This window comes from Vombatus ursinus, unplaced genomic scaffold, assembly GCF_900497805.2.
Source record: "Vombatus ursinus unplaced genomic scaffold, bare-nosed wombat genome assembly UNPS02014841.1, whole genome shotgun sequence".
Lineage (NCBI taxonomy): Eukaryota > Metazoa > Chordata > Mammalia > Diprotodontia > Vombatidae > Vombatus > Vombatus ursinus.
In genome coordinates this window covers 39,351,240-39,599,998 of record NW_020954619.1, presented here as the reverse complement: position 1 = coordinate 39,599,998, position 248,759 = coordinate 39,351,240, and the positions used below count along the sequence as shown (strand labels likewise).

The following is a 248,759-nucleotide window of genomic DNA, read 5'->3' as shown; positions in this document are numbered from 1 at the left end:
TCTCTCTCTCTCTCTCTCTCTCTCTCTCTCTCTCTCTCTCTCTCTCTCACACACACACACACACACACACACACACACACACACCACTCACACACAAAATCTGTTAGAATTTCTTAATGAGGAAGGTGCCATAGGAAAGCAGCTCTCTCTTTTCCCATGAGTCATGATGTGGTTAGAGTGTTTTCCGTAAAGTGAAGAAAACAGATGCCAGAGTGGAGGAGATCCAGGAATAGAAATAGGAGCTCAGTTGTATAAAATCAGAGCTGCAGATCAGTTCCAAAGAACCCGACAGATTCAATAAAACTTCCACATACCTAGCACAAAAACCTGATTTGCCAAAATCACCACCTAGCCCAACAGCCATCTATATCCCCCCAGGCTGGAAATACAAGACCTACTGCACTGATGAGGTTTTCTTAGGCTGACTATCCAGTTTCTTTGAGGACAAGAACATCTGGGAAAAGCTGCTTTTCAAGGTTAGTGGCAAATGTAGGACATAGAAAGAGGCCTGGACTTGGTATCCAAAGACTTGGGTTCAGATCTCAGCTCTTATTGATTATTAGCTCTTTGACCTTGAATATGTGACTTTCTTCTCTGGGATTTAGTTTCTTTCTCTGTAAAGGAATACTTGTACTATACCCACCTTGCAAATTTATTGTACTAATCAAATGAGAAAATGTACATAAAGTACTGATAGTCTAGTGCAATGTAGGGCAAGCTGGTCTTAGATGTAAGAAGGCCTGGATTCAAGTCCTGTTTGTGACCCTGTTACTGTATAAGTCTCAACTTCTAAGCGTCCCAGAAATCTGCTGGCATTGTATGCTACAGAGGGGTTTTGTCAATCTGCAGTTGTAGAAAAAAGTTTCCTTGTTAAGAATTCCTCAGACCAATGAAAAACAGTGCCTGTTACACAGTTGTTGCTATTTCAGTTGTGTCCAACTCTTCATGACCCCATTTTGGATTGTCTTGGTCAAAGATACTGGAGCATTTGTCATTTTCTTTTCCAGTTCATTTTACAAATGAAGAACCAAGGGTTAAAAAACTTGTCCAGGGTCGTACAGCTAGTAAATGTCTGAGGCCAGATTTGAACTCAGGAAGATGAGTCTTTCTGACTCTAGGTCTGGCACTCAAACTGCTGTGACACCTAGCTACCCTGGCACATAGTGGGCTCTTAATAAATGTTGACTGATTGATTCACTGATTAAAATCACAGCTCCAGTCCAAAATAAATATATAGACAAGTCCAGAGTCCACACATAATAGTCAACCATATAACTGGGATTGAGGACCTGAACATGGGATGGGGAAATTATGTAAATTTTCCAGGGTCCAGAGAACCAGGGAAACTAACTTATGGTACAGTCTATTACCAGAAGAAGAAAATTAAAATTTTGGCTAAACTTTATGGAAAGTGATGTATAATATAACCTATATGAAGCCTGTGAGCCTGGAGTCACTCAGAAGCAAAGTAAACATCATTTCAAAAAAGAAAGCTTCTGCTTTGTCTAAGGGCTTGTCTAAGGCTCCAGGGGGCATTCAGAGATGAGAGACATGTCCCCTGCCTAGAAGGAGCTTACACTATAACTAGGGAACAAAACATGTACACAGATAAATTTAATACAGAGTCTGATGGGGCAAAGAAGAGATTCCAGGATGAAAAAGTGAAAGAGCACTAGCAACCAGAGAGGTTATCAGGGAAATCTTCATGGAAAACAACAGTTTAGCTGAGGCTCAAAGGACAAGAAAGATTCTGAAAGGCTAATATGGAAGGAATTCCATTCTAGGTATTGTGGATAGCTTGTGGAAGTGCAGGGGGCAAGAGTTGGAATAGGAAGTCCCCAATTAGCTGGAATATAGAATTCAAGGAAATAAGACCAGAAGGGTAGATTAGAACCATATTGTTCAGAGTGTATCAAGCTAAGGAGTTGATATTTTTTATAGGATCTTAGATTTGGAACTGGAAGAGGCTTTAGAGATAAACCATCTAGTCCAACCCCACTTTCTTCATAAAATAGAATTCACAAAACTTGAAACTGATGGGAAATAAGAAATGGAAGAGTCAAAGATTGTGTGTGTGTGTGTGTGTGTGTGTGTGTGTGTGTGTGTGTGTGTGTATACTGGAGATAACAGAGATAATATCTGAACTCACTGGAGTAGATGAGATTACCAAAGTAATGTGTGTGTAATGAATAGGTCCCAGGCAACCAGCTTGGCAGAGCACACATTTATGAGGAAAGGAAAGAGAATAATGAACCAGTTAAGGAAACTGAAAATACTAAGTTCAACAAGTAGGAAGACTAGGAGAGAGCAGGGCCATGGAAGTCAAGGGTAAAGAGAATATCCAGGAAGAGGAAATAGTCAACAAGTGTGCTAAATGCTACAGAAATGTTAAGAATAAAAACTGAGGAAAAGGTAATTTTTAAAAAATTTATGAAATAAAATGTAAATATATTCTAGGAACAGACATGGGGATTTATGTTTCCCTCCACAATATGTTCTCATATCCATTCCTTGGGTATTTGCTATCACCAACATTAACCATCAAACAATTGTTATTAATGTGTTATCAATATTAAGTCCAAGAGCCCTGAGACTACCAGTGCCCCCTCCTGCAGCCTACTGTTCCTCCTTCAAGCCTGATCCTCAGAGCCATCATCCAGGGAAACTTCCCCTAAGAAGAAACTTCCCCATCCCCAACAATTGCTACTCATAAGATGGGAAAACTAACCTAAGTGAAGCAGCCAAGCACTCTATGGGAGAGAAAGAAAGTGGCATGGGTCAGGCAAGTCCAATAACCATGGCCATTTTCCATAGACTTGGATGTTGAAAGCCTAAGCCCAAGAGCTAGTGGGAAAAAATACCAACTCTAGTTCCTGCCCAGCCCCCAAAGTCATCATCCAGAGAATCAACCCTTGTGAATATGTGATCTAACAACTACTTCTGCAGATACTCTAATCATGCCTCCTCAGCAGCCAAAAAGCTACTGAAGACCTGAAAAATAAAGTCCCCCCCCCCACCAAAATCCTTGGTATTATTAAATTGTCCAGCTTCAGAAATAGAAATAGTCTCATCAGTTGTTCAATTACATGAAAGATGATGTATTATGGAATTTGTGTCATGTGATGAACAAGATGAAAGACCAGTAACTTTCTTTTCTCCTTATGATCTCTCAAACCTCTCCAAAACAAAAATTATGTGTAAGACATAAACAATTCCAGCAATCTCTATTCTCTAAGACACCAAGAACATAATAAGGTAAAAAACCCAATGAATTAATACTGGAAAAGACTAATCCCTAACCCCGCATTGACTCTTTCAGTGTTTCCTTGTCTACCACCAGTCACCACTTACCAGTAGATTTAGTATCGAAGATAAATAAACAATTAACAGATATATATGACCAAAAGTCATTTTCCAATAGGTAAGTGGTCAAAGGATATGAAAGAAAAAGTCCTCAAAATAATTGCAAACTATTAACAACTATAGGAATGTTCCAAATCACTAATAATAAGAAATGCAAATCAAAATAAGTTTGTGCCTGAAGTTGGACCTAACTCATTGCTAATCAGCAAACATGACTTAAGGTAGGAGTAGTCAATGTTGGAAAGATTAGGAGAAGATAGGCACATTGGTACAATATTGTGGAGCTGTGAATCATTTTGAAAAATAATTTGGAATTATGTAAATAAAGTGACTATAATGGCCATATCTTTTGACCCAGAGATTCCATTACTAAGCTTATACACCAAGGAAGCCATTGAAAAGTCCCCACATGCCCCCCCAAAAAAATAACTTTTTGTGAAAGCAAAAAAATGAAAACAAAGTAAATGCCTATGAATTGGGAAATGACTAAACAAATTTTGCTACATGACGTAATGAAATGTTGTTATACTATAAGAAATGAGGAATGTGATGAGCACCGAGAAGCATGGAAAGATCTGCATGTACTGATACAAAATGAAGTAAGCAAAACCAAGAGAAACAACATATGCAATGACTATAACAATGAAAATGGAAAGAACCACCCAAAAAAAATCAAAAGTAAATGTTGCAAAATTGCAAAGGACAAAGACATATTCACTCTATCCCAATGCAGAGGTGAGAAGTCCATGACTGGAATACATTGCATATATTTCAGACTTTTTTGATGTATTGATCCATTTTAGGCAGCTATATTTACATGTAGACTATATGTATATATGTGTGTCTACACAGATGGATGGATGTGTGTATATAAACAGACTCTGTGTATATGTGTATGTGCATATACGTGTGTGTGTGTGTGTGTGTGTGTGTGTATCTCACAGTTAGGTGGAACAGTGGATACAGCGCTAGACTTGGAAATCATGAATCCCTAAATTCAAATCCAATCGTAGACAATTACTAGCTGTGTGACCCTGGGCAAGTCATTTAACCTATGCCTTTTTCCTCACCTGCAAAATGACGATAATAATAATGCCTAAGTCCCAGGGTTGTTGTAAAGATAAAATGAGACAATATTTGTAAAACACTTGCTAACTTCAAAGCACTATTATAAATGTTAGCTATTTTTTCACTCTGTCCTATTTCATCTTTTAAAACATTTATTATGTGGGATAACTCTCCAGAAGGGTGAACAGGAAGGTACTGAGGGAAATTATGGGAAGGGAAGGGAAGGGAAAAGAAAGGAAGAAGAGAAGGGAAGGAAGAAAGATGAAAGGGAAGGGAAGGAAGACATCACTAAAAACCTTAAAATAAGAAGAAAAGATGATGCCACCATCTGCTTTGCTCCTGAACTCTAACAATGGTGCCTTTCCATCTAAATGGCAGCTGAAACCCCTTGAGATTAGAACTAATTTTGTCTTTTGTATACCCATTGCTTAGCTTAGTGCTTTGCACTTAATAATCATTCAATCTATTTACATTCATCTGGTTACATTCATCTGTTCACTGGATGAAATTATCCTTGGGGAAGGACCCAGTACATTCATTCATTTAAAATTTTACTAAGTACCTACTGTGTGAAAACCACTATGCTAGCCCAATTAGATAGCATCTAGTCCCAAAAATCAATAGGACTTACAAACCAAATAGACTCTATGTAATCAGTAATAAGCAAAGTCTTTGAAGATTCCACATTACTTTCTCCTTTTTAATGGGGAAAACATTTTAATATTTAAACTTTTAACAACTTCCATATGACAGTGACATGAGCTAACCAAAGAATGAGTCTAATTTCAAGGTGAAATTAGTAATTCCAAAATCTTCAGCTCTTTTCTTTTTCTTTTCTATAGAATGTTGGACATTTGATTCTTATGATCCTTATGATCTAAGCAGGGATATGTTGATATGTCAGCAGTATTATCCCAGTACTATCATTGACTTGGCATCACAGACAATGGAATGCAAATATCTCTGAAAGGGTAACATTCAATGTAGGCATAAGAGATCTCAGAGGACAGTGACCAGAACAAAACTACAGAGAGAATTTAATGCAACAGTAGCAGTTTGTAGTCTTCTGGAGACTGTGGCCCTCTAGGTCCTCCAGTGTGGCCCTTTGACTGAAACTTCACAGAACAAATCGCCTTAATAAAAGGATTTGTTCTGTAAAATCTGGGCTCAGTCAAAAGGCTGCACTTGAGGACATAGAAGGCCACATGTGGCCTCAAGGTCACAGGTTACCTACCCCTGCCTCAGAACAATTAGTAGTCACCGCCCATGAAAGAGAAAGTTAATATGGGGCTATTATCATATCATTTCTACTTAGCAAAAATTTGGTTATATTCTCCAGCATTAATTTATAATTCTTTATTAAAGTAAGTCTCACAAAAAGACAATTTATTTTTCCAAGGGGAATTTGTGGGAAATTTATACTTCTGTCCACTTGTACAAGCATACATACTTCACATATATACATATATGCATTAATGATGATAATAGTAATAATAATAATAGCTAACATTTTGTAGTGCTTACTATATATTAGACACTATGCTAAGCACTTTACAATTATTACCTCTTCCTCACAATTACCCCATCCTCACAATTACCTCATCCTCACAACAACCCTAGGAGATAGGTGCTATTATTTTCCTCATTTTACAGATGAGGAAATTGAGGCAAACAGAAGTTAAGCAACTTGTCCAGGGTCACAATCTAGTGTCTGAGGCTGGATTTGAACTCAAATGTTCCTTCCTACTCCAGGCCTGGCATTCTATCCACTGCTACACATAATTACCTAGGACATATGTACATACATATACAAACAAACAATGTAGGAGTCAGTCCTAAAAGTCAGCTTGTTTTAGAGTGACATGATTTGGATAATTTTATAAAGTTCTTCCAAGGTAATGAACTAAATATACAGACTGAGACACACATTTTTTGACATGTCTAATGTGGGAATTTGTTTTGCTTGACTATGCTTATTTTTTACAAGGGTTTTTTGTTTTGTTTTGTTTTCCATTAGGGAGGGAAGGGAAGTAGGTAAGAGAGAAAATAAATGCTTGTAGATTTTTTAAAAAAATAATTTTTAAAATTTTTTCAAGGAATTACTTTAGTTGGGAAAAATGAGGTGGCAAAGCACAAAAACCCATGACATGATAAAAGATGTGAACAAATCATCTTGGGTAAATTTTTCTCTGACTTCAGGCCAGAAGTTTTGTTTTTGCTTTGCATAGGATTGATTCCTACATTTGAGTGTTCTGATAATCCAAATTGGGTGAAAAATTAAGGCAATTCTTTTTTCTTCTTTTCTGGTGTTTGATCTTGGGCATATTGTACTGCATTTGCTCCTGTTTTCTCTGCTCCCCCTTCTTGTGTGTACCAGAATCCTCTGTACCAGGATTCTGCTCACCTGATACTCAAACAAAACCTGTCCCTTCTGTCATCCGTTACAACCAGGGTCTCTAACTTGGTTCTCCAGCAGGCTGACCATTTTTGACAAGTGCTCAGCACTCCATTCTTCCCCTACCAGCTTCTCTTGGGGGCCAGGTGGAGGAGTTGAGAGGTGGGAGGATATCTTGCCCTTGATGCATTCTAGACTCCCAAATGGATGGCTTCTTTCTATTTTTCCTTTTCCTATTTAGTCTTTTTCTCTTAAAGAGGCTCAGTCTGATCAGAACTTGTATGTGACTGCTGACTTGTTCTTCTGGCCTGACACTGGTTTGGCAAAATACTCCCATGTAGTTAGGATACAGATCACTGTGGCAGCAGCTTTCTCCTCATTTGCAGTGATGGAGCTTGGATCTTTCTTAGGAATCTTCTTACCCTAATATTTTTCCAAAAAAAATGCAATCCAAATCTGTTTTACTCAAAGAAGAAAAATCTTTCCCTTTTGTAAATTTCATATAGCTGACATTTTTGAAGACTTGGTTTTCTCTTGCAAGCTAAATTATCTTTTCTCCTTGTGATCTGAGGAATCTTTTGCTTCTTGTCCATGGTAATTGTTCATTTCAACAAGTGGTTCAACATCTTGGTGAGCAAGCCAATTGTTTCATAGTTAGCTGATGTTCCAAACCCAAATTGATTGTTTTTAACTTAAATCTTAATATATTCCATGACCCTTTAGAGTCCCAGCTTATACCCATTCTCTTGGACCATCCCAACTTCTCCAGTAGTTTTTGGCCCAACTTGGAATTATTACTCCACACCATGTTCCTCGGACCCACAGACCACTTCTGCTTTTTTGGTGAAGTTCAGTATTTTCAGTGTATTTTATTCATCAGTATATTTTCAATATCATTTCATATAAATTTCCAAAATTCTTCAGTATTTTTGCTGAGGTTCACAGAACATTTTGGAGGATTCAAAATAGTATAGGCACTGGCATCAGACTACCATACCTAATGCGAGGCCAGCTGAATCCTTCCCATCCCTAGGAGTATGGTATGATCACTCGACACTATACAAGGGTTTTAAGGTAACTCCACTTCCTATAAAGCCTTCCTCTAAATGTTTCACTGTGGCACCAAGATGATTCTGGGCTCTTGAATGAATTACTAAATGAATGAAAAAACATTTATTAAGTATTTACAATGTGCCAGACCCTATTCTAATTTACTAGTGATACAAATATGAAAAAGCAAGACAATCTGGGCCTCATGGACCTTACCTTCTAACAGGGGAAAGACCACACAAAAAGAGTAAGTAGAAAGCCAGGGGTGGGAGATATGCGTAATTGGGAATGTCCAGGAAGTGACCTGCTGATGTGTTTTCTAGCAAGATAAGGCAAAAGTTAACCTATCAGAGCCTAGGATTCTGGTGACAAAGTCTCAATTCTGATGAGAGGGGAATGAGGAAGATGGCCAGAGTACAAGAGGCATGGTATAAAAATGGCCAAAAAGAGAACAACAGAGCATAGATGTTGGCAGTTCCTGGAAAATCTAGGAAGGTTCTTAGTCTGTGTCTACAGTATGAGCATCAGTATATCTAAAATCTGAAGAGGTTCATTAACCAGCACTGTAGCCACCAGGTGATGATTTTTTTTTTTTGGCTACAATGATCCATTGATAATAAAAAATAAATTAATAAATAGCTAAATTAAATAAATAAAAACATCCACAGTTTGGTACCTTCTCATTGTGCTCCTTCTCTGAGTTATCAGAGGGAAAGAAAAGGGGGCTAAATATTCTGGGAATCCCAGAAGAAAGTATCTAACGGGTGGAGTGGATCTCCTATGGAAGACTGTCAGAAAATAAGCAAGAATCATATAAGATGAGAGAGTGGGGGTTCAGAGTAGAACAAGAATAGTGAAAGGAGGCCCCACACATGATGAGGTGAAGAAGTTACTGAAGTACAAGCAAGGGCATTCCCAGGAAGGTTAGCAGAAGGAGAAGGGGATAAGCATTTATAGAACACCTCATATATGCCAGGCACCACGCTAAGCAGAAAGTGTTGCTTCTGTTGGAGGACTTAAAGACCCCAAAGTGAGACCAGAGTTTGGACTGATTGGTCCACATGTCGTGGGGTGAAATGAAACAAAACTGAGATAGGGCTGGTCCCTATAGGAAGGAAAGGTCATATTTATATGTATGCACATGTAGGTCATCCATGAGGTATAACTATAAGCATTATGATACTTGAACAATATAAATGCATTGATATGGCTGGAATTATAAATAAAACAAGGGAAAATCAAAGGAACCAAGCAAAGAGAAATAAAATGGCACCTGTTCAACTTTTCTAATCAAATGAACACCTAATAACTGATGATGAAAAAAGTTGGTGCCAGACATGTCATCTAAAAATTTCACTGGCCCTAGAATCATAGAATCATAGCATCATAGCATGAATGAGTTGGAAGAGATCCCACTTGGCACCCTTAAAAAGATAGTAACATAACATCACCAAGAGGAGAAGACTAGTTTATAAAAGTGGAGAGAGTTAAAGTATTAGTCTGATACTTTCTGATTCCCACATTGGCAAAAATTGAGCCTTAAGGTTTAAAATGATAATGGAAAAGACAGGCAGATATGAAATCATTCTTCAAGTAACTGAAAAGGTGAGATTGGACTTGTTCTGATTGTCCTCAAAGGCAGACATAGAAGCAATGGAAAGATGTTACAAAGAGGCAAATTTAGGTTACTATCATGAAAACCTTCCTAACAATTAAAGGCATGAGCTGCTTCAGAAAGCAATGGGTTTGGGCTTACTTAAAGGCTTCAAGCAAATCTGCATAACAACTTGACAGGTGTGTTCTTAAGGGCATTCATTTGTAGGTATGGGTTGGATTTTCAGTTCTGGAGGTCCTAATTCTGAAATTCTATGATTCTATCCATCCAATAATTTTACTATTTGATGTCCTCCCCCTGAAAACCACCCTATTCAACAGGACTCAGCTCAATGATCACATCTTCAATTAAGACCTCCTTTGATCTGCCCCTCCAGTGAAAAATGTATCTTTTTTCCTTAAACCTCTCACAGTGTTTTGCTTATGAGTACTCAGATTTACATAGTACAAAATGGTTTCCTCATGACAGCCCTGGGAGATTGGTAGTCACACTTTCATGCACTCTTGTATTGTATAATATGGTTACATGTGTACATTCATCTCCTTATTACACTTATGCTCTTTTAAAACATAGTATGGTACTATAGAAAGAGCACTGGATTTGGAGTCAAAGATTCAGAATTCACATCTAACATCACTATCTATGTGATCATGACAGATCATTTAATCTCTCTGGACCTCAGTTTCCTCATCTATAAAATTAGGGTGGAGGTGGGACTAGATAACCCCTAATTTGCCTTCCAGCACTAAATATATGTTCCACTTTATACACCTAAAGGCCAACTGAGTGCTTTGCATAGATTAGAGGCTGATTAAATATTTGTAGAATTAAATAAATGTGGAATCTCCCTAATCGAACTCATCTACAAAATGCATGTGGACATGTTGGTCCATTAAAAAAAAAAACCAAAGCATCAACAGGAGAAGGAGAAGCAAGATCAATAACTTAAAAGTTCCCTAAAATATAGAAAAATAAATAAAAATGGAAAGCTTTCATGATTTGTGATCTCTTGTGTATGGAATGGGATTTTGGAGAGATTGCACATTACTTAAAAATGGTGGCTTTAGGTTAAGAAGGGTGGGAAGAGGAAGAGTCCAAAGAAATGACATTTGCTCCAAATATATAGTAATTGATATTAGATCTGGAGATACGATAAAAAATAAATATAACATATGAATATAAATAACGAACATAAGTTTATATTAAATCCAGAAAATGGCATTTTGGCACTGGGAGCAGGGAGCCTGCTATTCATTTTTTCATGTGAATTGAGAGCCATCTACATACATAATAATGGGCTCTAGGCTGTGGTTAGAATAGAAACAGTTCTGTCAGAGCTCTTCTGTAGCTCCCACAACTGAACCCTGAAAAAGTTTCTCTATATGGAACTGAGCAAGAAACAAGAACAATTTACATCTTCTCCAATTTCTTTTTCCCCTCCTTTGGTCCTGTGATTATGACTTTATATTGAGGTAGTAAAAAAAAAAAGTGCCAGCCTTTGAATTAGAAGGAACATAGGTTCAAATCCTGCCTCAGATACTTACAATATATGTCACCACAGGCAAATTGCTTATTCTCTCTGTGCTGCAGAATTTTCTTATCTGTAAACCAAGGATAATAACACCAATAGGCCTTATCTTACAAGGTTATCAATGAAATTGTGTACATAAAACATTTCACAAACCCTAAAGTGCCAGATTAATGTTAACTATTATTATCCCCTAATACCCTTATATATCAATTATGTGCATATGTATCTTTCTTTCCTATTAGTTTGTAAACTCCTTGAAAGTTAGGTTTGTGTTGTACATATTATAATGTCCCCAATACCCTGAGTACTCAAGAAATATTTGTTGAACGAATGCATATAATTAGAGAAACGTAATATGTGCATCTACAAGGTTAACTAAGTCCAACAAACAGTGCTGTATGTTATAGGGCATTATGCTAAAAGCACAGAATGGAAAGATGAGTGAGACAAGATCCCTATCCTCAAAGACTTTATAATCTATCAGAGAGAGATAAAATGGGTTCTCAAATGACTATGATCCAATGGATAGCCCTAAAAAGTACTGCAGGAACAAAATACTAGAATTCACAGAAGGGAAGAGTTATTTCTGTATAAGGAGGAATTGGAAATTTTTTCCTTCTCCAAACTCTCAAGAGTCTCTTTGGTAACTCTCATATTCATTGATTATGCACAAATAGTTATCTGTGCAGTCATCTCTCTCACCAGACTCAAGATCTTTGAGGACAGGAACTCAGTCCAGTTTCATCAGAATCACGAATTCTCCCCTCAGGGTTAGAAGGAATCTGTAGCCATTTTAGTCCAGCCCATTATCAGATCATGTCGCAGAACATGTTGTTGCTGTTGATGCATATTGAGCTTGTAGTGCAATAAACCTCCCAAATCTTTTTTCTCTTTCTAGTCATACTTCCCCCATCTTGTTTTTGTGAGGTTGATTGTTGAACTCCAATGCTGGACTTTACACTTTTTTCTATTAGATTTGATCCAGTACTATCTTCACCTTTTGAAATCTATCTCAATTTCAACCATCCTCAGTCCTATGGACCAGGGTGTTTCAACCAACCAAGTCCTGTAGGCCTGGTGTTATTGTCATAGACAAGTCAGTAAAGGACTTTCATTTTTGCTTATGTCTTCGACCGCCACGATACACAATAGCTGCTAGTTAGGAATTAAGATGTCATGTACACACTTGAGGAAACAAACAACTGGTAACTCACTTGTCAAAGTCGGTAATGCAAATATATTTTGTAATACATTTATAATAATGTATTACATAATAATGCATAATAATGTAAATGTTATTAAACCTATGCAAATGTAGGCTACCCTAAGTCAACATATTAACTAGTTAGAAATTAATTGGAAATTCCATTTTAAATTAACGATTTTTATAAAGCCCTAAAGTTATACCACACTATAAATCCACACCCTTTACACCACATTAATAAAACTGCTCATCCTTGAAGTACTGAAGCATAGAGATGCTTGTATCTCCACATATCCATGCACATTAAAATAGGAAAACAGTTGTTCTCTTGGAGCTGCGTATCCCCAAGTTGTATGCCTGACAAAATTCTCTTTGACACAGTCTGCACACTTAGAAATATTTTAGCTAATAAGTATTTGCATTTAAACTACACTCGAAAGCAAAATAAAGAGACTCAAACTCTTTTGAAGGCTAGACTTTCTGGCATGCAAAAAGAACAAGATGGGCAAGAGCAGCTGGGGGAGCTCACAGTCACTGAAGGAAGAAATTCAAGAAGTGGTTAGGAGAGTTGATTGGAAAGATTAGACTGCTAACAGGAGCAGCTGGGGGAATTGTAAAATTGGAGCAAGGAGAAGGGAATGCAAACCAAGAGCTTCAAGATGAGGCAGATTTTGATTAGAGTAAGATTTTGTCAGGGAGCCGCCAAGAACCTGCCCTAAAAGCAACAGCTGAATGAGGTCAGGAAAGCTGCTACTTTGTGCCCACCATGGATTACACCAATTGGACATTTTCAAATGCACCATAATTTGCACATGCTAGGACAATGTTCGACACCAGGCTTAAGACAGGGATTTTTATTTTTGCTTATGTCTCTGACTGCTACAATATACACAACAGCTGCTCGTGATGAATTAAGACATCATGGAGAAACCTGAGGCAACAGATTCTATATTTTGGCTCAAGGTATCATTAGTTTGGAAATTTTAGAAACCAGTGTGGGGTAGCGTTTTTCTTTTGTATTTGGTGATAATTACCTAGCAATGATTTGTCAGTGGGCTAGAAATATGAAAAGTTGTTTTATAAAATTAAAAAATTCAATAAGAAAGGGATTGGATCAATATTAAAAGATTAGCCATAGGATCATAAGAGCTAAAACTAGAAGGGAGTTTAGAAATTATCTGCTCTACCATTATTTTACAGATGAGGAAGACTACAGAGATTAGATGACTTGCCCAAAGGGAAGGGAATAAGCATTTATACAATACCATTCATATGCCAGGCACCATTTGAAATACTTTTACAAATACTATGCCATTTGATCCTGACAACAACAACTCTGGGAGGTAGGTGCTATTATGGTCTCCATTTGACAGTTGAGGAAACTGAGGCAGACAAAAGCTAAATGACTTGCTAAGGGTAATACAGCTAGTAAGTGTCTGAGGCTGCATTTAAATTCAGGTCTTCCTGACTACAGGTCTAGCTCTCTATCCACTGAGTCACCAGCTGCCTGTCACATGCAAAGTCATATAGGTCATAAGTGAAGAGTGGCGATTTAAATCTAGGTGTGTGGGGGCTAAATCAACACAGATTAGAGATAATACTGCCTCTCAAATTAAAAGGATCCCTCATCTTCAGATAGGTTCAGAGGATCATAGATCTTGGAGCTGAAAGAGAACTCAGGGGCCATCAAGGCCAACCCCCTCCTTTTATAGATAAGGAAACTGAAACAAACTGGGTGAAATGACTTGCCCAGGGTAACACAGGTAGTATGTAGAGGTGGGATTTGAACCCAGATCTTCTGATTCCAGAGCCAGTGTTTTTTCCACTATAACATGCTCCCTCAAAAAAAAAAAAACTTTTTAAAATGATGATAGAACTTATCAAGGCAGCTAGGTGGTGCAATGGATGGAGTATCAGGTCCATAGTCAGGAAGACCTGAGTTCAAATATGACCTCAGACACTTCCTAGCTGTGTGACCCTGGGCAAGTCACTTCATTCTGTTTGCTTTGGTTTCCTTGTCTATAAAATGAGCTGAAGAAGGAAATGGTAAAACATTCCATATCTTTGCCAAGAAAAACCCCAAATGGAGTCATGGGGAGTCTGAAATGACCAAACAACAACAAACAGAACTTATCAAACCTTTCATTCTATTTTTCCTCTTATATTATAGATCACAGGATCATAGTTTTAGAGGTGGAAAAGACCTTAGAGGCCATTTAGTCCAATCCCTTCACTTGACAGATGAGGAAACTGAGGCTAAAGATGGTTGAGTGACTTTGCCCAGGGTCCCACAGCTAACAAGTGTCTGAAGAAGAATTGAAAGCCCATAATTCTGGCTCTCCCCAATGTTCTACCTAACTGTTTCTTGGGATACAGTTACATAAGCCTGTTGCTCACTATATGAAGCAATTATTATACTTATACTAAACCATCCTCCCTCCACAACCACCCTACTTTGGTGCCTCACTGTGTCACATAGGAGACATTGGGTTTTCAAAGGCAATGACAGCAAAGGACAAACCCTGGAAGGTTCTACCTATCTGGAAAGGCTTCAAGAACAATCTCAGTGACAGAATTTGTCTGCTTTCCAAGGACCAGTTTAGCTAAGGATAGAAGGGCTCAATTCCAGTTGGACACAAGGTGATGAATTATATGGTCATGGCAATTTACAAAACAAAGAAAAATTTAAAGTGACCCTCTGCCCTGTGCAGTCCACTCCCACTTTTCTTCAATGATAGTGGCATAGGGGTGGAAAAGAAGGCAGAGGATTCTAAAAACAACTAGTCAACCATCTATAAGCATTAATTTAACTTTCAGTACACTGAATGTGAGATCCTTGTCCAGTTACCAAGTAGTTCATCTACTTCTGAAGGAAGTAAACTGTTTTGATATTGATATTCTCACTATGAATGAAATCAGAAGATATAAGGAAGATGCAACTAAATAGAAGAATATCTTAAATGTTCTCATTGCAAAGGCAAAAAAAATTAGTTGGGAAAGTCAGTTTCATTGGGCATCCAAAGACAACAGGAAACACCATTTCATGAGATGTTTGATTGTTTTTCAATACGGTGTGTTATAGGGTCCACTAAACTATGACTGCCATAATTTGTTTCATAGTATCTGGCTTACATATAAGGATATATTTGTTTCTTAGAATTTTGCGACTGCAGATGCTATCAATCCTCTAAAAGATATAAGTGAACTGCTTGCTATGAAACGTACACATGTACATCCACATTTAGAAACAGCTCTAATAGTAATTAAGATCTTTCTCCTTTGTTGGTATCTTGTGTAATAGAAGTTTATTCCCCCTCCTCAATAGAGTCTGAATCAATATGTAGAATCTGAGAGAAAAGAATGAAAATGAGCATCTCCATGAGGCTTTTGATCCTCATGCTGAGAGACCAACCTAAGACTATCCTCCCGGCACTGAACAAGCAATTTAGAATTAGCTAATATCCTGTAAATCCATGTAGCTGTAATAGCTTATTTCTTTCCTTTGTTTTCATCCCTAAGACCAGCCAACAAAGTCTTGTCACTTCCCCAATTCTAATTTCATAAATAGCTGTCCATACAGGCCAAAATGGCCCTTGTACAACTTGGGATTATAGATAGGATCTTCCTTATTCCCTTTTTTAACCAACTGTGAGTAAATGAGGAAATATCCCAATCCTATATTTTCATGTCCTTCAACCAATTACTGTATTCAAAAAAGCCCAAAAATAGATCCAGAAGTGAAAGTAATAGATGGCACCTTGTTCCACACCAGTCACATCCTGGAACCACAAAAAAGAGGGACCATCTCTTTACACTTGTCAGAGATGGGATTTTTTCCTATATAAAATGGAGAATTGGGAAACCATTGAAAGGAAGCTGCCACACCACTATCCTCCTTTGAATGTAGATCTGATGGTCCACAACATCCACTTCTCATCTCCAGCCAGTTGGAATACCCTCAAATAAATCTCTTTTGGACATAAAAGTTCTATGGGAGTTTTCTCTTTTGTCTTTCTCAGGTATATGTTGTGGACAACCACAAAAATGCTCACTTGGAGAAGCATTTGCCTCCAGAGGAATTGAAAAGGAAAGAAGTTGATCAAGTCTTCTCATCTTTAATATTCTTCAAACTCTCACAGAGAGGCCTCATCCTAATTACTGAAATGAGTGGTCCTAATTTAAAACACTCATGATAAGCATGAGCCACAAAAAAAGACGTGTGGAACATGATCAGAGGCTGCGAAATCTGCATATATGTTTTATACTTGATGACATCAATGTGAAGATGGGAACAGGTGAAAACCAAATATCTATTGGAAAATATGGTTCAGGACTAATAATGAAAGAAAGCAAAGGTTACTCAGAAGGCTCATTACTAGATATTATGAATAACCTCTTTTAAAAAAAGTTTATAGAATAATCAATTATTGAAGATCTGAAAGGGACCTTACAGTATATTTTGTCTAACCTCCTCATTTGCCAGTGAGGAAATTGAGGCCAAAAGAAATTGAATTAAAATCAGCATCAAATTAGGAAAATGAGAAATATCAGAAGACACTTCTTGTGATGATAACATCTCCAAACTGACCTACTGAAAAAAACATTAATACTTAAAAATGATACCTGGAAAAAGAAAAGTCTCCTGCAGGAGCTTTCTGCAGCAGACCGAAACTTCCAAGTTGAGTTGAACTATCTAGAGCAGTGGGTGTCATTGTTGACCAATCATTTCAGTTGTGTCCTACTCTTCATGACCCCATTTGGAGTTTTCATGGCAAAGATACTGCAGTCATTTGCCATTTCCTTCTTCAGCTCATTTTACAGAGGAGAACATGGAGGCAAACCGGGTTAAGTGATTTGCCTAGTAAGCTAAAAAGTATCTGAGGCCAGACTTGAATTCAGGAAGATGAGTCTTCCTGACTCCAGGCCCTTCACTCTATCCACTGCACCACCTAGCTGCCCTATGAAGCAGTGGTGCCAAACTCAAATAGAAATGGGGACCACTAAACCATACAAAAGATCCCTTTGGGCTTTATGTTGACTTAAAAAACCACATATTCAAATGATCTATATTTTATTATATATTTGAATTTATTTTGTTAAATATTTCCCAAAGACATTTTAATCTAGTTCAGGTTGCACAGTAGTAATTTAGGCAGCTGGTGGCGTGTCTGGTGTCTCTGATGTAGAAGACACAATTTACAACAGACTTTGATGACTATAAAAAACCATTTGACTTAGGAGAGCAACATGCAGTCTTAAAGGCTCCTCTTCAACAACATATTTAGATCGTACAAAGTGATCTTAAGATAGCTGCAACCATAAAGATGATTTTTAACAACCCTCTTATTATTAAGAACAAAAAAGGCATAAAATAGAGACATGGGCTCACCAAAGGCATTCAACATCGTCATGGAGCATAGCATATCTAGGATTAAAGCAGAAGAGGAATTCTCAATAAATTGTGAGGTACCCCAGGTGCTCCTGTTTGTAGATTTCACAATGCTGATTTCATTAAACCCAGGATACTACACACCCTATTAAAGGAGATACCTGTCAAGTGGAAATCAATCAATCAAAAATGTATCAAGCACTTACAAGTGCCAAGCACCGTAACTAAGCTCTGGGGCTACAAAAACAAAATAAAACAGAAAGGTCCCTGCCCTCAAGCAGCTCATTTTCCAGTAGGAGAGAGTAACTGGAAGGAAACCTTAGAGGGGTTGTTATTAGCATTTGGGGGACTGGGGCTCCTGGAGAAGGTGGAAATCAGGAATTCTAAGAGTTGGAAGTTGGAAAGAAGAGTGTTCCAGGCATAGGAAGCAGTCAGTGCAAAGGTACAAAAATTGAAGATGTAATGTCATGTGCAAGGAACAGGAAGTAGGCCAGCATGGATGAATTGTGGAATATCTGGAGAAGAAAAGAATATGAAAAGATTGTAAAGGGTGAAAGGATAAAGTTCATGAAAAAGCTTAAATGTCAAACAAATGCCTTTATATTTGAAACAAGAGATAATAGAATGCCATTGGAGTTCAGTTAGGAGGAAGGTGATATGGTCAGCTCTGTGATTTAGAAAAATCACTCTAGTCACTATTTAAAGGATAAGGTAGGACAAACAATTAGAGAGCTATTGCAGTATTCCAAACAGGAGGAGATAAGGACCTTAACTTAAGTAGTACCTGTGTGTATGGAAGAAGGGGATAGATGCAAGAGATGTAGGGGAAAAACATCAAAATGATTTGGTGAGTGATTAGATATATGGAGTGGGACAGAGAGGAATTGAAGATAACACTGAGTTTTCAAATCTGGGTAACTGAATGATAGAGCAGCTAGATGGCACAGTGGATAAAGCACTGGGTTTGCAATCAAGAAGACATCTTCATGATATCAAATATGGCCTCAGACACTTACTAGCTATGTTACCCTGGGCAAGTCACTTAACCTTGTTTGACTTGGTTTCCTCACTTGTAAAATGAGCTGAAGAAGAAACTGGCAAACCACTCCAGTACATCTGCCAAGAAAACCCCAAAATGTGGTCATAGAGAGTTGGACAAAATTGAACAAACAACAGCAAACTGAATGATAGTGCCTTTGACGGTAAAAGGGAAGTTCAGAAGGAAAGGGGACCTACAGTGCTCCAGGTAGATGATAAACCAGCTTCTCTTTATGCTAGCTATTCTGTATAAACATTTCTAGTAACTGGAAATTCATTTCTTTGAGCCATAGTTCATTCCATTGTTGAAATCTAAATGTTAAGAAGTTGCTGTTTATGTAGGATCAAAATCTGCCTTCCTGCCCTTTATAGTATGATAATATTTAGGACTAGAAGGAAAGTTAGAAATGATCATCTAGGCCCACCACCTTATTTTATAAACGAGGACATTGAGAGGTAAAGTCAACCTGCTCAAGGTTACATAGCTAGCAAACAGAAAAGCTATTTTGCCCCCCTCCCCCAGTCCCACTGCTTTAGACCATATTGGTTAAATATAGGGTGTCCCAAAAGTCATAGTTTAGTTTTAAGAGAGATCACAGAAGTCCCCTAATTGGAAATGCCCAAAGACAAAATGGGCTGCTTCATGAAATAGTGAGCTCACAGGCAGCCTTCAAGTGGACTTTGGATAATGACTGGTCAAAGATATTGCAGAAAAGATTTCTGCCTAGGTGTGGGTTAAATGAGATGGCCTCTGAGGCTTTTTACAAGCTATAAGATTCTGTGATTCTGTGACTAGGCACAAAACCCATCTGCATCACAATTATGCCTCAGGCAACCTTGATAAAGGCTGTCAAGGGACATCAAGGAAAATGGGCACAACGTGACTTGGGCCTGTCACTGTAACTTCACAGAAAGACAGAAGGAAAAGGAGAGCTCGAGAACATTATAATTAATTTTGCTTGGAGTAGGCTGCTTCTGCACGTCAGAGGAGGCTGTCAAAATAGACAGCATTTAGGAAAGAACAACAAAGCCATGATGTGCTTTTTGAACTAGAATCAAAAGGGAAGTCAGCCTCATTATGTGAATGTTTCACTGCTTACAACAGGCCTCTCACTGCCTGTTGGACCCGAAGAGTTAACAACTGGCTCCCTGAGTGACAGTCTCCCATCCAGGCCTCAGAACACCAAATGGATTTGAAATTGCAAAAGCTGTTGAAAACACATCTTTCCTTTCACCACACCCTGGGTTCTCAGTCTGGCTGAAATCAGAGCAAAAAGATAAATAAATGAGAGTAACAAGACATGAAGGTAGAAAAAGAATACTATGTTGGTATTAGGGCTCCTCTGAGAACTCATGGTGCTATCTAGTGCTCGGGCTTATGACTCCACAAGGAACAGAAACAGAATGGAAAGGCTCATTTGCACCTGTGCAGGATGAGAAAAGCAGGTTGGTGAAAAGGATGGAAACACATGGGCCACAGGGCATCATGTAACCTCATCTGTCTAACCTCACCTTTGCCCCACAGGTGCATTCATGGAATAGTGGCAAAATCCCCAGAATCAGAGCCAGAAAATCTGAATTTGAATTCTGGCTCTGTTTCTTACTACTTATATAACTTCCAGTACCTCACTTTATTTCTCATTGCCTCAGTTTTCTCATCTCAAAGTCCTATTATCAAGAGCCATAACTAGAAATTGTTGCACCTGGAGCAAGTGCACAAGAGTTTGCCACAGCCCACAGTTTTCTAGTTGAACTAATTATTCTTGCTAACTTGGCGCTAACCTCTGCTGTTTCTAATCTACTGAAAGGCTACAAGTACAGTCAGCATCCTCTAAATTTGTCACCCTTAGGAAAAGCTCAGACCTCTCTCCACCCTAGTTACACCCCTGCCTAGGATCCTAGTTTCCCTAGGCACTATAGCCACCATCACAATGAAACAAGGAGAAATTAGTTGAAAAACACAATAAAAACTATGGACTTGTTTTCTGACTAGGAACAAATTGGTTGTTTTTTTTCCTTTTCTTTCTCTCCACTCTCCCTATCCTCAACATACATAATGCTAAATAAGACAGAAGAAAAAAATCCCTCCTAGTCAGCAGAGCAATTCACTACAACTGAAGAATGTAACCTTAAAAATGCCTTTTTCCCTGATAAATTACACCTGAAGCATCAGGTGTATGATATTCCTATGGTTGATCAAAAAAATGGAGGATTTTAAAGTCCTTTGAATGAATATAATAGAAAGAACCCTGTATTTGGTATTAGAAGTCCTGGGTTTAAAATGAAGTAATACAGTGGGAAAAGTTCTGGCCTGGGAATAAGAAGGCTGGGTTACAGTTTGACTATAACCCTACACATACACACACACACACACACACACACACACACACACACACACACACACACACACACACACATACACCATATAGCTGTGTACTCTTGGGCAAGTTACCTAACCTCTCTGAAATTTGGCTTCCTTGTCTGAAAAATGAAGGGACCTCAGAGGTCACCTCGTCCAAAACCATCATTTTATAGTTAAGGAAACTCAGGCCCAGGGAAGGGAAATAAGTTGTCTAAGGTTACACAGGTAGCATGCATCAGAGATTTGAATCCAGAGCCTCTGACTCCTACACCACACTGCTCCCCCATTATAATATTTGTACTATCTCATAGGGTTGTGAAAAATCATAAACTGGAACTGATCAGTTGAGGTAATTTAGGTAAAGGTAAAACACTTTTTAATGGTAACATATTACATAAATGTTATTGGGATCATTATAGCATTTCAGAGGTCATGTGGTCAATTATGATTATACACTTCAACAAAAAAAAAACTCATTAATTCACATGTTTCTTTGTAACTGAAATGCTGCTCAGAGACCTAGCAGGCTGAAATTGTACTACGTGTATATGAGACTGTGGGATTTTCTCACTGGAAAGCAGCCAGATCACTCAAAAAGCTCAGGAAAAGTCAAAGTAGAAAATAATGTAGAGTTCAATTTAAAGGGGCAGCCACATCCATGAGTTTTGAAGGAAGGTAAGAGTATGAGTTGTAACCTTTGTGGGCCTTGTTTTGGTTTGGCTTTTTTTTCATCTTTCATGTAAGAGGGTGGGACCAGATGACCTCAAAGTGAGACAATGAAAAGCCTGAGAGACAGGGTTTCTGGGTAATTAATAATTAATTTATTAATTATGCTAGCTGATAATAAATAAATTGATGGTCAGTGGCCTCTCTTGGTAACCAAAGACACCTTATGGAGATATTGAATGCCTTAATATGCTTTTAGAAAACGGGGTGCTCCTAACAGGTGAAAATTAACCCTGATTGGTGAACAATTAATGAGGGGGTAGACTCAGCTGAAAGTCTTCAGTTTATCCTGCTGAGAACGCGGCTTGTTCATGAAACTCAGCTGCCTCCAGCAATCTGGACAAATGAATCCATGTCTACCCAGACCAGTCTGGTTGGTTTTCTCCTTCCTTAGCTGGGTTACCCTAAACTCCAATGACGGGGTACAAGGCTTGACACTTTGGGGCTGGAATTCACCTAGATTTGATTCTGTTTATACTCCAAACAGATGTAAGATCTCCTAGATAGGTGAGGTCCTACCCAAGACCTAGGAGCATGTTCCCAATTTGGGCAATCTCATCTATCAGAAATGTCCTTCAGAGACTGATTTTATAGGGGCTGGCCCCTGAATGAAGAAATAGAGAGAAAATCCCTTAATTTTAATTTAATCATTGGTTATTAAGTTAACAGAAAATAATAGTTTCTCTCAAAAGCTTTCCAACCATGTTAAAAGAACGAGACATGTTACAATGAAATTCTATTATGTTATAGTGTTTTTGCTTTTTAAAAATATATACTTTGGAGTGTTGATAGATTTTCTTTCTCACAAAAGTTAGCTGACTGACAGCCTGAAAAACAGAAGCCTGGATTGGAATATCTGGTCTCTTCCAACCCTACAGTAAACACAGGCAGGTCAATATTGAGCAGAAAGCCCTCTTACCAGACTCACTTATTCACATGTGATCTGTAGCAGAGCAGAATCCTAAAGCTCGGAATTCACAGCATAAGAGGTACTCCTTAAGGGAAGCAGTGAAAAGAGCCCAGAAGTCAGAAGGCCTGGATTCAAATACCTCCTCTACTACTTATAGTAGGTTTGTGAAACTTGAAAAGAGTCACTTATATTGCATAAGCCTCAGTTTCCTCACCTGAAAAATGAGGGAATTGGATTAGATAGTCTCTGAGGTCCTTTCGAGATATATGATCATATGTATGCTGTCAAGCACTGTGGAAAGAGCACTGGACCCAGAGTGGGAAGAGCTGGACTATAGTCCTAGTTCTGGCACATCCTAGTGTGCCCTTGGACAATTTATCTTTGTGAGACTCATCTATAAAATGAAGGTTTTAATACTCGTATTCACCCACCTCATAGGCGTGTTGTGAGAATCAGATGAGCTATGTGCAAAGTACTCTGTCTTTATAATGTGCTATAGGAACAATATACTAATATAATGATGCCAGGTTAACTTATCTGATTAGTTTGAGAATCATGCTCTGGGCCATGGTTCTAATCAGTTCTAATGAGAGAACAGCAAAAGGAAGGACACCTAGAATTGTATTCTAAAGGCACAGAGGTGCATTGATCTAAAATGGAAAGCAAAGCTCTTTTGAAGTATCCAAGAAGTATTCCACCAGATCAGGGCAGAGTGGCCCAGTGGAATGAACCCTGAACAGAGAATCAAAGCAACCGTGGTTCTAGCCTTCATGCTGCCACCAGTTAGCTCTGTAACGTTGATTAAGTCATTCTCTCTTTGGGCCCTAGTTTCCCCAGGTATAAAGTAATGGGGCCAGTTGGATCAGGTGACTTCTAAGGTCCCTTCTTGTCCTAATACTCTAATAATCCACTGCTAAAGTTCATTTGGTACCGATACGCTCATTCTCGCATCACTAGATGGTGCTGTGGAGCTGAAATGTGACTGCTCACCAAAGATGATAAGCTTCCCAGATGACTGCTTCAAGGTCATTATACTGATTAGGAAATTATTTGATAAACTTCCCTTGCCATCAAAGTGGTTTCATTTTTAATTCTCCAATATTCTTGCTAGGGGCTCTCTCAGGATGGAAGGATGAAAGTGTTCCCAGCTACACAGTAACAAGTGGAAAACTAGTTACAGGCCTTCCAAGTAGGGTATTAATGAGCAGTCCGAATCCCCAGCCATCCTAGGCATAGACTAGAGCCTGAAAAACGAAGGAGGATGCTAAGAGATTAAGAATTGAACATAGGAAGGAAAGTTAGAGACTGGAGTCTGAAACACCCAGGGATCCAGGAGGGACCCTGATTAGGCTTACTGCCATTCGTGGGTGATTTTTCACCCAAAACTGAGGTGAGAAATGCTGCTGACCCTAATATCATTTCCCCAGAGTCAATTCTCACTTCTGCCTTTTCTCTGTTTAAGAGAGTTTCTTGTTTCCTTTTAAGGTGCTGAAGATGCTTCAGTTTACAAGAGCAATAAGGAGTGGAAGGGGATACATTACAAGCATTCCTTAAACTCCTACTTGGATTTTGACTTGACCATATAATTCCCAAGGCTTTGGTCAAAGTGGATGACTTCCGTAGGCTTTCAAACACACCCTGTGCTCTCCAGTCTGTGCCATTGCTATGAATGTCCCCTAAGCCTAGAATCTCCTGTCTCACTTTTATTTATCTATTATTCTTTTAGGGGTATCCTCTTATTCACCCTTGGCATTTTAATGAAATGGAAGGCCAGTGCCTTGCACGTAAAAGACAGATAACAAATATTTGTTGACCAAAAAAATGAAAATCTAACTATCTGGCCCTTTTTCATTGTGGGGCTACAATCCATACAGTATGCTATATGCCCTGGGCAGTCAACAGTCAGTCTCCTACAGGCTAGCTTCTTATTGACCTCATTATAAAAAGACAAATTGTGCTCTTAGGACAATATCATAATCAAAATGCAAAAGATACTGACAGAGACCTAATCTATTAATCTATACAGGAATGTAGATGTGTTCTCAGTTTATCTATATTTATCTAGACATTCACAGATATTTAGACTATACAGGAATATATAGAGGCATGAATTCAAGTTCAAAATATAAAAATACAGGAATTAATTTTTTAAAAAACAAGTATTGGTAAATAGATATATGTCCTTGGAGAAACCATTTCCTCTCTTTGAACCTCTGATTCATCTGTAAAATGAAAGTTTGACTAGATAGTGTTTATTTCTCTTCATATTCAGTCAGTTGGTGATCTTGTCTACCACTGTGGCATCAATGATCACTTCTATACAAATGACACCTCAACCTATATATCCAGCTCCAGCCTCTTCCCTAGGCCTCTGGTCCAGCTGCCAGCTGGACATCTCTCCCTAGATTTCTGCTGGCATATCCCATTCAACATATCCAAAACCTGCCTCTCTTCCCAATGTCCTGTTTCTCTTGATGGCAATTCAATTCTCCCAGTCATACAGGCTGGAAACCTTGAAGTCATAGCTGATTCTTCCCTCTTTGTCATCACCTATATACACAGGCAGTTGCCAAGTGAATCAGTCAAGGGTTATTAACTTGCTGAAAGACAATAAGTTAAGTGAAAAGGTGAAAGTCAGTTAATCCATTTATTAAGTACCTATTGTGAGTCAGGCTCTCTGTTAGGCAGAATACAAAGACAAAAAAACAAAGGTTCCCAACCTCAAGAAGCTTACATTCTATCAGAGGAGATAATTGATACATAAAAATATGGACAAAATATATATATAGAGAGAGAATGGACCTATTATTTCTTTCATGTAGGGAGCTCTTGATGAAGAACGTTCTCTACAAATCTAGGTCAACAACTTCTCTTCAATTTATAAAAAGTTGCCAAGATTCTGGAGAGTAATTTGGAACTATGCTCAAGGGGCTATAAAATTGTACATATCCTTTGACCCAGCAATACTACTACCAGGTCTGTACCCCAAAGAGATCAAACAAAAGTCAAAAGGACCCATACATACAAAAATATTATAGCAGCTCTTTTGTGGTGGCAAAGGATTGGATATTGAGGGGATGCTCATCAATTGAGGAATGGCTGAATGAGATGCGGTATATGATTGTAATGGAATGCTATTGTGCTGTAAGAAATGATGGGCAGCAAGCTCTCAGAAAAACCTAGGAAGATTTTTGTGAACTGATTCAAAGTAAAATGAGCAGAACCAGGAGACCATTGTATACAGTAACAGCAATATTGTATGATGATCAACTGTGAATGATGTAGCTATTCGCAGCAATACAATGATCCAGAACAATTCTAAAAGACTCATGATGAAAAATGCTGTCTACCTCCAGAGAAAGAACTGATGGAATCTGAATGCAGATTGAAGCATACCTTTTTTACTTTATTATTCTCGGTTTTTTTTTAGTCTGCATTTTCTTTTGCAACATGACTAAGACATATGTTTTGCATGACTGTACATGTATAATCTATGTCAAATTGCTTGCCTTCTCAAGGAGGAGGAAGGGATGGAGGAAATGAGAAACTATGGAACTCAAAAAATTTTTTAAAGAATGCTAAAAATATTTGTTTACATGTAATTGAGAAAAATAAAATAAAATTTTAATGTAAAAAATGTAAAAACATAAAATGGGCAACCACACTCTAAAAATGAAAATAAAAAGATGTCTAGAGCACTGAGAAGTTATTAGACTTGCCCTGGGTCACACAGTCAGTATGTGTCAGAGGTAGAACTTGAACCTGAGTCTTGCTGATTCTGAGACCAGCTCTCTGTTCACTCAGCTACAGAGAGAGAGAGAGAGACAGAGAGAGACAGAGACAGAGAGAGACACAGAGAGAGAGAGAGGAAGGAAGGAAGGAAGGAAGGAAGGAAGGAAGGAAGGAAGGAAGGAAGGAAGGAAGGAAGGAAGAAATGGATGGATAGATTGATGGATAGATAGATACAGATAAACAGATAGATAAAGAGAGAAAGAAAAAGAGAGCTATGTATTTCTCTATATCTATGTAACAGATATAAGATAAATTTTTGAGGAGAAGCAGCTAGAGGGATCAGGAAAGATGTCACATAGAATGTATAGGTTTGACCATCACATTCCTCTATTCAAAAATCTTTAATGACTCTACTGCTTACAAAATAAAATGCAAACTCCTTAGCCGGGCATTCAAGACCTTCCACAATCTTACTCCAACCTTCTTTGGATTCCCTTTTGCACATTCAAATAGAACTGTTCACTTTTCCCCAATCTCATATTATTCCATCCAACTTTCTTCTTTCGGGCCATACTACCTCTCTCATGGATAGAAGAGATCTACCCCCCCCCAATGTCTCTACCTATTAAAAATCCTTCCAACCTTAAAAGTCCCAACACATGCTACCTCTTCAATTAATCAATCAACAAGCATGTATTAAGTGCCTACAACATAACAATCACAAGAAGAAATTATAATAATGATGATGGTAATTATGATACTAACAAATAACATTTATATAGGAGATTAATATTTGAAAATCCCTTTAAATATATATCATTTGGAAACACTAAAGGTTTTGGAGCTAGACACTTTAGTTTCAAATCCTGAGCACCTTCTATTACTACACCTTGTGGGTTTGCACACATCATTTAACCATTCTGGGCCTCAATTTCCTCATCTATAAAATGAGGGAGTTGGCTAGATGACCTCAAAGAATCCTTCCAACTCTGACATTCTATAATCTTATGAACCTCAGTGTCTGTCTGTAAGGTACTTGAGGGCAGAAATCACATCTAGATTTAATTACATACTTACCCTATCACCTAGCATGGTGCCTTATGTATTTAACCAATACTTGTTGAATGCAGGGAAAGAATGAATGAATACAGTAACTGTGTTTCAGGAGATGAAATCTGAACTGAATAATAACCAAATCACTTATAGTTAATTATATTATCACTATATAATTATTATATCATCACATCTCAAACAGCATTCTAATACACACTTATATTTCATTAAATAACTAAGGAAATAAATACATTCTAATTCTTTAACATCTACATAACATACCTTTGACTTTTGGTCTGGAAAAAAAGCCAAACATCTTTAAAGGCCATCTTTTTTTGTTTCCCTGCAATAGAAATCATCAAAGTCAATAATTGATTTCATCTTTTAACTCTTAGATATTTGAATTTTGAGGATTAAAATATTCAGCTATAATTGGATCCTGGGAAATGAGATAATAATATAAAAATTGGCATTTATGTAGCACTTGAAGGTTTATAAAGTGCTGTATGTACAATGCATAAATTTCATTTGTATTTATGTACATTACTTCATAGTGATATAATTACTACAGGTATTATTATCTCCATTTTGCAAATGAAGAAACAGGCTGAGAGAAATTAAACATTTCAACTATGGTCATATAGCTAGTAGGTATCTGAGGTGGAATTCAAACCCAAGGTCTCTCTGACTCTATGTTCAGTGCTCTACCCACCATGCTATGCTACTTTTTCTAGTAAGGAAAGTTAGCCCATTAAAGACAGTAAATTATTTTATAACAAGAGAGAGTGTGTCAGTTGCCTCTCTAATTCCAGTGCTACAGCATCTAGTTCTGACTCAGAATGAAGGGAAGAAGGTGAATTCTAAGACAAAAATAATAGTCATCATCTTAGGTCACATGTCTATGTGTGCTTTCCTAACAACCCTGCAAGGTAGGTGGTACCAATATTATTATCATCCCCATATTATAGAGAAGGAAACTGAGACTTCTAGGCTTTAAATGATTTGTCCATGTTCACATAGTAAATTTCAGAGATGGAATTTGAACCCAAGTCTCCTGACTCCAAGTCTATTACTTTCTTTTCCACCTGACCATGCTTCCTAGATAATGAAACATTTGAGTATGATATTCCAGTCCAGAGTAGCCCTGAGAGGTCTAATCTGGTCTCTACTGATCCCTAGACTTGTGGACTTTTTTTGAAAGGTCAGGGAAATTGCACAGCTCTAGGATTAAAACAATATCTGAGACCCGATGGAATAACAACAAATTATGGATCCAATTCTGACTACCTAGGATCACCTAGAACACCCTACAAACATTATTCCCACCCCCCACTCACCCCCCAGGCAATTTCTTTTCAAAGATGACCTAGAGCAAAACCAAAGGTCAGGGGTTACTCAAATCATATCAGCTTCTGGCTCACCAAAGGCTCAACCCAAACTATAACCATCTCCAGAGGTATGAAGAGAGGCAGCATGAACCTAGAATGCTATGGTAAAAACTCACTCATCTGACATTCATTTAGCAAGAATTTAATTTTTTTAGTTTGTTCTAGATGTTAAAATGTATTATTTATTCATTGTTTAAGCTACACAGAATATATTGAAGATATGTAAGCAATATATAAAATCAGTCTTCTATAAAAAAAAATTAAACTATGTAGTAAAGAATAAAGTTTTTAAAAGCTGCAGCCACCATTGTTTTTAGAAATGATTAAATATTTAATGTATATTTATGTACTTCTGAAAATTTAACATATTCATTTAAGTTACAATATATGATCAAGAAAATGGAGTTCTTTAGTATCATCATACAACTTCAGCAAACATTTAATAAATATCCATCATGTAGGTACCTTAGCACAGGTACTAAATATCTATCCTAAGTGCTGGCAAATATACAAAGATAAATAAGACATAGTTCCTGCCCTCAAGGAACTTTGTTGTTTTGTTGTTCAGTTGTTTCAGACTCTTTGTGACCCCATTTGGTGTTTACTTGACAAAGATACTGGAGTAGTTTGCCATTTCTTTCTCCAGCTCATTTTACAGATGAGGAAACTGAGGGAAATGGGTTAAATGACTTGCCCAGAGTCACACAGCTAGTAAGTGTGTGAGACTGGATTTGAACTCAGGTCCTCCTGACTCCAGCTCCTGCACTCTATCCACTGCAACTCCTAGCTGCCCTCAAGAAACTTACAATTGAATAAAGGTGGTAAAATACGTACCAACAAGACGCTAAGAATATTTGATAATGAGAGAGACCATTTCTACCTTGGCAGGGGGGGAAGAGAATTAGGGCAGGTTTCACAAAGGAAGTAACATTTGAGTTGGATTTTAAAAGATGACTATGATTTAAATGTGAAAGTGGAAGGAGGAAAGGGAGAGGTGGCTGGGTAAGGACAGAGAGGAGAAGGCTACTTACCTAGCAACCTCAACTATAAGAAGCAAGCTGGAAACAAAAAAAAAAAACTCCTTTGAACAACCGAAACAGATATTACAAAAAAACATATATGCAAGTATATTCCCTTTATTCAAAGAAGAGCCCCTAGTCATTCATTCTTATGAGAGAGTTCTAATAAACAAATCATTTCTCTAGCACTTTGAACTTTACAGAATTTTCCTCACAACAACTCTATGATGTAGTACACAAATTTTTGTTGTTGTTTAGTCGATTAGTCATGTCTGACTTTTTGTGACCCCATTTAGGGGGTTTTCTTGGCAAAGATTCTGGAGTGGTTTGCCAAGGTTTTCTATCACTATTTATTGGAAAGAAAAGCCATTCACCAATCACCAATAAGTATTTTTAAGGCAAAACAGCTAGAGGAATCAGGAAAGATTTCATATAAAATGTATAGGATTTGAACCCGTGGATTTCAGAAGACCTGAATTGCACCCCCATTTTGCTGCTTCAGAGGTCAAGGGATATGTGTGATAAAACTAATAGAGTTTCCTCACCAAAAAAAGTTCCATGAACATAGACCAAACAACATTGAGAAAGGTAAGAGTGGCTATCTGCTTACATGTACTGCATTGTTGCCCAAGGAGGCCAGATAAATGAGCTGCGGCTCTATTTTCATATGACCAAATCATTCTGATTGGCACAGGATGCCCTTTGACAGCTTCTGCAAAGCAATTCTTAAACTCTAAATTCCAACCACTTACAATTAAATACCAGGAGGACTATTAGTTACAAACCAGTCACTTCCTTCAGTGTGTCATGAAAGAGTTTCTAAAACATTCCACAAAAGTAGTGGGCTGCAAAGATGGACATCAGATGACAGAATAGTGCTTTGTGGGCTTTTCAGAGGTCAGTGACAGCAGTTCCTATACAGAACTGACAAATGGTCTCTTTTGACTATCTAACAAAGTATTGTGGATCTGAGCTTATAAAAGGTCTCCTGAGACATAAGGCTGTCACAGATCTAGAGTGGGAATGGATCAGAAAGGACATCTAGTCCAACCTCCTCATTTTACAGAGAAGGAAACTGAGGCCCAGAAAGTAACTTGCCCAAGGTCACAGAGATAGTAAACAGCAGTGCTGAGATTTGAACTTCTGACTCCTGGTTCAGCAAGCACATTTTCCACTGGACCAGTCTGAAGCCAATACTTTACTTTCCAGATTTTAGCCATGCTTAACACAGTAAGAAGGATGAAATTATGTAGACAAGCTAATTTCTTCTTGTTGTTCATCCCCAACAATGAACACAGTCTTAGCAGCTTCAGTGAAGAGAGTGTCCATCTACATCTGAGCCATAACTAGGACCAGCCAAGCAAGGATTTGTCCCAGAATCCACAGATTTTGAAGATGTAGACAGAGTATGCAGATTTTAGCATCATTATCAATCAATCAACAAACACTTACTAAATATCATTCATTAAATATCTACTATGTACCAGGTACTAAGCTATATTTTGGAGATACAAAGACAAAAGCAAAACAGTTCCCTCCCTCAAGTCCTCAAGTTTACGTTCTAGTGGGACACAATGGGCATACATACACACATGTATTTGTGTGTGTGTGTGTGTGTGTGTGTGTCTATATATATAGTATGTATAATATATATATATATATTGTGTATAGGTATGTATATATTTGTGTATATATATGTATGTGTATCTGTATATACATACAAATATATATGAATGTGTATATATACATATATACTATTATAATAGTTAACTTTATATAGCACTTACTATATAAAGTAGGTACTATTATTAGCCTCATTTTGCAGTTAAAGGAACTCAAGCAGACAAAGGTTAAGTGACTTGCCCAGGGCCACACAGCTAGTAAGTGTTTGAGGTTAGATTTAAACTCATGCCTTCCTAATTCCAGACCTGATGCTCTCTCCACTACACCACCTAACCGCCCCAATGTGTGTGTATATCAGAGACAGACAGAAAGATGGAGAGCAAAAGAGAGAAAAAGAGACAGAGATAGAGAGAAAGAGAAATGGTGCTTGAACTGAGCCTTGAAGTAAATCAGAAACTCCAAGAGGTGGAGAATAGGAGAGAATATGCTTCAGGCATTGCAGAAACAGAAAACACACATAGGCACCGAGATGAGAGATGAAGCATCATAGGTGAAGAGCTATAAAGAAGCAGTTTTGGCTGGATCATAGAGTACTTTGAGGGGGTAATGTGTAATAACACATAAAGGCAGTTTACATTAAAATGCATAAAGGTGGTGCAGTAGATAGAGCACAGAGCCTGGAGTCAAGAGTTTTTGTTGTTCACTACTTTCTGTCATATCTGACTCTTTGTGACAACATTTGGGTTTGTTTGTTTGGTTGGTTTTGGGTTTTTTTTGGCAAAGATATTGAAATAACTTGCCATTTCCTTCTCCAGCTCATTTTACAGATGAGGAAACTGAGGCAAACAGGATTAAGTGACTTGTCCAGGATCACACAGCTAATAAGTGTCTGAGGCTAAATTTGGACTCAGGAAGATGAGTCTTCTGATTTCAGGCCTGGCTTTCTCCCACTGGAGTCAGGAAGACCTGAGTACAAATCCAGACTCAAACACTTACTAGTTGTGTGCCCCTGGGCAAGTCACTTAACCTCTGTCTGCCTCAGAATCCTCTTCTGTAAAATGTGGAGAATAATAGTACCTACCTCCCAGGGTTACTGTGAGGATCATACGAGTTAATAATTGTAAAATGTTTTATGAATGTTAAAGTGCTATGTAAATGCTAACTTTTATCATTATTATTAATAGTACTATTAGAGCTAGAAAGATAGGATGGGGCAAAGTTGTGACAAACTTTTCAATAACAAAGAGGAGTTTATGTGTTATTCTGGAAGTAATAGAGAGTCAATAGTGTTTATCAGGAAGGGAGCTGATAGGATCAGACATGTCCTTTAGGAATATCAATATCACTTGGGCAACAGCTATATGGATAAAAGAAAAGAGTGAAGATATTTTGTACCATTTGCCCTAGGGGCAAAATATTCTAGTTATGGCTCTGGTTCTTATCATACTTAAAGTCTAACCTTGAATTCCCATATAGCTCCTGGGTACCCCTAATCCCTTATTGCTTTCTCTCTATTTCTTATGTTGGATGAGAAGAAAGTTGAAAATGAGATAAGACTCAAAGCAATGAATAGGTATTTTTATAAACTCTGGTAAATGTTTTGGCATAGGAGGAAATTAATCATTTCAATTTACAATTATAGAAAACATTATATTATTTATTCATTTTACCCTCAAAAGAACCCTGTGAGTTCAATATGTAAGCAATTAATATGCATTTTTTCACATAAAGGAACTGAGGCTTTGAGAGGTGACATGATCTACCCAAAGTCACAAATCAAATAAGCAGTGCACCACCACCAGTCAGACCGCCAGAGTCCAAATCCTGTGTTTGTCACTCTCCAAATACCATTACACTGCAGCAGTGTATGTACCACAACAACCTTCTAATTTGGAGGTAGTAAGATAAATGAAATTGTTCTAGCATTATGGATTCCAATTAGTCTCTTTTTTCAACAATGTAAATTCTTACAATTGTAAGTTAACTATTTTTCAGTCTGCTGTTAATGACCTTCTCCCTCCCAAACTACCTTTTATTTAACTACTTTGTGTATATATGTTTGTATACATCTGTATTTATTAGTTTTCTATTGATGCTATGTATTTTATATGTACTTATTGTTTCTCCCATTAGAATGCAAGATCTTTGTGAGTAGGAATTGTTTCATTCATCATGCTTGTAATATCCCTAAGACCTAGCATCGTGCCTGACACATAGTAGGTACTTAATAAATACTTGTTGACTATAAATTTTTGGGTTTTGGCCTTTTTGTTCATATTTCTAAACAAGTATAATGTGACCATTTTATCAAAAAGGGCCCATGAAATATATCACCAATTGCTATTGTCAATAAAGGATTTACTGTAATTATTATAAGCATCTACTCCAGTAGATGTATTTTTAAATACTACAAGGGTTACTTCTAAGAAAGACACCTTCGGTACAAAAATATTCTCACTTGTGTCTCATGCATTCTAATGCTGTGAGTCTGCCCCTTTATTTTTCTTTAAGGTAGATGAACTTAGATCTTTTTACAGTCAACTTCCTCACTTCAGATAGCCAAATTATTTGCTGTGGAAATGACAAGAGCTCAGTAAATATTAATTGATGATAATGGATGATTATGTCCTCTTGGGAAATTGGTGACAGGCGCAATAAGAAAAACATTTCTGAAAAAAATGTATCTTTTCCCACTGCTGAATCTTTCCTTTTATAGATAGACTTTCATCCTGAGAGTGAAATTTAAAAAAAAAAATCAGACACCAGAAAAGAAAAAGCAGGAAATGATATAATGTGTGAGGCCTAGAGAGAAATGGCAAATGACTGCTTAAATACAATAGGCACAAAGGAAGGATTAAGGAAAACACTTCTTTGTGAAACATGAGAAAAAAGTTCAGTTTCATGGACATTGAAAGAACAAAGCCTTGAAAGGAAATGAGAGAACATTGAAGGGAGAATTACAAAGAAGACCTGAATTCAAGGTTTAGTTCTGCCACCTATCTACTAATGTGACCTTGAGCAAGTTACTTAATCTCACTAAGGCTCAGTTTCATCCTCTATAAAATGGGCATAATAATACCTACACTATCTACCTCACAAGAATTTTTGTGGGAATGGACTTTAATCTCTTCCATTTTACAATGAGGTAGTTGGACTAGATGATCTCTGAAGTCCTTTCCCACTTCAAATCCTATAGTATGATATGTAACCACCAAGCACTACATACTTAGAAGCTACTATTAGCCTTGTTTTCCCTCACTATTCATTGGAAAGAAAAGCCATCCACCAATCAACCAATAAGTGTCTGTTGTGGAAGACTGTATTTAACAAAACAGAATATTGTTGCTAACCACAAGAGGCTTATAACATGGTTAATAACAAATGATTGATATAAAACAAGTAACAAACAGTATATAATCAAGTGCTAAACTGTACGATCATTGAAAAGAAAGCCTTTGTTTCTCAAACTTAACCTTGAGGACAGGATTGACATAAGAGGAGAAAAGAAGAAATTCCATGTAAACGGATCATAAACCAACGTTGTGAAAGTGAGAATGAGCACTGTGTATTCATGGGACAGAGAGAAGACCTGCTCGGTTGGAACAGAGTTTCCATTAGGGAACTGTGGGAAGTACAGTTGAATTGATAGGTTGAGGAGAAATTCCAGAGGTTTGGCCAACCTAGAAGAGGAGATTACACAATCAAAGAACCAGAATCAAAGAAACTCAGAGATGGAAGAGAACTCGGAGGCTGTCTATTTCAACATATACCCAAACAAGAATACTCACTGAAGGATTGCTGACGAGTGGCAATCCAACCTCTACATAAAGACCTCAAATGAGAAGGAAGTCATTGTCTCCCAAAGCAGCCCTTTCCACATTTGGAGAGCTCTATTAGTAACTTTCTTTACATCAAGCTGAAGTTTTATTCTTTGCAACTACCACTGATTGCTCTGGAGGCAAGCAGAACAAGTCTAAAACTCTCTTAGACACAACAACCTTTCAAATACCTGAAGACAAGGTGTTATCCACATGACCAACCCCTTCTTATCCACCCTTCCCACGGTTAAACATCTCTATTTCCTTTCAATGACCCTCATAAGGCATTGTTTTGAGGCCCTTCATTATCCTGATTGCCCAATGTGTCCCCAAAAGACTATATTGTCATGGAATATCTGACCTACACCATTTTCAAGGAAGAATTGGAGAATAAGCAAGCAGCATAAAGAAAGAAAGTGAAGTAATGAGGAGAAAAATCTAGATATCTTGTCTCTCTCCCCTGTGGTAACACAGTATCATAAATTTAGAGCTGGAAGTAGCAGAGGTCATCTAATGACATCTTCTCAATTTAATCCCAAGATGTTGGGGGATGTCACATTTGATAAAGCACACAAAGGCATGTGATCAGAAAACCAATAGGGAACATAAAATTTAATGTAAAATGTGACACTTGATGCAAATAAAATAAGCACAGATTCATGTTTGTTGACTCCATACAGAGACAAGGTAGCACTGCATCTCAGACTTAATGGAGCTTTCTTTGTTCTTTTGACTTGGGGGCCTTCCTAAAGCTTCTAGGCCTGTCATCCGCCCATCAGGACCATGGAAAGGTAAATAGATCACCCACGTTTATCTAAAGCATGAGTTCTTAACCCAGAATCCACATGCCAAGGAGTCCATGGATAGATTTTAGGAGGTCCATAAACTTGGAATTTTTAATATTTTGGTAAATGCATTTGAGTGTAATCAGTTTCCGCTGCAATATGAGATACTTTATTTTATGCATTTAATAACACTATTTTGAGAAGGGGTCCATAGTCTTCAGCAGATTGCCAAAGGGATCTATAACAAAAAAAGGCTAAGAAACTCTAATCTAAAGGATATGAATACTTGGTATCAATGGATTTCTAAGATTTTATATTAAGATTAAATTATCTTTATAAAGAAATTATTTCAAAAGGGTGGTACATTGCTTTTCAACTAATATTCTCCTCAAAGGAGTGAATTTATATTTTAGTCCAGTGTGTTTTATTAAATATGGAATTGAATTCAATATATATTTGTTAAATGTCTATTATCTTTAAGGTGCTGGGAATGCAATGTGCTAGGCTCTGGAAATACAGAAATGAAAAATTACAAAGTCCTTGCCCCCAAAGTCCCTATTTACAATGAAAAATCTCCATGTGAGATTTTCCTGGATAAAATCTACAAAATGTGTTATTTCCAGTGTCCAAAGGCCTCTTCTACATTTAGAAGAGCAGTTCTGCTAAAAAAAAAAAATATGGATAGTAATCTGGTAGAGATTGTAATGATCCTTGGAAAAACTTAAGCAGTTTTCAAAACATGGTACCTAGAGATAGTGTAAGAAGGAAAAGAATAAATCCAAGATGAAACTAAGATTTTAGGCTTGAACAACCTGTGAATGATGATATCACTGACAAAGTCAGGGAAGTTGATAAAGGGAACTCATTTTGTGGTAAAGTAAAGGTGATGAGTTCAGATTGGAACATAGTATATTTAAGCAAGGTTCTAATCCCACTTCTGACATTTAACTCCTTTGTGTCTTAAACCCTAGGACAAAGTCCCTGAGAGGTGAATATGCTCATGTAGATCTTTTTGTTCTACAACCCACAGAGGAGGGTCCCACACAGGGGAGTTTTTGCATCATTTCGAAGTAATAGATCTCTTAAATATTCCTGTATCTAACAGCAAGATGGTATGAAACACAGGACTGGTGCTGGACAGAACTGAAGATAATAGATTTAGGAGTCATCAACATAGATAGGCCTTGAGACTAGAAGAGTTCTCTGAGAGATTAAAAAAATTTAAAAACTGAGGAATAAGCCATGGGAAATAGCCAAAGCTAAGGAGACAGAAGAGTTAAAATAGATCATGAAGAAAAACCAAAGCACTCAGAGAAATAGGATGAGAACCAATGTAATATAGAATCATACTACAGGAAAAGAAAGCCTCAAGAAATGGGAGCAGGGATGGTCAACAATATCAAAGGTAGCAAAGGGGTCAAGAAGAATGAGGATAAAGGAGAAGCCATTGCATCTGATAACAAGTCATACATCCAACCCTTTGCCAAATCTCATTTCTATCTTTAACTCCTTCATACACATCCCCTCCTCTCCTGCCTCTGACACGGGTACCAACTTTGTCCAAGCCCCTGTTCCTTCTTACCTGGTTCACTCTAATAGCTTTCTAATTGGCCTCCCTAGTGCAAGTCTCTCTCCACTTCAATTCACCCTCCATTCAACTATCAAAGTAATTGTCCAAAAGTTCAAGTCTGACTATGTCACTCCCCTACTCAAAAAAATCCATTGGTTTCCTGTTATATCCAAGATCAAATACAAACTCCTCCATCACTTAAAGCTTTTAGTAATCTGGCCCCTTACTACACTCCCAGTTTTTTTTATACTTTACTTCTCTCATACAGTCTACAATATAGCCATACTGGCATACTTCTTGTTCCTTACACTCAGTAGTCTATCTCCCACCCCATGCCTTTCCACACTGACTCATCCTCTGTACCTAGAATGCTCTCTTGCTCATCTTCTCTTTACTTCTATGGGTTCCTTTGAGACTCAACTCAAGTCTCATCCTCTCCAAGAGGCCTTTTCTGGTCCCCCCAACCCCAGCCATGAGCTCACATTCCATTTTCTCTGTATCTTGTATGTTATTTTCATGTTGTCTTCCGTATTATAATGTGAACCCTTTCAGGATAGGAAATATTCTTTGCCTATCTTTATATTCTTGGTATAATAATAAATAACTGATAACCATACAGAAAGATCAGTTTCAGGAGAATAGTGGGTATGAAAGCCAGCAAGGAGTTAAATGAGTGAATAGGTTGAAAATGGAGGTAGAGTACTACTCACTGGCAAAGTTTGGCAACCTAAATGTCCAGCACAGAATCTAGCACATAGTAGGTGATCACTTAATATCTATGGAAGGAAGAAAGGAGGGGAAGGTTAAAAAATAGGGGGGAAACAAGAATAAATGGCAAAGTTTAGTAAGTTTTGTGAATTGAAGAAGCCATATATGCTGACTATCAGAGGAAAGAAACTAGTTGAGAAGGAGAAATTGAAGATGCTGACCAGGGATGAGATTAATGAGAAAACCAGCTCTCTTAAGAATCAGAAACAGATGGGATCTAGGGTTGAGATAGCTGAGTTAGCTTTAGGGAGGAAAAAGGATGGCCCTTTCTCTGAGACTAGGGAAAGGATCCAACTACTGGAATAGGCAAAACCTAAGAACGGAAAGTAAGAATCCACCCGTCCTCCCCCCAAAAAAATACTTGAAATTATAGATAACCTGAACAAAGGGAATCTGTCTAAATCTTCAGGGTCTGATTTATATCAAAGGATGCTGAAAGAACTGTCTGTAATCAGTCAAAAGGTACCATTAACTAGCCGTAAGAACTTCTAGTGGACATGTGATATGACTAAAGGTTGGGAAAAGAGTCGTATATAACACCTATCTTTCAAGAAAGAGGAGGGAAAAGACATCCCTGAAAATTAGAGACACGTCACTTTGAGTTGTATCACCGGAAAAAGAAAAATCCTGGTATACTATCAAAAAAAATTATAATTGAAAGTCTTTGGAAACTCACAAATTTGAGAATGAATATCAACATGGCTTTGTTAAGAATAAATCAGGACAGATTAATCTAACTTATTCTCTGAGATGAGATGGTAGATTGATAGAAAAACAATACCTCTAACTTTTCTCTAAGGACTCTTTTGATTTGTTTCTAAAATCAAAAAAACAAGGAACTTATAGTTTAGGACATACTTTTTTAAAAATCTGAGACTGAATTTTGAGATCAAAATCTTTGCAACTGACTAACCACATGACCTTAGGCAAGTAACAACCTCTCTGAGGTTCACTTTTTCCTTCTGCAAAATGTTAGGTTTGGATTCTATCATTTCAAAGTCATTCTTATTTCAAAATTCTATTAATCTATCATCATTCATATATTAAGTTCTTATTATGTACTCTATAGCAATGAAATCACAGGTCCATTCTTCATTCTCTATCCTACTATCTATCTGGCACAGTGGGGTATGTGTATATGTGTGCGTATACACACAGACATACACATGTATACACACATATACATAAGTATATGCATACACAAGTATATATGCATATTATTGCATACACAAGTGTGTATGCATATTATTGCATCATATATGCACATGTGTATATTGTGTACATTGCACTGTGTGTATGCATTTGTGCATTGTATAATATACAATATTAGTGAAATTGATCAAAAATATTAAAAATCAAAACATGGAGAAATGTGTTAAAACACAGTATATATATATATATATGCATATAATAAGAACTTCTATGAATATATATATGCATGTTATATACATATTGTGTTTGAACACATTTTTCCATGGTTTTATTTTATTAATTTGAGGGGTGGAGAGAACCAGAACTATGATTTGATTGGTATAGGAAAGCCCCACTACCAATGAAGTTTGGCAACTGCTATTCAAATTAATGTCTTAGAAAGTTGCCTAGGGGCAGCTAGGTGGCACAGTGAATAGAACCCAGCCCTGAAGTCAGCAAGACCTGAATTCAAATCTAGCCTCAGACACTTACTAACTGTGTGAACCTGGGCAAGTCACTTAAAACCCCGATTGCCTCAAAAAATATATATATATATATAGAAAAAAATATATATATATAGTCTATATCAGATTGTGTACCATCTTGGGGAGGGAGGTGGGAAGGGAAAAGGAGAAAATTTTAGAACTCAAAAGCTTATGGAAGTGATTGCTGATAAATCAAAATAAATTAATAAAAAAAAGAAAAAAGAAAGAAAGTTGTCTGGGGACACTGGAGGCTACATTAATTTGTCCAGAGACATACATGTGTCAGAGGCAAGACTTCAACAAAGGTCTTCCTTATTCTAAGGCCAGTTGTCAATCTACTCAAGCCTCTCAGAGCTTACTTGAGGTAACATATACCTTTCTGGGAAAAGTCGCCTGTAAATCAAATGGAGTCATTTTTCCATTAACCCAGTTCATTTGAAGTTCTGCATTCTCATTTGTGATTCATCCTCATTTAGAAAAGTTTCCTAACAATCAAGTCTCTGCCAAGTAGTTAATGATCTGTAATATAAACATTTAAATGTATCAGGAAATCTACTACATCAAAGACCTTGGACAAATTGTCATGTGGAATGAAAAATGACTTTTCCCTATCCCTTTCCATACAACATATCTATTTTATAATTTTCAAACCTGGTATATGGCAAAGTCTTAATTAAGGAAATTTTCCACCTGAGAAGCAAGCACCAGAAATTAAGTGCACACACCTAGGGGTAAGTAGCACAAAACTTGCCCCAAACTAGGGGAGGGAGAAAGAAACTCCAGAACACATGAGAGTGGCTAAGGAAAGAGTAGAGAAATCAGAGAGGAGTTCACAGTAGCTGCCTACCTGCTCACTTTCTATTTTAATTAATTTACCTTACTAAACAGGTGCTAAACTCTGCTTAGCATGCTTCCATTCTGTGCAAGTGTTCTCAGCACCCTCTAAATTCATCCCCTTGGAGTAATGCCCCAGTCTCCCTGCCCTAGTTATGGCTCTTATCTATAAGATTTCTTAAAGCAAAACACAAATGTGGTTATCTGGCATGTTAAATATACATATATATATATGTATATAAATTGCCAGACTATCTTGTAAAAGGAATTGGAGATTGTGACTTATCGTCATTACCTTAATAACTATTCTTGTGCATTAAATGTCCAAAAGGTTTCCTTATTGTATGTCCATAGAAGGAAATTTTATATATATATACTTTTTATATATAAACAAACTATATATATAAACTTTTAATATATTATAAATGTATATTATATGTGTATTTCTAGAGAGAGAATATATTTATAGATATGTGTACTTATTTATTATATATTTATATGTTTCTATACAGAATATATATCAGTATATATAGCAAGAGATACACAGGATATCCCAAAAGTCTTCATGCAATTTTAAACTTTAATAGGCATGTATGTGTGTGTCTCTCTATATATACACACATATTTGTATACGTATACATCTATATTATATATACATACACATATACATATATATATGAGAGGCAGCTTGGTGGAAGGGATAGTTGGCCATAAAGCCCAAAAGACATATGTGTGGTGTGTATGTATGGATGTATGTATACATCCATATAGAGAGAGAGAGAGAGAGAGAGAGAGAGAGAGAGAGAGAGTTGAGTTTTGGGGGTTTTTTTCCCATAGGAGAAGTAAACTATATGGTTTGAATCATCCAGCCCGCCCTGTTATCAAATTCAATAGACCTGGATGCCAGCTGCTATTTTAACACAACCTTATTCATTAGGTCCAAGTACACAGGTTGTGGTTAGCCAGACAGATGTGATAAATGCAAGGATCTCTTTGACAAGGTCTTTCTCTTGGAAGAATGAACACTCCATTTGAGCTAATCACAGACAGGAAATGAAACCAAAGCATAACTTAAAAGTATCTTCATACCAACATCCTCCAGAATAACAAAAAAAATCCTAATTTTGAAAAGAAAAATCTATATTTGGGCTATGCCTACAACATGTTCATTAAACTTTAGCTGTGTTTTTGAATGACTATAAACAGGCAGCTCAGATTTCCTGCAGCCACTACTGCAGTTTGTAAAGGACAGTCTATTTTTCATTCCAGTTTAATAAGCCAACAATGTGATCTGCTTTCAGAGGACTACTTTTTTGCACAGGCCTAGAGTTTTTTCCCCCTTCAAATATCAATGTAGACAAACCCTAATGATCAAAAAATGTGAAAATGAATGCCCTGGCTGGGGCAGGATATTATATGGCTCCATGTTATAGAATCTTGGTGCATTCTGAAAAGCAGAGAGAGACCCTCAGTCCCTACTTACCACAGTGCTGCTATTTCTCATCTTGGCTTTCTCTGGGGGGGAAGACTGCCAAGTTCACAGAAGATATGTGGAATGAAGAAAAAGGGCTCCTGAAAAATCTAATTTGTCAATTCTGAGTGCCTGTGGACCTTCAAGCCTCTTTCTGCCTCATGTTTCTGATTTTCTTTTCCTAGAAACTACTCAAGGGAAGGAATTTTTTTTCACCAAAATGTGGCTGTCAATTTAGAGAAACCAAGTAATCAATTCACCTAAAATACCCTTCCAGAGTGGGATCCAGCCTGCCTATCCAAACTTCTCATAAGCCACACAAGTTGCAAATTTGAAGGATTTATTTCTTTTCATCTCTTACTAAAAGTTCTATTTTAGGTTCCAGTGATATGTCAGAAACCTGAAGCCCAAATTGTTTGGTCCCTGCAACATAAATAGTTCTCTGTGTGTGTGTGTGTGTGTGTGTACGCGTGTGTGTGTGAGCCCGTGTATATACATACATATGTGTATATATATATATATATATAGTTGTTGTTTTTCAGTCATTTCAGTCATGTCTGATTCTTCATGACTCCATTTGGGGTTTTCTAGGCAAAGATACAGGAGTAATTTGCCATTTCCCTCTCCAGCTCATTTTACAGATAAGGAAACTGAGGCAAACAGGATTAAGTGACTTGCCCAGGGTCACAAAACTAGCAGATTTGAACTCAGGGAGATGAGTGCTATCCACTGTGCCACCTAGCTGCATTATATATACACACACATACACACAGATATGAATGCATGTGTGTGTGTGTGTGTATATATATACATATATACACAAACATATATAAGTCCAGGTATACAAATATAGATGGCACTTATTGTTTCATGGTATAAGGAACTCTCAGGGTAGAAAGTCCTTCCACCAATGTTGACTTCTAACACATGGTCTGGGAATGCTGCCTGGGGCAATGAAAGGAGAATAGGACACAAGTAACCTGTCAGAGGCAGAGCTTGAATCCAGGTCCTCCCCATATCAAGACTGGCCCTCTACGCAAGCTGCCCCTTAAAAGATCCAAATGACTGAAAATGTTTCAAGTGGTATCATATTTCTAATTAGATCTCTGCTTAATGTTTCGGCTTAGACTTTTTTCACAAGTCAGGGTTTATTTTCCTGTGTGTTAAAAATGGCATGACCAACTTACTGGACCCCAGGAATGGGTCAGAGGAAAATACAAGTTCTATATCAGGCAGATGTGGATGGGAGCTACAATTATTCAGTGAAAACGATTATATTTGAATACAAATCTGTCCAAAAGTGCAGGTGGCTAAAGGTATATGAGGATATTGTTACTCAGGGGAATTAGGATTGTAAATTCATCTACCCTCAAAGAAGATAGGACAGGCCTGACTAGACCATAGCATCTCCTATAAGTCAAAAAGTGGGTATTGAGGGGCAGCTAGGTGGCGCAGTGGATAGAGCACTGGCCCTGAAGTCAGGAGGACCTGAGTTGTTTGACACTTACTAGCTGTGTGACCCTGGGCAAGTCACTTAACCCCAATTGCCTAAATAAAAAAAAGTGGCCATTGAGGTGAAGTAAAAGAAACTCTTTCCATTCCCATGTGCCCTATTCTAGCTGCTTGGATATAACACATTGGTCACAACATTCTAGAAATATTTTAATGTATATATACACATCCCACCCCAGTGATCTTATAGGAATTTCTTACTATGGTTATATTCAATTTCCATTTGGAAAGAATACTGCTGTGGTCCTATGCATGCTTGGACATGGGTTCAGACAGATGAACCAGAGTGACAGAAATTTGTTGGTCTGGTTACAAGGACAGCAACTAAGTGGTGCAGTGCAGTTAGAGTGCCAGGCCTGAAGTCAGAAAGACTCAACTCCCTGAGTTCAACAGACACTTACTGGTTGTGTGACCCTGGGCAGATCGCTTAACCCTGTTTGCTTTAGTTTCCTCATCTGTAAAATGAGCTGGAGAAAGAAATGACAAACCAGTTTGCCAAGGAAACTCCAAACGGGGTCATGAAGAGTAGGACACAATTGAAATGACTGAACAACAACAACAACAACAACAACAATTACAAGGAATTTTAAATAAATATTCCTATACAGAATGAGTTGGGACACTCTAATCTATGACAATTATATCCATACCTCTGCTTATTTCTTCTAGTTTCCTAAGATTAGAGATAGGTGGGAAGAGAAGGGGATACTCTAAGTCATATGACCTTGCCCTACTTCAGTCAAGATCAATTCTAATGCTTTTTATGTGTATAATACTTTTAAATGTATAACAGTTTTGCATCCATTATCTCATATAGAACATAAACTATCAATCCCATTTTATAGCTGAGGAAACTGAGGCTCAGAAAAATTAGGCAAATTACCCAGTCACATGCTATAGCAAGTGGTAGAACAAGGAGAACCCAGATTACCTAGTAGACTTTTTAAGTCCACTGTTTCTTTTGTCTAAGAAGGAGTTCCAGTGGTAAAAAAAAAAAAAAAATCAGATTCAAATGCCAATGCTGACACTTACTAGTCCTGGGTAGCCCCAGGCAAGTCATTTAACTCAAACATATTTCTTCTACTTTAAGATGAGAATGATACCTTCACTATCTACCTCATAGATAGGTAGAGAGTCGTTGTGAGGGAACCACTATAAAGTTCAAGTTGTTATTTTTGTTTGTTTGTTTGTTTGTTGTTATTCTGATCATTTTGAATAATTTACATGCCACACAGAATTTGCTGCAATGGAACGCTCCCTTGCGCTATTAAATATCTCACTCGTGCCAGTTCAATAATGCGGCATCATTTAAGCAGTTGAAATATCTTACAGCTGAACTTTGCATAGACTTCTATATTATATACCATTTTGAACTTTTAAGGGAAAAATTTTATGAATAATTTACATAATATCCTAATTCTGGATAATAGAATTCATGCCTTATTTTTCTGGTGACTTGTCATCTCTAAGACTTTCATTACTTAATACTTAATTCACCAAGATCCCACTTAGCATTATCGATGACTTACACTTAGCTTTTGGAGTCTCCTACCTTGATCAATATTGACCTTGCTTCAAAAGGAAGTCATGAAATACTTAGCTCTGGTGACAGAATAGTATCAAGATAATAAAAAGAGAGAAATAGTAAGGATATTGTGCAGGCAATGAATTTTAAAAATCAATAGAGGGATCAATGTCACTATCACTTTTATCACAAAAATCCTAAGCCGGAGACAATACTCCATCACATAGACCCCTGGTTTTATTGGCAGTTCTGGCAATGCTAATTAAATGGAAACCCTCTATTGACTGACTGATAAGGCATCCAAGAAGAATAAATTATTGTTATAGGCTTTTGTATATATTTTAATTCACTAAGTTGCTGTAACCAACTTTTCCATCAGTAGTGGCAAACACTGAAAAATATTCATTTATTCATTCCATCACCATTTCTTTATTGACTTTCTACTCCATGCAGAGTGATGTGCTGGGCACTAGGAGAGATGCTGAGATCATTAATAGCCTTTTTCTAGGTATCATCCTTCTTGAACTCCCTGTGACTTTTGACACTGTTGACCATCTCTTCCTTCTGGATATTGATTTCTCTTGGTTTCACTCTTCCTATCTGGTGAACCCTTCTCAATCTCCTTGACTAAATCATCATACTCTGCCCTATCTACTAAGTATGGATAAGTTATAAGACCTTATCCTGGAATATCTTATGTTCTCTAATCCCCATTACTTCAATTACCATCTTTATAAAAATGGCTAACAAACCTAGGATAGTAGCCTTAATCTCCTGAACTGCAGTCTTGTATTACCACTAGACCTCTCCTGCAGGCATTTCAACTCAATATGTCCAAAAGGTTGCTCATCAGATTCTCCTTCACATCCATTCCTCCTCCTAAGTTCCCCATTTCTATTAATGGCAACAAAATCCTTCCAGTCACTTATATAAACTTGGAATCATTCTTAACTCTCCTACAAACCTCCTATCCTATCAGTTACCAAGTCTCATCAATTCTACCTTTGCACCATTTCCTGTTCCCACCCCCTTCTCCAAACTCAAAGTCTCTACCTTAGTTGAGACTCTTATCACTTCTCACAAGGAATATCTAAATGGCCTCCCACTTGGCCTCCTTGCCTCCATCCTCTTCCTTTACCAAATTAATATTTCTAAAACACAAGTCTGACTGTATAACCCAACTAATAAAAAAAACATCCAGTACTCCTTATTGCCCTTAGGATGAAATACAAAATCCTCAACCAAATTTCTATGGGCTAGAACAAATTCCAACTTTCAGGAAAATAAACTGATACATTTCCCTTGCTTAGAAAAAGCATCAAAGAACTACCTTAATTATAACGGTGAAAAACTGGAAGCAACCTACATATTCAGCATTTGGGGAACAATAATAGCTAATAATTGCTAGCATTTGTATAGTGTTTTAAGAATTGCAAAGCACTTTACAAATATTATCTCATTTTATCCTTGCAACTTCCCTGCGAGGTATTATTATTATCCCTGCTTTATAGATGAGGAAACTGAGGCTTAGACAGGTTCAGTAACTTGTCCAGGGTCACATAACTACTGAGTGGAGTGGGGCTTTAACTCAGGTCTTCTTGACTGCAGGTCCAGTATTCTATGCAATGTGCCCCACAACTGCCTGAATGTCTGAACAAATCAATTCAGTGAAATAAAAAAATGTGAGGGATATAAAGACATTAGGAAACACATACACAATAACACAAAACAAAGAAAGCAGAACTAGAAAAGCATAGTATAAGCATATAGTAGAACAATAAAAGGTCTTCATGTATACAATAATATATGGAAACAGATCCAGAGAGGCAACAGACTGGATTAGTTGTTACAGTATATTTCGTATATTAGAATGTAATTTTTTGTATCTATAATGCTAAAGTATATCTTTTTGTGAATAGTTCTGTTATATGTTAAAATTAGCTCTTTTTATTCATTTTTAAGTTCATAATAATTTTTTTTAATTAAGAAAAATAGCAGAGCACATATTTTAATACTTCTAAAACCTGTAATTGATTTCATCAGTATGAGAACTCCTTCCACAGATGCTAATAACAACCCCTCTACAGTTTAGTAGATGATCTTGGAGAATAACAGCGGCCAAAGATTTCACCCTCCCATAGCCCACCTGGTTATAAGGCTGTCTGTACTTAGTAAGTCAAGTCAGCAAACATTTGTTAAGGACCTACTATGAGCCAGGTACTGTACAAAGGTGGTTACCACACAACAAAAGCCCATCCACAAAGTCTTTCTGTCTAGTTAAGGACTGACAAAGCTTGGACTTCACTAATATTTCAAAAGTTCTGGGTGATTTGCAAGCCATGGTGAAACATCAGGAGAGAACCTTAGTCTGGGGAACTTCCCAGAAATAACTCATGGCCTAGAATTTCCTGTTAGATGAGGGAAATACGTTGCTGGTGATTTAAACACACACACACACACACACACACACACACACACACATAATACTAATCCAATTCAGTCAAAGGGCCACACCTGAGGACCTAGAGGGCCACACATGGCCTCGAGGCCACAGGTTCCCTACCCCTGTGCTAAGAGATTCAGCAGCCAAAATCTCAGGATCATTCAGTATTCCTTATACTAAAATTCTTGCTTTAAATCTCCATTTTTAGTTGTATATGTGTGTGTTGTGTGCATTGTGTGTATGCACATTGGGGTAAGGGGAGAAGAGGAAGCAGATTATGGAAGTTTTCCTGAAGGGGATGTTTCTATGGCACTGAAAGGCAGAGATGTAACAAGCATTTTTCATGTCCTGAGCAATATTCACAAAACATACTAGGGATGAGCTATAATAAAAGTACCATCAAATCAATCTTTTAAGACAAACTCAGATTGGGAGGGGACAGGGGAAACAGAGACTCTAGAACACAGGAAGTCTGTTCCACTCAAGAGGGGGATAAGCTCAGCCTGGTGGGAGGCCACTGGTGAGGAGGAATCAAGAGCATTGAGGTCCCTTGATAGTTTAATTATTCTTTCTAATGAGGTACTAAACTAAGTTATTTCTGTTCTGCTAAAGGAAGGTAAATGTTGACAACATTCTCTGTATTTGGATGTCCAAGGCCAACACCCCAGTCACCCCACCCTAGTTACAGATGGTGAACCATCAGGGTTAGAAACATAGTTTGGGAAATAAGAGAATATAAAGGCTAGTATGAACCATAAGAGCAAAATCAAAGAGTATATGAAGAAAGATCAGGTCCAAAGACTGATCCCATTTCCTGGGAGATTCTCCCCAATAAAAAGGAGAGTCACATGAGAAATGATGGATTCTTGTAAAGTACACCTGAACAGCTGAGGAACCAACTTACCCCTCTATCTATTCACTCCTTTTTCACAAAACAGATACTGTATGTTCCAGTTTAGCTACCCAGAAGTACTTGATCAAGAATTTCTCTGGATCAATAAAATTTAAATCAGGAATTTTCCAACTCATGCTTGGTTATCACATTGTGTAGGAGAAGATATACAAGACTCACAACTTCAAGTATGTCTTCCGTTAGTCCTAGAGCAAATAACCTGGAACCTACAGTAAAGAATGTATCTCAATGCTTCATCGCTAAAGCATTCAAGGCCCAAATCTGAATAAAGACCAGAAAGGAGGTACCATCAGGACAAGAGGCACCCAACTACGCACATAGACACAAAGTAACTTCACCCAAGGAATAAGGCTCACTAATTGGCATAGGTAATCATGACCATTGCTTCAAAATTGTCTCTGATCATTCCTCAAAGGCAAGGGTCTAATCTTTATTTCCATCCCCAAGTGTGGTGCAATGGAAAAGATATTGGACTTGGGAGTCAAGAGGACCTGAGTTCTAATTCCAACCATGCTACTTCCTACATGTGGAACCACGAGTAAATACTTAAATTTCTCTGGGCCTCAGCTTCCTAATAAAATTAAAGGGAGTAGGTGGCCTAGAGACCTATAAAGATCTCTGATAACTCTAAATCTATAATCCAATGATCCCAGCTTTTGTTCCCCCAATTATGTCTACCCAGTCATTTCCCTGGGACACTTAGACTATTACTGTATACATACATGTTACTCAATAAATGCTTAGTGTTCACTCCCTACAATGCAAATTTTTTTGCCATAGTCTTATTCCTGTGCCTACATATTTAATGTGTTTTGCCTTGATGTCATTTTAATTATCTTTAATATTATCATGAAACTTGCAAAACATAGTTCTAAAAGGTAATATAATACTTCATACTTTCATGTTCAATGCAAATGCTAAAAATCTTAAATTATGGGGCTTTATTACCTACTAGTATGCACATGATTAATCAGAATTATAATTGTTTTCTTAGCTTTGGCAAGAACTTTTTATAATTCACATTTTATTCTTATTATTTTTTATACATAACCTGGTACCTTTTGCAATGTCTCTCGACACTTGGAAGTCAGAAGTGATTTATATATAAGAACATTAACTATAATAGAAACAATTGAATATCCCAAAATATTCCCTACTTTGTTCTAGTTTCTGAAGGTGACAGTCTAAGTTTAAGAACAACACTTTAACTTTAGGATTCATCCTTCCAAGAATTAGCTCCCTACAAAGCATTTTTATAAGAATATAAGGATAACATATATGAAAGCCATTTATAACCACAAAATGCCTTATAAATATGTAATCATTATTATTACCATTATTTTCTTCTCTTTGCTTTCATCAGCTATAAATTAGAACTCCATTTAATAACTCTCTAGATCAGACTTGTTCACAATAATCAAGTTAAATACTTGCTAACAAGTAGTCAAGCTGCAGTTTTCTATGCATTAAGAAAGCCATGAACCTGCCCATGGACCAAAGAACATCTGAACCTGCAAAGCCAGTAGTGGTTTGGGCTCACAAAGAGTTCCACTAAGAACACAATTTGTTTTGGAAAGTTTTGTGAGTTTTTTCAATTGTTAGTTGTGATGGATTGGGTTTTTTTGTTTTTGTTTTTGTTTTTTTTTAGTTTATGTAAATGTCAATTCTGCTTAGCAATTTTCAAGTCAATTCAACTGGATATAATCTACATTTTGAAATACATCAAAAAATAAGAATTTTTTAAAGTATGCTTCATACTGATTGAAGGTGTTTATTCTATTTCTAGCAGCAATTTTTAGCCTCCATATGTCAAAGAGCTATAATAGTTTAAGATGCTACACAGGCAGGTAATGAAAGATTCATGACCAGCAAAACATCAGATCAACAAATATTTCTTTATTGTGAGGCTGCTATGTGTGATACACTAAGAGTGGGCTAAGGGATTTGGGAGGAGGGGCAGAAATGAAATGTACTTAAGTACATAGTACATCCTACAGAAAAGCTTGCAATTTAGTTAATCAAGATAAACTCTCCTATACAAAGAAGGACAACTTCTTCAAAATTTCTGGTTAATAGATAGCTACTGTACTTATCTTACACAACTTAATTCATTTCCTATTAAATTACTTCTGTTATTCAACAAGCATTTAGTAAGAGCTACTTTGTTCCAGACGCTGTGCTAAGTTTCTAAGGATACAAAGAAAGGCAAAATGAAGCAAAACAAAACATAACCTGCTCTGAAGGAGCTCATAGTTTAGCATAGAGCATATAATGTTCTAAAAATCACCTTCACATTAAGGATCTCATTTAATCCCCATAATAACCCTGTAAGGTAATCAGGGCCAATATTATCTTAATTTTACAGAGGAGGAAACTGAGGCATAGAAAGGTTATAATTACTTTCCCAAGGACACTGAGCAAGTTAGTGGAAGAACAAAAACTAGACCCTATGGTCTTCTCTAGGATCATGGTCCAGTTCTCTTTGTACTGCCTCCACTCGCTAAACATCTATATAGCAAAAATGGAGCCAGGAAATAAGACTATATTTTAGTTCTGCGACAATAACCCAAAAATGTCAACAAAAAATCATAAAAGAATATGATTATAACTTTCTGAAATAGAACTATTGACTTGGCCTAGGGGAGGAAAGGGCAAAGTATAGGGAGAAGACAATTATCATCATTTGACTATTAAATAAGTCACTGTTTAAGTGTCATCAGCTTCAAGGTTTCCTGCAGAACTGCTCAAAGCAGCATTATAAAAATCGAAGTCTGCCCAGTTTTTTTTAATCTACTGCTACAGAACATAGCTACCTAGCTGCAGCCATCATCTTCCCCCCTAGAGTACCATAACCCCTCTGAGCTATCTGGCAATCTATTTCCCAAAGCTTAGTCCATTCAAATGTCCTTAGCATGATGGAGAGTTCTGGAGTTCAGGTTTTATGACTACCCTAAACATGGGTTCCACAATGATGGGGATCCCATCACTGGGACTATTACTCCATGAGGTGCTGAGCTTGGGCATAACTTATGGTGATGGCTGTTTAATGCACTACACAGGAAGGTTTCCACTTTTCTGCTTTTCATTCCCCTTCAGAGTGAATTGGCCCACCCATTTAAAATGCTTTAGCACATTTCATTTCCTTCAAGTTCAATTGCTAACCCAGGAGAAGCCAGATGCTAGATTTAGGGTGAAGGTGTGGAAGATCATGTACATGATGTGACCCTGACTATTGCCAGTCATCCAGAGACTAACAACAACAACAACAACAACAGTGAAATAATCATGAAGATAATGTTTTTTCATCCTGTTACAGAACATGGCTACCTCACTAGAGTCATCATCTTTCCCCAATGGTACCATAACCCTTATAATATTTGATAATATGTAATATGAATATTAATTATTATTACTATCATCATCATGTTTTCTGAGGCTGTGATTTCATTGGGATAGGAAACTGCCCATAAATAAATTCCTTCTACCAAAGCAGATCTTCAACAGTTCTATACCTTTATCTTAGACAATTACCCAGGGCACTAAACAGTTAAGTGATTTGACCAGGTTCACAACCTGGTGACCTGTGGGTGACAAGAGTAGGACTTGAACCCAGATTTTCCTGATTCTAAGGTCATCTGTCTACCTGCTATAGTCCGCTGTATAATAATAAAGATAGTTATAATCACAAGAAAAATAATAGTAATAATAACAATGATTTAAAATCATGTCATGTTTTACTCCCACAAAGTACTTGTGTAAATATTATCCCACATGACTATTCTACCATGTACAGTTTAGAAACCCAAATCCCCTTCTTCAGTGGAGGAGAAATAAATCTACCGAATGTGTTAATACAAACCTTTCTTTCAATCTCTTCATATGCTTTTTCTTCTTCTGTTTCCTGTCACAGAAAGAAAAAGAAGTAGCAATCAACCATCTTGCAAAGGGTATGTTGGAAAAGGAGCAAAAGCTTTTATTTACACACACACACACACACACACACACACACACCCCTTCCCTTTCTGTTTTCCCCTTCTGGGCTAGTACATCATTGACTATTTTTTCATGGCTCTGGTGGACCCTGCCCTTGCTACTGTATGACCTTGTTGTTGTTTAGTCGTTTTCAGTCATGTCCCGGTCTTCGAGACCTCATTTAGGGTTTTCTTGGCAAAAATCCTAGAGTGGTTTGCCATTCCTCCAGCTCACTTTACAGATGAGGAAACTGAGGCAAACAAGGTTAAGTGACTTGCCCAGGGTCATACAGCTAGTAAGTGTCTGAGGCTAGATTTAAACTCAGTTCTTCCTGACTCCAGGCCCAGAGCTCCTAGATGCTCTGTCTGACTCTTAGAACATTTTATTCAATCATCATTTGGCAAATACTCTTCCCTTCCTCTTCCATTCCTGATTACTACTTAAACATATATTATTTTGAGAACTCTTTAACATGAAAATTTATTTTTAGTACTTCCAGTCCTACAGGGATTCTCACCCCTAAAATCAATGAGAATTTTAGAGTATAGAAGTGACCTGGTTTCAGATATCTCCACATCCCTCCTAGGGTATTGCAAAATTCCCAAGACAAAGTGAAGTTTAAGTAGATAGATAGATAGATAGATAGATAGATAGATAGATAGATAGATATGTTTATGTGTGTATATATGTGGGTATACATACACACACAAACATATACACATCCACATATACCATTTTTGGAAATGGAAGGAAGAGGGTACTTCAAAAGCCACAAATTCAAGTCCATTCAGGAAATATTTATAGAGTACATACTCTGGGCATCACCCTGTACCAGGTTCTATGGAGGATACAAATGATGAAAACCAACACAATTTCAACTCAAGGAGTTTACAGTCTAATAGAAGGGATAAAGGTACACCAATAGTGACTGTACAAGAGAAAATAGGATATGTCAGAAGCAAAGTAAAAATCAAGTGAGTTCAGAGGAAGGATGGATCACATCTGTTTGAGGAAATTCAGGGAAGGTTTTTTAGCAAAGTTAAAGTTTGAACTGGGTGGGTAGGCTGCTTTCTCCTGACACTGAGGAATCCAGTAGAGCATTTGAGCTGTCCATCTGTCCTCCCTCTCTTGAATAGGCAAAGATTATTGGGGCTTCAGGGGAGGGACAGTTCTATAAGATCTAGAGCTGGAAAGCACCATAAAATTATAGATTTAGAGAAGGAAAGAATCTTAAAGGTCCTCTAATCCAACTCCCTCATTTTACAAACAAGGAAACTGAGACCCAAAGAGTAACTTGCCCAAGGCCTTATCATGATTTGGATCTGGATTCTCTTATTCCAACTCTAGTGTTTTTTTTTCCATTATATCACAATATCTTCAGGAAAAGAAAATAGCTTGAATAAAAGCATGGAGCCAAGAAAGTGAGGAGTGTGTTTGAGCCATTCAGATTTGTGAGAGCATATAGAATTAAGGGGTTAGAGCCAAACATATCTAAAACCAAGACGTTTGCCTCTCTAAACTCACCCTTCCACTTCCCTATTTCAGTCAAGTCTTCCAAGTTTGTTACCTTTTTTATTCATCCCACATATCCAATCAGTTACCAAATCTTGTCTTTCTACCTCCATAACATCTCTTACATCAAACTCCCTCTGTTGACAGCCACCACCTTCATTCATCATTTCCTGCCTGTACTATGACAATGGCCTACTAATGGTCTACCAAAAGCCTCTTCTCTCTCTGATCAATACTCCACATTGCTGCCAAAGTGACTATCCTTAAATGTAAATGTTACCATGTCACTCTCCACCTTGGGCAAGTCACAATCTCTCTAGGTCTCATTTTCCTCAACTGTAAAATAAAGAGTCAAATGAGATGACCACTAGGGTCCTTTCCAATCTAAATTTATAATCCTATTGTAGAGAGGTTCAAATCCCATTGCATAAGATTTTCTTCATTGTTGGAATCTGATTATTCAATGATCTGCACTTGTATGATGGGTGAGTTAGTGAGAGCTTGGGAAGACAGAACTCTTGACCAGCTTCTCTACAAGTCACCTTCTTCCCAGAATCATTCATCCAACCTGTCTGTCTCTGTCTGTCTCTCTCTAAGTAAAAATTTGTTGCTTGTTTGATATTTCAATTTCAGAAATATCTCCTTTTTCTTATATTCTGCAGTCAAGCAAATCTAAATACAAAGAATTAGAGGCTAACAAATCTCATCTTCTTTTCTTCCGATTTGCTTTCAAGCATTCAATTAAATTAAAATTGTGTGTGATAAATGCAATTAAAAATGAGTAAAAAGAAAAAACACAAATGTTTTCATTTTTATTACCTCGCAGTTGGGTTGTTCAAATCAGTTAATTAATGAATGCTGACAACATTCAATTCAGAAGTTGAAAAAAAAAGTATTCCTCAAGGTCAGAGCACCATCAGAAGTTGAGAGGACAGGGTAATTAGATACTGAAGGCATTCTCAAGATGAAAAGATATGTGAAAAATAAGTACTATATTTGCTTCTCTAAAAATTCCCAAAAAATCATGGCACTTTATCTGTGTCTGTGTCATAGACATACAGAGTAGTCAAAAAAGAACCCACTTGCCGTTAGGTCCTGCTTTTTCTGACCACAACCTGGACTCCCATTTCAATAGCTCTTTTGTTCTATAGAACTTGAAATATTGTCAAAGAATGATTGAACTGAAACATTCGGCTGACTCATTAGAAACATGATAAATGAAATAAATAAAAATAGCCATCATGGTGCAGCTCTACATGGTAGTTATCATTATATATCCATTGTACAAGTAAGCTGAGTGAATTAAGGAACTTACTCAAAGTCACATAACTCAATTCAATAAATATAGGAGTTTTCAGTGAAATACAAGCTTCTTGCAGAATGATACCAATTTCTTTCTTGTTTTTGTAGCTGCACAGAGTAGCACAGTGCCACACACATGCTCAAATAAATCTATGATCTCATTAGTCTGGATGCTTGCTTCAGTAACGGATACGGGAAGCTTTATCTGTCCATGCCTGTGTCTTCCCATAGTTCACAACAGGCGGTTCAACAATTGTACTAGAGAACATTTTCCCTTACTCCTGACAGTGTGAAGACACCAGTGGGGCACTCAAACTGTCCATGTGTTATTTCTTTAGCCAGAAATTCAGCTCCTCTTCTCTTCTTATCATACATTTTTCTGACATTATCTCTTACTCTTGCTCTTCTTCAAAGATTCTCATTGGTTATTTGTTTCTCCTACCCACCATATACCTTTCCTTCACTTTTTGTACAATTCATTTTCAAGTCTTTAGAAATGGTTGTGTTCCAAGGCTTGAAGTCATATAACACCACTGATAAAACATTGGTTTGAAAAGATGGGCCTTTGTTTCTGAAATGTTGTTTCCTTAAAGCAATCTGCTCACTGGCTCTCCTCCCTCTGTTTATTATATATATAGTTGGCTAAGTTTTACAGGTTTTCCATTTAATTTTATGCTATCATCTGGGTAATATATATTCTTCATCCACTTGTCTTTCCTGGGTAGATAGCCAGGCAAAACTCTTTTCAGGAATTACAGATCTCTCCCAGGAGCCTCTACAATGCTCTAGGGCTTGTTGCTACTAGCACAATGTCATCTGCAAACAACAGCATCTGGAGGACCTACACTGACAGTGGGAAGCTAGATTATACTTCTTAATATTACTCTGATATCTTACTTCTTGCCCTAATCATTGGCAGGAAATCCTCCTTCAATTAGGACTGCCATTCTGAATCTCTTCCACCCAGTGGCAAACACTTTTGTTGAGCATAGATATCCCTCTTTTATACCTCTTCTGATATTTATGATAAGCTGTTGTTGCTGTTCAGTGACTTGTCCAGACTCACACAACTGGTAAGTGTTGATGCCAAATTTGAATTTAGGTCTTCTGGACTCAAAGTCTAGTGTTCTATCCACTGTACCACCTCGCTGCCCAAATTTATGATCAGAGGGTTATTGAATTTTTGATGTTATATCTTTCAAATAAACTTAAATGATTATGATGTATGAATGAAAGACACCTTGGAAGAGGTATTTTGCTCTATTGAATTAAATGCTGATTTTTCCCTAATCAACAAAATAAATCTTCCAATAAATTGCATGATAGTAAAGTTGAGTTTGATATTTTATATTACTTGTGAAAGACTGCCTCTTCCCTACTAATACCCTCATCAAAAATGGCTCATATTCATGTAGAAATAAGTCTCATAAAGACTCACATAAGGCATCTTGCACATAGTAGGTTTGTTGAATTGAATAGCTAGGCACCATGGGGAATTTTTTTAAAAATAAGGAGAAACAAGGTTCCTGCTTCCCTTAATTCAGTCAGTCAAAAAAATCTTTATTAAACATTCAATTTAATACACTGAGAAACTTATTATTCAAGACACTGAGAGAACTATCCCTACTTTCATAGAACTTGCAGGCATCATCACCATTATTACAGGAGAACAAGACACAAACATTAGGTCACACTATGGTACAGAATGTTGCCCAAGAAGTGCTACGTGAACATTATTACCACTAAGGGATGTGGTTCAGAATTAGATTTATGAAGGAGGTATCCCTGGAGCTGTCATTAAAGGATAGGTAGATATCCAGAAGGCAAAGAGGGGAGCAAGAGGACACTCTAGGCCTCAGGAACAGCATGAACAAAGTCAAGAAGCTTGAGCAGCACAGGGTTTGTCTGGAGCAAAGAGTACAATTTGGCTAGAGTATACATTGCATGAAGTAGAATATTATAAGGTTAAAAAGGCAAGGTTATGCCCTATTAGGAAGGTCTCAAATTTCAGGCACAGGAGTTTGAACTGTACTTATTTTAAAATGGGGAACCACTAACAATCTTTGAGAAGAAGAATAAGGCCAGAACCGTGTATTAGCAAAATTAATCTGGCACTGATATGAAGGATGGAGTAGAAGAGGAAGAAATTAGAGGTGGGAAGACTTATGAGGAGGCCTTGTACCAGAGTGGTATGAGTGCAGATAGAAAGGAACTGACAAATGTTAGAAGTGCTTCAAGGATGGGATCAACATGAACCTGACAACTGATTAGACATGAAGGGTAAGGAGAAATGTAAAACTCAGAGATAACTCCAAGATTTCAAACACAAGAGACTGATTACATTGGGAACCACTGACAAAGATAGTAGAGTCAGAAAAAAACAAATTTAAAGGGAAAGATTTATAAGCTTTGTTTCAGACATGATAAGTTTTAGGTATATTTGAGATATCCAAGGGCAGGCAGTTGGAAACATGGAGCAGCTTGGTGATACAGTGGATACAGTGCTGGGCCTAGAATCAGAAACACCTGAGTTCAAACCCGACCTCAAATACTAGTAGCTGTGTGATGCTGGAAAAGTCACTTAACTCCTATTAGCCTCAGTTTCCTCTCCTGTGAAATAGGGATAATAATATTTATAATAGTAATTATTATTATATAAAATAATTTTATATTATTTGTGAAGACTGCCTCTTCCCAACTAAATAAATAATAATTATAAAGTGCTTGTGTCTGGCACATAGGAAATGCTGGATAAATGTTAGTTATTATTATTATCCTCATCATCATTATCATATATTTAGAACTGGAAAGGACCTTAGAGATGATCTAGAGCAACTCCATCATTTTAGACGTAAAAAAACTAAAATCCAGAAGGTCTAAGTGATTTTTCCAAGGTCACATATATTGAGTGGCATAGCCAAGATTTGAACCTAGTTCTTCAGATTCTAGATTTTGTATTCTTCTTACAATATTGCATTACTACCACAATAGATCTGGACCTTGAAAGAACTCAGTGGTAGAAATACCAATTTGGAAGTCATGTACCTAGGAGGGACTACTCAAGTAATGAGAATGAATGAGAAAGTGAAGGGAAAGAATATAAAGAGAAAATAAAAGAAGCCTTGGGACAGAGCCTTGGAGGATGCTCATCTAAAGATGTCAGAAAGAACATTAACAGGCAGAAAAAGAGGCAAAGAAGGGGAAGAGTTCAGAGAACCAGAAAAATAAATTAATTCTGAACCTAAGAAAAGAAATAGCATTCCTAAAGGAAGAATAATCCACCATTGTCAAAAGTATGAGTAGCCAAGGGCTTTGAGGACGGAAGGGGACGGGAGGAGGGACTGAGATGGGGCGAACCATTGGTTTAATTATTTAGTCACTGGCAAACTTTAGAGGAACAATACTCAGTGTAATGATGGAACTAGAAACCGTGATTGCATTAGATTGAGGATAGCAATGAGGAAATTGAGGCAGTGGGTGCAAATGATTTTTTTTAAAAAAGACATTTGATAATAAAAGATTAAGTGAAGTGAGAGATGAGATGATGGTTGAAAGTATCAAATGGATCAGAGGGACTGTGGAAAGGAAAAGTAACCTGTAAAGAAAGGAGGAATTGAAGATGCACAAGAGAGGCAAATTGATTAACAGAACAGAATCTTAGAGGTGGAAGGTGGAAATGGGATCAAGGAGAATGGGAAAGTGATTAATCTTCAGAAGAAGTTTGGATACCTGTCTCTTCTGTAACTAGAAGGAAAGATAAAAAGACTGGGTGCTGATACTAAGAAGTTTTAAGTGAAGGAATTTAAGGTAATTTCTGCTAGGCTTCAATTTTCTCAGTGAAACTGAAGTCTAAACCATCTACTATTAAGTGTAGTATGTTATACTTGGGGATTCATGGACAGAGGGAAAAATTTGGAAAAGTTATTCAGAATAAAGAAATAAGGAGTTGATAAGAGTAGAGCAGGACTGTCAAGAAGCAGTTGAGGGGCCAGCTAAGGTTATGCACCATAAATCTGCATTGGACAAAATAACTTCAATTTCATTATTTTCTCTAGCATGCTTAACAACCCAGTAATTACTGGTGTTCAGTCATTTCATCTTCATGACCCTGTCTTGTGTTTTCTTGGCAAAGATACTAAAGTGGTTTGCATTTCCTTCTCCAGCTCATTTTACAGATGAGGAAACTGAGGCAAACAGGGTTAAGTGACTTGCCCAGGGTCACACAGTTAGTAAGTGTCTGAGTTCATATTTGAATTCAGATCTTCCTGACTCCAGGCCTAGCACTCTATCCACTGTATCACCTAGTTTCCCTGCAACCCAGTAGGAGGAATAGAGAAATCAATTGCTTGGAATTCCCCTGGGAACAAATATCCATAATGCTAAAGCTATGACTTCCAGCCATCTCCACAGCATATCATCTATATTCCACCAAACTTTGAACTTTGTACATCAGCTACTCCTAGGACTCCAGACTCTGATGAACGAGCTTTCTTTCTTGACAAGATCCAGGCCTTCACAAGTTTTCCTGGCCATCCCCACAACATGCTGCCAAATCTGTTTACCCCTCCTCTTTTTCAGCCCACCTTTGTGTATTGTCTTACCCCCATTTGAACGCAAGCTTTTTGAGGACAGGTCTGGACTTGTTTGCCTATATTTATATTGCCAGTGCTTAGCACAGTGCCTGGCACATCCTTTCTATCTATAACATACAGCTGAATGGACAGCTTATTGAGTTAGTCCATCAACATAACTTGGACAAGAACAGCAGATGGACAATACTGAGCCCAGAACATAGTAGAAGGGAAAGAATGAAATGGATTGCTGTGGGAAACTGTCCAGTGCTTTCAATGATCACAAGGGGCTTGTTACATAAATATATACATACATGTACCAATAATCTTCTGGTGATGTTCTAAGGCTATAAAGCATAGGCTACCATGACATAAGAGGAACTAAAATTACAAATAACTCAAACGAAAATGTAAAGATGTATGGTGGAGATAACCAGGTTGCATCATGCAACAATGATTTGGACTAGAGAAGTGGATTAAAAGACTTTGTTAAGGGTATGTGTCACCAGTAAAAGAAATAGGGTAACTATGTAATGTCAATGAGAAACAGTAGATGGACCAGCCAAGTGGTATGTTGGAAGCCCTGAAATACAAAAGGAATACTAAAGAGAAAGGCTTCCAGTGCTAGGTAGTTTCTCTATAGAAAGTGTGTGGAGGGAATCCTCATAAAGTTTATCCTTATAGAGTCTAGTTAGGCACAATGACATGGATGATCCCTTTCTAATACTAGGTAGGTATTTCGTTCTATTAGCATGCCAGGGATATCATTGCTCTCCTATCATTTGTTAGGTTAGTTGGTTTTGGTCTTATATTCAAAAGCAAAAAAAAAAATAACCTTGAGAATCTTAGAAATAAAATAAGAAAAAATAACACCCCAAGAAGAAGAAATTCTATTTTTTAGCCATATTAGTTCTGTATCTATTTAAATAAAGCTATGCTTCATCAAGAGTAGGTCTTCTCTGAAGGAAACAATTTGGTCTCATTACTTCATGGAATCTCACAGGAATTCTGTCAGTGACACACTGGTGAGACTAAAATGCCTGGATTTGGTAGCACAACTTTAAAAGATACAGACACAAACCATGAAGTATAATGGTGAATTAGAAGTCTTTACACTTGCTTCTACTGCCACCTACAGAGCATATCCAATTCAGACTCACAGGACATCAGCTCCATTTACACAGCCTTCTATAAACACAAAACTAACTAAATGTAGGATTTAAATCTGGAAGGGACATTAGAGATCATCTTGTTAAACCCCCTCATCTTAAAAGGACGAAAACTTTAGCTCAGAGAGGGATAACAATTTGTTCAAGGTCACAGAGGTAGTAAGTAGCAGAATTAGTGTATGGGCCCAAATTTTCTGACACCAGAGCTGATACCTCAGTATACCACATTACATCTGTGCTAGACCTCTAAGCCTGCTGGGATATTTCACCTATCTTGACTAAACAGGATGCAAAGGAGGGACAAGAATCCTTGCAGTCCTTAACCTCAAGTTTGCAGTCCAGTAGGAAAGGTGAGAACACGGATACATACAAATATATTGTAATATAAAATAAAAGATAAATACCTAAGGAATAAAAATCAGTGAACCAAAAGTTCTGAAACAAGGATGACTCATTAGTGATTAGGGCAGCTCAGGAAAGACCACTGTAGATGGGTTACATTGGATCTGTGTCTTAGAGGATTTCTACAAAGATGGAAGGGAAGGAATTTCAAGTACAAGGAATGGCTTTGAACAAAAACACACACACAAAATACAGGAAAGACAGAGTGATGCTCATTTGTAAAAGGCTATGATTGCCAGGCTAAGGAGTCTGACTTTTATTCAGTAGGAACCACTGAAGGGTTTTGAGCAGTAGAGTTGGCATAGTCTGGTCTGTGCATCAGTAGGATTAATCTGGAAGGGGTGTAAAGGACAGATTGGAGGTGGGGAGAGACTCTGGGCAGAGAAACCAATTCAAAAAGATTAGTCAAAGTAAGAAGCAGTGAGGATCTGTACCGGAATGATGATAGTGGGAATGGAAAGGAACAAAATTCTAGAGATCTTAGGGCGATAAAATTGGCAGAACTTAGCAAGTGATTGGATAAAAGAGGTTAAAAAAAATAGGGAAAATTCATCCAGAAGTTTTGACTGTGTGTAAGTGGTTAAAAAATGTTGATTAGCAATAGTTTCACAGATAATGTCAATTATTTTAAGAAATAAAATCAGAGATTATACAGAAAGAAGCACAGTATAGTAAATAGTGAATCAGGAATACCTGGGCTTGCATCCTTCCTCAGACACTTACTAATGATATAAACCTAGGAAAATCATGTAACCTCTCCGTGTCCATTTTCCCATCTGTAAAATGGAGATAATAATAGCATCTACCTCACAAGGTTATTATGAAAATCAAATGAGATAATATAAGTAAAGTGTTTTGTTAACTTTAAAGGGCTATATAAATGTGAGCTATTATTATGAGAATTAAGACAGATTCCCTGTACCACTAAGGATTATTTATGCACAGATATTTTACACACTAAAGGAGTTATGTCCTAGAAATCTAATTACCAAGGGCAAAAATATATGTAGAAATGAAATACTGTGTTTCCAATCCTATGCTAACTTTTATTCTCAAACCTGTAATTTGACTCTTATTCTTTCTAACCTGTATCCTCCCCCATATAGATAAGTGCATTTGATAATTAATAATTGATAAGACATTCCCATATGCTCTAGAATGTTAAGAAAAAGAAACGAACTTACCTTGGTATCAAGGTGACTGATTATGTCAAAAATATCTTCATCATCTTTAATCTCTTCAGCTGGTCTCTAGAGGAAAAAAATTGTCATCAGGTAAATACATCTATATTTAAAATGTCAATATCAAAAAAAAATTCAATAGAATTTGTGATATAATATGACTTAGGGTTTTTTGTTTTAATTGAGGTTGTTACCTCAACTACACACTCAGATTACAGGATGTAGAAGTAGAAGAGACCCTGAAGATCATCCAATCCCACCCTCTTTCATTTTATAAAAACTGAAAACCAGGGAGATCAAATTACTTGCCCAAAGTCACATAGATAGTGACAGTATCAGGATTTGAACTCAGGTCCTTGGACTTAGAGTCCAACAGTCTATTACGCATCTGGTTCTACCAATGAATTACTGTCTGACAAGAATGTTTGAAGAAAACTTAAGAGGGAGTGTATATATACATATAATAAGGCCTTAGTGAGGGTAGGATTTAAGAAGTGAACAAATGACTAAGAAGATGATGTCTTAAGAAAGAGGACTTAGCTTTCCTTGAATCATGGTCCAAAATACAGAAATGACAAGTTAGAGCTTATCTAAGGAGGACTAAGAATTTGCATGAAGATTGGCTGATGTGACTTAGAAGGCGGCAAACTGAAATCAGATGGGCAGAGAGAACAGCAAGGAAGAAGAAGACCAGATACCACACAGAGCAGCAGAATAGCAATGGAGAGTCTCAGTAATTCAAAGGATGTAATGATATGGAAAAAGAGTAAGAACTTTTATCAGTGCAATGACCATCCATGATTCCAGATGATTGATATTGAAGCATGCTCTCTACCTTCTGACAGAAAGGTGATGGATTCAGGGTGCAGAATAAGACTTTTTTTAACATGGCTAATGAGGGGGATTTATTTTGCCTCACTATGCATATTACATGGAATTTATTTTTTCTTTCTTTACCCAATGGGATGGGGGATGGGAGGGAGAGAAAATAGATTTATGTTAATTTTTAAATAAAATTTAATTTAAAAAAAAAGAAACAGTATGGTGAAGGAAAAGAGAACCAACCTGGGAATCAAATTATCTGAGTTCAAGTCCAAAAGTTGCCCAAGGTCACATGACTATCAAGTGGGCAAACCACTCCCCTCCCCTAGCCTCAGATCCCTTATTTATAAAATGAGCAAGTGGGACCAGATGGTTTCTAAGATACCTCACATCTCTAAAGGTTTATGAGCTTATTATAATTCTTCAGCAAGTTATAATTTAGCTATTTCACTTGGTGTCTGCTTAAGAACTCAACCAAGTAACTTTGTTCTCTTCCTCCTTTAGACAACATTTGCTGAGTCTTCCATCTTCTTGAAATACTTGGCTGATTGTATTACTGTCACGCCAGTCTATCAGTTCTCTTCTCATTGATCTTTTTCCCATCCTTCATAGCCTTGTCAGGTGTTTCTGATGGTGAGAGAATGATGTTGATAGACTTTTCTGGTGCAACACAATGCAACTCCCTAACTGGGGAAGTGGAACTCACCTCCTCTATTGAGATAAGCCTGGTTATCTCTTAGAGCTACTGATACCTACTGTATGACCCAAGTGTTTTATAGGAGGTAACTAATTTTGCATTTAAAAATAAAAGGAAAAACAACCATAACCTACAAATTCTGGATGTCTGGTAATTCAAACAGGACCAAACAGAAATATAAGTAACACATTGGTTGGTTGTTATCCTTCATTCTCAAAGAGGACCAAAATGACATCACTATGTTAGAGTCAAGTTATAGTGCGTCCAATTGTGGCTGATCAGACCAATATGAGCTTGGAATGCTCTACCACAGGTCAGGCACAAATAGTCCACGTGAACATTTGGGGTGGATTCTCTCAATTTGCACATTTCACATTTCTTTTGAGCTGCCTCAGTTCTGCTTTGCTCACAGAACACAACACCTTCTTCGGTGAGAGCATGCTATGCTAGGCAGTCCTGTGCCAGCAGAGACAGGGACAGCTCCCATGTCATGCAATCAATTCCAAAGTTCTTCAGAGAGACTTTGACAGTGTCCTTGTATTGTTTCATCTGACTTCCTCCATGTGAGCACTTGCCTTGTGAGTTCTCTGTAAAATAATCTTTTAGGCAAGCATACATTTGGCATTTGAATAACGTGACCAGCCCATTGGAATCACACTCTCAATAGTAGAGTTTGAATGCTTGGCAGTTTAATTTGAGAAAAGCCCTCAATGTCTGGTATCTTATCCTGCCAGGTGATCTTCAGAATCTTCCTAAGACAATTCAAATGGAAGGGATTCAGTTTCCTAGCATGGTGCTGGTATACTGTCCAGGTTTCTCAGGCATACATCAATGAGGTCAGCATAATGGCTCTGTAGACCTTCAGTTTGGTAGGTAGTCTAATACATACCTTCTGTGAGAAGGGGGAATCTCCGTTATTTAACGCCTATGTGACAGTGGGAATGTTATTTAATGTTCCCCACCTAGGGTTCAGTTTCCTCAGCAGAAAGAAGGAGCTGACCTCAAGCTCTAGGAAACCTAGTTCTCACTCCTTTGATTAAGGGAGGTAGAGTATTAAGTGGAACAAGTCTTGGACCTGAAGTCAGGAGACACTTGGTTCTAAATTCTATTTCCAGCACTCATTATCTGGGTGACCATGAGCAAGTTACTTAACCTTTATGACACTCACTGCCCAGAAGCCAACCTGGTGATGACGAGACTCCCTTAACTCAACTAGACTTGTTTTCAGACGTAACATACCAGCACTGAACCAACACTTAAGGATTTGCCATCTTAGTAGTATCTACCAGCACTTATACTCTTCTTTCATAGCCTTCAACCCAGGCTTCTATCTGCCTGTACCACAGCTTCTTAATCTGTAAAATGAGGGGGCTGGACTAGATGGCCCCTGTGGTCCTTTTCAGCTCTACATTTATGATCCTATGTCACCGGAAGGCATAGAAGTCCAATGTTAGTGGAAGTTTATTGATATTAGGGGAAGGTAAACTAGTATCACAAAAGGTCATAGCCTTCAGGACTATCTACCCTGATTTCCCTCAATTTGCTGTTTTGAGGAAAATGAGGGTTCAGGATGTTAAGTGACTTGCCTAGTGTCACACAGCTAATGAAAGGCAGAGCCACGATTTGAATCTAGTTTTCTGACTCTAAGTCCCATGCTCTTTCTTCCACACAATAGTATTATTAAATAAAAACTAAATGTCATTGCTTGAAGAGAATAAAAGCAGAAATAGCAACTGATGACATAATCTGCCTATATAGGTCTGATACTCTATATATCAAACAGTAATGATTATAGGTTGAGGGGAGAGGGAGGAGAGTAAGGAACCCCATATCAAGGCCAAAGACAGATGAAAGGCTAAAATAAACTGTTCTTCAGAAAGTTCTTTTCTAAAAGTGTAAAAGAATACAGCAGCTCAGAAAGAGATGAAATTAAAGGCCAAGTATAATCAAAATCAAAGGAGATGACTGTGGAAAAAAAGTATTCCCATCATACAGTAGCAAAAAGACTCATTCCGTCCTGATTTTATAGCCTACAGTTTCAATCCCTAACAACTTTTCCATTTACTTTCATTACATTTTCTAGGAAAACAAGATTTGTACTCCATCCACCAAACAAAAAGGGACAAGAGGCCTTTTAGTGTCTTTGAAGTCTTAGCACTGTTTGTTAGATGAACCACCAAGATCACTCAGTTGATGTAGGATGTAATTTTTCTGAGAACAATTTGCACTCTCTCCATCACGGTGCCTTCTTCCTCAACTTATTATGCGCCTAAAAGTTATGGGACTCTTAGAGGTCTCACATAATCAGGTGTTCATGTTAATTTATTTAGGAGTTTTGAGTGGGGAGGGGTTTACAGAATAAATTTATTTTCAGGGAATGGCTTTTTAGGTTTTTTAATTTTTTATAGCATTTTTTTATGTCACCTTCATTTCTAAACATGTCCCTCCCTCCTTCCTTACCTAAAGAGCTAAGTTATCCCTTCTAATAATAAAAAGTAGTAATTAAAAAAATATTAAATACAAATATCACAATATTAGTAATCACAATATTTGCATTACTCTGCACCCTAAATCCCCCACCTATGCAAAGAAAGAAAAGAGGTGTGTTTTCTCATCTCTTCTTTGGGGCCAGGTTTGGTGATTATAATTACACAACATTCAGTTTAAGAGGTTTTTGCTCCTTCCATTGATATTAGTACAGTAATGGACATTGTTTCCTGGTTGTGCTTAATTCATTTACTTTGTATCAATGCGCATCTTCCCATGCTTCTCTGTACTTTTTACACAGTCATCCTTTCTTATGGTAATAATATTCCACCCCATTCCTGTACCACTATTCATCATTTAGCCCAAACAAAGGGCATCATTTTGTTCCTAGTTCTTGGTTACCACAAAAAATTACTGCCATGTGTATTTTGTTATATATGGGGCCTTTCTCTTTGACTTCCTTATGCCTAGCGGTGGAATTTAACTGGCATTAAAAAAGAGACATTACCATCTGCTTACTTCACCCTAAGGACCATAGGACCTTTCCATTTGGCTTGTAGATGAAACCTTCTATGAATATATACATACATATATATATATTGTCTCCCCCATTACAATGTGAGCTCCCTGATAGTGGAGACTGTCTACCTTTCTGTTTGTATCCCCACTACTTAACACAGTGTTTTACACAGAGTAAGAGCTTAATAAATGCTTTATTTAGTCATTCATTCATTCTAGGTCAAGAGTATGAATGGGATTGGCTTTTAATACTAGGAACTCTCAAGCATTAGGGCAAATCTTCGAAAAATTGTGAGGAAAGCAAAGGGTATTATAGAATTCAACTATTGGTAGTAAGAGGTCTATTGAGAGAAAGCTAAGTGACTAAAGCTTGAGGAAGATGGGAAAGACTGAAATATTTATATATACACACACATATATGTGTATATATATATATATCATTACTGACATAATAAATGATATATATGTGAAAGATTTCAATCTTTCCCTTCTTCCATACATACACATATATGTGTGGAAGATAAATATTATATTCATAATATTACTTCCATAAGAAATGATATATTAAACATTTCAGTCTTTCCATATATACGTGTGTGTGTGTGTGTGTGTGTATGTGTGTGTGTGTGTGTGTAAAATAAAGACCTACCATATTGGGAGTAGCTGGGGGGAAAAATAATTTTATACTAGAGCCAGAAAAATTGAGTAATTTCCAGAATCAGAGGTGCAAGGTCAGAATTTATGATTAATAGGCATCTTGGAATGTCAGGGCAACTAATTCCTCCAGCTACTGATGACTGATCTGTAAAAGCAGAGTTTCTGACACCCTCTGCCCCCACGAGGCTAAGGGAACAGACACCAATGGGAACTGCCCCCCTTTTCCCTATAAGGCCACAAGTATTTCTAGAAATGACTTGTAGTTGTCAGGAGGAAAATTGTAAGGCCCTGGAGTTGAACGGGGTGTGGGGGGGGGGGGGGGAGGGTGGGGATGGGGGGAGGCAGAGCTAATGGCTGTAGATTTAATGCTTCAAAATAGAGCTATTTGCCATCTCAGATTAAATGTGAGATTACAGGATGCAATTGAGCCTGGCTAAAGAAATACAATCTGCTCTTTTTTGTTTAGAAAAACCTTAGTTTTGGCCCTTATTCTTGTACACTTCTAAAACGGGTGTTAAATCATTCTGATTTATGCTGTGATGGAAGAGTATAAGTGTACTCCAACTTAAGTGTGCTCCTTACTGAGTACTGCAATCCTCTGGGCTTTGGCGTATATTATACATATTTATAACGTAATGTCAGCTGTTATGCTGGCATATTGGATTTAGGGGAGATTCTGCTTTCTTGAGCTCCTTTCTTACAGTGCCTTGCATTTAAGAAGCACTCGATAAATATTTACTAAATCTGAATTCTATCTCAAAAGCTCTACTATTGGCTTCATAAATGTATTCTTTGGGTATTTAAAGCCCATAATATGGCATTACCGAAAGGAGTCACAAAGCTACACTTGAAAAAATGCTATAGACTCCAGAGCTACAAGTGACCTTAGACCTTGGACCTAGTTCCACCCTTGCTTGTACAGTTGGGCAAATTGAGACCCCATCTGCTCAAGGTTACATAGGTTTAAAAAAATAGCATAGCCAGGATTCAAAATTGGGTTCTTTAACTACAAGTGCAATGCTCTTTCTGCCCTATCTCACTATTCTTTTTATAGCGTACTCATAATAAGACAACAAAACAAGCTAATCTAAAAAATTGCCCTCTCCCTCCCATGCCTGTTGTCTGTTTAAGTGGCAGAGCAATGTTATAAAATACTATGTTACCTGATTGTCTTCTTCAATAACCCCAGATAACAAAATCCTGGCCTGCCTTTCTGATTATTTTGCCTTTGATAAGGTAGGGAAGCAATCAGAGGAAGGCTACCCTGGGCCTGATGATCTAGGAAGGAGGAATTGGTTGGTACCCTGGAAATAAAAAGAACTTGCCAGCTTAAAATTCATGATCAATAAGGAATGCCTCAGACATAATACAGATTACCCAAGACTTCAGGAAAACAGATTTCAGTGAATTCGGAGAAATGGTGGATAGGATCCAATGGCCTGAGGCTCTAAAAGAAATATTGAATCAAGAGAGATGGGAAGCAATTATTAAGTACCCACTGTGTGGAGGTGATTGTACTAGCTCTGGGAATACAAACACAAAATTAAAAAACAGTCCTGGCTCTCAGAGAGCTTACATTCTTTTGGGGGATTATAATAGGCAATCAGAAGTTCTTCTATTAAGTTTGGTCAGCTATGCCCAAAGGACTATAAAACTGCATACCCTTTGATCCAGCAACACCACCACTAGGTCTTTATCCCAAAGACATCCAAAAAAAGGGAAAAGGACTTATTTTCACAAAAAAAATATTTATAGCAGCCCTTTTTGTGTTGGCTAAGAATTGGAAATTGAAAAAATGCCCATCAATTGGGGAATGGCTGAACAAGCTGTGGTATATGGTTATGATAGAATATTATTGTGCTATAAAAAATTATAAACAGGATGATTTCAGAAAAAACTGTAAAGATTCATATGAACTGATGCATAATGAAGTGAATAGAACTAAGAGAACACTGTACACAGTAACAGCAATATTGTACAATGAAGAACTGTGAATGACTTAGTTAATTCTCAGCAATATAAAGATCCAAGATAATCCCAAAGGACTAATGATGAAGCATACTATCTACCTCCAGAGAAAGAACTGATATTGTTTGAATATAGACTGAAGCACACTATTTTTCATTTTCTTTCATTCTTTTTCTTTTATTCGAGTCTTCTTGTACAAAATGACTAATATGGAAATGTTTTTATATGATTACACGTATTTAATCTATATCTGATTGCTTACTGTCTAAGGGAGGGGGGAGGAGAAGAAGGGAGGGAGAGATGGATGGAATTTGGAACTCAAAACTTAAAAAAAACAAATGTTAAAAAATTGTTTTAACATGTAATTGGAGAAAAAATAAAATATATTTTTGTTAAAAAATAAGGAAGAAATGTGCTACAGGTGTGAAATACTGCATGAACTTTCAGATGTGGTCAATGTATTGTTGTACTTGTTACAAGAGACCTCTAATGAAGTAGGAGTAATCTGTAAATGTTTGTAATATAAAAACAAAACACCTCAATAAAACTCAAAGTGTTAAAAAAAAAAAAGTTTGGTCAGCTCAATCAACTTGATGAAATTACAGGGAGTGGCCTTTTTAACTAGACCAGCTACACAGACCCTTACCTAAGACATGGATTCAGACACTTGAGGATTGGAACATGGTGGTACTTGTGCTTTAGAAAGATTATTTTGGTAGCAATAAGGACACCAACCTCTTGATGGTGTGACACAGTTAACTCTGACTGGTCTTCTGAGATTGGGGCTGCCTCGTGATGACTGGTGACTGTCAGGGAAGCTGGATTATTGGAGGAACTGCCTCCCACTATGGTCTATAATAGTGAGCTATTCAACTGCTCAACCCTTTTTGAACCATTTTTAAGACTCTCTTTCCCTTGGGTTTCAAAACAGGAATGAAACAAAGACAGGAGGGAATTTTTCTTGTCACCAATCCCCTCACCCTGCCCAGAAGCAATGATGAACCATAGGAGAAGCATTAAAGGCCTGAGAATGGAGTCTCTGGACAACCCACTCCTATGTTCCTTCTTCTACCTTTCTGTTTCCTTTTCTGAGACTAGGTCAGTAATTAGAAGACTCAAGAAATTGGCATTCCTAGTCTTGGGTATAATCCTAAATCTTACTGCTCCTAAATCTGAATCAGGCATCAATCTCCAAGAAGTAAATTTCCTTAAAAGCACATTTTAGCAGAGGGATTCTGCAGTTTAATAACTAAAAGCGTGGCCTGTCTGGGCAAGAGATCTAGACCTTGCTAACCTTTCATGATAACTTCTCTGGGTTGCTTGAACAATGTGAGTCTGAGGAGAATGATAAATATCTGCTCAACAGTCCCAGAAAGTCTTTACCTTCTGGGGCAATATAATGAATGTCACAGGCAATTGGGGTGTTTCATTTTTCCTACATTTATCCATGCACACCTATGAGTCATCTGCATTTTATGTAGTTTCTGTGGTAGAGAAATAAAAAATCCAGAAACATAACCTGTCTACTTGGTAGCCAGGCTCCCAAGACCAAAGCCAGTCCAAAGTGAGCCCTTGGGCCATGGTTCAAATAAATACAATATAATTTTAAGAGAAAAAGAATATTAACAGCTAGGGGACAGAGAAAAATCTTCTGATTTGGGTCTTGGTTCTAAGAAGTGTAGATGAGGACAAAGTACAGTCCTGACCTAGCCAGTACAAAGACATGGCAGCAGAAGACGGCATGCTGATTTGGGACAATTAGTAAGGAGGCTAATTTGGCTGGATCTGAGAGTGTATGAAGGGTTGTGAAGTGAAGTAAGTCTGGAAAGATAAGTTAGAACCAGATACGTACTGAGGGGCTTTATGTGGTTTGTCCTTCATTCTTGAAGAGGACCATGACCTCAGGAAGATAATGCCATGACTCATAATTAAGCTGAAGATATTGGGCAACAAAGAGGAAGTACAATTATTCAACATATGAAGCTCACAATTCTTTCTCCCAGTTCAATTCAATAAACACTTATTATGTGAATTTCAATGAGCTAGAGCATTTATTTGTAATTATATCTTAATATCCAATATATTAGTCAATCAAAATCTAATATACTTCTATTAATTAGAAGTTAAAATAAGGATCCACTTATTTGAGACACTAGTAGGAGAGAATTCTATTACAGGTTATATCCCATTACAATAAATTTCAAAGGTACAGATTACTTGTAGGTACTGTATGGTTTATGAAATATGGCTTAAATATGGTTGGCCACAAAGCTAGATCTGAGGAATATTTTCATTGTAATCAAATTCTCAATACAGTGGTATTTGTTTTAATTAGATTTTGAGTATCTATATCACCCTTGGTAGGTGGCAAAATGAATAAGAGCACTGGACTTAGAGTCATGATGACCTGAGTTCAAATCCTGTCTCAGACACTTACTAGCTGTGTGACCCTAAGCAGGTCTCTTTTTTTGGCCTCACCTGACCATTGCATATATAGGTATGACAGTATTTTGAAAAATAAAAACTTTTCAAATAATTACTTTTCCAAAATTTAAATTTCTCCAAGTTATTGATCTGTTCATCATTATTTTCTTGACTATAAAATCATGGTACCTCCCAAGCAATGGGGAGCAAAGAGTATTCCAACTCCCTCACTTTAACCAGTGAGCCAAGTGAAGGTACAGCCAGTACTGGAAAGCCAGGAAGGTCTCTCTCAGTGATCAGTGTGTACAGTTTCTGAACAAGTTCACAACAAGTTATGGTATATGATTTGTAATGAAATACTATTGTGCTGTAAGAAATAATGAAGAGAATGATTTCTGAGAAACATGGAAAGACTTATATGGATTGGTGCAAAATGAAGTAAATAGAACAAGGAGAGCATTGTACACAGTAACAGTAGTATCATAATGATAATCAACTGTGAAAGACTTAGCTACCCTTATCAATACAATAATCCATAACAAATCCAAAGAACTCATGATGAAAAATGCTATCCACCTCCAGAGAGAGAACTGATGGACTCTGAGTGCAAATTGAAGCATATTTTTTCACTGTCTTTATTTTTCTTGGATTTTTTTAAGCATTATGGCTAATATGGAGATATGTTTTGGGGAGTTAGGTGGCACAGTGGATAGAGTGACAGGCCTGGAGTCAAGAAGATCTGAGTTTAAATCCAGCCTCAGACACTCACTAGCTGGGTGACCCTGGGCAAATCACATAACCCTGTTTGCCTCAGTTTCCTCATTTATAAAATGAGTTGGAGAAAGAAATGGCAAACCACTCCAGTATCTTTGCTGAGAAAACCCCAAATGGGGTCACAAAGATTCAGACACAACTGAATGAGGACAACTACTTCCCATGTATAGTGGATATCATTTTACTTACCTTCTCAATGGCTAGGGGAGAGACTGGAGGGATAGAATTTGAATCTCAAATTTTTTTTTCAAATGAATGTTCGAAGAAAAAGAAAAAAAAGAAACATGTAATAAGACATTTCCCATCCACCCCCCCCACCTACCTATTTCCACTTTTGTTACCTGATCAACAGGCAAGTCTATTTGCACATTGTTGTCATCTTTCACATACAGAGCTCCTTGAATTTCTTGTCTGGGGGTGCGTGCTTGAAACACATCGCCTTCTGGAGTAAAAAATAAAAAACAGAAAACAAAAAAACACACACATGTAGGAAACTGCGTTAAGCCACTGAGCTACATTTACTTTTGCCATAGAGAAGTAGCCTTATATTAGTGTAAAGTATGCTGGCCCTGGAGTTAGAATGCCTGGGAGCAAGTCATTTAATCTTTCTAATTTTAAGTTTCTTCATTTGCAAAATGCAAATCGTGCTTTCACTACCTACTTCATAGGGCTGTTGTAAGGAAAGCACTGTGTTCAACTTAAAAATTTCATAATATATGAAGTTACCGTCTTACTCCTTTAAATTGTAGTACAATAGAAAATGCACTTACTCTGAGGTTTGAATCCCACTCCTGATAATTATTACCTGTGTGACCCAAGGCAAGTCACTTATCCTCCTTAGACCTCAGTTTTTTCATCTGTAAAAAGAAGGGGCTAGACAAGATAACCTCTAAAATCCCTTCCAGTCCTACATCTGTTGCTAATTAGTCATAACACAGAATAGCAAAATGCGCCTTCTTTTTTCTATGAAGCAGATAATATAAATTATAATATAATCTCACTAATTCAAAATAATTGAAGGGTAAGTCCATCAGACTAGGTCAAAATGTCATTTATAGATTATTTTAAAAGAAATGAAGTTTTATTAGTTCCAAGTACATACAGGAACTCAAAGAGACTTAAGAAGGGGTTACCTTGCTTTAATGAATAGGTTATCAATAATATGTAATTGCTGAGCATTGAGACCTAAGCCCTGGTCCTGGGCTGCCCTGTAGGGACCTTGTCTTTACTACTGGCAGAGGTAGTATAAGGTATCTGCACATCCCAGGAAAAGTTAGAAAAGTAAGGCTCTGGAACGTTCCTGTCTCTATGACTCTCTGAAACTTTGTTTTTAAAAAAAAACACTTGGTACAGTGCAAAGAGTGACAGGTTTAGGGTCAGAGGGCTTAAGTTTGAATCCCAGCTTTGCCCACTTATTACCTGTGTGACACTGGACAAATTACTTAACCTCTCTGGGCTTCCATTTCCAGCCAAATGAGAGAAATAAACTAGATGACCTCTGACATTCCTTCCAGCTCGAAATCTTTGATCTTACAAAATTCTACTTAAAAATAGGCCCCTATAGGAGCAGCTAGGTGGCGCAGTGGATAGAGCACTGGCCCTGGATTCAAAAGGACCTGAGTTCAAATCCAACCTCAGACACATAACACTTACTAGCTGTGTGACCCTGGGCAAGTCATTTAGCCCTATTGCCTAGCCAAAAAAAAAAAAATAGACCCCTGTGACCAAGCATGACCCCACAGGACTAATGATGAAGCATGCTCCTACTCTTCTGACAGAGGGGTAATGGACCCAAGGTACAGAATGAGACATACATTTTCAAACATGGCAAATGTGTGGATTTGTTTTGCTTGACTATACTTCTTATAATGATTTTCCCCTTTTCTATTGGGGGAGGAAGGCTTGGGGAAAAGGGGAGTTGTCAATAGTGTTGCCAAAAAAAGACTAAAAGAAAAATGGGTCATTGAAGTAAATTTTAAAATGCACAGAAGGGAAAAGAATGTAATTCAAGAGGGAAACACAGACAAGCAGGTCAGCTTTGAAAGTAACATGCTGAATTTATTATATATATTTTTTAAAGCAAGCTATATATCAAAGATTCATGGTTTCATGTATAATTCTCATTTTCTATTCTACTTTTTATATGAAAATGTCCTTTTCTTAGGGTTTGTTGAATTCAGAATAAATAAACAAGCAAATAAATAAACAAACATAAATAAACTCCTACAAGCCAGAGAGAGGGGTATTCTCTGACAACAAAAATAGATACAATGTTGAGCAATTTTGAAGAGTTACTCTCTGTGTTCCTTCCTGCTGCATGTTGCATCCTGGGAATCTTCCCATCTTGCCTAATCCTCGTTCTATTCAGTGGATACTGAGCTTCCATAAAGCTCAGAAATTCCCATGATAAAGTCAAAACAAGACTTTGTTATCAAGTTATGCCCCACCAACCAGTGTCTACCTATAATTTTTCTTTTCAGAGAGTTCTCATTTGAGGGATGTGGCCTAAAATCAGAGGTATCCTATGGTTGGATTAATAAGGTCATTTCTCTACTGATGGCCTGCTGCAGCTACACCACCCAGAACTGAGCCCCTGAAAATTAAAAGATTAAAAAAACTGATGAATTATAAGCAGTAGTTAATCAGATAGTTAGCATAGCTGAGGGCAACACCAGTATTCTGAACTGCATCACTGCTGGAGTAAATAGCTGAGTGCAAAAAATATAGTTTCCTAAAATTTCAGAACCTGCTGAGCCACTCTTCTTCACTAGTTCTTTTGTTTCTGGAGTCAAGAAGACTTGTCTTCATGAGTTCAAATCTGGCCTCGGTCACTTACTGGCTGTGTGACCCTGGGCAAGTCACTTAACTCTGTTTGCCTCAGTTTCTTCATCTGAAAAATTATCTGGAGGAGGAAATTGCAAAATGCAAACCATTCCAGTATCTTTGCCAAGAAAATCCTAAATGGGTCACAAAGAGTCACATATGACTAAAACAATTACACAACAACAAAATCCCTTCTTTTGTTCTCTTTTTCCCCATCTCTCCCTCTTTTCTTCCTTTTTCCTCTCAATAGCTTTCTCTAACTACCCTTCATACCTTTCTCTCTTTTTCTCCCTAAATCCACCTCTCCTCACTGCTTTCTCTTTGTTGAGGGCACTGTCATCTTTGCAGTCACCAAAGCTGACAACATCCTTGACTCTTCATTTTCCTCTCTCAACCATAGCTGATGAAACACTGAATCTCATAGATTCTACTTCCCCAATATCTCTCCACTTTGTCCTTTTCCCTCCACTCACCCAGTCACATAGTGGATTTTGAGTTCAAAGATGTAGGTCTAAAACCTGGCTTACAGCCTGTGTGACCTCTGGCAAATAACTTCATCTTGCTGGGCCTTAATCCTTCATCAGCAGAATGAGTCAATTGTACTGGATGGCCTGTGAGGACCCTTCAACTGCTATTGTACTTCATTCTATGATGGTGTGGTCATCACAGTAGGTCAGGCCCTCATCACTTTTCATCTGTATTATTGCTACAGCCTCCTGCTTGGCCTCCCTGCCTCAGTTCTCTTCCCTCTCAAGTCTCTCTTCCATGTACCTGCAAAACTAATAATCCTTAAGTACAGATCTAGACCAAGTCAACACTTATCCAAGAAGCTTCAGCAGCACCATATTACCTCTAGGAGAAACAACAAATTTCTTTTTTTGGTATTTGGAGCCCTACCTTTCTGGTTCCAAGCTTTCTTGTCATTCTGATTTCCCATGACTCCTCCTCAAAAACTCTACATTCCAGTCAAATTGGCATATTTTCTCTCCTCTATGCATAACATTCCATTTCCCATCCTTTTGCCTTTGAACAGACTATTCCCACTGCTTGAGATATTTTCCCTCTTTACTTCCACTTTCTTGGACTCCTCTTAATTCCCCTTCAAGACTCAGATGAAAGGCCACCTTCTATAAAAGGCCTTTCATGTTTCCCCCAATTGTAACATCCCCTCAAAGAAATTTTCTTATTTTAATGTATTTTGATTTACTTGTCTGCATATGTGTTGTTTCTTCCCAGTAGAATGTAAGTTTCTTCAGGATAGCAATAGATTTCTTTTTGTCTTTCCATCTCTAGCACCTAGTATAGTGTCTGGTATAATAATAATAGTTAGCATCTCTATAGCACTTTAAGGTTTGCAAAGGGCTTTACAATTATCTCATTTTATCCTCACAACAACCCTGAGAAGTAAGTGGTATGATTATTGCCATTTTAAAGATAAGAAAACTAAGGTTGAGAGAAGATAAGTGACTTGCCCAAGGTCACACAGCCACTAAGGATCTAAAGCAGAATTTGAACTCAGATCTTCCTGACTTCAGAATCAGAGTTCTATGTATGGCATCACCCAGCTATCTCCTATGGTATACACACAGCCAGTGCTTAATGAATCGTTTTTCTTGTTGCTTTTCCAATTCTCAGTTGCCACTTATAGATAATAAGCCATAGGATTTAGTGATGAAAGAAATCTTTGAGATCAGCTAGTCCAATAACCTCTTGTTATAGGTAAAGAATGGCAGCCAGTGACACAGTGGATAGAGTGCTGGGCCTGGAGTCAGGAAGACTCATCTCCCTGAGTTCGAATGCGGCCTCAGAGGCTTACTAGCTATGTGACCCTAAGTAAATCACTTAATGCTGTTTGCTTCTGTTTCTTCTTCTGTAAAATGAGCTGGAGAAGGAAATGGCAAACCACTCCAGTATCACTGCCATGAAAACCCCAAATGGGGTCATGAAGAGTGTGACACAACTGAACAACAACAAGGTCAAATAGTTAAAAAAAAAACAGGACCAAAGAGGGCCAAAATGTACATGGCTAGTGAGCAGCAGAGCAAGGATCCAAACCCAGATGCTCTGAAACCAGAGGCAGTCCCTTAGACTTTTCTTGTCCATCATACTGCTTCTCTCTTAACCGGCCATAATGTGGAATCAAAGTATGTCAGCAATATTCTTTGTATTTAATGAATTGTTTCCAATGAGACAGTGGTATCAAATTCAAACAGAAGCAGGGACCACTAAGCCCTAAATAAGGACCCTGCAAGTGCATTTTGACTAAGAAAATTATATATTATCATTATTTATATTCTATTATATTTTTATTTACTTAATTAAATTTTTCCCAATTATATTTTCATCTGGTTCAGACCACATTGGGGAGTGTTATAGTCTGCATGTTTGATACCTCTGGCAGAGGATAGAGTAGGATAAAGACCTGAGTTCAAATTCTGCCCCTGGTGTGTCCTAGCTATGAGACTGAGCAAGGTCCTTAACCTTTCTGAAATTCAGTTTCTTTCACTGTGAAAAAAGGATAAAAGTAACCATAATGATAACACCTCATCAAAAATGTCACTTATATTTTATATTCTTAATTAAAAAGGCAGATAGTTTAATCTTACAGATCTCTTTAAAAAAAAAACAATCTAAGCTAATTGAATGAAATTTGTTCTCTTCAACTGATTTTTCCTGTAGACCAGTGGGTGTGGGGGGGACGGGGGGTGGTGTGCATGCACAGGAACACACAGGGTATTTACAACTTTAAAGCTTGAAAGACCTAGCACCCTGCACATGTATATTCATATGTATATGTACACACATCAGTATAAACATATACTCATGTAAACCCATTTTTATATTTTTTGTTTGCTGAATAAAGAGAGTGTTGGACTTTAAGTCAGGAAGACCAGAGTCGGAATCCTGCCTTAGGCATTTACCAACCAGATGATTTTAGGCAAGTCATTTATCCTGTTCTCAGCCTCAGTTTCCTTATCTGCAAAATTAAGATAATAACAGCTCCTTTCTCTCAGAGTTGTCATGTGGATTAACTGAGATAATATGTTAAGTGCTTTGCAAACTTTAAAAAAGTTGTATAAATCCTAGCTGTTGCCATATATAATAATTATATATAATATGATATAAACCTAAATTATCATGAAAATATTGATTTCAATTTCAGGAACATAAAACTCCAACAGACACCTCTTTAATTTTTTTTTTTTTTTTGGCGAGGCAATTGGGGTTAAGTGACTTGCCCTGGGTCACACAGCTAATAAGTGTCAAGCATTTGATCTGAGACCATATTTGAATTCAGGTCCTCCTGACTTCAGGGCCAGTACTCTATCCACTGCGCCACACAGCTGCCCCCCAAACACCTCTTTTTGCTCATCATTAATGGCCAATAGTAGAAAGTCAAATGCTGATGTAGAAATATTATAAGTTTTATATGGTATTTTATGCTTATATATTTTTATTTTCTCCTTCAGGCTATTGAAGACCTCATCACTCCTTTTAGTCTCTTATTTAGGAGTGCCCACATTTTTCAGTATTCATATTGAGGCCTTCTGTTACCCATGATGGTCTAACTCTGGGTATTGGAACTTTCCCCAAATAATACTATACATACTCTATTAGAAGTCTTGTCAACATTTTTAAATGTATCTGATAGAAAATACCAAAAAAAAAAATACTAGCATGTTTGGCCATCTAAATCAAATATAGTATTTCCCCTTACCTGCACTACGTAGAGTTAAAGGCTCTGTATAACTTGGCTTCTGGTCTATTTTTGCATAATATACTGAGTTCTCCCTCTGATGTAGTATTTCTTCATATGTGTGATGATCTATTTCTTCTTTTAATTCCTGGTTAAAGCATACATTGTAAACAAAATGGCATTAAGTAAACTTCATGGTCCAGTAAGTCTAAAGTCATTCTCACTGCTCTAGTTTGAGATACAAGATTCATGAGAGTAAGCAGTAGAAATTGAGGGGGGGGAGGGTTGTCAATCACCTCTGAGGAAACCTCACCTCCTCCACTGGCTTGATTCCAAAGGGCCTTATATTTTCCACCTGTAAAATGACAATAATAATTCTGTCATCCCTTCCTTCCCAGAGCTAATCCAAGGATTAGCTAATTACTAGAAGGCAATCTACTGCTAGTCTGATCGTGAGTGTCTCTAGCATCTAATATCTAGCTTGGACAAGAGTACATTTTTATGAGAACAAACAAGTTAAGTGAGACACTTCTTTCATTTTTCTGAGCCTCTCTTCACATCAAAGTAACAAGGCTGTTTAGAAAAGACTAAACAAGTAACTTCTGTCTAAGCATCTGAGTACAACAAGTGTCTTTGGTACAGAAATAAAATATGTGGCATGTACATTAGGAGGTATATTGAAGAAGAATTAAAGTGGTTTTAAAAATATATTAATAGATATTATATATTAATAGAATAGATATTAATATTCTTCTAGATATTTCTAGAAAAATATAACTTTGCTCAATATATTAATGTATAGTACATAATAAAATATATTAATCAGATAATATATTAATTGAGCTAATATAATATTTTACCAAATTCTGTTCTAAAAGGATGTCTAAAACTGCTCTGTTGAATTTAAGCTTTTTGAGGGCAAAGACTATTCTATATCTATCTTTGTATTCTCAGCATTAGCTCAAAGCTTGGTACATACTAGGTACTTAGCAAATATTTGTTGGTTGATTGCTTTTATTGTGGTCTCTACTAACACATTTAGGCATGTGACATGATATGTGTGTGTGTGTAACTAAATATAAGGTGAGCATTTGTTTCTTAGATTGGACCTGTAATCAAACCAGAAAACTCCAGTAAAGAAATGCCCTCTGCCAATACCAATCAGTAACTGCTCCACATTTTGCATTCTTAAAAGAGTTGTCTGGCTCAGAAAGATTGAGTAATTTAGAGGGAGGACCTGAACTCAGGTCTTCCTAACTCCAGACTTGGCCCTCTGTCTGCTGTGATATACTACCTCATGAATATGTACACATAGATGATGATGATGATGATGATACCTAGAATGTATATGATACTTTAAGGTTTGCAAAGCTCTTTACATATATTATCTCATTTGATCCTCACAACAACCCTGTGAGGTCTATTATTCTCCATTTTACAAATGAAGAAACTGAGGCTAAGACAAGAGACTTACCTGGGTCCGGGTCACAATTTGTAAGTGTCTAAAGCAGGGCTCAAATTCAGATCTACCTAACTTCAAGCCTAACACTCTATCCACTGCACAATAGATAGATGGATAGACAGACAGAAAGACACACAAATATACATACATATAGATATATACATATGCATATATGCACAACTATACATAATACATATTTATATATTACAAATATATACACATATATGTGTATATATATGATGGATTATATATTTATATCAACAAGTATTTATTATATACTTCCTCTGTGCCACATATTGTGGCAGTTGCTAGGGATAGAAAAACATAAACTAGATCTTGTCCTCAAATAGCTTACATTCAATGGACATAAAATGTATGTCTCTAATATGCACATTGCACAGATATATATGTATCAATATGTATAAATATAATAATATATAAAATAGATATAATGAATTTCAGCTAATTGGGGGAGGCACTGTTAGTGACTGAAGCCATCAGGGGAGTCCCTACATACAAAGAAGCATTTGACCTGAGATTTGGAGGAGGTAGAGTCAAGATGAAGTGTAAAGTCAGGAATTCATCTGAATTCTCCCAAATTTCCCTCCAATCAACTTTAAAGTAATGCCTCAAATCAAGTTCTGAAGTGGCAGAACCAACAAAAGGTTAAAGTGAAATGATTTTCCACCCCAAGACAACTTAGGAGGTCAGCAGGAAAGATGTCTCACCAGGGTGATGGTCAGACCTGGAGTACAACACAGTACAGGCCCCCAGCAAGCCAGTAGCATCTAGGGGTAGCTGCACCAGCAACAGCAGCAACCTCAGGAGCTCTTAGAACCCAGAAGGAGGAGAGGGGTAAGAGGTTGGACATTTGGTCAGAAGGAGATTACTGGCAATGGGTGCAAAACCCTATGGGAGACTATTTTCATTTTTGCATGTTTGATACCTCTGGCATAAAGGATAGAGTATTATACTTGAAGTCATAACGACCTGAGTTAAAATCCTGCCTCTGGTGTTTCCTTGCTATGAGACTATGAGCAAGGCCCTTACCCTCTCTGAAATTCATTCTTTTCATTGTAAAAAGAGGATAAAAATAGCCATGATGATGACACCTCACTGAAAAATGTCAGTTATTATATTTTCTTTTCTTAATTAAAAAGGCAGTTATTTTTAATCTTATAGGTCTGGGTTTTTTTAAAGCAATCTTTTCCCATACACCATTCCAAGTCAAAGTCCCAGGGCAAAGAGGATCACTAGAGCTTGCAACCACAGGTGAACAGCCCTGGTCACAGTTCCAGGGAGTAGAAGAGTGCTTGTGGTCACTCACAGACCAGAGCACAGGCCAAGACATCAATGACCACACCTCTCCTTAGATCATACTACCTTGGAAGAACCAAAAACTTACAGACTCTCAGACCTAGCTCTGAAAACACTAGCATGAAAAACCTGAAATGGGACAGTGCCTCGCCTATCCTGGAAGCAAAGCACAGCTTTAACATAAAGTTAAAAGTGAAGAAATAGGCTGGGAAAATGAGAAAAAAAAAAGAACTTGACCATAGAAAGTTATTATGGTGACAGGGAAGCTCAAGACACAAATTCAGAAGACAATGAAGTCAAAACAGCTAAATGTAAAGCCTCAAAGAAAAATGTGAATTTGACACAAGCCCAAAAAGAATTCCTAGAAGAGCTTGAAAAGGATTTTCAAAATCAAATAAGAGGGGTAGAGGGGAAATTGGGAAAATAAATGAGAGTGATAGAAGAAAATTATGAAAAGAGAGTCAACAGCTTGGTAAAAGAGGCACAAAGAAGAAAATAATGCCTTAAAAAACAGAATGGTAAAAGAGACAAAAATCCACTGAAGAGAACTCCTCAGGGCAGCTAGGTGGTACAGTGGATAGAGCACTGGCCCTGAAGTCAGGAGGACCTGAGTTCAAATCTGGCCTCAGACCAAAACACATGACACTTACTAGCTGTGTGACCCTGGGCAAGTCACTTAACCCCAATTGCCTAAAAAAAAGAGAGAGAACTCCTTAAGAAAGCAGAATTGGCTAAGTGGAGAAAGAGGTACAAAAATTCACTGAAGAAAAGAACTCCCTAAAAAATAAAATTGACCAAATGGAAAAAGAGGCATAAAAGCTCACTGAAAAAAATAATTTTTTAAAAATTAGAATTGGGCAAGTGGAAGCTAATGGCATCAAGAAACAATAAAACAAAATCAAAAATGAAAAAAATAGAAAATGTGAAATATCTCATCTGAAAAACAACTGACCTGGAAAATAGATTGAGGAGAGATAATTTAAGAATTTTTGGACTACCTAAAAGCCATGATCAAAAAAAGAGCCTAGATAATATCTTTCAAGAAATTGTCAAGAAAAACTGTCCTGGCATTTTAGATCCAGAGGGTAAAATAGAAATTGAAAGAATCCACTGATTAACTCCTATAAGAGATATCAAAATGAGAACTCCCAGGAATATTATAGCCAAATTCCAGAACTCCCAGGTCAAGGAAAAAATATTGCAAGCAACCAGAAAGAAACAATTCAAATATCATGGAGCACAGTCATAAAAACACAAAATTCTATAGCATCTACATTAAAAAATCTTAGGGTTTGGAATATAGTTTTCCAGAAGGCAAAGGAGCTAGGATTACAACAAAGAATCACCTACCCAGGAAAACTGAGTATAATCCTTTGGGGGGGGGGGAGGATGGACATTTAATGAAGTAGAGGACCTTCAAGTGTGACTGATGAAAAGACCAGAGCTGAATAGAAAATTTGAATTTCAAAGACAAGACTCAAGAGAATCATAAAAAGATAAACATGAAAGAGAAATCATAAATGATTCAATAAGACTAAACTGTTTACATCCCTATATGGGAAGATGATACTTGTAATTCCTAAGAACTTTCTAGTTATTAGGACAGTTAGGAGTATATATAGTCAGAGGGCATGGGTGTGAATTGATTATAATAAGATGATTTTTAAAATATTAAGGGTTAAGAAGGTAGAAGCACTGGGAAAAGGGGGAAAGGAGAGGCAGAATAGGGAAATTATCTCACAAAAAGAGGTTCAAAAGGAAGAGCTTTTACAGTGGAGGGGAAGATGGGGGGGCAACACTTAAACCTTACTCATATCAGAACTGGCTCAAAGAGGGAATAACATACACATCTACAGCAAAGTAAGAGGGGAAGGGGATAAAGGGGGGCTTATAGAAGGGAGGGCTGAATAAGGAAGGCAGCAGTTATAAGCAGAACTGAGATTTGAAGGAAACTAGGAATTTTAAGAGGAAGAAAGTGCATGGTGAACAACTTATCCAAAAAGATAGAAACAAGAGATAGAATGTCTTACATTAAGAAATAGCAAGATAAACAGTTTAAGCCTGAAAGATGTAGAAAATGGCACAATGTGTACTATGACTGAAAAGATAGGTTGGATCCAGATTTTAAAGATCTTTAAACACCAAACAAAAAAAAGTTTGTGTTTGATCTTATGGGTAATAAGGAGCCACTTAAGCTTATTAAGCAAAACTGACATGGTCAGAATAGTGGAATATCATTTCAGCAGCTATATAGAGGGTAGACTGAAGAGGAGAAAGACTTGGAGCAAGAAGAACAATTACAAGGTTCTTATAATAGTACAGTCAAGATGTGATTAGCACCTAAACTAGGGTGGGGGCCATGTGAAGGAAGAGAGGGGGATTATTGATTGTAAGAGATGTAATGAGGTAGAATTAATAAGACTTGGAAACTAATTAGATATATGAAGTGATTAAGAATGAGGAGTTGAGGATTACACCAAAGTCATGAACCTATATGACCAGAAGAATAGTGGTACCTTGTATAGAAACTGAAAAATTCAAAAAAGATATGGATTTGGGAGAAAATACAATGAATTCTCTATTAGACATATTGGGCAGCTAGGTGGTGAGTAGATAGAGAGTTAGGGCTGGAGCCAGGAAGACTCATCTTCCTGAGTTCAAATCCAGTTTCAGATACTTACTAGCTGTCTGACTCTGGGCAAGTCACTTAACCCTATTTGCCTCAGTTTCTTCATCTGTAAAATGAGCTGGAAAAGGAAATGTCAAACCACTCCAGTATCTTTGCCAAGAAAACCCAAAATGGGGTCACAAAAAGTCAGACATGACCAAAAGACAACTGAACAACAAAAACTGGACATACTGTATTCAGATGTCATAGGGACATCCAATCTAAATGTCTAATAAGCTGTTGCTATAGCAAGACTGGAAGTGAGGAGACAGACTAGGGCTTAGACAAATAGGTCTGGGAACTTTCTGCGTACAGATAATAATTGAGTCCATAGGAGTTGACGAAGTCACCAAAAGAGAGTGTAGAGAGAAAAAAAGGCAAAGTCCCAGGACAGAACCTTATAATACACACACAGTGGTATTTAGAAGATGATTCATTACAGGAAGCATAAAAGAAGTAATTGGAGAAGCAAGAAGAGAAACAAGAGAATAATGTAATGAAAACTCAAAGAAGAGAGAGTATCCAGAAGGAAAGGGCAATTCACAATAAGTGTTGCAGACAAGTCAGAAAGGATAAGGATTAAGGAAAAAGTCAATTAGACTATTAAGAAATCATTAGTAACTTTGAAGAGTAATTTTAGTTGAGTGAATAAATCAGAAGGCACAGTCCAAAGAACTGAGAAGTGAGTGAAAAACGTTGAGTCAATAAGTGGACATAGTTTTTTCTAGGAGGTTGCCTATGAAAGGGAGTGAAAACAAAATATAGCTTAAAGGAATAGTAGGACTAAGAAGGGTCTCTTAAGGATGGGGAGACCTAGATGTTTGCAGGCAGCATGGAATGAACTGGTACATGGAGAGAAATCAAAGACTGGATAGAAGGGGACAACTGTGGTAGGGGGCAGGCAATCTGCTGGAGGTGAGTAGAGGGAATAGGATCAAGTATACAACTAGAAAGATCATGGAAAAGAAAAGGGCCTTCTCTTTGATCAAAGCAGAAGAGAAAAGGAAATGACATGGAAAAAAAATTTATAGAGTAGTCAAGAAGAGTTCATGGTGAATGACCTCTCTACTCAGTAAGGTATGAGGCAAGGTCTTCTGGTGAGGTGGAATAGTGGGATAGAGCACAAGGTTTAAGGCAAGAAGAGAAGGTCTGGAATGGCCACTGTGGTGATTATGACAGAGAATCAATTAGGAAGGAGCAAAAGGATTGCCTTGCTGCAGTGAGGACCCATTTGAGATTAGATAGCAGAAATCTGAAGTAGACTTGGTCAATATGGCACAAGTTCCTCCAGCAGCATTCAGGAACTTACCAGTAAGATTAAAAAAGACAGATAGTAAGAGGAATCCTGAATTGAGAATTGGCAAGGCATAAGTAATAGGATAAGTGGGCAAGGATTCCAGAGCAGATGTCAGTGTAATATTGAACTGGTTAATGACAGAATCAGGATTGGTTAGGTAAGAAAATTATGCTAAAGTAAGAGCAATGGCCTAGAAGACTCCTGAGGAGTGGAGTTGTAGTTTACAATGAGAAGGAATAATTGGTTTAGGAGGAATGAGATGGAGAGAGAATGTGAGGAGATTGTGGTCATATAAAGGAATTTCAGAATGCTTGATCACAGAAATGGAACACTGTGAGTGATTTCAAGATCAAGAGTAGATTGTCCCTGTGCGTGCTTGAAGCAGAATGGAGCAGATTGTGGCTACTTTTTTCAGTTGGAATACATACTGTAAAAAATAAAAAGTCAAATCCACAAGTTCATTGTATGCTTTCACCTTACAATGAGGATAAACTCAAACACAAAAGTATAAAATATAATGCAACAAGTTCAGACAGGCATTTGTCCTCTTCACTTCATTAGAAGTCTCTCCTGAATTCCTTTCAGCAGTGACCAGAAACAAAGCAGTAGTTAGTGAAAATCTAGTGATGGGACCATGAAGGTTAGTTCAATTTTCCATTTCACTCAGTATTACATAGTTAACCATTATGAGCCATAAAATGCCTCGTTTTTCTTGTGTTACTCAACTCCTATAGTAAATGAAAATTATTACAAAATATTCAAACCTTCCTTTTTTCTTATTTTTCTTCATTTTACTAGAGCACCAACAAAAATATTTTTAGAAAACCACCAACATTTGTATGTGTGTATATGTTTGTACATTTCTCTTTCAAACTGTCCCTGTCACTTAAAACATCTAACAATACCGCACCTTGTAGCATTAATATAAGCATATACCATGAAAAACCACCTAGTTTTTTTTTCCCCTTGGAAAAGTAAAGTGTGAAAACAGCCCTTTCACCCTCATAAAATCAAGTCCAAACAAATCTATCTATGCTCAGATTTTTACTGTAACATTTGGGAAATTTTCACACATCTAGGAAACAAGATTTTAACAGAGCTTTTTTTTTTTTACAAACAGGAAATGGAATGTAGGTAGGTGTTTATGTTTGTTGGGTTGGGGGAGGGTGTTGAGAGAAGAAACAGCAGTTTGGCTATGTATAGTGAATCCGAACCTTGGCAAATTTTGTCTGTGGTCATGCAAATTTTTTTCTATTCTTTACTTCAAAAACAAAGTCTAAAGACACCAAATGTGTACCTCCTAACCTTTAAATAAAATTTAAAGGACAATGACTCTCATTAAGAAGGGGAAACCATGACAACCTAATTCATCTTTGTATGCAGTGCATAGTCTGTGGGGAGTAAATATGTACAGACTCAGAGGAAAATCAGTTTTGCTACTGCTGCATCAGATATTTTATTCTAGTGTTAACTTACTGTGAGTGCATAAAGTGCCTCAAAAATCTCTCCCCCCATCTGCCTCTCTTGCTCTCTCCCCATTCTTACTCTCATTCCCACTCTTCCTCTCTTGTTTCCCTCCCTCCCTTCATCTCACCTTCCTCTCCTTTTCCCTTCTTTGCCTCTAATTCTCCCCCACCTTTGTCTCTACAGCCCAATTTATCTCTTCTCTCTGACCACCTTCTTTGTCTCTCAAGCCCTTGTCCATTTTTCTCTCTCCTTCTCTTTTTGTCCTTTCCTCCCGCTCCTCCTCCCTTCCTTCTTTTTTCTCCCTTTCTCTTATTGTACCTGCTTCCCAAGGACTAGTATAACTAAGAACAGAGACGCTGATCGCTCTTTAGGTGATGATTTTTTTGGCCATGACAACACAACACAGACAAAAATTTTAAATGGTCTTTAATCTTGTATGAACACTTTCCACTTTTGCAGTCTGGGTGACCAGTTAGTGCAAAAGACAGCAAAGGATGCTATGAACTTGCTGTTACACTTACATGACTCTCCATTTCCCATTTTCACACCTTTGAACTGGCTATCCCTCACACTCAGAATACACTTTTTCCTCACCTCTGCTTCTCAGAATCCCTGGTTTTAAGACTCATTTCAAGCATCACACTCTACATGAAACCTTTCTTGATCCCTGCCCGAAGTTGCTACTGACCAACCTTGTATTCATTTTGTATATATTATGTATAAATGTGTGTGTGTGTGTGTGTGTGTGTGTGTGTTTGGTGCGTGTTATGTTCATCTCATTCTGATTCTCTTGAAAAAAAAATAATTCTTGATAGACACACATTGTCTCCCCTATTAGAATGCAAGTGCCTTGAGGGGAAAAAACTTTTGTCTTGGGATACCCAGTAGCTTAACACAGTGCCTAGTACATAGTACTGTTGTGTAATACTGTTAGTTAATTGTGAATTCCACAGTCTGATAGTCTAGAAACATAAATTTAGTTCTTAATACTCTAAATGTGAACTCCTTACAAGTTGACTAGCTTTTCTATTGGAAGAACTGAATTATATCAATATTGATACTCCAAGAATTTGCTCCTAGATGAAAAGAAGGCTCACAGGGTTCTCACATGCAAAGTCAATAAAGATGTTGGTAGATTTGGTTTCTTCACATGCACAAAGAAACAAGAAACATCACTTAATGAGACATGATCACCTTATCCATGGTGCTCATGCTGAATATATGCAAAAAAGATCACCTATAAGATAATAGCATTTTAGGTACCAATTCCTTGCTGGAAAAAGGTGGACAAAGCAGAGAAATTCTACAAAGAATATGTCAAGATCCTCCAAACCAAATCAACCTGATACCTTGATAATTGGTATGAAAATGGTATGAAAATGAGTACAGAAGAAAATCATTTGGGGTAAAGAAATTGAGAAGCAGGTAGTTCATAAGCCTCATATCTATCAAGAATTATTTTTTTCAAGAGAATCAGAATGAGATGAACATAGCAAGCACCAAACAATCACACACACACACACACACACACACACACACAATGAAACTGACTATATCTAAAAGATAGAAAAAGACAGGTTTTAGATGTGTGACTTATTCTAAAATCAGCTGTCAAATCATTGCCTAGTTAGAGTAAAAGTCAACATTAACAACAAGGTAGAAGAAAGAATAAGTATTACAAGAAACTCCAACACCTAATTAAACAAGCTGTTGGCTGAAAAATGGGAAATGTTGTCAAAGGAAAGACATTGACTCTAATGATTACCATTTCTTTGAGTCACCACAGGAGGCCAAAAGAGCCCCAAAACTGACTCTACCAACAAACATTTGATTTCCTTTTCAAAAGAAGTAGAAAGAATAGCTGTCTAAAGAGTGAATTCACAAGGAATCTACCCACCAAATTGGATAAGGATGGAAGCAAGGAAAGGTTAAGGCAAGTATGAGTTCAGAAGCATACACAATCCTGTAAGAATACTGTTAGACAGAGAGGTGATGAACTCACAGTATAGAATGAGACATACATATATTTTTGGCCATAGAGAATTTGTTTTGCTTGACTACACATATTTATTCCAGAGGTTTCATTTTTCTGTTTTTCAGTGCTGGAGAGATATGGGGGGGGGGGGCATTCAAATTATAATTGAAAAGAAATTTTAATTAATAAAGAATAGTCAGGAATGTTAAAACACAGCCTCCCTCCCAGGAGCCACAAATAACCACCTTAGACAGGGAGTGACAGAGATGCATTGCAGGTGCACATACTTTCAAGAATATGAATTTTTCAAAGGCAATACATTTTGTTCAATAAGAGATGTCAATAATAGATAATGGCAGAACCTCTTAACAATGTGGATCCAGAATAGGATTGAGCCACATGATTCCATTTTCTAGAAAGAAGGCGGGGAGGGGTATTTCCTAGGCAGATCTAGTAATTCAGGAAAAAAATTGGATCCAGAAATCCAGCCTTCTTCCATAAAAAAGGGGAGAAGGCTGGGTTTCTGGATCCACTTTCTCCCTTAGAAAAGGGGGAAGGTTTCCAGACAATGCCAGACTCTTGAAGAAAAGAGGATCCAGGGATATTACCTTCTAGAGAGAGAAGGGAGCATTCATGGACAGTACCAGCCTCATGGAGATCCTAGAGTTAGAAGAGCAGTCAGAGACTGAGACATGCTATACAACAAACATTTGAACTTTACTTTCCACTATTGCCCTAAGCTCTCTATACTTGGAAGTGTAGGGCAGTATAATAGAGTGCTAGGCCTGGAGTCACTTCTTGAGTTCAAATCTGACCTCAGACACTTAATAGTTGTATGACCCCGGGCAAGTCACTTAACCTTGTTTACCTCAGTTCCTCATCTATAGAATGAGCTGGAGAAGGAAATGGCAAACCATTCCAGTATCTTTGCCAAGAAAACCCCAAATGGGATCACAAAGAGTCATACATGGAGCAGCTAAGTGGCACAGTGGATAGAGTACCAGACTTGGAATCAGGAGGACCCAAGTTCAAATCCGGCCTCAGAGACTTGACACTTACTAGCTGTGTGACCCTGGGCAAGTTATTTAACCTCAATTGCTTCACAAAAAAACAAAGAGTTATACATGACTGAACAACACAACACAAAATATCTATGCTATAATGAAAAGGAGGCAGCCTCTATAGCAACCCTCAGTTCATTTCATTCTGTAGGAGTCCAAGACCTGATGGTGATAGCATAAGACCAGCAGCCTTCACAGATTCCTCAAAGAAGGTAAGGCTTAACCTAAATGTAAAGGGCTGTCTCACATTCACTGCCCCAACTTCATTTTTTTCTGGAAGATTCCAAACGCTTAGGGTAGTAACATAAAGATGGAAGTCAATGTAGGTCCCTTTAAGGTGGAAAGTGAGACTTATCAGAGAGAATTTGAGTACCTTGATGATGTATGAGCTGTTGTAAATTCTTTGCACTCTCTGAGTTCTGCCCATGGAGTGAAATAAAGGCCTTCCTACACTATGAATTGTTGCCTTCAGTGCCTGCATTAGAACTAAGGACTTTTACTCAGGTTCATAGAGGCCTACACACAGGTTATACTTTTAGGTTCCCAGAGAAAATCTTCAATTAAGACAAAATGAACAATTATTCAGTCGTACTCAGTCTGTGTAGCCCCACAACTTTAGACCCTATAAGACTTTAGGTCCGTAGACTACAGGGGGAACTGTCTGAAGAAAGTTTGGTATGATACCAAACTAAGCTGGCTCATCCCAAGAACACTTACAGTTGAAATAAAGAGATCAACAAGTAGATTGACAGATTGGTCTGTTTCTATTAATATTTAGTCTCGTAATTGATGACAATGGAACCACTACCTTTAGACTCAGTACTCAATATAAGGAATTAGAAATGACATTCAAACAGCTGGATCTGAGCAAATAAACTTGGGGAGGAAATGTTGGTAGATACTCCTTAGTGATTGCTTTTCGAGGTATCTTAAAGAGAGAAGATTCCAAAAGAAATGAAAAGATCCCAAACAGTATTAATATGAAGACATTGGCAACTACTGGCCTCCACGCATACTTTTCTCTACAAAAATTTTCATTAAAATGTCCTTAATATATATCATGGGATCATAGATTTAGAATTAAAAGAGACTTTAAAAGCCATCTAGTACAATTCCTCATTTTAGAGGTGAGGAAACTAATGCCCAGAGAGGGTAAGTGGTTTGTTCAACATCACTCAGGTGGCAAATGACAGGGGCAGATTTTAACCCAGGTCCTCTGATTCTAAAGTCAATGCTGTTTCCATTCTGCCTCTGAAGGAATCAAAGGTATCTTTGATGAATATATGATAAGAGAACAGGCAGGCCTTCACAAATGATTTTTTCAAAGTAGACTATACCCTTTAGAGTCACCCAACTGGCTGAGAGGAGCACAGAATACATTATACTGTTATGTATTCTGTGTCAATTACAAATAAAATTTTTTAAAATGAAGGTATTTGATTAGTAGAGTCAAACATCTCTTTAAAGGCCATACTGGGGGCAGCTAGGTGGCGCAGTAGATAGAGCTCCAGCCTTGGAGTCAGGAGGACCTGAGTTTAAATCTCAGCCTCAGACACTTGACACTTACCAGCTGTGTGACCCTAATTGCCTCACTAAAAAGCAAAATTTAAAAAAAGATCATACTGCATTGCAATAAAGGTTCTCCCATGCATGTGTTTAAATAAGAAGAAGGGAATACACATGTATTAAGTTCATACTATGTACCAGCCATGGCACTAAGCACTTAGAATTATCTCATTTTTTCTTCACAACAATCCTAGGAGATAGGTACTATTACTGGGGAACTGAGGTTGACAGAGATTAAGTGACTTCCCCAAAGTTACATATCTAGAAAATGTCTGAGGTAGGATTTGAACTCAGGTCCTCCTAACTCCTAACTAATACTGCCCAGTATTCTTATCTTCTGCTGCCTTATCCCTAGCTGCCTGTGTATAGAATGTTATCACTTTTAATATTTCTTTGATTATCAGTATCTGTCGTTGGCCCCGTTGGCATAGACAAAGCCTTTACTAAGCATTTCCTATGTACCAGGCACTATGCTAAGCACTGCAGATAAAAAAATGTAGGGAATTAGTTCCTGTCTTCAAGAAACATACATTCTAATACAGGAAGATACCTATAAGAGGAAACTGGAAAGAGTAAGCATGTGGAAACATTCTAGATATCACATATTGTAATTGTATAATGAGGCTATCTAGGAGACATTCTACAGAGATGGCCTATATGTGCAGTGGAGATCTGGATCCAGGCAAAATAAAGTAAAAGCTGACCAATAAGAGCCCAGAAAGATTCCAGGGGACAGAATCCAAGCTTGTGGTGGGAGAAGGTGATGATGATCCCAGAGAAGAAGGCATGAGGGGCAGCTAGGTGGCACAGTGAATAGAGCACTGGCCCTGAAGTCAGGAGGACCTGAGTTCAAATACGGCCTCAGACTAAACATTTGACACTAGCTGTGTGACTCTGGGCAAGTCACTTAACCCTAATTGACAAAAAAGAAAAAAGAAAGAAAGAAGAAGATGTGGAATGAAGACGACTAGGAGTTCTTAGCAAACTTGTAATAGCACAAGACTAGGAAGGATAGCTACCCACTGGATAAAATAGGATCCAAGAACAATGGGGTACTGAATCTAATAAAATGAAATTTAATCCAACAGCCCAACTAAGAGTAAGGAGCGATGGATACAAAGATGAAGCAAAAACCTCCCCTGCCCCCAAGCAGTATGTTACATTCTATTGGGATTAATATGTTTTTGTTTTTGACTAAATCTGTGATTTCACCAGTGCTGAGAGCCCCCAATGAGGAGCTCCCTCAACTAATATAAATGAACACCTGCTCTGCAATTTGTAACCTTAGAAAGTTGCCTGCAGGCACTGAGAGAATAAGTGACTTGTCCAGGAACCCAAAGCTAGTATACAAAGAAACAGTAAAATGATAAGCAAAACAATTAAGGCTCACAGGGATAAAGTTACTTTCCCAATGTCCCTCAGCTAGTGCTACAGCCAAGAACTGAGCACAGGTCACCTCACCCTAAGATTATCATTCAACCCACTCTAGCAAACACAAGTCATTCTCAAAGTAGGCACGCAACAATTTTTTTAATTGCTGGAATGAATCCCAAGTATTTCACATACATATTACCCTTTGTTCTTGCAAAATTTTCAGAGAGAATTAACCACTGTGAAGTAACACATTGGTATTTTGCCATGTACTTCATAGATACAAAAATATATTGTGATGATGTGTAATGAGGCTGTCTCAAAATGGCTTGAAGGGAGGCAAGAATAAATACATCTTTAGCATCTCCTCCCCACACTCTTCTCTGAGAAGACTTTGGTTCCTGCCCTGAAAGGAAGCAGGAGGCTAGGGCCAGAGGTTGTTCCACTCTCCTCAGAGAGAGAGGGTACCAGTCTAGAGTGCACCAGTCTTATATCTGTTCCCTTAAATATTACTGGCCTAAGGGGTATAGTTTTCAGGTTCAAGCTAAACTGTTTTTAGGAGCAAAGTAATTCAGCTCATCCAAAAGGGAGAGTCCTGGCTCTCAACCAAAAGGAAATTCCCCTAAGTCTCTAATGTAGCAAGCTAGAAATAGGGATGTGAGGAAGATTGCCAGGTCCTCAGTCAGCTTCCTCCCAGAGTTTTTTTCCTCCCTTTTACTCCCTTGAGTGATCTAATGTGGGACTAGCATTGTCCATCACCTGTCTCTCAAAGATGGAAGTCAGAATACCCCAATGAGTCTGAAAAGCCTAAAGAGAGTGAAGACAGCCCTCTTCTCTCCTGATACTGCCAACTCCACCCTGCCCCTCACAAAAGTGCAGGGCACACTAATCTCAATCAATGAGAAGAGAGTTGCATGACAATGGATATTGGGGTTTGGGTTACAGTTGGAGTTGTCAATGGTTATAAAGATAACAATCATTCTGTGGTGGTGCTAGCACCAAGAAGATTTTTATTTAAATATTGAGCAGCTAGGTGGTACAGTGGATAGTGCACTGGCCCTGGACTCAGGAGGACCTGAGTTCAAATCTAGCCTCAGACACTTAGTAGCTAGCTGGTGACCTTGGGCAAGTCACTTAACCCCCATTGCCTTTAAAATTTAAAAAAAATCTATTATATTTTAAAACTTGCTTCAAAAACTAATATTACAGAACACCAGAATTTTTAATTGTGTTGAACTGTTTAATAAATAACATTGCTCCTTAAGTGATATTGAAAATGTGAAAGAGTTTCTAGCTAAGTATAATATAGAAAGTATAGCATGAATGTACCAAACTAAAGCATTTTCTAGTATATTTTCTGGGTCTCCTTGATGAACCATGCTTTTAAATTGTCTATCAAACACTACTGGAAAGGAGGGGGAATGCTAAAAACAGAGCTTCAAATGAGTATTCACTCAGAGGCTCCAATTTCAACCTCCATCATTTAAGAAGGATTTTAATCATTTTGGTAAAATAATGATCAAAATTAACCAGCTGAAAAAAGTGGTGGCTTTTTTCTTCACTCAACCAATAAGCAATTATCTATTAAGTGCCCACTATGTGCTAGGCTCTGAGGACACCAAAACAAAAATAAAATGGCCCCTGCCTTCAAGGAGTTTACATTGTCTATTTTCTTTCCAATAAGCAAGCCCCATCCCTTTCCAAAGAAGCAACATGGGGCAGCTAGGTGGCACAGTGGATAGAGCACTGGCCCTGAAGTCAGGAGGACCTGAGTTCAAATCCGGCCTCAGACCAAACACTTGACACTAGCTGTGTGACCCTGGGCATGTCACTTAACCCCAAATGCCTAAAAAAAAAAAGAAGAAGAAGCAACATGGTATAGTGGAAGGAACACAAGATTTAGCTGTTAAAATTTTGAGGTTTGCATTCTGGCTCAGCTACTTGCTGCCTGTGTAATTATTAAGCAATAAGCATTTATTAAGCATATACTATTGCCAGGAACTATACCAGGTGCCAGAGGTACAGAGAATGAAATAATTCCTCCTCTCAAGGAGCTTAGGCCAAATCACTAAACTTCTTTTATAAAAAAGGAACAGAAACTACATGATCTCTAAGGTTCCTTTCAGCTTTAAATTTTATGATTTTGTGAGTCTGTGGCTTTCTACTACCATCAATAGTGGAACCAATTTCAATGACTTACAACCTTGAAGATATATTGCACTTCTCTCCTATGATGCTCAGAGTTCATCTGTCTCAAAGTTAGGATGACTTTTTCCCTTTCTTCTGTCTGTTGAATTAGCCCCTTTCACTCAATTTTCTAATCAACTCAATGATAAGAGGTGGACTAAATGAACTTTGAGGTCCTCACGTCTCTAAAATTCTCTAATTTGACTTCCACAGTCTCCCAAGAACCCCTCAGTTTTGCTCCTGAGTGATTTCTTATAGCCCACAAGCCGGTTATTTTATCTATTCTTTTTATTTATTGATCAGTAGGCTCTCAAATCATCCCTATGGTTAGTGGGGCCAAGACTCAGACAGGAACTGTAATTGGACAAGGTATCTCAAGCTGTTTAAGGAAGCTGCCTAATCATCACAGGCTTACCTAATACCAAAAGATTGATTCCTGTCCCCACCCCCAAGCCAATTAGGAAGGAATGAGTATATCTATAACATACAAGACATATGGCAAGGAATATAGTGAATCCCTCAGTAGAATGTAAACTCCTCAACAGCAGGGACTACTTCACTTTTGCATCTGTGTCCCCAGTGCCTAGTACCATGGCTGACAAATACTGTAGCAGGTGCTTAATAGATACTTGTTGATTGATTGGGGGGGGGGAATAGAACACAAACTCACATACCACTCCCCTAACTCACTTCTTAGCGATGGGTGGTCTGTGGAAAAATACAAAGTGAGGTGACAACATGTTTACAGGGTTACCAATCTCATTTGCATTTCCAATTAACTCTGCTATTTAGACTTGAGCTTATTATATAACACAGCTGACACACCAAAAGCCAGGCTCTCTGCCCCTGAGTCTACCCCCAAACCTCTAGACTAGATGGGATAGAATAGATTATACCAGAAGGTGAAGCAAAAAGGACTTCCCCTAAGATCAAAAGAAAGTAGAAATCCTAATACCTGGTAAAACTAGCAAGCTAACTACTGAACCGTTTTCTTCCTGAGACAATATGTGGGATATAATGGGAAAAATATTGGACTGGGAACTCAACACCAGCTCTCACAATGACTAGTATTGCAGCCAAGAGGAAGGTATTTAATATTGTAAGCCTCAGTTTCCTCCTATGCAAAATGGGGATATTAATACTTGTATCCCTTACCTCAGAGAGTAAAGTGCTTTGTAAACTTTAAAGTACTGTAGAAATGTGTGTTGTTACTGTTATTGTAATTCAAGACTGAAGATTGTAGACCTGCTGACCAACTTTAAATGTACCATCTGCATATTCCAGCAAATATGTGAAGACTGCAGCCATAGAAAACCATCAATGGCTGAATCCAGTCTTAGTGGAATTAACAATGAAATAAGGTCACCCCAACTTACCAGGTCTGGGAGAGGTTGACCAAATCCAAGATGAATTCACCTATATACCTCCATTTTAATCCCTCTTCCAAATGACAGGTCTTCAAATACTTCAAAATAACTATCACTTCATTCCCTAAATCTTCTCTTTCCTAATGATTCCAGTAACAGATAGGAAAAGATATCTGGGGGAGGGTATATGTGTACAACTAAACTGTACTAACAAGTGACATTAGCAGGTGAGCTTAGGGACCCAGTGGATACCTAGGGGCTCTGTGGCAGATACTAGAGTGGTTCCTTCTCTAGCTCATTTTATAGAGATGAAGAAACTGACGCAAACAGGGTTAAGTGACTAATTCAGGGTCACACAGCTAGTAAGTGTCTAAGGCCAGATTTGAACTCAGGAAGATGAGTATTCCTGACTCCAGGCCCAGCACTCTATCCATTACACTAACTAGATGCCCCATAGAGAAACATAGCTAGACAAAAATTCCAGTGGAAAAGAAAAACCTAAAGGAATTTTAGTGGACTATAAGACCAATATGAGTCAATAATGTGATATGGCAGCCAAAAAAGTCTAGGTTGCATTAAGTCAGGAACACAGCACTGTGTTAAACACTTCAAATGAAAATGCAAGTAAAATCAAATACTGTCCCTGCCCTCAAAGAGCTTGCATTTTAATGGGGGAAGACAACACACAAAGGGAATCTGAACATTAGGGGTTAGAGAAGAGAAGGTTTGCATGGAGGCTATCTCCAAAATGGTATCTCCAAGGAGGAACTCACCAATGGGAGAAGGGGGCTGACATTGTGGAGTATATTCCAAAGTGAGAAGTCTCAAGGAACAGATGGAACTTTGGGGGTGAAAAGGTAGCTCTGAATCACAGTGATAAAGTCTAGGAGAGTCAAATGTATAGCTAGTAGGGCAATGTTTCTCTTCATTAAGAGAATCATAATGTCCAATACAAGAGAAGTGACAGTACTATTGACATTTCCTAAGCATAGCACATCTAGAATACTGCATTTAATTCTGGAGGATCATAGACAAGGTGTAGCAGATCCAGAAGATGAAAAGGGTTATGGGAGGATCAGAGACCAACTACATTAGGGTTTCTTAAAGAAATAGGGGTGTTTAGCCTAGAAAAAGGTAGCCCTGGAGTGAGGAACATGATAGTCTGCAAGTATAAATTCTGATCATGGAAAGGGGAAGGGGGACAGAGAGAGGGTGAACCAGAAGAAAAAGTTGGAAGTTGCTAAGAGTTTTTTATAATAAAAAATCCAAACAATGCAGAGTTGTTCTTCCCATACTCTAGAGGGTTAACTAGGTCTTACTGTTTCCCTACAAAAAATCCAGACTTCCAAAATTCCCAAAAGTGGGCCACCCTAATTAGATCAACCAACTCCAATAACAGCCGTTCCTTCTAGCTACCACCCAAATGGCTTGGTGCTGTCCACAGCTTCAGTGCTGAACCAGCTGGTTTTCTCAGCATTGCTACAACTGCTGGCTGTGATGCTGAAACTTCTTTGATCACAACAATGCTAACACACTTTTTCAAGATAATTTGGAATAAATTAGATAATTTGTCTAATTACCAAGCAGACTACTTGGGAGCTGATCCATTCTCATATGTAAAGTTACTGAAGCTTCTGCCAGAGAAAATATCAATTCCTTCAATCTCGGTATGCACAAAAGAGTTAAATTTGGTCCAGCTTCCAAATTTTATATTAAGACATTTACAATTAGGAATTAAATGCTGGTATACAGAGGCTGGTAATAATATTTTATTTATTTCCCACCCTTTTAACGTAGTGGGAAATGCCTTTAGGTTTAACTTGGCATCACAAACAACATCACAAATATTTGTACAACTAGCAAGGAATAATATCCCTATATTTTCCAATCAAATTTTAAAATACAATTCATTTAGTTGTAAATAGTCAGATAGAAAGGTTTGATGAGCATGGATCACTTGCAAGTCTTCTTTGAAGATATTAATTATAATTACAATTTGCTTCCCCCAAAGGTAAATGAATTTTAGTCGGCCTATACTCTGGTAGGCTAAAAAGCTCCAGGGATATCTTTAAGAACAGGATTCAAATTTCCTATTAATTTTCCTAGTCTCCAAGCAAGCAATCACTGGGGAATTCAGATAATTTTAAATCTAGCTTAGCCAGAGTATGCATAAATGAATCAGGGTACACAGCACAGAAACATCATGGAACCAAATCTGAGCCCTTTACTTCAAAATTCTCTATAAAATGTACTTTTTTTCCATACAGACACAAGAAATTCTTTCAGCATCCTTTACATAATTCTGTAACTCCTACATCCCACTTCATAAGAGCACTATAATCATAGCTACCTACTCCCCTGCTACCATAAATATCTCGGTTCCAACACTCCCACCCACCCCATGCTAGAATGCCTTCATCTCGGACCAAGGTCCATCAGAGTGTCCAGCCTTTGACAATGTTCTATGAATAATTGATGTGATAGTCATGCCCAGTGAATAATTTTTACTTGATATTAACCTGAGTGGATATATCCCATAGGAATTTAGTTTGAGGACTCATTCTATTCAGATTTTTTAGAGTGGAAATTAATTGATCGGTTTATAATCAACTTCTTTAAATGGTTTGTCAGTAATAACCATTACCATTTGTAAGTATTTTATGCTGAAATAGAACACTTTCTAGTTGCTATTTTTTATATAGAGAATATTCAGGAAAGGCAGTGTATCACATCAGAAAGGGCACAGATTGAGAACAAAGAAACCTGAGTTTTAGTCTCAGTTTCATTTGGCAAATCACTTAATGTCCTAGTCTTTAGTTTTCACATCTGTAAAATGAGGGCATTGGACTATATCTCCATCATTTGAGTCATTTCCTGCCCCATGTCTCTAATTTTGTGTAATTCTTTAATCCAACTGAGTTTTGCTTATTGGTTACATGGAAATATATAGTGCACAATAGTTCTCTAGGATCATTGTTAATTCCTCAACCCAGAAGCACTCTACATACATGATCCTTGGTACCATCAACTGACATGTGCTATGGATTTAATACCTGAAATAGACAAAATGAAAAAAGAAAAGTTATAAAATTTCCTTGGTAGGAGAAACACACAGGCAAAAATATATTCACCTTCGGACTCCTTAATTTACATAACTTTGTCAGGTAAAAGACACTGATTCTTTCATATTCCAAAATCTCTCAGGGTCTTAAAAATATCACAATTCAAGCCAAGTCAGTTCACCAAATGTTTTTTAAGCCCTAAAGCAAAGCACTGTGCTACGCCCTGGGATACGAATATGAAAATGAGACAGTCTCAATTCATAGAGAACCTACCTTGTGTAAGGAGTGAAACCATGTGTGCATAAAAAATTATATGTATATATATGTGTGTGTGTGTATATATATATATGCCATAAGAGGTAGAGTATAGTGGAAGCAAAGGAGAGACTGAGATCATGAAATCTGAGGAGGAAAAGAATGTCTTTTTTCCATTTTCCTTCTGGGGACATAATTTACTGATTCAATTTCCTTACTATTCCCTAAATCATACTTATTTAGTTCAAATAAAGAAGCTGGGAATTCAGGTACATATCATTTGACTTTAAATTCCAAAACATGCAACTTTCATTTCCTATTTAAAGAAAAATGTGCCTAACATCCTTTTTGTCCTATTTTGTCTCAGAAAGGATTCATGCAAAGTTGAACTTCTTTCTCATCCCCAGAGACCCCGTTCAAACTTGAGTTAAGCAGGACACAGGTATGGAGTTTTCTATGGTGCATACTAAGTGACAAGTTGAGCAGGAAAGGGGAAAATTTTATTGCTGATGAAGTGAAATTTTGTATTAGTGAATCAAAGAGAATTACAGAAAAAGTTGATACTTTAGAATATGTTGGGAGGACCATGATTTTTTCATGTTGAGAACTCTAAGTGTGACATTTCCCTCCAGTGATGCAGACTAGAAACTCGCCTATATTTTATACTATTAGAAAGTTGCCTGCCAGTTACTTTCCCATAGTCATATAAGTAGTATGTATCAGAGGCAGAACTTAAATATATGTCTCCTAGACTCCAAGGCTACCTCTCTTTATTCACTACACCATGCTGTCCCTCATATGTCTCTGTATCTCTATTTACAAATTCTTTAAGATTGTAGAATATTCGTGTCAGAAGAGGCCTGAGGACATAGAACGTCAGGGCTGAAAGGGACCTTAGAACAGTAGCACCATACTCAAATAGGAATGGATCTCTGTTGGCTGTATATTGCCTTAGAAAACCACAAATTAACATTATCTCTGTTGTTCTGTATTTTTATCTACTTTGTTAAATATTTACCAATTACATTTAAATCTGGTTCAGGCAGTACTGGGTAGCTGTCTCATTAGTTTGACACCTCTACCTTAAATCACAGAATATTAAAGCTGGGAGAGACCTTAGACTCTAAGGCTTACAGATTCACTAATCCAACCCCCTTAATTTATATAGGTGGAAACTGAAGCCCAGAGAAATTAAATAACTTGGCCAGGGTCACCCAATTAGTAAGTAGCAAAGCCAGGATTTGAACCTGGTACTCTGATTCCAAGTCTGGCTCCTCTCTTTCCACTATTCCATCCTGTTCCTCATTCCCCTGTTTGCATCGGTGTTTATCACTGCCTGGGAATTAAGAATAAATTCTACTTACAAAGGCAGAAAATTTGTTATTTTGGTGTGGTCTTTTAATTTCATTGTATTAACCTCTCACGCTCTATTTAAAACCTACCACTCACAGAAAATAAATCCAAGGAATGCTGTGTGTTTTGTTCTCTGTAGCACTCTAAGACATATTATTAATTTCTATCCTGAGCTTATTTCAATCAATCTTGTTATAGTTTAATGCTATTGTAATGGATTATCTTTCTCAGGCACATGAAAATCAGTTTCCCAAGATAATTTGGGCTGAATTAGATCATTTGTCTAATTGAAGAATAGTAACAACCTATCATGGAATCAATCCATCCTCATGTATAAAATGACATGAGCTGCAGGCAAAAGGCATTTCACTTTTCTCCCAAGTGGATCTGTTGATTCCAGAGGGATTTGTGAGATTCCAGTGCAGGATCTGAACATTTATTAAAGTGGAAGCCTTCCTAACATTTGAACTCAGGCATTGCATCTTTGTGCTGCTGGAAGATGACAAAGAACTCATATTGTGAAGTACTGCTACAGCCTTGGAATTATTAGCCTGAAAATGTCAATTCCAAAGTATTTATTTTACCCTGAATTTTTAACTTTGCAGACTCCATTATTAAAGTATGGTTCTTGGTTTTTTCACATATACTTTTAATGCATTTGTACATATGCACTTGTGTGGGATTTAAAGGAAGCCAGTGAATCCAGGAGGTGTTTATGAAGAGGGAGAGTATATAAGGCATGAGGGACAGCCAGAAAAAATTCCTGGAGCTAGAGATGGAGTGTCTTGTTCATAGAACAGCTAAGATGCCAGTATCACTGGATCAGAGTGTGTGATGAGGAGTAAAGTGTAAGAAGACAGGAAAGGTAAGAGGGGGATTATTATAGGCACTGAAAACAAAGAGGATTTTATATTTGATTCTGGAAATGACAAGGAGCCACTGGAATTTATTGAGTAGGAGGATAACAGGGTCAGGTCTGTGTTTTAAGAAATTCACTTTATTTTGGCTGAATGGAAGATGGATTGGAGTGGGGAGAGACTTAAGGCAGGCAGAACCACCAGCAAGATGTTGCAATAGTTTAGCATGAGGTGATGAGAGCCTGCACTAGAGTGGTGGCCGTGTCAGAGGAGAGAAGAGGGCAAATTTGAGAGATGTTGCAAAAGTGAAATTGACAGGCTTTGGTAACCATTGATTAATGGTGTCAAAAACTGCAGAAAAATCAAAAAGAATGCAGATTGAGAAAAGGTCATTAGATTTGGCTACTAAGAAATCACTGGTGACTTTGAAGGGAGCAGTTCTAGTGGAACAATAAGACCAGAAGCTACATTGTAAGGGGTTAAGAAGAGAGTGAGAGGAGACAGAGCAGAGGCACCTAGTGCAGATGGCCTTTTAGTTACTGCCCACAAAAGGCAGGGGAGAGATGGAGCAACAGTTAACCAGGATGGAAAGATCAAATGATGATTTTTTTTTTCACGATGGGATCGACATACACACATTTGTAAGCAGTAAGGAATGAGCCAGTAGACAGGAAGAGATTGAAAATGAGTGCCTCAGAGTGACAGAAAGGGAAATCTGTTAGAAGAGAAGAGAAGGAATTGGATCACTTGAGCAGATATAGGGGTTAGCCTTGGTAAGGAGTAAGGCCATTTCATGTGAGACAGAGGAGGAGGAAATTGTGACAGAAGGCATCTGAGAGATGTGAGATGAGGAAGAGGGAAGAAGAGGGGCCTCACAGTAAATTACCTCAATTTTTTCTATAAAATATGAGGCAAGGTTCTTAGCTGAGAGGGTTTATACCTCTGCAATCCTTCCAAGAATAACTAGGACTTCAGGTATTAGCCTAACTCCTAAAGCATACTTCATAAGAGCACTATGGCCCTAACTACTTGCTCCCCTGCCACTATGAATGCCTCAATTCCAACATCCCCACCAAGTCTCAGTTAGAATGTCCTAACCTCAGACCAAACTCCATCAGTGTCCAACTCTGGTTGAACCCCACCCTCTCCCCCTTACTCTCACTCATTCATGGTCAGAATAGCAACCATCACAGCTCCTACTATTATCTGGGACATGTGGTATTAAGTCTAGCTTGGATGCAGAAGTGGGCTAGAAAAAAAGAAAAATGACTGTTGAACCACCCCATCACTTCTTCTAGCAAAGCCCTACCTGCCCTAGACCAGTCACAGAAAATAGTACCTATGCTTTGAAAGAATAAAAAACATTTATCAACAATGAGGCTTTCTTATTCTTCTTATACTCTAGCTGCTTCATTCAAATTCATTCTCAAAACCCATTTCACTCATTAAGTCTTTCTTTAAGTATGACTTTGATAGCTTTGACATAAATGGAATGCCTGATGTCAACTACCTCAAGCAGTTAAGCTTTACAAATACTATCTCATTTGATCCTCACAACAACCTATGAGGTAGGTGTTGTTATTATCCCCTTTATACGGTTGAGGAAACTGACACAGACAGAGGATGAGTGATGGCCCAAGGTCACACTGCCAGTAAGTGTCTGAGCTCACATTTGAACTCAGGTTTTCCTGACTCAGGGTGCAACACACTATTCACCTAGCTATGCTAGTTCAGTGCAAGTAGAAGTTATAAATAAAGCACAAGGCATTTTCTCATTCCCCTGGTTGTTAGTGCTCTCCCCAAAACCTACCCCCAAATTACTTGGTATTTACTTTTCTGTGTACTACTTCTTTCTCCTAATAGACTGCAAACTCCTTGAGGATAGAGAAACTTTTATTTTTGTCTTTGTATCCTCCAACACCTAACACAATGCATAAAATGCTTTGGCACATCATAGGCACTTAATAAGAATTTATTGAATTCAACTTGAGGTCATCTGTTCTAAGTTTTTGTTTTGTTTTTTCTACCAATGCATGTTGGCAACTATTCTGAAATGTGTAGTCTTAGAGTTGCCTGAGATACTGAAAAGTGACTAGCCAGAGCCAGTAAGTGTCAGAAATAAGATTTGAACCCAGGTCTTATCTTGTCTCAGAGGACAGGTATTATGGCACACTGGCTCTTAAAAGACTTCTTACATCTCATTTTCTCCACAAGGTGCCTAACTCCTCATTTTTTCCTCTTTTTCATCAAATTCTACTACCTTTAATTAGTTGCATGTCTTAAGCTCTTTCCCACTGTCTTACACTTCAGAAATCTGATTCCTGGTCATCTCCTTCCAATTCTATTCACTTAGTTAACATGACAGCAGCAAAAATAGTTATGAGGAAAAGGTATCATCATTCACTTGCAGGCAAAATTTTATCCAGTTTAAGTGCATTCAAGCATTAGCCCTCAGGGGTATCTTATTGTTTTATTCATAAAAGAATGCTTGGTGATGATGCAAGATTCATACTACTACAGGACTGCATTGGGCTATGTCTTCCCATAAAATCTGTATAATACTAAAAGCAAACAATGTATAGAAAGACCATCTAGATTTAGCAAATGTTACATTTGTGATTTTTGCAAAGAAAGGCCAAAATTGATTTCAACCAAATATTTTCATCTAGACTTTGTGTAGCAACTGAAAAGAACATTTTTTTCTGTTGCTGCAATTCAGAATCACAAAATGTCAATGTTTTTCACAGAGAATCTTCAAAACATAGGGAGCCCATAGAAATATCAGCTGATATCTCTTCCCATATATCTTTTTTTTGCACATACAAGACTTCTTATAAAGAGGAGCCCATTCAGAGGTCACCTTGTCTTAGCACCATAACCCTCTCCATTCCCTAGAGCAGAGATTTTTAACCTGTGACTCATGCAGCCCCAAAGGATCACTAGAGAAATGTGGGGTGATCTGTAAACTTGGGTGGGAAAAAATACATCTTTATTTTCACTAACCTCTAACTGAAATTTAGAATTTCCTTCAATTATTTCAAAATATTATTCTGACAAAAAAAATTATTCTGAGAAACAGTCTATAGATATCATCAGACAACCAGTCCTTGACTCAAAAAAAGATTAAGAACCTTTGCTCTAGCTGTTTTTTTTTATTTTTCATCAGATTGGGTGTGAAATATCCCGCAAAGACACTTGAAAATTGGCAGCCACAATCTTTAGTGTAGTGTAGAGTTTGAGATGTTCACTTTGGATCTTGGAGACAAACGAATTCTTCAGGAAAGAGAAAATTGAAAATAGAGGTGTGGTAAGGGAAGCAAGTTGCCATATAGCAGTGGTTCCCAAACCTGAACCAAAACTCAAATTAAACACACTGAGGGTCTAGGTCTACAAAAGGCTCAAGAAGGAGCTTCTGAAAAGTATCAAAGAGGGAGCTGGGATGTTCCCTTGTCCATAGGTATAGCCAGTGGGAGCCCTCTCTCAACGCCATCCATTTCCTTCTCTTCTCCATCCAGGTAGCAAAATCCGAGTCTAAGAGATTAGTCATGGTGGCACCTGGCCTTCTGAAAAGTCTCCTAAGTTAGCCTCTAAAGTTTTCCCTAGGGTCAAAGCCTTGAGAGGATAAAACTGAGAGTAATTGATAAAAAAGAAATGGTTTGATGAAAAGAAGAGTGAATTTGAAATCAGGATATCTTAGTTCAAATTATGAGTTCTGCCAATTACAAGCTATATAATTTTAGGCAAGTCATTGTTACCCTAAATGGCTTACTTCTCAGTTTCTTCATCTATGAACTTAGAGGGTTAAACTAGATGATCTCTAGGGTCCCTTGAACTCATAGGGAATAGGAACTGATTTTCCATCTTGTCTTAGACACTTTGTGACCATTGGTAAGTTACATAACATCCTCTCAGCCTCAGTTTCCTCATCTGTATGTACATAAAGTGGTTAGCTAACCTTATATCTCTAACATGTAACATAAAAATTCTAACATGCAAATGTTAGCTCTCATGATTATTATTATTTCTCAAATTACAGAGAGGCTGATTTAAGCTCAAAAACTGTAGAAATGGTGGAAAAACTTGATAATGATTAGAGCTGTCTAAAAGTGGAATGGGCTTCCTCAAGGGATGTGTGTTTTCCATAACCGGAGATCTTCACACAGACAGATGACTACTTATTAAAGATGTTATCAAAGGGATTCCTGTTCAGGTATGGGGTTGAAAGTCTGTGGTTCTGTGAATGGCCACAGCTGGTTCTGTGGACTTAAGAATGGTAAGCTCTTCTGTAGATTCAGATAAGATTCTGTTAAAAATACTAGCCACCACAATGAAACTTTTAAGTACCATGACCTAGCACCCAGGATTTGCTAAGCCACATACCAAAGTATAAACTATTGGCCTTCTGACTATGCCAGAGCTCAAATACCCACACTTCATAAGTTTAGCCTAACATTGACAATTAGCTTCATGGAGGAGATGGTGCCTGGGCTAGGTCTTAGAATATGACCATGCACATTTCCACATTGTATATTTTCAGAACATTCTTCTTCTTCATAAAATATCTATAGTGTAATTTAAATTCTATTAATTTCTTCTTCTGTTGCCATCTCCTGGTGCAAAGGTGACCCTGGACCTTCAAAGACTTTAGAGTGAGCACAAGCTTTGGAAGGTCCTAATGTGCTAGAAAAGCTTTAAGTGTATGTGTGGCTATAGACTATATATCTGCTGTGCAAAGATTAGCCTAGCTAAGTACGGGGAGGTTCATTGACTGAAGAATTATTTTGGCCAGAGCAACTCATAAAACCATGTACATATGTTAAGACACTAAAGAGTTTGCAATTTCATCAGTAGAAGGAGTACCCACACAAGGAAATCAGGGATCTTTGATATCTTAAAGTATGACTTAGCTGACTGTAACATATTTGTTTCTCACTCTGTAACCCTTTAATCAGCACAGCCTTGACCATGAAAATCTATTCCTCTCTGACCAGGCAGTGTTCCTCAAGGTCATATTAGATGGAACTAGGAAAACTATAATGACGGGAGCCCATTTTGATGGATAAGGATGAACATAGAGTAGATTTCAGCCTACTGAGTCTTAGAATGGCTAAACTGGTAACTTGTTCTGAGTCTCTAATGTTGATAACAACAAAAAGTTGGCTATTTGTCCATTTGCTTAACCAAAATGTTTAGTGATTTTCCTGAAGTAGCCAGATAGATTTGAGATAGTTAGATAATGACAATGATGATTATAATGATGATAGTGATAACTATTTCTAAGAATTTTTTTAATACTTACTTTTCTCTTTCTTCTTGGGATCTTTTCAAATTCAGCATACCTTCTAAAACACAAAATATGTGTCAAATGGAAGTTCAGAATATCTTAAATATATCTTTTATAAGAGTCCTCACAAAAGCATCTCCCTGGAACATTAACTTGACAGACACAATTAAAACTAAATGGTGAAAGAAAAACTCAATGGGGCTGGTGTTTCAATGGTTTTGACCATCAGACCAGGAGAGGAGGACATAATAACATGGAAAGCAAATATGCTTGACCACCATACTCAGTTTTTGCAGGAAGCATCATTGAGGGCAGTGAGACAAAAAGAGCTTAACTGTGGCATAAAGGATTTAGGATGGAAATCATGAAGTCATTACTTACAGAAACTGATAGTCTGAGGAAGCTGCTGAGGCAGTCTATGAAACCATCTCTCTAGAGATTTGTCCAAATAGGATGGATCCTCATGACCAGAGGCTTTCTCATTTATAAAATGAGGGAATTGGACTAAATAATCTCTAATGCCCTTACCAGTTCCAAATCCTATTTAATAAAAACATTTTTTTATGTATTATCTAGCCTAAAGATAGGGATATGGCTATCTCAAGATCTCTTCCAATTCTAAAGTTCTCTCATTTTCCCTCATTAAAGTCCCACAAACACATTCTATAGCTGGGAAAGGTGCAAAGATGATCATCTTACACTATATATAAGGCTCCTTTGTCTATAATCACAGAAAATTTAGCTATAAATTTTCCAAAATGAAAAAATATATATACTATACCAGATTATAGAACTATAGACTTAGTTCTGGAATGGACTTCAGAAGCCATCCAATCCAATGCCTTCATTTTAATGATTAGATAATTAAGGCATTTCAATAATTCTTGTATGTTACATGTGAAACACTTTCTGCCATGCGATAGCCAGCTAGAACAGTAATTCTTTTGTCCTTTTTTTCCCTTGAATGTTAAATGTATCTTAATCTCTTAGTTACAGTGTTTAGCCACAAAAAGTCATCTCAACTTATGTCCACAGCTGTATTGTCTCCTTTGGAGTGTAAGCTTTGTAAGGCTAGAGGTCTTGACTTTTTATTCATGCCTTCACTCAATGATCATTTACTAAGTACTCATTATGTGCAAAACACTCTGCTAGGGACAAGAGAAACTACAAAAATAATTAAGATAAGACTGAGTCCTATGCTCATGTGGTTTACAATCCAGTAAGGGAGGTAAGGATTTGACACATATATAAATATGTAGTAACTATATGAATGCCATCTATATAATCTTAGTCAATACTAGAATATGCTCAGTAGTCTAAGATTTGTACTGTACTGAACCCTGTGCCATACTTTTAGGATGTATTAAGTATATTCATATGATAGAGATAATTTTGTTCACTTTACCTCAAGGTTGAATTGGATTTCCAGTGACCGACATTTATAGTCTTCCCCATGGATTTAAGAGTCAAATATGGTTGTCTCTTTGTATTATAGCTTGTCAGATGTATATGTGTATGTATAATATCTTACAATGTAAGATATGTATATACATATTTTATATATGATGTGTAACATATATAACATGATGTTATACATGCCATGTGTATTATACATATTATATAATTTACATAAGTATATGTACATCATATCTTCTAGATGCATGTGTGTATATACATATGCATCTGACAAACTATACATACAAGTGTGATTGTCTCTTTGAAGTATAGCTTGTCAGATATATGTGTGTGCATAGACATAGAGACATTTAAAAGATGTATATGTATATATACAAAAGATGCATATGTATATATTTACACATATACATCTGACAAGCTATTCTGCAAAGAGACAATCACATTTGTATGTATACTTTTCAGATGAATATATATATATGTACACATATATACACACATAAGTATGCACACACATATACCAAGTATATAAAGTAGTATTACTTACATTGTACAAAACGTTTTAAGATAATATGGAAGGTGAGTACTCCTAAATGCTTCCATCCTTGGCAGTCACTTTTCTACCAAAGTATGTGTGCTTAGAATCCAATTGTTTCCTCATCAAAACTTTATGTTTATCTGATCAATTCAATGTGAAAAGTATTTATTCAGCACCTCCTATATGCAGTGCATCATGCTGGGCAGGCTGGGTACAAAGCAAAAATTAAATAGTCCCTACCCTATAGGGACAGGGAACATTAACACAGAAAAGTAAATACAAAATAATTTCAAGAGGTGGAGAAAGTAATAAGAACTCAGGAAAGGCCTCATGTCAGAAGTAGCACCTGGGCTGAGTACTGAAGGAAGCTACAGATGATGGCTAAGGGGCAGCAGTGAGAGTGGAATACCTTCACCTAGGCATGAGGAACTGGACAGAGTAATGGAATGTGTGTCTGTGTGTCTGTGTGTCTGTGTGTCTGTGTGTGTGTGTGTGTGAATGTGTGTGTGTGTATTCTAATATGTGTGTGTATTATCTAATCCTCACAATAATAGGTAGGTCACATTATTTTCATTTGTTTTTTTTACAGACACTGAAACTCAGGGAGGAGATTATATCTGGACAAAGGTTATATAGGTATTATCAAAGCTGAGATTAGCACCTGCACTATTTAAATCCTATCCTAAGGGTCAGTTAACTATTCCACCTCATCACTTGGAGAAATCTGTCATAGTCATAAATTTAGAGTTGGAAGGAACCTTAAAGTCCATTAAGTCCAGCCCCCTTATTTTACAAATAAGGAAAGTGAGCCGCAGCCAAGTTAAGTGACTTGCCCAAGATCACTCAGATAATAAATGTATGAGCCAGGACTTGATGGAGGCTTCAGACTCCAAATCTGGTGTTCTGCCACACAAGTAAAGAAGGGTAGATGCAAGCTCAATGTAGAGCAACCAAAAAGAACAAGATAAGTTTTCTCTAGCAGTCAACCAGCATCTACCAAGTGCCTGCTGGGTTAAACATTGTATTAAGTGATATAAATGTAAAGAAAGGTAAAAGGCAGTCCCTCCTCATAAGAAGCTCACATTCTAGCAAAGAAGTGGAAAAGGAAGGGAGAAGCGTACATAGAGAAAGGACCATTCGACTTAATTCTACTGCCTCAGATAATCCTGTAGGGACAGGATTGGCACAACACTATCCTATGACAGAAGACATAGTCAGTGATCAATTAGTCAAGGCAATCAGCAGTTGACAAGACATATCTGAGCTTGTCAGGCAGGCTGGCAAGGGCCCCAACCACCTGGATGGAAATCAAATTGCCAGAGGACTAACCATCAGGAGACACAGCACCAGGCTGTCTTAAAGAGATTTTATTGCAAAAATATTACCTGGCCTAAAGTAGATAACATAAAATAGCATAGGCCAACATGAGGACAGAATCTCCCATGGAGAAACCAACCCTGGACACTGTGCCTACAGTGATATTTCACATTTTCTAAATGTACTTTCCACCCCAGAGAAGGCCCTTCCTGAGCACAACTGAGCTAAATAAATATATAAGCCAATCACCCACACACACTGACTATACTACAAATAGGCTGACCAACCTAAAATCATCCATCCATTGCCACAATCAGATGGGAAATGGCAGATATTTTTCTTTCTTTGATAGAATGACCATTAAGAAACTTGACAGAAAAAATAGCCATAGGAAAAGTCTCCTGCAAACCCACTAATGCTTCCACTATATTTCAAACACACCAATCAAGGCCAAGCAATCTGCAGCCCACAATTCCACAGAGAGACTTTACAGGAACTGCTTAACTCAGCAGAGCCTGAAAGACATGAAAACCCATCACAGGGTGAGAATGGGGAGTCAAGGCCTATTTGTTCTAAATTACATGAGATACAGGCGAAAACAAGGAACCCTCGGGCTTGGCCTCACTGGCCAATATGAGGCAGAGAGCTTGGAAGTGATCCAAGGATGCTGGTATGACTAAATTGCAAGATAGAGTCATAAAGGCACAGCAGTGGGGAAGAAGGGAGAGTATTGGCTTTTATATCAGGAGGCCTATATTCAAGTGTTGGCTCTGTTGTTACACTTTGATACATCTCTGGTCATCTCTATGCAGGTACTACCTTCAACAATTCTGTTCACAACACATTCTGACTCTTGTCCATGTCCTCCCCCAAATCCTGTAGAAGGTATCAAACCAACAATGTGCTGGAGGCTTTCCTCTTGTCATTTCATGGATACCAGTGGTATCCCAACACTTATCACAATGCCTGGCACATAGTAAGTTGCTTAAAAAATGTGTATTGACTGACTGACTGACGACCGATGGTGCATGGAGCTGTCCAGTGTTTACCCCTTGTTCTTAGAAATAGAAAAGTCACCTTCTCTCTCTAGATCTTAGTTCCTTTATTTATAAAATGGAGAAAATATCTTCCTATAAGCCAATTTATAAGATTGCTGTGAGGAAAATACTTTGTAAAGTTTCATGCGATTTCTTTAACAAGACCCGTGGTTTTGTTGATGGAAGGAAATTCCCTTTGCCAAAGCAGATCAGCACTTGCTGTGCCACTGAAGAATTTGAGAGATGCCTGGGGCATTATGACATAATGTCACCTGCCTAAAGTCACAAACCAATCAAGACCTTGAACTAGATTTTCCTCTGAGGCTGGCTTCTCTATTCACTATCTGTCTGATTTGCCTCTCAAGAATAAAAATCCCACCTTTCCAACGTAGGTAAAATGTTCAAAGACTCTAAAGACAGATCTCCTTTTCATTATGCAAAGATATTGTTCCATTAAAATCCTACTCCAGCATCTCAATGAGAGTTAAATTGGGTTTCTTCAAGACTCTACTAGCAAAAATAGAGGATATTCCAAAAGTAGACTATACCCCTGAAGTAAGGACTCTTGAAAAGGAAAAAAGCATATACAATTAGTCCCAATTAGTATAAATAATAATTGATCTGAATGAGTTCTATTATTTGAATTCTTACTGTATAGTTCCATATGTATGAAAACAACTACCATGTTACAAATTTTTAACTTCAGATAATGCTGATTCAAGTACATGCAACCACTGTGGAAGATTCATTATTCACACTAATGGTGACCTAGCTATATGGGAGATATAGAGCCCTGAACAAAGGACACACTCAGGTATTATACGTGCCAGATTTAGGAAGAAAGGATACCCTATATTCAAACCAATACAATAGTACAATCATACATTTCAAGCTAGAAGGAGCCTCAGAGGTCATCTACCTAATGCCAGCCTAAAGCCCATGGAGATTAAATGACTTGCCAACTCATACCGGTAACAAGAAGCCAGGATTCAAACCAAGTCTTCTGACTCCCAATCATGTATCTTTCCTACTGCTTCCCAGTACAGTATATTTAAAGTTATTTGACCAAAATTCATAGTCTAGGTGGCTAGCTTGTGTACTGTATGTGTAATTCAAGATCCTGATGTGAGTTTGACTCCCAATTAAACTAAAAAACAGTCTTTCTCCTTGAGATGGGTCAACAGGTCAGTTGAGGTGAGGAGCCATGTGACCAGTCTAGGATTACAGGTAATTCAAGGGGCCCTTTCGAGTTTACTTTGGAGTTTTCAAAGCTGACAGTTTTGTGCTGAAAACTGGCCTCATTTAAGATTAAATCAATGAACATAATAGTTTATCATTAAACATATTCTCATACGAAATTCAATTCAATTCAACCAACATTTCTTATGCCCCTATCATGTACCCAGCACTGTGCTAGGAGATGAAGACATCACAAATGGCACAGTCCCTGTCCTTAAGAAGCTTGCAATCAACATGGTGAACATGACTTTTTCAGAAATAAGTTTGAAACATTACCAGCAGAAGTGCAGTAGGGTCAGAGTGCTCTAGGAAAAATTGAGGAGAGAAAGAACACATTCCTCTGAGACTGATGAGGGAAAGCTTCATGGAGGAGGTGATCCATGAATAGAAGCCTTTCAATAGGCCAAGATGAGAGGGGAGTGTACTACAGTCATGGGGAACATATGACCTTCATGAATTCAAGGCATTGAATGGAAGCTATTGGAGAACAGCTAGCCATCAAGTTTGGCTGGAAGAGGGTGGGGAAAGGATGGTAGAATGAAATACAGTAGCTTGAAGAGCAGGTTAGAACTAAATTGTGGGAGGTGTTAAATGCCAAACTAAGGAATCTGTATTTTATCCCATAAATTTTTTAGCAGAGAGGTGGCATTATCAGTCCTGTGCTTTAGGAAAGTTGTATTAGTAGCTCTATAGAGAATGACCGGAGAAGAGAGAAAATGGAGGCAGGAAGGAATAGGGATACAGGCTGGATCTTTGATTTTGTTTGTACATAGAACTACTGAGGAAATGCTTTCTACCACTAGAGGCTGGCATATTCTCTGCAACATGAGGCATTAAGAGGTTAAGTGACTCCCTCAGGGTCACACAGTCAGTAGGTGTAGGAAGTAGGACATAAACATCTTTCTGTACCCAAGGCTAGCTCTCTGTCCACTACACAACACTGCCTTCTGGCTGGAAGCAGAGACTACTCAAAAAGTTATTACAAGGCAAACAACTTTGAAAAACTTAGGAACTCTGATCAACACAATGGAAGCAACCACACATTCAAAGGACTCATGATAAAACACACCATCTACCTCCTGATAGAGAGGTGATGGACTCAAATTGAAGCAAACTTTTTGGGGGGGACTTGGCTAATGCAGAAATTCATTTTGCATGATGATATATATTTGTAACAAGTTTTGTTTTTCTTGCTTTCTCAATGGATGTGGGGAGGAAGTAGGAAGGAAAAAATGCAGGATTAAAAATAAAAATTGGATTTTTAAAAGTTTTACAAATTTGAAAAGCAAAAAGATATAATTACAATAGTCCAGCTGACAAGTGACAAAAGAAAAGTTGTGCCAGTCAGGTAATTTCAATTATATTCTTATTATCAGGGCCATAAATAGACATTTTTGTACTCAGAACAAATTGGGGATGCTAACTGGGTAGGGAAGAAAAATAAAGCAGGATGAAGTCACCGAGGGTGCAGCCCCCAGAGATAAGAAATCTACCCCAAGACAATGCTTTCACTGCCCTCTAAATTCTAGTCCCCTAGGAGAAGGTACCTGTTGCTCTAACCTGGTTATTCCTCTATCTAATAGGTACTTAAGCTCTTAAATTAACAAAGATAGAGTTGTTTTTTTCCCTCTTGCTTTCCTAACCAGTTAATATTAAAAAAAAAAAGAATAAATCAGAGAGGGAGTTTTCCAAGTTCAATTCCTTCTGCTTTGATAGATGAGATAAAGAAGATTGAAGTTTGCTCTCTGCTCAAAAGCCCATAATAAAAGGAAAAAGAGGACAAACTGGGAAGAAAATGTATTCTAAATTAAAGCATACTCTCTAGGAATCTATCTGCTTGACTACAGTGAAATTTCCTTACAGATGCTTCATCTGTGATTCTGTCCTCACCCCATAAATCAAACTGCTTCATTACATTGCTTTTAAAGGACAGTTACTTTCAAGTAGGGCTCTCAGGACAGAGATGAGGAAATAGGCTTCTGGGTTACGTGACTGTTAGTGCATGGCATTGGGGAAGCAACTCTAAGCTCAACTGGCTAAGCTTTTCTGCCTCAAGGTAAAACCATTAGGCATAGCTCATGCATGACTTTACATGATTGGTAGATAAGGGGACCAATACAAATATAGTTTACCTAGATTGTAGTGATGAATTTAATAAAGAATTCCATGCTATTATTGTGGACAAGATGGAGAAATGTGAGCTATGTAAGGATACAATTAGATGAATTCAGTGCTGGTGTAATACTAGATTCAGAGAGCAATTATTAATTGTTCAATGACAACTTGGAAGGCAGTCTCCAGTGGGGTGCCCCAGGGATCTAGGCTTGGCCCTATACTATGTAACATTTTATCAATGAATTGGATGAAGGCATGCTTTCAGATTTTCAAATGACATAAAACTTGGAGGGACAGTTAACATACTGAATGACAAAGTCAGGATCCAAAAAAAGAAAATAAACTAGAGGCACTGTAGCCAAAGCAATAATCCTAAAATCCAAGTTTTTAAAACTGACCATGTCATTGCCCTGCACAAAAAGCTCCAGTGTTCCCATTGCCTCTAGGATGAATGTGAATGTTTGAAGGAACATCAGAGATGACTGAATCTGTAATCAATATGTGAATTATCCAATACTCATGGATTGTTTGACTTTTAGCAATGTTCACTTAGATTGAATCACAAAATTGGTCTCTTGGTGCTATTCTGAATCCTCCAAGACAAGCATTTGGGTTCATACAGAAATTCAAAAAGAAAGGTTCTCACCTGGATTCTGGGGTTCTGTCCAAATGTTACTTTAAAGAAATATAAAGATGTAAAATTTCTAAAGCCATCAGGGGAAGGTGACATTCAAAATAGATATTTTTGAGATTTAAAACTTCCATCTTGGGGCAGCTAGGTGGCCCAGTGGATAGAGCTCTGACCATGGAGTCAGAAGGACCTGAGTTCAAATCCCATCTCAAACACATAACACTTACTAGCTGTGTGACCCTGGGCAAGTCACTTAACCCCAATTGCCTCACCAAAAAGAAAAAAAAACTTCCATCTCAAATATGTTTTTAAGAAAAAAAACTGAATGCTATCTAATTATAATGATCAAATTGGACCTAAAAGAAATGAGAAGATGCAACTCCCTTCCTGTCTTGTAAAGGTAGAGAATTACAGATGTGGCATACTGCCAGATTCTGTTGATATGTTGGTTACTTTTTCCAATCTGCTTTTTTCTCTTTCTTTTCTATTCTTTATTACAAAAGATTACTTGATCTAAGGGATCAAGCAATCTAGGGAAGGAGAGAATATGTTTGGAAATGAATATGATATAAAAATGAAAAGAAATCCATAAGAAATTTTAAAATTAAATACAATATTATTTAAAACCCAACATTCTCCAAAAAAGAATATTGAGAATCATTGAATACTATTTGGATGAACCAGAAAGTAAATAAAGAGATGAATAGTGGACAAAATAGCATATTACCAATGTTAACTTATATTTTAAAAGTGATACAAAAGCCTACACTGTTGCCTCCTAATTGGTCTCTTCTGCCTTATGTCTGTCCCTTCTCCAATTCTTCCTCCTTTTTGCTGCCAAACTGTTGGGATTAGGGCATGGAATTAGAAAGACCTGAGTTCAAACATATTCTCAGAAACTTACTAGCAGTTTGACCCTGGACAAGTCATTTAATCTGTCTTCTTCAGTTTCCTCAATAGTAAAATGGGGATCATAATAATAGCACCTATAACAACCCAGAGTCGTTGTGAGGATCTCAAATGAGATATTTGTAAAATGCTTAGCACAGTGCCTGGCACATGGTAACTGCTTAATAAATGCTTATTTCCTTCTTCCCTTCTTAAATCTCCCACCTTTGTAACAAGTTTTTCTCAGTTGCCTTCTCTCTTTCCCATCCACCTCCCTTCACTGATAGTGCCTTCCCTGGGAGATTACCTTCCACTTACTCGGAATGTGTCTTGTAGACATAGTTATTTGTTAAGTTGTCTCCTCCCTTCAATTATAAGCTCCTTGAAGGCAAAAACTATCCTCAAAGCTTAACAGAGTGCTGGTCACATGGTAAACACTTAAATGCTATCTGTGGCTACTGTGGCTGTGGTTTTTGGTTTTGCTGTTGTTGTGGTTGCTGTTGTTGCTATTGCTGTTGTGGTTGAAATGTTGAGGCAGGTAAGAAGTACAGTGGATAGAGGACTGAACTGGAGTCAGAAAGATCTGAGTTCAAATCCTGCCTCAGATACTTACTTGATGTATGAAATTGGACAAGTCCCTCAATCAACTTCAGTCTAACTATATTTTATAGATGAGGATACCTCCCAAGGTTGTTGTGAGGGTAAAAGGCAATAATATTTATAAGGTGCCTCACAAACTTTAAAATGCTATATAAATGCTAGCTTTTATTATTGTTATTATTACACCTAGAAAATGGTGAGCCAAACATGCAGTGAAAACAAAGGATCACTTTGGTGGTGCATTGGAAGGAACTCTGACTTTGGAGTCAGAGGTTCTCCATTAAAATGCTCACTATGCCACTCATTACTTGGGAGTTATTGGGAAAGTGACTTAATCTCCCTAGCCTTCAGACTCCTTGTCCATAAAATGAAAGGCTTGTCCTAGGAGACCTTTAAGTCCCTCCCAGCTTTAAATCTATGCTGCTACGATACCCTGCCTCCAGTGTGGCAGTCTTCCATCCAAAATGTCAGAAAGATTGGAGGAAGTCATCCCATATGCTAAGTGGATCTTCTCTGAAGGCTCGGTATGAGGATATGGAGGACAATCACCCAAGGTGAGAGATAGATGGACCATAATCTATACCAGTGGAGGATGACCCCAAATCAATGAGTTCGCAGACTCATACGAGCAACTATGCAGTGTTTTTAGCACCCTTCAGAGATCTAAAGTGGCCTTGTTGGCTTAGGGAATGAAAAAAAGTATTATATCTTTAGTCATAAAATTATCATGTTTAATATGAATAGAGATATAAAATGACAATAAATCAGAAATATTTGAGAAATAATTTTGCCCACTCTATCCCTTCCCTTTTCAAAATTTGGAGTAGGGAGCAGAAATAAATTTTTTGGGAATAAAATGTAATTTTTTTCCTCAGTTTTTTCCCATTGTTCCTGGGCCTTCATGAGTATTAGCTCTGCTACTAACATGTTGTTTGACCTCAGGAAAGTCACTTTCTCTTTGTGGCTTCAGCTCTCTCCTCTTTCAAATGAGGGAGCTGGAATTAATGGTCTCTGAGGCTCCTTCCAATTCTTAACAATCTACCCCTAGCTAACAGGCATACAATTTTCAATGATGATCTTAGACATACACTAATAAAGTCAGTACAATGCTAACACTTACAAAAGATGTTTTCTTGTACTCAAAGAACACTAACACTAATCCAAGATCAGAACAACTTATCCAAACAAAATGTCTTGCACTCACTACATTGTGTTGGATTTTATCTCTATGCATTACATTAAAAGGGAAATAATGAAAACAGAAAAGCAAGGCAGAGATTTGAAGTTCAGTATTGCTTATTCATAAAAACACATTCAGTTTGAATGCAAATACATTCTTCCCTCACTATACACAAATAATCCAAAAACTGTGACAAATCACAGAATCTCAGAGTTGGAAAAGACCTCAGAGGACATCTGGCCAAACATGCCTGACTAATAGATGCATAGTAAATATTTAATCCACAAATATTTTGGACAATAATAAAAACAGCACCCTTAATGGAGGGTTCAGAAACTACCTCTGAATCCATTTTCCTAAATACTTCTCAAACAGCAGGAGAGGGGAGGTATCAAGACCCTAAGAAATAATCACCCTGAGATTCCAAGGAAGTTAAATAGACCAAAATGGTAGAAGTTCCAAAGTTGACTTTCCGAAAGGAATGACTGCTTCTTCTGCCTCCTGAACTTCCATGTTGCAAGGTCTTCCTGTCATAGTTAAGAGTTCTTCAGACTCCAAATCCAGTGCTCTTTCCATTGCATTATCCTACCTCCCTAAATAGGGAGCAATGAACTCTGGGTCACTTCATGATTTGATTTTTATCTAATACCACAATAAGAAATAAGTCAAGAGGGTATCTGATTTCATTTCAGCCTGGAAATCTATCTCTGGACTCCAGGTCCTAACATTCATTGACACTTAGGAAGTCATTAAGGAGACCAAAGACAACACATCCAAGGCCTTCCTACCATGCTTGTGAAAATACAAAAGAAATGTCCCTCAACTCCTGCCAATACAGTCACTCAATCTCTCATCCCTAAAATTTAAGAAATCCAAACTATCATTCTTTACCAAAGAAAATCACATTCCAGTTCAAAGAATTTCAAATAATCCTGAAAACAAGTTTTTCCTAGACACTGAAAAACCAAAGAATAAAATGTGCTTACTCTTTGATGTCTTGAGGAACCTTCTGTGTTTCCCGGTAGGGTAAATGTTTAAAGGGCTCCAGTCCTGATGCAACATAGTAATGGTGGTCAATCAAGTCATTTGAGCCATCCAGAAGAAGTCCATCCATTGTATACAGTCTATAAGTAGAGAAAGAAGAAAAAACCATATCTCATGCTATGATATTCGGTGTAATATAGTTTGAATATTCTAGTATTTAATGCAACTATAATTTATGTCAAGAAATTATATATTCTCAATACAAGCAAACTTGAAATGGAAGCAATTATGATAGTACAGTGGCTACTACTCTATGATAAGGTTTTTTTTCCCTGATGCCACCCCCTCCCAACTTTTAATTATTTTTAAATCACATATAAGAGCCAAAAAGATCTTGAGAACTTGGGGACTTTAAAGCTCACTGTTGGTGTTCAGTAAATGTTAAATAATAATAGCTAAAAATCATGTAAATTTTTTTGTTATTAGTAATACTTGTTTGATAGAGTAATGCAAATTAAAATAACTCTGAGATACCACCACACACCTACCAGGATTGGCTAATATGATGGAAAAGGAAAATGACAAATGTTAGAGGGGATGTGGGGAAATTGAGACACTAATGTATTGTCAGTGGAGTTGTGAACTCATCCAATAAATCTGGAGAGCAATTTGGAACTATGCCCAAAGGGCCATAAAACTGTGTATACCCTTTGGCTCAGTAATAACACTACTAGGTCTATACCCCCAAAGAGTTCAAAGGAAAAGAACCCATATGTACAAAAAAATTTATAGTAGCTCTTTTTGTGGTGGCAAAAAATTGGAAATTGAAGGGATATTTGGGGAATGGCTGAACAAGTTGTGGTATATGATTGTGATAGAATACTATTGCATCATAAGAAATTATGAGGGTGCAATTTCAGAAAAACCTAGGAAGACATATAAAATTGATGCAAAGCAGAATCAGAAGAACATTGTACACAGTAACAGCAATATTGTAATGATGATCAACTGTGAATGACTTGGCTGTTCTCAGCAATACAATGCAAATACAATGATCCATAACAATTCCAAAGGACTTATCATGAAAAATGCTATCCACCTCCAGAGAAAGAAGTGATGGAGTCTGAATGCAGATAGAAGCATGTTTTTTCACTTGACTATTCTTGGTTTTTGGTCTGTGTTTTCTTTTGCAATATGGCTAATATGGAAATGGTCTGCATGATTGCACATATATAATCTATATCAAATTGCTTGCCTTCTCAAGCAGGGGAAGGGGAGGGAGGGAGAGAATCTGGAACTCAAAATTTTTAAAAAGTGTCAAAAATTTTTGTTTACATGTAATTGAGAAAAATAAAATTAAAATTAAAGGTCAAAAAAGTTATTCAATTTTTAAAATGCTTATATGATTTCTATCAACTAATTTCTATCAACACATTGATGTACTTTTCATAAACTCTGATGAAATCACATCATCCTCAATTTCACTCAGGAATTTTTCTCCCAATAAATTATTCATTCATTCACACACTTTGTGTAAAAGAGATTGGACTCATTGCTGGGTGAATTTTAAAAATGAAAATAAGTACCTTTGTCAAGGAATATACACTGTAGCTGTGAAAACAAATCTGAAAATGCAAGTAACTCTAGAACACAAAGTACCATCAACACTATACAAAGTACTGCTAAGAATCAAAGGATGAGGAAATCACATACAGTTGGGGGACAATCAGGGAAGGAGGTAGCATGTGAACTAAACTTTAAAGGATGAATAAGATTTCAATAGGTAACATATGGTAGGAGAAGGAAAAAAAACACTTCAATTTAATTCAATAAGCATCTAATAAGTATAAGTCTGTTTCTGGCACATAATAGCTACATGACTATGTACAATTCACTAAACCTCAGGCAACCCTCTAAGATTATAAATTATAGAGATTTTTTAAAGACAGTACACTATGTTTGGAGACAAAAAGACAAAAGACAAAAAGAAAGACCTTTACCTCAAGGACCTTCTACAGATACATATAAGTAAACACAATACAATTTAATGAAGGATAAAGCACTAACAATTGGGGATGGGGTCAGAAAAGGCTTCTTAGAGCAGGTGATGTCTAATGTAAACTCTGAAGGAAGTTAAGGATTCCAGGAGGTAGAGAACAGAAAGTATTATATTCCAGGAATAGGGATAATACAGCTTGTACTCACACACATCCAAATTGCAGCTCACTCAAAGGGGCTACCTATGATCTGGAGCTGAGAGGAGAGGTGGGGAGAAACCATGCAGACTGGGGAAAGATTTTCTCAGTCTCTGTGGACTGTCATTTGCTTCAAAAACTACAGCTTCCTTCCTCAGCCTTCCATTCTTTTCCCCTCTTTTATTTCCAAGAGATGTTGATGCAAGAAGAAGGAGGAGGCACCTCAAGTAACTTGGTCATCCCCTGCAGTCCAGAACCCCTCTATAAGCCTCTTCCAGATGCTCCCCATGGTGCTGCCTCACCTTCTCCAGTGACATTTCTTTTTTGGTGAAGCCATTTCTGTCAGGGTCATCTGGGCTTGTTTCCATCCTTCTTCCTACCCCCAGGAGAACTTGATTCTACTGCTTCCCAGGCAAAGAAAAATCAAAACATTTTTGTTCCCCTTTGTCTCCTCTGACCACTTTGTTTTTCATGATTCAGCTCATGCTAAGTGGCCCTGAACCTCTGGTTGGTATGCATGAGAAAAGCAAAAAGGTTAAAATTTTACATTTTAAAAAAGATGCATGGTCATTATTCCTTAAACTCTACCACTGATGCTTCATGTCAAAGTGCAGGGTTAGAGTGCAGAATATAGTAGAAAATGTTTTTAAAGCCAATTAGATAAGACTGAAAAGGCTGTTCTATATTTTAGGGGAAGAAGAAGATCTAGATTAACAGAAGCCCTTTGTAAAGTTTTATATTTAAGCATCTTAATTGTTCATTTTTTAATTGTTTAGCTGTTTACAATTTTAAAGAAATTAGAGAAGAAGATACAGCTAAAAATGTTTTTTCCATATTTTTAGGGGAAAGGGAAGGATTTAATGAACAATATCCCTTTGCAAAGTTTTGTTTTAGTAGTTAAGTTGTTAGGGTTAGGTTTTTTTTAGTTATTTAGCTTAGTTTCTTTAAAAATAAAAATATTTTGAATGTTTAAAAATAAGATATCATGGATGTGTATCCTAATGAAAATGTCCTGCACGTGCCTGTGATTTTAGGCTTTGGTGATAGTCTTTACAATGTCCCAAAGGTAGAAGATAGGATTTGGATTCTGGCACTGACACTAGCTAAGTGATTGTGAACAAGTTACTTTGCTTCCCTGTGCTTTAGTTCCCTTATCTGTAAAATGAGGATGTTGACCTAGTTCAGGGAATGGGACATCTTCAGAAGAATCATGATCTAGAGCTAACCAAAAGTGGAATGCTTCAAAAAGCAATGGGTTGCCACCTGAAACCTCCTTAAAATTCTTCAAGACTCCTATAAGGCAGGCAAGTCAGCCTAGCTGAAGGAGCAAGGTTGCCTGAGTAAGAAAAAAGCAGGCAACACAAATGGGTCAAACCACCACAATAATTATTATTATTATTACCAGCATTTGCATAGTGCTTTAAGGTTTGCAATACATCATTGATTCCATCTCCTCTCAGCCCCTGGTGGAGAGAGTTCAGGACCCTGAACCCAAGAATCCCAGAAATAACAGTACCTTCCAGACCACCCTTGTGCAGAAGTACAACCTTATCAACACACCATCTAATCAATAGTCACTGACAGTCAGGTAAGTCCAAAAACCCCAGGAACAGTACTATACCCATAAGCAATGGCCCTGCTTTCAGTCTGGCTCCAGCAACCACCATCCAGGGGAGCAATCCTTGTGAAGAAAGGGCTTGTCATTCCTATTACTGATTCCAATGCCAAGTGCTAACCAACTACAAAGCACCCTATGGAAGAAAGAGGAGGCAATATGTGCCAGGTGGGCAAAATCATTGCAACCACCATATCCTATCAAATCCTGGTAGAGACAGTACAATGCCCTAAACCAAAAGTCCCTGGAATAGCAAGATACCCCAGACCACTGGCTTTGCCCTTTGCCCTTACAGCCATCATCAAGTGGAATAATCCTTGTGGACAAAGAATCTACCATCCCTGCCACCACCAACCAACTACCACTGATAGGTAAAAACACAAGAGTCCTGGGAGCAGCATCACCCCCAAAACCACTAGCTCAACTTTTAGTCTAGCCCTTGCAGTTAGTTTGGGGAAGCAACTATTGTAGACATTATGCCCTGGCAACTTCCTTCCTCTGCCAGTGCTGCAACCCCCATTTCTTGGGTAGCCACATCTAAAGAAGACCCGGTCAGGCCTTGACACAAAAGTCCTTGGCACTGTCAAATGATTCAACATCAGAAAATTATATGGATTTATTAATGGAGATGATATTCAAGAAGACATTGCCATCCATTTTGCCACTTTGTGTGCTCACTGTCTTGCTTGTTATTTGTATATTCCATGCTTAAGGCAGTGATTTGCACATGCTAAACACTTTATCAATTATTTTTCATTCATTCAAGCAGAAATTAGATGGCCACTTGCCAGGTATATTATAGTAGGGATTTCTTTTGTGTATGGATGGATTATATAGCTGCTGGAGTGCCTTCCATCAAATTCTGTGATTCTATAATTCTGTGATACTGGGGTCATAACACGGAAGTCTTTGAAAACCAGGAAAAGTTCATATTTGATTTCATAGGCAATGGAGAGTCATTGAAGATTTTTAAGAGTGAGGGGAGGAAGAATGACATCATCTAAACTGTTCCTTAGGAAGATTAATCTGGAAGTTGTGTGAATGATGGAGAGGGACAAGACTGGAGTCAGGAGGTTATTATAATAATCAGAAAAGAGATGCCACAGTACCATGAAAAAGCATCAAGGGGACTCAGGAAACTGCTTTCTAATCTTAACTCCTTTACTGTTTTTAATTAACTTATCTCTCCATTTCTCTATGCCTAACTAGTTCCTCCTCCCAGATTCCAAGTGGACATTGCTAGCACCACTGTTCTCCCAGGCTCTCAGGCTCTAAACTTTCCAGTTCTCTTCTAAGAGTTCTAGCCTTAGTCAGAAGACCAAGCTTTGGATCTTGGCACCAACACTAGCTAAGGGACTATCAACAAGTTACCTTTCTTCCCTGTGTCTTAGTTTCCTTATCTATAAAATGAGGATGTTGACCTAGATAACTTTTTTTTTAATCTGGACCTGTCATTTCATTTTTTTGTAGGAAATTCCTAGCCAAAAAGTAAAACCCAAATTCAAGTCCAACTCTATGACCATTACGGTACATGTCACTTTTCTTTGTGCCTTAAGAATTATTCATGAAAGGGGGTAGCTAGGTGGCGCAGTGGATAGAGCACTGGCCCTGAAGTCAGGAGGACCTGAGTTCAAATCCGGCCTCAGACCAAACACTTGACACTTACTAGCTGTGTGACCTTGGGCAAGTCACTTAACCCCAATTGCCTTACCAAAAAAAAAAAAAGAATTATTCATGAAAGATACATAGATAGATAGATAGATATAGACATATATAGATAGATATAGACATAGATATATACACATACACACATATATGTTGAATTAATGAAAGAATCTTGACTGTAAATCAATTTTGCCTGCTTCCTTTTTATTCCTAGGAGGACTTTGTATGACAAAAACAAAGATAAATAGCATTAACTGCTTTGGAGGCTGATTCAAGAGAAATAGAGGGCTAATTCAAGAAATTCAAGAAAAAGCATCCTATACCATACTGTATATGTATGTGTATACATACATATATATAATATAGAATATATGTATATATTCTTTACAATAAGAAGGAACTCAGCCAAAAGTCCCAAATAAAAAATATCACTTTATATAGGAAGCTTGTCCTAATCCCCTTTAGTTTTAATGTCCTTACTCTGAGATTATCCCCAATTTATCCTACATATAGCTCATTTGCATGTCATCTCTCCCCACTCCCACCCCTCCATTCCCCACCTCTACCATTAGACTGTGAGCTCCTTGAGAGCAGGGACTGTCTTTTACCTTTCTTTGTAATCCTAGCACTTAGTGCAGTGCCTGGAATATAGTAGGCAATTAATAAATGCTTATTGACTGATTGACCAAAAGGCCAGTCTCCAAAATTACACGATGAAGATATTTTAAGCTATGCAGGAGAGTCTTTCATGGAAACATGAAGACAATTCCTCTGACCTCTGGGTTGCCCTATGGGGTCATTCCATTCCTTACCTTCGCACACCCCCTGAGGTGGGATGAATTTTTTCTCCAATCACGGCCAGGACATTATTCCAATCATATAGAGTGAATCTGGGTATAATTAATTTTGCAGGTGGAATGAATAGATTCCCATTTGTGAAAACACTGTCAAAAGACAAAAATATGCAAATGCATCAAAAGGGTACATTATAGAGAAAGAGGGGAAACCATGGCTCTGAGAGGAAAAAAATTAAATACTTCTTCAACTATAGAACTGTAAAAAGTTACTTTGTCAATTGGTGACATTCTGTTATGGATCCTCAGGGAGCTGTACTGCAGATTTTTCAATGTTGTAATTTTTAAATACTTTTAACTTAATTTTCCAGAAAATGTAAAATGCCTTTACACACAAACACATTTGGAGCTGACATGATAGGTGAGTCAGAAGTAAATTTTGTCCACTTGGAAAATACAGGAAAAATTCAGTCCTTGAAAATGCAGTTCTTTATCTTCTATATGGTACCAAGACATCCTCACAACTCCCTGAGGAAATGTGCCATCCTTTAAAAAAAATAATGGAATTGAAGGCATTTTTTGAAGGCAGTTTCTGCTTGACCTTGGCAGGTTTGTTTGCTTATTCCTTCCTTTTCCTGGATACTTTGGATTGATAGGTTTTACTTTTATCTGAATTCTGGCTAAAGGCACTGGTTCTCTCTACCTGGCACATTGTGTCCTGGTACTCAAAACTACCTGGGAAAGAGATGCCACTTCTGCCTTCTCATAGGATCATAAAGAGATCCTAGATTTAAAGCTGGAAGAGATGTTAGAGGCTGTCTAATCCAACCCATTCATTTTACTAATGAAGAAACTGAGGTACAGGGAAATGAAGTGACCAATTCAAGGGTATCAGTGGCAAGTCCAGGATTCCAACCTAGGTCTTCTGACTCTAGGTCCAGTGTTCTGTCCAAAGTACCATTCTGCCTCTTCCAAAAATGACATGAAAAGAAAGGAGATTTGCATAATTCTGAAATGTCTACTGAGTTCATCAGTTTGGCTTCAATAATGCCTGTTTGATTACACATAAGACCCCGTATGGCTTCTCAGGGCTTTCTAATATCCATTTGTCACTGTTTGCATCTTCTCACCCCTTCTTTGAGTCTAAGCTCACTAACTTGAGATCCTGAAAATGGAGCTTGCAGCTATCACAAATTAATTCTTTTTTCTCCATCCAGCATTAACATACAAGAATACAAGAAGACTCTTTGGTTTTGTCACAACAGGAAGTATCTATTGTGGGAACTCCTTTCAACATAGATCTCACTGACAGATCCCAATCTATCTATGATTTAATAGGTAAGACCTAGAAAGTTGCTCCAGCTATAGAGAGGTTTATAGTGACTTGCCCAGGGTCACACATATCTTCAGCAGGATTTGAACCCAAGTATTCCTGATGCTATAAGCACAACACTCAATCCATTCTAACAGTAGCATAATGATAAAGAATTCAGATTTGAAGTAAATATGACTAAATGCTGATTAAAACTCTCATTTAAACAGCTATTGCCACTAAGCCAAATAGTTTACTCTTTACTTATCCCCACCACCACCCCAGGATCATAGAGGTAGAAGGAATCTTAGAGTCCAAACTCCTCATTTTACAGGCAAAGAAACTGAGGATGAAACACAAGTGGCCTAGCCTTATACTTATATTAAGTAACTTAACTGGAATTTGAACCCATGTCTCTGACCAATATCTGATCATTTCTAAGAGACCACAACACCACATCTATAACCAAGTATTAAAAACTTTGCACCAAAGCAAATTGTAACAAACTACCATTCCTCTAGAAAATAACAGGGCCATTAACCACCTTTAGAACAATGATATGACTTTTTGTTTCTTTCTAGTTACTATCAAACTTTGAAGATTTTAAAACTCTGAAAATGATAACCTACATGTGAAAGGGGAAAAAATCATCTTCACTTTACACTTCAATAAATTATATTTTCAAAAGGTATAGAGGTCCCTGTATTACCCACTATGATCAGAAGAAGGAGCATCATTCTTTATTCCTTTTAAAATATTTTAAAATAATTTTATTGACATCTTTTGTTTTTATTTAACCTAGATTTTCCCCTATATTTCTCCCCCTTAACTTCTCCCCACCCCAAGAACCATCTCATAATAAATAATTTGGTTTTTTTAAGAAAAAAAGGAAGCAGGAAAAAAATCAGTAAATTGGATCAATACATTGAAAAAAAATCTGATGTTGCATGTAATGTCCCATGTCCATAGACCCCAACCCCTGCAAAGCAGCAGAATAGTCTTTTCATGTCTCTTCTTTGAAGTCAAGATTATACTTAACAATTTTCCAGCATGCTGTTTCAACTGTCTTTCCCTTTACATTGTTACAGACATTGTGTACATTGTTTTCCTGGGCTCTGGTTACTTTCTCTTGTGTCCATTCATTTGAGTCTTTCCATGTACCTTTTGTTCATCACATGTCATGTCTTACCTCACAGAAAGCTTCCATCATTTTCATATGCCACAATTTATTTAGCCATTCCTGAATTGATGGGCTTCTACTTTCTTTCCAATTCTTTACTACCATAAAAAGTGCTTCAGTATTTTGGCATAGATGGGTACTTTCTTTTTATCAATGACCTCCTTTAGCTGTAAGTCTTGTAATGGCATCTCTGGGTCAAACGCTATGAACATATTTAATCTCTTTGCATAATTCCAAATTGTTTTTGGCATTTTAACCCTTATTTTTCTACTATATTATATCTCCTTCATAGGAAAGTGACCAGACATACTCCTTTCTACAGAACAATCACAGTTTGTGAATTTTGGCCTAGGAAAGAGAAAGAAATGTGGAATGTCATGAGACCTGTAGCACCAGGGAAACAGATGGACCAAAAGAAATGGTGACAGATGGGGGTGGGTAAGAACATGAGGCTGGAAAGAAGGAAGAATGCTCGAAAATCCTCAGGTATCAGGGCAGGTTTTGAGGGAAGGGATCAGAGTTCCATGAAGAAGGACCAACAATGAGCCTTGAAGAAAGGGGGAAGAGTATTAAAGTATTATGTAGACTGTAAAGCAGCATATAATTTAAAGTATTATTTTTATTTTTAATAGCCTGTGATTTAATCAAGAGGATGAATTTGATAAATGAGCACCTACTATCTACAAGGTAAAAAGCAGGATATGGCACAGTAGATAGCGTATTGGACTTCAATTGGGTTTCAAATCCTTTCTCTGTAAATGTGAGCAAACAACACTGTCTCTAAGCCTCAGGCAACTGTCTGAGATTCTAAGTTATAGAATAGTTTTGATTTTCATTGACAGAGAGAATTCCTCACCCCCAGGAATTGACACAACAAAATCACCACGGGCCTTAACATGCTGATATGTGTGCAATGCACTGGGCAATATGCAAAGATAGAATTTACAAATGTTGTTCTCAAGGAGCTTACAATTTAATTTTGTCTTAAAAAGAGACAGAATAGTCCGGTTTGGCTAGAATATAGAATACATGAAAAGAAGCAGTCAGTCAACAAACATTTATTAAGTGTCCCAGCTACGTGCCAAACACTATGCTAAGTGCTGAGGATACAAAGAAAGTCAAAAACATAGCCCTTTTGTCCTAAGAAAATTCACATTCTATCAATCGAGCAATAATCAATAAACATGTATTAGGTGCCTACTATGTGCCAGGCAATAATGGGCATGAGAATGTACATCATGAATACATGTAGGTACATACAAGAGATGGCCAAAAGAACAAAAATATCTTAGAAGGGAAGGTATTAGCTCCTGAGGGAACCAGAAAAGAAGACTTGCCCTTTTAGGTACAGCTGAGGCATAGTGAACTGAGACCAGGGTCTGAAGATCTGAATTCAAATCCAGCCTCAGATATTTACTAGCTGGGTGACCCTGAGCAAGTCACTTAACCTCTGTTTACCTCCATTTCCTCAACTGAAAATGGGGATAATAATAGTATCTACCTGCCAGGGTTGTTACGAAGCTCAAATGAGGTAATATTAATAAAATGCTTAGCATGGTGCCTGTCACAGAGTAGGCACTATATAAATCTTAGCTATTATTATTATTCCTGCACATAATGGAATTTGAGCTGAGACTTAAAGGAACCATGGGACTGACTGTTTCAGGACTGGGAGACAGACAGTACAAGAGAATGGAGATAAGAAATTGAGTATCGTGTATGAGAAACAGCAATTAGGGTAGTATTTTATAATCATAGAGGTCATGGAGAGGAATAAAGGATAAAAAACCGAGAAGATAGGAAGAAGCCAGATTATAAAGATCTTTAAAGGACAAACAGAGCACTTTCTATCCAAAGGGTAAGGGGGAGGACTAAAAGTGTACTGAGTGGGGGGATAAGGTGACATGGGCAAAGCTACACTTAAAGAAAATACTTTGGTAGCTCAATGAAGAATGGATTGGAGAGAGGAAAGACTTCAGGCAAGGAGGCCAATTAAGATGCTATTGTGATAGGTCAAGCAAGAGATGATGAGGACCTAAGCCAGGGCAGAGGCTATATAAGTGGAAAGAAAGTGGCATATATCATAGATGGCGTGAAGGTAGAAAGGACAAGATTTGGCAATGGATTGGATATAGGGGCCAACTGAGGATGGCGAACAGAAAATGGCACCAAGATGGGGAGCCTGGGCAAACTAGGAGAATGGTGGTACCCTAGACAGAAAGAGGGAAGTTCAGACAAAGAAATGGGTTTTAGGGAAAAGATAATTAATTTTGTTTTGTATATGTTGATTTTGAGATGCCTTTGGATCATCCAGTTCAAGAGTAAAAGGTAAGTGTGAAAACCAGGTGGAGTCAGAATGTGGAAAGCTTTGAATGCCAGGGTTGTGACCACCCATCTTATCTGATTCCCAATGTGAAACCACTAAAGTTTGATTTTTTTTGCATAATTGCATGACAAAAGGAGAGCACTATGTTAGGAAGATTATTTAGGCAGTCATTTGAAAGATGTATTAGAATGGAACTATCCTAGAAGCAAGAAGACCAATTAAGAAGCTATTAGGAATCTAAGCAAGAGGTAATGAGGGTCTGAACTAGGGTGGATACATCAAGAATGGGAAGGGGAGGATGGATTTGAGACATATTGCACAGGCAGAATCAGTAAGACATTGAAATTGATTAGATGTGAGCACTGAGAAATGACTCTGAGCTTTTGAGCCTAGAAGACTGTAAAGACGGATAGTGGTGCCATCAATAGAAAGAAATTAGGGGGAGGGTCAGACTTTAGGGGAAAAAGTAATGAGTTCCATTTTGAGTATGATGACCTTGAGGTGCTAGTAGGTAACCTAATGGAGAGACCAGCAAGCAGTTAAAAATACAGACCTGGAGATTTCAGAAGGTTAGCATAGTATAGGAAAGAGCATTGGATTTGAAGTCAGAGATTCTGGCCTTGAATCTCAGCTCTGCCATTTACTAACTGTGATAACTTGAGTTGAAATTAGTCATCTCACCTGAGGCTCAGTTTGCTCACCTATAAAATAAATGGATTTGGACTAGTTGGTCTGTTCCATTTCTAAACCCTATAATCCTATATTATTGTAATCAAAGCTACAGGAGTAGATGAGGATATAATGAAGAGGGAGAAAAAAGACCATGGGCAAAACCATAGTGCACAGCTATATCTAAGGGACAGGAGGATGATTGGGAAAAAACTAGCAAAAGTGATGGAGAAGGTGCTGTCAGTGAAACAGGAGAACAAAGAGAGCATAGTGTCATGGAGAAGAGAAATAGCAAAAAAAGAATATCTAAGAAAGAAAAGGAAGTCAACACTGTCAAATGCCACGGAAAGGTCAAGTCAATTCACTTTATGGAAACTATTTTGCCCTGCTGTAAGGTCAAAAAGGTGATTCTGGATGGTTTACAGGTCAAGACTACATCAAACTTCTTATCCCAAGAGCAGGCTTCTTATTGGGAAGGAAATGGTATATGAGACCTGAGAATGGACAGGCACACATGGAAACGGCAGCCGCTTCTGCCTGTCCCATTTCATAGCTGACTACTAATTGAAAAACAGAGGATGGGAGGAGTCAGTGCTCTGTTGCTATCAGGAACAGAGTGGGCAGATTAGAAATCAGAGAGAAATGCCAGATTAAGCACATCTCCTCTAAAACTACTCACACCTATGACCAGGACCTGGCTCTTGACTATAATGGGGCAGGAAAGTGGAGCAGACAAGTTTGTTGTGACTGCTTAGATTGGATGACCCATCACCACCTCTCTTTTAGGAGTTTACTTGCACTCAAGAACTAACTTGTATGAGATCCAGTACCACCAAGCAATAATGGCTTAAATTATTACCCCAGCTAAGCTGAAAAAAATATCTGCTAGGCAGTCAGGAGATTTTGGTTCTTACCTAGGTTCTGTCAGCAGCTAGGTGGCACAGTAGATAGAGTGCTGGGACAGTAGTCAGGAAGACTCATCTTCCTGAGTTCAAATCTGGCCTCAGACACTTATAAGTTGTGTGACCCTAGGCAAGTCACTTAACCATATTTGCCTCAGTTTCCTCATCTGTAAAATGAGCTGGAGAAAGAAATGGCAAATCACTCCAGTAACTTTGCCAAGAAAACCCCAAATGGGATCACAAAGAGTCGGACACAATTGAAACTGAACAACAGCAAACTGATTCTGTCACCAGCTCATTGACACCCTCCTCTGGTCTCCATTTACCATCTGCAAAATGGAAAATTTACAACATTTGCCTTCTTTACTTAACCAGAATGTTTTGAGGATAAAATTAGATAATAGCTAGAATGTTTATTTAAAGAAAAAAATTATTTGTAAATGTTAATCAAAATGGTAGTTGTTCCATGTGTATTATTGTAATATTAGTTTTGTTAAAGGAAAAAATATGGATTGAAGGAAAGCTTCCTCTGAGCTGTGATTTTCAGGCAACATAGATCAAAACTGGAAGCAATTTAAGTTGACATTTCTTTCTGGTCTCAATCATTACTCATCTTTAAAATGAGAAGGTTAAACCAGAATGAATGAATGAATGAAAATGATCATGTTTTAAATGTTTATCAAGGGCCCTTTCTACCCTTTTATGATTTGAACCAGCATCCACTAGCACATTCTGGTAGCAGGCAGGGACTTAGAGGTGTTTTTCCACCCCTAATATAGATCTTGGGCCTCAGTTGCCTTCCCTCTATTGATTATTCCAATTTATCCTGTGTAAATCTTGTGTGTTCAGAGTTGTTTTCATGCTGTCTCCCCCACTAGACTGTAAGCTTCCTTAAGAACAGGAATTGTTTGTTTGTTTGTTTGCTTTGCTTTGTATCCCCAGCACTTGGCACAGTGACTGATACATAGTAGGCCCTCAATAAATGCTTATTGACCGAGAGAATGACAGATGAGAAACTGAAAAACCCCAGGCCAAGCTACCCTGTGTGACATATGCATTCTAAAGGAATGGACAAGTGACTATTTCTGAAAGAGATTTAAATAACAATCACAGTTTACATCCCAAAATATGTAATTACATCTTATATATTTTTACTTTATTTTTAAATCACACCTGTGATTTTAGCAGGATATGGGACTCCCAAGGAAGAACTTCCTCTACCAATGTGGATCTGTACCTTCTTTGGCAACTTTTCATCAAAAGCTATCTAGGGAACTAAGAGATTGATGAATAGCCCAGGGTCACATGGACAGCATATATCATCAGCAGGACTTGAACTCAGGGTCTTTCTGATTTTGAGGTCAGCTCTCTATTCACATCATACTGCATTTTTTTAGAACATCATGATAGAGCCAGTGTGGTATACTGTTTAAAGAGCTAGCCTTAGAACTTAAAAGACCTAGGTTCAAATTCCACCTTCAAAACCTCTGACCAAAGTTAAGTTAAAGAAGAGGTAGTGATCACCACCAGCAAGGGAATTTCCACACAGGGAATTTCCCCACACCGGTGGCATCACTGATCTAGATATCTTACAAGGAGCTTTAAAAAAAAATAAGCACTTCCATAGCCATTATCTCATCTTTTATACAACAGCTTTGGATAGGATACATCTATTTGACAGGTGAAGAAAATGGGGTTGAGAGGGTAAGTGAATTGCCTGAGGTCATGCAAACCATTTTTTTCAGTCCTTTAGCACATAGTTCAGACAAGTTAAACTATGGCAATTTATAACCCAAAACAAGCCAATGTTGTCATTTGGACAATTAGCCCACTATTAAGTTCCATTTTTGCCTGCGCTGTAATACATGACCTAAGTCAAGTTATTTCCCTTAGCGAAATTTTCTGTATATAAAGTAGAAGCAATAATTCTGCATCCCTTTTAACGTCTTAGCTTATTAGAACTAACATAACCAGTTTGGGAGTTGTATACTTAGGATGTCAAGTCTCGAGAATAAAAGAAATTGTATTCAAATGGCTATTTGGGTCCATCTAGTGGAATTTTCAGGGTATTTTTGTAAAGCAAGGACCATACAACATAACAGTTCATTATTTTATGTGGGGAGGGGGGAGGCAGGTTTTGAGGGAAGGAACCAAATCATGCAATATTTTAAGTTATCAATATCTTCAGGTTTTATGCATAAAAATGGGCATCATGAATACGCTAACTTGGGAGCAAGACCCCACAGTTTGTCTCAAAAGTTCCAATATTTATTCTCAATTAGAAAAAGATCTTTTTTTTGTTCATTAAGAAATTTTTCTGTATTTCCCAGCAGAATATTAATCCCTTGAGGGCAAGGACTATGTTTTTGTTTTCTTTTTGAATCCCTACTACATATCAAAGAGCTTTGCACCTAACAGGCACTTAAATGATGGTTAGATTGGTCTGAATTTGTTTTAGAATTGCTTGGTATTTCTGCACGTTTAAGGGTCCTGTAACCATACTTTCCATGCAGTAAGTGAAACATCCAAGAATTTCAGCCAAAGTTTAGCATAACAAACTGGTGATATTTGTCAATAAAATCCTCCCAATACACAACTGACTGGTCCACATTGCAGATCAATATTTTTCAGTCTTATATAAACCTTTTCAAAAATCTGATTTCACCAAACTGTGACTCTGGCATTTCAAGAAGAGAATGCATTCTATATAGAATATTTCTCATATCTGCCTCAGTCTTTTCACTCACAAGACTATACCACCTTAATTCAAGCCCAGAATGACACAAAGGTAATAAACCTGAGTGTGCAGAAAGATGGTGTTGCCCTTGATAGGAAAAAAAGTTCAGAAGAGTTATGGATTTGGGGAAAAGATAATGAGTTTTGTTTTAGATCTGTTGAGTTTTAGAGGCCTATAGGACATCTAGATGGAATATTTCATTTCTCATTTGGTAATGTGGAGCCTGGACCTAAGGGAAAAGAACAAGGTTAGATATATCAAACTGGGAGGCATCAGCACAGAGATGATACTTGAACTCCTGGGAGTTTGCTCTGAGAGCCAAGGAGAGACTAGCCTCAATCTGCAAAGAGCCCAGCAGAAAAAACTACTATATACCTAAGGTGAATGCCTTGAGGACTACAGCAAAAGGATTTCCAGGAACTGTGAGTTACTCCTTTGCCACATGTTGTCTCCAAGCCTGAAGCCCACTTTCCCTTGGATTCTATGTACTTACAGGAAAATGTGTCAGACTAGATGTTTGTACCAATTGTTCTTAGACCTCAGTAAATACTCCATCCTAAAAATTCTGTCTAGCTAATTGATATCAACTGACAATCATAGTAGGAAGGCACACTACTACATTTCCATATATTGGGAGTCATATTTCTAGGGAAAAAACCTCTGAACTCCTTAGGATTACCCCTGGAACCTTGAGGAAGATGTAGCAGTTATGCTGATTCACCAGTGGGAGTGAGAGTTAAGTTTGTGGCTCTAAAGTGCATGCTACATAAAGTAACAGATACAGAATTCAAACTCAGACTGCTACCACCAATTCTTCTACCATATATTACTGCCTTACAGAGACAGTGTTGTCAAAAAGATATTTCTCATAACAAGACATCTCTTGACAATGAAAGCTCCTATACATTTAAAAAAAAACTTCATTTTGTAGCCACTGGATGTGAATTTTAAAGGAACCAACAAAAGCCATCAAGTATTTATTAAATATCTGCTGAAAACAAAGTCTCATTTGCTGCTGCCCTCATCTTTTCCTCTCTACACAAATGTTATTAAACAAATATTTATTGTCTAGAATGAGCTATAATGAGCACCGTGCTAGGCACTGGCTTACATTCTCCTAGAAGGATACACTGCTATCATGGTATTCTAGAAGAATAACTTTTCAAAAGACTAGAATGGGGAACAATCAAGGTTCTTCATAGGGAGAAATAAAAGGAAATGTGAAGTCCTAGAAACACTGATCAAGAGATAACAAAATCAGAGAACTGAAAGGGATCTCAGAAGCAATCTATTCAGGGGTAGCTAGGTGGCACAGTGGATAGAGCACTGGCCCTGGAGTCAGGAAGACCTGAGTTCAAATCTGACCTCAGACACATAACACTTACTAGCTTGTGTGACTCTGGGCAAGTCACTTAATCCCAACTGCCTCACCAAAAAAAAAAAAAGTGGTCTATTCCAAACCCCTACCTAATAGAGGAATTCCCTCCAAAATGAATATTGAGCACTGGATTTAGAATTGGAGGACCTAAAGTCAAATTATAGCTCTACTACTTGCTTCCTGTGTTAGCTTGAGTAAGTAACCTGGCTTTTCTGAGTCTCAGTTTCCTCACCTGTAAAATAAGGGAGTTGGATTAGGTGATTTCTAAGATCCCTCCTAGCTCTAAATCTGTGCTCCTACTAACATTCCCAACAAGTGGTCAGTCATTCAGCCTCCCCTTAAAAAGGGCTATTGAGGAAAATGAGGAAAACATGCAGAAGTTATTGCCAAATAAGAGACAGTCACCATCCAAGAACTACAAAAACTTCTCACAGTCACAAATAATAACATACTTACTTTATATGGCGTGGCTTTCGATGGGATGTTTGCCACCTAGAAGGCACAACCATGTCACTGTGCACAACTGGTCTGATCTGGAAAGGTGGGAAAAGCACACGATCAGAGAATATTCCAAATACTGCTCATCTCTCTCAAAAGTTCCTGGTAGCTTCAAAAACCCAGTATCTGAAGTGAGACCACAAAGTAAAGAGAATGTTGTTCATGTGTGGCTGAGGAAATTATAGGATCACAAATTTAAAGCTGTAAGGAGTCTTCAGATATCTAATCAAATCTCATTTTTCAGTTGAGGAAACTGGGCTGGAAGACCTTGGTTCCTGTCTTGGCTCTCACATATGCTAGTTACATGACCTTGATCAGTTCAATTAACTTTTGACTATCCTAAGCAGCTCTCTAAGACTATAAGTCACCAAGTTGCTAATCTACATCTGTGGAGAGTTTTCCCCCACTAAAGAGTTCCCTCCACTGATGAAATCATAGGTCTTGACCACAATGTACGCCAGCAACAACAATGACAAAATGTTTTGTTGTTATGTAGGATATCAACTGCAGGCCAAAACAAAATTTTTTTTCTCCTCATCCCCCATGGGGACATGATTAAGGAAAGAAATGTTTCTAATAAGGGACCAGGGAACACAAAAAACTGAAGAGAAAATGTCCCTAAGGCAGGAAGCTGTCACCTCTCAGAAGAGAATCTGTAACTAAGGGCATCTTCCTACATAATCACCTCTCTGTTCTAATGCTGGGGTGCTTGTACTGATAATTTTTTAAAAAATCAGCTGGAGACATGTTTCTGATGTTCAGTTTTCCCTTTAGTGATATTCACCTACTTATAAAACCTTTCCTATCTACTACCAATATCTTAAGAAGAAATCTTTTTTTAATTAATTTATTTATTTTTAGTTTTCAACATTCATTTCCACAAGATTTTGAGTTCCAAATTTTCTCCCCATCTCATCCCACCCCAAGATGGCATGCATTCTGAATAAACCTTCCCCCTAATACACACTCTCTCATAGGAAGAAATCTTAGAGCAAAGAATGTTACAGCTACAAAGGTCCTTAGAAATCATCTAGTTCCCACTCACTCATTTTACAGATGAGGAAAGAGAGGCCTGGGACAACCAGCCCAAAATCACAAAGGCACTGAGAGGAAGAGCCAGAAACTAAGTCCAGGTTTCTGAACTCTAACACTTTGCCACTAAAAGGGAAAAAAAAGAAGCACCTGTGATTTTAGGGGTCCTAGGAAATCTTTCCAAGTCCAGCCCCACCTCCACAAAACCTTTGACACTATCTCATTCCTACTTCTTAAAATTTTGCTTAGGAAAATAATTTCTTCAGCTTAGCAGAAGTGAGGAGCCTGCAGCCTCAAGGCCACATGAGGCCCTCTAGGTCCTCAAGTATGGCCCTTTGACTGAATCCAAACTTCACAGAACTTTGTCCCCTGTTAAAATGTGAATTCGGGGTGGGGAAGGGATCACATAAACAAGAAGAAGACTAGACATCTTTCCAGTTCTCCAGGACCTTCAAAACCCTTGAAAATAAGAATTACACTGAAGAAGTAAAGCCATTAAAGCTATCTCCACAAGCCAAGATATCAAGAACCCTAACAAAGTAACAAATTGAAATATTATCAACAGAGAAAGCTAATCTGCAGTGGTTCACTAAGCACCCTCTCCCCCATAAGCTCCTTGACACACTTTCACACAACCTGTGGATTTACACTCTAGGATTCATTCAGCAAGTTCTTTGTTGCTGTTATAGTCTCAGCCAACATACCCCACTCTTACTCTCCTATCATCATTCTGTGTCAACAAGCATCAGAACATAACTACCTACCCTACTGGAGAGGAGTGGAGGGCACATACAGGAAAATGAACTTATGCCCTGCTTGGGGACCGAGAGGCAGGAGAGAGGAAAGCAGCATGCTGAAAGAGCCACTCAGGCAAGAACTAACCAAAGGAGAGAACTGGAGCAGGATACCAGCATGTGGAGGGCTGTACCAGGCCTGAAGAAAAGGAGACTGTGACTAACCTAGAGTTATTTCTGTTCCTGTGTCCTCCACCACCACCCCCAGAAATTAGTACGGAAAGGGACTGAGACCTATAAAAAGTTAATTCCCTAACACAGGAGGAGGCTGAGAAAGCTTTGAGGTCTAGCCCTCAGGGATACACCATCAAAGAAGTCAGAAAGTGAGCAATAGAGGAATATAAGGAAAAGGGCTGGAAATTACAAAAGATCACAGAAAGAAGTTTAAAACTTTGAGCATGAGCAGACAAATCAACAGGGGTAATATTAGTAACAGAAGGGAAGATGACATCTATACAAATCCAACTATCTATAAATAAATAATGTAAAACAAAGGAAATCAAACCAAAACCTAATGAGGAAGATGACCCTGAAGATTACCAAGAGAGTAGAGAAGAACATGAATAGTTTAAAAAAGAAATAAGAATCATAAGAGCAGAATTTATTATGAACATACAGCAAAGATAGTTGGCAGAGCAGAAAATTTTGACTTGAGAGTAGCTAGGCTCTCCAAAGAAGTGAGACAACAAGTGATTGGGTATGCAAATATAAAGAAGTTAAGAAAAATATGGAAGAAAAAAAGCAATAATGTTAAAAGAAAACATGATCTCTATACCAAAAAAAATATTAATCTCAAAGACAGGATATACAGAGACAAATTAAGAATCATAGGTTTCCCAGAAGAACATGACAAATCCTAAAACTTGAACAATATAATGCAAGAAATAATACAAAAAAACTTCCCAGAACTTTTGAATACAGAAAATAAAATAAAATGCCAATTGAACCTATAGAATTCCTTCGAGGGGAAAAAATATGATGCAAACTCCAAGACACACATTAGTTAAACTTAGTAATTCTGATGACAAACAACAGATTCTGCAAATGACCAGGAGAAAAACCTTGGAATATAAGAGAAAGAAAATTTGAATAACACAAGACAATTCTATGCCACCACTAGAAACCAGAGAAAAGAGGGGAATACTGTATTCTGAAGAGCAAAGGAGCTCAAGATGCAACTCAAGTTGACATATCCTACAAATGCCAGCCTAATTATCAATAAAAAAAGATAAATGTTCAATACAAAGGGAAGCATTTGAAGCATTGAGAGAGAGAGAGAGAGAGAGAGAGAGAGAGAGAGAGAGAAACATGAGCACATTATTCACTTTACAAATACCTGAGGCAACAGAAATCCAAGAAAGGCAAATAAGTACAGCTACCAAGGAAAGTACAAATAACAAAATAAATTACCCTACCTCTGGATCTCTATTAAATAGAGAAATAAAAACAGAATGAGAAGGGACTCGATGGGATAAAAAAAAAACCACAACAACAAAATAAGGACAGAGGAAGAATTGATGATGATGATAAATAGGGCTTACTATGTGCCAGGCACTGTGCTGAGTGCTTTACAATCATTATCTCATTTGATCCTCACAACAACCCTGGGAGGTAGGTGCTATTATTATCCCAATTTTATAGATGAGGAAACTCAGGCAAACAGAGTTTAAGTGACATACCCAGGGTCATAGAGCTAGTAAGAGTTTGAGGCCAGATTTAAACTCAGGTCCTCCTGATTACAGGCCCAACAGTCTATTTGCTGCACCACCTAGCTGCCCCATTAAAAGATTCCAGTAAAAAAAAATATATATATATATATATATATATATATATATATATATATATATATATGGATAAAGATGAAAACAAAACTGAAATAGAAATGATGGGGTAAAACAGACCTGAAATACCATCGACTAAACCCCACCACACACACGCATACACACACACATACCCTTGTACTGGTGAATCAATTATTGTATTGTGAATAAAACTGAAGAATGGAAGTATAAAAGTGCAGAAGAAGAGGTAGAAGACAATTTACATTGTTACCTAATACCCTTATCAACTTAAGGATATGAGAAAAGGAAAAATTACCTCTGCAGGAAAAAGAGAGGTACCTCAGAAGAATTGGTGAGGTGGTAAAAAGAGAGGGATTGAAATAGGGAAAAAAACTGGAGAAAACTTGATTCAGTACTGGGAGGGAATCCCACTGAAAAGCACTTCTAATGTAGGAAGAAATAGTCTGTAATGAAAGACAGGATGTTAAAATAGGTATAATCTTCAGGGATTTGGTGCTCAGAGTGACCCCCAATCCAGAGAGTATTGTGCCTCTATGCCTCAGAAGGGGAATCAGAGCTCCTGAGGGCAATCAGCATCCAGAAGGGTAAGAGGGCATCTATGCAGAAAGGAAAATTCATGGCAAATAGAAAAGAAAATGGTCATGGGGATGGTAGGGGGTGGAAATGGAGGAAATATTACAGACATGGAAAATTTTCTATGACAGGACAATACTTCTTTTTGTCTCCTGCAAGAATTGATACTTCTAAGAGTGAGACACAACAGGGGAAAAGGGTGAAAGTAGAAAGACCTATAAGGCAATAACATAAAAATTGTTTAAAAGAAGGAACCCAAAATATGTACCTTGGCAGCTTTAATTCCATGAAGAACATGGAGACTAAAGAAGACACATAGAAACTTAATAAGGACCATGAATCAAAGAATGAAAGCTTAGAATAGACAGAAAGGGAAAAGAACTAATGAAGAGAACAAGATAGAATCATTTTCAGAAAAAGGTGCAGAAAATTTAAAAAAGGAAAAACGAAGTTGAAGGGAAAGAGAAAAGGCAGGATTGAGAAGAAGAAAAAGAGGGGACAAATTATTTAACTAGATAAAATGGAAAAAAGGAAAAAAACAGTTAATGTTAATAAAATTCCAGAAGTAGGGAAAGGGGTGACAAATGGAGGAGATTGGGGGTTGGGGTAGAGAGGCCTTGAGATTGAGGGAGAAAGAGCTGGAAAAAAAATAGGCTTGGCTTCAAGTTGAGTAAGCAAAAATCACTGAAGAAACAACGTGCTGTCTTTAAAGGGGAAGAGGAATGAAAACAAATCCCAAATCAAGGGGGGAAATAGCAATATTACAGTCAAATGAAGAAAAACTTAAATCTGACTCATAAATTAAAAGGTAAATGGATTAAATAATCAAATAAGATGAAAAAATGACAGAATAAGAAAATAAAACCCCACAATCTCTTGCTTCCAAGAAGCAAATCTACAAAACAAAGACATACTTAGAATAAAAATGAGAGTCCAGAATAAAATTTACCATGCATCATGTGAATCCAAAAGAGTAGGAGTTGGAATCATGTTGTCCGACATCCAGTATGTTAAAAAAGATACAAAAGACAAGGATTGATGAACTGAATAGGCATTTTTAAAAATTAGGAAGCCAATAAAAAATTACAGGCCCAAAACAAACACAAAAAAAGAGACTGAAAATTAGAGGAGAAATAAACTGGAAGCTAAATAGATTGTAGAAATTACAAACAAAACTAAGAACTGATTCTTTGAAAAGATTAACAAAATTGATAAACCTTTAGCCAATCTGACTTAAAAGAGGGCAACAAATCAAATCAACAAAATAGCGAATGAACAAAGTAAAAATCACTAGGAAAAAAAAAGAATTATCAGAACCTAACATGCAGAGTTGTATGCTACCAAAACTGAGAACCTAAAATAAATAGAGGAATACCTAAAAAATATAAAATACTCAAACTAACAGAAGACCACATAGAGATCTTAAATAATCAAATATGAGAAAAGAAAATGGAAATAACTGTAAGGAACTACAAAAGAAAAATAATTTCTGCTCCTGATGAATCAATTCACAGGAGAATTCTATTGAACTTTTAAAGAATAATTAGTACGAATTCTACACAAATTATTCACCAAAATTCAGAAAAAAAGTAGACTCCATTTATGAGACAAAAATAGTATGAATATCTAAATGAGAAGCAAAGAAGGAAAACTGTAGAACAATGTCATTAGTGAATATCAATTCAAAAAATTAAATAAAATTCTATCAGAGTTCAGCAAATCATCCAAAACAATCATTCATTATGACTAAGTTGAATTTATACCAGGGATACAAGGGTGGTTCAATATTAGCAAACTAGTCAACAGACTTAATCATTTTAAAAACAAAAACATCCAAACATGATTATCTCAATACATACAGAAAAGGCCTTTGACAAAGTACAACACTCACTTAAACTATTAAAAAAAAACTACACAAAGTACAGGCATAAAGGGATCTTTTTTTTTTTTAATATACAGCTTTCCCAATAACAAGAGTAAAGCAAGGACACACGTTCTTACTGGCATTATTTTGCATCATTCTGGAAATGTTAGCAAGAGTAATGAGAAAAGAAGGAAAGTAAATATAAAACAGGAAAAAAGGAAATAAAACTGACCCTGTGCTGGTAAACTGATGACATGATTTATACAGAAAATCCAAGGGAACCAGCAAATAGATTAATTGAAATAATTAATAGCTTTAGCAAAGTTGTAGCTATAAAATAAACCCTCAAAAATCAACAATATTTCTATGTGCTAATAAAAAATCCAAGAGGCAATAATAATATGAAGGGAAACATGATTCAAAACAACTAAAAGAATGTATAAAATATTTAAGAATCAAATTACCAAAGCACACAAAATATTTGTATAGATTTAATTACAAAATTCTCCTTAAAGAAATAAATAACTTAAATAGCTGAAAGAATATTCAGTACTCATGGCTGAGCCATGCCAAAATATGTTGTTTTATAAATCATAATATTACAAAAGTTAATTTGTATTTTAATGCAATATCAAGCTGTCAAAGGAATACTTTATAGAACTTGATAAAATAATAACAAAATCATCTAGAGAAACAAAAATCTAGATGATCAAGAGAAAATAATGAAAAAAGGTAGAGATGAAGGGGCAATATCACTTCCAGATGCCAACTATATTATAAAGCAGCAGTCATGAGAAACTATTTGGTATTGGTAAAAAAAAAAAAAAAAAAAAAAAAACAAAGTAGACAACTAGACTAGACTAGAAAAGGGAAAATAAAAAATAAAAAGCAACTGACTATCCCAGTGTTCAATAAACTCAAAAATATAAATAAGTTACAGGAGGGGAGAGGAACTCCCTATTGATTAAAAACTACTGAAAAAGCAGTCTGGAAGGAATTAGGCTTAGGCAAACATTTCATTCCATATTCCACAATGAATTCTAAATGGATATGTGGCCTCAATATTAAAGATAGTATTTTTTAATCAAATAGAAGTAGATTGTACAGTTTTCACAGAGTAATGGATATGCATTTTTAATCAAGCAAGAAATTTTTAAAATTACAAAATGAAATGGATACTTTTGATTATACTAAATTGAAAAGCTTCTACACAAACAAAATTAATGCATCTATGTTAAGAAAGGAAGGAGTTGAACAGGGGGGAAAATTTTTATATCAAAATTGTCAGATAATGGTTTTATATCATATTGTGTGTTCATACATATACATATGTGTATATGTGTGTGAACATACATGTATTATATGTACATATAACCAAAATCCATTCCTCAGTAAAAAGGTAGTCAAAGGATATGAATATTTCTCAAAATAATAATTGTAAACTATTAGTAATCAGATGAAAGAATGTACCAAATCACTAATAATAAGATAAATGTAAATCAAGGCAATCCTGAGGCTTTATCTCATAGCTAGCAAATTATTAATGACAAAATATGGTGGAGTTGTGGAATGGTAAGCACACTAGTGCATTGTTAGAAGACCTGTGAATCAGTACAGTCATTTTGGAAGGCAATTCAGAATTATGAAAGTTAAGTAACTAAAATGTTCATACCCTTTGACCTAGAGATTGAAATACTAGGCATATGTCCTAAGGAGATCATTCATAGAAGAAAGTCCCCATATACACTAAAATATTTATAAAAGTACTTTTGTGATAGCAAAGAACTGGAAGCAAAGTCTTTCCAAAGGGGAATGGCTAAGTACATTGTGGTACATGAATATAATAGAATATTATTGTGCTATAAGAAACAATGTATATGATGAATACAGAGAAGTATAGAAAGACTTAGATGGACTGATGCAGAGTGAGTAAGCAGGGCAAGAAAACAAGATATGCAATGACCACAACAGTGTTAATGAAAAGAACAATCATAAAACAATTGAAAGTGAATGTTACAGAATTACCAAGAACAAGCATGTTTCCAGACAAAATATGAGATTATCTCCCCTTACTCCTTCACAGATGTGGGAAGTCCTTGTGTGTGGAACATTGCCTATATTTTTATATCTTTTCAATGTATTGATCAATTTTGCTGTTTTTTTTTCTCTTCTTCCTCCTTTGCTCTCTTTTTTCTTTTTCTTTTTTTATTTTTTATTAATAAATTAATTTATTTTTAGTTTTCAACATTTACTTCCACAAGATTTTGAGTTCCAAATTTTCACCCCATCTTGCCCCTCCCCCCACCCCAAGATGGCACACATTCTGAATACCCCTTCCCCTAGTCTGCTTTCCCTGCTATCTCTCCCTGCCCTTCCCCTTCTATTTTCTTGTAGGGCAGGATAGATTTCTGTACCCCATTTCCTGTATTTCTTATTTCCCAGTTGCATGTGAAGACATTTTTCTTTAAACATGTGTTTTTTAAACTTTGGGTTCCAAATTTTCTCCCTTTCTCCCTCCCCACCCACCCTCATTGAAAAGGCAAGCAACTCAATATTGGCTATACATGTGCAGTTATGCAAAACACTTCCATAGTAGACATGCTGTGAAAAACTAACTCTATTTCCCTTAATCCTATCCCACCCCCCCATTTATTCTATTCTTTTGACCCTGTCCCTCCTCAGAAGCATTTGCTTCTGATTACCCCCTTTCCCAATCTTCCCTCCTCTCTATCATCCCCTACTCTCTTGTCCCCTTCCCCTCCTATTTTCCTGTAGGGTAAGACAGATTTCCATACCCAATTGAGTGTATATATTATACCCTCCTTAAGTCAAATCCTATGAGAATAAGATTCACTCATTTCCTCCCACCTTCCCCCGTTTCCCCTCCACTGTAAGAGCCTTTTCTTTTCTTTTTTGTGAGATAACTTACCGTTTTACCTTTCCCTTTCTCCTTCTCCTAGTATAATCCTCTCTCACCCCTTAATTTTATTCTCCAGATATGACCCCTTCATCTTCAACTCACCCTGTGACCTCTATCTATCTATTTATCTATCCATCTATCTACCCATCTATCTATCTATCTATATGTACATATATATAATTTTTTCCCTCCAACTACCCTAATACTGACAAAAGTCTCATGAGTTACAAATACCAACTTTCCATGCAGGAATGTAAACAGTTCCACCTTAATAAGTCTCTTATGATTTCTCTTTCCTGTTTACCTCTTCATGTTCCACTTGAGTCTTGTATTGGAAAGTCAAATTTTCTATTCAGCTCTGGTTTTTTCATCAAGAATGCTTGAAAGTCCTCTATTTCACTGAATTATCATTTTTTCCCCTAAAGAATTATACTCAGTTTTGCTGGGTAGGTGATTCTTGGTTGTAATCCTATCTCCTTTGCCCTCCGGAACATTATATTCCATGCCCTGCGGTCCCTTAATGTAGAAGCAGCTAAATCTTGTGTTATCCTGATTGTGTTTCCACAATACTTGAATTGTTTCTTTCTGGATGCTTGTAATATTTTCTCCTTGACCTGGGAAGTCTGGAATTTGGCTACAATATTCCTAAGAGTTTTCCTTTGGGGATCTCTTTCAAGAGGAGATCAGTGGATTCTTTCAATTTCTATTTTGCCCTCTGGTTCTAAAATATTAAGGCAGTTTTCCTTGATAATTTCTTGAAAGATGATATCTAGGCTCTTTTTTTGATCATGGCTTTCAGATTTTTTTAATTTTTAAATTCTCTCTCCTGGATCTATTTTCCAGGTCAGTTGTTTTTCCAATGAGATATTTCACATTGTTTTCTATTTTTTCATTCTTTTGAATTTGTTTTACAGTGTCTTGATTTCTCATAAAGTCACTAGCTTCCAATTGCTCTATTCTAATTTTTAAGGAAGTATTTTCTTCAGTAGGCTTTAGGACTTTCTTTTCCATTTGGTCAATTTTGCTTTTTAGGGCATTCTTCTCCTCATTGGCTTTTTGGACCTCTTTTGCCATTTGGGTTAGGCTATTTTTTAAGGTGTTATTTTCTTCAGTATTTTTTTGGGTCTCCTTTAGCAAGCTGTTGACTTGTTTTTCATGATTTTCTTGCATCACTCTCAGTTTTTCCTCTACTTCTCTTACTTGCTTCTCAAAATCCCTTTTGAGCTCTTCCAAGGCCTGGGACTGATTCATATTTTTCTTGGAGGCTTTGGATATAGGAGTTTTGACTTTGTTGTCTTCTTCTGGTTGTCTGTTTTGATCTTTTTGTCACCAAAGTAAGATAATATAGTCTGACTCTTTTTTCGAGGTTTGCTTATGATCCCAGCCAATTATTTGAGTTATAAACTCTTTGTTGAAGTAAGAGTCTGTTTCCAATGTGGAGAATGTACTGTCCCAAGCTTCAGGGGTTTGTATAGCTGTTTTCAGAGATACTTCTAGGGGACCTGAAAATTTTCAGTTCTTCCAAGGTGGTATGATAAGGGGCGAGGTGTTTCCTTTCCACCGCCACAACAAGCACCACCATGCTAGCAATCCTCCTCACCCCAGGACCACCACTCAGAACTGTGACCCAGATTCAAGCACGGGCAAAGTAAGAGATTCCTGCCTCAGAACTGGCAAAGAAATCCCCTCTGATCAGCCACTCGATTCCCCCTCAATCTGTGAGACAGAAGCTCAGGAGGCAGCTGCTGCCCCAGGCCACACTCAGGACTTGCAGCTGGGATCTAGCTTTTTTCTCACCATAGTCACAGACTTTTCCCACTGACCTTCTAAGTTGTCTTTGGCAATTGGGGGTTGAGAAGTCTTGAAATTGCCACAGCTGCCCGTGATTCAGTCCTCTGAGGCCCGCTTCAAGTTCACTGCAGCCTGCACGCCCATGCCGCGCTGTGCTCCCCTCCCCGCCTGATGCGATATACCTTTCTGATCAACCATCCAGGTTGTCTTGGGCTGGAAATTTGTTTCACTCTGTCTTTTTGTGGGTTCTGCTGCTTTAGAATTTGTTTAGAGCCATTTTTGACAGATATTTGGAGGGGTTTGGGGGAGGGTTCAAGCAAGTCACTGCTTTCCCTCCACCATCTTGGCTCTGCCCCCCTCTCTTTTTTCCCCTAACAATATTCTTTGTTATATAGGATATCTCTCTGGGAGGAAGGAGAGAATGGATACTAGGAGAAAATTAAGTAATGCAAAAAAAAGATATAAATAAAAATTCATTTTTAAAAATGTTTTCAAAAATAAACATTTTTTCTCAGGTAGAAAAAAATATAATGTAGTAGAAGGAGAATCTGGGTTCAAATTTGGTTCTGCTTTTTATTACCTGTCTGACTTTGAGCAAGTCACTCAACCAACCTCTCTTAGTCTACCTTTCTTCCATAAATTAAGGTGTGTTGGCCTCGATCCTAAGTGATTTAAGTTCTTCTAATTATGATAGCTGACACATAAAACACTTTATGGTAATTCTGTTAGAAAGGTGCCGTAGGAATTATTCATAGGATAATCCTCCCACAATCCCCAAATTTTTGGATGAGAAAGAGATTCATAGAGGTTAAGTGACTTGCCTGTGGTAAGACAACTGTTATATACCAAAGGTAGGACTAAAAATCAGGTCCCCTGTGTCTAAATCCAATAATCATCTACTCTACCACACTGCTTAACTGACTTTTGAGGGTAGATGAGTAGTGGTATGCCATTAAATATTTAACAACCAATTCTCCAAAAATAGATGTATACACAACATACTTTTAAATTTGATCTGCATTATAAACATCTTCTCCATCACTTTAGTAACTCTAGATAATCAACAAAATAGTTGATTAAGTCCTGATTTATAGTGTTTGCCAATTTCTGAAAGGTAAATGTTCACATCTAAAATTTAACAATCAGTTTTTACAGTCCAGTTAAGCTGGGTCTAGTATACCTCTGGGATTTAAGATAGAGAATCATAGGATCATAGATTTAGAACAAGAAGGGATCTTGCTATCAATCTTACCTAACCCCTTATTTTGTAGATGAGGAACTAAAAGCCAACATGGATTAAGTGATTTGTCCAAGGTCACACTGATAGTAAAAAAAACAGAATTGATATTTGAACCCATGTCCTCTGACTCTAAAACCAGCTCACTTTCCCTATACAATCATTCTGGGTAATGGTGACTGTCATCTTAACCATCAAAGGAGTGGGTAAAGCACTGAAAGGTTAAAGGCTTCAATAGCAAATCATTTACCTCTGTCTCTAGTCTCTCCCCTCTCCAGTTCGTCCCCTATATAGCTGCCAACCTAATATTTCTAAAAGGTAGGTATAACCATGGCACTCTTGATCATGTCACTAAACTCAAGAAAATTCAGTGAGTCCCCACTGCCACTGAGATAAAATAAACTCCTCTGTTGGGCATGTAAGCTCGTTACAATCTGATTCCAACCCATCTCCCCTAAATTATTTTCCTGACCTATTTGCTGCTCTACAAACAAAATATCCCATCTTCTCACTATGGTGCCTTATACAGTCTGTTACCCATACATGGAACTCTCTCCTTCCTTATCTAGCTTTTGGAATCCCCAGCTGATTCGAGGCTCAATTCAAGTCATTTCATGAAGCCCCTAGTTGCTGGTGCTCCCTCCCAAGAAATAATTTGGTCACACACACACACATATGTATATATGTATGTATGTATGTATGTATGTATGTGTATATCTATAATTTATCTGAACAGATTTTCTTTTCCCCCAGTAGAATTTAGGCTCCTGGAGGGTAGGGACTATTTCTTTGGCTTTAACCTACTCCACTGGCCTTAACCTCCATGGCAGCATCACCACACCTAGACAAAAATATATTCTATAATGAAAACCTTTCAGTTGAATTCACATCCTGTTTATTATAGTTATGTTTATGTTTAGATAACCAAATAAAAAATTTAATCAAGTAACCTAAATTTTCCCAAAAGCATAAATGATGGTTTCTCTGGATCTCTGGATCTGGAGGTCCTGGATTGCTTATAAGGAAGGCAGGACTAAGTGACGTATGAGATTTCTTCCAATGTTGATATTCTGAGACATTAGAATTTTTGAGAGCAAATTTTGATGGGAAATGGTGAGACAAGAGCAGGGAGGTACTAAGAGGGGAAAGTGCCCCCGGGTGGAGCTGGAACACCTCTAAAAGGGAAGGCTAGGCTTTTAAAGTATTCTGAGACCACAAAATTTTGCTTAGAGAGCCCTCTGATGATTCAGGAGCCATTAGTCACTGGGTAGACACTAGGTGAGAAGCTATGAATGAAGAATTAAAAGCCATCACCATTACCACTAAATTATCTATGCATATACACATATATGCACATGCATATGTGTATGTATATATGTGTATAGGTATATATGACTTGAAGGGCATACTCTGATAAATGGGATAATAGCATCCTTTAGTAAGGATAATACATAGGATTTAGAAATCATCTAATCCAACTGCTTTATTTCACTGAAATGAGAGACCCAATGAGGGAAAATTACTTAGGATCAAAGCAATCATTAGGGCTTAGAAAGGACCTCATAAGCTTTCTAGTCCAAACTTCTTATTTTATAGATGAGGAGACTGCGACCTCGAGAGGGAATGTGACTAACCCAAGGTAACACAGGGAAGAGGCAGTAGAGTTTCAATTCTAATCTAGGCCTTCTGAATCCAAATCCAATACTTTTTCTATGATACTTATGACTCAATCTGGTATCTCAAACAGTAACATTAGTATCGTAGTATATATGAAACGTGCTCATACAGTGAAAATCAATGCCATTAAAATTTTCACAGCCTTTGCTTAAAAGACAGAAATGCAAGGCCTATATTCTTTATGATCTGATTAAGGTACCCAAACATTAAGAAACAGCTTTCTGCCTGATTGCACAAAAATATAGAAACAATGAACTAATTGCTCTTTTGATGTGCTAATGAGTCATTAACCTCAAAATCATCTGTGTAATTAATACCTCCAGTAATTAGACGCAGGATTCTTGGGCTGTTATTGTTTTCCCTCCTATTCCTTTACAGCAAGCAATTGGGAAATATCAAGACAATGCACTTTTCAAGGCACTTCCTGATGGGGATAAGGGTTTCATTTCACACCTGTCAAAGCAAAGGACTTATGTCATTGGTCTTCACCATGAGACTTACTGATCCAACAGGCCTTAGGCCCCTTGCTCTAATAACCAGGAGTGATTACTAAGCCAGGCTGAATCAGTAATAGTGGTACTTTCCCAGACACATACAGTGCAGTAGGCTTGCCTTTTTATCCTCGTCTCTCCCCTTAAAAACCGAAGGTTGGGTATCCTCAGTGAACACACCAAACTCCATGTTTTTCCCATACTACATCACATACCTGGAGGAAAAATGGCAACAAATAACAAAAACCACTTTACTCCTCTCCTTCTGACTTCTTCCAATCTACCAGGATCAAAAAGCTCAGTTTCAGATTCTGCTACATACTTGGAGTAAGTCATTTAATTTCTCTGAGCCTCAGTTTTCTCATTTAGAAAATAATGGGAGTAGGGGAGTGGCTAAATAACATTTAATGTCCCTTTCAGTTCTAAATACTATGACACTATCAATTATCTTTGATTCATTCCACTCCCTTAATGACCTCCCCCTCGATTCCTCCTCTGTGCCAACAGTAACAAGTTCTCCCAGAAATGTCTCTAGCATTGGTACCCTCCCTCTCAATCTTACTGCCCCCACTCTAATTGAGATCCTCAGTACTTATCACATAAACAACAATAATAATAATAATTGCTGCCATATATATATATATATGCACTTCAAACCTTCAAAGCACTTTACACATATTCTCTCTTGATCCTCATAATAACCACATGAGGTTGGTGCTGTTATTATGGTAGGGCAGCTTATGTGGGACAAAAAAAAAACATATTAAAGACAAGAATATCCCTGGGAAGGAAGACGACGATGACACTTTGCCCTCTAAGCTTAGCTTTTGTGCCAGCTCGATTCATTTGTACAGCAGGCCCACAGGCCTCCTAAAAAAATTGCACTTGGTCAGACATAGCTCTGTAGGGATTTTTGGAAAAGTCATCAGAGAATGGGTTAGAGGTGGGGGGGGGCAGCATTGAACAGTATCTCCATGAAGTAATTAGTCAGAGAAGTAAAAGGAATTTCTAACCCTAAATAAGAATGAGGCTTTTAACAAAGACCCTATTCTTAATAAGCAGAAAGTCAAAGTTAAAAAAAAAAAGAATAGACTAAAGCCTGTTGTCACTACTTAGCTATTCTGTGTTTCACAGAGTTTAGTTTCTGGAACAAGGTCCTTCCTTTTGGAAAGGAAATGTTCATTATTATCAACACTTGAAAAATAGCCCCTTTTCATGAAAGGAAAAATAATGGAGAGATTTTCTTCCTAGTCCAATGATATGGTTAATGCCCTGCCTTTTAAAGAGTGCTGGGCCTAGAGTCATCTTCCTAAGTTTAAATCTGGCCTCATACACTTACTAGTTGTCTGACCCTGGGCAAGTTACTTAACTCTGTTTGCCTCAGTTTCCTTATCTGTAAAATGAGCTGGATAAGGAAATGGCAAACTCCAGTATCTTTGACAAGAAAACCCCAAATGGAGTCAGGAAAAGTGAAAATGACTGAACAACAACAAATGACAAAAAAGACTATTTCTTAGGCTAAAAGAATGAGGACAGAACCCACTCTTCTCTTACATAGAAAAGACAGCACCTCAGCTAAGGAATCCGGCTGAAACCAGAAGCTAGACACAGAAAGAAGCTTCATAAACATGTACCCAGTACAGCCATGTCTGTACATTACTTCAGGACCAAAAGAGCAATGTTATACAACTACCGAAAAAAAAAGAAGGAACAAGAAACCATGCCCAAAGAGTCTAGAAACCACAACCATAGGTCCAGGAGAGACTACACACCCAGAAGTAACCATGCCCTGCAAGTCGAGCGGGAAGCAGGAAGGCAAGAGCAGCACTGAGGTACTACAAATATGAGTTGCCCCTCTATACAAGTGCCCTGGCCACTCATGTTTTCTATCTGTGAAGGCAGCTAATTGGCACAGTGGGTAGAGTGCCAGGCTTGGAGTTCAGGAAGATCTGAGTTCAAATCCACCCTCAGACACTTACTAGCTGTGTGATGCCAGGCAAGTCACTCAACCTCTGTTTGCCTTAGCTTCCCTCACAGGATTGCTGTGAGATCAAATGACATAGTTTTAAAGCACTTAGCTCAGTGCTTGGCATATAGTAAATGCTATATAAATGTTAGTTAGCTGTTGTTGTTATTGTTATTAAATGTGTGTGCCTTTCCATGGATTCCTTATTGTAGATCCTGTGTGTGTTTTTGGGAAAGTGTATTCTACATCTCTGGGGAAAATATTATTACAGCTATTATTCTTACTGTAGTGGCCCCTCTGGAAAACCCCCAACTCACACTTTTAGAATGAGTCTCCTAGGGAATAAATACACCAGGTTCAAGGTATTCTATGGGTCTGCACTTAAACTAGCTTCTGACCCCCACTGATGTGTTTATGTCCCAGTAATTAGCCAAAGGTCACAATTAGCTCAAAGCAATGGCATTTACTGAAATAGCATTATAAGAACAATAGCAACAAAGAATCTTCCCCATAAACCAAGAGTACAGATTTACAGAAATATACTCAGTCTCAGCAGGGAATTGTGGATACATACAAATGTCACATAAATAAGGAATAAATTCAGTCAAAGGATGTGTGAAAAGGAGCAACTCATGCCTCTGATGCCACAGGATTACAGAGCTACTGATGTCCTTGCATGGTTCCCGATGACCTGGATCTCAAAGTCTCTGCCTGGCACTTTTTTTGCCTTCTCTTTTTTTTATTTTTTTAATTAATTTATTTTGATTTATCAACAATCACTTCCATATGCTTTTGAGTTTAAAATTTTTCTCCCCTTTCCTCCCCACCACCCTCCCCAAGACAACACATAATCTGATATAGGCTATACATATACATTTCTATTAAACATATTTTCACATTAGTGATTTGTAAGTAAGAATTAGAACCAATAGGAGCAACCACCAGAAAAAGGAAACAAAACTCAACAGAAGAAAAAAAATAGCAAATAGTATGCTTCAATCTGCATTCAAACTCCATAGTTCTTTCTTTGGACATGGATAGCATTTTCCATCACGAGTCATTTGGATCCTTGTATTGCTGGGAAGGGTTAAGTTTATCAGTATTAATCATCACACAATGTGGCTGTTATTGTGTACAATGTTCTCTTGGTTCTACTTACTTCCCTCAGCATCAGACCATACAAGTCTTTCCAGGTTTTTCTGAAATCATCTTGTTCACCATTTCTTATAGCACAGTAGTATTCCATTACATTCATATGCCACAACTTATTCAGTTATTCCCCAATTGATGGGCATCCTCTCAATTTCCAATTCTTTGCCACCACAAAAAGAGCTTCTATAAATCTGCCTGGCACTTTTTCACTAGTCCCTTCTAGGCACTGCCTCCTCCATCTTCGGCTTCTGGCTGAGTTATATTATTAGTGGTTTCGTGCACCAAGTAGGATGCTGACCTTCCAAAGACTGAAATGCAGAAGACATATAGACTGTCTTCTTTCTCTAAGCAACAGGATGTATAAGAAAATCTATCTCTAGAAAATCTAATACCTAAAACTCTTAAACTCAGGAACTCTTGAATATGGAGCTATTCGTGAGGCAACTTGTAAAGTTGGTACTGCCCTGAAAATTTCCTTTCTGGGCTAGAAGGCTAGATTCCAGACTCATGATTTGTAGGAAGTTTAGCAACCCGTTGCCTCTGCATGCTTCCATGCTTGAGTTCAGCAACATGTTTGCATTCCCTTCTCATGCTGCATGTAAATACTAATGTTTTGAAGTGGATGGAAAGGCAATAACTGAAGACATAAATTCAGAACTGTTGACATCCTACTTTGTTTCTATTTTCTCTACAAAGAAGAATGATCTTCAGACTGAACGGGATAGAACAAACATACTCAAAAAAGGAAAAATAGGATAAATAAGGAAATAAGTGTTTAAGCAATCATACTCAGATGAACTGCCTCCAAGATAGTGAATGTGTTGGATATTACCATAAAAAATGATGAATATGAAGATTTCAGAGAAGTGTGCAGCCATATGTGAATATACGAGCAAATGTAGACTGCAGTGAGCAGAAAATAAACAATCAGTACACCAATATAAACAGAAAGAACAAAAATTTAAAAACAAAAAACTGAATGTTGTATAATTATAATGACCATGTTTGTCCTCCAAAGAAGAGATGAGAAAATGCACCTTGCTATCGTCATTGGAATGGAGAGGAACTCTGAGTGGGAAACAATTCATACCCTGTCAGACTCCAGTAGTATATTAGAAAGTTTTCCTAAATTGCTCTTTTCGTTGTTGTTGTTAAAAGGGAAGGCTCAACCACAAGCCCAGAAAGGAAGGAGATATAAAAAAGTATCAGTTTAAAAAATTGTTTAAAAATAAACCCATGGAGAATAGGTAATGTGATGCAAGACTGGAAATGGGCAAACAGTGTTCCAGTCTTCAAAATGAGGATGTAATGTTTCCAAACAATAAGCTAGTGAGTTTGATCAACTTCAATTCCTGACAATATTTTCAAACACATTGTCAGAGGGGATTTTTTATAAATATTCACAAAGAATTGGTTCATTAAGAACAAATCATAGCAGGCTAACTTCATCATTTCCTTTTATGGCAAGATTGCTAGACTGGTACATCAGTGAGCTGCATTTGACCAAATAAACCTGGATTTCAGAAAAGCATTTGGCAAACTATCTCCTGCTATCCTGGTGGACAAGAGAAGTGTGGGCTGAAAGAGAGTAGTTAGGTGACTTTGGAACTACCTGAATAACAAGTCTCAAAGAGCAGTGATTAGAGAATCATTGTCACTGAGGAGGGAGATCTTCAGAGGGCAGCTACAGTGTCCTCACTGTCCTTGATCCTGCTTGGCTTGCTAGCTTTATCAATGACTCGATTAAAAACATAATATATTCATATCAAGTTTGCTCATGCCTTGAGGCTGGGAAGAGGAGCTAACACATTGGATGACAGAATTGGGAACCAAAAAGGTCTTCATAGACTAGAATAATGAGATGAATCTATTAAGATGACATTTAATAAGAATAAATTTCAAGCCTACATTTAAGGAAGACATGATTTTTGTCTTCATATATTTAAAGGTTTGTCATCTGCATGAAGAATTAATGCTTGTTCTGCCTGGATCCAGAGGACAGAACTAGGAGTCACTTATGGAAGTTATTAAGTAGCAAATTTTAGCTCATCTTAAGGCTTGGGAACACAGAGATGACATTCTGGATGGGATGCATGGACAGCAACTTTACCAGACAGTTTCAAAGCCCCGAGCAGGACACAGTTGATATGGTACATCAGACCAGGATGCATAATAAAGGCTAGGGGGAAACTAATGTAGATTTAGGAAACTTAAGAGTTGTCTAGGCACTAACCAGATTATTTTCTAGTATTACAATTTCTGGTGAGTTCCATGCTATTGGTGGTATGATGAAAAAAAGAAAAAGAAAAAAAATGATCTTAGAATCAGAAGACCTGGCTTCAATAACTGGTTCCTCATTACCTAAGTGACCACTGGAAAGTCACTGAGGCCCAAACCCAGTGCTGAGATTGGTAAACTAGGTTCCAGGAAGAGACAGGCCACCTAGCGGCCCAGTAAGTGATAGAGCTGGAATTTAACCCTCTATGCCTCCATTTCCTCATCAGCAAAGTAATGGTGTTGCCTGGACAATGTGATCTCTAAGATCCCTTGTTCTAGGGCTACATCCCTTCCAAAATGTTCTTGGATTTTTATACAACAAATACAACATTTCTGAATTTTAAATTTGCAGGGATTCCTAGGCCAACCCCCTTATTTTATAGATAAGAAAACCAAGGCTCAGAGAAACCAACCCAGCCATTTGATAGCAAAACTAGGCATAGAACCCAAGTCTTCTAATGCTATGATGCTACACTCTCTGAAGAACATGAAAACCAATTCATTATAAATCAAGTTGTTTTCTCGCTGACTTGAACTATAAATCTGAAGATGCTTTTGTCTACCTTCAGATAGTTTTTTTAAATGGCAATGGCACTTTTGATTTAAGCTTTTCTGTCCTTCCAGACATCTTTCTTTGCTTTCCTTATCAGCTAAAGGCAACCTCTTACATACAAATAAATAAACCTTTGAAAGTCAGAACAAAAAGGAACTTTGGACCATAAACTGTTAGAGCTGAAAGGGACCTTAGACTTTATAGAATGTGAGAGCTCAAAGGCACCTTAGAAGATAGAACCACAGAACTAGAAGAGAAAAAAAAAGACTTAAAGAGAGGGACCCTTAGAACATAGAATGTCAGTGCTGGAAGGAACCTTAGAGGACACAGACTACTAGAGCAAGAAAGTACCTTAGAGACCTAGTCTTACCTTGGAGTTTTACAAGTCCTAAAAAAAAAAAAATTGTCCAAAATTCATCTCTTTACTCAATGGACAAAAGCCAGAGCAAGAACCTAGGTCTTCTGACCTCCAGACTCATGTTCCTCCACTACATTGTAAGCCACACATTTCTTGGCCACACAATGTTTCAAGGTGTCCCTCAGTTAATCATCTATTTTAAATGAGGGTAAATTTTGAATTAAAATATAATCACACCTGAATGATCTATCTTGTATTGGGTACTTATATTATCAAAGTGACATCTAGTACTATCAGTGATATCAAGTATTGAAAAGGCAACTCATAATAGAAGAAAGGAAACAGGAAAAAATAAGAGGCAGCTACGTGGCATTGTGAATAGAGTGAGGGACTTGGAGGCAGGAAGATACAAGTGTGAGTCCTGCCTCAGATATTTACTAGGTTTCGCAACAACAACACTGTTGCATAGTCTACTGCAAATATCACCCCCTTATTAGAAATAAAGGAACTGAGATTCAGAGAGTTTAAATAATTTGTCTAAGATCAAGCCTAGGTCCTCTGGCTCCATAGCCAACTTGCAAGTGGTTTTTGTTTAGTCGTGTCTGACTCTTTGTGATACCATTTGAGGTTTTCTTGGCAAAGCTACTGGAATGGTTTGCCATTTCCTTTTCCAACTCAGTTTACAGATGAAAAAACCGAGGCAAACAGGGTGACTTGCCCAGGGTCAAGCTCGTAAAAGTCTGAGGTCAGATTTTAACTCAGGGAGATAGCTTCCTGCCTCCAGGCCTGGTGCTCTATCCACAATGCCACCTAGCGGCCCAGTAAGTGATAGAGCTGGAATTTAACCCTCTATGCCTCCATTTCCTCATCAGCAAAGTAATGGTGTTGCCTGGACAATGTGATCTCTAAGATCCCTTCTACCTCTGAAACAGATGATGCTACAGAGAAGCTGTATGACGAAGTAATGGCGAGAAAGGGCCACCTTGCAGTCAGAATTACTGGTTCACTTCCAACTTCTGATACTGATGGACCCTGGGCAAGTGCCTTGGGCAATTTTCTAATACTATAAGATGAAGAACAGTTTCTGATCTGCAAAGGTAAAGGGAGTTTCCTAACCAAGAGCCCTGAAGATAACAAAATAACTGGATAGGAAACAAAAAAAAAAACTGTGACTCTTAATTCTGTTTCCCTACTACTTCATATTTGCCAGGAAACTGCACAGAATTTTGAACTGAAGCTTGGGATACAATTCTATCCCTGCTACTAATTTGCTTTGTGACCTTAGAGAAGTCACTTTTCCACTCTGGGTCCCAAGACTGAGATTCTGTAATTCTACTGGGTTGATCTCCAGAAGACTTCTGGGAAAAAAAAAATGTGACCATATTTTGTTGTCATTGTTCAGTTGTGTTCAATTCTTTGTGACCTCATTTAGGGTTTTCTTGGCAAAGATACTGGAATAGTTTGTCATTACATTCTCCAACTCATAAGGAAACTGAAGCAAACAGGGTTAAGTGACTTGCCTGAGGTCACATAGCTAGTTAAGTGTCTGAGGCCAAATTTGAACTCATAAAAATGAGTCTTCCTGATTCCAAACCCAGTGTTCTATCCACTGTGCTTCTAGCTACCCCTGTGGAAGGAAGGAAAGGGAAAAAGGGAGGGTGGAGGGAAGGGAAAAGAGGAAAAAGTTGGAACAGAGGGAATCTCACCAAAGACAAACTTCTCCCACTTAACAATTCTGCCCAAGTTCATTGTCAGAAGCTAGAACTAAGAGACTCTGAAATCTTACATAGGCACACCTGAGAAAGTAGGTGTTGTCAGGGATTCAATTGTTGCTGACCCTCTAACACAGAATTATCACCACTGAATTGCTTTGTGTTCCTTGTGTCTCAGACTTCAGACAGCCTGGCATCATGATCCTAGCACACTAGAGTATCCCCTTAAGGCAAACACACTTCACGTGGGGAAAACACTCAAGAGATACAGAGGAAAAATACCCCTAGGATACATGAATCCTTTATTTGTGCTGCTTTGAGTATTGGACCATTAGAGCTAATCTCAACCATTAAAGAAGAAAATTCTATCTTTCAGCGCACAATGAGAGGGAGGTTGTTGCCCTCCCTCTTCAGGCTTATAGACCATAACTACTCCTTTAATACACCCACAACTCAGCTACCTTCCTCACTACCATGCTAACATTTCCCCCTCCCCTTCTTCCTTCAGACCAATTCAATCCTCTTTAATTAAGCTTTTTTTGACAGCAGACTTGGAGGTGGAACAAGCAATGGTCACCCAACCTTGTAAGCAACCCAGTAATTTTATCAATGACTCCTACCCCCACCACCACTATTGGAAGGGAAAGGAAGGAAAGGGAAGATGAGATGAAATGATTAGAAAGGGCTCTTGAATCAGGTTTGTTAATCAGGTTTTCTGAAGTTAAGAGGCAGAATTGAAACCAAAAAAACAAGAATGAGAGTGAGGTTTTCTCTCTTTTTTTGTCATTATCACCCCTCTTACAACACTGTTTTAAGATGGTGACTTCATAATAGAATAAACATAACCAATGTTTACAATTATCCCTTCCACATGGGGGGTGGTCAGGGGCACAGTACCCCCACAATCTAGAAAATCCATGTAAAATTTTTTTGGCTCTCCCTTTGTACCAGAAATGTCTGATTTTTTTTTTCTTTTTTTTTTTATGGTGTGTTTACAGTACCTTATTATAAAATTTGGGTTAAGTATTTGATCATAGGCTAAATGTAAGTTAATGTTAAGTAAAAATGCTGTATGAAAAAGAATTCTTTCTGTGTTATCTGCTGACCTTTGCATGTCATCTGTAGCTTCTGCAAAACTCCCAAAAAGTTCCCATTTAATTTCTTTTGTCAACCTGATATATATCAAAACCACAATGGGGAAATTTGTGATGTGGAAGGAATAATTACATTATTCCTTTAAAGTTTACAAAGTGCTTTCTTCCCAATAACCCTATGAGGCAGGTGATATAAAGCAGTAGGGTAGAGCCACAAAAACCCTGGATTTGGGGTGAGAACTGAATTTAAATCCTACTTCTATCATGTACCTACCTGGTGACCTTGGGCAAAGTCACCTCATTTCTCTGGGCCACAGTTTCCTCAACTGTAAAATGAGGAGGTTGGACTAGTTGGCCTCCATTATAAAGTCCTTTTTAGCTCTAAATCTATAACCTGTGACCTCCATTTTGCAGATAAGAACACTGAATTTCCAAGAGGTGAAGATATTTGTCAGTCTCTGAATCCAGGTCCTCTAGCCAGTTCCACATAGGACCCAAATGGAATGAAGCATGGAACTGGTACATTTTTTACTGAAGAGATGTGGAGGGAGATGCAAAAATTGGGAGCATAAATTTCCCTCCAGAAACATGTCCAGAGACATCATGTTTAGATTAAGGGACACTTCCTTGGAGAACCTGGGCATTGAGATAAGAGCTGGTGGCTTGAGGTTTGGGGGGGAAAGTTGGACAAACCACTAGTAAGTATTGGAGTCCAAAATCAAAGCCAGGTCTCCCAACTCTTAAGTTCAACATGATCAGAATGAGATCTGTCCCTCAGAAGAGCCGAGAACACTCTAGAATAGGAGTTCTTAAACTGTTGTATTTTGTAACATCCTTAATGGTTTCCTGAAACCCACTGACCCCTTCTCAGAATAATTTTTTGCCCACATTCATAATTGAGGAAAATTTCAATTGGAGATTGGTGAAAATAAAAACATAATAGTTTTTCCCATCCAGCTTTACAGACTCTTTTAAAATCTATCCATGAACCCCATGTTTGTTTGTACAACCCAGATTAAAAACTCCTACTTCACAGCAGGGTTCAAAAGAGGTCCAAGTTTCTGGACCAGGCTGAATATTCAGCTGTGTGCTACCCATGCATGTCAAAAAAATGATTCCCCTGAGTCCTGCATCCCACATTATAAAGCATCTTCTACTGCCAAGGGGGGGGGGAAAGGAATTTACAGCTTGGAATCAACATTTTTAGTGCTTCCACAAATGCTGAATCAGCTTGTCAAGTGGTAGCCAGGTAGAGAAAACCATCAGTAGGAACAAGCTGCTGGGAGAGATTTATAGGGGCCTTCTGGCTATCCTGGCAAGCAAGTATGAAGCCAATTCTTTCCTAAAGTCATAGATCAATCAAAGGGAAGAACTGGAGAAATTTGACCCTAGATTTTCAAAGATTTGGGGGCATATTTTGTAATCAAAGCCAAATATGCAAGGATTGCCCTATATTTCAGGGCCTTGCCCCATTATCTTCCACTTCACTAAGGACCCACAATAATCTTATTCTATACTGTCAGTTTAATGCCCTTTGTTTTTTGTATCACAGCCATTTTCTAATATACTCCCCCGACTGACCTCTTCCTCCCTTCTAGCAAAGAAAATGCTTAAAGCAAACCAACCGACGCAGAGGCTATATCTAATACTGTAGACAGCCTTTCACACCTCTGGTTGCCCAACTTTCTGCTGAGAGAAAGCATTTTTCACATGGAGGAGAAACATTTTTCTGCCTTCTAGCCTATAACTATAAAAACCCCAAAAGGCCCATCTGCTTCCCTGAACAACCTTTAATCCATGGCTAGCACCTTCCCCAATAAAGAGGAATAAGATTACAGTAAAATTGATCAATTTTGTCTCATTAAGTCAACTACTAGGTTTTAAGTTGTGTTTAAATTCATATCAAGATGTATTTTGTTATGTTTTGGGGGTGTGTTAATATCATTTTATGTGGTATGCTTCAGTTGTTAATCCAGGTACTCTATTTAATGGTACATAGAATCGAATAAAAGCAGGAGAGTGTGTGATATGGCATTTTGGGAAATAATGAATGATTTCAACAATCCCAAATTTCTTGATGTGAAATCCCATCTTAGTAACATAAATATCCATCCCATAATGCTACAGAATATGGCTGGAAACTATAAAAGGCTACAAGCTCCAAAGAATTAATATTCTACCTGTCAAAGACCAATTTAGAAAGGCATAGAGAGTCATGCACTCATGCTACATCATGTGAGAAACATAGTATGGACAAGTTATGTCATGTGATGAGCATGCCAGTCATGTGATGAATGTGCTATGCAAACCACTACAATCCATGATGAATATGCTATGTTATGTGACAAACACGCCATATTATGCAACTAACACAACTAACATAGTATGTTATGTGACAAACACATTATATCATGTGACCAACAAGACAGGTGACTGATAAACAGGTTACATAGCAAACTACATCATGTGAAAAGTATGTCATTTCATGGGATGAACATGTTATGTGATGATAGTGCCACCTCATGTGATGCACATGTCACCTCATGTGACAAATACATTCTCATATGACAAACACATCATAATGCTGTGTCATATTATGTACACATCACATAATTGGTGAACATGTCATATGTGACAAGCACACCATGTAATACATTGTGCAGTATGTGTCATGTGATGAACATGCTACATCATGGTAGACCTGTCACAATCTATGCATGCTATATACTGTGTCATATTATTAAAATATTGTGTCATGTGATATACATACTATACCATGTGACCAGCTATCGCGTTGTGTGGTGATCATGTTGGGTACATGTTGTGTCATGTGACAGACATGCTGCAACAGGTGACGAACATTCCACTTCTTGTAGTTGATGCACTATGTCATGTGACAGGCACTGCATCATGTGATAAACATACCACCTCATCTGATTACATGATTTTTGTGGGACAAACACCACATAATGTGATGAACATGCCACATCATGTGACAGAGATACTTCACATGCTTTTGATCTTATATTCACATACCTTTTTTTTAATTTATGGAATAAAACAAACTTCCCATAAAATAGTATGATAAAAAAGATGATTGCACGTGAAACTGCAAATTGGTTATGTACAATTTGCTATTCCTTTTAAATATATAATAGTTATCATTTAAATTCCTTTTCTTTTCTTTTCTTTTCTTCCCTCCCTCCCCTGCCCTAGAGATGGTCACTATTAGACACAAATATAAATGTGTGTGTGTGTGTGTATGTGTGTAAAATTATTCCATACATACTTCTATTTATAAGTTCTTTCTTTGGATGCAGAAAGCATCTTTCTTCATATGTCCTTTATAGTTAATTTGGGTATTTATAATAGTCAAAATGACTTATTCGCTCAAAGTTATTCTTAAAACAATATTGTTGTTACTATATACAATGTTCTCTTGGTTCTGCTCATTTTACACACATTTGTGATCACACATACTCACACTTATTATCCTACCATCACCTACACTTCTGATTCATAGTCTCACACACACACATCCCCGATCCCACCATCATACACACACATTTCTGATCCTACAGTCATATAAACACACACTTCTGATCTTACAAACATACTGTTGATCCCACAATCATGCTACAGACACATCACGTCTTGTGATACATACCATGACATGTAACAGACATGCTATGCACTGTTATGGCCACACTACATAAAACACTACATCATGTGAAAAACCTATCGTGCCATATGATAAACATGCCATGTCTTGTAATAAACATGCCACACAGCATTTTGCATATTATTGGCTGCCACATCATGTAATGAGCATGCCATGTCATGTGATGAGCACATTGCATAACATGCTATGTAACATGTTGTCCTTTGGTACCATGGTACTGAATGTGGTATATAACATATGATAGACATGCTATATCATGTTACAATCCTGTTGCATTACATGTATCATGCTTTGTGTTCTGTGCTATGCGATGACATGCCATCTTGTGTTACTGACATGCTACATGGCATGTTGGGTTATGTGATGAGCATGCTGCATCATGTGATGGCATGACACATCATGTGACAGGCACGCATACCTCTGATCTTACAATTCACACACAGATTTCTGATCCCACAATCACACAGAGTAATGATCTCATAATCACACACACTTCTGATCACACAATCATACACATACACTTTCTCATCCAAGTCATACACATACACACTTCTGATCCCACAATCAAACATGCTTCTGATCATACAATCATGTGATGCACATGTCACATCACGTGACAGGCAAAATATATCATGTGACAAGCAAAATACATCATGTGAGATACACGCCATGTCATGTGACGGACACTATATTGTGTGGCAGGCTTGCTGCATCATGTGACAGGCATACTGTCATGTGCTGACATTGTATAACATGCTACATCATGTGATGAGCATGCCATGTAACACTTTTTATGTCTTAAGTTTTGTTGATGTGGTTTTTTACCTTTCAAACATTTCTATATTACCCCAATTTTGTGTGAGCTCTCTGGTCATAAAGTAGCAGAAATCTATTTTATCTCCCTCCTATTCCTTCCCACTATTGTGTTAGTTCATACAAGTGTTCTCATGTTCCTATTGTTAAGGGATGTTAAGGGGTCCCATGAACATATCTTTTTGAGTTGCCATACTTTCCAGAGATGCTGGACCCAAGGCATACGGGAGGCCCTGAATGTGTCAAGGATGAAGCCCCAACACCTCCTCCTCCACCCCTGCTGAGCTGACATAATTTGTTGTTTGCACCCCATGCTGGATTCTCTGTGTATCCTTGGGAGGCAAGACAGGTGCCAGCCAGTCTGTGCCAGGCTGGGAAAAATACTTGTGCAGTTGGGATCCTTTGCAGATAAGTAGACCCTCCTATCTTCATAGCCTAACAGTTCCCAAGGGAAAAGAATGTGATTTTTGCCATCACCTTGCTCCTCCCCTTCAGGAGGGGATTTGTCCTTTTCCTATGTTTACTATACCTTTCCCCTCTCATGTCACACCTCCTTCCTTTGTCTTACTGTTATAAATATGCAAACTTCTGTATGAATTGTGAATTCTTTGGGTTCCACATGCATATTCATTCTTCTTGTAATAAACCTGGTTTTCACATAAGTTTCATGATGCTGTGATTGCCCGTGGATATACCCACAGCAATTTATGTGTAAAAGGTGCCACAAAAGTAAGAACAAGGTGTTAATCTTCTATGGAGGATTTGTGGAAAGACATGAACAAAAACAGCACAGGATTAGGAGGAGTAAATGTACCACCATGGAGAGTCACCATGCCAAAAAGAACAGAGAGGCATTAAAATAGAATGTCTCCAACATTTCATAGGCATACATAGTCTACTAAAAGTCGAAGGCAGTTACACCAGGTTTTGTGTTTCTTGGGATGTCCAGCAGGTGGGGAGCACTCTGCACTCAGCACCCTGGAGTTGGACCACTAGAAAATGGACCCTCACTCAGATCTATTAAAAGAGTTGTCTCACTCGGGGGCTCATAGAAAATAATTTTAATTCACCAATTCCTGAGCGTGTTATCAAGGGGACTAGCCAGGATCTCTAGGCCTAAATAAATCTTTACAGATGATAAGCTAGAGCCTACTGAACTGTAGGAAGCTTCTGGAGTTCAAATGAGACTTTTCTCATTAAAACAAATGTGAAAAGCCAGCAATAAGCCAAGGCCCCCAGGGTGTTTACCTAAAGTCTTCCTCTACCCACCCATCCTAGTCCCCAATTAAATGAAATGTGATTGCAAATGTATTACACTACAATATTTTACAAATCATGTCTATGGGCTTCATTAAGTGTATAGAATGGCTTTCTAATTAATTGTAAATGAATTTCTATGCTCAGTCGAGGTCTCTGGAGCTTTGTCTTCAATTTTTGCACTAATACATTTTTGCCCAAACACAAAGTCAATGAAGCTGAATGACTCATATTCCTACTGCTTCCTGGGGTACATGGAAACTCTTCCTTCAACAAACCCCTTGAATGTTAATTGTTCTGTTTTAGCAAAAGGTTGATGGGCCACTGTGTTTAGATCATCTAACTTTTTTCCATTTAAATTCAAATTGGAAAACATTCATTGGTTGCTAAAATGCAAACCTCTGGAGGGCAGAGACCAGTACACTTTAGTCTCTGGGGATCCCTTTAGCACCTAGGACAGAGCCTCAAATATGGCAGGTGCTTAATAAAGGATTTACTGGCTGATTAGTGGCAGCTTGGTGGCCCAGTGGATAGAGGACTAGGCCTAGTGTCTGGAAGACCCAAGTTCAAATCCAGCCTCAGACATTTTCTAGCTGTATGATCTTGGGCAAGTCACTTGGTTTCAGTTTCCTTAACTGTAAAATGGGGAAAATAACAGCACCTAACTCCCAGAGTTGTTTATGAGAACCAAATGAGATATTATTTCTAAAACATTTAGCCCAGTGCCTGTCACACAGTAATTATCATGAAATCACAGTGAAATGGAAAGACTACTATACATGTAATCAGACCACCTAACTGCTGGACAAAGTCATTTTATCTCTCTGAGACTCAACTTCCCAAACTATAAAATTGGAACAATAATATACTATTTACCTCATGAGGCTCTTGTAAGGAAAACAGTTTAGAAATTTGAAGTCAATATAATGCCTGTTATTAGAATTCAGACCAAAAGCCAAATCATCAATGAGTTCTTTTGGTACTTCTAGTAATTAAACATATAGGGTTCGAGGTGGTCCCACTTTTAGCAGAATGCTTGCAATGAAAGTCTAGTGTATAATTCTCCCTCTGACATTTACTACTTGTGTGACCTTGGACTAGTCATTTAACTTTCTTAGGTTTGGGCTTTCTGTAAAATGAGGAGGCTGAATGAAATGGCTTCTGAAATCACTTAGATCTATGATCATATGGTTGAGTCATTAAATTCTGCTTACCATATGAAGGGACAGTCAGGGAAGATGGTGGGAGCAGATTAGGTCTGCTGGGCCCTTGGGTAGATCTGGAAACTTCATCGGTGCCCTGCAACGAATGGGATACTTTCACCCCAACCAGTAAAGTCTGCTGAGTTTTTTTGGAGTTTTTAATCTGTGTCTAGCAGGACAAGGCATTTTAAGAAAAATGCAGGGAGTCTAAACCTGGAGATCAACCATGCTAACTGGGGAGAGAAGACACCTGAGGAATTGGCAGATAGTTGATATACAATCCCCACCAGTGGGGAAAGGGCCTTTGGGCAATAACTACTACTCTTAGGCTGACAGGGTGATTTAGCTTTCCTGTCAGGGTTTTTTGGCTTCCCCATGGGGCATCAAGGTGGTGTAGTGGATAGATTGTTAGGTCTAGAGTCAGGAAGATCCCTCTTCTCAAATTCAAAAATGGCCTCAGTCACTACCTGGGTGACCCTGGGTAAGTTACTTAACCCTGTTTGCCTCAGTTTCCTCATTTGTAAAATGAACTGGAGAAGGAAATAGCAAACTACTCCAGTATTTTTGTGGAGAAAACCCCAAGAGAGGAAATAAAGAGTCAGATACAACTGAAAAATGACTGAACATCAAAATGGAAACTGACTGGAAAGCCTACTTGTATTCCATACACTTTCTCTCCTGGTTCTGCTGGCTTCCTTCAAGACTCAGCTCAAATCCCAACTTCTACAGCAGTTCTTTCCTGGTCTGCTTGTGCCTTCCCTCAGGGATTACCTTCCATTTATACTGTATATAGTATGTGCATAATTATTTGTATGTTATTCAATGTCTTCTTGAGGATTAAGACTATGTATTTGTTGTTCATTGTATTCCCAGCCTTTAGCAATGTGTTTGAAATAGTAAATGCTTTTAAAATGGGGGGGGGGGGAAGACTCATTAAATTCCTTTTAACATTAAAATCAAGCACATAGATTCAGAGTCCATCCATACATCTTAGTGCAGTGCCTGGCACATAGCAGGCTCTTTATAAATGTTTATTCCTTTCCCTTCCCCACCCCCACCCAGAGTATCCCTCCACCCTAGTCTGAACAGCTTGCAACAAGCTTACATTCCCATCCAAAGCCTCCAGGTTGCTCTTAGATCATCACAAAGAGATACATCCTTTAAGTGCTCACCTGTCGCTAACACTGAGGAATGTATTGGGAGTAAGGGAAAGCAAGTGAATTATTATGTCAGATTCATAGAATCACAGAATCTCACAAGTACAAAGGACATCAGATATTAACTAATTCAACCTCGACCTCAATGGGAATCCCCTCTATGACATCCCTGGCAACTGAATATCCAGACTCTGGCTTCTAAGGTCTCTTCCAGCTCTGACAGTCAGTGTTCTAAGGTCTTTCTAATTTTAACATTCTATATTCTGTTCTTTCATCCCTAATATCCCTTTCAAATGGATAAGTTCCAATACATGTATGTGTTAAGCAAACAGGAAGTGACTTTGAAAAATGCTGTGTAGCAGGAATTGAATTAAAGCATATCCCATGGAGCATCTATGGAGCTGATCTGAGCCCACCCCCTAAGCCATTTTCAGGGACACATGTGCTTAGTGCTGCGGACTTCATGCTTTGGAATGACACAGCAATCCCTTGGTCCTCATGACCTCTGCAGAGGAAAGGGAATATGTTTAAAAAGGATTGGCCATTGGGTCAGAAAGAGCCAGCCACCTATCAAAAGCCTTTAAGAAATAACTTCCTCGCTTGCTATATTCTTCCTTTCCCCAGAACTTGAGGAATGAAACTCCAACTACTACTCCTATTCCTCCTTCTCTCTGTTTCTATTTCTTTCCCTGAACATAGGTGACATAATAGCAATTCTGAGAAAGACATTTCCAGACTAGGAGGTAACAAGTTTGAAATGTAGGAAGCTCCAGGCTCTCTATCAGCGTCAGCTACGTTGCAGGAAGTGCTCTCCATATACCAGGACACCTCTCAGAGCAAAAGATGACTGCTGATGGGAAAATTAGCCAAAGCCCTGGCACACCAAATGGGATGAACTTTGAGGAAGGGGTTTGTTTGAATGCTGCAGAGCTAAGGTAAAGGTAAAAGTTCTTTGAATAGTCCCACTAAATGTTCCATGTTTTAAGTGTCAGCCTTTCAGGAGAATATAAGAGTTATGAGCTACTGTAGTATATCCTAAGTCTTTGTCAACGCGGGCTTATAAGTCTTTTTGTGTTTTAAACATTTCTTTTGTATTGAGGAAATAAATAACTAATCTTCATTATATATCAAACAATATATCATATATTGGGAAGAACTTAATTTAACCATGATCCAAAGTTGAGCTTTAAGTGATTTTTCCCTGGAGGTGACCTTGGGCAAGTTTCCCCTATAAAAAGGATTAGATCACCTCGAGGATCCCTTTAGATCTAAATTTTATGTTACTATGATTAATCACCTTATTCATCCACTCTAACATACCTTTTCCTGACATCCATCCTTCTGTATCTTAAACACCAAATTTCAAAAATTAAGTTTTTATAAATGCTGGTGTACAGTGCCTGCCAGAGGGAGTTTTTGTAATCATGATAAGGCAGGGGTTATTATTAATTCCCATCATCACAGTTACTTTGAAAAGTATGACAAGATTACAAAGCTAATTCTGATCTTGAACTTCAAACTTCTGCTAACATTTGCTATGAAGCACTGTCAGTGCTTCTAAGATATCAAGGCATTTGATGCTGATGAAACTTCTATGATAGTCTAATCCTATACTTACTAGTTAGCTATATACACTTACTTCTTTGACTTTTTTCATCCTTGTAACTTTTCGAGGAGCTATGTGGCAATAACTGCAAATAGAAATAAGTATAATTAGGAAATAATGTTTCAGCAGATGGACACAAATATGAAGTATAGACTAAGCTCCCTTCCTAACATAAAAACAATCAGATTTCTGTTTGTTTGGTATGGGGGTGGGGTGGGGTTGAGACTGAGTCTTCTTATCTTGACTGAGTAAAAAGTGCAACAGTCACTCAAAGGCCCAACACCAACGGGTACAGAAACTTTAATCTCTTTTCCCAGAGAAGTCACCATATTGGTGCTGGCCTTAGTGCTGACATCTCACCAGCTTTACCCCACTGAAGTTTGGAATTCCCCAGTCCAAACAATCCACCAGGCTCAGCCTCCCCCAGCTGTGGGGATTACAGATGACTGTCACCATGCCTGGCTTGGTATGATAGTTTTAATAGCGAAACAAGCAGCATTTTAAGTACCAATAACTCATGTCTCTAAGGTTTAGGCATTGTTTAGCCTATAATTGGAAGTTTTACGTAACGTTTTTCTATGAACAACCCTGTGAAGTAAACAATACAAGCATTCCAATTTTGTAGATGAGGAAAGTGGAATTCTGAAAATCTGAGTGATTTTTCCCAAGTTAAATAGCAAATTAAGGACAGAACTGAAACACAAACCCAAGTCTCCTGATTTTTAGCTCACTGTACCAGATCATTCCACATCCCAATCATTTTCAAAACATGCCACCTACTCTGGGTCTCCTCCTTCCAGGTCTCCTCCTTATGCCCTCTCCCAACAAAACCTTGGACCCTGCCCTCAGGATGCTGGACACTGAGAGCTGAGTTTTCACCATATCCTGTCCAGAAGTAGGTCTCCAAGACATTTCCCAGACATATTCAAACCAACCTACCTGGTGAGTGTGTCACACACACCTCTTTCTAGTTCCCCTTTATATATTGTCTTCCCTCACTTGACTGTAAGCTCCTTGAGGGCAGGGACTGCCTAAATTCCCTAAATATCCCCATCACTTAGCACAGTACCTGACATGAAAGACGTGCTGAATAAAGGCTTTATCACCATGCATTCATATATTCAATTGTCTGGGGCTTTTTTAAGTGTTTAGATCACTTCAAACTTTGATCTGTATTTTAAGGGTATAGCCTCCTTGCTTAAAGAAAAAAGCCTAGGATTCTTGGGATATGAAACTGCTACCAAAAACAGTAATAATTATGAGCCTACAAGTGTTTTGGAAGGATTAAAAAGCTTTTTTTCTCCATTATTTATCAATGATTTTCAAAGAAGTCCTCTATGATTAATTTAGTCTAGAGGATTTGGACGATGATTGGGTATTAGATAGATTTTTATAGTTTTTGTCTTTCAATTTAGTCTTCTCAAACAATTACTATGAGATGTAGCCCTGGGGTGGCTAATATTATTACAGAGCTTCACTTCTAAGTCCATTTGCTGGTCTTGCATTATGATGAAATTTTCTGAGAAGTGAGAAGTTATTTAAACTGCTCAATGGCTCAGTAATTACAAAATATGCATTTCCAACCAATTATGCCTTACTGATATAAATTAAAATTAAGCCAAAAGTATATCCAGGGCCTTCTTCACAAAAATAGAATTTTGAATACTATTTACATAAGAAAAAATCACTATAAATGCTGGAGTTCCTCTTCAAGTTCAGTATTGTTTGCTCATGAAGAATGGAAGCAATCTATGGTATAAAGAGCTCTGGACCAGGAATTAAGAGACCTGGGTTCAAATCCCAGCTCTGCCAAGCATGCAAATATTATAATGCTATGAGCCTATGAAGAGGGCTCCAAGGTCATACACATCTCATCCAGAGACAAGATTGTTTCCTTTTCCATGGAATCACAGAATGTCAGACCTAGAAAACACTTTTGAAATCACTTGTCCAACATGTTTACAGATATGGAAAACTGAGGTCAATTTGACTCGCCCACTATACTCAGTCCTCTTACCTGTCCATTGCAACATATACCTCCACTCACATCTCACATTGCCACTTTGTTTTAAGCTTATGGCATCCATCTTGTTGCACTACTAATAGCATCTTTGTTTCTGTTCACAGCTTCTTTTGGCTGAATTTTGCATTCCATCACCACTTCTGGGAAGGTCATCCCCTGTGCCTGAAATGCATTCCTCATCACTGCCTCTTCAAATCTAGTTTCCCTCAAGGCTCAATAAGGAGCTTTTCCTCATTTGCCTAATGGTTTGTGCCCTCTCCCACCTCCTCAGATTATTATGTATTTATTTATTAAATTATATTTTGTATTATCCCAGTATAATGTAAGCTCCTTGAGGGCAGAAACCATTTTTCATTTTGTCTTTTTTACCCCCAGCACATAGCACAGTGCCTTGCACATAGTAGGCACTTGGGATCCTAGATTTAGAGCTGGAAGAGTTCTTAGAGGTCACCTAAATCCAACCCCCTCACCTTTTACAGATAAGTAAACTGAGGCCCAGAGAAGTTAAGTAATTTGTCCAGATAAAAAGTGATAGAACCAGGTTTTAAACCTAGATCCTCTGACTTCAAATCCATCACTCTTTCCCCCATGTCATGTTGCATCTCACAGTAAACACATATTGAATTGGGTTGGATTAGATAGGACAGAGGGATGTTAATATTTCACTTACAACTGAATAAATGACTGGGATGGGGGAGAAGGTTTCAGCTTGAAATGCTCCCATTAGATCCCATTTTCTCCTTATCTGGAAAACATTTTTGGAAGGATGAGAAAATAAATTCCCTACAGTCTTTTCATAGCAAGCATATTGGACACACAAAAAAAGGAGCTATTAAAAAAAAGTCAGAAAGTAAGGCAGAAAAAAAATCAAATGAAAACACTGCATAAAGTGGGAAGTACTGTATTAATATAGTAAAAGATAATTTATTAGGTGCCTACTTAATAAATTCTTCCAGATAAATGACTTATGTTTTACACTTTACATTGAACTGCTTTGTAGTTCTCTAAGCATCACACATACACACACACACACACACACACACACACACCCCAACCCTGTGAAATGGACAGTAGCAAGAATTATATTCAATTTATAGATGAGGAAAGGGAGGCTTGGAATGGAAAAGTAACTTGCCCAAGATCACCTGAATTATAAACAGCAGAACCAAGACTCCAACTCAGGTCTGATTCAAGTCCAATCCACTTTCCTTAGGCTATGTTACTCACTGGTTAGACTCATAAAATGTTAAAAGTAAATGGGATATAGAACATTCAATGTCAAAGGTGCAAGAGAAAATAGGATGTAGAAGGGACCCTAGGGATCATTTAGTCCAACCTCATATTTTACAAATTAAAGAAATTGAGGATTCTTGATAATCAGAAAAGGTCAGAACCCGTGGAACACTGTAGAAAGAAGTGAAATGATTCCCAGCTTTATAGTCCAATTGAAGAGATAAAACATGGCAGCATTACACTGCAGTCTATTTGTCAATGTGTGCTAAGCAATCATTAGAGAGGAGTCAGGATAATCAAGGAAGGTTCTGGGTGAGTTTTGAGTGGTATTTTGAAGGACTGTGGTGAGGAAAGCACTTCGTGAAGCACTATACAAATGAGAACTATTATTATTATGAGAAAGGAGACATAAAGAGAATAGAGAGGAAAAGATCTGGGAGAGCCTGGAGTCAGGAAGACTCATCTTCATGAGTTCAAATCTGGCCTCAGACACTTACTAGCTGTGTGACCCTAGTCAAGTCACTTAATCCTGTTTGCCTCAGTTTCCTCATCTGTAAAATGAGCTGGAGAAGGAAATGGTAAAACACTCCAGTAGCTTTGCCAAGAAAATCCCAAATGGAGTCAATATTAAACAACAACAACAAAATAAACTGACAGTGAGACTTACAATCCTAGCTATTAGAGAGCTGAATATGAGTTATAGAATATTAAGAGAAAGATCATCAGATCGAAAGACCTGGGCTCAAATCCCAGTCTGACTTCCTAGTCACATGTCACTTCTCCTTTCCCGCCTCATTTTTCTCATCTGTTAAATGGGCTCAAATCCCAGCCCTGCTTCTTTACTCTCACATTGTCACTTTCTCTCTCCCCAGCCTCATTTTTCTGACGTGTTCAATGAGAGGGGTGGACTAGATGACCTCTAAAATCTCTTCCAGCTATTAATCCTAGCTCAGTGGTGTATATTTGACACATAATCCAGGTGCTTAAATGTAATGATGTCTAAACTCCCCTTCAATCCCCAGGACCCTGCTGGTCTATTTCATACAGTCACTGTCTCCTCTCTACTTACTCTCTCCTCTCTACTTACCCTCCCCCCCCCCACACACACACATGCCGACTTACTCCAGTTTCCTGAACCTTTCTCTCCCAGCTGCTACATATCTGCCCCCTTGCTGTAGTTCCTCCAGTTCCTGGACCAGATGTCCATGACAAGGCGTGTAGAGCCGCCTCACTCCGAAGGGTACTGCCACCTTCTCATTCAACTGAGACATCAAGGCTTCAAAATTGGGGACCCGCTTGCGATTGATCACAAACTTCTTGCCCACGTAGAACTTGTCTCCGTTGCGGTACACCAGGATGGTCTTGGCTGGAGTGATGTCCAACAGCTTGTAAGAGCAGTAGGGTCCCTGGGTGCCCATGGTGGGTGGGGAAGGGGAGGCCAACTAACCAATCAACTAAGACACATTCACCTCGGGAAGGGCCCCTTCTCCTGCCCTGCAGGCCCCAGTCCTCCAAAGATCCAACCCCCGTGGGGGCGGAAGTCCAGGGAAAAGTAAGGTTCTGAGTGAGGAGCACCAGTGAAGGCAGCTCTCTCCAAGAAGCGGTTTGGAGAGATTGGTTTGGGCTTCGACTTTTCCTTGGCTTTCTTTGCCTTCTCTCTCTAGGTGGCCTGGGGATCAGAGAGCAGGAGACTAAGTCATCTAGCAGCAGGAGCAGCAACAGCGCCTGAGACTCTGGTCCCTGGAGCATCACTTCATGCCTGCGGCCGTGGGGTGAGCCGCCAGGGCTGGGGAGGACTTTCTCTTGCCTGCAAACCCGCCCACCGGCCGCAGCAGCTGCGCTGGATGCCGCCGCCAGGTGGGATCTCGGGTGGTAACAGGTCTGGCGGTCAGGCTAGGGTAGGGACCGCTCTACTTAGACTCCCACCTGTCCCCGCCCCTGGGGGCCGGGCATTGACGCGGGCTAAGAGCGATTGTGACCGCTCGCTCGGGTGGGACAGCCTAGGTAGACAAAGGGAAAGGAGAGGCACCCTGAGGGAGGGTGGAGAGAGGTGGAAAAGGTTGGGGGTGAGGGTGAGGGTGAGGGTGAGGGTGAGGGGCGGGATGGAAGGCGCAGGTGCTAGGATATAGCACACGAAAGGAGTTCTCGTAGGTCGTCTGGTCCAATTCCCCACCGTCCCACTAGGTGGGGATACTGAGGCCTGAAATGGAGATGTGGCTTGCTCCTGGTCACACTGCCAGATGGTGATGGAGCCGATTCGAACTGGAGGAGGACAGGGAGGTGCCGTGTGAAGAGCACTGAACTTGGAAACCCTGGACCTTCGTCCACATCTTGACTGCCTAATACCAGAGTGACCCTGAGCAAATCAGTTCTCCTCTCTAGGCCTCAGTTTTCTCGTATGTAAAATGAGAGGCAGCTAATGGCAGTGGATAGAGTGCCTGGCCTGGAGTGAGGAAGACCTGAGTTCAAATTTTACTTCAGACCCTTACTAGTACTACCTGTGTGACTCTGGGCAAGTCACTTATGCCTGTTTGCCTCAGTTTCTTCATCTGTAAAATGAGCTGGAGAAGGAAAAGGCAAACCACTCCAGTATCTTTACCAGGAAAACCTCAGTGGGGTCAGGAAGAGTCAGACACAACTAAAACAACCAAGTAACAACAACAACAACAAAAAGGAGAGGGCTGACTTCTAATGCCCCTTCCAGTGCAACATCAGTGATTCTCTGAGCCAGACAGTGTTGGTGCACAGGGAAGTGAGCTCAATTTGGAACCAAACCTAATTTGGCAACCTCGGGTACTCTCAGACTTTGGGCGAGTCTATCCTCCCTTTGGAAAATCAGATATTTAATCCAATTTCTCTATCCCTCATTTTTCAAAAGAGGGAAGTGAAGCACAGAGAAATTAAATGACTTTACAAGGTCACATCAGTATTAAGTGCCCAGATTTTCTGTCCCCCAAGATTAGTGCTCCTTTCCTTGTCCTGTCAGGGGAAGAACAAAGATTCAAAACAGAGGAAATCTGGGTCTATTGGGAAATCAATAGAATGACTGTGAAGAACTGGGATGAGTCCAGATTAAGAGAGGAGGTCCTGAGCTGTGTTCACAATGATGACCAAAGACAATGAACTTCATCTGTTTGAAACTTCCTTTTCGTTCAGACTTGAGCCAGGATCACCTGTCTCAGCAAACCAGGGCAGTGACTTTCCTGAGACAGAAAAATGGCCTGATGCTTCTAAACTGGCTTTTTGAATCTGTTTCTGGTTCTGCTTCTCATTTGCTTCAGTGACTTTGAACAAGTCATTTGTCCTTTTTGGGCCTCAATTTCCTCTTCTGTAGAATGGGGGGTCCAGAATAGATAACCTCTGAGGTTCCTTAGAGTTCTAAAATCCTGTGATTCAGAGAGGATCATAGATTGACTTGGAAGAGGCCTAAAAGTTCATCTAGTCCTACCCCTCATCTGAAGCCCAGAGAGAAAAATCACTTTCCCAAGGCCTTTCACTTTTGTTAAGGGGTCCCCTGAACTTGACTTTCTGAGGTGGCATATTTTCCAGAAACACTGGATCCAGAGTGTGCAGGAGACCCTGAATGTGTCAAGGACAAAGCCCCTGAGCTTTGTCTTAATGTGTTTGCATCCCAAGCTGGATTCCCTGTGTGTCCTTGGGAGTCAAGATAGATGCCAGTCTGCGCTAGGCTGAGAAACTGCTTGTGTAGCTGGAACCCTTGTAGATAAGCAGACCATCCTATCTTCATGGCCTAGCAGCTCCCAAGAGAAAAAGAACTTAGCTTTTGCCATCTCCTTGCTCCTCCCCTTGAGGAGAGGTTTTTTCCTTTTCCCACCTTCACTGCTACACACTTTCCTTCTCCTAAGCCATGCCCCTTTAGGTGGAGATTTGTGTTTTCACTTCCTTCTGTTGTCCTACTCTCATAAATACACAAACTTCTGTGTGGATTGTGAACTCTTTGGTTCCACATGCATGCTTATTTCTCTTGCAATAAACCTAATTTTCAAGTTAAGTTTCATGTTGGGATTACCTGTTGACACACAGTACCAAAGCTAGAATTCAAATCCTTTTTACCTCTGCCCAGAGATAACCTATCTTTAGGAATAAGTGGACGAGTCATTCTAATTTTACTTTTTAAAGCAGAGTGCAAACTTCTTGTAGCAGGGAATGTTTGGATGTGTTTGTTGTCTTTGTATCTCTCTAGCACCTAGCACAATGACTTGTATGTAGGTGGATAATGCATGATGTTTGTTGTATTAAACAAATACATCATTTTCTATAGGCTCAATTGAATCCAAAGAACAGATTCTTCAGAACTGAGTTCTAAAGAAACAGAAATTATGCATGAAGCAGAGGGCAATAGAGAGGGAATGTAGGATTGAGTAAATTTCAGGATGTTGTCAATTATGACCTACCCACAATGAATAGCATGAGGAATAGTATCTTGGAAATGGGTTGTCAGAACAGGCAATAGCCTGATCATATACTGAGAGATAGGGGTACCAGATAAATAGCTCAAGTTTGGCACTGGAAGGTCAACACAATGTAAAAAGACCCTGATGGGAAGGAAACCTTCGGTTAGGGATGTTATTGGAGCCAGATCCAACCAGCTCATGGGTGCCAATTGTCCCTGTAAGCATTTACACCAGCACACCCCTGCTTCCAGCACATTGGGCAAATGCTTTGTGAAGGCTCCATGGGAAAATTGTGCAAGAAATCACTCAAATTAAAAGGATTGAGTGGGTTATGTTCTGTTCCAAGGGAGAAAATAAATGCCAACATCAAAGACATCCTGGTTTCACTGAAGTAGTTCATAGTTCATAAGCAGTAGTTGTTCAATACTCACCTGTGTAGTTCTCAGTCACCTGAGATGTCACACAACTTAATACATACCTTACTCAAATTTTATAGCACATTAAAGTTTTAGAAACACTTTCTTCATCAGTTGAATGGAAGCTCCCCCACTAAAATATAAGCATCTCCATGGCAGAGACTGAGTAATTTCTTTGTCTTTGTATCATAGTGCCTAGAACAGTACTGGACACATAGTGTAGGCTCTTAATAAATGGTGAGTGAAGAAGTGAATGCATGACAACCCTGTGAGGCACAAAGAATAAGAATTACTGCCCCCATTCTACAGATTAATAAATTGAGGCTCAAAAAGTACTTTGCCCCAGGTTACATAGGTACTACATGTCAAGGCTGGGATTTTTGTCTTCTACTGCCAAGGTGTAGAGTTCTCACTGGTTTTATTGCCTCAAAAATAACCTCCAGATAACTATTTTCTTCACCAAGCTGCTTGAAGGAAAAGGTCTATCTAGCCTTCTAGGCAACTAGGTGGATCAGTGGATACAGTACAGTATGTAAAGTGTGGAAGACCTGACTTTGAATCCTGTTTCAAACACCTTAACTAGCTGTATGATCCTGGATAAGTCATTTAAGCCCTCTGTGCCTTTGTTAATTGATCTGCAAAATGGATGTAATAAACACCTACCTCATGGGGTTTTTGTGAGAAACAAATGAGTTAACACATGTAAAGTGCTTTGCAAACCTTAAAGCACTCTATAAATACTAGTTATTGTTATCATCATCATCATCATCATCACCATTTTCTTCTCTAAACAGAAGTGCCAGTGTTATTCAGACAATTGGTTTCATAGGCTTAGATTTGAAAGGGACCTGAGAATCCATCTATTCCAACTCCCTCATTTTAAAGATGAGGAAACTGAGATCCATAGATGTTAAATGACTTATCCATATGTCATATAGGTAAGCAAGTGACAAGTCCAGGATTTGAACCCAGGCCTTCTGCTTCTAAAACCATTACTTTCTCGCTGGTTTTGTTGAATCAAACATAAACTCCACTAAACTACTTTTGACCATAAACTCCATGAAGATCTGTGCCAGCAAAATGTCAGAACTGGAACTTGAACCCAGGTTCCCATCTCCAGACCATACTTAATGTTTGTTGAATGAATGAATTATATACATGCATATATATATATATGAAATGAAAGTATTCCATAATTATAAATTTTCTATAAGTGAAAAAAGGTAAATAGGTGACCTAGAGTAGGGAAGACCTGAGTTCAAATATGACCTCAGACACTTACGAGCTATGTAATCCTGGGCAAGTTGCTTAACCTCTCTTTGCCTCAATCCACTGGAGAAGGAAATAACCATTCCAGTATCATTGCCAAGAAAACCCCATGGACAATATCTCCATGCTATGGTCTATGGAGTCACGAAAAGTCGAATACAACTATAAAACAACTGAACAACTACAATAAATGAAAAAGAAAACTCCCTCACAGAACCTCACATTACTTTCCCATTTGCATGAAAACAGCTTCCCTCCAAGATAGCCAAAGTTTACACATTCATCCAGAATACATAAATCTCTTGGAGATGGGGGGAATGTTTTATTATGTCACCAGGAATCATCTCGATCTGAAAGCACAAATGTTTCTGAAGGTCCAGGTGTTCAAAATGTTGCAAGAAAGCATGTTACTGAGGCACTTAACATTTAACTACTATTCCAATTTCAGGTGATTTTGAAGGTAGAACTCATTGCTCTCAAAGGCACAATCACAGGAAATCGTCTGGAGGACAACACTCTTTCACTGGGCCGTAGGAGGCAGATGGAGCTGGGGAAGCCCCACAAACGAAGCCGGCTCAGTCCCCCATCTGGAGCAATGGTAATTTTCACATGGGTGATGACATTCTGCAGCTGCAGAGCAACGCTATCAAAGAAATGCTTCTTGTTGGACGATAGCTGAGGAAGATAACCGAGGACAACAGAAACCCTGGTGAGAACATAGCTGGTGGTTTTGAGAAAAATGATTATTTCTTTTTTATATTAATATCAGGGAGGGGGTGGAATAGAGGGTTTTTTTTTTTCCCTTTCTGTCTCCTCATTCAAAGCCCAGTCTCTCAAAGATGTTTCTGACCTTGCCCAAAAATTTACCCCACGTAGACCACATATCTAGGTGGAATTCTTACCCCACCATGGTTCATTGTTCACTGACTGGGTGGACGATAGATCCTTTTGTATAGCTTTCCTGAGGTGGGAATAGTCTGGCTTGGGATGAGTCTCTCTCTGTCCATGATTGACATTCTCATAGTCACTTCCCAGCTCTTCATTTGAATAGGATCATAAATTTGGAGCTACTTAGAATGTGGAGATTGCCCAATTCATTTTTACCACGAGGCATCCAAACACATATTTTTCAAATGCCTGCCAGATTTAAGGTCTGGCTAATTCCACCTTAGCTCATAAGAAAAACTCTTGACTTCCTCTCAAGTAGAGGTCAGAGGAGCTATCCAGTGGGATGGGGTGGGGATGGAGAGGAGAAAAGTTAAAAGGCAGCATTCCCAGAGCCCGTTTTGGTTTTAGAGCTATGTAGAGAGGGAAGGAGGGAAGAGAAGGAGGAGAAGAAGGAGAAAGGGGAAGAAGGAGGAGGAGAAGGAGGAAGAGGAGGAGGAGGAGGAGAAGAAGAGAAGGAGAAGGAAGAAAAGAAGGAGGAGGAAAATGACAAAGAAAAGAAGGAAGAAAAGGAGAAGGAGAGGAAGAAGGAGGAGGTGAAGGAAGAAGAAGAGGAGGAAAAGGAGAAAGAGAAGGAGGGGAAGAGGGAGAAGGAGGAGGAGGAAGGAGAGAAGAAACATTTATTAAGAGCTAAGCACTTGACAAATATTAACTCATCCCATCCTCACAACAATCCTGTGAGGTAGGTGCTATTTATTCTCCCCATTTTACAGTTGAAGAACTGAAGCAAACAGACATTATTTGACTTGCCCAAGGTCACATAGCAAGTAAGTATTTGAAGCCAGATTTGAACTCAGGTCTTTCTAACTCCAGGTCCAGCACTATGTACTTCACTACCTAGCTACCTCTATGAGGGAAGAGTCCTCACTCATGAGATCACAAATCCATTGAAGATGAACCTATGAATTATTTGTACATACTATCTTTCAAAATAAAAGCAATTATTAGGAAACACAAAAGTATAGAAATCCAGAACCTACTATGTGCTCATCGATTACATAAATTTCTAAATGGACATCACTATTCAAAGTTAATCTAAAAAACTCCCTACTCATTTATTCTCCTTACATTATTCTCTTTAAGAGGAAACAGCTAGGTGGCAGTCAGGAAGACCTGAGCTCAAGTCTGGACTCAGACATCTACTGGCTATATGACCTTGGGCAAGTCACTTAACCTCTATTTGACTCAGTTTCCTCTACTGTAAAATGGGGAGAATAATAGCATCTGCCTACCAGGGTTATTGTGAAGATCAAATGAGATAATATTTGTAAATTGCTTAACACAGTGCCTGGCACATGGTAGATGCTGAATAAATACCTGTTCCATTCCCTCTTTATATTTATTCTGTATATATTCATAGCTGAATTTGTCATCTCCCATTAGAATGTAGGCTTCTTAAAATTAGGGATTGCTTCATTTTTTGTATATAATTCCCCTCTAATACAGTGTTTAGGTGCTTAATAAGTGTTCGCTGATTAATTGATGTTCAACTTCACTCCACAGGAGAGTTCTGTGGTCAAGTCACAATTTCTCCCAAAACAGGCATTTTGGCCAATGACCCGCCTGTACTATCCTATCCATTTGTTGAACAAACAATATCTATGGCAGTCACTCACCTTTGTGACAGAAAGCAGTGGTTTCCACTTGACATTTGGTAAATGCCACTTTTGCAAAATACCTTCTTCTTCCTCTGGAGTCGTTAGAATGCAACCATCGAGTTTGCAGGTATCTGGGTAATTCCCTAATAGAAGAGAATGGAGACATAGGCAGTATCCTACTTAGCCATAAATGCAGGGTTGTTGCTGATGTCAGACACAAAACTTTTTGCTGCAAGACAAGGTAGGGGTGATCTCTCTTTCCAAGGCTTGAATTTGCGCTAGGGAATGAGAGAGAGAGGGAGAGAAAGAGTACACAGAGAATTTTCAAAGTGAGTCACCCAGTATATGCTCAAGATGCCACTGCCTCAAAGAATAAATGAGGATATGTTTTTCTAAGGCATGAGGGATGGCCTGACATATGCTAATTGTCGGGCACATTAAGTTTAAATGAATAATATTCTATCTTTGAAGGTGGAATGTGTTTGATAAACATCCTAGCCTACAAATTTAATCACTTGCATGCTGCTATTTGGCACATCTGGAAATTATCATGAAGCTGGGAAAATATTTTCATGGTGGCATCATATTTTCTAATGTGACAATAAAATAAGATATATAGGGCTATGATAACAAATATTCTGCATGAACAAAGCACACTGCAGTCAAGGGCTTCACAGTGTTCTGCCATGGTCTATATTTGTCCAGAATATCTCTCTATCATTAGGGCTTTTGTGGGAGCTGTTTATGTAAGAGAAGAGGGCCTAGGAAAGGGAACCCCAATATTTTTGAGGGAAGCACCATCTTTTAATTACCCTACAAGTCTATATGAACTCTGTGGTCCCCCCCCCAACCCTGAGACTGATTTTCTTGTGCATTAAACCCATCTTAGAAGGAGGGCTTGAAGTTGGGATTATGGTCATCCCCTCCTTCACAGAGCCCTTCAGAAGTCAAAAGGTCAGAGTTTTGGAACCGTGAAGATCACATAGACTGACCCTTTCATTTTATATAAGGGGAAACTAAGACCCAGAGAGAAGAGGTTTACAGAAGTTACACAATTAAAAAATAACAAAGCTGGAATATAAATCCAAGTCCATAGGAGGCAGTAAGAAATCACAGGATTGGGGCAGCTAGTTGGCAAGGCCCTGGAGTCAGGAGGACCTGAGTTCAAATCCAGCCTCAGACACATAACACTTACTAATTGTGTGACCCTAGGCAAGTCACTTAACCACCTTGCCTAGCAAAAAAAAAAAAAAAGAAAGAAAGAAAAGAAAAAAGAAATCATAGGATTTAGACCTGAAAGGATCCTTAGAAATCACCCAATCTAATTCCCCCACTTTACAGATGAAGAAACTGAGTCTCAGAAAAGTTAAGGAACATGCCCAAGGTCACCCAAGCAATAAATAGTAGATCCAGGATTCCAATCCAAGTCTTATGATACCAAATTCCAAAGCTCTTTTCATTACTGCCTATCTGAGGCTGGGAAATCCAATTCCTTATAAAACAAGGCCCTGTTAAGCTCTCAGAGAAACTGAAAGAAAAGTAATAGGAAGTTCCACCACTCCTTAACCTTCCTCTAGGCCCTCCAACCTCAGAAAGTCCAAATAATAATTCTGGAATAATGGATAATGCTGGAGTTGAGAACCTTGGAAACTAGAAGAATGGTAGTGCTGACAGAAAAAGAAAAGTTTAGAAGGAATGGAGGGAAGGTGGGCAGAAAGATGAGAGGGAGTTGGGTCAAAAGATAATAAGTTCTGTTTCAGACATGTTGAATTTGAAATGTCTATAGGACATCCAGTATGAAATGGTGGAGGAGCTTCCCTGCCGGCTACCAAAATACCTTCTTTTCCCCAATCCCTACTGATACCTGAGATTCCTTTATCCAGGAAGATAAATCCTTTTTATTCCACAACTGGAGACAAGACTTAAAATGTATATATCCTTTGGAGGGAGAAGACAGTGACTTACATTTGCACTAAGGTATAAATGGCTAATATGAGGTCCTTTGTGAATTCCTACTTTTATAGGGAAAGGGTCCTATGTGGTTGGAGGGGGTTGCCCCAGAGAAAGAGGAGTCTGTAACAACTTCACCCATTTGATACCTAGGGTCTGGTGCGAGAAGGGGGCAGGGAGGAGGATCAGACTGTTCTGTGGTTCTTTCCACAGTACTAGAGACCATGAAAAGTGACAGTGGGGCAGGAAGCATTACAGAAATGTCTGATTTAGGGTTTTTCTCCCCCACTAGACATGAAATTCTGTAAGTACTAGGAACACCAGTGACTGCAGAAATTCCCTCCAGCAAAGCACATCAATACCTTCTCTGAAATGTGTAGTCTTAGGGAGTTGACTAAGACACTGAAAGATTAAGTGATTTTCCCATTCGCTGGGTCACACAATCAGGATGTTAAAGATGGGACTTGAACTCAACTCTCTAGCCACTTCTCTATAGATACACATATCATTAATACCAGAAGTAATATTAATACCCTTCAGGGCACACAGAGATTCATTTTGAGATGTCAGTCTCCATGTCTTAATTACAAGGAATGCTACCAATTGCAGTGTTTGTGCTTTGCCTGGAATACACAAATGGCACATCTGAAATTTCTGTACAAACAATCATTGATAATGCTTATGTGCTATGGCGAGTGAAAGATGAAATGACTGAGGAAACAAAGGTCTGAACTTCCAATCATTTTGATTTATTAAGCAATGCATGCCAATTGCCTAACAAATTGGGACCAGATCCCTTCCTCAGCTTAGGGCTAGACACCAAATACAGAGGAAGACAGATTTTTATACATTAAAAATAATCAAATAAGACCAATTAATTAAAAGAAAACAATACTACATGGGTAATCTGATTTCCAATTGGAGGAAAGATTAGGGACTTTCCAAGGTGGGAGGGAAAGAGCAAACAGGTATAATTCCCTGAATTCAGAAAAAAGGGTGTCCCATTCCCCCCCTAAACAATCAAAGAAACATGAAAAAAATAACTGATCAGTATGGGGCCAGTATTCAGATAAGACATATGGGTTGCTTGAGATGTACAATTGTGAGAAAACTCCTTGCATCAATCTTTGTTTCTGACCGGGTTTCTGGTCAGCATAAACTAGGTCCTTGGTTAAGGGTAGAGGTAGTCCAGTTTCCCAGCCATGCAGGGCTAGATTCAAAAAGTGCAAGTTTTCTCATGTTCCCTTAATTGAATAAAGCTTTCTCACAAGACAGAAATTGGCCTAGACCCATAACTGAATAGAAAAGAGAACTCAACTAGCTCCAGAATTGAGTCACAAAATGGAGTCAGTGTGGTTCACTCATTTCCTACAATTAACCATTTGCTGTCCTAATCCCCTCAATTCCTTCAGTGCATCTACTAATGGAATTTCATTTACCTTTAAAATGATGTGTGTCTATCTCTATTTGAGTAACTACACCAGGATGTGCCAGTCTGAAAATCGCCCATTCACTACCAGGTACCAGAAGAACTCCATCTTTATCAGTCTATAATTTGAAAAGAAGAACAGACACACTTGAAACCTTCTTAAGAAATTAACCATAAAAATAAGCAGGAGAAAATTAAGATTCAATTTCAAATTTTGAGTATTTTCCTATGTTGTTCTCTTAGTTTTAAATCATGGAAATCTCAAAGTATCAAAGAATATCTCCATTCCAGTGATTTTCTATGTTTTAATATATCTGTAATTTCATCAACATGGGCATTGCTTCTAACAATATGGATAGAAATTCCTCCATATTTTTTCCAAATTGTTCAGTATCATTATTCATATCTTTTCATAAAGTGATATACGCAATTATTTGAAAGTTTCATTTTGAAACTAAAGTACACCTGAGAAATTTTGCTTTTAACTTGATTGGAAATTACTTGAAAAGGAAGACTTTACCTTAGACAAACAACCAACCTCCCAAATCTCCAATTCATGGTCATGACTCAGACATGAGTACATTCAGTAAATATCAATCAATGATGAATTCCTTATGAGTCATATGTAAATAATCTCTCACATGGCAAGTTTTTTTTTCCTATTCAAATCTATACACTGAAACAGTCTGTCCTCCAGCTAATTTAGTTCTATATAGAGGAGGCAGATATTCTATACCATAGTCCTAACCATATGGAACAATAAAGCCTATCCTAGAAAGGTGTAGGGAAGAGTAGGTGTCAGACCAAACAAAATGGAAAATTTGTCTTAGCATTATAAATACAAAGAATAGTTGTTTTATTTTATTTTTATTTTTTGGATCTCTGGGGCAGTCCTCCTCTAGATCCTCATCATGCTATGGAGGTGATCCTGAGAGCTTTACCAGCAAAGTATAATCTCTAGCAGATCCTACCAATCTGAAAAGTCTTCAGGTAAAGGCCAAAGGATTGATTGGCTTATAGTCCAACACCTGAGGACCAACCTAAACAAGTTCAACCACATAGAATGGACCACCAAAGAATGAGGGGTATTTGAGGTTTCATTTTGAGGCACAATTTATAGGTATAGAGACACTGGAATCTTTATCAGTGGAAAGAATCTTTAGCAGAGCCACATAAAAATGAAATCACAGATTCCTGAAAATAGCAAAGAATATTTTCAATTCAATGATCTTCTATATTTCAATGTATCTGGGATCTCATCCATGTGGCACTGCCTCCCAGAATAAAGATGGCCACTCCTCCACATTTTTCCATATAGTTAGTTCAATATCCTTGTTCATATCTTTCCGTAAAGAAAGGGACATGCTCAGTTCTCTGAAGGTCTTCCTCTATCCAATGATTTCTTTTTTTTAAAGAAGAGCAGTTGAATGAATTCTAGCCACCATCACCACCACACCCTCTCAATTGTAAATGTTCATACTATGTATCATTTCCCCAAGCCTGTCCAGACATGTGATTTCATAGGCATAAGGATCTCCCAGTATGGAAACTCCTTCCATAATGCAAATTAACCCTCCCTCGCCCCCCCCCAAAAAAACCTCCTTAGTAATTTGTAGCCTTAGGATCATTTCTTCTCATGAAATGTTCAATGACTTGCCTACGGTCACAGAGTTAGCACGTGTCAGAGAAAGGACGTGAGCCCAAGTATTCCTAACTATAAGGCCTACTTTCTATATCACACTCTCAAGGTGTGTCGTTTAGGTATCTGCAAACATTACACAGTATCAATTTGAAGGGGCTTTTTCCTAAATTTGACAAGTAAATTTTGTTATCATTAAATCGCAAGTTAAAGTTGATTTCAGAAGCAATAAGCATAGAATAAGAACTAAGAATAAGAAAGTAAGCTTCTGATGGCAAAAATTATTTTTATCTTTCTAACATGAGTGTTCAGCGCAGTACTTAGAACACAGTAAGCATTTAACAAACGCTTCTTGATTGAATATCCCAACAACATAGTAATATCATCAACTGTTTGTTCTTGTTCAGTTGTGTCTGACTCTTCATGACCCTATTTGGGGTTTTCTTGGCATATATTAGAGTGCTTTGCCATTCCATCCTCCAGCTCATTTTACAGATGAGGAAACTGAGGCAAACAGGGTTAAGTAACTTGCCCAAGGCCACATAGCTAATAAGTGTCTGAGACCAGGTCTGAACTCATAAAGACTCCAGGCCCAGCACTCTATCCATTGTACCACCATCAACAGTAACCAGCATATTTGGGTTCAGAGTTCTTCCAAGGGTTACTCAAAATCCCTAAGTGCTTTGTGATCTCTAAATTCTACAAAAAGCATTTTAACAACTTTGGACAGAACTAGGAGTTTCTTTTACTTTTTTAGAAGAAGTTTTATTAAGAATTTTTCAACTTCTTGTACACTACTCCTCTTCACACAGACTACATTCCAACCAAACTGGCCTACTTGCTATTCCTCTAAACTTGGCATCCTATCTCCCACCTCTCAGCCTTTGCTTACGCTGGCCCCTACTCCTGGACTTCATTTGCTCATTACTGATACCTCTCCAGAGGTATTATTTTCCTTCAAGTCTTAGTTCAGGTGCCACCCACATCTTATGGGAAACTTTTCCTGATCTAGTTGTTAGTGCTTTCTCTCTCCTCAAAATATACTGTATTTGTTTTTTTATAAAACATTTTGTTAACTGTGTAAATGTTGTATGCAACCTTCCAAATAAAGCCCTGAAAAGTAGAGAGGACAGTCTTTGTTTCTCTCTTTATCTCCCCAGAACCTAATCCAAGGTCTCACACATTATAGGTGCTTACCATATTTTTTAATTGAATCTAATTTATAAACCACAATCATATTTCATCTCCTTACTTCTATTATTGGTGGTCTGTCCAGTCTTCTTGCAGTTTCCCAGCCATCAGCCATGGACTTTGACTTTCCTATACCTTATTGAAAAATAATATGCAACAGCATGTTACATGATTTTCTTTCAAAGGTAACAAGGCATTCATAAGGGATAATTCAATCATAAGCTCTAACTACCTAAGCATTCCAGCATATTTTATTTGAATTACAGTTAATGAACCTGTAAATTCAGACATAACCACAGGGCTAATAAATATTATTTTAAGTTCAATGACCTATGCCAAAAATTAGGAAAGAGTATTACTACTATTGATCTGCTTCATATCATAAAATCACCTGTTGGTCCCCTAGGTTAATAACCTCCTACCCTCTCAGACCTCACATGGGACTTTGAAATTCTCCTAAAGTGCTTATCATGTAATATGGTATGTTATGCTATTACCCTTGCCAAGTTCCATGACCTCAGAGGCCTTGTCTCATCTAAACTTTGTATTTCCTTCAGTGCCTAGTACTACATTCTGCACACCCAAGGTGTTTAATAAATGTTTGTTGAATGAGTGGGAAAGTGAATCTGAAAGATTACAAATACAAAAGGGTTCCATTCTAACCCAACCTCCCACCCTCAGATGGTGGTCATCACAGTGCATTTCAACTAGGGACAAGCATCCACCACAGCCTGGGTCTTTGCTGGTTAGAATACTTCATATGATTTCCCTGGGCCACCCAAGAATAGAATGGAAGTTCCTTGAAGGCACTATGTTTTTGTGTTCTCAGTACTTGGCAAGGTGTCTGGCACATAGACATTTAGGAAAACTTATTTTGTTGATTATTTGTTGAGTGGCTATAGAAACTGGTGACTCAGGCAGGCAGCTAGATGGGAAGAAGAAGCAACTCTGGTTGGTGCTCAAAGAAGATCTGAAGCCCATAGATGTATAATCAGTCAGGTAAACTTACTCCCCCACTATTACCTAGTTAAGAGGTGGGACTATTCCCACACCCTTTCCATACACTTCCCTCCCAAGACAGAATGCCCTATTTTTGCTCTTTCCTGCACTCGCCCACACACACACACACACACACACACACACACACACACACACACGGCTGCTTGTAATTTCACAGCAAAAAACTGTTGGGTGAGAACTGGGAATTAACAGATGAATTTATTCCACTCCTAGCACAGTCCCTAAGCATAATCCCATGGTCAGTATATTTTAAAATAGATGTTGAAAAGCTTGAGCAGATAAGACTAGTTAGAAGAGTCAGAAATGTTTCTTTTGGAGAAGAAAAGAGTTAGTGGGGAGGACTCAAATCTGTCTTCAAATGTTTAAAAGGCTCTTTGCTAGTACTATTGCAAAAACCTAAACCAATTTCTCTGTCTCCCATTGACTCTTTCCAATCCATCATGATCATATTTATAAGAAGGAGGCAGAATCACCCTGTTCTCTCTATCATCCAAAGGATGGACCTAGAGTCAGAAGGTGAAATTTATATGGATGAACACTTTGGTAAACCTCAGTAATAACTTTCTACCAGATCTGTCCAATAACAGAACAGACTACCTCAGAGATAGTGAACTGAATGTTCTGCGAAGTGTTCACACAGAAGCTAGATGACCCTAACCATCTCCAGTCATCCTAATGTGTATCTGGCCACTGGACCCAGATGGCTCCAGAGGAAAAAGTGACACTGGGGACTTTGCACAGCCCTCCCTCATTTAAATACAATTCACTTATATGTCATGGCATCACCTCCATGATGTCATGGTCCTCTTCGAGAATGAAGGACAAACAACAGATGACCACCTATCAGTAAGCTAGTATAGGAGTATACCAGAAGAGATTCCAGTCTAAGGGTTAGACTAGACAATCTTCAAGGTTTCTTCCAGTCTGAAGGTTCTATGAATCTATAAAAGAAAATGGGCCACCCAGCTGCCCCAGGTTCCTAAAAGTAACTCTGTGGCACAAACTTAGCCAGAGTGGTCTGGGACCAATTTTCATAAGCAAGTATTGGCTCTGGGAACCCAAGCCAAATGTGTTGACCCATAACGAACCTCCCCACCTCACACACACACACACACACACACACACACACACACACACACACACAAATACACTGAAATCATCTATAAAATGAGAATAATGATGTGCATTTATATGTGTGTATATGTAATCTATCTCAAATGATTGTTGTATAGAACAAATATGATAATACATGAAAGGTGCTTTTCAAATTGTAAAGGGCTGTACAAATGTCAGCTATTATTAAAGTGCTATATAAATATCTCTTATGGTTATTCTATTAGTCATATTATCCCTAGAAAGGACAGTAGAAGTTATGTGATCCAACTCCTCAATGTACAAATGAGGAAACTGAGGTTCAGAGAGTTGAAGCAATTTACTCAACATCACACAGGTAAAGTTACTAACAGCCAGGATGAGAAACCAATTTGTATAGTAAGGTCAGCCTTACTGATTCCAAGTAGGACCAGCACCTCATCTGTGATTATAGCCGGAGCTTTAATTTATAGAACCATAACTAGGGGAAGGTGACTGGTACTTTACCCTAGGGTAGTGAAATTCAGAGGGTACTAACAGCACTTACATTCCTTAAGCATCCAAAAATAATTGAACTTTGCAGCTAACTCTCTTATCAGTAAGTTAAAATTTGAAGCTACCAGATGACCTCACTCTGGCAGCAGCACCCTTACAATGGAGCCGTGCTCTACATACCCCTTCTTTGAATTGAGGGAACTCTCCCAAAATAGCCTCATAATATCTAAAGGATCTCTGTTTTGAATCCATGAGGCAGTCTCCTGGCATCTCTGCCTATCCCCAAATAATTTGTCTTTAAAAGTATACTGGAGGGCATGGTTCATACTCTACTTCAATGCCAAAATTGCTCTTTTGGGCTCTGGATTTGTGGGAGGCAGCTTAAAACTGTGCCAGCTCTGTGTCCCTGATCCCTGGGATAGCCACAGAGCTGCAAATAGCTATTAGCCTCTGAGCCACTATCAACAACCCTTGTGTTTATTATGAAATTAAAGGATTTAAGGTAGGAAAGGACCTAGTCCAACGGTTTCAAATACAAATAGAATAAGGATTTGGGGGAAGGGGAGGAGACTAAACCATATATAAGGATCTGTAAAGGCTACATATTGACTTAATTTTAAATATAATGTAATCTAGGTTTAATTGAATTTTTATTTATTTTGTTAAATATTTCCCAATTACATTTTAATCTGGTTCCAGCAGTTGGCTGCCCTTGTTTGGCACTTGATCTAGCCTAACCTGATTTTAAGAAGCATAAAACTGAGTCCCCCCAGAAAGGAAAGGCAACTTGCTCATGTTGACAGAGGTAGGAAGGAGGAGAACTAGGATGGGAAATCAACTTCTATGACCCCCAAACTTGCTGCTGTGATTTTTTTCTGAATTCTAAATTTTCCTTAATTAAAAAACAAACCCCCAGAACTATTTGTTTACCTATAAGATTTTTTGGATGGCCAAAATGGGCATTGCTATAGCCCACACAAGCCCCTCCATTTACTATTGACACAAGATCAATCAATTCTTTAGGATCAGCCGAAGACCAATCCTTTTGTCCAGTACCATAGACTCGCAGGCGTGCAAGTCCACCATCTAAAAGAGAAGGAAAAAAAAAAGCAAATCACACTCTGTTTTTTGGGATTTTTGGTAATCCCAAATTTTTCAACCAGTGTCAATTTTTCAGCCTTTGAACCTCTCTAAAGTCACCACAAGTTTGCATAGTACAGGACAGAAATGTTCCCTCGATTTCACAGACTTGACCATAGATTATTCGAGCTAGAAGAGAAGCTTAGAGATCATTTGTTCCAACACTTCACTTTATAGATGAGTAAATCTAAGTCTAGAGAGGAGAAATCACTTGCCCATGGCCACATAAAGCATTACTGGCAAAGCTGGGACTGTAACCCCAACCTCCATACTCCCAATCCAGGGTGCTTTCCATATAACATACTACCTCCACATAGGATAAAGAATTGATGTCATTTGAAAGTATATACATGATATTCTCAGAATTCATTTTCTTATTGCTCAAAATACTACTATCTGCCAGACAATTGGAAATTTGAGGCAAAATTATGGCCAAATCTAGATTATAGTGAAATCAGTTAATAGAATTAGCACTCAAAGACAACCTAGAAATGATCTCGCCTCAGATGAGGAAACCAAAGGCCAGAGAAGAACAGTGACTACACTTATCCCTTCCACAACAGGATATTCCCCATAGCAATCTTGATATATCCCGGGTCTGCATGAGAAATAAAATGAGAATTTTAGGGGATTTTTATGGAGGCCACAGAAAACACACAAAGGCCAGCAGACTACACAAAAATAGTTCAGAAATTCAGAAATGCATAAAGTAAGTGTACAATATTGTATAATATAGCCTATGACCAAATACTTAATCCAAATTTTACAATAAAGGACTGTAAATACCTCATAAAAGGAAAAGAAAAAACATTCAGATTTCTTCTCTGATACAAGGGGAGGGCCAAAAAGTTTTACACAGATTTTCCAGATCTCAGGGGCACCATGCCCCAAATCCCCATGATGTGGAAGAGATAACTATATTTAACATTCATACAGGTAGTCAGTAACAGAGCTGAGATTTGAACCCATACATGGGCCCATATGGTGGTGAATTCCTTAGCCACACTTCATTCCAGTTGCATTTTTTATACACAGATAACACAGTCCATCTTCTTTCCAGTCAGTGACCTGCTGTATTCTCTGTATAACAGATCGTGCCCTGGGAGACTTTTAACCCTTTCAACTCTAGAACTCCTGCCATGGGGCCCATGATAACCTGATTGGTTAATGTGCTAACCTGCCTCGCTATATTCATATTTCTTAGCCCCCAGCTATCTTCTTGCCAGTTGGCAGTGGCATAAACCTTCCCCATCACCTCTTTCCTGCTCTGGAATGATAATAAAATCACCACTACCATTGCTACCACAAAGGATGTGTCTAGAATCTGTTTCCCTCCAACTCCACTCACTTTCCACCTGACTTTCCAAACCAAAAAAATACCTCCTTGGCCACTACTCCCCATATGTACTGTCTTCTCCATTAAAATATAAAAAGCCCCTTCAGGGTAAGGACTATCTGGCTTTTGCATTTCTATCCCCAGCACTTAGCACAGTGCTAAATACATGTCAGGAACATGTCTTATGATAAATGTTTTCTTTCATTCATTTTTTCGTTCATTCAACATAGTCAGTGTTGTTCACCTCAAAAAGATCTTCATGAAACATCAATGACTAGGTTTTATTTATATACTCCTAATTAAAACAGCAAAAAAAAAAGTATCATCTCCACTTGGATGTTCTTTTTTGTCATTGTGTTATTGTGTTATTATGGTTATTTTTCATATATTCAGCAAACATTTATTAAATTCTTTTGTCTGTATTAGGTGTTGGGGAAGACAGTTTAAATATGACTAAATATGTCTATGTTCCAGACCTGGTGTTAAGCCCTGAAGATACAAATAAAAGCAAGGAAGAGAGTCCCTGCTCTCAAGGAGCTTCCATTCTAATGTCACTCAGTTGTGTCTTTGAGACCCTATTTGGGGTTTTTTGGGCAGAGACACTGGAGTGCTTTACCATTTCCTTCTCCAGCTCATTTTACAGATGAAGTAACTGAGGCAAACCAGGTTAAGTGACATGCCCAGGTTCACATAGCTAGTAAGTGTCCTTAAAGACCTAAGATTCAACATGTTCGAAAACAAACTTATCTTCGCCTCAAACCAGCTCCTTATTCTGAATTTCTTATTTGTTTGATTGGTGCCACCATTTTATCCAGGGTGGAAACCTTAATGTCTAATCAATCACTCAATGAATAAGTATTTATCATACACCTGCTACTATGTGCCAAGCACAGTACTAAACGTTAGGGATACAACGAAAGTAAACCACACAGACCTTGCCCTCAAAGAGCTTAGATTCTAATGGGTAAGACAACATATAAATAACTACGTACATACAAAATTTATGCAGTATAAATGGGGAGTGGGAAGATGAGGGGGGAGGGAACAGAGAGGAGTGACATGGCCAGACCTGCACTTTAGTGAGATCACTTTGGCAACTGAACGAAGGATGGCCTGGAGGGTGGAGAGGCTCCAGTCTCCATTCCCAACCAGAAGGCTATTCCAATAGTCTAGGTGTGTATTGAGTGCTACACCAGGATAGTGATTGGAGAAAAAGGAATTTAGAGGAGAGATATTATCATCTTTGACTCCTCTCCTCTGTATTCAGTCAGTCACTATGTCCTATCTCTACAATATCTCTCATGACAGATCCTTCCCAACATCTCCCCCCCTCCACCCCTGCTAGAAATGTAGACTCCACCTCTTGAGCCACCCTGCACTTTGATAGGTGAGCCTTCACCCTATCTTAATTGAATCCAGGCCTCTACCTCACCTCCTTAGCACTAGTATTCCCCTCTCCAGCTCCTCTTTATGTATCTTCGTCATTATAATGTGAGGCAGATAGGTGGCACCGTTGATAGAGTGATAGGCCTGAAATCAGGAAAACTCATCTTCCTGAGTTCAAATCTGGACTCAGACATTTACTAGCTATGTGACTCTGGCCAAGTTACTTAACCGCATTTGCCTCAGTTTCCTCATTTGTAAAAATGAGAGGGAAAAGGAAATGGCAAAGCACTCTAGTATCTCTGCCAAGAAAACTCCAAATGGGATGACAAAGATATGACTGAGTGACTTTAGAATGGAAGCTCCTTGAGGACAGGGACTATCTTCCTTGCTTTTATTTGTATCCTCAGGGCTTAACGCCAGGTCTGGAACATAGACATATTTAGTCATATTTAAACTGTCTTCCCCAACACCTAACACAGACAAAAGAATTTAATAAGTGTTTGCTGAACGTATGAAAAATAACCATAAAAGTTTGCATTTACAGGGTTCCTTTATGGTTTACAGAGTGCTTTCTTCACAACAGGAATGTGTTGCTGGATATTAATCTTCCATATGCACAGATCTGATCACACCACTCCTCTGCTAAAAACACTCTAAAGTTTCCCTAGGGATCTGGTACAAACCTGTAATTTTTAATCAATCAGTGTAGGCAGCTCCCAGTGTGGAAATTCTCACCCCTAAGGCAGAATAGCAACTCAATCCTAAGTTATAGACTTAAACTGAGCTGCCTGGAGTGCTGAGAGACAGCACTGAAAAGTTAAGTGATTTTGCCATGTCACGAAGCTAGACAAGGCTTGAACTCAGGTATTCTTGATGACAAGACTGGCCCTCATTCCAGCACACCAATGTTCTTCTTGTTGTTTAGTTGTTTCCCAGTAGTGTCCAACTCTTTGTGACCCCTTGGGAGGTTTTCATGGCAAAGATACTGGAGAGGTTTGTCATTTCCTTCTCCCAACTCATTTTACAGATGAGGAAACTGAGGCAAATAGGGTTAAGTGACTTGCCCAGGGTCACACAGCTGGTAAGTGACTGAGGATGAATTTGAACTAAAGAAAAGGAATCTTCCTGACTCCAGGCCCACTGTGCAACCTACCTGCCCTAGTGTTTCGTGTTATATACTAAATAAAATACAAACTCCTCCACTTAGCATTCAGGCTGTCCACAACCTGGTGCTGCCCTACCCTTCCAGTCTAATCTACCTCTATCCCCCACCCCTGCACTGCCTGCTTTCTCCATCTTGTTCTGGCCACAGTAGTCAAATTAATAGTACCATTATATATAGAAATGGCATGCCAATTGACTTTCCTCAACATAATTTCACCATATCCATAACCTTTCCAACCACCACTCTCCCACATATGTGTTATCTTCTCCTGTCAGAATAGAAGCTCATGGAGGTCAGGAACTATCTCTTTTTATATTTCTATCCCCAGCACTCCTATAGGGCCTAGAGAGTAGTAAGGGCTTCATAAATGCTTCTTCCTTTCATTCACTCATTCAAGACATACAATACGCTTCTCTATGCCCAGACAAATTAGACTTGACCTTTCCCAAACATGGCCAGTGATTTCTTGTTTCCATGCCTTTTTCAACACTTTTCCTTGTACTTAGAGTTGCTCCCAGTTCTTCAAGAACCTGTTCAAATGCCACCTCCTTATGAAATTTCCCTGATAACTCCAATTAGAAATCCTCAAATAGCCCTTGTTGGCACCTCTTTCATCCTTGTATATTTTATTTGGTATTATATTTATTTGTGCGTGTGTCTATTCCTTTTGCTAAATGATGAGCTATGTCATTTACCTTTGTATGTTTAGCACATAATGAGTACTCTCTGTTGAATTTCAATTTCTATTTCATTTAAATATGTCTCCTACAGTTGCCACCATTAATTTTGATATGAGTACTCAATAAAATTTCCCTGAAGATATATATTCTTTACACCTGCTTCTCCTGCAATAGTCTTCATTTATAATTCATTGCAGCCTACTCATGCTCATCATGTATCTCTCCATTTACTTTTGGACAATCCTCAATTTTAGTTTTTCAGAAACTCCTGAAGCGTTCCATGTCTTACCATATAAATCCATCCAAAGAATGTTAATTTTATGAAAAAAAAATCATTGTTTGAGGATGTCATAGCTAACATTTATATAATGCCTACTATGTGCAAGACACTATGCTAAACACTTTACAGATATTATCTCATTTGATCCTTGCAACAACCCTAGGAAGTAGGTGCTATTATTCTCATTCTACAGATGAGGAAACTGAGGTAAACAGAGCTTAGGTGATTTGCCCAAGTCCCACAGCTAGTAAATGGTGTTTGAGGTCAGCTTTTAGCTCAGGTCTTCCTAACTCTAGGCCCAGCACTCTATCCACTGTGACCCTTAGCTGCCATCAGAGAGCAAAAAGAAAAAAAAATATATGGGATGGGCACAGAGATACCAAAGGATAAGTGATATGCATGCTGTGTGTTCCATTGGTGTCCTTGCACACACACACACACACACACACACACACACCAGATAACCTCCAGCACACTAGAGTCCCTATAGAAGATCTTTGGAAGGACATGGACATGAGTTGCACAAGATGGGCACATCTGGATGGATATAACTGGTGGAATCACTCACATCCATAAGAACCCAAAGCAACTAAAATATTAGGTACTAAAAATAAAAATGAAGAAACTCCTTATTTAGCCAAATTCTTCTCTAGACACTAGGTACTAAATATGTAAAAGAGAAAAAATTGATCAAACTGGACCTGAAAATTGGCAAGTGGAATTACAGAAGCTCTGCTACTCACAACATAGAAAACCAAACAGCATTGGTGTGAAGCACAGGAAAATAAGGTGTAAGAAGTAAATCAGCAAGAGAAGCCTATAAAAGTAATATCAGTGTTCTGGATCACTGAACATTATAACTAGTCCTAATGTTAGAAAAGACATTCCTTTGCTAAATGTAGAGATGCTATCATGTAACTTTAGCAAGTTAATATTCTCCCTCATTTTTTTAATCAAAACCGTCAGGGACCCCTAAACAACTCAAATATCATTCCATTAGCCAAATTCAGTATTGTACCATGTTATGACTGCCCCCTGTCCTTTCTCATCTTTAATACTTTATTCACACTCAACCCACAAATCACTGCCATTGTAATCCTTCCCTTTCTTCTAGGCCTAAATCAGATGTCACCTCCTCTATGAGAGTTTCCTCTGACCTCTTCTGATTAAAGAGATTACTCCCTGCTCAAATTTCTCATAGAAAGCTCCCTGGAACTTAGCTTATTTTATTGTCTCTCCTTGTAGCTATTTGTAAATTTGTCCTTCCCCTTTGGTGTTGTTCAGGTATGTGCAACTCTTCATGACCTTATTCAGGGTTTTCTTGACAAAGATACTGGAGTGGTTTGCCATTTTACTTCTCCAGCTCATTTAAGTGAGGCAAACAGAGGTTAAGTGACTTGCCCAGGATCACACAGCTAGTAAGTGTCTGAGGCTATATTTGAACTCAGATCTTTGTGATTTCAGGCCCAGAGCTCTGTCCACTTACTGCTCCACCTAGCTGCCTCCTACATTACAGCCAAATTAGCTGCTACCCTTAATTTGGTTGTAACATAGAATGAATGAAAAGAAGTAATAAGATAAAATATGAAATGCCAATTCAATGATCCTACAAACTGTTATGATAATTGATATTTGAGCCTCAACCTCCCAAGAAAGTGTAATAGTAGTTATATTATTACTACTGCTTGCTTAAGTTTTTCTTGTAATGTGTATCAATGGGCCTTATGAGTATTTCTCATCTCTTTTGTGTAGAATTAGATAGCTGTCCTATGCTTGACTTGATCCATACAGTGAATACCTTTCTACTCCCCACTTTTTGAGAGATGCTAGACATAGCTGAATCTAAATTTTAGGCAATTTTCCCAAGGGCTTGAGAGAGGGGTTATAAATAGCCAAAGAGGTTGAGGAAAAGATACTGCTCCTCCTTTTTGAAGGCCAGAGTCCCTCACAACTGAAACCAGCCCAAACACACATAGATCTAGAGCTGAGAACGGCCCTTTAGTGGACTCAAGGAGAGAGTGAACACCCCATTCACTCTGGACCCAAAAAGCAGTTTGATCCTTTATTATTACACAGGCATTGTCATTAAGGATTAAAACTCTAAATCAGAGATCCTAGTGCATGGTGGCTGTTCAATTCAATCCAACAATTCAACAACCTGCTACAAGTCAGGTAGGTACAATACACACTTAATGTAAATCAATTAATAAGGATTACACTAAGCTCAAAATCTAAAGAAAAGATATAGAAAAAAGCTGTTTCTCTTTTTTTATTTGAAACATAAAGAAACCATAGAAATAGAAATGAGTTGCCAGTATTACCTGGAAAGATGTTGAGCCTTAGATGAGTCCATCTTTGGTGAGAAGAGGTAGGAAAATAATTGTGATTACTGCCTGAATATCCCGGTTTGAGTTCTTCCATAGGAACCAGACAATGCCAATTCTCTGACTCCAGCTAGTGAGAAATAGCAATATGTTAAAGACCAGATCCTTGGTAAAAACAAATGTCTCCATCTTACTGACTTGTGGGACATGAGGAAAAGGAAGCTCTAGTTATAAAAAAATTCAGATGTCTAATGAAATAGGCAAGTAGAAATTAGTAATCAAGATTCCAAGGGTTTATTAATAATAAATGGGATAAGGTATAGTGACTGGACCTCTGATTTCATTGTTGTAGAAAATTCCCAGGGAGGAATTTCCTCTAGAACTCAGAAATCTGCAAATCAAGGGCTTGATTATTGTTTTGTTGATTGTCTAGAGTTAAGAAAGTGGTGGAGAAAATGTAATTAGACTTAAATGTGTTCTTAGACATACATGGGGGAGAGGGAACAGTCAATTGTTAACCATTTACTCCTGGATTTACAGCTATTATAGTTAATGCCTTATGCCCCTATTAGACTATAAGCTCTATAAGTCTTTTCTAAATTTTGTATTCCCCCACCCCTACCCCAGCTCCTCTCAATGCTCTGTTTTTTATTGAGCACAATAGGTACTTAATAAATTTTTGGCCTACTTGTATTGACATTCCATGAGGTTCTCTCAATTTAGTCTTTTTGAGAATAGAACCCTGGGACAGAAATGAAGAATTACAATATCTTTTGTGGCTATTTCCATAAGCCTGCCCATAAAATCTAGAACAGGTCAGCTGATCTCTCTTTGAAACATTTTCCTCTTAATTTTATAAAGAGGATCATGAAACTGTATCAGGTGAGGGCTTTAGGGAGGATTTAATGAAATAATGATGAATTTATAAAACATCCCAGAGCCTCTTCAGTTCTTTGGTAATGTACCTTTTCAATGGCTTCAAATTCTTCAGCAGTGGCAGCACATCCTAATTTTGTCCCTCTTGGTGGTATGTTTGGTATGTCCTCTAAAAGAAACAGAACAAAAAAGGCAATGATGATCTTTATCTCATTACTAAATAACAGAGATTCTTTTAGAAATTTAAATCTACAACCTTAAATAAATGGTCAACTCAAGTATCACAGCTTTAGCATAAAGGGGACACCTCAGAGATCATCTACTTTAATTTTACAGGTGAAACTGACACCCAGAGAGGAGACATCTTACCCTACATCACATCACACAGCTAGTTAACAGCTAAGCCATAATTCAAACCAATTCCTTTAACTCCAAATGCAGTGGGGTTTTTTTCTACTGTTCCATGCTGCCTATAAAAGGACACACACATTGGTTAAATACTTGGGGTAGCTGTGGTATGGTGGAATGTTCCATTTGTCTTGCATTTAGAAGGCCATGGCTTAATTCCTGCCTCTGATATTAACTATCTGGGTGACCCCTGAGCAAGACTTGTCACCTCTGTGAAACTCAGTTTCCTCATCTTTAAAAGGAGATTAGACAAAATGATGTCTAAGACTTCTAGATCTAAACCCTGTAGCCTTTCTTCATTGTTAAAATATACATTTATGATCAAATGAGCTAATAAAGTATATTTTGCAGTGCATTGCTTGTCAAATATATTTAGCATTATTTCTTAGTTGTGTCTCAGTTATAACAAATCTGTACACAGACAGCATTCTCCAGGTTTTGACAGGCCAAGATTTTGTACAGGCATTTCACCTCGGTTTCCTCATTTGTAAAATGAGGAAGCTGGCCTAAAGAGTCTCTATGGTCCCTTCCATATCTTCATTTCTTTGAGACTAAGTTTCATATTGGATACCATTTTGTAAGCAAGCTGCCTGTATTGATATTCTGGGAGCGTGGTTTCCAGTGAAGAAAGCAGTGTCTGCATCAAAGCCATGAATAAGACCTTGTATTCCTAGTTGGATAATACACCAGTCATGACCTATGAAACACAAACAGCAAATACATGTTGTTTACATGGAGTACAGGAAGTAAAAGATAGTTTTCTCTCCAATTATGTTTTTCAATTAAAAAACATTTATTTTCTTTCCCTCCCACCTCCCCACCATTGGGAGCAAAACAACAAAACCCATATAACAAATATGCACTCAAACAAATTCTCACATTAGCCATGTCTAAAAATGTAAGACTTTCAATTCAATCCAAATCATCAAATATTTATTAAGCCCGCTGTGTTAAATGCCAGAAGACAAAAATAATGCATCCTCTACTCTCAAGTAGTTTATGTTTTTACAAAGGGATACAACATGTATGCAAGTAAATATAATAAAAGTAATTAGAGGGAGAGCACTGGTTTCAGAAAGAAATCTGAGATAGCTGCATGTAGGACGTGGCACTTGAGGTAAGCCTTAAAGGAAGATAAAAATTCAGAGAGGAAGATCTGAAGAGGGCTTAGCAGGCAAGGGACACAATTTTAGTGGACGCATAGAGATAGGAGAGGAAATGCCGGGTTCAGGAAACAATGACTTTTCCAATAGGAAATGGAGTGATTAAAAAAAAGTAATGTTGATGAAACAAAATTGGAAAGACAGTTTGGAATGATTCTATGAAGAATCTTTAATGCCAGGTTGGGAAGTTTACACTCGATCCTAGATGCAGTTGAGAGTCAATTAAGAGTTTTGAGCATGGCATTGTCATGGGAAGATTATTTTAGACAGCAGTAAAAAGAGGATTGGAGAAAGAAAAGACTAGAAACATGGAGATGGATCAGGAGGGGGATATTGTTAAAGAGGCTGAAGGCTTGATTTTGGATGGCAGCAATGTCAGCAGAGAGAAGAAGATGGATGCCCGAGAGGCTGTGGTAGAATCAACAGGACTCAGCCACTAATGGGATGAGTGGGTTGAAAGAAAACCAGAAGGCAAAAATGATTCCGAGGTTATAAAGGATGGTGGTCCCCTCAATAGAAAAAAGAAGTTTGGAAGAAGGAGAGATTTTATAGAGAAAGAGGATGATCTTGGTTTGGGATGTGTTGAATTTCATTCTGATACAAAAAGCAAGCATTTAGTTCCTTGAGTTTTAATGACAGGGATTCTCTCCTGCTCCTATTTTTGTTGTTGATGTTCAGACATTTCAGTAGTGTCTGACTCTTCATGATCTCATTTGGGGTTTTCTTGGCAAAGATATTAGAAGTGTTTGTCTTTCCTTCTCCAGGTCATTTTAAAGATGAGGAAAACTGAGGTAGACAGGGTCAAATGACTTGCCCAAGGTCACACAACTATAGTAAGAGTTATATAAAATGAACATAGTATTTTTCCAGATTTTATGACCATCCATAATCTGGTGACATCCTGCCATTCACTCTTTTTTTCATACAGACCTATGATTTCATTGCTATTAGGAAACTCCCTCTACCAATTCTGATTGACAATGGCTCTGCAACTTACTGTCTAGAGAGCTGCATGGACACCAAAAGGTTAAGTGATTTGCCCAGAGTCACACAGATAAAATGTTCAAGGCAGGATGTGAACTCATTATCCTGAGTCCTTTGGAATACATTGACCAAGGTCCCAATAATGCCAACTGCTGGCATTTCAGGACTTCTGACAAGGTCCTGGCAAGGGTGCTCATGCTGCTGATTTTTTAACAAAGTCATCACTATCTAGCCCTTTGCTGTACCTAAAGCCTTGGGCATGTCTAAAAATATCCCAATATCTGAATCTTCCTGGGATACATACAACACGAGGACACAAATTCCAAACCACAGTGTAAGTCCACCCAGAAAAGTAGACATACTGCCATTTTAATAAAAGGTCCTAGTTGGGCTTCTTTCCTCCTCCTGCAAAGCTCTACTCCCAGAGTATCCCACTTTACTTACAAATTAAGTAAAGGCCAGGTAAGAAACAGTTCAAGAATACAAACTCACTAGAGGGAGAGGTGGGTGGCCAATGATTATGAGCAATATTGCACAGAATCAGGCATGTTCTAGTCATTTTCCTAGTCATCATGATAGCAGGCTACCATTTCCATCACCTCTCTTCTTTCTAGCTCCCCTTGATGTATTTATTGTCTTTCCCCATCAGAATATTAGTTTGGTTTTTGGTTTTTGTTTTTGTTTTTTTTTATGACAGCTTACATTTGTATCTCCAGCATTTAACAGAGTTCCTAGTTCAGGAGTAAGTAAGAGTAAACACTTAAGGAGCAGGTAGGTGGCGGAGTGGATAGAGCACTAGCCCTGGAGTCAGGAGGACCTGAGTTCAAATGCAGCCTCAGACACATAACACTCACTAGCTGTGTGACTCTGGGCAAGTTGCTTAACCCCAATTGCCTCACCAAAAAAAAAGGAAAAAAAAAATAGAAAGCACTTAATAAATGCTTTATCTATTTATCTGACAAATATTATCAAGTGATTGATTAAACATTGACTATGGACCAGGCACTGTGCTAGGAGCTAGGGACACAAAGACAAAAAAAAATAGAACATTCCTTATCCTCAATGAGCTTATATTCTACTGGATGATCTGGGCCCTAAATTGAATTGAAGGAAAAGCCTGGATCACATTTGGGAAATTGCATGATGCTTTCAACAATCCTGAATTGCTCCTTGGTACCAAAACATCTCTTTTTAACCTAATAAAGCTGGGTAGTGTTGAATCTTATGATACCGCCTCTCTAAAAAGTCAAAGTTGAAGTGAACTAGAGGATATAGCATACTTCCAATGATCTGTACACAAGAAATAGCATAGGGAAGGGTATCAAGAAAATGTGCGATTGGAAAAGGAAACAGAACAGTCATACAGCAAAAGAGAAAGATAAGAGACGGACAGCCAAATGTTACATTTTGCAATATCCATAAAATGTAAGAAGGCCTAGAAGGAAAATTCCATCTGGATGCATAGACCCTCCATGAAGGACCTATGGTAGAAAATGAGTAAGACTCTCATAGAATGAGAAGTAATTTGTACCAATGAAGGGAATATCTACATCAGTGAGATTGCAGAAACACTGAAATATTAAAGTATTAAAACACAATAACCCAGATTCCCGGATTCTACCTGCTTTTATCTGCTAACTATCGATGACATCAGAGAAACGCAGAGATGCTACAGTGACCCTTGACAACACTGGCAACAGCTGCTGCCTTTCTGGTCCCACAGCCCGATTACCCTGCCTTTTTCCCTCCCTCCTCAGACAGACAGACAGACAAGACAGTTAATACAGACAGACAGATACACACACACACACATATACACACTATAGTAACAAAATTGTGCTTATTGTAACCCCTATGTCATGTCCCTAACTTTGGCCCAGAATACCTTTAAATAGTGGAGAAGGGGTCCCAGATGAGTCAGATACACAGCTTCCACTGACCCTAACACATACTCAGAGCCCACACTGCCCCAACACACACAAACACACACATATCCAGTCCGTGTTCAGACTCTGGAACAGAACAAACGCAGCGATAAATACATAAAACATGTGGAAAGACACATGCCACTCATTCTCTTGGACATTTTCCCAAGAGGGCCAACCAACAAACAGAACACAGAGATGCCCAGCACCCAAGGACTAACAGGACAAACACTGCCGTGCTGTGCATAAAAATCCTACCTGACTCTGTCCCTTATCACCTCTTCACATAAAATTACTCATCAACAATAGAATCCTATGAGTTGGTCTCAGTGATTAAAGAAGCAACACCAGTAATATTGATAGCTCTCTATGACCTAACTACACTTGACTCTAGTGCCCAGGAATTCTCCCCTCTGCACAGGCCATGGCACCTGGGCTCCTGTATCAGTAACATTCCTTTCCCTGTTTTGGAGGTTGTCCGTACCTATGTTGTTGCTGTCCATGAACATAAATATCTGTCATGTTTCTCCCTCTCTCCCTCCTACCTGTCCAAATCCTACTCATCCTTTAAAGGTCCTGTTCAGATCTCCCCTCCTCCTTGACTACTCCAGCCCACATTGTGCTTTGGGGATACATCACAATGGAACAGTTATTCCTCTCAGGCAAATACCCATTTTAAAGTGATCCAAATTAGTTGGAATCATCCAGCCCAATTTTTTTCAAATGCAGATATTCAATGGTTCATACAGCACCAAAGAGACTAGAATGTAGGTAAACATACACATCTATAGCATATACATATATTTCTATAACAAATATATTCATCACAATTTTAAATGAAATCACTTCCTTAAAGATTGATGGGAAACAACAATAAATGGAATATTATTGTGCTATAGATGAGGACTGTGATGAATTCAGAGAAACATGAGATTTATATGAATGAAGAGTGAAATAAGCAGAAACAAAAGAACAATATCCACATTGACTATAATGTGAATTAAAAGATCACTAAAAGGAAGCTCAACTCTGAGTAATATACTTAATAGATAATAACTAATTTTTGGTCCAGGAGAATAACAAAACATTGTTTTGGCACAGAGAAAAGGGACTCTGGGGACAGAATGTTACATAACATATCAGACAAAGTCACTGTAGTGCTTAATTATTTTTCTTTCTTACCAGAAGGCTCAATTTGGGCAAGGAAGCATGGGAGATATAGATAGATAGATAGATAGATAGATAGATAGATAGATAGATAGATAGATAGATAGATGTGTATATGTATACATATAGTATGTGTATATATGTATATGTATGGACATACACACATATGTGTATATATACAGATATATCTAGGAATAACTGTGATGTGAAAGGAAAAAGCATCAATAAAACTCATTTTAGAATAAAATTTTAAATACCAATAAAACAGATTCTTCTCTAAAGATGATTTTTCAAAATGGGTAGACTGGGAGGAGGTTATAAAAATATTTCAGATTATTTGAGATTTATTTCATCATTGTGGGCAACTCCTTCCACTGATGCAAAGCACAACCTTTTTGTGATTTTGTGGGTGGTGTCCAGTGTTGCTATGGCCAAAAACATAAAATCCTCACCCCATTGCCAACCTTTTGGTGATGTGGCTCTCCACACTTAGCTGATCTGTTTCTGGAGCAGTGCAATTTCTAACCAACACTTGAAGCCTTTCCAGCTTAACAGGGCCTGGCAAAGCTTACCCTTGACCATCAGTCAGTCAATAAACATTTAGTAAGCATCTATTTATGTGCCAGGAACTCTGCTAAAGGTAAGGATACTAAGAGACACAAAAGACAGTCCCTGCCCTCAAGGAGCTCACAATCTAAGGGAAGGTGGGCGGGGAGGGGAAGGGCAGGAACAATAAGCAAAAAATATATATAAACAAACTATACAGAATAAATAGGAAATAATTTACAGATGGAAGGGACTTGAATTAAGAGGGCTTAGGAAAGGCTTTCTGTAGAATACAGGATTTTAGTTGGAACTTGAAGGAAGCCAGGGAAGCCAAATGGCAGAGATGGGGAGGGAGAGCTTTCCAAGCATGGAGGACAGCCAGAGTCAATGCCTTGAGAGAGAAGGGCTGGTTTGACTTGTTTGTAGAACAGAAAGGAGACCAGTGTCACTGAAATGAGAAGTATTGTGGTTGGGGGTGGGGGGGGTCAGAGTAGAGGATGTGGTATGAAAGTATAAGACTAGAAAGGTAGGAGAGAGTATGCTAGGTTGTGAAGAGCTTTGAATATCAAATAGAGGATTTTCTATTGGCTTATGGGGACAATAGGGAGCTACTAGAATTTATTAAGTGGACAGTGATATGGTCCGGCCTGAGCTTCACTTTGGCAACTGAAAGGAGGCTGTATTGGATTGGGGAGAGACTTGAGGTAAGCAAACCCAATAGCAGGCTATTGCAAAAGTCCAGGTGTGAGATGATGACATGATACCCTGCACCAGGGTAGTGGCAGTATCAGAGTTGGGGACCAGGGGCAAAGGAGAATATTTGAGAGATGTTGCAAATATGAAATTGATAGACCTTGGCAACAGATTGTATCCTGGTGAGGATAGGTGAGGATTGTAAGAGGCTGAGGATGACAACTAGATTGCAAGCCTGGGGGACTGGGAAGATGTTAGTCTCCTTGACAGTAACAGAGAGATTTGGGAGAGGGGAGGATTTAAGGGGAAAGATAATGAGTTCACTTTCAGATATGTTGAGTTTAAGATGTTTCCTGGACATCCAATCTGAGATGTCTGAAAGGCAGTTGTATATGAGAGACTGGAAGATTGTAGAGAGATTAATACTTGTTAGATGGATCTGAGACCCATCAGCATAGATGGCATACAGATTATGAACATAGTCACTTTGGTGCCACAACAAGGCATAGAAGGACTTTAAAACACAGATACATTAAATAATCCCAGCCTCTTGGCTGCCCAGGAACAGGATTCAGTAGAAGGACCAAATCAACACACTGACAAAATATAAAGTCATTTTCAAATTGAAACCACATCTAGTTACAGGCGTTATTCAGAGGTGACACACTCTACTTTCACATTAGCTTTCTCAGCTTTCAAATCGGATGGTAAGTAAACAAACAAAAACAATCTAGGAAAATACCAGTCAAAATGAACCACTCTACCAATAGAACAGACTTGTTCAACTAGACCTTACTTTTAAAGCTGCAGAACACTGGTCATTTCTATCCCCATAACAGCCTAGAAGCTTCTAAGAACTTTAATTAGCCTAAAGATGATTTTATTACCTGGAGTTCTCCTCCTTCTGGTCTCCCATCCATCCATCCATTTTCCGAACTCAGTGTATTCCTTTGGTTTGTAACTTGGTCTGTGTTTCTAAAGCAAATGTGTAAAACTATTTTCAGAATTAACATTCATGAGTTCCCAGCCATGGGGAGGCAATATGGCACTGGAGAAAGAACCAACCACATTAAGACTCAGGAGATCTGTGCCCTAGTCTTAACTCTATCACTAGGCAGCTGAATGATCTTGGCCATGTCCTTTGATCCCTGTAGGTTACAGTATCCTCTTTACAAAATGAAGGGATTAAATTAAATGGTCTCCGAAATTTCTTCTAGCTTTATCACAATTAGTCCATGACTAACTTGGGTAGTACAAGGAGAGACAGAAAACATAAACATAAAAATTTAGGACTAGAAGGGTCCTTTGTAAGTCCTATGCTCTAACCTTTAGGGACATCTACTAAACTGTACTATACTGTCTCAGATGGATGAAAGTCTACCAAATTTTTTTAAATACCCAGAGAAGAAAATTCTACTGTTTCAAAATCATAGCCTCTGGGTTTTAACCCCTATTGGCACTTGTTAATAGAAATAAAATCCCCTTATAATTAATTCCACAGGATCTTCAAATTACTTTACAATCAGTCCCCAGCTGCCATTTTGGTTATTCCTTCTAACCTTGAGAAGAAGGTAGAACAGGTATTATTAACCCCATTCTGATAGACTAGGAAGCTATAGATCAGAAAAGTTAAATAATTTTCTTATGGTCCCACAAGTAAGTAACAGAGCTAGGTTTGAAACCCAGGTCATTTCTGGCCCAGTTTCTTTCCAATCCACTATGACTGTCCTTGGAAATTAAATATAGATTCCTCAAAACTCTTCTGAGTTCTTGATCTTCATATGAAATTTTTATTATTTTCATTGTTTCTTTTTTTCAAAATTAGGGATTCTTCTCATAATAGAAAATATAATATAAAATTATATCACTATATAAATATAAATATATAATATAAAATGTTTAAGTAGCCCATTGATAAAAAGGTAGAAAATGTATGAGTTCAGTATTTTTCCCAGAAAGTGATGTATCCGCAACAAAAATTGTGTTGAGAAATCAGAGTATCCATGTAAATAAAGCAAGAAAAAGTTCCATGTTTTAGCAAGAAAAAATGCTAATTTTCTTATCTTCTTCTAATGTTCTGACAGTCTCATTCACTGGCACACATAGTTCCCATCACAAATGTACTAGTGGATTTTAATTAACATGTCTCCATAGATCACTTCCATGCCAACCCTCCAAATTGCAGGATGTCAATTTACTATACCTTTAAAAGGTTTTCCGCAGGAGCAAAAAAGTCATCTGTTGCAAATAAAACCTAGACAAATAAAAAAAGAAGTAAAGATAAAATAACCATAAATTAAAAACCATTTTATTTCACTCCCCAGTGAAACATTAGGAGTCGCAGTAAAAAGAAGATGCGAAATTGCCCTAGGGGAGAGAAACAATCTGCAATTAAGAGATGGTGCTTTTTAAATGTTGAGATTGCTTTGCCAGCAGACAAACACATTCTAATCTCTCCTCTCCCACCCTTTGTTCACAATTCCTTTTAACCATCTGGAGGCAGAAGCGATAACTTCTTACCCTTTGCAAAAAGAAAAAAGAAAAGCGAGGTGGAAGGGAAGTAACACTCTCCTTTTTAAGAAGCCAAGGCTTTGTGGAAAAGAAGTAAATGCATCCCTGGGTCCAACACACAGCTAGCCAGGCCCAGTTACATTTCTAACAGCGGCACTAAGCTCAAGTCATGAGAAAGTGAGCTCACTTTTTTACAGGACCGTTTCCATGTACTAAAATTTCCTCAGCCCTTTGAGATAGGAAGAGCAAATATTATTTTTCCCCATTTTATAAGTGAGGAAGCAGAGATTCAGAGTACAGCTAGTAGTTAGATCTCCAACCCAGATTTAAGTCTAGGGCCCAGAATATAAGAAATAATACTATCTTAGAAAGGTATTTATTATTTTAAAAAAATTTAAAGACACAACATGGAATTTTCATTAGGTATTATTACACACTTTGTCAAACTTATGCAAAATAAAATCACACTACACACTTTTACTTAATCATCATGTCGGAATTAAATCTGTACCTATGAGAAAATGACAGTGTGGCCCAAGTGGGTTCAACAGCATGGTATAGCGGATAGTCCACGGGGGCAGCTAAGTGGCACTAGAATGGATAGAGTACTGGGGCTGAAGTTAGGAAGACTCATCTTCCCGAGTTCAAATCCAGCCTCAGACACTTACTATGTGACCCTGAGTAAGTCACTTAACCCTATTGGTAGGACCTGGAGCTAAGAAGACCTAGGATTAAATCTCATCTCTTGATATTTTGTGACCATGATCGAGTTACTGAATCTCTCGCAGCCTCAGTTTCCTCATTTCTAAAATGGTGACGATAATATCACCTATGAGCACCTACCTCATAGGGTTGTTATGAGACCTTAATAATAATAATAATACTAATAATAATAGATAACATTTATATAGTACCGACTATGTGACAGGTACTGTGCTAAGTACTTTATAAATATTATGCCATGAATTGAATAATAACAATAATAGCTTGCATTTATATATCACCTACTATGTGCTAGGCACTGTGCTAAGTGCTTTACAAGTGTTTTCTCATCTGATCCTCACAATCATGGGAGGTAGATGTTGTTATTATTCCCATTTTACAGTTAAGAAAACTGAGGCAAACAGTTTAAGTGACTTACCCAGGGTCACACAGCTAGTAAGTGTCTGAGACCAGATCTGAACTCACTTCTTCCTAATTCTAGGTCCGGTACTCTAACCACTGAACCACCTAACTGCCTCTGAATAAGACAAATAAGAATAATAAATAATAATAATAAACCAAATAAGACAGTGTATGTAAAACACTATATAAATCGAGATTCTCATTATTACTACTGCATATAGAACCCCCAGGACGGCAGGTAGCCCACCCATTGACCGTACCCATGCTCACATGCTCTCCCATGAAAGCTCCGTGGGGTCATGAGCTGTTTCATTTCTATCTCTGTATCCTCAGTGCCTACATCATAGTCTCAGATTAAGTGTTTAATGAGTCTTTGTTCATGGATTGATTGATTGACCAGAAGAAACAAATGGAGAAACCAGTTTCTTGTAACTGAGTGAACTTTTCCAATTGTTTGTCAAATCCAATCCTGCCCCACCTCTGCCCTTCTCTGTGCTTCCCTCCATAACTAATAGACCTGTGATCCCACCACCAGCACCAGATGCTGTCATGTCACATACAGTCTTAATCTGTGTCATTCCATAAGTCCTCTATAGAGGATGAATAGAAAGTAGTGGCAGCTTTCCTCTGGCTCTTCTGATATTTCATAAATTTTATAGCAACCTGAGCATCCCACTGCCTTGTCAGTCACACACAGCCCTGATGCCATGTTTGAGACCACTTAACTTGCTCAAACTATCATTAGAAAATGCTGCCATCTCCCACGCACCTTCTCCACTGTCCTCCAGCTCCCTGCATTTGGGATTCTTCTGATATCATAGTGGCCATGTTTCATAGCCACAAAGTATCCCCAGGAGAATATCATTGTTAAAGAAATGGGTTTTTGTGGCAGTGAGCAGCTTGGAATCACTGAAAGTGCCATAGAATTTCCCAGTGGGGAACATGGCTTCCATCAAAAACACACCACAAACCACTTAATGATTCAGAATTTCTCCTTGATATACAACTTTTCCTAAACTGGCCTAAGTGTTGTTTTCTTAAGCTGTAAGTCTTATATCATGCTGAATATCTGCTCTCTCTTCTTGCTTTTTCAGCTGTACAAGGCCATAGGATCATAGGATTTATATCACAGATTTAGACCTTAAAGATCTGGAAATAAGAATTCCAAACTCCCCAAGTGTCACCAGGAGTTATTGGAAGGACCTGCAAATCTGTGTAGGCACCAAGATTTGTTACTTACTTCTGAAATGCTTCCCTTAGACAAAAAAATAACATGGGTGAACCTTTGTAAAGTCCCCAAGTACTACTAAAGGAGAACTTGCTTGCTCCTGAACCAAGATAGGGCTGGATAAGGAACTCTTTCAACAATGTCCATAATTTCATACTCCCAGATCTGGCATCAGAAGAGCAATACGGCTTACGAGAACGTTCACGTGACAAGTCTTTAAAACTCATCTTCACACAAAAGCACCAGGCTGATTTCAAGCTCCACATTCCTTTTGAGTATTCAGAACTGTCTGGTAAACTGTGAAGTACTCGATGCCTTTTCCCACAACATATGTTTGTGAAAGTGGATGTTCTGCCCTTGTGGCATTGAAATGTAAATTCCCAAAGAAGATGGATGCAGAATAAGATGGAAGGTTGAACCTCTAATTTCTTAGACCAAAAATCCAGTCTCTGAAAGTCACAATTCTACACTAGTTCATTGACTCAGGATAATAATACCTTATATTTCTAAAGCATTTTAAGGTTTACAATGAGACAGGGGCATCTAAGAGTCTAAGAATCCAGCCTTGATGTTGCAACCTGACCACAATAAAGCCCTAAAGACCAAGAATCCAGGATGCTTGCCCATTGGGATTTGGGCCTTGGTGGGAATAAGATCTGAGCTACACTGTGAGCCTTATCTCCAATTTCTCAGAGACCAAGGAGGTATAAGAGGGGAAATATATCCCCCAGGTATGGGGGAGAAATGTTTAAGCCTTTGTTCTTTTTATATCTTTGAAAAAAATATCTCTTGGGAGAAGCTAATCTGAGTTTAAGTGGTTAAATAGAAGTGGGGTGGTAGAGCCCCTAAAATGGGGAGAACACATTCAGTGAGGGCTCAAGCCAATGGCAGAGGTAAGGGCTTTCCAAAGTCCCTCAGTCCATCAGTCCCTGAGAACCCTAGTGGGAATGGGGTGGGAAGGGGTATAAAATGTAATAGACCTGGCCTGAGAGAGTGGGGCCAGAGCAAATCATATTACAATATTACATATTACATAATATTATATATTACATCATATTACAGGTAAAATAAGGAGAGAATGCATTCCAGTTGAGAGGGACAAGTTGTCCAATCCTATGGAGGCAAGACCAGTGCAGGGGAACTATTAATAGTATCATTGAATGTATTGTAAATTAAGCACATTATGAGTAATAATATGAAATAAGCCTGGAAAAATAAGTTGGAACCAGATAATTGAGGACCTTAAAAACCAGACTGAGATGTTTCTATTTTATTCTAGCAGCAATATGAAGCTTTTTCAAGTTTCTGAATAGAGGAGTAACATAGGTTCAATCCCTGCCTTAGGATGAGACAGTCTTTACCTTCAAGAAGTTTACATTTTACTACTTGAGATTAGGGATACAATGCACGTACAGATAATAATAATGAAGATACTGATTGTTTAAGGGCAAAGGAGAGAGCTAGACAATTATTTCTGAGAAAATAAGGAAGAGAAAAAACACTAGTAATTTGTTAGGGAAGGAAGAAAGGGCAGGGCAGGGAAGAATTTCTGGAAGAAGTGATGCCCAAGGTGAGTCTTGAAGAGACAGGTTTTGAAAGGCAGAGATAAGAAAGCAGAGAACTCCAGACATAGAGAAGAGGAAGATGGTGTACTGAGTTTGGGCAACAATGAGTTCCATCCAGTGTGGTTAGAAAGTAAAGTGAATGAAAGAGAGAAATATAAAAATATGCTGGCAGGTTGTATGCAGATGGTACAGGACCCTTAAATGTTATCTAGGAAGTTTATATTTTATCCAACAGGAAAGACAGAGTCACTGAAAGCTTTTTAGTTGGGGGTAGAAGAGTGGGGAGGGGTGAAAAATGGTCAGATATGTGTCTTCAGAAGATTATTTTTGAAGATATGTGGAGGATGTTTGGGAGAAGAGAGAGCCTAGAAGCATGGAAACACATTACGAGATTCTGGCAATAGTCTAGGTAGGAATTGATGAACAAGGCTTGAACAAGGAGAGTAATCATGTGAGTGGAAAGGAGGAAATAGATGTGAGAGATGTTCTGGACATAGAATTGACAGGACTGGGCAACTTATTGGATGTGAGCAGTAAAGAAGAGGGAAAAATCATAGATGACACAGGTTTAAACCTGGATAACTTGAAGTGTGATGGTGACATCAACAGAAAAAGGGAAATTGGGAGGGAAAAATCTAGAAGAAAGATGATGAGTTCACTTATTGAGTCTGAGGTCCTGGCAAGAATATCCAGGTAGAGATGTCTACCAGGAGGTTAAAGATAAGCAAAATTAGAACTGGATAAATAGATTTGAAAGTTATCTGTATAGAACTGATAACTGAACCCACGGAAGCGAATGAAATCACCAAAGGAGATGGTGTTGAGAGAAAAGGCAGCCCAGGAGATGAATTTATTTAATTAAATTTCAAGCTCCATAAGAGCACTGACTGCATCTTATTCTTCCTATATGTTCGAGTGACCATGAGAAAGCCTCTTGAAATCTCTCGGCCTTAGTTTCCCAACCTGTAAAATAGAAATGATAATAGCACCTACTTCCCAAGGTTGTTATAAAGACCAAATGAAATAATACATATAAGCAATTTGTAAACCTTACAGTACAATACAAATGTTTATTATTATTATTATTATTATTATTATTATTAACAACTGTTTCCTCATCTAAAAAAGTGGAGATAATACTTTCTGTACTTACCTCACAAGTTTGTTGAGAGGAAAGTACTTCATAAACCCTAAAGTACTATGTAAATTAATTCCTCTGGATGTCTAGCATATCAGAATCTTGGACTCACAGAGATGCAATGGACCTTGGGAATCATCTAATCTAACTACCTGAGCAAGAATTCCCTCTACAGTTTCCCTGACATCTGGTCATCCAAGTCTCTGCTTGAAAATAGAGCTCTTTCTCCCCCCCCCCCATAAAATGATGAGCAACTCACTACCTCCTGAGGCCACCCATTCCACTTTTTTAGAAAGCTCTCACCATTGAGAAAAGTTTCCTTAAGTCAAACTTGAATCTGCTCCTTTGCAACTTCTTTTCATCATTCTTAGTTCTGCTCCCTGGGGCCAAAGAGAACGAACGTAATACCTCTTCTATTTAAAAACCCTGCCAATACTAAATATTCAATAAAAGTTGGTGGAAGGAGGAAAGGAAGGAATGGATAGATGAACAGATAAGTGGATGAAAAACAAAAAACTATACTTATCCTATTTTAAAAGCTTAATAAATATACAATCAGCTTTGGGAACACTGGTTCCCAAAGAAAAACAAGAAAAATGTCCCAATTGAAAACTTCTTCAATTTAATTTAGGATGGAGAACCATGAATTCATCAAGTGGACCCTAGAGTTGACTGGTTGATCATAGGTTCTCTCCCATCCTTAAAGTGTGTGGGGACATGGAGAAGTGGGGAATGGGGAGGGTTTTTTCAATTGGTCAACAAGACCTAATTAAGTATCTATTATGTTCCAGATGTTAGGAATAAAAAGATCAAAAAAAAAAAAAGACTAGACCCCCTGCCCTCAAAGAACTTATGTCCTATCAAAAGAGACAAAATAAATATAAACAAAATACAAAATAAATGCAAGTTGATTAAGGGTATAATTATGTAAATATTATAAAATGTGGCATATGTTCTTGAAAAGAAAGTGGAAGAACTTTCCTTATTCCAATTTTGAAGACAGAAAGAAATTCGAACCATAATTTCTCCAAGAATTAGAAGCTATTCAATAAAGAGAGCCATGGAGGCAAAGAATTCTACAACTGGAAGGTGCTTCGTGCCCATCACTTGGTTCATCTCTGACTCCCTAACTCCATGTGCTGCTGCCAAAGGCAGAGTGATGGCAGGAGAATAAGCCAACTAAACTGTCTTTAACAAGAAGCCCTATAGCTCCTCATACCTTTTATTAGCTATTTTATTGATAAGTGTAGAGGTCAGGGTAGCATGAGTAGCATGATTGAGACAAGAACATGATTTAGTAAAATTCTCTTATCTAGACCATAAGATGTGCTCAGGGCAAGCAGACAGACAGATTCAGTTTATAAAGGGGAAAGAGCAGACTGAGTCCAGGTCAGATAAGAAGAGTAACTTATCAGCATGGAGGAAGCAATCTATCTGGTAGGTCTCTATTTTAAATAATTATTCTCACTAAGTAGTGCTATTACATGTTTCTACCTGCTTAGGAGTAGATAAGCAGTTGTCAGGGAAGCTGTAGAGGGGATCCCTGTTCAGATAATTAGATTGGATGATTCCCAAGGTCCCTTGCATTAGATGATTCCAGCATCTACACAATGCTAGACAACTGTGGGAATTATTTATACCTCCCCTTTTTACCTCTTCTAAATTTCAGCACTCTAGGGCAAACCTCCAGTTACTCCACCCTAGTGGAGTTTGTATGTTTGTAGTTGTGTTGTATGTAGTTTTTCCTTTTCTAAAAAAAAAAAGTTATTAAAAAAAATTCCTAAGACACTAAGTCAATTTGGAATGTGGATTCTGAGCAGAAAGTAATTCAATCCACACTTAAAAAAAAAAAAAAGAACCCATAAGCGGTTTCAATATGGTGCTCTCAATTTATGGCTCTCAATTTAAAAGAATTAGAGATTACCTACTTTAACCTTCTCATTTTACAGATAATCAATTATGGTGGTAGATTTCTGTCTCCTGCTGCTGACAGAATGGACCAGGGAACTCCAAGAAAAATTCATCTACTAACTACATAGACTAAAGATTTGGTAACAGGGGTGCTAGAGGTATAAACACCTAGGCCTCTCTCTACTCCGTTCCATTAAGCATGATAAGGCTTGATAGCAGAGATGGGGAAATCAGAGAGGATCTCAGGCTGAATACTAGTCATACTACTTACCTCTCTGAAACAGCTTCTTCATCTGTAAAATGGGGAAGTAGGTGCTGAACCAGATCATCTCATAGGTCCCTTTCAATCCTAAATCCAATTCCAGTTTCTTTTAGTTTTTTTTTTTACTTTTTTCTTTTACTTTTATTTCAAGTTTTAGAACTACTAATAATCACAGAAACTTGATGAGAAGGGAAAGCTTCCATATTTCTTTCCCAGAATTAGAGATAAGGAATGGATAAATATGGCATGAGAAGCATGACAATAATAGCTCACACCTCTCTTGTGCTCTAAGATTTATAAAGGTCTTCCTCACCACAAGCCTATGGGGGAGGTAGTAAGATTATTATTATTATTCCCATTTTCCTGATGGTGAAACCAAGTGTCAGAGAGGTAAAGTGATTTGTCCCATCTCATATAACTAATGAAGAGTCAGAGGAATCTAACCTTCACTCACCCCACCACCACTACCAAGCCTAAGGCTCTTTCTTCAAAATCATTGCTGCTGGGGAAATGAAAGAAAAAAGATAAAGTCTGAGAAAAAAGAGGGCAGGGGAATAAAAGAAAGGGAGAATAGTGACCTAACAAGGTTATGTTTGCTAGACTATCCAAACAAATTTCATTCACCTCAGAGTGTAGATAAACTTAGAGAATTATCTGAACCTTGAGATGCTTGTCTAAAGTCAACCCAAACTCTGAACCCCTGGAGTTTAGCCAATCAGAGGTAAAAGTCAATTTCTATGCAAATAGCTTGGAGGTAAAGTGTACTCTCCTTATGTTTTCCCATTTCTATAAAGCTTTTTTAAGGGTTCCTGGGGAGACTGGGGGTGGAGGCAAGGGGTACTGGTCAGTTAAGGGTGTTGGCAAATGAATAGAAATTAAAGAATTGTCCCAAAGACAAAATTCTCCTTTCTTCTCACCATATCCATACAATACCTTGAACATAGAAGATGCTCAATAAATGTTGTTGGATTTGAATTTGCCTTATGTTTAAAGACAACAGGCCTTCCTAGAGCAAGGTCTCCAATACATTGGGCAGACCCCTTCAGCAACATTTATAAGGGGCATGGAAAAGAGTGACACAGGATGAAAAGGTGTGGAAGTGTTAAAGTCTGCTCTGCTGGAGGATATACCCACAATAATGAAAACAAGATCCATTGAAGTATTACACATAGAAGTATTATTTTTAAATCATTGCGTCAGTATCAATATAATGTATTATTGCAGTTAGAAGATGTGTGACCTCAAGCAAAGCTTTTCCCATCTATGGACCTCAGTTTCCTCATCTGTAAAATGAGAGAGTTGAACTAGATCAGGGTTTCTTAACCAGGAGTCCAAGGACCCCCATGGGATCCATGGAGAGATTACAGGGGATCACTGAATTTGGAGAAAAAAGAAATACATCTTTATTTTCACTAACTTCAAACTAAAACTTAGCATTGCTTTAAATTATGATTTTTTAAACAAGCATTTCCATAACATAATACAATAAAAAAGATGATTGTACATGAAATTGTAAATCTACCATGCACAACTTGCTATTCCTTTCAAATATACAACAAAATTATCATGTAAATTTTTTTCCTTTTTTTTTCTCTTCCCTTCTTCCCCCCCACCCCATCCTAGAGGTGGGTACCATTAGACACAAGTAGGGAATTATTCTATACATACTTCTATTTATCAGTTCTTTCTCTAGATGCAGATAGTGTCTTTCTTCATATGTCCTTTATAGTTAATTTGGGATATTTATAATAGACAAAATAGCTTATTCGCTCAAAGTCATCCTTAAAACAATATTGTTATTGCTATATTCAATGTATGAATTTTTTAAATCTATATATTTTCTGAGAAGGGAACCATAAACTTCAGCAGACTGCCAAACAGGTCTATGATACAAAAAAGTTAAGAACCCCTGATAATCTCTAAGGGCCCTATCACTTCTAAATCCTGTGGTCTCATGAAATTCACTGATTTAAAAAAGCATATAGTTCATGCTTTCAAGTAAACACTTCTTAAATGTCAATGTGTGCCAGGCACTTAAGAAGATACCTTCGGAGGGTCAGTGATAAGACATTGTCCCTGCTTTCAAGGAGATTGGAGTCTAGAAGGAGAGACAAAACACACACAAGTAACTATGATGCAAAATAGACAATTTTGAGGACTTAACAAATGTACAGATAAGGTTCTATGAGAGTTTAAAGGCAGGAAAGACCATTTCTGACTGGTCAATCAGGGAACGTGTCATGGAGAAGGCGGCATGTGAGTTGAACTGGAAAAAAAACTGATAAAAATTTAAGCAGAGATTGGGGAATTTAACGAGCAAAGTCAGAGAAACTGGAAAAAGCAGGATGTACTTGGTGACAAAGATTAATCCAGTGTGTTTCACTGCATACTGATAAAATATAACAATACACCTAGCTAGAGTCAGTTCACTGTAGGCAACAGACAGGCATTGGACTTGCAGTCATAAAATCTGGGTTCATGTCACAATTCTACTGTTTACTAGCTATCTGATTATGGTCCCTGCCTCGTTTCAGGTCTCAGTTTCCTCATTTGTAAGATGGGCCTAATAATACTTGATCCTACCTACCTCACAGGACTGTTGTTGAAAGGAAAGCTCTTTCTAACCCTTAAACCATACATACTAGCTGTTATTAGTGACCCTACATAAAATCATATATAGAAGCAAGCAGCGATGGTGTAGTGGATAGAAAGAGCCAGGAAGACCTCGGTTACAGTCCTACCTCTGACACACATGGGCTATATCACCCTAAGCAAGTCACTTTCCATCTCCTTCCATCTCTCTAAGACTGCAATTTGAGGAGCAATTGCTAATCTGTGTGGATAAATTAGCAGGGTAATCAACCACAGGTGCACACCAAAAACAAAATCAAAAAATTCAATTGAATTCCAATTAATAAATAAAACTATATAGCCTGTTCATCTATATTAGTAGCACCATGCATAGAATAGGCATCCAAGAGCTTTTATTTTCTTTTATCTATTCTACATAATCCTTCCCTCTAGGACTGATACACATTTGGTTTATGCTGGGCTATGCCCAGCCAACTGATATGAGTTGGAAGTAAGCATAATTGGAGTGGAGGGAAGGGGGTGGCAGTACATTATCTTTACAGATACTTAATGTTTCTAAAACTTATAAAAATGAGACATGCGTGCTCAGTATTATCACACATTTTAGAAAAGGGGGGGCTTCTTTTGACATCCTTAGAAATAATGGGTTTGTTCATGGGAAGTAATAGGCAGACATTTCCTACAGCCTGATTCTTATGGTTCTAATTATGCCTTTGCATCAGCTCATTTCTGTCATTAGGATGAGCACATTCAATGCTTGATGGTGCTAATAGAACTGCAAATCCCACTTACCTTTCCTCCCACATGTTCAGATGCCAAATCAGTAAACTGGATGAAGTTTGGAATTTCATCAGTTTTGCCTTCCTTAGGATAATCAGCCATCCTTCCTAAAAAAATAACAAAAGCGAGAATAAATAGCCAGGACTACTAGCTCTTGCAATACCGTACAATCAGTGAGTGGATGGATAGGATTTCACCCTCCACATTCCAGCCCATACAAAAGACCACAGAGGGGGAAAACTGGATGGGCAATGGGCAAGTTACATGTAGTGAATCTTCCCTCTGGTTTTATAGAAATGGGAGAACTGCCCACCCTTTCTGATTTTATTTTTGAAGTGGGGAGCCTTCATTTTCCTTTTTTTTTAAGAGAAAGATTGAGAAAGAAAAATTCGACCTTGAGTAAGTTATTTCCCACGCTGGGCCTCAGTTTCTTCATCAGTAAAATGATGGGATTCTACTAGATGATCTCTAAGGCCCTGTCCAGCTTTAATATTCTATGAACCTTATACAAATTTTGGTTTAAACATTAATAGGAAAAGCAATATTGTGGCCTGGCACAAAATGTCCACTTAGGTTTGGCACAATGAATGAGCTTAGGTTTTAACAGTAAGAAAATGTTTGGAAAATATCAGATTAGGACTCAGGAAGCTAGATTCTCCCAGGTCTACCTCCTACAAGATAAATATTTACCCTACATTTATTTTTTTTCTTGGATTTTTCTTTAACGTTTTAGGAAATGGCATAAATACTTGACCAGAAAATTATGTTCATAAATTAAGCATAATGGAGTGATAAAGTTGGAATGAAACTTCCATTTGGATTCTGGCTTTGCTCTTTACCAGCTATGTTATCACAAGCAAGTCACTTAGCCTCGCTTTGCTTAATTTAGAAAATGCACGTCATAATAGTTACAAGCACCCTCAAGGATTGTATGTAAATTCCATTAAATTTAGCAAGCATATATTGAGCACCCATTTTGTACCAGGCACTGAGTTAGGTGCTGGGGATACAAAAATTAAAATGAAACAATCTCTTGTAGGAGTCTCTGTTCTCTTAACCTCCGCCTCAGTTTTATCACCTGTGAAATCAGAGGAATGGAGTTGATCACCTTGATAGTATTTGTAGGCCTAACCTTTCTTACAAGTTATCTCTTATTCTATATACACACACCCTCTTCTGCCTGTTCCCTTTCTCCCTCCCCATATCCCCCTTACCCTTTTCTGGAACAATTCTCCCCACTCATGCCCTCTTTGTCTGGAAACTTCCACGCCCTCAAAGCAGTGAAACAGGCTTCCCTGCTGTTCCTCAGGGAAGACACTCCATCTCCAATTCCAAGCATTTTCACAGGCTGCCTTCCATGCCTGCAAACATTCTTCCTCCTCATCTTCCCCTCTCGGATTCCTAGATTTCTTTCAAGTCTCAGCTAAAGTCCTACCTTCTGCAAGAAACTTTTCCTGGTCCTCCTTAATCTTTGTGCTTTCCCTCTGAGACTATCTCTAATTTATTCTGCCTATATCTTGTTTGTACATAGATCTGTTTGTATGTTGTCTATCCCATTAGACTGGCAACTCCTTGAGGTCAGGAACTGTTTTTTGCCTTTCTTTGTGTCCCTACAGTGTTTGACACATAGTAGATGCTTAATAAATGCTACCTGATTGAAAGGTAGATGTGAACAGACACCTGAGGACAACAGCAATTTCAAGAACTCTAGAAAGGCACCAATCCTCAGCCCAGAAGACAATTTCAACTAACGAGTACTTAACAAGGACTTTATGAAGGAAAAAAGGACTTCCAGGAGCAGGCATAGGAAGCACCCCTTCATTACCATTATACATTCAAATTTGCACACACTCTCCTCAGATATCTTGTACATGTAAAGGGAGAGTGCATCCTCTACTTTGGGGGAATTGTTTTGAAAAAACTGTTCCTGTTATCCCTTCTTAGTAAATCCCATTTTAAAAAGTGAATGGAGTTTAATTGGCTGATTGATATTGGGAAGCATACCACGAGCTATACACACTATTAGAAACCCTTGCTTTCAGGGATTACTCCTAGATCCAAAGAAAGCAGTAGTCAGACCCTCTCTGGGGACCTCATCTGCCAAATGAAGCAATAATTGGAAGAGTGAACTCAGTGGGAGGGAAAGGGATGCAGCATTAATATAATACCCACTATGTGTCAGACACTATGCTAAGGACTTTTTAAAAAAAAAAAATAATTATCTCATTTGATCCTCACAACAACCCTGAGAGGTGAGTGTTATTATCATCCCCATTTTACAATTGAGGAAACAGATTAAGTAAATTGGCCAAGGTCACATAGCTAGTAAGCATCTGAGGCTGGATTTGAACTTAGGTCTTCCTGACTCTAGGCCCAGAGTTCTATTCTCTCCCACCTTCTACAAGAAAACTTTTGCCTTCCTACTGTTGATTATTTCCAGTTTATCCTGTGTGTGCATAGTTATTTGCATGTGGTCTTCTCCATTAGACCATAAGGTCCTTGGGAATAGATTATCTTTTGCCTATCTTTGTATTTCCAGCTGCTTAACCACCAGCACCCTAGGAACCCTAGGGTGTCTTCATGCTGAGGAACACTGGTCACGACATCTTATCCAGTACTACCCTTCCTTGGGAACCCCAGGTTCTGGGTCTACCTTCCCATGCCCCTAAATTCAATCTTTAAATCTTACCTCTCCCTCAAGATATAGGTTAATTCAGTTTAATAGCTATAAGCAGCACTGAGCTCTAGTTGTAAGACAGCCCGGCTAGAAGTCAAAAGATTGAGAAGTGGGTTTGAATTCTGGATCCTTTATTTTTTAGCTGTGGAACCCATATGCTAGTCTTCTGGCCTCTCTGAGCCTAGACTTCCTTGTCTTTAAAATGGCAGAGTTCATAGAATCTAAAGTTAGAAGGGCCCTTAAAGATTACAGAGAAAGGTCTACTGGGGTAGGGAACCTGCGTCCGCAAGGCCACATGTGGCCCTCTACGTCCTCAAGTGCGGCACTTTGACTGAATTCAAACATCACAGAACAATTGAATTCAAAGGGGCACACCTGAGGACCTAAAGGGCCACGTGTGGCTTGGAGGCCACAGGTTCCCTACTCCTATAGCTCCTTCATTTTCCAGATGAGAAAACAGTCACAGAGATAGAGAGGTGGAGATTTACCCAAGGCCACACATATAACAATTAGTAGAGTTGGAATTCAAACCCTGTGCTCTTTCTAGCACACTATAATTGAACTACATGACCACCCAAGTATTTTTCATGTATGTGACTCTGTGATCTTGTGGGCTACAGGATTATTGAATTAATTCCTGTTAAGACATTATTAATTTAAAAGTCTATCCCATTTTAAAAATTATTTTTAAAAGAGAGAAGGCAATGTCTTAACCTAGCATAATGTAATTGGAAAAGTACTGAACTTAGAATCAAAAGATCTGGGTATTAAGCATTGGTATTGAATATCTCTATTTTTGAAACGCTGGGCAAGTCACTTCTTTCTGGCTCTGTTTTCCTCACCTGTAAAATGAGAGGGTTAGACTAGGTGACCCAGTGCAAACAGTCTACAATTACGTGAAAACTTCTCCAGTGGTAGAAATTTGAGGTCTCACAGGAGAGGAAAAAGAAGGAAGAGGTCAAGGAGCTTTTGGTGGCCAGAGGGATAATTTCTGGCAACAGCCACCTCCAACTGGAACACAATAGTAACACCTCTGGCCTCAAATAACCCATTCCATTCCACAAAGTTCTACAAATCTAAGTATTTCTGAGTAAGGCTCAGGATTTCCAAGTACATCTCTGAGTCAGATGACAGTGAGTCGTCTGATCCTCAGTAGATTCAGAGGGGCTGTGAGTCTGTGATAGAACTGGGACAGAGACCAGACCTAGGGAAGGGGTCTGAACACACTACACCAGATGAGCTCATAATTCTATTCCTGCCTAGGCTGGCAGAAGGGACCGCTTTCCCTTAGTAAATAAACCAATTCATTACTTTCTGCAAACACCTTTCACCTTAAGGTATTGGATTCTTTCCCTTTCTTAATTTCTTCTCTCCTATGATACTGCACAGTTACCCCTTGCTAATATTATTGCAGGCTACATGCCCCACATTCGATTTCACTACATTTTCATTAAGTTCTTAGCAACAATCTAAATGTTTGTAAACAGAATCATGCACCCAGGGCTCATTCAAAATTCTATAATGTCATCCTTTTAAATCTTATTACTGAGCTAATAAATGGTGTCTGAGCAACTTTTGCCTGTGGCCCTGCAAAATAGTGGGAAAGACTGGGGGGCTCAATTTTAGTCCCAAATCAATTTGATTACTTTCCCCTTCATTGTCAGTCTAAAAAACACACCTCCTTCTGTCCATCGAGATGAGATGTCAGTCACATCTGTACACTCCTTTCCATTCCCAACGCCAACACCCTAGTCTTGGCCCTCTCATCTGGACTATTGCAATAGCCTGTAGCTGTTCTACCTACCTCCAGTCACTTTTTGCTCCAATACACTCTACACACAGCTCTCAGATCATGGGATCATATATTTAGAGCTGAAAAAGACTTTAGAAATTATCTAATCCAACATCATCATTTGAATGATAAAGAAATGGTGATCTAGAAATGGAAGTAATTTGCCCAGAGTTACACAAGTAGGGAGTGATAGAGCATCTAATTGATATTCAAACTCAGGTCTTCTGGCTCCAAACCCAATGCTCCTGCACATTTCTGATTACATCATTCCCTGGCTCAAAAACCTTCACTGGATTCACTATCCACTGAGTCAAATCCAAACTCCTTAGCCTAGAATTCAAGAGCCCACTACCATCTGGCTCTAACCTACTTTCCCACCTTATCACCTACTATTCTCCCCCATGTACTTACCCTCCCTTCCAAGTGAACTGAATTACTGGTTGTTTTCCCAAAGATATTCCATAATTTTCTACCCCAGTGTCTTATGCTCTTGCAGTCTCATCTATATAGAATGTGTTCTCCTCCATCTTTGTCTGTTGAAATCCTACCCCTCTTTCAAGGCTCAGTTTAAATGCTTTTCCTCCATAAAAACCTCTACCACTTCTTTCACCTACAAGTGTTATTTCTCTGCTCTAAGCACCCACAGCAACTTTTTGTGCTACTTCAGCATCTTAGCACAGTGACTTGTGCTAAGGAACTCAGTAAGTACCTACTTTGTGTAAGTACTCAGTAAGAGCTTTTTGAATTACCACATCCAGCTTCATCTGACCCAGGACCACTATGGAACTAAAAAAAGTTTGGATAACCCACAGGAACAGGAATAGTTCTGTTTAAGCTGGCACCCTGAGACTTCTTTACTACACAAGAAATTGTTATTTAAAAAATATTTTAAAGCACTTTTCCTGTGCTAGACATACAAAGGATACAAAAGACAAAAAATTGTAGGATATGACTCCCTTCCCTCTGATGAAGACTGCAAAGTGGTTTTCTTGTGAAAATTAGTATTCTAAAATACTGAAGCTCCCATAAAACTTGGTATCTTCTTTCATATAAACCTAGACTGACAATGAAGGGGAAAGTAATCATTTTTAGGTTTATAATAATAACATAAATGTTGTTATTACTATTATTACTACATCCTCTCTTACATTGCAGTTATTTATGTTCATCTATGTTGGTTAATTAAAGAATCACCACTGTGTGTGTTACCTGTACGTTTCCTCTATACGTGAGTGGTCTTCATGTGTTGCTGCCACTGGGAAAAAACCTACCCCCTGATCACCCTTCTGGTGGAAAACCTCTCTAAACTTAGCCATTGATTCTACATAACACCTAGTATTATTTGCTACTTCATTATAGGGACAGGATGGCAGCCTGTTATGGAGTATCAGTGTGATGTGGCAGAAAAAGTGATTTGGAGTCTAGAGTTCAAAGCTCTGCTACTTGCTACCTGTGTTACACCAGGAAAAATCACCTCTCTTGGAGCCTCAGTTTCCTCTTCTATAAAATGAAGGAATTAGACTAGGTGATCTTTAATGTCCCTTCCAGTTCTAGAGTCAATAATCCAGACCAGGGCATGCCTCATAAGCAGGTAAAAGGCCCTTGTGCATCTTCTAATGTTTCCTCTAAATTCAACCTCTTCGAGAAACTTGAAATTGCACAATTAGCCATTCATTCTTTGGATATTCTGAAGTTTCTCAGCTTTCTTATTAATAGAATGGACAGCATCTTAAACCAGTTGAAGTCAAGAGATCTCATGTTTCAGTTCTAGCCCTTGACACCTTGTATCTTTGTTGTTGAGTCATTTCAGTTGTATCCGACTCTTTGTCACCCCATTTGTGGTTTTCTTGGCAGAGACACTGGAGTGATTTGCCATTTCCTTCTCCAGCTCCTTTTAAAGATGAGGAAACTGAAGCAAACAGGGTTAAGTGGCTTGCCCAGGGTCACACAACTAATAAGTGTCCAAAACCAGATTTGAACTCAGAATCATCTTATTCTCTGAACCTCAGTTTTCTCCTCTCAAAAGTGAGGATCATAATATTTGTAATACCTATCTACCTACCTCATAAGACTGTTGTGGGGAAACTGCTTCATAAATTTTGAGGCCTGCAATTAATATTATCAGTCAAAAACTTTAAGGGCATAATAATATCTACCCAAGAGCAAGGTAGTTGGCTAGAGGGGATGAAGAATATCTCAAAGGCTGATATTAGCATCTGGAAGTGTTAAGAGTCCTGAGCTGAGCCCAAGCTGCCATGACTTGAGAATGGATAAATTAATAAATAAATGCACAGTATCCAGGACCCAGAAGCACCTGGCATCAGCTAAGTCTAGAGGTCCTCAAAAGAAGCCCTTAGTAGCTGAAACATCCCCAGGGAAGGGAAAGGGCCATCAGTTAGAAAAGAGGTGGATTGGAAAAATCTTTCTACCTAAGAGCAGAGCATTCTCCAGTTCTAAAATAATGTTAACTATAGATATCATTTTACACTTGTCAGATTGGCTAAAATGATTGAAAGTGAAAGCAACAAATGTTGGAGGGGATGTGGAAAAATTGGGACATTAATTCACTGTTGATGGCACAGTGAACTGATCCAACCATTTTGGAAAGCAATCTGAAATTATGCCCAAAGAGTTATTAAACTGCCTATACCCTTTAACCCAGTAATACCACTACTAGGTCTATTTCCAAAGATGACTAGGGGGAAAAGGAAAAGAACCTATGTGTTCTAAAATATTTATAGCAGCTTTCTTTGTGGTGGCAAAGAACTGGAAATTGTGGAGATGCCCATCAATCAGGGAATGACTGAACAAATTTCATGGTATGTGATCGTGATGGAATACTCCTGTGCTATAAGAAATGATGAGCTCGTTGATTTTAGTAAAACATGGAGAGAAACTTGGACGAAATAATGAGGATCAAAATGAGCAGAATCAAGAGAACATTGTATAGAGAGTAACAGCAACATTGTTTTAAGAACAACTTTGAACAACTAAGTCGTTTTGACTATTATAAGTACTTCCTAGAAAGGAAGACTTTATCTTTATCCAGAGAAATAACTGATAAATAGAAATACATATAGAATGATCTTACATATATATACATATTTGTGTCTAATGGTAGCCGTCTCTTTGAGGGTTGGGGGGAGGAAAGAAAAAGGGGGAAAAATGTACATGTTAACTTTATTATATATTTTAAAAGAATAGCAGGTTGTACATAATAGATTTTCAGTTTCATGTGAAATCATCTTTTTTATTCTACTATGGTATGGAAATGATTGTTTTATTTCATAGCTTAAAAATAAAATGAAATAAAATAAAACAAAAGTGTTAAGCACAAACATCCAAAGAAAACAGAATGAAGATGCTGAGTGGAAAGTAACTCACTTTCTTTAATCCACTAGGTGGCAGCAGCCACCTACTACTGAATTACAAATAAGCCATCAGTAAGTATTGGAGCAAACAGGCAGATAATATCTTTCCATCAGACTTTTAGCTCCTGTCTAAATCCTTGCTCAAAATCTCCCATTGCCAAGTAGCTTTTCCCACCTAACTGTATCCTAACTACACTGATAAATCTTTTTGGCATCTAGCTGATCAGATTAGAGTGAAAGGAAAGAAGGGTAAAAAAAAAAAAATGATGTTTAGTAATTCTCCTCCTGTTTCCTGTGGGAACATCTGGTCTCCCCATCTAAAATCACAATATTTTGTGGGCTGCCCCATGGAAGCAGGTGAGATCTATCCTTCTTAGCTTGAGAAATAGGAACAACAAGCAGAAATAAGTATTAAGGAGGCAGATTTGGCTGCCTGTGTAAGGAAAACCTTCCAAACAATCAGAACTGTGCAGAAATGGAATGGTCTGCCTGAAGACATAGTGAGTTCCTCGCCTCTAGAGGGTTGCAAGTGGATGCTAGGCTCCATTTGTCAGAGATGTTATAGGGATTGCAGCTTCACATTTAGTTTGGTATAGATGACTTGTAGCATCCCTTGCAGCTCTAAAATGCTATGACTTTTATGTCTGATAATCAGTAAGTATTCATTAAGTGCTGACATCAATGTGCCAGCATTGCAGATACAAAGACAAGGTAAAAAACAAGGCTGGCTTCAAATACCTTAGCTTTGGTTAGGGGGATATACCCTGTAAGTAGATACAAAGGACATATAAGGTAGCTTGAGGTGGGAGTGGGAAGAACTAGCAGCTTTAGGGGTTAGAACAGGACTCAGGAAGGCAGTGGCATCTGAGCCAAACTTTGAAAGAAGCTAAGGATTCTAAGAGTCAGAGTGATGGGGGAGTACATTCCCACATGAGGGGAAGCCCGTGAAAAGCCACAGAAATGGTAAAAAGAATATCATGTGTGAAAGAAGACAAGAAAGCTAGTTTGGCTGGACCATAGAGTGCATAAGGGAAATAATATGTAATGTCTGGAAATATAGGCTGGTGCCAGTTGTGGTATGCATTAAATTCCAGAGAAGTTTGTATTTGACCTTGGGATAATAGGGAGCCAATGAAGCTTACTGAGTAGGGATATGACAGTGATCTTCAAGTATTTAAAGGGCTGTTCAGTGGAAAAGAGATTAGACTTGAGAGGAGGGCAAATGGGACAGAGATGTCAAGAAGGATGAGGACTGAAAAAAAAAAAGGCTATTAGATTTAAGAGGAGTTTGGTGACATTAAAGAGACAGAAACATCCCAGAGGCCATGAGGACCTAGAACATATCAGTTGGATGCTTGACCTGGGCAAATCGCTTAACCCCTCCATACCTCAGGCAATAACCTAGGATTTCTCCATTAAGTTTCTATCTACCTAGGGAGTTATCCCCTTGCTATTTGTATCACTGACCCCAACGTGCTACAGAAAGAAGTTGAAATGAGATTAAAGAAAATAAGGAACAGTGGACTAGACCAAGTACATACAGAAGAAGTCTGTGCCCGAGGTAATATCATTATGAATGTGTTGGAGCAATGTGGCACAATGGCTGGAGAGCCAAAGACCAGCACTGTCTTGCCTTTCACACATACTGGCTGTGTGAGCCTGGACTAGTCACTCAATTTTTAATGCCCTACCCAGTTCTCCTAAACTCTCTTCTCTAGATGAAGAGAGAATTCCAAAGGACATTTCCAGTGTCGATGAAATTACAGGTCTAACTCCTAGCTCTTTCCCCTATCCTATCAAGAAATCAGGTCTTACAATATCGAAAGAGAGGAGGCTAAAGAATTTCAAAAAAAAAAAACCAAGAGCATCATTGTGTCCCACCGCCATGCAAAAAAAAAAAAAGGGAGGTGGGGGAGGCAATCAAGAAAATATCTCTCATCTGGGCTTGTTCGCTCATACCCAGTTTGCCTATCATGGAGGGGTCTTTGAAAAGCCTTTGGAGCATGTCTAGATTGCCTAACATGGAGGGTAAGGATAGCCTCATTTGATTGGCTGCCCACATCCTTGAAATTGTTGGAACTAAACCAATGGCCTTCTTTTTCTCCACTTTCTGCTACTTTTTTTTTTTGCCATAATTTTTTTTCTGCTGTACTTATTTTTTGTTGTTTCTACTCTTATCTGCTGTATCCAGAGGGTAAAGATCACCATTCACCTACAGCTTGAGTGCCATGAACTGAATAATAATATTATTATCTCATTTGGTTCTCACAACAATCCTGAGAAACAGTGCTATTATTATCCCAGTTTTATAATTGAGGAAACTGAGGTAATCAGAGGCTAAATGACTTGCTCACTGGCATGTAGTTAGTAAGTAGGTGTCTGAGGCTGGATTTTAATTAAAGTTTTTCTGACTCCAGACTCAGGGCTCTACCTACTGCTTCACCTAACTGACCAATGAAAGGAGAACTTTCCCTACGCTTCCTCTTTCAGCTGGCTCAGAGAAATGGGTCTGGAGGTATCTATTTCCATTCTGTGTTGTTTGATCTCCTCCACTTCAGCCTGAGGTGATTCCCCGCTGTCCACATGACCTTGAGCCAAGATTGAAAGAAGGATGGTACAGCCAGCCATCTGGGCATGGAAGCCCTCAGAAGCCAGAATCCCTGGGACTTTAGTCTAAGAGTAGGGGGTGGGGAGCACAGGTTGGACTTGGAACTGGGACTATGATCTATGGAAGCTGAGCTAAACTATGAACCTAATCCCCTTCTCCTCCAAAGATAATGCGATTATGCAAAGGGGATGGGGAGGAGGGGGATTCCGTATCCCATATGCTGTGGGAGTAAGTTTGTATATTTATGATTACACCTTCTAAAGTAAATATTTCTGTGTAAAAAGTTAACCTGATTGTTAGTGGCTAAATGGAACTGAGATGTAGGGGACGACCCCTACAACTGAGAAAAACCCATGGGTTGAGGCTGAAGCCATTTTCAGAGAGCCTAGAGCTCCAATCTTCTTGAGACACCCAGACATCCCTGGAGAAAGAATGAAAACTTAACCTAGTTGACCTTCCAGGCCATGAGAATCATAGTAGCCTGTATTATATATCATCAACCACTGACCCACGTGCCACATTCCATCACTTCAAAGTATTTTTTATAAAAATTTATGTACATATTAAAAGCATCTTTGATGAAGTTGTGAGAAGAAAACTGGCAAGCTTTCACAATTTTTATTTTACAGTAGGCCACATCTTTACAGACACACAACTGACTGAAGAGCATAGAGAATGCAAGATCCCACTATGATGGTTTGTTGATTATAAAAAGGCATTTTATTTTATTTGGCACTGCAAAATGTCAGCTCAAAGGCTCTCCTCCAAAAGGGGATTTCCCATACAAATGTCAAAATCATAGAAAATTCCTTGAAAAATACAACAGTAGAGATGATTTTGTTTGACAAGCCTCCACTTACTATTATCAAGCAAAGCTTAAAACAGGGAGGTATAAGGCATTTGTTATTGTCAAATCAACAAGCATTTATTAAATGCCTACACTATCCTAAGTGCTGGGAAAAAAAAAAAAGATAGAAACAGTTCCTATCCTCAAGAAGCTCACAGTCTAATGCAGTAGGCAATATGGAAACTACTATGTAGAAATAAGATACGTACAAGACAAACTAGAGATAAGCCCAGGAGAAAGGCACTAGCTAATATTGAGGGAAATGGGGAAAGCCGCCTTGTAGAAGGCAAAATTTTAACTGGGATTTGAAGGAAGCCAGGAAGACCAGGAGGTGTAAGTGAGGAGGCAGAAATCTAGGCATAGCCATGTGGCTATGTCCTATACAGGGACCAGATGGACCTGATGGAGAGATGTTCCAGATGTTCCTTTTTGCATATGGCATTGTGTTCCATGCCAAGGAACACTGCAGACTGCTAAATAAAATTCATAATCATTCATTGATTTACATGTAATTGGAAAAAAAATAAAATATAACAATTTTTTTTAAAAGGTAAGTGGCTTAGTTCTTCTAGGTTAGGGCCTCTTGAAGAGGCCACATAGAGAAAAGTTTCTTGTATGTCATACAGTTGGAGGGATAATCTTTAGGTAGGGCAGATCCATCACTGCACGTATCTTGAACAGGCACTACAGATGGACGATGAACCTGACCCACAATTGAACAGGAAAAAGATCAAACTGAATTTCCTTGGGAAATCAAGTAATAATATTAGTGAACTCCAACTGCTTCCTAAAACAAAACCCCATTATTTAATACCAGTATTCTTTGGGTGATGTTATAGGGCTGGAATATCAGTCTCTAAAGAATTAAAGTAATACATTGCCCAGAAAAGTAGCATTTCACAGTGAATAGAGAGATGGCCTCAAAACCAGAAAGATCTGAGATCAAATCTTGCTTCCAAAACACCCTATCTGTATAACTCAGGGTCAGAGAACTCTTGGTACCCCAAGATAGCTCTCTAAGACTATAATTCAGAAAAGGTACTTTATCTGCATTGGTAAAGGAAGTTCTTCACAAGGAGCTCCCTACATTGATGAAATTACAGGTCTAGTTTAAAAAAAAAATTACTCTAAGGTCAGAGACTCAAAATAATAATAATGGTAATAATAACTAACATTTATAAATCACTTATATGATGCTAAGGGCTTTACAAATATTGTCTCATTTGATGCTCACAACAACCCTAAAAGGTTGATGTAATTATTTTTGTTGTTATTTTAAAGATGAGGAAAATGAAGTATACACAGGTTTAATGACTTGCTCAGGGTCACACAGCTAGTGTCTGAGGTCAGATAAGAATTCAGGTCTTCCTGACTCCAGGCCCAGTGCTCTATCTACTGTACCATTCATAATTAGTAAGGATCAGCTGTACCATAGTATCAATAAGGAATCAGCATAAAAGAACAGAAAAGAAGGTAGGTAGGTCATAAACATAAAAAAAGTGATAATAAATATTGTCCATGTTTTCTCTGCTGGGGCCTACATAATATCAAGAGACTAGAAGAATGCCCTAGCTCACTGAGGGCCTCCATGGAGGATTTATAGGAGGGTATCTACAAGAGAAAGGCAATTAAGTGGCACAGTGGATAGAGTGCCAGACCTGAAGTCAAGAAGACTAGTCTTCATGAGTTCAAATCCAGCCTCAGACATTTAACTAGCTAGGTTATCCTGGGTAAGTCATTTAATCCTGTTTGCCTCAGTTTCTTATCTGGAAAAAAAAAATCTGGAAAAGAAAATGGTAAACTACTCCAGTGTCTTCGCCAAGAAAATCCCAAATGGGGTCACAAAGAGTTGGATATGACTGAAAACAACTGAACAACAACATCTACAAGAGAATTACACTAAGTTGAAAAGACAGGTGAGTTGTGATCTGCATCTTAAGAAAAAAAAAAAAGAAGTACCCATCATGATGAGATCACAGATTCTTGTAGTATAATCATAATTGAGGTAGGGAGAGGAGAACCAAATGCAATATACCCCACAGCTCATGGAATAAGAGCCAAGATCCAAACCTAGTTCTTTCAACTTTGCTGTTCTCTTCTATATCACAGCCTACCAAATTATAAGACAAAGAATAATAAATGCATAGCCTTTACTCAAAAAAAAACAACAACATGGAACCCAAACAGGATTGAAAAGGAAAGAAGTGGATTTAAGAGTGAAGCTGAAACCTCTACCCTAATTAATGTGGATGCTCAGGGCCCAGATTTCTAGATTGAATCAAACAAGGTGTAAACTAGTAGTAAATAAGTTTTTAATAAATTTAGGAGCAAGTACTTGATCATTAGATAAAATCAACTAATGCCACACAGGAAAAGTAATGGGATTAGTTGAAAGAAGTAGACACACATTTGGGCCTATGTATACTACAGCAGCAGATTCTGGTAAGGGACTCCAGCATCAAGGCAGCCTAATAGTGAAAAGGAGAATTACCCTTTTCGGGAATGGGAGAAGAGGCACTGGTGAGATTCTCCCCTCCTTCGGATCAGAGACAGGGGGCAGGGGAATATTCCCATCCCATTGATATAGGTGGCATTGTCCCTGGAGGAGCAGTGTCTGACGGCAATGCTTCAAGACACACTTTCAAGAAAGGCAGCTTTGGGACTCTACAAAGATATCAACCCTTGGAGTTCAGAGGGGGTAAAAAAAAAAGCTATACCTAAGGAAAACTTCCTAAGAACTGGACAAATGGAGAAAAGGACTTTCAGTAACCACAAACCCAGAGCTACCCTTTGGTCACACGTGCTCTCAAGTGTGATCCCACTCTGCTCAGGGACCTCGTATACGGAAGGTGTTTGGTGAGAATGTTCTATTCTTCCTCTACTATTTCAGTAAATATCCTTTTGTACAAGCTAATTAACTCTGGCTGATTAATTGATATAGAAATGGAGAGCACGCTGAGTAGGGACTCATGAATCATAACATTAGAAGTCACAACCCCTCAAGATTACCCCTAAAACCTGGATGGATAAGTAGTCAGCCACCCACTGGGGCCCCAGTCTGCCAGTCTAAGAGGCAGTTGGGCAGTAGCCTCAAAAGGGCTGCTGCTACCTAGGAATGGAGATATGTGTAGAGTCCCTCCCGTTCTTTCACTAGGTTCAGAGCTCTGTTCTTTTTGCCTGTAGCTCCTACAGCCTTTAACTTTGAAGTCTAAAACTATACTTTTTTTTCCTAATAAAATACCACCATCATTTTTAGTAAAGCTGTTAATGCCCTCTGGAGTTTGTTCTAACAAGATTTGATTGTTAGTCAAAGAAACAGAGCTAAAAGTAAAAATCTTTGTGTTTTATAACTTGACAATTTATGTAAGGCTCTCCACACAATCTGGCCCCCACCTACCTTCCCATCCTTTTTTGTGCATTTTCCCTAACACTGAAACCAAACATAATTTGTCATTCCCTGAACATACTTGACACTTTCTTACTTATACATCTTTGTTCATTCCTATCCTTCTCATCTCATTCTTTTTTATCACATTATTTATTTTGTTTTTAATTTATGGAATAAAACAAGCATTTCCATAACAGAGTATAACTAAAAGGATGATTGCGCATGAAACTGCAAATCTATTATGGACAACTTGCTGTTCCTTTAAAACATATAATAAAGTTACCATGTAAATTTCTTTTTTTCTTTTTTTCACTTATTTTTTCTCCCCCCCCATCCTTCAGGGTCCCACAAAAACATCCTCTGCCCTTCATGAAGCCTCCTCTGACCCAGAAAATATCTCTCCCTAACTCTGAATTCCTGCAGCAGAGTCTGTATCTTTCTTATGAAGTTACCACATTCTATTCTAGGTGGAATAATAGTCAATTGTATATATAATCTCTTTCACTAGACTCTAAGCTGCTTAAGAGCAGGGACCAGAGTCTTGTTCATTTTTTTATTCATTCTCTCTTAGCACCTGGAAAAGGACTTCATACATAATAGGTGCTCAGTAAAAATTAAGTACTTCAATACTTCAAGCATCCAATGTGAAGCATGGGTTTCTCCCTCCAAACTAAGCCACCTCTTAGTAACTCCCAATAGGGTTAGATGACCTTCAACTTGGTAAATGTCTTCATGCATTTCTGTAATTGAAAATTTCAACATCTTGTGGCCTATATTGTGTGGCCTCATTTTACAAATGAGGAAACTGAGGATCATGGAGATTAAGTGAATTGCCCCAAATCATACAGGCAGCTTATAAGTATCAGAGGTGAGATCTGAACCAGGCTCCTCTGGCTCCAGAACCATTCATTGCTTTTTCCACTATCCAATAGATAAAGCTCTCAAGTAAAGTGCTATAATCCTCCAAAAAGTCTTTCACCTGGTTCATACTTGTAGTCTTTCCAATTTTTTAAGACTTGCTGCTCTAGCTTTTGAGAAGAGAACTTTATGGAAGATGTTGAATAAAGGAATCAATTCATTATATTCCCTTTCAAAATTCTAAAAATGGGATTTCTAATGGGAAAGTTACCAAGTTTTCCCAGAAACAAATTATCTCTGAGATGAGACCATCACTAAAATTACTTATGGCAGAGGGAAAGCACTGATAGGTTATAAGCTGGGGATAACAATGGTTGGATGGCCTCATGTATCATGTCTCCTATGAGAGAAATGATTATTAAATAACCAATTATTGGGGAGGTCCAGGGTTTTTGCCTTTTTCCTTTTTCCTATTTCCTCAAAGTCTAGTCTTTCAAGGAGATCTGTGACCTTGGTCAAAAATTTACCCCACCTAGACCATCTTATCTAGGTGGAGTTGTTGCCCCACCCAACTAGAAAAACTTTACAAAGAATTTAATGGGATGAATTTTGGCCCATTGTGTTCTACCCCTTTGTTTATATTGCCTGAGGTGGGTAATGTTCTGGGAATAAGAGTAACATAATCAGTCATATCCCTCAGCCCCTCCTTAGAATGGGCTCTTTCTCATTAAAATATTTATTCACTCATTAATTGTTAACCAATCAGAATTGATGGCCATCAACGAACACCCACTCCTCCAAGGGCATATAAACTGCCATAATCTGTCTTTAGTTTAGGGGAGGCAGTCAAATGACCACCCTTTCATTAATTACTCACTAGCATAATTAATAAAATGTTTAATTACCCAGAAATAATGTCTCTCAGACTTTTTATACAATCACACCTATCTCCCCCAGAGCCCAAATCTGTCACTACCCAGAGCCATCTACAGGTATTGTCATCTGAGTAAAAGATAACCAGGGTATTCACACATACCTTTCAAATGTGCAAAATGCTCATTGCCTAGTTGAGATATTTTTCCTGTTGTGACCTTACTAGGTTGGCAATGGTAAACAAAATAAAAAAGCGGTGTGTAAAGCTGACTCTGTTGGCAATCCAACCTGGCACAAGAGTAGAGAAACATAGATTCAGGGTTGATCAATCTTTCCCCAAGAGGCCAGGCAAATTCCCATGATGTCAGGGTGCCAGCTGGGACAGAACTGGTAAGAGTCTGACTGAAGAAGCCAAGGTTTTCTGGTGGTTAATGATGTCCTGAGTGATGTCATAAGGGGATGGAATGAGGATGGAGCTTGGCAACTGAGTGCCCACTATCCCTAGAAAAGTAGGGGGCCACCCTGCAGGCTACCAAGCTAGTTGCCCGAATAACCCTCAGGCAACTAATAGAGTCATCAAATAGTAGAACTAAAAGGACCCTCAGAGGGCCCCCAAACCATACTCATGTCTTCCCATCACTTGCTATAGTATGTAAAATTCCAACTCCCAATTAGAATCATTTCTTGGAGTTAAAATCTCTAGAAAGTCTTTACTAACACATACATACACACACACACACACACACACACACACACACACACACACATTTCTAGAAAGGATCCATGCAGTAACACTTTAACAATCATTAACACATTAGTCTGAATTTAATGAAAATATTAGCTAACTGTTTCCTAACATAGACAGAACCTGGACTAGATGGGACACATAGAGATGATAGAGGGGGGGAAGGATCTAAAGAGGTTTAGAGCTGATAGATGCCTATGACACAAAGTTGGCATTCTTCACCTTCCTTGATGCCCCTCACCCCAGTTGGTTACCAACTCAATTCCACCTCCACCTCCAATGTCAGTAAAATCTCTCCCATTCAGCCCCTTTTTTCCATTCCCCCTAGTGGTCCACCCAACTTTAGAACTCATCATATCTTGCCTAGATATTGTAATATCCTAATTAGAATTAGAATCTTAATATCCTAATTAGAATCCCTTCTACTTTCTATTCTATCCTACACACAACTGTCAAAATCATCTCCCAAAAGCATAGTTCTAACCATCTCATTCCCTGTTGGGGAATACTCCATGACTTTTTACTGTCTCCAGCATAAAATGCAAACCCTGTTGTGGGAGAGGGAGAGCGTCCAGCCTACATTTCCAGACTTGTTTCACAATGTTCCCCTAAATAATGTGTGGGATTTCATCATTGGAAATAGGAGAGATGGTACCAAACAGTGGGCAAAAAGCCAGCCTTGGAAACAGGAGATAAAGCATCACATCCTACTTCTAATACTTCTTGGCCATTGGATTCTGCAAGTTAGTTAATTTCTCAATGCTCTAGGCAACTCTCTATGACTATACATCACAAAGAAGGTGCCAACTTGCATTAGTAGAGGGCATTACCTCATCTCACCAATGAAAACCACAGGTCTGCTCCTTATCCCCCATTCATGCGCTCTACAATCCAGCCAAATGGGCCTATTTGCTTTTTGTCAAACTTGGGGATCAGTTCCTTTGCAAGATTCAAATGGGCAATGTACATGCCCCCCCACTTCTACCTCTTCAAATCCTTAGCTTCTTTCAAAGTTCATCTCATCTGCCACTTCCTACCAGAAGTCTTTTTTGAGCCCCTCTCCCCTCTCCAATCACCTTGAATTGCCTTCTTCTTTTACACATCATACCCTTGCCCAGTAGAGATCTTTGAGGACAGGGACTATTTCTTTGTCCTTCTATCTACAGAACCTAGTATAATGCCTTGCACATAGTAGGCCCTTGATAAATGCTTGTTGAATTAAATTAACAAATGTTTGGCAAATTTGAATTTTATTTTAGTCAACGAATAGCCAAAACTAATAGGAAGAATTCCTAAAATCTGACACCTGTAAACTTAGAAGGCAAAAATTTTTTTTCATTTTTGTCTTTATATGCCCATGGCCTAGCATAGTGACTTGTATATATAAGATGGTAGGTTGAAATAGACCTGTGATTTCAGTGGTATAGGGAACTCCCAGTGGGGAAACTTTCTCCATCGATGCAGATTAGTACTTTCTCTTCAATTTATACTCAGGGAGAGTTGCCTGGGAGTCATGAAAGGTTAAGTGATTTGCCCAGGGTCACATGGCCCCTATGTGTCAGAGGGAGGACTCTATCCATTGTGCCATGGTGTCATCATGTGTTGTGCCTACAAGTCACTTAATACACGTCTAAGAATTGAATCAAACATGTTTCCTTCTAAAATGTATGCTATCAACACAAAATGGGATTAAGGTTGCCATCAACAGCAGTAACCCATCTAAGAGGTGACTAATCAGTGAGTTGCTGAGAGGAATAGGTATCAGATTTCCCTGACCTTTGCCACAAAAGGGAACTGCAAAGAAGGTGCATAGCTTCCACTGAATTTGTGACAGTTTCAACATTACAGGATCCTTTTTGTGGTCTCTGTTGTTCTCCACGACTACCTTGGGAAGGCTCAGCAGAATGGCTTGGCAAAGCCCCCACCACCAAGGGAAACGCTCACTATACAGAGGGACTAGACCAGGAGACATAGAAAGGGAAGAGCACAGGAACACTTGGCCACCTGTCTGCCCTGCTCCTCTGCAGCAAGCTTACAATTGTCTCTTTCTCCTTTCTTCCTCCAAGCACCTCTAAAGCTCTCCACAGGCAGGGTGGTGAGGGGATTGTTTCCAAACATACACAGTGGGAACTCCACTCCACCCTGCTTGTAATGTGCTGGCTGCAAGCAGCCTTAGCTAGGGAGAGGCACAGGTGCACTCCTTGGGGCTATTGGCCGTGGCTACTGTCTCCCTGCTCCCGTTCAGCTGCACCACCTTCCTTGCTAAGGATCGTAGGATTTAGAGCTCTGTGGGACCTCAACAATCATTCTAGCCCAACACCTTCATTTTACAGATGAGGAAGCTAATGGCCAGAGAGTTGACATGATTTTTTGGAGGTCACACAGGTAGTAAATAGAAGAGCTGGGATTTTAATCCAGGAACTCTTGATTCCTAATTCAATGCTCTCTCCACCACACCACACTACTACAGTCTCTTACATTGGAGCCCTCTCCAAATCTCATCAAGAGACTGAACCTTCTCCCAAATCTCATCAGAGACTAAAATGTAACTAGCTTAAGATGAGCTATGATCTAATTAACTGTAACTCATCTAAGGTAATGTTGTCATAACAAAAGAGTTGGGCTCTGCATGCAGTGTTCAAAAAGAAAAGCCAGGTTTTATCAGTGATTATACAGACTCATCCAAAGGAGAGAGAGAGAAGTATTCTGTGTTTTCTAAAGAGGGGCAGGCCTCATTCTCCAGACTGAACCTCAGCCTATGTGAATTATACCAGAAAATCAAGCAGCTCTCTTCTCCTTGTCAATACTCATCAGAATCTTTCTGTTTCCTGAGCACCTTGAGAGTGAATAGGGTACCCTAGATAATGAAAGACACCATGGCATAGAGGGATAGAGCTCTGGACTTAGAGACAAGAAGACAGAATTAAATCTTGCCTCAGACACTTGCTAGCTATGTGACTCGGAGCAAATCACTTCATCTTCCAAGGGGCCAGTTTCCTCATCTATGAAAATGAGAGGTTTTGTCTTAATGGCTTGAAGGTCCCTTTTAGCTCTAAATCTATGATTCTATGATAGGTAGAAGAGTGTTGAGGGAGCATGAAGAGTGCCTGCTTTCTGCCCAAGGCACAACCCAGTTTCATAGGTTTCTTCACACACCACCATTACTTCTTGTTATTCAGTCGTTTAGTCATGTCTGACTCTTTGTGACCCCATTTGGGGTTTTCTTAGCAAAGATACTGAAGTGGTTTGCCATTTCCATCTTTAGCTCATTTCACTGGTGAGAAAACTGAGGCAAACAGGGTTAAGTGACTTGCCCAGGGTCACACAGCTAGTAAGTATCTGAGGTCAGATTTAAACTCAGGAAGACTTATCCTCCTGAGAGGAGGAAATGGCAAACCACTCCAGTAATCTTTGCTAAGAAAACTCCAAAAAGAGTCAGAAAGAGCTGGACATGACTGAATAACTAAACAGAGTTTCAAGCAGAGGAGTGTGGATCTGCAGATAGAAAGAATATGTCTGGATGTAGTGTGAAGGACAGAGAGAGAATAAAGGTGGAAAGACCAGCTGGGAGGCTATGGCAATAGCCCAGATCCTGAGACAAAGACAAAATGGGTACAAAGTGAAGGCTGAAGATCACACCAGCATAGCCAAGGGCAGGAGAGGGACCAGGCACACAAGAAGCTTCAGGATCACAGATTTCGAGCTGGAAGTGGACCGAGAGGCTATCTAATCCAACCCCCTCGTTTTATAGACAAAGATCTGGGGCTGGAGAAGTGAAGTGACTTACCCAACGCCACACAGGCAGTGAGTAGCAGGGACAAAGACCACCAGAGTAGAGACAATGGAATCAGAAAGGAGAATGACTCCATTAGAACGTATCTGTCTCCTCTGTCTGTCACTTTTTTAGGTGTCTCCTTCCTTGGCCTCTTTGTGTGACACGCATATCTTTTAAAGGACTGCCCACCTGAACCGTAAAGAGAAGCATAACAGAGAAGCTTCCCTCGATACGTACAACACATCCTCCAGGTGGACATTTCTGAAAAGCAGAGGATGGGGGAGTTTGATTTCCCCCATAATTCCCAAGTTTGTCCACGAGATGGCAGTATAGAAATGCAGATTTCCAAAGGCCGGCTCCATTACAGCATTTATCTCTCCCAGATCCGTCATTGCCCACGCGTCTCCTTGTGAGGCCCTGGAAGAATTTGTATGCCAGCCTTTTGGTCATGCCCCAGTGAAGTACCTAATAAATCCTGGCTTTCCAAAATGCTCACTAGACTTACTTCCCTCTCCATTAGAGAAGAGAATGCTGCTGTGGGTGTGCCTCTCTTTACACAAGAGATGTTCTTTTGTTCTCAAACTGGGAGTACACCAAATTTGGGCCAATGAAGCCTATTTTAAATTCATTAGAAAAGCTGACTATTTAAAGCACCCTCATGCTAATCATTTTGTAAACCAGAAAATCCTTTGTGTGCATGAGAAAAATCACAGGTTTCACGTTGCATAAAAGGTTTTTTTCCTTCATTCTTTGGATTCACATCCCCTAGTGCCAGGCACATAGTAGGAGCTTAATAAATTCTTGTTGATTGATTACTTAAAGCTAAATGGGTCTTGAAGATCACCTAATCAAGCTCTTCTTATTGTGTAGATCAGGAGGCCTAGAGATAAAAAGGGGAAAGAAAATGTTCACAGCCAGGATTTCAAACCCTGGAGTCTGACTTCAAATCTAGGGCCCCCATCATTGGATCACAGTGGCAGTGGATACAGAATTAGGCTTCTGCATCGAGACACTTTTTCTATGCCTCCGAATAAAGAACTGAGTGGCTGGCTTCAACCAATTTTTTTTAAAATGAAAATTCCTTTTTTGAGAGTTTGTAGTTATGTAAGTCATTTCTATGTTAATCAAATAACAAGCATAAATTAAACACTTACTGTGTGCCAGGCTCTATGCCAGGCATGGGGGAGAAAAATACAAAATGCATACAAAGAAGTGAAACAGCAACATAATACTAACAGCAAGACGGGCAGGAGAGAGTACCAGGCAGGGAAGCCTTAAAGAGTACATATTTAGAGCTGGAACAGACCTTGGAGGCTTCCTAGAGCAAACTCTTCATTTTATAGATCCTTTTTATATCTTGTCTTGTGCAACCATTGTTCATGTTATCTTGCCCATTAGACTGTAAGATCCCTGAAAGAAGGGACTGTCTTTTACCTTTCTTTGTATCCCCAGCACTTAGCAGGGTGCCTGACACGCTTGCTATTGCTCAGTCATGCCCAACTCTTCATGTTCCCATTCGGGATTTTCTTGGCAAAGCTCCTGGAACGGTTTGTGGTTTCCTTCTCCAGCTCATTTTACAGATGAGGAAACTGAGGCAACTAGGGTTAAGTGACTTGCCCAGGGTCACACAGCTAGTAAGTGCCTGACACATAGTAAGTGCTTGATAAATGCCTGTGGACTGACTAACTGAAGTGACTTGTTCAAAGTCACACAGGCAGTGAGTGAGTAGTTGGGACAGGATTTAGATACAGTTCCTCCAACTCCATGTCCAACACTCTTTCCAAGGAGCTATACTACATCTAAACAAATCTACTATACTACAAGATAGAAAATGCTCCCTAGGTGAAGCAGTGGGTAGAGGGGAGGTCTTGGAGTAAGGAACATCTGAGTTCAAATCCAGTCTCAGATTCAATAGCGCCATGGCTCTGGGTAAGTCATTTAACCACTCTCTGCCTCAGTTTCCTCATCTATAAAATGGGGATAATGGTAGCACCTAACTCCCAGGATTGTTGTGAGGATTAAATGAGGTAATATCTGTAAAGCGCTTTCTAAACCTTAAAGTATTATGCTATTGTTTTTATTGGCTAGCTAGCAATGAAAAGGGTTCTCAAACTTGGTGGCCTGTTCTATTTCTAGTTCCCTTAAAAAATGTAAATCACTGAAACCCCAGTTTCATAGCCATTTCTCTAGGGTTCTAAGCTGAATGGCTAAACTTTAAAATTTAAAATAAAGACTTAAAAATAAAGTCCAGAACAGACCACTTTGAATCATAGCCCTAGAAGGGAACCCACATACCATCTCTAGTCTAATTTTACAGGTAAGAAAAGCAAGGGTTAGGGAGGTCAAGTGATTGGCCAAGGTAGCTGACAGAGGTGAAGAATGCCAGAGAGGGAATGTGAACCCAGGTTCTCTAGCTCCAGAACCAACAAGCTCTCCACTATGCCACACTGCAGGGCTGCTCAGAGCCCAGCTTCACTCCCTTCCCCTGCGGTAGAAATCATCCAGCCTGAAAGCTAATTGGGGCTGAAAACAAGGTTCCCATGGGATCTCCTGCCCCCAACACATCCTAGGAACCAGACTCTCTTCCTCATAAAAATGCTTAACAACAGGCTTACGGTTATCTTATGGCATTCATGTCAGACCAAGAAGTTGAGAGGCAGTGAGGTGGCACAATAAAGAACCTTCTACTTGGAGTCAGGAAGACCTGAGTTCAAACCCAGCCTCAGGTAATTACTAGCTGTGTGACCCTGGCCAAGTCACTTAACCTCCATCTGCCTCAGTTAACAGCACCTGCCTCACAGGATAATTGTGAGGATCACAAGATAATATTTGTAAAGCCCCTGACACATAGTAGGTGCTTAATGAGTATTTCCCCTTCCCCTGTAGTTTAGAGTGGAAAGAGTACTGGATTCAGTATTTGAAGACCTGAGTCAGAATTCTGACTGTGACATTATTGTCTGACTTTTAGCAAGATATTTATATTCTTTGGATCTTGGGCCTCAGTTTCCTCATTTGTAAAAGGAGGGGTTCAAAGTAAACACTCTCTAAGGGCTCTGTCAGCTATAAATCCTATTTCTGGAACAGAATCCAATGCCTGCTTAACATCCCACCCTCTCCCCAATAATGAAGGAAGGAGGAAAAGACAGGTAGATAGGTAGGCCATGAGAAATACTCAGTCTTCTAGCTATGATTAAGCCTTATGAAGAGAAAGCACAGACTTTCTCTTTAGTAGATTAAAGTTCCATCCTCTGAAGGAAATCAATGGAGCACGGGCTGAGGAAAGAAACAGAAGAGGGTCCCAAAAGCTGAGGGAATCTTTGCTCCCTGAGATTAAGCAGAGCTGGCTTGGCCAATATAGAAACTTAATTAAGAATAAATATGACTACCACTCCCCTTTCCAACTTGACAGATAATATATGTAGAGCAGTGTTTCAGGGCAAGGCTATCAGGCTCACCCACAAAGCAATTAAATTTTCTCCTGAGCGGAAAACCATATTAAAAGAATATAAGCCTAGGTGGACTGAACTCATAGAATCTCAGCGATTCACTCAGAGGGCACCTAGTCCTCCTCATGCCTGTGATCATGGCAGAACTGGAAGGAAGCTTAAAGATCATCTAGTCCAACTTCTTCATTTTACCAATCAGGAAATCAAGGCCCAAAGAATTCAAATGACCTCCCCAAGGTCACACAGGTGGAAAATGGCACAGATGAAATTTGAACTTCCAAGATGCTGCTGCTTGCTGTTCAGTCATTTTGGTCCTGTCCAACTCTTCATGACCCATTTGGGGTTTTCTTGGCAAAGATATTAGAGTAGGTTTACCATTTCCTTCTCCAGCTCATTTCACAGATGAGGATACTGAGACAAACAGGGTTAAGTGACTTGTCCAGGGTCATACAACTAGTAAGGTTCTGAGGCCAGATTTGAACTCAGGAAGATGAGTCAGACTCTGGGTCTGGCACACTACCCACTGTGCCACCTAGCTGCCCCTATAATTCCAAAGCCAATATTTATTCCACTGAATCATGCTGCCTCTTCCAAGTGTTCCATATCCCATTTCAAGATAGTGCCTTAAGTGAGTATAGAGAGATCATGAATTTTGTGCCTGGCAACAAGAGGGATTTTGCTGCTGGCAGGTATGCATAATACTGTCAGAAATTTAGAGCAGAGAATCCAAGCTTAACCCCAGTCCTTTTGTTCTCATCTCTAAATTTATTTGCATAGCCACCTCAGAGCATTAGAGGCACATAGATTTAAAGCTGGAAGGATGTGAGGCCCAAAAGATACTATGCAATGCCCAGCAGAGAGGACAATGTGCTACCCAGCAAAGCAAATGACAGGGGACATCAGAGGCTCTTCCAAGTGTTTCCCCCAGTCACACACATCCTTACATGCATGTGCCCTGGCCACTCATGATTCCAGCATATGGTTCCCTTCATACATGTTCCCACACATACACATTCCCTATCTATCTCCTCCATGTACATTCACTGGTCACATATGTTCTCTGCAAGGGTACCCCCCAACACTCATGGTATGGTAAGCTGATGAAGAATATATCCTACGTGTTACTTTTGTGTGCTGTGGTTATAGCTTAGATGCCCCAGCACGGGGGAGAAAAATCTTGCATTTAATTCGCTATGTTCTCTAAATATCCTTTGCTTTGAACTTCTGTGTCCTCTGGCCTTGTTAAAAAAAAACAAAAAGGCATTTTGGAGGGCAGGGCAGGACAGCTCACAAGATGTGGTTCTGAGAAGATGCTAACCTACAAAGTATCTCAAACCTGAGGTAGCATTGAGGGAAGGGATATTATATATCAGGGGAGCCAACTAGATATGTTACTCCTCCCACATAACACATTTGCTTTCTAAAAGTCACCTTTCGCACCTTATCTCAAAGGTATGATTAATTTAGGAATTTTAGTACAGTGGTTGATGAGGGAAATGCTTTTATATCATGATAGCTGCCTGTAAAAAGTAGTAAACAGTAAAGGAAGATTGGTCGGTGTAATGGAATTTTGAGTCAAAGGACCATGTCCAAATCTTGCCCTAGCTTTAGAGTCTGTGTGACCTTGGACAAATGACCTTCACCTCTCTGAGACTCATTTTAAGAGGTTGTAAAATGAGAGGATAGGACGAGATAGATAATCTCCAAGGCTCTTTCCAGCTTTCAATCTTGGGATCCCTTCGTCCTTTGAGGGTTCATGTCAGAGGTAAACTACCCGATCACATAATTTAGCAAGGCCTTCTGGTGAAGTGAATAATTTAATTGCCTAAAACACCAACCTTGAAAAGAATTCTCTCCTTTTTTTTGTTTTCTTCTTAGAGAAATGAAGGGTTTTGTTGTTCGGTTTGTGACTAGAGAATTTGTGATGGGAAGGGAAAATGGGCCAGTGGAGTGGTGTGACAATAATATAGGCAAGAACATGGGTAATACAGGAACAAAGAGACACTCACTCAAAGGAATTTGTTTTGGGAGTAATTTTTTTTTCTTCCTGAAATCCAAGTTTGAAGCACAGCAAAGTTGTTTCCTTTTGGGGCAATTCAAGCCCAACAGGCATACAGAAATAAAAAGTGATATTTTCAAACCATCGACAGTAATTTCTACAAAAGGAAGAAAGGGTTCTTTTTCCCCCTCCACAGTAACCAGAAGGAAGCTAGTTGACTATAGCCCCCACTGCCAATATCTGTAACTATTGTAACATTTTAAAATTCCATTTTACAGCTTAGAGACCGCCAAGGGCTTTTTTTTTTCCGTAGTGGGAACAATTCTGAGAGACATTCACACAATTAACATTTTGACTAAAATAAAAAAAAAGATATTAAAACTTTACTTCAGAAATCGCAACCTGAGAAACATTTTTCTTTTCCTTCTAAACCCAGAACATTCTCTTAGGCTAAGATGAATAAGGCCCTGATTGGCTAAAACTCTTCCCTTTTGAAGAGTAAACACTGATATTGGAAATACCTCTCATATTTACAGCTGTACATGTTATCTGATGTTATTGGATACTTGGAGACTGTAGCATTAATAAATTTACTTTATAAACAAATAGCGACTTAGCCAGACCCTGCTCGAGATTAAATAGGGGGCCTCTGCCTCACACATTTTCCTTGTCAAATTCACAGATGAAATACATGGTGATGTGACAGGCCACATCATTCCAGCCCCCAGAGGCTACCATCTCAACACAGTCCTCCTCGTCGTAAGCGTTATTGGGCTCTCCATTCCGCCATTTGTTAAAGGTCTGCATGGGGGATCGGTCAGAATACACGAAAGTGCCCTCTCTTTCCAGGTCATTAATTCCAATGAAAACTCGAGTGAGGCCGGCTTGATTGATGTAAGATGCAAGCAGGCCATTTGCAGCCTCGTCCTTGGGCATGCCCAGGTTCCCTCCTCTGCCATGGCAGTACAGCTGGGCATCGATGTATCTTTTCTCTTCCTTCACCAGCAGATATATCTTATTATCTGTCTCGCGCACACCAGCGACAGCTGCGGGGGAGGGCAGTGCTGAAAAGTGAGCACTCGCATTTCTATAAACAAACTTAATGCACACCACAAAAACAAAATAGACACAGACAGCAAAGAGGATAACATGGCAACATTACTTAAGAGCAATTTTATCTTGGGGGGGGAGGAAAAAATGCAGAGGGGAGGGGGTGGGGTGGAAAACATCGACATGAACATACCATTTTTAATGAATTTTAATTCAGTTGTCAGTTGAGCCACCTGGTTATCCATCTCACCAATGGCCTTTCGGAGCTGGCTACACTCACAAGGTATGCCTGTGGAGACCAGGGTTCATCTTATCATGAGGTTAAACATGGCGACAAACTAAGAAGGCAAGTATTCCCTGCTTACAGGATCAAGGGATGGAAGTTGAAACCACCATCAAATCCAATACCATTATTTCACAGATGAAGAAACTGAGGGCCTCAGAGGTTAAATGAGGTACGAGTGATCACAGAACTGAAGCCTCCTCAGTCCTAGTCTGGTGTTCACATAGTAATCACAGTTTTAGAGCTGGAAGAGAAATCTTAAAAGTCATTAAGTCTGACTCCCTCATTTTACAGATGAGGAAACTGAGGCCCAAAAAGATTAACTGACTTGCTCAGGTTCACATAGCCAATAACAACAACAACTAACATTTACATAGCTTTTACTATGTGCCCAACACTGTGCTAAGCATTTTACAAATACTATCTCATTGGATTTTCACAACTCTGTGAAATAGGTTCTATTATCCCTATTTTACTGATGAGGAAACTGAGGCAAACAGAGGTTAAGCGACTTGCCCAAGATCACACAGCTAGGAAGTTATCTGAGGCTGGATTTGAACCCAGGTCTTCCTGACTTCACAACCAATGCTGGATTCATTGCACCACCTAGCTGCCTC

General features: G+C 38.3%; 3 protein-coding genes and 1 pseudogene across 8 annotated transcripts in view; all 4 read right to left on the bottom strand.

Moving 5' to 3' along the window:
- Positions 1-7,044: 7,044 nt before the first annotated feature.
- LOC114026645 lies at positions 7,045-27,475 on the bottom strand (annotated as a pseudogene).
- Positions 27,476-27,698: 223 nt separating this feature from the next.
- DCDC2C (doublecortin domain containing 2C) lies at positions 27,699-175,204 on the bottom strand. The gene is made up of 11 exons (XM_027840359.1): positions 174,909-175,204; positions 170,564-170,615; positions 137,479-137,555; positions 126,537-126,668; positions 120,252-120,389; positions 108,323-108,365; positions 79,780-79,906; positions 73,580-73,680; positions 62,894-62,959; positions 52,641-52,682; positions 27,699-27,779 (listed from the first exon to the last, which is right to left on the bottom strand). The coding sequence occupies exons 1-11, from the start codon at positions 175,202-175,204 to the stop codon at positions 27,699-27,701; spliced, it is 1,155 nt and encodes a 384-aa protein (XP_027696160.1).
- A 4,980-nt stretch (positions 175,205-180,184) lies between these two features.
- On the bottom strand, positions 180,185-237,186 carry ALLC (allantoicase). Of its 3 annotated transcripts, none has more exons than XM_027840409.1 (12): positions 237,008-237,186; positions 220,443-220,537; positions 209,522-209,572; positions 208,206-208,293; positions 201,412-201,537; positions 200,522-200,601; positions 199,554-199,686; positions 192,176-192,331; positions 188,700-188,773; positions 185,819-185,927; positions 182,448-182,572; positions 180,185-180,561 (listed from the first exon to the last, which is right to left on the bottom strand). In XM_027840409.1, exons 1-12 carry the CDS (start codon positions 237,153-237,155, stop codon positions 180,331-180,333), a joined length of 1,416 nt encoding a protein of 471 aa, XP_027696210.1. In that variant the 5' UTR covers positions 237,156-237,186; the 3' UTR covers positions 180,185-180,330. The 3 variants fall into 3 exon arrangements, with proteins under 3 accessions (XP_027696210.1, XP_027696208.1, XP_027696209.1); XM_027840407.1 differs by lacking the exon at positions 237,008-237,186 and adding an exon at positions 220,825-220,863; XM_027840408.1 differs by lacking the exons at positions 192,176-192,331; positions 237,008-237,186 and adding an exon at positions 220,825-220,863.
- A 9,642-nt stretch (positions 237,187-246,828) lies between these two features.
- The window catches only part of COLEC11 (collectin subfamily member 11), a 70,296-nt gene continuing 68,365 nt past the window's right edge, over positions 246,829-248,759 (bottom strand). For 2 of the 4 annotated variants that reach the window (XM_027840237.1, XM_027840239.1), the window contains 2 exons: positions 248,053-248,148; positions 246,829-247,873 (listed from right to left, as the gene is read on the bottom strand). In XM_027840237.1, the coding sequence (XP_027696038.1) occupies positions 247,464-247,873; positions 248,053-248,148 (506 nt within the window). In that variant the 3' untranslated portion in view covers positions 246,829-247,463. The remainder of the gene's footprint in view (positions 247,874-248,052; positions 248,149-248,759) is intronic. The other 2 variants (XM_027840238.1, XM_027840240.1) reach the window with 1 other exon arrangement.

Coding starts and splice junctions, on each gene's coding strand:
- DCDC2C (XM_027840359.1), bottom strand. CDS start 175,204: ATGGGCACCCAGGGACCCTACTGCTCTTACAAGCTGTTGGACATCACT. Junction 126,669..137,478: donor CGAAAGCCACGCCATATAAA/GTAAGTATGTTA, acceptor GTCTTTTGACAG/TGTTTTCACAAATGGGAATC. Junction 73,681..79,779: donor TTTAACTCTACGTAGTGCAG/GTAAGGGGAAAT, acceptor TTTTTACTCCAG/AAGGCGATGTGTTTCAAGCA.
- ALLC (XM_027840409.1), bottom strand. CDS start 237,155: ATGTTTCTCTACTCTTGTGCCAGGTTGGATTGCCAACAGAGTCAGCTT. Junction 208,294..209,521: donor CTGCGGAAAACCTTTTAAAG/GTATAGTAAATT, acceptor CATTTGCTTTAG/AAACACAGACCAAGTTACAA. Junction 192,332..199,553: donor AAGGCTCAACATCTTTCCAG/GTAATACTGGCA, acceptor CTTCTCTTTTAG/ATGGTGGACTTGCACGCCTG.